The 266,183-nt window shown below is 50.8% G+C and overlaps 12 protein-coding genes and 1 long non-coding RNA gene across 34 annotated transcripts; 7 read left to right on the top strand and 6 right to left on the bottom strand.

Moving 5' to 3' along the window:
* Positions 1–50,644: 50,644 nt before the first annotated feature.
* LOC138119417 (uncharacterized) lies at positions 50,645–56,598 on the bottom strand. Of its 7 annotated transcripts, none has more exons than XR_011155496.1 (6): positions 56,250–56,598; positions 55,767–56,078; positions 53,789–53,817; positions 52,889–53,043; positions 51,638–51,777; positions 50,645–51,251 (listed from the first exon to the last, which is right to left on the bottom strand). It is a non-coding gene; the product is annotated as an uncharacterized lncRNA (long non-coding RNA). The 7 variants fall into 7 exon arrangements; XR_011155494.1 differs by having other exon boundaries at positions 55,767–56,075; positions 56,250–56,597; XR_011155495.1 differs by lacking the exon at positions 56,250–56,598 and adding an exon at positions 55,478–55,546 and having other exon boundaries at positions 55,653–56,225.
* A 9,408-nt stretch (positions 56,599–66,006) lies between these two features.
* On the bottom strand, positions 66,007–87,429 carry SUDS3 (SDS3 homolog, SIN3A corepressor complex component). Of its 3 annotated transcripts, none has more exons than XM_069030516.1 (14): positions 87,119–87,429; positions 86,813–86,937; positions 84,087–86,708; positions 82,508–82,577; positions 81,529–81,584; positions 81,133–81,204; positions 79,003–79,022; positions 78,300–78,456; positions 75,523–75,618; positions 73,778–73,839; positions 72,894–72,915; positions 72,369–72,474; positions 68,400–68,484; positions 66,007–66,768 (listed from the first exon to the last, which is right to left on the bottom strand). In XM_069030516.1, the coding sequence occupies exons 3-14, from the start codon at positions 84,244–84,246 to the stop codon at positions 66,670–66,672; spliced, it is 1,005 nt and encodes a 334-aa protein (XP_068886617.1). In that variant the 5' UTR covers positions 84,247–86,708; positions 86,813–86,937; positions 87,119–87,429; the 3' UTR covers positions 66,007–66,669. The 3 variants fall into 3 exon arrangements, with proteins under 3 accessions (XP_068886617.1, XP_068886616.1, XP_068886618.1); XM_069030515.1 differs by having other exon boundaries at positions 86,852–86,937; XM_069030517.1 differs by having other exon boundaries at positions 86,882–86,937.
* A 543-nt stretch (positions 87,430–87,972) lies between these two features.
* On the top strand, positions 87,973–165,932 carry TAOK3 (TAO kinase 3). Of its 9 annotated transcripts, XM_069030480.1 has the most exons (24): positions 87,973–88,184; positions 88,897–88,959; positions 123,733–123,822; positions 125,024–125,234; positions 127,416–127,487; positions 128,427–128,528; positions 128,804–128,849; positions 129,496–129,592; positions 131,344–131,457; positions 132,496–132,587; positions 134,556–134,649; positions 136,067–136,148; positions 138,593–138,760; positions 141,598–141,804; positions 144,416–144,459; positions 144,893–144,950; positions 150,033–150,167; positions 158,162–158,398; positions 158,923–159,051; positions 159,743–159,946; positions 162,282–162,521; positions 163,594–163,806; positions 164,165–164,347; positions 164,447–165,932. In XM_069030480.1, exons 4-24 carry the CDS (start codon positions 125,115–125,117, stop codon positions 164,606–164,608), a joined length of 2,799 nt encoding a protein of 932 aa, XP_068886581.1. In that variant the 5' UTR covers positions 87,973–88,184; positions 88,897–88,959; positions 123,733–123,822; positions 125,024–125,114; the 3' UTR covers positions 164,609–165,932. The 9 variants fall into 9 exon arrangements, with proteins under 9 accessions (XP_068886581.1, XP_068886582.1, XP_068886587.1 ...); XM_069030481.1 differs by lacking the exon at positions 88,897–88,959; XM_069030485.1 differs by lacking the exons at positions 87,973–88,184; positions 88,897–88,959 and adding an exon at positions 102,556–102,577.
* A 927-nt stretch (positions 165,933–166,859) lies between these two features.
* PEBP1 (phosphatidylethanolamine binding protein 1) lies at positions 166,860–169,303 on the bottom strand. The gene is made up of 4 exons (XM_069030492.1): positions 169,089–169,303; positions 168,649–168,758; positions 167,935–168,035; positions 166,860–167,667 (listed from the first exon to the last, which is right to left on the bottom strand). Exons 1-4 carry the CDS (start codon positions 169,299–169,301, stop codon positions 167,450–167,452), a joined length of 642 nt encoding a protein of 213 aa, XP_068886593.1. The 5' UTR covers positions 169,302–169,303; the 3' UTR covers positions 166,860–167,449.
* Positions 169,304–169,853: 550 nt separating this feature from the next.
* On the top strand, positions 169,854–176,073 carry VSIG10 (V-set and immunoglobulin domain containing 10). Its single transcript, XM_069030491.1, is given in 10 exon segments — positions 169,854–169,903; positions 169,905–170,016; positions 170,018–170,123; positions 170,336–170,620; positions 173,462–173,743; positions 174,512–174,805; positions 174,927–175,037; positions 175,206–175,218; positions 175,327–175,487; positions 175,582–176,073. Coding segments are annotated over 10 exon segments (1,473 nt in total). The 3' UTR covers positions 175,641–176,073.
* A 146-nt stretch (positions 176,074–176,219) lies between these two features.
* On the top strand, positions 176,220–179,259 carry CFAP73 (cilia and flagella associated protein 73). The gene is made up of 7 exons (XM_069030493.1): positions 176,220–176,819; positions 177,305–177,440; positions 177,599–177,703; positions 177,771–177,971; positions 178,073–178,294; positions 178,563–178,721; positions 178,818–179,259. The coding sequence occupies exons 1-7, from the start codon at positions 176,761–176,763 to the stop codon at positions 178,911–178,913; spliced, it is 978 nt and encodes a 325-aa protein (XP_068886594.1). The 5' UTR covers positions 176,220–176,760; the 3' UTR covers positions 178,914–179,259.
* A 26-nt stretch (positions 179,260–179,285) lies between these two features.
* On the bottom strand, positions 179,286–184,784 carry DDX54 (DEAD-box helicase 54). Its single transcript, XM_069030490.1, has 20 exons — positions 184,720–184,784; positions 184,226–184,361; positions 184,069–184,139; positions 183,807–183,992; positions 183,667–183,716; positions 183,518–183,559; positions 183,180–183,275; positions 182,946–183,067; positions 182,720–182,781; positions 182,462–182,593; positions 181,990–182,200; positions 181,555–181,689; positions 181,094–181,315; positions 180,932–181,005; positions 180,654–180,851; positions 180,346–180,491; positions 180,157–180,270; positions 179,966–180,070; positions 179,681–179,784; positions 179,286–179,589 (listed from the first exon to the last, which is right to left on the bottom strand). Exons 1-20 carry the CDS (start codon positions 184,759–184,761, stop codon positions 179,366–179,368), a joined length of 2,472 nt encoding a protein of 823 aa, XP_068886591.1. The 5' UTR covers positions 184,762–184,784; the 3' UTR covers positions 179,286–179,365.
* RITA1 (RBPJ interacting and tubulin associated 1) lies at positions 184,760–188,322 on the top strand. Its single transcript, XM_069031354.1, has 4 exons — positions 184,760–184,765; positions 184,800–185,059; positions 185,268–185,948; positions 186,605–188,322. Exons 1-3 carry the CDS (start codon positions 184,760–184,762, stop codon positions 185,800–185,802), a joined length of 801 nt encoding a protein of 266 aa, XP_068887455.1. The 3' UTR covers positions 185,803–185,948; positions 186,605–188,322.
* Positions 188,323–189,207: 885 nt separating this feature from the next.
* Positions 189,208–230,761, top strand: TPCN1 (two pore segment channel 1). Of its 4 annotated transcripts, none has more exons than XM_069031330.1 (27): positions 189,208–189,249; positions 189,551–190,217; positions 207,140–207,264; positions 209,704–209,880; positions 210,744–210,857; positions 211,119–211,249; positions 211,773–211,861; positions 212,440–212,474; positions 213,039–213,097; positions 213,803–213,902; positions 214,810–214,926; positions 215,796–215,920; positions 217,165–217,213; positions 217,412–217,475; positions 218,297–218,341; positions 219,562–219,618; positions 219,707–219,760; positions 220,100–220,172; positions 220,361–220,468; positions 221,650–221,721; positions 222,534–222,623; positions 223,342–223,457; positions 224,141–224,187; positions 224,713–224,866; positions 226,157–226,293; positions 227,006–227,086; positions 228,134–230,761. In XM_069031330.1, exons 2-27 carry the CDS (start codon positions 190,106–190,108, stop codon positions 228,254–228,256), a joined length of 2,454 nt encoding a protein of 817 aa, XP_068887431.1. In that variant the 5' UTR covers positions 189,208–189,249; positions 189,551–190,105; the 3' UTR covers positions 228,257–230,761. The 4 variants fall into 4 exon arrangements, with proteins under 4 accessions (XP_068887431.1, XP_068887432.1, XP_068887434.1 ...); XM_069031331.1 differs by lacking the exon at positions 189,208–189,249 and adding an exon at positions 189,270–189,349; XM_069031333.1 differs by lacking the exon at positions 189,208–189,249 and adding an exon at positions 203,715–203,779 and having other exon boundaries at positions 190,134–190,217.
* A 955-nt stretch (positions 230,762–231,716) lies between these two features.
* SLC8B1 (solute carrier family 8 member B1) lies at positions 231,717–237,602 on the bottom strand. The gene is made up of 15 exons (XM_069031334.1): positions 237,000–237,602; positions 236,284–236,436; positions 236,135–236,187; positions 235,974–236,031; positions 235,607–235,739; positions 235,347–235,514; positions 235,164–235,271; positions 235,026–235,082; positions 234,717–234,847; positions 234,408–234,549; positions 233,907–234,028; positions 233,571–233,724; positions 233,403–233,483; positions 232,810–232,874; positions 231,717–232,725 (listed from the first exon to the last, which is right to left on the bottom strand). Exons 1-15 carry the CDS (start codon positions 237,126–237,128, stop codon positions 232,528–232,530), a joined length of 1,752 nt encoding a protein of 583 aa, XP_068887435.1. The 5' UTR covers positions 237,129–237,602; the 3' UTR covers positions 231,717–232,527.
* A 1,603-nt stretch (positions 237,603–239,205) lies between these two features.
* Positions 239,206–243,218, top strand: PLBD2 (phospholipase B domain containing 2). The gene is made up of 12 exons (XM_069030652.1): positions 239,206–239,448; positions 239,638–239,731; positions 239,830–239,988; positions 240,395–240,495; positions 240,898–241,112; positions 241,182–241,276; positions 241,347–241,507; positions 241,612–241,707; positions 241,974–242,045; positions 242,145–242,297; positions 242,404–242,566; positions 242,689–243,218. The coding sequence occupies exons 1-12, from the start codon at positions 239,222–239,224 to the stop codon at positions 242,854–242,856; spliced, it is 1,704 nt and encodes a 567-aa protein (XP_068886753.1). The 5' UTR covers positions 239,206–239,221; the 3' UTR covers positions 242,857–243,218.
* A 494-nt stretch (positions 243,219–243,712) lies between these two features.
* Positions 243,713–247,851, top strand: SDSL (serine dehydratase like). Of its 2 annotated transcripts, XM_069030654.1 has the most exons (9): positions 243,713–244,867; positions 245,685–245,731; positions 246,018–246,203; positions 246,307–246,346; positions 246,436–246,575; positions 246,818–246,906; positions 247,016–247,243; positions 247,325–247,449; positions 247,564–247,851. In XM_069030654.1, exons 3-9 carry the CDS (start codon positions 246,036–246,038, stop codon positions 247,755–247,757), a joined length of 984 nt encoding a protein of 327 aa, XP_068886755.1. In that variant the 5' UTR covers positions 243,713–244,867; positions 245,685–245,731; positions 246,018–246,035; the 3' UTR covers positions 247,758–247,851. The 2 variants fall into 2 exon arrangements, with proteins under 2 accessions (XP_068886755.1, XP_068886754.1); XM_069030653.1 differs by lacking the exon at positions 243,713–244,867 and having other exon boundaries at positions 245,606–245,731.
* A 4,199-nt stretch (positions 247,852–252,050) lies between these two features.
* Positions 252,051–258,390, bottom strand: LHX5 (LIM homeobox 5). 2 transcript variants are annotated; one of them, XM_069031065.1, is made up of 5 exons: positions 258,218–258,390; positions 256,215–256,438; positions 254,707–254,984; positions 253,391–253,556; positions 252,051–252,418 (listed from the first exon to the last, which is right to left on the bottom strand). In XM_069031065.1, exons 1-5 carry the CDS (start codon positions 258,388–258,390, stop codon positions 252,051–252,053), a joined length of 1,209 nt encoding a protein of 402 aa, XP_068887166.1. The 2 variants fall into 2 exon arrangements, with proteins under 2 accessions (XP_068887166.1, XP_068887165.1); XM_069031064.1 differs by having other exon boundaries at positions 254,707–254,965; positions 256,190–256,438; positions 258,218–258,387.
* Between the last annotated feature and the right edge of the window lie 7,793 nt (positions 258,391–266,183).

Raw genomic sequence — 266,183 nt, 5'->3', positions numbered from 1 at the left:
AAATTAATGACTTGTGCAAAGTCTGAGCTGGATGCACTCCAGCAGCAGAGGCAGGAGGGTTCATCCCCAGGCTGGCAGCAGGGTGGAACACCGCTGCCAGGACCTGGGCACGGCAAGCGACATCCTTGTCACCCAGCCTCTGCTCCCATTAATGGGATTTCCAGGTCCTGGGTTAAAACACATTGGCTTCGAGGCAATCAAGGACTCCTGTCCTGCAATGTGCCAGGAACCATTTCTTCTGGGCTTGGAAGTAACTATTGATGGAAATAATTATTCTCCAATTCCATCAAAGGCTGGCTTTCATTCAACCAAATGTTCTCCTCTGATGGATGCTGAGAGTCACTAACACTTTAAACTGGCTGGTAATCCCCTAGCGTGGAGCTCCATAGACATTGATTGAATATATATATATATATATAGAGAGAGAGAGAGAGAGAGAGAGAGAGAGAGAGATTTTCTTTTCTTATTGTCTTTTGTGTCTTTCATGACTGATATAAAAGTGATGCAGTTTGGTGTGAACGATCTCTGTGGCCTCAGAGGAGGGATTATCACACCTTCCCTGCTGCTTGTGCCTGCAGCAGGAAAGAAAAAGCCTCTGTGGGTGGTTTTTCTGGAGCTGGCCCAGAGAGAGCAGCAGGGATGCTCAGCAAGATGATGCTGGAAGCACGGGACTCATGCAGCTCAGGGGATGTGCCAGAGGAGGCAGGAAGAAGAGGAGGCAGGAAGGATGCCCTGCTGTGGGGGAACACTGCTCAAGCACTTCTAGTGAGGACCACAGCCTCTCTCCCCAGTGTATTGGTAGCATGTTTGTCCATAAGGATGCACTCCTGGGCACAGGCAGTTGGACCAGGACAAGGCAGCTGCCCACCCATCCCACCTGCCCTCCAAGTTTCTCCATTTCCACTTGGCAATTGGATCGCTTGCACTCATTTTTCTTTTTCCTTTCTTTCTCCCATGCAGAAATCCAGCCTATCCATCAGACCTGTCCAGAAGAAGCACAGCTGCTCCTGATGGGAGACCCCCACAGTAAGGCACCTGTGGGCTGCCTGCCACCAGCTCAGTGCAGAACATGCCCTGTGCAACCGCCCACCAGAGTTGGCTCATCCTGTCCCTTCCCATCCCAGCAGTCTCTGGTCCAGGAGGGGTTTTTTGGGCTCATGGCAATTTTTGCCAGTGCTGCAGTGGCTGGAAGAGAAGCAGCAGGCACACAGGGCCCCCAGCTCTCCACCAGCACAAGCCTCTCACAGCCCAGCTTGCCCACCTCTGCATTGTGGCGTCAGATTTGGGCTCTCACGTGTGTTCCTTCTCTAACAGAACATGTTGGCAGCAGAGGGAAATGATCTATTACCTACCCTAATACAAAGGTCACTGGTGGGAAGGAACCCAAATACTCCTTATTTGAAGAGGGGTTAAACCACCATAAACCACTATGGGCACATGGAGGAGAAGGGATGGGTGGTTCTTTGCTGCTGGCAGTGCCCTGCAGGATCCCTGAGGCCAACCCATTCTGCCTCCCTTCCCTGGGGAAGGGATGTCACCCCCAGTTTGTGGGGGTACCATGGAGACCAGTTAAGGGCTGCCCTTCCTGCCCACAGACAGATCCTGGCACTGTCCACAGAGGACGGGACAAAGGCACAAGGCATTTGCTGCCTCAGTGAGCAAACTCCCAAACCTCAGATGCCCATCCCTCCATCCTGGGCTGCTGTGCTCCATGCCATGGCCAAATGCCATCTCATCAGGCCATGAAATGTGGCACTTGGTGACACACACTGCTCCAGGAGCTGAGCCCAGTGACACCCGTCCCCGTCGGCCCCGCAGTGACAGCAGTCAGCGCGGGTTGGGTGTGCCCTTGACATTCCCTGTGTGCTGCCATCCCGGGGCTGCCGGGGCCGGGCACTGCCCTCCTCTGCCCACAGGCTCCTGTGTCCCAGCCCGGGGCTGCCCCGGCCCCACAGCAGTCTCCTGCCACAAAGCTTTCATCAATCAGCCTCTTCCCCACAGTAACTCATCTCAAGGGGAGACATAAGCAGGAAAATTGTCTTCCTAATGACCTTTCAGCTGCCAGACCCTGGCATCAGACCATCTCCCCACCCAGCTGCATTGTCCCTCACCTCCACAGGATGAGCCCCAGCAGTTCCAGCCTCAGTGGCCTTGTGCAGCCCCTGTGCCCTTCCCAGCTGCCCTGCAAGCAGCAGTGTAAGCACACTGGGGCTGAACCATGCTAACCAAGCCATTTTGGGGGCTTTTTATCCTTTATTTTCCTTTGCACATGCAGCTGCGTTGGGTGCTGGATGCACAAGCATTTCAGAGGCCCTGGGCACTGATTGCGTTTGGCAGACCTGCACTGGCAGCACTTCCAAGGTCAGAGGATTTGGGATAGCTAATACAAAAACTTTACTACGTTCCCTGCTTCAGCCCTGGTTGGCTTCATGTTCCCATCATGTCTACACCCCCCAGTGAAAAGACAGGAGCAGCCTCAGCTGACTGGAGCCCCCAGAACAAAAGGTTAAAACGTCTCTGATGAGCATGAAAGCTGTGAATGTTTCACTGGCATTAAATGATGACGGACGGATATCTTGCCTGGAACTGGGAACGTCAGGACACAGGTGTCCTGAGGGGAGGCTGGAGAAACTCCTGTGCCTGCAGCCACTTGCACCAGGGATGTTCTCGCCCCTTCTCCTGAGTAACATGCAAAAAAGTGCATGGACAGGTGATGGAATACCCCATCCTTCCTCTCCTTTCCTCACCTGGAGGTTTTGGCTGTGCAGGAGAGGGCAGTGGTGGGTCAGGATCCCCACTTTCCCACATCCCTGCACTCTATGCCACAGCCATATTATGTGTGCTTCTGCCCTGGGCTCTAGTGAGGGCTGCTCAAAGTGTTTCTAAAGCCCACCCTTTGGGCTGAGAAGTCTTTGGACACTGGCAAAATGAGCCTGTGATTTTCTCTCTTGCTCCCTGGCTTTGCTCATCTGATTGAAAAAGAAAACGGTCAGACCATTCCCTTGTCCCTCAAGAGGGAGGGAACAGAAAAGAGTGTTGTAAAGACACTTCCCAGCAAAAACTCCAGCAGATGTGTTTATGTAAAGCTCTTTGAAATATGCTCTAAAAATACCTCTTCAAAATTAGGAGATGGGGAATATTGTAAGTGCTTCCCACAAGCACACACACACACACACAAACACCCCATGGCAGGTTCTTTCCCCACCTCATTCAACCCGTTATTATTAGTGCAGCAGGAGCCCTGCAGTTTGTTATTGAAAATTATAATAGCAAATCACCGAGATATTTTCCTTGATTACACAGATTCCAAGCCAGTTCAATTTTAATCTTCTCCCTGCTCTTTTTTTCTGTGCATCAGCAGAGGCACCAGCTGCAGAAAGGCACGTGGGTTTCTCGAAGCAGTTCAAACACAGAAGAGAAATACAATTCTGTACTATACATTTTTCATCAAATTTTTGCCAGTCGTGACTCTCCTCCCCCTCCTGCTCCCGGGAACCCTGTGTCCTGGCACAAGCCTGGATGCGGCTCCTTTTCCTTCTGGGACTCCAGAAAGGTTTAACGACTGCTCTCAGCACACCCTGGGCCAAAAAAGCAGCTTGGCTCTTTCTTTTCCAGCAGTTGATTTACTATGCATGGTTGGATCAGAACAGAGGAGCTTCCCTGCTGGAAGAGGCCCCAGTGGCAGCACAGGATCAGTGCCAGATGCTCTGGGGGATGCTGTGAGGTAGCAGCCCACGGGGAGGGCTCCGTCCCGGGCACCAGCTGGCAGCGGCAGCGGCTCCTGCTGTGCAGCATGGGATGGACAATCCCTGCAGAGGGAAAACTCCACGGGGGAAAGCGGTGCCTCCGTGTGAATCATCCTTCTTAGGCAGGGTCAGGCACGAGGGTGAGCACAGCCTCTCCCTGCTCCCCACGGCTCAGTCTCCTCCTCCCCAGGGGCACCAAGAGCCCCATCCCCTGTCCCCCTTCCTTCCTGAGCGCCTTGCAGGGCTCTGTGTCCCTTTCCCTCACTGCCAGCAACCCAGGATGGCTCTGCTGACTGGCTGCCAGCGACAACAGAGAGAAATCTGAGGCGTATGGCACACAGTCACATTGTTTCTAAAGAAAACCTGGACTGCTGCCCCATCTCGAACAGTTTCTACAGCACCTTGTGCCTCCCAAGCTGCCGGTTCGGAGGTCCCTGAGGAGTGTCCTGCCCATCAGCACCTGCACAACTGCCGGACCAGGCTTGCTCTCAGGCCTTTCCTGCCCTCAAATCCTCCTTAGACAAATACCCTGTGGGTTCCCATGTCTGTACAGGAGCCAGTTGTCTCCTCAATCAGGAAATTTCTCCTTTCAGGAAGAAAGGAGCCTTTGCTGTTTCAGGTGCCCACAAATGCAGATGAAAGTGTTGACATGGCCATGCTGCCCCATGGCACAGCAATCTGGCACATGGTTCCATGATCCATGTTTTGGGGGACTCCAGGCTCCTGAGTGACCCAGAGGACTGGGGCTGAGAGCTTATGCTAAACCCCATCATAGCCCCACAGCCACTCTCGTCCCAGGCTGGCCTCAAACAGCACTCCCAGATCCTTTTCTTGCCATCACCTCCAGCACCCTGGGGCAGCCATGAAGGGGGTGAGCTGACAGCCAGGCACGGGGGCAACCTGAAACAGCCCTTGCAGAGCTTGTGATTAGAAAAAGTCCGGATCTGAGCTCACATTTCCCATTAAACCCTTGCCCAAAAGCAGCGCAGGGCAAAACCAAGCTGGGCAAAGGTCAGGACCAGGGGTTAGGAGGGAGCCCAGTGGCTGTGGTTGGGCACTTCCCAGCACAGCACAGGGAGCTGAGGAGCACCAGTGGATGATGCTTAACACTTTAGGAAGGGTTTAACAAAGAAATGAACCCATGGATGTCCTAGAAAAGAAGCCCTCTGGCACTGCCTGCAAGTGGCCAGCCCGAGGGGCTGCACAGGGTCAGCCCCTGCTCCAGGGACCATCAGATGTGCCCGTTCCCCCCACTGTCCAAACTCCATGCTATTTGGCATGGCAACCAGCAGTGAAATAGTGTATTTGCCAATAACAACTTGTTAAATTTTAATCAGATAGAGAATTGTAAGCACACAGTTACCCGGAGCTCCTGGGAGCACTGAGAGATCGCTTTAAAAATTAATTAGTAATTAGGCACATTGGAAGCAGTAAGGAGAAGGCGGCTGGAGAAGATCCACTTGGAGCAGCAATGCTGCCTTTGCCACTCACATAAAGTTTTTCCTCCTCCCTCTTAATTTTCTCCCTTTGAATTGTCACTGATAAAAGGGGAGAACACACTGGAGGTCCCAATACTCAGATAATTCCAAACACACAACCTGTTCATGCAGCTGCCACCTGTCTGCAGAGCTGCCCTGGGAATGACTCTGGTTGACTGCTGCCCCATCCATCCATCCATCCATCCATCCATCCATCCATCCATCCATCCATCCATGCTGGGGACAGGGGCACTCAGGTCACGTTGTTAATAAACCAGCCCTTGAGCCACCCCATGTGCCAGAACACAGGCATTGGTGCTCAGTAGCCTGTGGCTACGAACAGTGATCTCAAGGGCTCAGCTTGAAATGACTCCAACATTAAAAAATGCTCAGCCCTCCCTGAAACAGAACCACGGGGTGCATCCAAATGGATGTCCCCATCCTGGGTGCCAAATGGGTGTCTCCAGCCAGGGCATCACCTGGGCAAGGTCTGGTGAGGAGGGGTTCCCTGGACATTGTTCTGTTTGAAACTTGTCTCCTGAACATCCATCCCCCTGTGATGCACAGGGCTGCTGCACTGCCAGGGCCACATCGGGCCAGGAGGGCTCTGTGACACCGTGAGGAGCAGATGTCCCCACGCAGGGAAGCATGGGCAGCAGTTAGCTCCCATGGAAAGGAATTAACCAACAGATTGCTGCGGCTGAGCCATGAGCCTGCAACGTTCCCAGCCCAGCAAGGGATGTGGAAAGTGGGCTTTAAACCCCCACCCTCACTTGCTGACAGGGGCTTTTAATGGCCAGAAGGGCCCTTTGCCTCCCTGTATGTGCAGTGTCAGCTGAGCTGGGAAGCTCCCGAATTGCAGCTTTGTGGGTGGGAGCATTTGGTCTGACTCCAATCCTCTTTCCCTATAGCACCCCCTGGTCCTGTGGGAAACACCTCAGTGATAATGCTGCCTGCCCAGGAGCAACTGGTGAGGAGGTTTTGAGTTAAGGAGAGTTTCTGGAAGGGAAGACAGGGCCTTTTCTCGTCCCACTGTGCTCCAAGGAGGAAAAGGTTGGTATAGCTGTGCCATCCCTGCCACACAGAGGGCTGTGGGATGCTCAGTGCCAGAAAGAAACCTCCTGTCTGCTCTCAGCTCTTGTCCCCAACTATCCACACCACCCTGCAACTCTGAACGTTGTTTTAATCATCCCAAAAAAGAAGGGGGGGGGATATTTGTCGGCTTGCTGCTTTCTAGGGGGAAGATTTGGAAGAGGCAGGTGGGTCCCCATGGCAGACCCAGCCAGGAGGAGCTGCAGAGAATCATTTCAGTCTCCATCCCATCCATCTTTAATTGGGTGTAATAATAATTTTATTGCTTTCTGGGATTTGTGAGGCTGAACTAATATTTGTAAAATGCTTTGCTATCCTCAGCTGAAAGGCAATCTAGAGTGGCAAAGCCCTGGTGTTATTCACATTTGGATAATCCAGAATTATTCATAAACAAAATCAAGATTATGCAAATATATTCATTAGTTCTCAGAAGACCTCCAGGAAAATAGAGGAATTAGTTTTGTTAACAATTATGTATTATGTAGGTGTGTGTCTAAGCATGCACAGCCCCGGTGCTGGGCCACATTCGCCCAGGACTCATCCCAGAATCTCAGAGTACTGGAGAACAAAGGTTTGGCCTGTGCAAAGCGACCACCTCCATTTTGGGATATCCTGATGCCCCACAGCGAATGATAGCACACAGCACAGACCCCTGTGCCCTGCCAGGGTCCCGCTGGCTGTTCTCCTGACACCCCCAGTATCCCCCCTGTACCCACACATGAGCACCATCCCCTTATCCTCCCCAAACCAGCCTCTCCTACCCAAACGAGGAGTTTTACAGTACATGCAGGGCCAAGAGGCTGTGGATTTGGGATCTGGATGCAGCCCCCTCACCCAGGGCCTGCTCTTTGTGCCCAGCACAAGCCCTCACACGATGGCAGCTTGTGCCCAGCCTGGCTTTCCGCAGGGTGTGACCGTCTATCTGGGATGTGATGGGAAACTGGAGATAAAGGTGCAGTGAAAATACCACATGGTTTAATTAATGCCACATGCCTTTCACTCTATAGGTTGTGTGGATGGTTAATTATTTTTATAAAGAAAATAATTAGTCCCAATCAAGGCAGAAGCTCTCCAGAATTACAGCTCATTAACCGCTCTCACATTTTTCTGTTCTATAAAAAGTCATGTGGTGCTGATGAAGATTATAGACCCTTGGAATCAGCATTAAATACAAATTCAGACAGTGTTACCATCCTATTACCATCAACTGCATCGACTTGGCTTTGGTAATTGCAGCTGGAGATGAAGGGCAGGGATTTCTGCTCCACACAATCTCTGAAAACAAGCACCCTGCCCATTAGTTTGCCGGAAACAATGTGACACCAAGCCCTGACTTGGCTAAGTACATCCCTGAGGAGATGACAGCCACCAAGGAGAAAGGGGAAAGCTTTGCTGGGGATGTGAAGATGAGGAGTTCTCAGGGTCGGTTCAGTTCCTGTTTGCAGTGGGGCTGCTCCTGCACAGAGCAAGAACCACCCTGAAATCTGTCCTTTGGCAAACCCACCAGTCCAGTGGATGCAAAGAGCTAGGAAATGTAGAGGGGACAAGGAGCAACCTTTAAGCAGTGGGATTATCCTCATGGGACATGGGGAAAATAGGGCATGGAGGGATGCTCTTGTTGGGGATGGGGGAGCATCTGCAAGCATCTCCCTCTGGGCCGTGCTAGTCCAGGCACTGGTTCAATTCTATTAAATGTCGCAGAGGCCTCGCTCAAAGCCTAATTGAAAGAAATCACAGCACATTAAAGGGAGTTCAGGTCAAATCAATACTGGTGGGGAGAGCGAGCGGGGGGAGCAGGGCAGCGGCTCAGTGCCAGCTCTGCAGGCAGGGCACAGGCTGTGTCCACAGGCTCCAGTGCCTGCTTTTCCACCACGGGAAGGCAAAGGACAGAGCTGTCCTCTGCTCTGTGCAGGACAAACCTGGTAGCAACGCAGGCCGAGGGTTGGCAACAGCAGTCAGCAGTGGGGAGGGGGCAGGGGAGCCACAGGTCCTTAGGGTCCTGCTTTTCAGTTTCCATTAATCAGGAATGGATGTGCCCTGGGTGGCATTCACAGCCCAGAGTTGGCAGCCAGAACTTTGGACCACAAGCCTCCACAGCAAAATTAACCACCCGTCCCCATGGCACAGCTCCTGTGCCCAGAGCCCTCGAGCATCTGAGCCCTCTTGGAGGGATGGGGAAATTTGGGCTCTGGGTGGAAAAAAGCATTGTGGTGAAATCCTGAGGCAATGGGGTAGTAACTACTGCCACAAGGCAGCACATAGCAGGAGCTAAACTTTCCACTGGCATATGCTGCCAGTGTTGTGCCTTTAGCTCTGCCCCTGCAGGTGCAGAGGTGCTCCACACTCATGGTGAGGGCAGGGATGGAGACAGGGACCCTGGCAGCCTGGACTCACCAAAACATCCAAAACCCCTCCAAAAGATATAAAGAACATCCTTCCCCTTCACTGGCTCCTGACCCACATGTGGGAAGTGTTTGGGAGAGCACAAGGACTGGTCCAAACCCAACAACTTCTCCAGCCACCGGAGAGGACTGAATCTCTGCACTTGGGGATGTCCTGGGATCCTGGGGGTGATGCAGCCAACATATCCTGTTTATTTTCTATAAGTTGCCAGTCTTGGAATTTTCTGGAGAATAAAAACCCAATCCCTTCAAAGAAGTGCTGAAGCCACGTGTCTTGCTTGTCTCCATCATAACAATCCTGACCAGGCTCTGATCGGGGCAGGGGGATTTGAAGAGGGCAAATGCTTTATAGGCAATAAGTCCTCTGAGTTAAAGCACCAGCCTCAGGGGTAGATCTGCCCAAATTCCAGATCGCTTCCTGCACCCTCTGGACCACAGCCGTGTCCATGCCCACTCTGGCACAGCAGGGTTGTTCTGCTGGCTGCAGCTGATGGAGCTGTGGAGAGTAAGTTCTGTTCTATTTACATGCTATTATAGATTGGTGTTACACTTGCACGGCTTTGGTGGGCAGGGGATTGTACAGCAGCTCCAGTTGACCCACAGATTAATGCAGCAGGAGCTCTTTAACTGTGAAATCTCTCTTAATGCAAAAATATTTCTCTTGCTGGGTAGTAGCTAATTCTTCATCCTGACAGTAATGCAGCTCAAATCCCAGCCTCCTGCCCCACTCTGTTCCAGTCACCCTCCAACACACGTGGGCACAGAGATCAATTCAATACAACCAGCCCATTGCCAAAGTGCCATCAGGTTCCAGCGGGATGATGCGCTGCTGGAATTTGATGTCAGTGGCAGAGAAAACCCATTTTCTCATCATTGCCTGTGGGTCTCAGAGCACTTCAGCCACCCACATGTGAGACGGGCACCTGACCCCAACCCTGGAACCCAGCAGCAGAAAGCCCCCACAGCCCATACCTGAAAGTCACAGCCTTCCCTGCCCCAGGGAGGAGAGAGAAGAGCAGCCCCACAGGCAGCAGGACCCTGCCCACAGTGTCCCCCTGCCCACCCAGGCGCTCACTCGGGGGTGAATGAGGAGATGCCCCTGGCTGGGGCTGGCCAGCACCTGCTTCTTCTTCCATTAATGATGATTAAACATGTAGAGTTCAACGGGTCATCAGTGGAGCCCCAGCCTCACTGCCTCCAGAGTGAGGACTCATTTGGGCCCGCCTCAAACACCAGTACAGTTTTTAATAGAGTTTTTTTCACCAATTGCATTACTTTTTGTAAGCCCTTCCTGCAGTCCCTGCTGCGCTGGCAGGGAAAGTGTTCCTGCCGCATGTGAAAAAAAGGGCTATTTTTAAACTCCCCGTGTTTGTCAGCGCTTTCGGCTCAAGTGGCTGATGGAGAAGCCAGTTTTGCAGCACCCGGTGTCCTGCAGAGGATCCCATGGCCTTTGCCAGGAGATGGTGGCACAGACGTGGGCATTGTGCCTGGCCAGGCTGCTGGGAGTGGTGGTCCAGCCCGCTCATCCCCGGCACATGCCAGATCCACACCAAAGCCCTGCTCCGGATGCTCTGCTGCTGGGACCCACCACTCCCACCAGAGTTCAGGCATCACAACCTCTGTGCCTTTGCACACACCTATGAAATCATCAAGCAAGGCTGCAAACACAAGCTGGTTCCTGGGATTTGGCCTTTCTCCCTGCCCTTTGCTGGGGATGCCAAAGGGCTCCAATCTAGGCATCAAACCCAGCCTTATTTTCCAGCTGACGGTACCACCAGGGATTTGCGGCCAGAGGAGGACCCAAGGGGGTGGCAGCTGTGTGTGGGTCACAGGAAGAACTGTGGGTTGCAGCAGACCCAGTCTCAGAACAGCAAAGAGCCCCTGGGGGTTCATGCCAGAGCAGGGGCTGTGGCAGAAGCCCTGGCACCCTCTGCAGCTGAAACACTGGTGGGATTTTCTGGCCCGGGTCAGGCTTTGCAGTGATGAAGAGGTTTCAATGCCCACAGGGAGAAAATGGGGGAAAAAAAAGGAAAGAAAAGGAAAGGGTGATCATGCATGAAATGATTTCATTTCAGTGACTCAGGGTTTGCATTTGATAAGTCCGTCTTATAGAGAAATGGATGTAGAAAAAGGTGCAGCCACCTGTCATGGAAATGTGGGAAGGGGTAAGAATGGGGCTGAGCTGAGAAGGCCAAGGAAACCTCCCAAGCCCAGAGACCCCAGGGAGAGGGGGACCCCCCCCCAGTGAGAGTGGGATCTGCAGAGGCCCTTTCTGGGGACAAGCTGCAACAGGACAGGCTGATGATGGGGACAGGATGGGGACAGCAAGGAGACTAGAGCAGCCACAGGACGTGGCGCTGGGTAGAAGCTCCTTAGCAATCCCTGTCATCAAGGTCATCACTGCTATTTATTATTTAGGGCCTCGCATCCCTAAATATTAATTAGCTGGACTTTGTGGGAGGGGTGTGAATATGTGCATGGGGTTCAAGTGTCCTGCTCTCCTGCCTCTCCAGGGATGGGATACAAGCAGGGATGGGGGCTTGCTGGAGCTGGTGCTGCTTCCTGAGCCAGGCAAGGATGAACCCCAGCCCCACAAGACCCTAAACTGTCGTATTTCGCCCTGGCCTGCTTCTCCACACTCCATGAAAGAGACTCACACAAGTGCTGGGATGCTGCTGAGCCAGGGAGGGAACCCCATAGTCAGCACAGTCCCCCGAGGTGCCAGACTCCCCCCAGTGCTGCCCTTACAAACCCAGCAGCCCCAGCATCTGCAGACATGGGGCTGCCTGGCAGCCAGGGCAGTGTCTTCAGTGGCTTTGTTCAAGGGTGAAATCAAATATTTCTACAAAACAATCCTGCACTCAGCCAGTGGAATTTTCCTCCCTTTTGCTTCCTTCCACCTGATTTCATCCCTCATCTGAAGAGATCGGATATGGTGCTTCCCCTGGCACAGCGTGGACACCACAGGCTCCCCCTTTGCCAGAGGTGGGGTAGCAAATCCCGGATTCAGGGAGACCCTCATCCTGTGTTTCCTCAGCAGCTGCTGTAGCCCTTCACTCTCAGCAGCGGGGCCAGGTTGTGCCCGTGTTCTTGCTGGCGAGCGTGGGAACCGGACCCATGGTTTGGGCCCCAAGCAGAGCTCAGCAAAGCTCTCAAATGGACTTTTACAGGTCTGAAATTACCTGTCCCCAAAATCACAGCGTTTCCCAGTGGGGAGGCCAGCAGCGTCACGGTGCCCAGCACCAGTCCAGAGGAGAGGCAGATGGACAGGGCCGGGGGGAAGAAGGGCGATGAGGATGATGAAGGCTCTGAGAGCAGCAGGGAGTGGGTCCTGCAGGCATCCCCAGCTCTTCCCCTCGCTCATCTGCCCCCAGCCTCCCGGCAGTTCCCGAGCTGCCTAATTAGCTCTCCCTGCTCCCAGCGCCGTCCAGCTGGAGCTTCAGGGCAGGGGCAGACAAAAGCCTCGCTATTGACAGCCCCTCCGAGGAAGGGGCTTTTCTTCTCCCCCTCGCTTTTCCTTTCAAGCCCCTCTCCCCCCTCTTGGGCAGGGGCCACGGGCTCATTAGCACTGGGGCTCGTTGGGATGGAGGGAGCAGATGGCAGCCAGGCGGCTGGCGCGGCCGGCCCCGCCGCCGCCTCTTCCCGCGAACAGATGCCCAGCCAACAAGGGGGGGATTAACGGGAGTGGGGGGCCATCCGCACGGCAGGGCTGCCAGCGGGGGCTTCCTCCCCGGCAGCGCACCCCACGTCCCTGCCTAAGGGCTGCCAGCCCGCTGCGGACTCGCGGGGCTCGCGGCCATCAAAAGGTGGCTGGGAAGCCAGAGGTTGAGATGGCCAAAAGTCACTGCAAAGGCCACAAGGGAACTGCAGCTGTTTTCTGCCCTCGCTGGGATGCTGAGACCTCTGACACTGCAGTGCCATGGCTGCTCCTGCCCTGTCCCAGTGCAGCGGGGAGGACAAGTCACCCTTGTCCCAGCGCGTTTGCAGCAGCACCCAGACTCGTCTCCAAGATCACCCGCAATGGCAAACCAGGGCTTAATCCCACTTCAGCAGCACATCCCTCCCCCTCCGTGCACGGTGCATCCCGGGCGATTAAAGGTTAAAGCACAAATCCCCTGCGCTGCCCTGATGTGACCCACTTAGACCATCTGGCAGGGAGGGATGCAGGAGCCTCCTTTCCCCCAGCGCTGCCGGCGTTCACTCGGCATCACCGGCTGCCCCAGGAGCTGACACCAGCACCCACAGCCCGCAGTCCCAGAGTGCCCAGAAGTGGATTTCAGCTGAGTTTCTGGGGACAGGGCAGCTCATGCCAACAGTACTGCGGCTGGCAGCATGGCAGCAGAGAACTAAAACACCCCCAGAATCATCCCGCAAGCCCCCAGACTCCCATCAGCTCCAGGTCCCAGGGATACCCTGGAGCATCTCCCACCTGGATGTCCCCAGGAACCAGCACAGGTGCTGATGAAATTCGTAGCAATGCTGGGAGAAGTCAGGCTTCCAAGTAGGACAAGGCTCTCAGCCCCCCTCTGGGGCCGAGGTCACACCCAGGGAAGAGATGGAGACAAAAGCCCAGCCGAGAGGGAGGAAAGGGGATCCTGCTCTGGAGCTGGGGCCAGAGCATGGTGTTCATGCTCTTCCCATCTCCAAAGGCTGGGCAGAGACCGGTGGCACCTTAACAAAGGAGATTTTAAAAGCATTTTCAGTTCACAAGAGCCAAAGCTCCATCCTGTGGTCCAGTGAGAGGGAATGAGGGCACCCTAGCTTGGCAGAGGGGCTCAGGGCAGGGTAGGTGGTCCCTGTTCCTGACCCCATCCCTCCCCAGCACACTGGACACAAAACCCCCTCAAATCCCACACTGGGATTTTACATATGCTGGAGCAATTCCCCTGCAAAGGCAAGCTCTGGGTCAGCCCCAGCCTTTCCCAACCTCCCCACACCACCCAGTCCCCCACCCTCAGCTGCACAGCAAAGCTCCACCAGGCCCCGTGTGGGAAAAGGTTAATTGGAAAAGCCCCTTTCCCCATCACCTCATTTTTTCCTTTCACACTGCAAACTGGTCAATAGTCCATTTACTTTGGCAGAGCTCTGCTCTGGGCACAAAGCTGTCTGGGGGGGCTGGATTTCATGGCCCCCCCCCAGCCCCAGCAGGACCAGGAGGGAAGGTATTAACATACTCTTTTGTTCCAGGATGAACCGTGGGTTTAGCAGAGCTTTAACCCTCCAAACCTCCAAGAGAGCCTGATGGGAATTTAGATGGAAGAGGTTTTATCTGCAGAACCAGCAGGAAGTTGGTGATGAGGGATGGGGCAAGGGGAAAAAAAATCACTTTCTGTCCAGGGAACCCCATCACTGCCCCACAAGGATGCAGGATTGAGCCCTTAGCCACGCTCAGGGCACCCTGCAGGGCCAGCTTTGGGCTATGGACCCTGGGGGGGTCCCTGACAGGACCCCCTATGCTGCAGCTGAACCCCTTGGCACTCCACAAGGGCACGGGATCAGCCAGCAAAACTGATGGGGAGGTGGGCAGCGCTGGCATAGAAACCATGGCAGCATCTCCACTGCTGTGGGAAGCACAGGGCCAGATCCAGGGCAGGGTGTTTGCAGGGGACCTGCTGTCAAATGTGGGAGAAAACAGGAATCCAGATGGTTATCTTAATATTTCATTTGGCTAACTGGTCTTCCCATCTCCTCTCTGGTGTGCTCTGCTTGCTGGCACCACAGTCATTTGCTCTTAAATTAGCCGGGAATATCGTCAGGGAAGAGAGGACGATCCAAGCAGTGGCACAGTGAAATCTTCAGGAAAAACAACCCAGAGTGGAGCCGGGCACTGAGACCACTACAAGAGGAGCTGCTGCAAGCCTTGGGTCTGTTCTCTCCATGGATGGGGAGCAGGAGCCTGGCTCTGGCTATTGCTGGACTATGAGCCTAGTGCCAGCTTGGGGACATCACTGTGCACTCCAATGGGGACCTGCTGCAAAGCCCCTCAGGGTGTGAGATCTGGCATCTCAGAGGTGTGATCCTGCCCAAATGGCAGCCTCGGGCTCCTGACAGAGCCCTGTGGGACGCGAGCCCAGCCGGCAGCACTGATAAGAGGAGCTGGGAACTGCAGCATCTCTGTCACTGCAGCCTTTGGTGGCAGCCCCTCAAGCGGCAGAGCCCCTCCATGCCTTGGACAGGGGGAGTGCAGCACGGGTCCTGCAGACCCCAGGGTGAGCCCCGCCAGGCTGGCCCCATTCAGCAACTGTGTGCAGATGGCCACGCCACAGGGAGTATCCCCATCCAGCAGCACACGCTGCGAGGGGACAAAAGGAACCAGGTTCCACTGACCCCACAGCGGCATGGCCGGAGCACATCCTGGCGTGGGGACCTGGATCTGCTGGTGCTGAGGTGCAAACCACAGCAAAGCCAAGCTGGTGGGGTCGTTTTGCTGTGTGCCAAGAGCTCCTGGACAGTTTCCCTCCCACCAGAGCTGTCACTACCAACAGCACGAAGAGGTACACACATTTGGCAACTTTTTAATGGATCTGCAAACACCCCGAGCCGTGGTGCTCAGCCCCACCAGCATGTCTGCACAATCCAAACTGCTGGTTAGATGGAGCCAGGCATCACTCCTGGCACCCAGGCTTGCTGTACTTCCCCGATACCCTAATTTGTTGCCTTATGACACCTCCAACTGCAAAGCAGCACAGCTCACTCAGGCACCTTCAGGCAGGAGTGTGTGTGTAAGCCAGCTCTCAGTTCTTCAGGTGCCGACCATACCTGGTGCAGGGATGGAGAAAAACACAGCGCTTCCTCTCCCCAACAAAGGCTGAAGCCCTGCAAACACTGCCCGTAGAAACAAGAGTTGCTCTTCTCCATTGGAGGCCAAAGCCATGCCCTTCCCAATTTCCTAGCCAGATTAATGGAAATCAGAGGGATTGGAAAAATCCGTGCTCAGCAGCTGTGCTGCAGGGGCAGAAGGGACCCCCACACTGCACAAGCAGCAGGACCCCCATCCCCATTGTTGCTGTGGCTCACAGCCTCCACTGGCACGGGGAGCATCTGAAACAGCTCATTCCAAAGGGTTTCTCTACTCCTCAGTGCAGGCTGAGCCCCCGACACTCAGCCTGCTGCAGACCGAGACCCTCTCCTCTACAGACCCATCACCTCCACGGAACTTTGGCTGGTTCCCCACACCAGCTGGGCAGAAGCTGGCAGAAGAAAAACAGAGCAAAGAGAGAGGAGAGCCAGCAAAAGTGTCCTTTCTTTATAAAACCAGCACAAACAGTGTATTATTAACTAATATTGAGACAGTCAGCAAAATAAAGCTGGTCTAAATTAGAGTGTGCACGGCTGTGAGGAAGCCACACGGACCCTTGCCTGTGTGACAGCCTGGCAGAGCGGCTCAGGGGGTACCTGCAGCCCCCTCGCCTCATTTCATGCTCTGTTGCTCAGCCTCTGGCAAACGTGGGGGCACCAACTTTCCTGGAGCAGGAGGACAGGACAGGTACTGGATGAACAAAGTCAAGGCTGCTTGGCTGTGGGATGTGGGGGACACCATCCCAAGAGCTGCCCCAGTCCGTGGCAGCAACCAGGCTCTTTGCACTGCGCGTCCCTGGGGGACACCAGCCTCCCCTCTGTGACAAGGCAGAGTCCAGCCCTTGGGGAGCTGCTTCACCTTCCCAAAGGTCCCAGGTGAAGGGCCGACACAGACACAAGGCAACCAGCAGGACACACACCCCAGGGCTCTGCACGGTGGGGAGGGAGCTGGTCACACTTTCCAGCTGATGCCCCCCACCACTGCCCCCCTCTCCATAGCCCAGCTAGAGCTTTCCAGCCCCTCACCCTGCTCTCCCTGGGGCTCAGCCAACTCCCGGGCTCCAAGCACCACCGAGCCAAAGTTTCCCAAACCTGCTCTGCTCTGGAACACAGCACCTGCCCGGGGAGGGGGCTCAGCCAGCCGGCATCCCCCAGCCTCAGGCATGGGGCGGGTCCTCCCGGTTCTCCAGCCACTAACTGCTGGTGGTGGGGGGACACATTCAGGACCCTCTTTATGGTGGGAAGGGGACTAGAGATGGAGAAGGACGAGGGGTCTCCCAGAGCCCCCCCTCCCGTGCCCCGGCAGCCCTTACCTGGGCAGCGGCTTGCGGGCGGTGATACTGGCCACGATGATGCTCTCGGGTCGCGGTGTGGCCACGGCTTTGAAGGTGCCTCTCCAGAACTTCTCGAAGAGCTGCTTCTCGCCCTGCTGCACGCCGGCCATGGCCCCCGGACCCACGGTCAGCCCCCGGCCGGCCCCGCCGCTGTCCGCGGTGCTGAGCGCTACATCCCCCACGCCGCCCGGCCCGGCCCGCAGCCCGACCCGCTGCGGGGAGTGCGGCCGCGGCCGCCCCCCGCCTCCCGTTTTGTGCCGGCGGGGCGGGCAGAGGGGCCGGACCCGCCACCGGCCCCTCCCCGGCACCGCCCTCGCCGCAGCTGCGCCTGGAGCGGCGGAGCCGAGCCCGGGGAGAGGGCGGCTCCAGGGGACCCGCGACCCCGCTGGGGTCGGGTCCGCTCCCCCACACGCCGCTCACCCCCACCAGGTGGCTCCTGGGGGGCTTCCATCCCCTGACAGCCCCCAGAACCGTCCGTGCTCCATCCCCATCATCTCCTTCCCCAGCCGACAGGCCGCTCCCAGCTGGCTGCTGGGTCGGGGGCACCGCTGCACTTTGCGGGGCACAAACCCTCCAGGGCAGAGCGAGTCCCCGTCTCCCCACAGAGGCTGCCAGTAGCCTTCGTGTTTACCCAGTCCCAACCAGACACAAGTAAAGAAAGGGAGAGCCTGGAGCCACAGCTGAAGGAGAAAGCAGCAGGAGGCCGTGGAGAGCACTCTGTAACTCGTCCATACCGAGACCCATATAGGACAGAGATTTTGAAATACAATCCCCTTTCTTCCCCGCCCGCCCGCCTTCCCTTTTAACTGGGAAGGGGCAGGGATGGAGCATGCATTTCCTTGGCTCCAGTGCAGTGGCAGGCTGGGAATCCTACAGTGGGGTCCCAACCAGCACAGAAAACAATTCCTCACCTTCCAGGGCAGGATTTGACCCGCCAGGACTGGACGCATGGGGAGGGAAGAAGAGCTGGGGCAGTGCAAGTGCCGCGCTGCGATTTCCCTCAGCCTCTGCGCTGAGTACAACAAAAACGTCTTTAGGAGAAAATGCTTCTTCTACCAGATGCTTTGAAGCGCAAGTAAAAGCTGGTGACCTTGGATGAATGAGACTCTCTCTATTGTGCCTCAGAAACCCGCATGATACGTTTATGTAAGCGGCGGGGGGATAATGGAGCCAGGAACAATAGGCGGTGGGAGCCGGAGAAGGAGGAAAATCATGGGGAAACTTAATCGCTTCTTTGCTACAAATACATTAGCAGAAGGCTCGTTCTGGCGGCGTGGTTTGCGAACTCCTCCTTCCCTGCCCCGTTTTGCTTCCTGCCCTGTGTGTCCCGCTGGTACCCGGGGTCAGGGGCTGCGTCCCACACCGAGAGCCGCAGCACCGGTGGCACACGCTGGCGGGGCCGCGAGGCCAGGGGCGGCTGGAGATGGATGCCGGGGAGGCGGCAGCAGGGAGAGCGGGCACGGATCCAGCAGGGCTTATAGAAACACTGTCAGCTCTGCCAGACAATGCCTAAAAACCCGACAGAGAAGGACAACGTTCATGCACAGCGTAGAGATGCTCGCTGGGAGGCTGCTCCCCCCGGGAAACCGCCCAAGGGCGATGCCTGGGAAAGGCCGGCTGGGAGCTGCAGCTCTGTTCTAGCCCAGGGCACGCTGCACACGCCGTGGGTAGATGTCAGAGTGGGGATCGTCCAGGGACAGTCACAGTCAGGAAAGGGCAGAAGGAGAAGGAGAAAGGGCTTGAGAGGTCTAGAGCTGCCACGCTGTGAAAGAACGGCTAGGGAGGGCACACACAGCACCCGTGGCAAACACAGCAGCCCCAGAAGAGTCACTACTAGCCCAGCGCTTCTCCTACAGCTGGGCAGGGACAAGGACTCCCCACCCAAGCAAATCCAAGCTTGGTTTTCCTCTGGCCTTTCCAGTAATTTCCATAGAACACCGGCTGTTCATTAGGAACCAGCTTCCCCTTCAGAGCACATTAAACTCAGTAAATAGGGATCAGGTGTAAGTACATACACACCCCAATCTCGCTCTGATTTGTCGGGTGAGGATCAGGCAGGAGCCCCACCGGCACTGTCAGCCCCAAACCTCCGCTGCTGCCTCATTAACCACACACCCTGCAAGACACCACCATCCCCTGGGCTTTGCAGGATGAGCCCAACCACCCCCAGCTGCAACCAGGGTCCCTGTGGCACTCCAGGGCATTTCACTCCCTTCCACCAGCCATCCCAGAATGGCTCTAATCGCCCTAACATTAAGTCCCAAATAAAAGGAATAATAAATGTTTGCACTATTAAATTAGCAGCACGGGTGGTGCGTGGGCAGGAGGAAGGCTGCGATCATCACAAGAGCCCTCTCTCCTGGCATACCTTGTGGACACATCAGTGAGCCAATTAAGCAATTGGCTCGGTTAACGGAGGCTCCCAGGAATAGACTTCCCTGCTATAGAATAACTGCGCAGTAATAAATTGTCTCATAAATAAACAGCCTGAGAAAGCATTACAAGATACCCAGAAAAAGCACTATATCATAAGCAGAAGCGATGCTGTGCGCTTTTAGTGTGTCTATTAACCCATGGCATTGCCAACACTTCTCTGAACTGGGGCTGGTGTCCCTATGGGGGCTGTGGGACTGGTCCCATGGGGTTGGACATGGCCACAGCATCCCTGGAGCCCCTGCAGGTGCTGCCTGCCCTGTGGGACCTCTGTTTGCCAGCAGCACACAGCCCCCAGTTATTCACCCATGGGAGTGCCATAAATGCCACCCCAGGTTACTTACAGCTCCAGCAGTAACGTGAGGCTCTGCCAGGTTCAAATGTTTGCCATAAATTGTAGCAGAGCAAGTGAGTCCTGGGATAGGAACAGGGAAACTGGGACTTAAAGGATAATTTCACTTTTTCCTCCAAAGCAGAATATATTAATAAAAGAAAATATGATAGTATAAAATAAAATACAAATAATACAAAATACAAAAACTGTCTCCCTTAAAGAGTTCTTCTTTCATTATTTGGGTGGGTTTTTTTGAGTGACACAACAGGCTTCCCCCTCATGCATGGGGGGCTGCAGACCAGGCTCTCCCCAAGGCTGCCAGCCCCCAGCCCCACTCCCTGCACCTGGCTCTGCAGCCCTACAACCCACTGCACCCCAGAATTAAACACCCAGTAGCCTCTTGACCCCCAAAGCCTCCCCTCAGCATCCAACCCCCCCAGGGAATTGTGAGAGGGCTCAGGGACAGAGAAACTCTAGCCATGCCTTCTCCTGCTTTTCCCTCTTCCACATTTAAATGGCCCCATCCCCTCATCCCCTCCCATACACAGTCTTTGGTTTTGAGGGTATGGAGAGAAGAGAGGGGTTCCTGCTCTGGTGAACACCCACTGTGGGTGCTGGGCTGCTGTTGAGGAGGACAAGCCCAGGGCCAAGGGAAGCAGGGATCAGCAGGAAGAAGCTGTGTGTGTGCAGGAGGTACCCAGAGGGAGGGAAAGGAGAAAATGTGTTTAGCTAGGATTATGTTTTAATCTGTTCCCCCTAGTAGAGACAAGAAAGCTGGGCTTGTCCTGGAGCTGCACAAATATTTTTCTATAAATGTTGAGGTTTTGGGTTTTTTTTCTTATTTGGCTTGTACCAGGTGAGAAGAGCCAGAGTCTGGTTTTGCTCAATCCACCCCATTCCCACCTCCACTTGCCATTGGAACTCCACCCGTTCCCCAGACAAACAGGTTTGCTGCAAGGGCAGAAAATCAGTAATTATCTCTGGAAGTATTCATTATCATCAAGAGTCAATAAACAAAGGCTGTGAGTGTCCTCGGCTCATGGCACTCCAGAAGTACCTACCAATTATTCCCTTGACTCAGCCAGCCGTGCCTGGCAGGACGGGATCCTGCACTGCCTCCTGCAAGACATTGCCTGCTTTGGCCAGGTAGGAGGAGGAGGAGGAGGAGGAGGAGGAGGAGGAGGAGGAGGAGGAGGAGGAGGAGGAGGAGGAGGAGGAGGAGGAGGAGGAGGAAGAGGAGGAGGAAGAAGAGGAGGAGGAGGGGCGATGCTCTGCTTTGAAAGTTGTGGCAGATGTGGATGGATGCTGACCTGGTTTGGCCATGGGCCTGTCCATGTGGAGGGGACAGAGGATGCTCAGGGGGGCTGGATCCAAGCTGGTTTTCCCAAGAAAGGTGGCATGGAGCAAGTGGGGAGTTACCTGCAGGGTGGAGAAACAGCAACAGCCACAGGACAATGCGTGCTGCGTGCCAAGCTGGGAAAAACCCTCAGATCGTGGTGGGAGGCTGCTGCTGTAGCATCTTTAGCCTGATAAATGCATTTTGCAGAATCAAACTGTTGCAAGAGGGAATTCACCACCTTTCCAGGGGCAAATATCTGTTTTATGGCCCTTTCCCCTGCAAGGCTCCTGGCTGACCCCTCAGCCCTGGGCAGAGCCCAGAACCCAACTTTCCCACTCTGCCTGTACCCATATCCAGGTGCATCCAAGGTCAAGGCACTTGCCAAAGTGCCTTTTTTTTTTTGGCCCTTCCTTTCTCTGCCCACAGAAAAGCCATTTACACCCACAGGAAAACCCAGGAGCACCCACAGCCCTGGAGCAGCTGCAAGGCTGTGCTGGTCCCTTGGGCACAGGATGGTGGCAGTGACCACCCTGTCCCCTCCCTCCATCACCCTGCCCAAGTTTCTCCAGGTAATAAATAAGGGAGAGGCTGGGAAGTGGAGCTGCAGCCTTCCCTGGAAAGAGTGAAGGCTGTGGGCACTGGGGTGCATCCACTGTGGACATGGGCCATCCATCAGTGCCCAGCTCAGAAGCTTCAGGATGCTGGACATGGTGTGAGGGGGCTGCTGAAGCTGATATTGGGGGGCTGACCTGTGCTCCCCTTGTTTGGGTCGATAAAGGATGAGGGATGAGGATGCCCACGTCCCCTCCATCAGTGCTGGCTCCACTGTCCCTGTGCAGGAAAGAGGGAAACCTGTGGGATTTGAGTGTGAAAAACCATGATGGGAATGGGACCGGTGCAGCGTGTCACCTCCAGGAGGTGGGACACCGCCAGACAGCCCCTGAATCTCAGGATGCCTCTCCATCATCTCCAGATGGACAGCAGGGGCCTGACACACCCCCGTGTCCCCCTCCCCAGGACCAGGCGTGTCCCACCCTGGCTTTCTGTGCTGGCCTCCGTGGAAACAGCCGGCTTCTCTGTTGGCAGGAGGGGGCTCTGCAGCTCACCTGCCCACGCGTCTGCTCCGACAAAAGCCTTTTTCCCTCCGTGCTTACCTACCAAAGCCTCCCGGCTTTTAGGCAGTACAAGGAAAAAAAAACGCGCAGGGACGGACACTGTGAGCGTTCCCGGGTAAAGCCCTTCGCAGGCTTCTTCGGGAAGAGCGGAACGAAAGAACAGGAGCCGAGGGAGGTAGGGAAGACAGGTCACGTCCTTTTCTTCCCTTTGGCTCTAAAAAAGCTCCAGACTGGAAAGGAGGATGGAGGGATGGAGCTGAAAATATTATTTTTCCCCTCTGAGTGGAAGTGGCCGTGGCGGCGAGTGGCCCCCGGGGATCATGCGGCAAAGCTGCGCAGCCGCCGCTGCTCTCCGAGTGCCATCGCCGAAAGGTCTGACGCAGCTGGCAGAGGGGGACAGAGGGGGACAGAGGGGGACAGAGCCCGCAGCCACATGTGTCCGGGCAGAAAAGACAGGGCCCGGCTTTCCAGACCGGGAGCAAAGCCCCTCGCTGGGCTGCGGGGGGCACAGGCAACCCCCGACCGGAGGCAGAAGGTCCCAGCGCCCCAAGGATGCACCCCGGAGCGGGGAGAGCAAGGCTGTTTTCTTCTCACTGCCCTCCCCGCTGGCAATTAGCAGCCTCCGATCACACGAACAGCACCGCTGCCTGTTGAAGTAATTACTGCCTAACGAGGCGGAGACAGCTTGGTCGGATCCCAACCTCCAGCTCGGGTCTGGCTGGAGGAGGGAGTTTGGGGATGCTCAGCACAAGTTTGGGCTGCAGAGCGGGAAGGCATCGGGCTTTTGCCTCCAGCTTGGGAAAGGTGGAAGGGGTCAGACTCAGGATGCACGTCCTCCTCCAAGCCAGCGCTGAGATGATTCCATTCCTGGCTCACTCCATTTCCCAGGAACAGCCCAGCTCCTGCTCCCCTTCCTCCAGCAGCTCCCTGTGCCTGGCAGCACCTCTCTGTTCTGAACCCATGAGCCAAGTCAGAGGCAGGAGGAGGTTTGAATCCCCCAAACTGCTCGAGCTCACTCCTCACCCTTCCTTGGCCACCCCTTGTACAAAAGTCCATTTCCCTGAGATCTGGATAAGGTGGGATGGGGACAAGGGACAATCCCCACCCTTTTACTTTGGATTCGAATCTTAAAACTCCTTTCACGACATGACCCCCTGGGAAGATGCTGCCCAAGACCAAAGGCATTTAACCAAATCTGCCTGGAGAATGCTGATGGGGAAAGTGGTTTGACCCCATGCAATCACCTCTTGCTGAGTTTTTTCCCCTGGATTTTTCGCCCTCTAGATTATCATGCTGGGGCAGTGAGAGCTGTGGACAGAGGAGCCTCCTCAGCCCCTGCCATGCAGGGCTCCCCACACCACAGGGGGATGGAGCAGGCAGGAGCAAAGTGCTGCGTTTTGGCTTTTATAGACTATTACTGATAATGGAGAAGAACAAAAATGCTTTAAAATAAAGCACTCGAGGGCGTCAGCCTAAGCGTTAAATAGGCTTCTGCTAAAATGCTGCTTCCACTGAAAAAGCTTCCTGATTTGGATTCGAGGCATTACCCTGCTTGGGAGAAAGCTGGAGCTTTGATAAAGCCAGGGGGACAGGCAGCACCATCCCGGGAATGGGGCTCTTGTGCTTCTCCGGCAGTGTGGGATTGCTCCCACCTGGCAGTCAGGATGCTCCTTGCTCAGCTCACTCCCGCCCAAGCAGAGGTGCCTCAGGAAAGCACACAGTCCCCCTAAATTTCAAGCTTTCCATCCCTGTGAGGAGCAGCGCTGCCCCTGCAAAACACACAGAGGATTTTGCAGTGTTAATGGGCAGCACAACGTCAAATGTGTAAACTTTTACTGCTCTGGAGAGTAAACAGAGAGTTTGGGGAGCAGACACTTCCCATTAAGACACACTAATGAAACGTGAAAATGTTTTAGTGTGCTGTAATTTTATATATTTTTGAGCGCAGCTGCAGTGCTGTTCCATTTGTGGCTAATTTAAGCACAATTAAACCAGGCTAAATTACAGCCAAGTACACCACAGGAACTGATGTGACTAGGGATGTGTCCAGGGGCCCTAAATCTTGCTGACCTTGCTGTCACCGTTCAGGCTGGTTTGCAAGCTGGGTCAAGAACTGACAGCTCCTGGAGCTCGCCCCAAGGTCACAGCAGAGCCCTGAGGCCAATGGGATCTTCCAGCCAGGGTGGGGCAAGTACCCCCCGCCTCCCAAGGGCTCCAGAGCTGTTGGAGGTGTCTGGGTGTGTCTGGCTCTTGGAAAGGTCCTCTTCCCTGCTGGCTGTTGTTGTGAGCTTGGATGAGCCCAAGGCTGTGGCAAACCCTTCCTGCTTGGCCAGAGACCCCCACTCCCCCTTGCAGCAGCCCTGATATCCTTTCTGGGACACCTCCTCAGCCCCAAATTACCTGGCTAATGCTGAGGCTGCATCCCACACATCACCCCACCTGCCTCCTGGGGAGGCTGATTCATCTCAGAAAAAAAAGCCCTAATTTTTCTGGAGAATGAAGGAACTGGTGGGATTTTGTTCTTCCTTTTGGGTAAAGGAGGAATAGAATACCTGGAAGCTGGGTTGTGCCCGCTGGTATCACCTCCTCAGCATCCTGAGCTGGGTTGGTGGCTGCACTGCTGGGTCCTGGCTCCCTTCAGCAGAGAGGGAGTCCTACAGCCTTGGGTCCTGCATGGTTTAGGGTGCAGAGCCTGTTCTCAGCAGTTTGGGGGTGGTTTGTACTGCTCTGGTTAGCTGAGGATTAGCTGGCCTTGCACCAGTGAGGATTGCTCCGAGGGTTTCAAAAGCACCAGCAGTCAGCTCAGTGCTCCTGCAGCCCCCGGCACAGGGAACTGCCGGCTTTCCCAAGGGCTTTTCTTGTTGATTAAGGCAATTGCAGTAAATCCCCTGTGGCCACTGGTTTCCAGCTGAACCAGGTTAGACCCAACTCAGCTCAGGGAGAGCAGGGCTGACATCCTCCCACAGCCTTTAGGGATGCTCCTTGTGCCTAGAGGCACCGTGCCCCTACAGATCTGTCCCCCACCTTTCCTCCAGGCCGATGGGCACCAGGCTTGGCACAGGAACAGCAGGGTAGGGTCCAGCACAGCCAGGATTGTCCTACTCAGCCTTGCTGCAGGACTCACCTTCCACATTCACGTCCCTCCGTGCTTCTCCCCAAATTCTGGGGCGGAGGCAGCCCCACCCACTGCCCTTCCGGCAGCCAGGGGTGATGGGGAAGGTAACTCCGTCCCCCGCCTGCCTTAACACCCACCCGGCTCCTCCTCTGGGTCCCTTCAGCTGACAGCAGAACCCACACACAGCCCCCTCTGCTCCTGCTTCCTCTTACAAGCCCCGTTAACCAGGCCACGCCTCATCAACTCCAATTAGCGGACAGGTCGTTTCCCTGAGCCATCAGCCAGCTCCATCGCCCGCGGCCCGGTGAGTGCTGCCTCGGCATCCCCTGGTGCTGCTGGTCCAGCGCCCGGCAGGCACGGATCGCACGGATCCCAACGCTGGAGGAAGCTGCAGCCGGGGCCAAACCTCCCCAGTGCGGCCGCCAGCTCCGCTCTAATTAATCCAATTACAACACTGCGTTGGCGGCGCAACCGGTGGATTAATTGCGGTTCGTTCCAGGTAGATGGAGGCGGAAACATTCGAACAGGCTTCTTGTTTCCTGTTAACTGTGCAAAGCCCAGGCTCAAAGCTGCTGGGATGGAAGGAATCCTGCCACCAGCATCATCCTCGTTGGGACAGCAAGGAGCCGGGTGCCTGCAGAGCCCTCGCATCGCTCCCAGAAACAAATCCTTGCCTGAGACTAAAAAAAACAAAGATTAGGGGGACAACGCTGGGAGCAGGAGTACAAAGTAAAAGGCTGCTTGCTCTCAGACACACACACACACACACACACACATATATATATATATTTTCAATAGAATAAAAAGGAGATTATTGGAAACAACCAATTGTTCAGACTGTCAGAGAGATGAAAGTGTCAGAAGTAAACAGATGCCCGTCACGATTCAGCGCTCATTAAGGCAGGAGAAGGATTCATTTCATATGCATGATTAACTCCTGGCCACTGATGATTTACACAGCAGATGATCAAAGGAGAATTAATTATTGCACAAATCGGGCTGCTGCCAGCCTGGCCCCGGTCCCCAACGCCACTGCCGATGGCACAGCCCGTGGCCCCCAAAACCAGAATCGCCCTGGCCACTGCTTCCCCAGGCCATGCCTGGACCCAGCCATGAGCTGTTTGCCCTCAGAGCTCTCAACCCATCGAGCCCCCATCACTGCCCAGCATCCCGAGGATCCTGGGCTGCCCCACCAGACACCGTCAGCATCACTGTGAACGTCGGAGGGTTTCCAGCTCACCAACACCCACCCCAATCATCCCCTCCCCGTTAGCAGTAATTAACCCAGGGAAGGTGTCTCTCCACTTGACACATTTTTTTTCCCTTGTGATTGAGTCTCTCTCTGTTACAGAGCCAATCTGTAATTAAAGGACGGAACTCCACTCCCTTCACCTGATTTTTCTTTTAATGCCGTCTCCTTTTGATCTCGTTTCTCTCTTAATTAAATCATGAGCTCTGAATCAACACCACTACCGAAGCTGCTCTGCCTCACTCACTTCCCTCCTCCAAGAGGGAAATAGTATCTCCAAATCCTGAAGACAGGGAATCACCAAGAGTTACAGGAAACAGGAGCTCTGCTCATGCTGGGATTTCATGAGGAGCACAGTGGCTGCATCCTGGTGGGCTCATGGAGAGGAAACATGAACCCCCCTGGACCAGGTGTGGAGCAGGAAGCAATGCTGTGGGATGATTCTGCAGCCACTTTTGTCCCTGGCAGGTGATGGAGGACATGGGGCAGCTGGGAGAAGCATCACTCTCTCCTGCCTGTGCCCAGTCTCAGGGATGGGAAACCCTGCTGGAAATAACACCTGGGCTCTGCTGGGATGGTCCATCTTTGGCAACAATCGGTTGTGGGTCCGCAAAGGCCCTGCAGCACTCACCAGCTCCGGGATCTCAGCCCGTTCTCGAGTATCCCTGGCATGTGTGGTGCCTGTCCCTGCATCCCTCCTGCACCATGGCACCGCCGTGCCCTCCAGGCCTGCTTCTCCTGCCCTTCCCCTCCCAGCTCTGAGGCCACCACGAAGGGACAATCGGATGTCAGCCACTTGAGCCAGCAGAGCCCTCGCCCACCGCGGGCACGCGGCACGGCCGGCGCGCATCCCTGCGGCTGCAGGAGTGGCAGGGATGCCGCGTGTCCCCGGGACCAGGATGGGACAGTAACTATCGCCCTATCGCCGTGCAGTCTGGGTGGTGACAGAGCTTTTAATGACGGACAATGGTGGTTTGCACTTAAATGCACCGCACTGTTGACTCATGACTGCAGCAACACTGGGACAGGAGTAAATGAGGGAGGGCTCCCAGGAGCCTCATCCCACTGGAGGCATCTCCTGCGGACACCCCAGAGTGAGGGCAGGGGAGGCGGCAGAGACACCTCTGCCTCATCCCCTCCCTGAGTGCAAATGAGCCTGATGCCGATTTAATGAACTGCTGATGACTATCGCCTTTATTTTTAAATCTGAATTCCCGCAGGAGTCACCTTCAGCAGGGAGGCAGCCCTTCCCCAGCGACGGGAGCGTGGATTGATTGCCTGTATCTGATTAGCAATTACACTCGGCGCACTTCAGTGGTAAATACCAGCACCCTGGGCTAGGCACGAGGTGATGGCAGATTGTGGGGTCCTGGGGGAGAGGGCTGGGGGGCCGGGAGCCTGCAGGACTGGGACCCTGGGCTCGGTGCCTGCACAGTGCAGAGCCGGGGGCGACAGGCACCTCCCGGCTGGAGGGGACAGTCCCTCACATGATTTGCTACCCAAAGATTGTGAAGGCTCCGTGTGGTGGGCTGAGCTCACCACCCTTCCCTCCCCCAGGATAACTCTCTCCTGCTGCCGCCGAGCTGGTACTTACAGGCGTTTATGAATTGTGCCTTTAATAAGGCGCTGGAATGTTTGCCCCATAAATTCTAAAGATCAGATTTATGGATGAGCTTTTACTGACATTACAGACTACTAATAAATCGGTTAAACCTACAGAGAAGATTGTATTGCCCCATTTTACGATGGCACAGCAAGCATATAAAAAGGCCCATAAGGCAGCAAAGCAGCTGGGGGTGGTGATGCCTGGCCACCGTGGCAGAGGGGCCATGTGTTGTGTCCCCCAGGCCACCTGCCCTGCTCTGCAAGCCACCAGCCATCCTTCTCGGTGGGGCTGTGGGATGCCCGGGGCTGAGTGAGCAGCCCGCCAGCTCTTGCAGCAAAGCCAGGGATCCCAGCACATCCCCACTTCCCTGGAGGCAGAGGTGCCCCAGGGGAAGCAGAGTCAGTGCCGAGGCACTCGCGAGGGTGGAAGGGACACAGAGGACGCTGCTCCGACCGCGCTGCCTCCTCGGCTCAGGAGAGGAGCTATTTGCAGAGCCGTCTGCTCCGAGTGCGCAGCTATTTCTGGGAGAGGCTTCATTGAGAAATGCCATCTGGAGAAAGGCGGCAGCGGAGCCGCAGCTCCAGGATCTGGTGGGTTCCCAGGGAAAACGTAGAGTCTCTCCTCATTCCTAGCCCCATCAACTGGCTGGATATTGGGATGCTTTGCCCCTAATTCAGAGCCAGTGAAACCTGGTGGTTTTATCCTCACTCCCACCCTTGGCAGGGCCTGGGGAGATGCTCAACCTTCCCACATGACGCCTAAGATTTAGGCAGACAAGACCTGGAGACACCCTAAGACCAGATCCTGGTGCCATCATGAGTGATAGGAAATGTGGGATGGAGGGCTTGAGCCCAGCACCAGCTCCTGGAATGCGGGTACCATGTAAGACCCTCTTCCTGAGGAAAAAGGGGCTGAGGAGAGCAGTGGCAGGAGGAAGATCCCTCTGCTGGGATGCCTGGCCAAAGCACGGGGCTGAGAGCCAGTGGGCTGGGAGCTGGTGGGCTGGCAGTGACCCCACATCCAGCCTGTACCTCCCAGTGCCACCAAGCATGAGGAGCCCCCCATGAGAGTCGGGACATCGCCCCAGGAGCACAGGGGGAGATGAACAAACAAAAATGCAGTATTTTCTTCCACCACCAAGTTTCCATCAGTGCTGGCTGGCTGGGTTTGATTAAACCTCTCATTTATTACATTTTGCAATATAGTTTTGCTACCAAATTAAATGCACATAAAACCCACACACAGAGTCCCAGCACATCCAGTCCCCAGAGCCAGCACAAGCCACAGCAGGATGGGCGGGGGAGGACAGTGGTACTTTGGGGTACGTCAGCATCCCCTCCCAGAGGCCCCCAGGCTGCAGGCCTCTCCACCAGCTCTTCTCCAGCCAAGAATGCAGCCTTGTGTGGGTGGATTCCCTGGGGATTGCAGGCATGGGGGATCCATGCAGCTGAGAAAGGGCCAGTGGAGCACTGCAGATGCTCCTCCAGCACTGGGCTCACCAGTACACATCACCTGGTGAAGGGACACCCATGGGACATGGCCACCCAGCCCTGATCTGCCCTTGTCACTGAGCTGGACCATCCCCTGGGACAGCAGGTCTCCATGATGATGCAGTCCCATCCCTGATCCAACCCTGGCAGCTGCTGAGGAAGAAGTCCTGCTGTTCAGAACCATCTCCACGGGCCTATTCCAGCATGCAGGTGCGAGGTGGCTGCCCCAGCAGGCTCTCAGCTCTCTGCCTGCTGCCCTTGGAGGAGCTGGCTGTTCAAACTGCACTCAAGCACTGCAGCTGCCGGGCTGTGCAGGGTCTCCGTGACACCAGCCCTGCTCCCAAGCACTTGAAAAGCCTCTGTGTAAAAGAAATTAATAACAAAGTGAATTGCACTTGAATGCAGCTTCTGTAGAGATAAAGCAGTGGCAGGGGAGCAGTGGAGTGTGAAGGAGGAGTTTAACCTCCCCTCCCTATGCCCCCAGGCAGTGATGGATGATGACATTATCACAAAACCAGGTCAGATTAAGACCAAAACAAGCTGAGATCCACCAGGCTTTCTGCTGGGGTCCTCACCGGCAGGGATGGGTGTCAGAAGGCTGACAGCATATGCCAAATGATCGCTTCCTACACAGGCTGAGCTTCCTTCCCAGCCCAGTGGCTGGAAGCTGGGAGGGCTGGAGATGCCTCCTGACACCGGTGGGGTTCTGGCTGGGTCTCACCCAGCAGGCAGCGATCAGTGTTCCCCCCGAACCAGCTGCCTCCAGCTCTAAGCTGGGCTGGGGGTGTTTATTTGCTTTGTGATGGACAGAGTTTGGGAAAACTGCATCATAAAAGCTGTATGGCCGCATCTGGAGGCTGTGGGGTTTTCATCCCCAGCCTTTGCCAAATCAGTGCAGCAGCAGATCAACCGACCACGGAGCTGCCCTCGATCCTGACAATCATGGAGAAAGGAAAAATATATTTTAAAAATATGCAGGTTTGCAAGGGCACAACTCTGTGTGCCATGGGCAGGAATGAGAGGCTGGCACACAGAAGGAGCATCTCCCACAAGCTACAAGTCCCGAGGGGGACACAGTTTTTTCCCAGTTTTCAGCTGGAGTTTTTAGGGAGCAGCATCTGCAAAATATCCCTGGCTGGGGAAGCAGCAGCCATCGGGACCTCGGCACCGCAGCTCCATCAGCAGCAGTGATTAATGAGACGTCTGAGCTGTCCTTCAGCACCAGGAGATATTAGGGAAAACGTCTGCGGGAGAAGGAAAGGGCTGGGCTGGTAACTCCAAACCTCACAGACCCACCCAGAGGCTCCTGTTGGTGTCTGTTGGCACAGGGAGTGTCCCATCCCCAGGCAGTGTCACCCTGGCTGGCATCCCTCCCCAAGCACCACTGTGCTCCTGATTCACAAAGGGATTTGTCTTGCAGGGCCCCTGCAGGTGCTGGCAGGAGAAGGAGTCAGGAGCCATTCCGACCTGTCAGGGTAGAGCAACTTAATGTCATTCAGAGCTAGGATCTCACCTCCAAATCCCTCCTTCTTTGACAAGAGCAAAAACCATCCCCTCAAATCTTCAAACAGCAGTTCAAAGCCTTTACATCACTCTCAAGATTAATTAGCAGCTAAATAATAATCCAGGATAAGTCTTAGCAAGGCATAAGAACCAACAACGTGGTCAGTTGGTGATGAGTGGGATCCAAGGCAGGAGAAAGTTTCATGTTCCTGGTTAAATCCAACATCCCCCAGGAAAATGCAGCCTCTTCCCATAATAAACAGCTGTGTCAAGAGTCAATCCTCACCAGAGGAACATTTTAAAGCAAACTCACCTGGGGCAGAGGGTCTGTTTGCTTCACGTGTGTTCACCTCAGGCAGGGCAGCAGCAGAGCTCTGGTCATTGTGGGGCAACCCAAATTCCCACCAGTGGGTTGGAGGACAGATAATGGTGGGTCAAAGCTGCAGGGTCAGGCAGGTCCTGGGGCAGGAAGCTCAGTGGAGGCATGGGCATGGCCTGAGGATGGACATTAAATAGTCAGACCTGGGACATCCTCACATGCAAGCAGTAGCACGAGGAGAAAGGACTGCTATTCCCTGATCCTGATCTGGGCACTGAGCCCAGGGACCTCTGCCACGGCCCAGAATGATGCCGTTCCCGCTCTCGATTCCCACGTGATGCTCACATCCCACTCCAGAGGCCTGCAGGGTACAGCCCAAACCACAAGTGGAAGCCCATACCCCCACCAGCCTCAGAGTGCCATTCCTTTTCTACCAAGCTCCCTTTTCCCAGGCACCTCTGAATTCTAGGAAGAATAAATAAATAAATAAATAAATACGTACATACACACATAAATAAATAAATTTTTAAAACTCCCTCTGCAGCAAGCTGGCTGCACCAGAACATTTATTTCATACAATGCATCATTTATTTTCAATTATCGTGGTGCTTTCCCCCCGCCCCCTCCTCCCTGCACGTCTCGCTGGCGGAAAGTTTGCAGAGTTGCAACAGAGCCTTGGCAGGAGCAGCGGCTCCAGAGGAGGGACAGACAGGATGGGGACAGCACTGGCACCTCTCGCAGGGCCAGGAGGAGGCAGGCAGCCCGGCGGGAGCAGGGGAGGAGGGACACCTCAGGGCTGGGGTCAGACAAGGAGAGGTATCCCGGCTGTCAGCTCACCTCCGGATGAACGCCGGAGGAGGTGACAGCAGCGAGCAGAGCAGAGGCGGTGACAGGGACACGGCGGGGGAGGGCACAAAGAGGGATGAGAGCAGCGCCAGGGGCGTCTCCTTCCTCCAGTGTCAACCCTGCCAGCCCCAGCCTTCTCTCCCTTCCCCTCCAGGGACCCGCTCTCAGTGCCTGGGTGAACCAGAGCTTGGGGTTGAAGCCCAGTCACCCTTTGGCTCACAGGAGACATCCAGCCCTGACCTCTGGGACGCAGCTGGAGATGCAGCTTCCAGAGCATCCCAGATGGCTGAAAACCCCCAGACCTCCAGGGGCCAGGCTGCCCCTGAGGCCAGGGTGCTTGTGTGACACCCTGTGCCATATCCTCATCCCACATGAGATGCTGAGCTGTGACCCAGGCAGGGAATTCGGTGTCTTCACCCCACACTTGCACACCACGCAGCTTTTTTATTCCCAGGTCTACCTCAGCCAAAGCCATTTGAAGATCTCTGACACATCATGAAGGATTTTCTAGTGGGGCTCAGCAGACTCTTAAGATTTAGATCAAAAAGGCCCAATTTATTGAATTAATGCTGCAGAGCAAAGCCATGGCTGCTTAACAACTGGAGTATCAGTATTTTACAGCAACATAACTAATAAGGCCATTAATACAAAGTGGGCTCACTCATGACATTTATATCACTGTTAATCTCACTCTTAGCACCGGAATTATTTATGCCATCCCAGGCACTCGAGAAGTGCTGTCATCCTTTATCAGGCTGAAAGATTTGAGCCAAGAAACAACGAATATAAACACAATAATAATAAAAAAAAAAAAAAAAGGAACTCAAGCAGAGCTGGGACAGGTCCCTGGCGCGGAGGTGGGGCTGTCCCTTGCTTCCCAGTAGGGATGGGACCCAGGGAGACCTGGAACTCAGCCAGGTCTCTTGAGACTGAACCTGGCTGCAGCTCCCCACATGCACCAGGTGTGCCCTGAGCAATGAAAACTCAGATGATTTTCACAGAATCACAGAATGGGTTGGAAAGAATCTTAAGGATCATCTAATTCCAATCCACCATGGGACTGCTTTTGCTTAAGGCCCTGGGTGCATTGGGTGGAGAACACAGACACCAATCCCACTGTTACAAATTTGAAGCAAGGATCGTGGATGCAGCCAGGAAGACTGAAAACTGCAGTGAGGAAGATCTAACCACCCCACCCCCCCAAGGAAAAAAGCCCCAACCATCCCCAGCACTAACCAAGCACCTGGGAAACTGAAAAATAGGAAGGAGATGAGGGCAGGGGGGTGGGAGAGCTGAGGAGCCCGACAGACCTCACAGAGTACTAATTATTCCCGACATTATCTGCGCAGACAGATAAGGTTTTCATTAATAAACTTGACGGAGATGTGGCAGGGGCAGAGGGAGTAACAGCCGCCGCTGAGAGCGAGGCAAGAGCTGTGGATGAACCACCAGCACCAGCGAAACGCAATCAGGACAGGGAGCAATTAGGGGCCCGGCCGGCAGCGGAGGGGCGTGGGGACAGTAATTAGCGGCCAAGCTCGGATTGCTGTGCAGGCTGTCTCCTAATTCACAGCACGCCGGAAATGAAATCCTTTGCGATCTTCCATAGGCAGGGCCTTGATAAGCCCGCTATCTGGAGAGATAAACCCTGGCCGGCACAGGGAGGAGGGTGAGGGAGAAGCACCCCCCCCCCCCCACTGCACCAGAACTTCTCTGTCCTTCCCATACCCAAAGCTCTCTCCCTGTGGCACAATTCCAGGGGAATGCCTGGGAAATAGATCACTCTTACCCTGGAAAGGTGAGATAAATCTCACAGGGACTGGGTGTCTAAGAGGATCAGAGCTATGCAAGCAAGCAAGAGGCCAGGATGGGAGGTCAGCTCAGCCCCAGCCCAGGAATACGTTTTAAGTTCATCATGCAAGACTGAAAAAGGGAAAAAAAATCCCATCCCTAACTTTCTAGGATCTCCTTTCTCATACCTTATCTCCCAGCTTCTCCATAAGCCAAATCCAACCTTTCTCCAGCTCTTCCAGACAGCAGCGGCAATTTGCTCTGCTTGGCTGTAATTAGCTGCAAAACCACCACAAAAATTGCCTGTTTGAAGAACATTTAAGGAACTAAAAAAAAAAAAAAAAGAAAAGGAATGGAGCTGCAAGAAAGCAAGCAAAAACCATCATAGCTAATTATTTACTCTTGATTGTCAAAAAAAAGATGGGTTGATGGAAGGAGTTGGTAAGTGGGACGATAGCAGGAGTGTTGTCGAAGGCAAGCACTGCAGTGGGATCCAAAACCAGGAGTTTTCATAATCTATGGCTGTTAATTATCAAAACTGAGGTCTCTTGGAGCTGCCTGAGTGAAGATTAATTAGTTTTTGAAATAATAGCTAAATTGATACTGGGAAGGAGTTTGGGTTCCAAAATAATGGCTGAAAATTAGCCAGCCTGTTTCTCCGTTTCTCTGTGTCATGTTCAGGAGGACATTTGTCTCTGTTGCTTTTTCAGAAAAGGGCCATTAATCAAATCAGCAGATGGTTCTTCCCAAGCCTGGGGTGTTGCAGAAACACAAAAGGGAGGAAGAATCACCAATGCTAGGGAAAAAAATCCTCCAGCCCAGCGATTAGCAACTCCAGAGTCATTTCCCTTGAAAGAGCAGGATCTATTCAACTGGAGTAACTCTTCTGGAGACAAGGAACATCTCCCGTGACAAACAGGCACCTCCAGGAAAGGGATTTGTCTGTCTTGAAAACAAATTACCTGCACTAATCCCAAATACCAGTATTTATGTCTCCTGGCTGACCCAGGTTTGATGTCCAGGTTGTCAGTGCCTGCTCAGGCTTTCACCCATGAGTGGGCCACACACATCAGACTCATCCCTGCATGTCCTGGGGGTTTGTGTGCTGGCTTGCCCCGCTGCAGAGGTGCTCACCACTACCCTCTCCCAGCTGGCTGTATGTTCCACAGGAACATCTCCATGTAGGAACATCTCCTGTCAGCACCGGTGACAGCTCTGCTACCACATGCAGCTGGGACCATCTGAGGGGTTCAGGGGCTGTCAGATGAACACGCACACAAAGAGTGCCATGGCACATATCTTTTTTCCTGGGAAATCAGCCAGCGGGAGCCTCGGTTCCTTGGGGAAGCCCCTCAGTCGTCCCTGCCTTCCTGGGGTGGCATCAGCCACAAAGCACCCTCGCAGAAGGTGCCCTCACAGGTGGGACACTGCTCCTGAAGGGACCCTGCTGTCCCAGCTCATGGGGAAGCAGCTCCATGTCACAGTCAAGCTAAGGCACAGGCAGCTGGAGGCTGCCCCATCAATCACCAGCCCCTGCTCACGGGCTCAGAGGAGCATCTGCTCTGTCACATACACAGAGCTGACACGTGTGAAACCCTTCCCAGCAAGCACTGATGTCCCTTGCCTTGGATTTTATGGCACAATAAATAACAGGGGAGAAGCAGGCACCCATCCCCTCAGCACTGCATCCTGCGTTCATGGTGCTCCAGCCCAGCCCTGCAGATATTCCTAACTGGATGTCATCACTCCACACGTGGCTGAGGGACAGGAGGTTGTGCTCCCAAGGCCTTGTTCCCTTCCCCATCCAGCAGCCTTTAGCGAACAGGCATCACCAGCAAAGCCCATCCTTCCAAGCTGCTGGTTATCTTTTCACAGCCAAACGAGGGGCACGTGGCTCAGTTCGGGGCAGCCTCCTCCAGCACCTACCAGAGCCAAGGTGCAAAGCTCAGACCCTCTCCAGGAAGTTGACAGCTCCACCCTTCGCCATAGGGACGGCCAGAAGCCTCCTGGAGCCCAGTGCCCTGCTCCCAGCTCAAAGCAGGGACCACCCACACTCAGAGCCACCCCCACCTTACACCTGCCAGCAGCAGGATCAGACCTCAGCAGTTTGTTTGCTATGGAAGAGGCAGAAGCAGCGCTCAGAGCAGAGATCCTTCGGATAAGAGGGAGCGGGTGGCAGGCCTGCAGCAGGAGAAACCCCTCGGTTTATCAACACGGGTCTCAGAGTACCACCGCGGTGCAGCAGCCGGCAGCAAACAGCTCGTTAGTCACAGGGAGGCTCCTGCTGCTCTGCCAGCCCAGCTGAGCCGGCCCCCGGCCGGGAACACTGTCCCCCACCGGCAGCAGAGCAAAGGCGAGGCAGGGAGAGGGAGGGGGAGCACTCCTTGAGGCTGCTGGTCCAGCATCATCCTCAGCTCCTGGAGCGTGTGGGCTGGGTAACCTTGTGGTCTCACCCCACTGCAATGCCTTAACTGGATTTATCGCTCTGCCATGGGCAAGAGAAGTCAAGTGGATGCTGGATCCTTGGCCATTACTTTGATTTTTCATCCTTCACCTGCTGCAAATAAAAATAAAAATGACAGTGAGAGCGGCAGCCCCCCAGCCCAACACCTGCCGTCACCCCTAGAGCAGGGTGAGGAGCACCCATTGCTCACTGTGCCCTTCATGGTCCAGAAAGCCACTGATTTATCCCCAGGTGCCAAAAAGAAGGCAGCTAGCCAGCAATCTTTAATCAAAACAGAGGTACCTCTGCCTCGAGGAAGGGCCAAGTTCTGTGCAGAACCCAGGAGTAGTTTCCTGATTCGGGTGTTGTCAGCCTTGCATGGATTCACCTTGTTGCCAGAAATGCACACACTCAGCTGAGAAGATACTTGAGTTGGCAAGTTTTGGGGTGTCTCTACTAAGAGCAGAAGTGGGGGAGTGCCAGGGCCCCAGGGAAGAGCTGTGTTTTGGCTTACGGAGGCTCGGGATGCACAGTCTCCACATCACCTCCTCCAGTCAGGCCCTGGGAGGGCAGGCACGGTGGGCTGGGGAGCAGACCCAGCTCCAAGGCAGGATGCTGGGGCTTGCCTCCTTACAGATATCTCCATGTCTGGTGTTTTCAGCTCTCCAGTGCAGCCCCAGGCTCTCTGCCGGCACACACCCGCTCCTCTGGGCTCTCCAGCCCAGCTAACACGGTGGGCTGAGCACATGGTCCCTTCTCCAGATCCCTTTCCAGTTATTTCCCAACCCTAGGCAGGGGGATGGTTTTTCATCCCCTTTCTGCAAGGTGATTAAACGCTGCACTTGTAAAACACTTCATTCTGGGAAACAAATTATGCAAAACACACTCAGTGGGATCTCATACAAATGGATACAGCTGGCTGACAGTGGGGACTCTGCTCCCAGGATTTACTTTCTGTGGGAAGCTGCCTGGCCAGCCTGCTCCAGCCTGGGAAAGGGTGTTCAGCACAGAGCTCTGCTCCATCACAGCCCCCAGGGACCTCCTCTGGGGAGGGCTGGCTGGTGGCACACATGGCACAGGGACAGGCTGGTGTGGAGGAGGCTTGAGCACCGCACAGAGCAGCTCTGGAGCCCCAGCACATCTGCATCTCCTGGTGTTCCTTATTTTAACCCTCACATGGGTTTTTCAGAGCACTTCTGCTGCTGTTGGCAGGGCTGCAGCACTCACGCACCATGCTGGGATGAGAGCATCTGGATGGATCTTCACTCACTGTGTTTCCAAGCAGCTCCAGAGATGCTCTAACTGCCCACAGCCTCCACCAGCGCTCTCCCAGCACCAGCCCTCACTGACCAGGCACAGCTTTCCACATCTTGGGCCACAAATGATGGGCAAGGAGGCTGCTCAGCTGCAGACAGGCACTGGCCATGGCAGGCATCAGAGGACAGAGCTCACTCTTCTGGAGTGGCTCCGGGATGCTCCAGGGGAAGGGACTGCAGGCAGTAACATGCTGGATTAGCACCAAAATCAATCCAATCCAGAGCCTACCTTGGGTGCATCATTGTTACAAAGAAAAAGACAAAAAAAAAAAAAGGAAGGAAAGAGAAATTAAGATTCCCTGCCCCCGAATTGCTGACTCATAAGTGACTCAAGGGCTAAGTTTAGCTGTCGAGCTCTCGGCACTGCTGGGGTGAGCACTGCTGACTTCTCCTTAACCTTCTTATCAGACCTTTCAAGCAAACCCTTCAGCAGCTCAGGAGAGATTCTGCTCATGCTCCAAGGGGATTATGAAGCACCTCTGAAAGCTGGGACAAAGCATGTGGATGTCCTGAGGTGCACACACAGCTCTCTGGTGGGGATGCAAGACCTGGGAGTGGAGACCTGGGAGGGCATCACACTTGGGGAGTCGCCATAGCAACAGGGAATTCTAACAGGAATTAGGTGTGGGCTCCGCTGCATCGAGCCGAGGGATCTGGGGATAAGGGGCTCCTCTGGTTCACAGGAGGTAGCACTGCCTGACCCCAGTGGACAGACCCCAAATGGCTTTGTAAGTCCTGCAGGCGTTGTTCCAGCCTGGCCTGGGCAGTGGGCATGCCCCCTGGGGAAGTGCAGAGCTTCGACCCAGACCAATTTCCACAGCAGGGTGTCATGTTCAAGACTTTCTGATCAAAGAAAACTCTCAATTTCTGAGCAGTGATCGTATCAGCACCACAGCTTGACCCGGCTGGGAGCTGAGTTGGCTCCCTGCCTCAATCAGACCTGCTCCTGTCAGGTCAGTCTTTACACAACCTCACACTAAACCTTCATCAAGCACTTCCCAGGAGCCCAGCCTGGAGAGCAGCCCAGGGCTCATGGCTCATCCAGAAAGCTGCTCCTCACTCCTCTCCAGCCCCAGGCAGGAGCTGGGGGCCCTGCCCGCCCCGAGCCCCCCACGCTCCCAACTGCTGCTGCTTTGGGCCATGGCAGGAATCTGAACAGATTCCCACAGGGTCACTGTCAAATGAGCTGAAGGCATCATCCCTTCTCCACAGAGAACACCACACACTCAGCTTTTCCAAGTCCAATAGCATTGCTGAGAGCTTTTTTCTTTCCCCCTTTTCTTTTTCATATGCTAAAAATCAATTCCTCCTCCTCACTTCTAGTAATTCCACTGAAGTTTCTCATCCCATTGTTTCCTTCCCTTCACAATTTCTACATTTTCCAGGCTCTGTACTAGATGAAATGCTATCCATTCCCTCTTTCTACAGATTTTTTCACATTTTTGGCTCGTGGTGGCCACTCTGGCCAGGAGACATGCTCTGGCACTCACTTCCCTGGCTAGGGACATTCCCTTTTCATCAGACAGCTTCCAGGAAGCCCTGGGAGCCACAGAAACTTGAGCAGTGCTGTGTTCATGCCTTTTTTCAGCATCCAACCTCCCCTTTTATTTACAGGTAGAGAAGGGGTTGTGGCAGTGATTCGGCTGCTTCCTCCCAGTCTGGAGGGAGAGGGGGACAATGCACATCTGCAGAGGGGAGATAAGGGAATGGGGCACCTCCAGTGCCTGGGATCTTATTAAAGGAGAGCTGGCTAGCGAGATCCTATCGCTGCCCAGAAATATCTATGACTTCGTCCTCGACGAACGTGGACAAATCAAGCGAGCAGGGTGGGCACTGCTGTGGGGCAGGGAGCGAGGGGATGCTGCCCCTCTCCAAAGGACCCCAAGTCACGCTGTCCCCTGGCCAGCGTCACTGGTGATGGATAAGCCTGTAGCAGCTCGGACCTGGCAACTGTTCAAGCACACGGCAGCGCCAGACCTGCTGCCCACAGTGTAGAGCTGGGGTTTAAACCCGCCAGCCCCCCACTCATTCAGGGACACGGGGGACAGGGACAGCTCCTGGACGGCCACGGCACCACCTCCCAGCCCTGCAGCCTGGCTCAGTCAGTCCCATCTCCCACTGCCAGCCCCTGGGTGCAGCTGGTGAACCGTGTCCCAGCATTTTCTCACCCCGTGCTGCTTCCCCAGGAAGAGCATAGTTGATCTGCCAAAGTTTTTTCCCACCTCTCTGTTCCATGGCAGAGTGAATTGGGCACCACAGCAGCTGATAAGCAGCTGCACAGAGCCAGGTTTTGCTCCAGCAAAGCCTAGAATGAGTTGCAGCCAGGTGAAGCTCAGATTTCCAGATCCTTTACTTCTGCCCGGACATCTCGGAGCCCGATTTGTCTCTGATACCGTCATGTGCTGCTTGTTCCTCCTAGGAACAAGCACAGGGCAGACAGCAGTGCAGGGAGGAATCCCTGCCAACAAACACCACTCGTGCTGGACACAGCCAAGAGGAGCCACAGGGAGAGGACCCAGTGCCAGAGGCTCCTTTCTGCCAGGGCAAAGCTCACTTTGTCCCTGCAGCAGTTTGGCAAAGGGGTTTTGAGGGCAGCAGGAGCCTCACTGATGCTTGTGGGGCACAGACAGGAGCAAACAACAGCCAAGCAGTGACAGCAGTCTTCTTGGCAGACTAAACACTACAAAAGCCATGTGAATAACTGCAATAAATTCTCCCTACCCTTCGAAAGGGAAGGCAGGTGTGCAGGAGCCTGCTCCGAGCCCTCCTGGGAAGGCAGAAAGGATGCAGCTCCTCACCATGACCACTCCAAAAAGCCTGTGCACAGCTGCCAGCTCGTGGTAATCGCCTGAGTCACAGGGGCCTTGGTGCCACCTCCCACCTCATCCTCCCCTGCACAGCATGTGCCCTTCCCACTGCTCCAGGAAAGGGGGGCAAACACGGAGCCCCCACAGCCGGGCATGTGGGCAGAGCGTGACAGGGTGGGCTCTGCTCCCAGGGGAAGCTTCCCAGCACTACTTGGGAATGAGCTGTGCTGGCCAGGAGAACTCTGGGAGAGGGTGGCTGAGCTGGAGACACTTGAGGGAGCAGAACAGGCCATGCACGGCAGCAGGGAATGGACACGAGCATCAGTGGAAGGAGTTCAGAGGAAGGAGCACTTCAGGAACAGGGAGACAGAAACAGCTACCAGGAGCTCACAGAAACACAGAATGGATTGGGTGAGAAGGGACCTGAAAGATCATCTACCTCCAACCCCCCTGCCATAAGCAGGGACACCACAAGTTGACCAAGAGGAGCAATATTTGGGGAAATGAGCCAAAGCAAAGGATGGGAAAAAGCTTCTGTCAGCTCCCCCACCCTCTGTAAACACCACCCTGGGAGCTCCTTGCCTGGGATCACAGCCTGCCCAGCTCAGTGGGGCAGGAATATATCCCACATGGCAGAAAACACGTTTCTGGGAAAGCACAACACATCCAACCAACCAGCCAGCAAAGTGTGTCAGCAGCATGTGGTTCTGAGGGTGACAGCCCAAACACCACCAGGACATCTCCTAGACAACAAGGCCAGCCTACCTTGAGAAGCAGCCCTACAGCTGGAGAGAATTCCTTGTGCTCCTCAGCATTACAGAGCAGCCCTGATCCTTTTGGATCCCCAATTCCTCACTCAGGCATCTCTGCATTCCACTGTGGTGGAGGCAAGAAAGCCCCTTTGTGTGACACAGAGACTTGGCCTATTGCTATCAGCTCCCCTCTGCAGGCCCACAGCTGCCCCCATGCTCCAGCACATGCCACCAGAGGGGATCAGGGACATTTAGGGATCCAGGGATGATGGCAGGAGAACAAGGTTCTGGCTTGGTGCTAAGTTTTGCACTGTGCTGCACTAACCCAGACTAAATTACCATTTACACTGCTCTTTTCCAGCTAATAGAATAAAAAACACAGCTGGCAAACGGCAGGAGAGAACTTCTCCCTGTGACAGCTACCGAGGGAACCCAGACCCTTTTCCTTCAGCCCCTCTGCTCTGACACTAGGGCAGGTTCCCAAGATACCCCAGCTGGGCATTTGTCACCAGCACCAGGGTGGCAGGGAACAGCCAGTGCTCCTGATGCAGCTCCAAGCTGGTTATGGAAGGAGAGTCTATTTAAAGGAGTCAGAGCCTTTCTAACCTACCTTTCTTTGAAAGGACAAAAGCCCACCTAAATATATTGTCCCAGAATTAGAGCTTTTAACCTGCCTGCCTCCTGCAACCCATTGTCCGGCGCACTGAGATCCGTTTCCCTGGAAATGGCAGAGAAGGCTAATTGCTGTTTGAAGCCTTTCCTCCTACAGAGCAGAGCAGCAGCCTCGGAATGCCATTCCCATCTCTGATAGCTCTCTGACAGAACAGGCTTCCCAACCTATTTCTTCCCGGTTTTCTCCCTGGACAAGCAAGATTTAATCAGAAGCATTTCCCTGCAGAAGCCACCCGAGGGTGTGTGCAAAGGGGGAGCTGCTGGGAACACACAAGGGGACTGACAGCTGCTGGGGACTCAGGGGACCCTCAGCAAGGGGATGAAGCCTTCCCTGCAGGTGAGTCAAGGCAGCCAAGCAAAGAAAAAATGTTAACAGGAGGAAAAGCACATCTGATGTATGTGTTTTTTCACCTAAGCTCCTGAGAAGCGCAGGTTGTCAGAAGGCAGGACAGGCATTGCCGTGACAGCTTCTTATTTTGTGTAATTGCTACACCGCAGAAAAAAAAAAGAAAAAAAAAAAGAAAAAAAAAGGCGCCTTATCGCGAGCCAAGATGATTTTCCCTCAAGAAATCCTTGAGGCTTGGTGCTTCCATTGAGCTCTGCAGAGAAGAACCCTGCTCCCAGTCAGCAGCTGGGGCTGGGAAGGCACTCCGTGGAAAGGGAGAACACTGGGGAGGATAATGTGGCCCGGCAGTGCCCTCTTTGGGCACAGCCACGTGCAGGGTGTGCAGCCACATCTCTCCTTTATCGGCTGGAACACACCAGGCAGGGACTTTGTTCCTCGCTGCAACAGAGCCGGGCTGGAGATGCTCACACGCAGCAGGTGTTGGCTCTGGCAGCCTCCCCCTTACCAGCCACAGCCCTGCCTGCTGGGACAGACCTGCCAGACCCCGGCACAACGGGAATCACCTGCAAGAGGAGCCATCCAGAGCCCCGCGGCTTCTCCTGCCTGGAGCTCCTCACACGAACCCCACAGAGGGCAGAGATGGGCTGTCTGGAGAAGCTGAGGCGCTTGGATCCATCGAAGAAGCACTTGGAGGGAGTTTTGAGGAGGCTTTGCCAACTCGGAAAGGGACCTGGAGCTGTGCAACAATATCCCTGCAGTTTGAGTCAAACGTCTGGATGGGCAACACCCCCACAGCCTTGCTCTGCTCCAGCCCTTCTTGTCTGCAGGTCTGGCCAGGATTTCCAAGGGGAGAGACCGCAATGATGACAATCCCTAGGCTCTTTGCTGGCACACAACAGCACTGTGAGCAATCACCTCCGAGGTTAATTAGATAAGGTTCTCCAACAAGGTCTCTGGCAGAGCAGGATTTCCTTTCCTCTGCATTAAGCCCTTTTTTAACCCTCTGACAGGTCTCAACATTGCAGTGCCCCCATGGCACCACTGACCATTACAGGGGATCTGCTGCAGGACGTCAGGGGTGAGCTGCAGAGAACCACGAGCAGCAGAGAAAGAAATAAGATCTGAACAAGTTTAGAAATGGGCAGCTCTAGCAGCAGCCCCAGAATCCAGCCAGGATCTGGGGTGAGTGCAGCAGCAGGAGACCCTGCCCTGCACTGGTCATGCACACAGAAACCAAACCAGGCAGAAAAGGAAGGAGGAAAACACCCTGCTCTCTGACCTGATCTCCCCACCAACTCATCTGCATCCACAGCCTCTGCTTCTCAGCTGCCTGCACCGCCCAGGAGCCGGCAGAGAGCCAAGATCCCGGCTCCAAGACATTAACCTGATTCTTTGTGACTGGGTAACCCTTCCAGCCTCCCCCAGGGCTGGCAGGGCTATGATGCTGCACAACTGCACAGTGCCACAGCTCCAGAAAGCTTGGGTTGCCCCTTCCTCTTCTGTGGCTTAATGGAAATGCATAATAAGATCTCAGCACGAGCCGAGGAAATTGCCTTCCTTTATCATGCCAGTGCCTTGCCCAGGCTAGCTGGGGAAGGAGAACACAAGTAACAGCCAGAACACTCTTCTTCTGGGGGCAGCAGAGCCCAGCAGTGAAGGAGTCAGCAGCCCCTTTGCCCCTCAGATTTCCATTTCATTTGCATTTTAAGTTTGGGGACTGCTGAACTCAAGCCCTACAAAGGGCAGGGGATGCTCCAGGGCCAGATTCCTGCTCTGCTTGTCAGTCATGGAGAGGGAAGACATGCTCCCTGCAGCCCCTGCTCACCACATCACGAGGCATCACCAAGTGCACGAGGAAGAGGTCAGGATCAAGAAACAAAACCAGAAACCCTCTGGCAGCATCCTGGCATGCTCAGCCTAGGAAGAAGGAGGTCACGCTTCTCCATGGATACTGGGACAAGGATATTAAAGAGGATCATCACAGCAGGCAGGCAGTGATCCAAACTCACTGGTTCCAGGCATTTCAGAAGCCAAAACTTGCCTGCAGGAGCTCCCAGAAATTATCCCAACAGCACAGAGTTCACTGCAGCACCAGAGGCTCTTCCTGCAAGATCCTCCGTAACAAATGGCCCAGAGTAGCATTCCAGATGGCCAATCCATCCAGGCTGCCATCCCTACCCGCTCCTGAGAGTGTGGAACACTTCCTGTGCCCACAAACAGGAACTATGGATCAGGCTCAACTGGAGACAGTGGCTGGGTACAACTGTGTCCTTGGCAGGCTCAGCAGGGCTGAGGAGGAAGAGGAGCATCTCAGGAGGCTGCCACAAGATAAAACCAGAATATTTTGCAATAATTTGTCAAAGTCTGCAGGAAACATTGGAGTTTTGGCAGCGCCTCTGGAACCAAACCAAAACCAGGACCTCACAGTCCTATATAAACACATTCACCCCCACAGATCCAGGTCCCATGTGAGGGGAAGGGGAGCAGTTCTTTTTCCCTATTTTCCAATGGTCCCTGGGAAGCATAAAAAGGTGAAGGTGTTGCTGGTGTAGATGGCAAGACACAGCCTAGTGGTCCATGAGCTGGAGAAGGGAGAGCTGCTCCACCCCCAAAACATGGGAGGCTGCTCCCTTCTTTCAACCCGACCCCAGCTGGAGACAAAATGGAGATGAAACTGGATGAGGGTGGCAGGTGTTGCAGTCTCCTTGTTCCTGTTTGGACACTTCCCCAGCATGGGGCTGGAGGGCTCTGCCCCACAGCCCAGCTCATCCTGGAGGAGCTGGTGTCCCAGGTAAACAGCTCAGCCACCTCTAGAGGAATTGGCCACAGGGCTACATGTCAGCAGAGCTTCAGTTCAGCATTGCTGCAGCTCTGAGCAGCAGCCTGTGCCAGGGAGAGATGGGAGGAACACAGCCTGAAGCCATGGTGCTGCACAGATGCCATCCCCAGTGCTGGCAGCCTGAAGGACGAGTGTGTAGGGCCTTGTTTGCTTTGGCCTCGTTGATTTTCTGCAGCTCTGCCCTGAGATCCACAGTGAGGTGTCTTTTCCAGACTTGCAGGAGCTCTGGAGCAGGATGAGGACATCCAGATCCTTCCAGGACAAACGAAAGGGAACAACTGAGACAGCAAAGGCACCGCAGGACGTTTGGGTTGACACAGCCACAAAGAGAGGATGGCATTCCTGCCCCTGGCCTGTTTCCATGCCCCAGGACAAGGACTGCCTTGAGCAAAAGCTGGGGTATCTGGGTGCACATCAGCTCCTGGTATCCCTGGGAGGCAGGATCCACCCAGAGTCAGCCCTGGCTGCCACACTCAGGCTTTTCAAGCCTCTCAGTTCCCAGCCTGGAAAGCAAACTGCAGCAATTACCCGCTCTTGCCGCTGTGAATGGGCAACACTGTAAATAAATTACATCTTGGAAATTGTTGCCTAAATGGGGTTTAGCATCTTAAATTCCTGAAAATCCTTGTAAGATGACAGAAAAGGAAGAAGGGAAGGTATTTACTTGGCTGGAGAGCCCTAATCTAGCCCTAGCAGTAGGCAGGACACCCAAGGAGACTCAGCCCTGCCTGTTACGGGGTTGTCATGCTCCAGCACCAGGGTATGTCCGTACATCCCGAGGTCAGACCAATTTTACTCCTGGCAGCAGAGCAGCAGTGCTGCAAATTGCTTTTAAATACCAAGCTAGAGCTTGAGTGCTTCCAATGCAGAGCACCAGGGATGAAGAGAGACCAAACCAGAGAGCAGCTGCCAAGCTGGGCCTTTGTACATGAGGCAGAGAACCTTTGGCATTCAGCATTTGCACTGGAGGAAACTCAGTGTTCCTCTCCTCCTCCTGACAGCTCTTTGGTGGGTCCCACCATCACCATGGTGAGAGCTAGATGAACTTTGGTTACCTGGGAGCACTCAGAGCCTCTGGTGCCATGTGGGGAAATCATTTTGCAGCCAAAATCCTGCACAGATTCCCAGCAGACGATTCCCCTGGCACCGGGCTGGCAGCTTCCTCCAGGCTGCCCCCTCTCCCATGCCAAGTCTGCTCCATCCAGCCTCTGAGCAATCTGTCCCTGTGCAGGGAGCAAGATCTTGTCCAGATCTTTCCCTTGCCTGGAGCACATGTGGACTTGTGCCTGATGAGAAGCAAGTCAGAGCCACACATCTGTGTGATGCTGATTGTTTTTGCTTTCCTTCAAATTTCTCCCAGCTGCCTCCCAGACAGCCCAGGGTTCCCAAGGGGCTCCATCTCCCAGCCTGTTACTGGGAGATCAGGAGACAGATAACTGGGACAAGAGCATTTTCCAGACATCCAGCTCCCTGGGGCTGATCCCTGAGGATGCCTCAGTGCCTGCTGATGGACATGCATCCCCTGGCACACAGAACTGGCATTGCTGTGGAGCCACTGTCCTCCTCCCCACACAGATATCCCTGAAGGTTAAAGCACCAATCCCCTTTTCTCCTGCCCTCATCATTAACACATCCAGGTGAGCAGCAAACACAGCCCCTGACACTGAGCACTAGTTTTCCTCTCCACTACCTCCTGGGGGCCCAGCATGGAGAAACCTTAGTGGATCTGACACAACTCCCAGCACAGAGCAGCTCCACTGCTTGATGCAAAGTTTAATTTGATTTCTCACTTGAATAGCTGAGACACCCTTGATGCACATCCTTCCGCTCCTTCCAGATAAATCTGCTGCATACAATTAGCACCAGGAGTCACCTGCATTTCACCAGCCTTCCCCTCCACTCCAGCCTCCACCAGCACCTCCCAGGGATGCAAAGCAACCCCATTCCCACCTTTGGAAAGGCTTTTCCATGGCATTTGCCCTCCTCTAGCAAGGGGAAAGATGGGGTTAAAAAGTGGCAGCAGTCAAGGAGAGCTGATGGAGGGGGCAAAGGCCAAGGCAGGAGCTGCAGCAGCTTTCCCAGCTCAGTCTCCAGCTGTAATTCCTGCAGGAGCACAGTCCAGGGCAGCAGCATTCCTTGCTGCCCCGAGCCACTCTGTTCCTCCCCAAAAACAGCTGCACTTTAACAAGGCTTGGGTCAGTACAGCCCCTGAAGAGCAGCAAAGCACAATGCTCTGGAAACAGGGAGCAAATGCTGTGATTGCCAAGAAAATATGGGAAGCGCAGGTGGGAACATGGTGTTCCTTTTTTTCTTTTTTATAAAAGTCTGGAGGTTTTTCTGGCATCTGTTTTCAGGATGCTCTGAAACTTCAGCCTACAATCCCCAAAGCCTGGGGAGCACAGACCTGCTGAACCAGGGTCATTGTTGGGGCAGGAGGGAGACACACAGCTTTCCAAAAAGAGAAAGCTGAATAAGGAGAACAATGTCCTGTACAAACCACAGTGATGCACAGGCAAAGGTCTCACCTGAGACTGGAGAGCCCCCACAGGCTCTGGCTCTTTTCTGTCTGGTTCAAAACTCACTGGTGAGCCAGCTCGACTGAATCTATTCCCTTCCCAGAGCTCTGAAGCACAACAGTTGATTTTAAAACCTTACAGCAAACTGTTGGGGAGTGAAAAATGGATTTTTCAGGCATTAAAGCACAGACCGAGGAGCAAACAGACACCTTTGATTGAGAAATCAATGTCGGGGTTTTACAGCACTTCACACTAAGCAGCGGCAGAGCCCTGCATGTGCCTCATCCCTGCAGGGCAAGGGGGAGAAAAACCAGCAGAAAGCCGAGAAATTAAACACTGATGCTTCCCGTGGCCTTACCAAAGCCAAACATAACATGTTTTCAAAAGAGACCCTTCAGATTATAAACTGACAGGGAAAGGGTCCATGCCAGATCTTTCAGAGGGGGCTTCACCTGGCTGCTCTCAAGGCTGAGGGCTGGTCTCTCCCCAGCCCCTGCTAACCAAGACCCTGATCCAGTGGGTGACATTCCTGCCCGTGGCAGGGGGGTGGAACTAAATGGCCTTTAGGGTCCCTTCCAACCCCCAACCATCCTGTGATTCTCTTATCTCTTCCAGCCCACTTCATGAGGTGATCCCCACTCAGGGCAGCACACAGGAGCTCCTGCTGCTCTGTGAACCAGCCCTGGGTGCAAAAAACAGAGGGAAAGAAAGACAGAGGGAAAGAAAGACAGAGGGAAAGACAGACAGAGGGAAAGAAAGACAGAGGGAAAGAAAGACAGAGGGAAAGAAAGACAGAGGGAAAGAAAGACAGAGGGAAAGAAAGACAGAGGGAAAGAAAGACAGAGGGAAAGAAAGACAGAGGGAAAGAAAGACAGAGGGAAAGAAAGACAGAGGGAAAGAAAGACAGAGGGAAAGAAAGACAGAGGGAAAGAAAGACAGAGGGAAAGAAAGACAGAGGGACAGATACTAAAAGCAGAGCCTGGGATTGATGAAGATGCCAAAGGGAAGGAGCAAGTCACAAAGGGAAGAGCAGGAACAATCCCTGCACCCAACAGGGATGTTACAAGCGAGAGAGACAAGCTAACAAATTAAAACAGACCACGAGAATGCCTGATATGTTTTAAAGGCTTCTCTCAGCTTTCTTCTTCTCTTTTGTATGTTGAAAAATAATCTTCAATTGCAATTGCAATGCCCCCAGAGGGAAAAACACCCTGGCATAAGGCAGACTTCCCTCTAGGCAATGTGAATCTGTATTACCAGAGCAAAAAGCCTTTAATCTCAAAATCATTCCTTTCCAGAGCACTTGACCCAAAAGGAAGTCTCCTTTATTTCTGTAAAAGTCACTTTCTCTCCCACATCCTGTGGCCTCAGAAGGGAGCTGGGAGGCAGCTCTCTGCACTCCCCAGTGCCTGCCCTGTGCCCCTCCACCACCCTGCTGCTGCCAGGGCACTGCTGGGGCAGGGACAGCCCCTCTCTTGCAGCACCAGGGTGGCAGCAGATCCCCTGGCCAGCAGCTCAGGGACACCCCTGCTCCCCAGAGAGCTCCTCTGCTCCTGCCAGGCTTGACAAGCCCCTTCTGTTTAGAGAGAGGGACAAAGGGGGACCTTCTCCAACTGTTTCCATCCCTCAGCAAGAGCCAGTGCAGCAGGTGCAGTCATTGGCATCCGACTTGTTTCTCCTCAGATGCTCCAAGCCAAGAGCGCTCCTTTCCCAGACAAGGCTGCATCCACAGCACCCGGGTGGTTTTGGACAGCTCGGGGGTGCCACCAGACGTGGCAGATAGAAACCGGCTTGTGCAGGCAGCAGGGGAGCTGCTTGTGTCCCGGGAGCTGTCGTGACTCCACGAGGAGCCAGCTGTGATCCGCACCCCCAGTGGTTCCCAGACCCAGGGATGTCCCCATGAGGGCTGAAATGGAGGGGAAAAGCGGTACCAGCAGTTCAGCAGGAGGGGTGGGAAGGCTGTTTGCCACAGCCAGCAGGCAGCCAGGAAGCTGGCATGGGTGAGACAAGAGCTCCTGGTTCCCACAGCCATCTGAGATCCAGGGAAATTGCCACGGACAAGGATGTCTGAACCAAGGCTCCCAGCCCAGCTTCATCCTGTGACAGGGGCTCCACATGCCAGGAACATGCACCTCTGCTCTGCCCTGCAGGACATCAAATACCAGACACCTGCCCACACAGGACACAGCTCAGTAGAGCAACCCCGGGCTCAAAAAGCCAAAACCCAGCACAAGTCACTGATTCCATGCTGGGTTTTGCAATGGATTTGCAGTGTCATGTCAGGAAGGACAGAAGGCTCATGGAATTACAGCACATTTCTGCCCCTCCAAGCTGACAACCACCTGGATTGCAATGTGCTGGAAAAACCCAGGGACTGGCTGTGCAGAGCTCTGCAAATTTCATGTTTTTAAAGCAGCCCTTGGGGTTGTTTGAAGCACCTGCTGTTGGGATCTCTGCACACAGCTCCCAAGCACAAGCTTTGCTTTCTCCTGAACACACACATACACACAGGTCTGGGCTACTCATTGGGCTCAGCCATCCTGGAGGGAGCAGGTTTATCAGGCAGGACTGGCAATAAAGGTAACAGTGTTGGTGGTGGTTCCTTGAGCTGAATTGCTCTCAGTGTACTGGGGACGTGAGATCCAGTGCAAATACCCACAGGGTTCTATAGAATAAACACAACCTGCTTCAGTTCACACAAACCAGCCCCACAGAAACATTAAAACTCAACAGTGGGGCCGTCAGCTGCTTCAGGTTGGGCTGATTTCTGCACACCTTTTTAGGGAGGCTTTTCTTGAGGCTTTTTTCTTCAGCTGACAACTCCCTCAGCCCCTCTTTTTCTGAGAGCCCCAAGGAAAGTGAATTCTTGAAGGAAAATAACTTCTAAACCTCTCAGAGATAAATAAAGTCCTATTAGACTAATTTTGAGGATGCAGGGAGGAGAAAGCTTAAGCTAAACAAACTAGTGGAAAAATTGATTTATTAAAGTGGTGGATGCTATCAGGGAAGCAAGCAATTTCCTGCAAGCACCATAGCCCATTCTGCTAGAACAGATCTGTCTCAGCTTCCTAGCAGCATTCCCTCTCCCTGCCCCCAGAGCAGCTCCAGTGGTGTGATCCCCTTCAGTGACCCATTAGCAGCCATGGCACATTTGCCATTGTGTAAGTGGCAGCAGCAGCAAACATAACACTCTAAATAAATTTTCGTGGCTGCAGAGTGGTGTAATTAATCACAGGGTGTTTCACAGTCAGCAGCAGGCAGGGGAATGCACAAGGCTGTGGGAAAAAGGACATCAGGTCCCCCTCCTGCCCTGCCAGAGGAAACACAGGAGCCGAGGGCTGAGACCAGGCAGCAGCTGGAGCTGGAGTCGAGGTCAAACTCTATTTCACAGCTCATCCCAATTTGTGAGCTCCAGCAATTGACTGTGTCCTCAGCCTGCTTCGTTTGGGCACATCCTTGATCAGCAAATAAAGAGCCCTTGCTGTCAGTGCCTGCAGAGGTGTAAAGTTAATCCTGCTCCAAGCCCACTCCCTGCATCTTCCTTTTCCCACATTCCCTGAGGATCGAGACCTGCTGACAGAGCAGGAGCAGATGAGGAAGAAACAGCGTTAAACCCCCTGAATTGGATCCCTCCAACTCCTCTCTTGGCAGACAAGAGCCCTCAGCTCTCCCTCCCTGCAGTCTCTCCTCCTGCACTCCCCATGAAGCCTCCTTTGGGATGCTGGTTCCTGTTGCCCACCCAGCAGCTGAATCACTGGTGATTGCTTGGTAAGCCTCAAATTTTCCTGAGTTTAGGACACAGCACATGCTGTCAGCGTGCCTTGCTGCCCGACAGCTGGATCCCAAGGTCATCAAATGAAGCAAATGAAATAGCTCAACCCTGGGAGAAATCTCACATAAACCTCACACCACCACCACCACCACTTCAGAAAGTCGTCAGAGACTTTTGAACTCACCAGGATGGCACAAATGGCAAGATGGGAGCCTGCAGGACTTCTCCAGGGAGAGCTGACAGATGCCTTGGCCATCCTCCCTCATCCAAAGACACTGGCCCACATGGAGGTGTCCTCCTGCTTCTGAGGGGTGCTGCCCTCACCTGTAGAGACAGAGACAAAAAACCCCAGGTTTTGTTTCCTGATGCTGAACAGAAAACTAAAGTCTTAAAAGGCTGGTGGAGTTGAAGTGTCAGCATTCACGATGAGCCCCGAAATCAAGAACCTGAGACAATCCTCCTCTTCTGCCCTTGCTTCAGCCCCACTCCCTGCTCTCTGGCAGGGCATCCCTCCTGCTCTGACTGGCTGCTGTCTCTCTGAGCAACACCAAAGCAGTGTTGAGCAGAAGGAAAAAAAGATCATATATATACAGCAGCCTTTGAGCCATGCTTTTAATATTTCATCTTTCTTTTTCTGCCAGAAGAAAGGAAATTCCTTATGCTGGCTGGGCTGCAACCTCACCACCACACCCTTGAGCCTCAGACAACCGTGGCTGCCAGCCCCTCCAGATGGCACCCCACCCACCCCAATGCCTGGTGCTAGTCAGGAGGTGGCACTGAGGGGACAGGGAGGGCTGGGCAGCTGCCTCAGAGCTACAGAATTCAAGATATGGCAGAGAATCCCTGCACTAAGCTCCACAGGCCACTCAGATGCCTCCATGGACCAATTGTGATGGAAACTTACCCAGGAAAGGTGACAGGTCAGTAGCCACCAGGTCACCCCAAGTGACACCTGCCAATCGCTGCCATCACACTCCGTGTCAGAGCCAGCTGCCATCCCACCCGCACACATCAAGCATCATCTGCGTCAAGCCAGCTTTTATTTTTAAATTTACTGTCTGTAAGTATTTTGGCTTTAAATTATTCGGCAGCCTCCCTCGGTTCGGCAGCGCTTCCCCGTCTAGACAGAACAATCTTGTTGTCAGTGAAACAGATTCGCCCTGACATCCCCGTGGAGATGCTGCTGCTGTTTTGTGGGAAGGAAAAGGGCTAAAAAGCTCTTTCTTTACAGTTTTGAAATGTGATTCCTGTCCATTCAACTTCAAACAAACACCTCAATAAATAATCCTGCCGTCTCAGATTTGAGCTCTCCATGTTAGGAAGCGGCACGGATGGCTCAGCATCAGTGGCATCCTCCATCTCCCACTGCTACTTCCAGTGTACCTGCCCTCCTGGGAGCAAGGAATTCCCACCTCTCCTGTTCTTCCAAACCCACCTGCTTTGGCTCTTTCCCAGGCTGCAGACCAGGCTGGAGTGCAGAGATCCCTGTGGCAGCAAAGTCCCTGCTCTTAAACACTGACCTGGATCCTCCGTGGCTGCAGGACAAGCCTTGGGTGGCTGGGTGGGAGATGCAGGAGAGGCATCAGCAGCCTGAAAGAGACATTAAGCCAAGTCAAAATATATCTTGCGTACCAGCTTTGTTGCCAAGGCTCTGCCAGCATGAAAGACTACAAATACTTCCTTTATAATTAAAAAAGCACTTTTCCCCCTTGTTCTCCAAAGCAAAGATAAACCAGAGTGAGTGTTCAACAGCACCTCGTGTCAGCCTGTGGTACTTGGAGAGAGAAAACAGCCTGATCCAGCCAAAAATAGCATTGTTCCCCTTTTGCTCTGCCAGCGACACATCCTTGATGTCTGCAGTCAGAAGTGACAAGTTCCAGTTGCGCATCTTTCCACCTCCTCTCCTGGTAAAACAGCCACCCACCTGGCAGCAGGGAGGTGATCTCCACCTTGTGTGGGGCATTCCCTGCCTGGACATCACCCAGGGGGGGAAGGCACAGCCCCAGAACTCAGCCCCTGAGGAGCTGGACACACAATCATGCAGGAACAGAGGGGCCTCCATATGAGGGGCAAGAGCTCAGCTCCAGGGATGCTTCTCAAGGGTGCCTGTGGACAGGGGGGCTGGCAAAGAGCTAAGCACACCAGCAGGCACATCTATAGGGTGGCAAAGGGCCATATTAGCTGATTTTATTCCCCAAATGCCTCTAGACCTCCAGGAGGTGCCCAGTTCAGAGCAGACTGCATCAGCCCTCCTGTGTTAACCTTTAATCCCAGTGCCAGAGCATCACACCATAAATCAGTTGCAAAAGTACCGTGCTCAGGAGGAGACACTCACCTCTAAATAATCAAGCAGAAAAAATGCCTCTGAATATTCAAATAGGAAAAACGAAGTCGTGAAGCAAGAAGGGCTCTCAGTGCTCTTTGCACAGGCACCCACATCCAGCAGAGCAATGGGAAGAGCTACACCAGGAAAAGCTTCTGGGCAGCTCCACACCTGCTTCCCACCCTTCACGTGATGTATAACCTCGTGAATTCATCCCTGTCCTGACCTCCATGGAGATATGGAAGTTCCCTTCCCCCAGCTCTGGGAGCAAGCTGGCTCTGTCCCATAGGGAACAGCAATCCTGGCTGTGCCAGAGCCAAAGCCCCATATTTGGAGCAGCCCCCAGCACACCCACCCCAGCCAGGAGCAGATGGCCCCAAGATCCAGAGAGGCAAAGCAGAGCGGGGGAAGATCCCACCATCCCAGAGATGTGCCGTGCAGAACCAGCCCAAAGGACTGCCTGTACCAGGGAAAATAGCACCAGGAATGCATGGCAAACAGCAGATGGATGTGGCCTTTCCTGGGTGCACAGATCCCACACAAGATCCTCCACAAGCACGGAGCCCATGGATGGCTGAGAGCATTCTGCAGCAGCACTTTCTGCCTCTCCCTTTACTCACAGCAGGATTTTCACCAGCTCATTAATTCAGTGAGGTTTTGCCCCAGATCTGGGGGACCAGATCTGGGAGCAATTGCTTCTTTGAGGTGCCTTGAGCACCTGCTCTCTCTGTTGATGGAGAGTGGAGAAAAGTCCTCTCCTCTGCCCCTCCACCTGCACCAGCCCTGCTGATGCCCAGAGCCATGATAAATGGAGCTACAGCTCCAGTGGAGTGTTTGCTGTCCTCTCGGGATGGAGGTGTTAATGCATGGGTTGAGCTGGGGGAGTGAAGTGCTGGAAAATGATGCAGAAAGCTCATTAGCACATCCCTAATAGCCCTGAAATTGCTGTGAGGGCCTCTGGCAGCTCTCCTCCCCCTGGGTGGGGGGAGCCATTCCCGTCAAGGTACCTCTGTGCTTGGAGCCTGGGCACTGGCTCAGCTCAGCACATCTACTCCAAATCCAATGACTCCAGGAGGAGCCACTGTCATCAAGCATCCAGATTTTACTGCTACATGCTGCCACTGTCCTCTTTGAGGAGACTGTGCCTCAGTTTCCCTGCCTGTATGGAAGAGCTGTGACACCTTCCACCCACCTCAGTGAATATCTCCTGCTCTTAATTCTTTTTCTGCACTCACAGAGCTTCAGTGATACATTTTGGGGGGGGGGGGGGGGGGGGGGGGGGTTCAGGCAGTTCAGAGGTGCTGACTGAATTTCCAATGTCACCCAAACACATCAACGCATCAGCACAGAATCCCAGAATGGTTTGGGTTGGGAGACACTCTAAAGCTCCTCTCATTCCAGGGACACCTTCCACTAGACCAGGTTGCTCCAAGCCCCATCCAGCCTGGCCTTGGATACTTAACACATCCTGGGTGTCCCGGTGCTCTCTCCAGTGGGAGATGAATGTGGACACTGCTGCAGGCAGGTCTCCTCCAACACACACTGATTAAGCTCAAGTGCTGAAGGCGCAGGTTGGATCAAAAGAGCAATTCTGGTTCGCCAGAACTGGGGCAAAACCTTCTCTCTGATTTAATGAGCTGGGAAAATGCTACTCCTGGGGAAAGAAGGGAGCACAGGGCAGGAGCAGGTCCCGTGTCCCACCTTTAAGCGCTGCACCACAGTTCCACTTTTCATGGCACCAGAACCTGCACTGAAGGGATTTGATGACTCCTGAGAAATCCAAGCCAAGAAGCTTTTAAGAACTCCTGCACTGCCTTTTTAAGAGGCAAGGCACATGTGCAACTAATCCAGTCTTAAAACTAATGATTTAATTTACCTTAGGAGAAGCAAACCAGCATAAATTAATATCTCCCAGTAGTATAACATAAGCATGTTTTATCTAGAGATTATGTTGATTAAATCATCAAGTGCCATAATCTTCTCCTCGTACCTCAGTAAGTTGGAGAAAAAAAAAAATCCCTAAAAATGTAGATACAGCCTTCCAAGCCACAGGAGGGAAGTGCACGTTCAACTCCAAGCAGTTTCCTGGCTCAGCAGAGTGTGCACAGGAGACTCCCCACCCTGGAAGAAACTGCTCCAGCTGGTGTGGTACCAAGAGGTAAAATAAAGCGCCGTGTTCCTCGTGGAAGAGGTGCCAGGAGATGAAGGAGCTCAGAAGCAGCACAGGCGTTGCACTTCTGGGGTTTCACTCTGCAAATGGAACTGAAGAGGTCAAATCTGGCTCCTCCAGGCGCTGTATCTGCTTTCAGGATATAAGACACCAGTGCCATTAGTCATGCGAGCTGGAAATTCCAGTGGCTCAGACCCACCACACAGGGAAACAGTGCCTCAGCAGAGGGGGGAGAGCACAGAATCCCCTTTAAAACACCTCCCTCCCACCTCCTTCATCTCATTTCTGCTTGTTCCCACTCACCTTGCGCTGTGGTGAAGGCCCCACCCTGATGAATCAACAAGACCTACCCGGACTTTTTCCACCTGCCGGGGGCGGTTTTTCAGACAAAGCCGGTTCCTGCGGGACTCAGCTGCAAACTGTCTCCGAGTAATCATGCCCAGGCACTTTAATGGCTTTGTGTGCTGGCTGTTTGGATTGCTGGAGAGCCCTTGGGCTGGGCACTTCAGACACACAACACCTTTTATTCAGAGCCAATTCAGAACCTCAGGCGAGCTGGAAAGTTTCCCTGGAGAAGGACGGAGGAGCTCGTTAAGAGGAGGTGTCCAAGGCCAAAACAACATCTCCAACAACAGAAAGCTCCTACCCTGAAACAGCAAACTCTGAACACTGTTTGTACTGACCCCAGACATCAGCAGCAGGTCTCCAGCAAGAAACCTGGATTTACAAGTCAAACCTCAACGTGAGCAACGCAGACTCTCATAGTCCCCGGTGCTTATGAAATAAGTGGATTTTGCAAAGAAAGGGCAATTAACAGATGTTGTTGTATTTGGTTATTGGCAAGTTGGGGCAAACAGTGAGAACCTGCCAGCAGTGCAGGCACCACAACTCCGTGCTTGTTTCCTCACAGTGTCATTTCTCCACTTTTGTAAGAGCTTGAGAGCCTTCAGAAGAGAAATGGCATTATTTCAAAAAATGTTTTAAAACCAACGTGAAGTTGTCAAGAGGAACACTCTGCTCAGTGTCTCAGACAGAAAACACATCTCCATCCAAACACTCTGTCCCTGGTAGGAAAAATACCCATGTAAAGGATACATTTTCAGCTTCTGAAAGGAGGCAGGTTCTGAACACGAGTTTTTCCTCAGAGAGGAGACACTGTGTGCTTTCTTGCAGCATTACAAATATAGAAGCTTCAAGAAGTTTCCCGACTTTTTTTTTTCTTTTTTTTTTTTTCTCATTTCTGTGGTCCCTCAAACCTGCATGATGATTCAGAGAGCAGAGGAGGGTTGTGTTTCTTTCCATGAACACCTTTAAACTAAAACACAGACCCAAGCCCTTCTCTCCCCTAGAAGCAAACCTCCAAGCCTTACTGACTTCCCTAAAATGATCCAGGCAGAGGAGTGTAATTTAGGAACAGTTCTTCACATCCTTCTGATGCCATTTTACCGTAGAAATAACCTATCTGACCCTCTCCCTCTGAGAGTGTCTCTGCCTGCCCAGCTCTGAACAGCATTTCTCTTCTAGGCTTTATAATCTCTTCAGCTCAATTAATGGGGCCCCCAAAAGCCTGGGGACTCCATGACTCCTAAATGAAACATCTTCAAAGACATTAATACCCCTTGTCTTCTGCAGGACCCTCATTCCAGGCAAGGCTGACATTTTGACAGATCTTCACACTCTTTTTCACCAAGGAAATGCACCATTACACAAGGTTAATTTTTTTAGGATTGATAGAAAATCTCTTCCTCTAGGTAAACATAAGACAAACATCTACACACTGTGTGGAATTACATGTCAAGCCACTCAGTAAAATCAACTTATCTGCCAGGAACAAGCCTGACAAATCCTCAGTACAGATGTCTTTCTTTCCCCACTTTAAATTGCACACAGAGGCCTCAAAGTTCAGGGGAAGGGAGGGGGTTCCCCTCATTGATCATCCCCATCCTGCCTGTGCTTCCACCTCCCTGCTGAGACAGCTGCCTTTGGAAAGGAGGATTTGGAGAAGATATCTAGAGGAAAGCCTTACAAAAAAACCAAAAACGCACAACAGGAAGGTTGCCTGAGCTCTCCCCTCCCTCCTGGGGCTGGAGGTGTGCTGGGAGAGCGATGCTGTCTGCAAATGGCACCTGTGCCACATGTGCCCCTAGCAGAGCTCGTGGCAGAGGATGTTCAGCTCCCCAGTGACAGTGACCAGCAGAGCCATGTCACTGCTGCTGCTCATTCCCCAGGAGAAAATTCGACTGAGGGAATTACTCCTTACAGACCCGAACTACAAGCACGTGCCTTCTGGTTTTTAACGCATTCCCCTCTCCCCGCAAGCTGGGGGGAGAAATCTTTACAGCAGATCAAAGCCCACAGATGTCAGACAGTTTTTCTTCCTCTCCTTTTGCAATCCTTTAGCTGCTTGATGCCCTGGGGGAGCCAGAGGTGTCAGGGAGAAAAGCCCATGATCCCTTCAGGATGGATTTCATTGTTTTTAGCTAATGAGTTCCACCTTGGAGAGTGAGATCCTCCTTTCCAAGAGCCACAGTGCTACCCCAACGCCACAGGTCCTCTCTGAGCTCCAGCTAGAATCTGGATGGACATTGCCATTCCACACTCAACATCCTGGACCAACAAACGATTAATTATCCCCAGGGAGCTGCCATCTGTCAGCCGATCACGGACGAATCTGATTAACAGAACATCCCTGTGATCTCCACCTACTGCCAAGGGAAATGTGCTCTCTTCCAATGGTTTATGCAACCAGCTTCTCACACTCAACTACCAAATGTAGCTGGTGGGCTCAGTATCCAGAAACCATCCAGTCACCTGCTCCGGAGTGAGCCTTGGCCTGTCCAGCTGGATGGAGAAGGGACAAGAGGGTGACACTGAAGAGACAATGCGCTCAGAGGTGTAGGTGAAGTTCTGACATAGCCAAAAACCTACAGCGAAGCCTTAAGGAAGGTTAAGCTGCCCTCAAGCCCAGAGTAAAAGCTAAGTTGAGGAAGGAGAAATCTCTAGGTGAACTGCAGAGCCAGCCCTCAGCCTTTGGCTGATCATTGTTCTCCTGTGCCTCAGCCTGCCCGACTGAGCCATCAAGTTTGTTCTCATTTACTTCTCTCTGTAGAAACCGTTGAGATTTGTATTTCAAAACCACATTGGGAGTAAAATCAGTGGCGAGACAGGCAGCAGCAGGCACTGGATGCCCTTCACAGCAGCGCCCATGCAGGAAAGGAGGATGCTCTGCCCTGATGCTGGGCTGGCTCCTCCCGCCCGCTCTGCTCAGCAGCCAGCGATTGCCACAGCAACAGGAAACAGAGGAGAAAAGTATTTCTCCAGAACGGATTTGGTTGCTTTTAAATGGATGAACATAGGAGAGTTTGTTTATAAACGTCAAGAGCAGGTCGGTGTGAAATTGGAAATGCCAGAGGGGTTTGGCTGGGTGAGCAACACGTGGGGTGAGGGGATGGAACACCTGAGCCGGCTGTGGGTCCGGAGAGCTGCAGAGTCTCAGCACTCAGGAAACCTTGTCACTAATGCAGACAGTGCTGCTCACCCCCTCTGTCCCCAAACTCCACCACAGGGCTGAGCTAGAGTGATCTGCCTTCCCAAAAAAAGACCCTAGTGCTGGAGTTCCAATCCCATTGCCAGCCGAGCCGTGCAACCACACAGCAAACAGGGGCAGGGGGGTCGAGCACGAGCCTGTGCTCCGCCCCAGAACGGTTTGAGAGGTTCATTAAACCAGTTAATGGTGCGGGAGCAGCACTGACACCATGCCGCCGATCTCCTTTGTAACAACATCCCAAAGGACTCGAGCATTTGGCTGGACCTCTAAGGGACACAGGAGCTCTCAGGAGTCCGGTCCAGCTGTGCCAGGATTGAGAGCGGGCAGCACATCCCAAAAAACACAGAAGGTAAAAATCCAATTCTTGGATGAACAGCGAGGCTTTCCATGTGCTCTGATGATGATGATGATGGCTGGGTTAAACACCCAGGCAGCAAAACTCACCCTCACCGCCTGCCCTCACAGCTGCCCCTTCCAGCAGGCATTTGGGACACAGCTGCTCCCTAAAGGAGACCTCAGGGGAAGCAGGGTGAGAGCTAAAGAAGCATTTGAACAGTCACATTTTTGTGATTGTGCTGGCAGCCCCTTCACAGCACATTCAGCTCACTGAGGGAACACCTGCAGCCAGACAAGTGACAGGCAGGGTCGAGGACCAGGACAGCTCCCGGGTTAGAGGCACATCCTGCAATCCCCAGTGACAAACCACCCAGAGCCTGCCTGGCTATGCACCACATTCCTCTTCATCTGAGACATTGATTCAACCAGGTACTTGGCAATAAAAGGCTGCAGAAGCAGTGAAAGGGCTCACTATAATACATTAATTAAATAAAGGTAGCAGTGCCTCAGAATTTAAGTGAATATGCAACACCACCACTGAACAGGGCGTGTAACACAGCACGGTTGGGTGGCTGAAGGAGAGGGCTCGTGCCTCTGCTGGGCTGACTGGCTGCATCCATTAATTATATCCCCATTAGGCAGGCAGGAAATGCTCCCACCAGCAGCACCTTCCTGCTCTGTCATTCAGCCCAGGAACATGACAGATAGAGCAGAGCTGAGGCATAATCAAGATGGAGCACCTGCCAGGCAGGATGGATAGGGAGGAACCCCTCTGCTCGGAGGCTGTGCAGGTTATTGATACCTTGGGTTAAGTGACAAGATAAAGAGACCCTGCATGCTTTGGGAAGGCCACAGCCAGTGTTTGAGGCTGTTCACATCCGTTACAAGGTACATGGATGAGATTCCCCCCGAGGCCCTCAGCGCTGGGGTAGCAGAGGCTGGCACAATTCTACCACATCCTTCATGCTCCCTTTGGCCCTCATGGGATTTCAGAACAAATGACGCCTTCAGACTTCTTTGAGAGAGCCAGCTTAGCACTGAGAGGTGTCCAGCCCTGCTCACTGCTCCAGAGACTCCTCACTGAGCCCATGCACAGGGTGCCCAGAGAAGCTGTGGCTGCCCCATCCCTGGAAGTGTCCAAAGCCAGGTTGGATGGGGCTTGGAGCAACCTGGGCTAGTGGAAGGTGTTCCTGCCATGGCAGGGGGCTGGAAGATGACCTTTAAGGTCCCTTCCAACCCAAACCATTCTGTGATTCCATGATTCCCTCCAAGGACAGTCCAGAATCTGCCTTCCATGCCTCACCTCCCTTGCCCAGACACACCACACAGGCAGCCCAGGTATGAGAGCACCCACACTGCAGTTTTGCACCCCAAAATATCTGCTAAATACTCCCCTTCACAACACCTGGAAATGGCAGACAAGCAAGCACCTGTATCTACTCAGATGGACAAAATCCTCTAAGAGCAAAGCCCTGCTGGGGCAGATCCACTCACTGGATTGCCACCAATTGGCCCTTCCTTGGAACAGACAAGGGTTTATCCATCATCAGGGGACAGACACTGCATTTATGTATTTCACCCAGACTTTCAAAGCTCTTTCCAAAATTGTTATTTCAATGAAAGAGGAAACAAATCAATAGTTTTGAATTCTCTCAGGGGAGAATGAGGCCAAGAGGCTGAGGCAGAGCTGGTAACAACCCTACCATGTTTTATTTCCCTTTCCTGAACTGCAAAACTCCAGGCTTGGTCCAAAATGAGACCCAATCAATACTCTAATGCTGAGATCCCATTACACACTGAGCATCCCTGGCTCCCAGGTTAACGGGTCAAACTCTCCTTCATGTCTTAGTTTTCCAGACAGTCTTAAACCAATTGTTTCAGCAATTCCCAATCTCAATGGATGAGATTTTTACTACCCCAGAAATCCTTTCCAACAGAATCTTTGCCTCCTGTTTTTATACCCATTTTGTGCAACTGCATTACATGATTTAGTATCATCAGTATTCAGAGTCTTCCCCATTACGTGATGCCTCGTGATGTGCGAGGTTTGGAATGTTTCTTCTCTAATCACATCAGAAAAAAAATATTCCTGTGGCTATTAGGCAGTGTTACTAAATTTTCATTCATAGGCAAAAGGCTATTTCTTCTCCAAAATGAGTAATTCTTCAGTGTTAACAGGAGCTTGACATGATCAAGCAGCTGCCTTCAACTGTCTGACAGATCAATTAATTGTTTATCAAACACCATTAAAAAAAAAAAAAAAAAAGGAAAAAGCCCAAACCAAAAAACTTGACTTACCTCCTCATTTAATGATGGAAGCAGTCATGGAGCTCCATACATGTGTCCTGAGCCTGTCCTCCAAATCCATGTCAGCCAGTGCCACCAGTCTGTTCACTTTAAAACCCTTCAGTCACCAATTCCAAATAGGATTTAAACCATCAAGCAGAACCCTTGACTGAAGACACCGATTTTCCCCCTGGACTTGCATTTGTATTTATTTTTGTTAAAGCTTGTTAGCTCTCATGACCTGGGCTGGCCATTAAACCTGCAGAGATCTGCAGGCAGCACCCACCCTCCAAAGAATCCTGAACTCAATAAAAATAAGGAGCATTAATAAATTGAAATGAAAAGTGTGCATTTCATCACTATTCTGCCTTTTTTTCCCCCCTCACAAGATTCGGGGCAGAACATGGGGATGCAAATTAGAACTAAATGAAAAATGACAAAGCTACCTGAGGCATCCAGAGAACTGATAGCTTTCAAATGTGAGATTGATGGAATAAATCAGCAGCTGCTTCCCGTGGGTTACAGCTCTCAGTTCCAAAGCCCTCCAAATGCCTGGCTTTGCTCAGAGCATTGCTATTTTAGAACCAAAGGCTTAAGTAACTCTTCCTGTGCTGCTGTTCAGCATTTTAATTATGTGAGGGGAGTTGAGACACCCATCCTGTTTAGATATACACCATGGAGAATATTTTGCATCTCTTTTGTCACCTAAATGTTATTTAAATGTTGGTCCCAAGGATTCTTTGAGCCACTCTCCCCTTCTGCTTATTTATTAGCATCACATTAGAGTAGAAAAAAACCCCCAAATATTTTGTGTGGGTTTTGGTTCTCATAAACCCAAGCTGTTCTTTGTGCCTGTTTAAAAATTAAAATCAGTATTTCACAGAAAAGCATTCTTGCATAAAAAGGAGGAATCTAAATAAACAGAATTACTCCACTGTAAAGTGCTAAGTACTTAAGTATTACAAGATATTTTGGCATCCCCAAAGTTTGAGCTGATGTTAAATATTAAAGGTGTTTTCCACATTCAGCAAAACATTGCAATAGTGGAATTCTTTAACTGTATGAAATTTGGAGTTTCATTGACAACAGGTTTTCAATAAATCATAGAAAAAAAGAAACGTGCATTCTTTTGTGTTCTAAATATTTCACTGTATATTAAATTCTTAGTTTTAGAATTGGGCAAACTAAAAATAGTAGCAGCAAACCTTAGACACCCATTCAGATTTTCTGAATATTTCAGTGTTTGCTTCTATGGAACAAGAACCCAAAAGCTGCTTTTTCTTTTTTTGGAAGGAGGAAGAACCTCAGTTATTCACAAGGGTCACAGCTGTTTCTTGCTCTTTTAGGCTTTATTTTCTTTAAGTTCCCCAGAAATTTACAAAAAACAAGGCAAACAATTAAGGTTTCTGTCATTAAATCCCTTTGTCTCTTTACAAAATTCCAGGCAGAGCACATAAACTAAAAAAGACAATTCTGTGTATTAGCATTTGTCCTTGGAAAAAGCCTCTCTGGAAACCTTTCCATGAGTATGATGTCAAAAAGCCCCTGGAAGTTGGCTCCCTGATCTGGCTTCCTTCCACTGGAACATCTAATGGCTGGGGGGGATGTCTTTTTTATTTTACATGTATCAACATCACAGTCCATTGCTCAAAGCAATAAAAAAAAAGTTTAATATGAGTCAACAGCCAACTGCAATTTAACCCTCAACAGAAGTCTATTTTTGGCAGAAGGTTCACCTTTCTTTAAAATTACTGTAATGACGAGTTAGAGCCATTTCCTAAATTTACTTTGAATGCTGTTCATAATGAGGATTAAACTGTTTCATACCTGCAGCAAAGCTGTTTCTGTTCAGAGGGCTGGGATCCTTCAAGACTGATGATAAGCAGGCGAAGAGCAGACAGAAAAGCCAATTTTCTCCTAGAATTCAAGCAAGACCTTGTCCATCTCCTTGAGTAACTTGTCTCTATTTTTCCAAGCCGTGGCAGGAAATCTTCAATTCTACAGCTGATGTCTCTACTCTTGATCTCCACATGCCTCATCCTCGCCACAGAACTACTTGTGCATCCTTTTAGGATTTAAAAAAAAAAAAGGCATTTGCTTCCCTGAGTGCACAGCAAGGCACTGCACTTTATCACTTCCAGCCCTGCAAATGGCTCAGGCCATTACAGAACAGCCTGCCAGGATAAAAAAAATACAAGATACAATATTCATTTACTCTGTGAGACACATCTACTCTTTACAGCGATCAACAAAGGCAAGGCAGACTTTCATTTCATTAAGAAACTGAGGATGAAGTAGCCTATAAACAAAATTCCTTCCGTGTAGCAGTTAAGTTTGAGCCATTTCCAACAGTACAACCCCTACTCAGGGCTGCCAAAAGCAGAAATTAACAGTTCAAAGGCTGACCCAAGGGCACTGGAGAAACTGGCAAGGAATTCTGACAGAAGGAGGTTGTACAAACCTCACACATCCTTCCTGGAGACAAAAGATTGGTGTGGAAGAGTTTGAGACCAGGATTTGCCAACTTCTGTGAGGAAGCAGTGCCCTGATTCACCAGCAGTTCATGGAGCCCCTCTTCCTGTCCAACACGTGCTGACGTCCCCTCCACATTTCTATTTTCTCACTAACACCCAAAATTACCCCAGAACAGGGAACACCATGGAAGCAGATGGCTGTTGGCAAAGTATCTCCCCAAAACTGAACCTAAGTCCCCAGCTATTCCCACAAATACATGTATTGATAAAGTGATACAGACAGGAAATAAATCCTGCTACTTCCTTAGCACTTTTTATTATTAGAACAATGTTCATTTAAAGACTCAGTGACAAATCCTGTCTGGTACATCATCATCTTATCAAAAACCTGTGACATGTGCAGAGAATGTTAAGTTATATTAAGTAAACTGTTAAACTTGACAAAATCCAGCCTGCTACTTTCTGCCTGCCTAAGCTGCAGTAGAGATGGCACATTGTCAATGGGTGGGAAACACCCTCTTCTTCCTTGCCAGAGCTCCAGATCCACTCAAAACTCCAAATACAGCAAAAATCAAGTCAGGTGTCTCAGTCACATCAGGAACTCAGCCATCACACTCCACTCCAGACCCACATACAGGCGTCAGCTTTTGGGATGTGCCTGTCACCCAACTGCAGGAAGGAAACGGGCACAGTCATTGCAGCTCCCCTCCCTTTACCCAGACACCAAAGAAAGGCTTGACAGATGTTAACAAGAAGGCAGCTCAAAAGCAAAACCAAAAGATGCCTCAAAGTGACAGATGTTGAGAAAGACAGAATTTACAATTTTTTGACTAGTAATCAAAAGGAGCACAAAGTTGTTCTGCACAGAAGGCAGAAATGTGACAGCACTGCCAGGGCACCATGTGGCTCCTGCCAAGGCAGTCACACATGGCATTGGTGGTTCCAGCCATCAGTGAATGACTGGGAATAATGAAGGAATGCCAGAGTCAGGTCTTTAAACACCTAGGGAGTACCTTAACATCATTATTTGGGCATTTTCACTTGTGCTGCAGGAAGGCAAGCGTAGAAAGCCAGTGCTACCTCCTGTAATTAAAAAAACCTCCATGGGGAGCCCTTTGCAAAGCATTTCAGGGAATGACAGTTCCAGCTAACAGCACATCAACACTACTTTCTACTCCATACCAGGCTCCTTGGGAGGATACTACAGATCCTGTATCTCCTGTCAGCAGGATCCCACCTGTTATTCTGAGCATCCATGAAAAAAGGGAAATTGATCTTTTGCCTCTCTACATCTGTGAGTGATTATAGACACAGAGTTCATACAGCCTTGCTATCTGCAAAACCCAGGTAATTGTTCCTTTAATTTAGTCATCCACCTATTCCAGGTAATCTGTATCAGCAAACAGACATACTCTGCTTGTTCATTGAAGGGTTTTTTAATGTGAAGAGAAATGGAAGCTTCTGACTAACCACGCATGGCTCTGAGCTACATTAAAATCACTGTATTTTCAGCAGTTGCTGAGCTGTTCACACCATCCTAAAAAACTCTCAAGCGCTCCAGTCTTTCAACAGTCCACCCAATAAAGCTGATGTTGTGCACCAGGTATTCTGGAGGCATCTCTCAGCTGCAGCTGAAACCTGGCAGGATTCATCTTTTGCCCAAAATCCTGAGCCTTGCAGGAAAACAAGGCCAAAAAGCATGAATAACCTCAAGTCTTGACAAGCAAAGCTTTGTCCACGGGTCTGACTCCCAAAAGAAACATGATGATGTTTTTGACATACGAGTCCCATCTGTGCACCACGAAACAACAATGAAAAGGAGGATGATGCAAAGTCTTCTCAAACAGTCAAAATACAAAGAGAGCGTACGGAAGCTTGATGCAAAATCCAGAAATAGTCCAGGGCAGTGCTTGGGCATCACTAAAGGTTTAAGGACTACTGGGGATTATGTGGCCAGCCACAAAGTGTCTTGTCAGAGGCCAGGACTGTTCCCTGCTGCTGGGAGGAGCGAGCAGCCTGTGAGCCCCTGGCAGAGGTTTGGTGATCCGTTAAAAACCAGGAAGGGCCGGGGAGAACAGAGTCAGGCGGCCGAGCGCCGGCGGATCACGAACACGCCCCGCTGCAGCTGGCCCAGGTAGATCCTCATCTTGGTGCTGTCGCTGGTTTTCCTCACCCAGATCTGCAGGAGAGAAGGAGCAAAAAGAATGGGGCAGGGAGATTAATTAGGCGAGAAAAAGGGAAAACTCACAGAAAGCAATACAGAGACAAATTAACTCTGTCTTAGTGGCAGAGCTGAGCACCTCAGGGGGCACAGATCAATGAGGTTAATCCCTTCTCCCTCCCCACGTGAGGCATTTGCAACCTGAGCAGAAAATGAAACAAGGTATCTAAACTTCACCTCCTTAACTTCCTGCTCAAAACAGTCCTCAAGAAAAATTACTCTTTAAAGCACCACCAGGAAAGCAGGTTCCTCCTGCTACAGTTCACAACAGAACCCTGGCACTGAGCTTTGCCTAATCAAGAGTAAGTCTCTCTAGATCCACAGCTCATAAAATCATCTATCCTGGGATTTGCCCAGACAAGTAACTATTAGTCAAATGAAAAGCTTATTCTGATTTGTTCCATGAAGCTTTTCCCACAATGTAGCACAGAAATCGTGTCTGGAGATAAAAGGGCCTCTCTCTTAAACACCTGCATGGAAGGATTCCTACCACGTGTTCCAGAGGACAAAGTGCTGCCACCGAGGCAGCCACTCCAGAGAGTTTTTGAAATCACCTTCAAGGTGTTTAGATCTAAAAACATGTATTTTAAAAGTCAAGTCTGAGCAATTTCCTCTGCATTATATCCTTCTAGTGCATTTCAACATATTTAAATAAATACATTGAGCAATAATTATCCAGCTCTTAGTACTGGAGTCTTTTAGGAGGGAAGTCCAGTATTTCCTACTGCAAAGGATTATAAAGTTATGCTGGCCTATGATTTACACTAAACTTTTCTTTTTTTATAATTAGCTACAGGTCTGGTGCAGTAGATTGATTTAACTCTTATTATTTTAGTTATAAATTGACTTTATTAACAGGACCCCTCAATGTAAAATAAATTTAGTATTCGCCTGGATTTCTACTTCAATTATTTCTCCAGAGAAATTAAAATCAACATTCACTGATAATCAATCTCCCAACGGCAACATTTCCAAGGATTTGGCATGTTTTGCTTGCTAAAAGAATTCAAAAACCCACAAACTTTGAGCAACTGTAGGAAACAAACAAGTACAATTTTATATTCTACCACAGTACGATGGAATGATACATTAGTTTTGCTACATTACAGTAATAACTTTAAACAAATTTTAATGCATCCATGAGCACACTACCACTGGTTTTATCTGAACACCCAACTGAGTGCCACAACTGTCACTGAAAGGGAACAGCTGTGACACAAACAGATCCCACATGCAACTCATTCTGGGGAAAATAAAGTGTTTTCCCTTAGCTGCCACAACAAATTAAAGTTCCTTTATTGCCTGATTGAGAAGAAGTGCACTCAAGTCTATTATTTCTTTCCCTGAAGTGTCTGGAATCTGCAAGCAAAGAACAAAGTGCTCCCTTTTGCCCAAGTGCTGCAGGAGCTTGCAAAATGTAGGATTATCCTTCAGAAACAGAGCACACGTCTTCCCATCTCAAAAAGAGATTTCTCAAGTCAGTTTTATCTTGGGTTCAGCTTCTTTACACACCAGACAGAATCTATCTTTAGCCCTTACTAGACCCATATCTTTCCCCCCTTTCCTGACAAATAAAAGCAGCCCAGCACCTCGTTGGCACCCACAGAACTGATCACACAGCTGATTTTTGTGTTCTCTTTAGACTCCAGGTAAATAGCTTGGCTCTTGTGGTACCTGCAAAAAGAAAAGAAAAAAAAAAAAAAGAAAAATAAGAAAGGAAATGCATGAAACCATTATTGATAAAGCTGGACAGAGTAAATGTGAAGTCTGCCTTTCTTTCCACACAACTTTCTCCATCTTTGCAAAATAGTAAGTGATCTGATCACACACACACACACACTCTGCATTTAATCATATTTTGAAATGCAGGAGGGTCTTAGTTCACTGAAAACAGATTTCACAACTGCAAGGGGGAGAGGCAGAGCCCCAGCCACAACCCGGGGGAACAGTGACTGACAACACACCCAAGCTTCAAGGTTTAATCCAAGCAGCCTTTCCCATTTCAGACACAGGATGGATTTCAGAAGGCAACTCCTTATTATGCCTGACAAAATATGACAGAGCAAATCACAGATACTCAGCTTATTCCCCAATACAGAATTACTAGAGCACCACCACTAGCAAAAGTGAATTACCCTCAATCAGTGCAGTCTGTGCATTATTTAATGAGACTTCAAATTTCTAATGCTGTCGTGTTTTGTGAAAATACTCCAAATGGTAACTAATGGGTAACTGACTTTGTAACAAGCTGTAAATGTCCACCATAAGGAGGCCATGACTAAGCACATCCACTTCATCCCATTTTAGATCATATTTTAAGCTCTATATTGTTCTTAATGTGTTGTGTATAAAACAAAGCCTTTGAAATTTGTAACTCTGAATTGTTTGATTCTGTGACTTGCCTCTTTCACAGCCCACATTTGTCCAAGTGCTGCAGTGTGACAGCCCCAAAACCCCAGTTTCTGTTCATTCTGCCTCATTCTGTTCCATAGGCAGAACTAATTACACTGGGACAGGTGATTTTTAAGTAAATCATCTTAATCAAGCAAGCACCAAAACACTTTACAGTTATAAAAGCATGACTGTAGTTCCACCTTTCCCCTAATCATGATTTTATCTGGGCAATCCAAGCCGCAGAACCCCTGCACAGATATTCCCTCAGTAGCTACCCAGTGCAACCCCCTGCAGCCTGACTGCCATTTGCAAAATGCACAGATTTACTTAATCTTTACAGTTATTGCTAAAATAACCATACTGTACATGTGGAAGTCTTCCAATGGTTGATTCCACAATCTCTTCCTACTGGCTCCTGCACTCAGAATTTTCATAGTGTTTGCCAGTAACTGGAATGAGTGTCAGCTTTGAGCCTTCCAAACATACTCATTACCCATGGAGGGGGGCGTGGTGAGGGAATAAAAAAATCCCCAAATCCCGCAACCTTTAAAACAATGGTTGGGCACAGGTGTCTTTCTCCTTCATTTTGACAGAAACACTGTCAGTGGGTTCCAGGGCAGTGCAACAGCAACAATTATCTGAGCCAAAAAAAATCTGTTTAGCAAGTCCAGATGTCCTTAAATGATACCAAGGTACTCAATAAACTACTACAAACCCAAGGCCTCACTAAGATGAGACAAATCTCAGTCCAGCAGTGCCCCACCATGCCATGCTGTGAGTACTTAAGCAAGGATCTTGATACAATCAGCAGGAGTGCAGGAGATACCAGGGCAAACAACAGCTCTCAAGTATTCTGTGCCCACACAGACAATGAAATATTTTTTCCCCACTTTCATTTTTTGATTACCAAAGCTGATGACACACGTCAGAGGCTTCATTGGATTTCACATCATGAATTACTCTCCATCAGGAAATTAATGTTAATTGTGCACAGAAAAGGCAAAGAACCAAGTCAGCAGTGTTGCACTGTAGAGTTGTCTCAGCTGTCTCATGCTCCACGCTCACAGAGAGGGCAGCTGAAGGCACAGCACCCTGGTGCATTAGATACCTGGTCAGGTCTCACCCTTTTGCCAAGTTTATGTATCCAGAGAGAGACTGAATTGAGGAAATTACCTCAGATGAAAAATGCAATGGGGTTTAAATCAGCTTTCAAGAAAGCAGAGCCAAACAACTCTCGCTGTTGCAGCAGGTAAAACACACTAAGTGAGGCAAGCAGAACTAATTCCATTTCCTGCTATAAAATATTTTGTTGAAAGGCTGAGATTTCCAACTGCAACTCCATCAGAAGATTGAAAGAAATCCCTCTGCATTATTGTATGCAGCAAAGCTAAAAGCAAAAAGATGGTTGCTTTACAGGAACTGTGGTTTAGGATTTGCTGGGGGAACACAGAGCTCTGAGGATAAAATACTGAGTCTAATTCCACATTCACCTAAAACACTCCACTTTGGAGACGTCTGTGAAATGTCTCTGCAAGACCTCATGGGGTTCATTACTGGCCTTAAACATTCCCTGTTTTCAGGTAATTGTCATGCAAGGCTGCATCAGGAAACAGAGAAAGTCATTCCTGGCCTGTCAGGTTTAGGATTTCTGTGCATACCAGCACTCTTTATGCACTTTAGGAAGAATTACCCTCCCCCTACCAAGAGTTACTTCATTATTTTAAAACACCAGCTACTTTGCACAAGTACTATTACTATCAATCAAAAAAATCTAAGCAGGATTATTACAACCAAAAAAAAGGTAAAATACTGGTCTTAAAACAGCATAAGAACAAGACAGCCAGGAAAGACAACAGCTGGAATTCCTGACAATAAGACCCCCATGACAACTGAATTCAGCAAGATGAAAGTATCTGTTAAGTGGTTTTTCTGTCCCAGCTAGATAACCTTCAGAGAGAGCTGGTGCTTTGGTGAGATTCATCTGGGCTCACTGAAGCTCTCCCAGGTTTACATTTAATGGCAAGTTTTGAGCTTTACTGACAGATTACTTCAGATGCCTTTTTTTTTTCTTTCTTTCTTTTTTTACTATGAACACTTTTCAAGTACTCCATACGCTTCAAAATTCTGAAGAGTTTATTCATCCAAATATATCCTGGGGATAGTCACTTTATGAAAGCAAAAAAAAAGGCACTTGATGAATCTGTGGAGTAAGTAGCCTGTTAAGTTCTTACCTGCTTTATGCTTCATGGATGTTTGAACTGCAGGGAGCAGCTTTTATGAGAGCTGTGTACACTGAACTCTCAATTAAACTGCAGTCAGAAGGAAAAACTGACCAACTGGCCAAGGTGATTGCTGTGTAAAAAACCAGCTTCACAACTACTGCTGTGATAAAATTACAGCCTCATCATGTGTTATGTTGAGGCACCAGAACACTGAAGTGGGCTACAAATAAGCAGATGACTCGCAAATCGCTTTCTGCTCAAGGAGTTCAAGATTACCCCCTTGATTATCCAGGTTTGCAAGTCTCATGGATTAAGTTTAAGATCTGTTAAGACTCCTCTGCAGAATTTAATATTTTCCTTGTGTTTTGTGAGGCTTGTACAGCTGTATGGCCATAAACCTCAACAGAGATAAATCCAATCAGCAATTCTGAAGTTGCCTCTCCCAGGTGGGTTTGATCTTTAAAGGTTATTTGGATTTATTAGAAGCATTTTTCATCCTGAGCAGCTGGTGGACGATTTCTTCTGCCACCTTGTGGAACGCTGGGAAAACTGAACCTCAGGAATGTGAGTGTTGCTGACAGCAAATCATGGAGTGTCTGTATCCAAGCTGGGCAGCTTCAGTTACATACCACTGTGGCTGCTGCTGGCTCTCCTACCTCGTATTAGGTTTGACTTCCTGCGTGCCACAGTGGGCCATAGAAAAGATTCAAGTCTCCTTTTATTGGAGCCACCAGTTATCTCTGAAAGCCTGCACAGTGTAAACACTCCATCATCACCTCTGCTTTACTGGATCAATGCTGAGCCTGTGCAGGGAGCAGCAAATCTCTGCCCGAAAGCATTTTGTCCACCAATTCTTTGATCAAAGCCATTTCTCTCTGCAGCCTCTGCCTCCTCACTACCTAACATTCAGACTGATGAAAACAGAAATTCCCCAGGCCTCACCATCTCTTGTCATAGTAGAGTTTTCCATCTTCTATCCGAGCTTCAAATCGCTGTGCTGGAGACTCTGCTGGTGTAGCTGGGAGGTGCTCGGGAGAGGAGGGGGAAGCTGAAGACAGAAGAGACTCTGGTTAAAGACCAGCACGAGTCCATCAGCAGCACCTCTAACTGCAAAACTACAGTTAATAAGGTCATGTGTGCAGAAATAACAAGCAGAGAAAACAAAAACTCAAATATGCATCAGGAAAATATTATATATTGTGATGAGTAACTCAACCTCTGCCTCGAGTTAAAATATTCACTGAAATACAGCATTTATCTGAAAAAACATTTATGGATAAGTGATGGGCAATATGTCCTTGATTTTGTTTTAGTTATAATCCACAGTTAATTAGGTAAATATGGTTAAAATTACTGAGGCAAGTTAGTCCCACTCTGTCTTGAAATAAAGTGGCCAAACATCTACAATACCAGTCTCTGTTCAGAACAGCACCCCTGTGAACAAGTTCCAATGCATCTGCAACTCACCTGGTCTCTTGGGTGATTTAAGCTACATGGGAAGAGAGTAAAGCAGTGTTAGAGATCTGACAGGAGCCACAGAAGCTGCAGTGCTAATTTCGGATATCTTACTTTCCATGCTCTGAGTATTTCTATTTTAAATGCTCTGTTCAGTGGCATAACACATAACCAGAGCAGTGTGCTATAAACTGCCAAAGGTGCAGATAATCAATATAATGATACAAAAGCCCAAAACCCTGAACTTCAGAGCAAACCCATCTAACACACTATTTTTGAACATGATACAACATTTCTCAGGGTACACAAAATACAGGAGATAAATCACTAGAGAAACCTCAACAGCTGGCACAAAACCAGTGTCCCACTACCATCCTCAAATGCCTTAAGGAGCAGCTTATATTCTAAAAAATTAGATAAGCCTTCAAGTGTTCAGCAAGAAAACAGTATGTTAATCCAAACTAGAAAAACTATAAACATGCACACTGCCCCTTACCCAGCTTGCTGAAATACTCTGACAGCAGGGAGAAAAAAAAAATTAATTAAAAAACCTACCCCACACTAAGGCCTAAACCAAAGGCAGACTATGATCTCCCAGAAAAAACACTGACATCTGTTCAGCCATGAGGAAGAAACTCCTTAACATAGCTCATCCCTTGGTTCAGACAAAAGGTAACATTTTTAGGTGACAGTCATTCTAATTAGGTTAATTAAACCTCAATAAAAAGGAGGAGATACCATCTCACTAAACCTTTTATTGTGCTACTTCAGAAAGCCTACAGGGATGAAATAGTCCCACATCTCAAAAAGGAGCATAAAAGAGATCTCTTCTCTTCAGGGGAAAGCATTTGCCTTCTCTTTAAAACAAAGAAATACCATCAAACAACAATCCCTACCTTATTCAGCGTCCTTAGGTCCTCCATTATTTGCTCATCAGTCAACAAATAATTTAGCTGAGGTATCCAGAATTAAGGTTTCCATAAACTCTTGACAAGCAAGGCTAAAAATTAAAGGTCAATGACATTTCACTCGACTAAATGTAAGCCAAAAGGTTTCCAGGATTTTAATAAATGTCTTACTTGAGCTTTTTTTCTTTGTCAGAGGAATTAATGTAAGTCCATCCCCACTGTCTTAGCAGCAGAGTGCAAAATCATTTTAACTTATTCAGACACAACCATCAATGAAAAACCTTGACTGCACTGACATTGACTTCATGGAGGCATCAAGCACCAGCATTTTCAGTGTTTTTCATCTTGTATTTCTGTGGAGAAGAGTCTGTGAGCTGAAACAACAGACTCACTTCAGGTTTTTACAATGAAGCTAAATCCCACTTAAACCTAGTTAAACAAAACTTTGTGTGGCTGGGGATAAATAAGAGCCTACAATGCACCTGAAAACAAACCCAAAACCTGAGAAAATACAAGTAAGTGTATGATAATCTTATTAGAGGTCTGCTGTATTTAGTTTCTTCACAACAAGTGTTTAGCCAAAAGTATTCAAAGTATTAAACTAAAGTTAACAGTTGCTGGGCTCCATTGCAAGGATTTTGGTTCTGACAGACTTTAATCCTCTCCCAGTGAGCAAAGGCAGAGACTTTCATTCTGTGGCTGCTGTATCATGCTCAATTAGCAGGTCATGTTCACCATGAAACTCATTTACTTTGCATGAGATAGGGGCACTAATAAATGATTTTTTTTTTCCTGAAAGAGTGAACAGAATCTCCAACCAGAAGGAGGTTAATTGAAACTGGAGATGCTCATGACCATCCTGCATGAACTCCAAAAGTTCAAGGTTTGATATTGCCTTCAGAAAATGAGAGTCACTCAGATAAGTTTTTTTTAATCTAAGACATACAAGTTTAGAATCTAATAAGAAGCCTCTGCAAAGCAAATATCCTTGCCTTCCTCTCCAGGTGAATTTAATATACAAATAGAAAAAGTGCCTGTCATCACAGAGGAGCTAAAAACGTATTTCCAGAAGCCAAGGAACATTTTAATTCTGAGACATGCAGCAAGGCAGATGCTAAGGATTACACAGACATGTTTTTCTGTCTCTTGTGATACACGAAAACAAGATGAATCTTCATCTTTTCTCATTCAAAGAACAAAATCTAGCACTCCTTGCTTTTGCTATGCATGTCTGGATTAGAGATCTGAAGCCTTTATCAGAAATTGAAGAACTAGTTTGATATGACAAGTATGATCTTTCTGGTAAATGCTTTGTCATGTCTTGAAATAAGAAAAGCTTTGGCTCATGTAAAAAGCCATTTACTATCTATGGAATCAATTATCTCAGCATATATATATTTATATGTAATGTTTGTTTAAAGTTTTTCTTTTGTGAACTCAATTGCCTGTAGAATTCAAACTATTCTCACTGACAAAAAAAAAGTTCTCTCATGATACTGTAAGGTTTAAGTTAGGATACCAAGGGATCTCCAAACACTGGTTTCAATATATGTATTGTATTATATATCTGCTATATTGCTTTAGCACACATCATACAGGACAACTGTGCTTCAGTATTTCCCAGGTTAAAATCTGAACCTGACATTTCATTTCATTTTCCTTGCTGTACAAAACAACAGAGGGGTGGGTAGCACAGTGGCTGCAAACCCAACAGTGGCTCCATGAAAGGATATCAGGGGCAGGTTTCCTCCTCTTGTCTGGGATAGGAACTGGATCATTTGGTCTCCGTCTCAGTTTCCTTGTCATAATAGGCTTCACTTCCATTGAATCTGTAGAGTAATGAAGTTGGAGAGCTGATAAGACCAGAGAGAAAGGAGTAAGCAGCAGCAGCTTTCTACACAAGGCACAAGGAAAATAATCTTTCCTCTTTCACACAACAAATTGCCTTTTTTTTTTTTTTTTTTTTTTTTTTTTTTGTGATAGCTTCCAGCATGGAAGTGCTGACAGTGAATCCAAGTTCTCTCTCCCATCAGGTCACTGTTCAGTGCTGCAATGCCATGGTTACAGCTGCTCCAGGTACAGATAAGCAGCACAATGATGCTACAAGGATTCAAGGCAAATTCTTCTCATGCTAATGTTATCTGCTTGGGAACAGAGCATTTAAAAGGCCAAGTTCATGGAGTTCTTTCCCAACCCAACTTGGATCATTAATAGCATGTAAAACATCAGCTACAAATCAATTGCTCTCATCTACAAGGCAGAAAAACAGCTTTGTCAAAAGATTAGAGAAAATTTCTGCATTGAAGACTGATACAAGTCTGCTGGAGTGATTTCAAACAAACAGTATTTAAATTCAGATTATCTAAGAATGATTAATGAAATGAGCCTAATTAATAACACACAGAGCAGCAGTTGACAGGAAGTAAACTGCAGCATATGCACTGAGGAAAAACAAGAAAGTCTGTTAAAAACTTAAAACACCAGTCTCATCACCAGGTAATTATCTGCACTTCGTTTGTCCGAATGTCTACAGGTAACCTTTACTGAACAACTTCACTGAAAAATCTCACAACTCATCCTTAGTTCATGAAGTTATGCTGAACTGGCAGCCAACAGACCATATCATAAATGCCAAACACATCATTCCACCTCCCTTTCTATGTGCTGAGATTTATTTGTTCATCTCTAAGCACCCCTGAATCACACCCTGGGTAGCACTTCAACCTGTGAAGCCCCTTTGGCTCCCTCTAGACCCTAAAACCTTGAGCAGCTCTGCACGTGGAAAATACACCGAATTCCTTCTCTCATCTCAAAGGTGAACAAGGATGACCATGAGACCAGACTTCGTAAATAAATAAAAGAAGTTACCAGGGAAACAGCATAACTCAAGCTGATTTCAAGTCCACATCAGCCCTGAGAGTTTGTATGAAGCTAAGAGTACCATTTAATATGCCAGAACATGGTTTAATTCTTACTTCTGAGTATTCATTAAATTTATATAAAAACCTGTAGATACCATGCATGAAAGGTGTAACTCATGGACAGGCCTCGGCAACAAAACCAACATTATCAGTCCATGAAGTGCAAGAGTTGCTCTCAGAGCATCAAATCAGACTTTGGTCCACTATCACAGCAACAGAACTCTGCAGGAATAATTAACCCCTGACATGGCTCCCCTCTGTCCATTACCACAGAACACTGCAAGGCACCAAGGGTACCAACTGTCTCAAAAAATCTGTCCATTTAATAGAAATTTTCTAGAGCCTGGACACATATGTAACCCACAATTCTATTTTTTCTGGCTTTAAGCAGCATATTTCAACCTTTATTGTTTGGCTTTCTTCAACTACTTGACCACCCAGTCCTGCAGGAAGACCAGGACACAGCTTTACAAGCTGGCATCACTGGTTAGGTCAATACTGTGACATATCTCAATAGTTCTACTGCTACATCAGGGAACCAAAGCAGTGTCTTTCCCTGCATATAAGCAAGCCCATCATCCACTCTGCTGCTCCACTGGCACTGCTTGATTCACCTGGTAGCAATCCAGGTCACTGCATTTTGAGCTGCTTTCTCCATTAAAAGACCCTCAATTTGTGTTCTGCCCCCCTGGCATTTCCCACCAGCGGTCCGTGTAAACCAGCACTGCCACCTTCTCCTAAGCACTGCCACCTCCACTCCTAAGCACTGCCACCTCCACCCCTAAGCACTGCCACCTCCACCCCTAAGCACTGCCACCTCCACCCCTAAGCACTGCCACCTCCACCCCTAAGCACTGCCACCTCCACCCCTAAGCACTGCCACCTCCACCCCTAAGCACTGCCACCTCCACCCCTAAGCACTGCCACCTCCACCCCTAAGCACTGCCACCTCCACTCCTAAGCACTGCCACCTCCACTCCTAAGCACTGCCACCTCCACTCCTAAGCACTGCCACCTCCACTCCTAAGCACTGCCACCTTCACTCCTAAGCACGGCCACCTCCTCCTAAGCACGGCCACCTCCTCCTAAGCACGGCCACCTCCTCCTAAGCACTGCCACCTCCACACCTAAGCACTGCCACCTTCACACCTAAGCACTGCCACCTTCACTCCTAAGCACTGCCACCTCCTCCTAAGCACGGCCACCTCCACACCTAAGCACTGCCACCTCCACACCTAAGCACTGCCACCTCCACACCTAAGCACTGCCACCTCCACCCCTAAGCACTGCCACCTTCACCCCTAAGCACTGCCACCTTCACCCCTAAGCACTGCCACCTCCTCCCCTAAGCACTGCCACCTTCACCCCTAAGCACTGCCACCTTCACTCCTAAGCACTGCCACCTCCACCCCTAAGCACTGCCACCTCCACCCCTAAGCACTGCCACCTCCACCCCTAAGCACTGCCACCTCCACTCCTAAGCACTGCCACCTCCTCCTAAGCACTGCCACCTCCTCCTAAGCACTGCCACCTTCACCTAAGCAGAAGCAGAGTGGGTAACACAAATGACAGGTGCTTATCTTCTTTACCTCCTGTTAATTCCATGGTTAGCTTCTCATTCTCAATCATCTTCTTCTTCTCTTCCAACTCCGCTATCAGATTTTCTTTAAGCTCAATTTTCTTATCTTCAAACTCCTTTGCTGCTGCTTTCTTTTCCTTCACATAATTTTTCTCCACCTGATCTGTCTAATGCAAACCCAAAGAGCAAGAAGGTTAATTAAGCACTCAAGTTAATGACATCACAACAGCTTTTCAAACGTTTTATTGGTCAGCTTTTCAGTTCAAAACCGGTGTGAGTTCTAAAGATTATCAATATTCACAATCTACAGAAAAACATCTAAATATGATTATCGTGCTATTATATTGGCAAAAGAATTAGTTGTAAAAAGACATTTTAATGTTGCATAACAAATCAAGTGTCTAGCAGAGAGCTCTGCAGATTTATAAACAGCACTTATCACCTTAAACACCCTTTTTAGACCAGCCCAGGGCACAGCCAGATACAAGAGGCCAATAGCAAACATTTAATTCTACTTTAACAAAAGTGCAGAAGTTACTTGAGGTAATACCAGCAGTAAGCTCTACTATATCTCAAATGTAACAAGCCAGCTTGAGGAAGAAAATTTCTTTTAAGCCTTCTGGGAAAGCAAGCCCAAATACAAGTTGATAAAACAAGGTTTATGCCTCTTCCATCTAATTAATGCATATTTTTGATAAATTAAGAGTACTTACTTCCAGCTGCAGGAACAGTTCTGAAACACAAGAAATACTTAATTTATTACCTTCAAAGCTGCACGAAATTACTTCCTTAACATTTTAAGCCATTGAATATTGCAGCCAAGACAGGAAGTGAACCAAATAATGCATGTACTTATCCAACCTCTGCTCTGACTTCACAGCTTTATGTTGAAAATAAAGTGACTATGAAGAAGTTCCACAAAAATGCACTGTTACTAGAGGTTTTTTACAGATTGCCACCACACTGAAAAGCTTCCAGTATTCTACACTATTCGGTTCAGCTACTATTCCCAGAAGTACTAAACAGGCAGTCCATCTTCCAGTTTAATTAATCAACTAATAATAGAAACTTGAAATATGCAGCTAAATATTCAAAAGTTTTAGCCAACTTCATGAATCTCAGCAGTGACTGGTTCACAAATAACTCTGCAGCTGTCAGAGGCTCAAATGTGTGATTTCAGGCTGGTTAAGCCAGGGGCAACAACAGAATTGTTGTGCAGCACTGAGGGTTAATTGCCAACATATGGCTATGATTAGTTCGAGTCAGGCCTATGGATGAGGTGAGTGGATTTCTGGGTGTGAAATAGTTCTGCTGATGATGCTTGTGCCATCTCTAACAACTTGAGATTAAGCAAGATGGGACCCTTCTTGCATTTCTTGGAGGAGTAATGCCCGAACCAAAATTTTTACTCAAAAGAGTGGCAACAAAAGCAAACTAAGGCCCCTGATCAGCCCTCAACTCACCACATTTCACCAGCATACTAAGCTTTGGCAATACCTGAAATAGTAAAAACTTCTGCAAAGATCACAAGCTTCAAACATGTTTTGGAGAAGGCTGTAGTAGCAACACTGTACTACTCCACTATTTAAAAAAAATTTTAAAAACAGCAATAGATACACACCAAATATGAGAATGGTGCAATAAAAATCAAACTTCCTATTTGCAAAGCATGAAAGCAGCATTATGCAGACAATCAAATACAGGTAAATCTAAACTGTTGTTTTAACAAACCTCAGCATGGCAAGGACAAACATAAAAGACCTTGATTCCCGTAGTACAAGCAGCTGGATTTTTTAACCATAAAATTCCAAGTGATCACCACCTGCCCTCCTGTGGAAGAACTCTGCTGCTGCAGCACTGCTTGTGGCCAGCCAGAAATACCAGTTTGCACTTAGGCTTAATTTTATCAAAACAGCCCAGGCTTGCCAGAATGCAGCTCTAGTGCATATGAAAGGTCTTTCTGAAGGTCCTTTCCAACCTAAATCATTAGTGAAATTCATCTCAGGGGACAGATTCCTGTCATCAAGAAGTTGTTCAAACCAGTTCAGTTCCTCAAGCAAATCCTTTACCTTCCCAAGCACTTCCAGAAACACAGAACTGCCTTCTTTTTCTAAAGGAGGAGCAGCTACATTTCCTATTTCCACATAAAGCCTTCTATAAAGGCCCTGCTTCAATATCCAAGGTAAGAACTACTTGAAAGTGAACAAGCAAGAGTGAGGGCAAGCAGATGGATCGGATTCCCAAGCCATTCCTTTACAGCAACACAATAAAAACACCCAGAAGGATGAGCACTGGGCACTTCAAAAATTAACTTGGGCCTTTGCTCCTTGAAACAGAGTAGGACACAAAGTCCAGGCAGCCCATTCCATGGCACAGTCATGCAGAACAACAGTTCCAGTAGCAAATCCTCTGTATTCATTGCTCCAGGGCATAAAACAGATCTTTGGGAAAGCACGTGCTCCTAACTTCCCACTCCTGCAAACTGAAGGAGACAGGGCACCCAAAAGCTTCAGCAAGGGCCACAAGACAACAAACCAAAGTGGGAGAGGGAGGGTTAGGCAGACAAAAATAAAATAACCTTTTTACTTGTGCTGTTTCACACAAATGAAGACTAAAACTGTTTATCAGTCAGCAAACAGTGCTGATCAAGGGAAAAAAATGATCAAGGTAGAGCCTGTCATGTTTGGTGGACTCTGAAAAAACCCTAATATATACCCAAAGATCCCTCTGCTCCAGCAAGTTCCTTTTCTTTAAAGGGCAGAATTACCTCTTTTTTACTTCAGGTGTTATACAAGACACACATTTAAGTTATTTGCAGTGTTTTAGAGAGAAATTCCATTTACCTGCATTTCGTATCCTTTCTTTGTACTGCTGGTCCAACTTTTTCATCCTTTTCTGATACTCCTGAAGAGTACCTAGTGGAAATAAATTGTATATTCCCATTGAATTTTTTTTCCCCAAGTATTAAATATCCTCAAGGAGCCATACACCACTCAAAGCACATTCCCTGCTTTTGTGAAAAGGGGATTACTCCTTTTAAGAAATGTTTTAGCACAGAAGCTTAACTACAAGTGGAGTTAAGATGGAGAAAAGATGGGAAGCAGCTGGATTTTTAACTCTGCAGCACAGCTGAGAGCCAATGTGCAGTGAAGGACACCGTTCCCATCTTTCAAACCCCCCCTCCTTCTGTGACATTTGGAAAGTGCTGAAAATAAACAAAGCTACTCTTCGAAGCTTACCTTCCTGCAATTGCTGTAACTGCCTCTTCAGAGATGCCAGTTTGTCCTGATACATCCTGCAAACACAGCAGGAAACTTTAAACACCAAGCACACATAGTTTATTCCACCACCTCTTTAAGTTACATGTTTACACAGAATCAAAAACTTTTCAAAACTTCAAGAAACAAATGAACTACAAACTAAAAGAATTTTATTCAAATGAAAGGTTCTCATTGTTTTAAAAATTCTGGCACTTTGGTTCTACAATGGGTTTACAATTTGGGATAAAATGGGATTTTTTTTTTTTTTAATGTCGAAACCTAAAATGACATTTAGATCTACAGACACCAGAAACTTCACAGTAGAATCATTCTTCCACTATGTCAAGTTTTGTTATCTGTGTATTAGCTCCTCACATTATTAAAAAAAACACCAAAGTCTATTCCTGGCGCTGCTGCAAACCTGCCTTTCTTTTACCACACATCTGTGGTTTAACACTGGCCAGGTCTTCCTGACTTGTATAAAAACAGGTCTCTGCCAGTAAGCAAGAACTCAAAGTACTGCCAAATGCTCCTGAACACCATGGGGAAACTATTTCAAGTCTCCAAAAGTCCATTTCTGATTCAGGACTAGAATTCAATTGTTTAAGGCATTTGGACAGGCATCTTACTTCTCCTTAGCTTATCTAAAGCAGAGCCTTTATTTTATTTAAAGGATCTGTCTGCAGCAGGATCTATTTGCAGCTGCTCCCAGAACTCATAATTATTTCTTTGCCTAAAACAGCAGCAGGCCTTAATTCCCTGAATTTATATAGAACAGAGAAAGTAACTGGGGAGAGCAGAAATACAAGTGTATGGACTCATGAGCTATTCCATTGGGGTAAGCACTTTGAACTCCCCATCTTGGCCCAAAATTTTGCCAAGTTTTAGGCAATAAACACCCCCAAACCCACAAATAAACAGAACTTCACCTTACTTGCAATTTGAATGGGTTACTTACTGTTCTTTCATTTCTACAAAGTCCTCCTCCTCATGCTTTGCCAGGTCTGTTTCGCTGGCATCCTCAGTGTCTAAATGTGGCAAAAAACAACTTGTTAAAATTTAAGAAGTATTTTTAAAAAACCCAAACTAAGTAGTAAATTATTTAAAAACAAGGAAACAGGCAAACAAAGTCCCCAAACCTCAGCCAATTTAACAAAGACAACCCGAGAGATTAATTCAGGATTGAAATGAAACATCTCAGCTTCCTACAACTGTGAGTTTTGCAGTGCAGCTTTGTATAAAGTCTGAACAACTTCAGCTTCAGAGAGCCTGGGAATTTCTTCCCATTTAAGACAACGGGCTCTCCATTAACACTCACACAGGTGAGACACAGACAGTCTAAAGACTAAAAGACATTTCACAAACTTGTTACTAGAGTCCCACCGACTCAGTGCTGCTCGGGATGACCACGAAGATCTCACCAAAGAGAGCAGTTACTGGCTGGGATCTGAACTTCTCAGCTACACTTCACTTAGAAGTACTTCAACACTCAAACAAATACCAGCACTGCCATAAAGATAGCTGCATCTTATAAATAGACAGTATAAACTATAAATAAAGTAAATCACTGTGGGATTGCTAGTTTTCTGCTAAGACTTTTCAGGCTTCCCTTTATAATATGTGGGTAGCTAAGAATCCATTACCTTTCCAAAGAGGGGTCAGTGTGCCCAGACTTTATAGGGTACAGATGAGAAACCTAAACCACAACTAATTCCCTACACATAGAAGGGGGGCCCAGCCCCTTAGACAAAACCTTTCTCAGATTTTTCTTAATCTACAAACAGTTTAAGCTTAAGATAAAATTTAACACACCAAAGCTAAACCAACAAGTTTTTTAACTGTAAGAAATGTACTTAAGTGTGTGTGTCACCACAAAGGACTTCCATACTGTTGCGCGAACCCTCATTGACCCTGTCACCCTCTGCATCTGTAACATCATCCCATCCATAACCAGGCCAGAAGGGATGGAGAGCTCTGCTGCCAGCAACAGCCACTGTCCAAGAGCTCTTCTACATCCCCCTTATCTGCTATTTTATGCCCTCTACACTCCTGGATACTCTGGGTTTTACTTAATTTCTTCTTCTCCCCTGCTCTCTGGTTCTCCTACTGTCACATCCTCCTGCACTGCTATACTTCTGTCCACGCTTTCTCCTCCCTTAGCCGCCTCCTTCCCCCTCCAAACTACGGAAATAAAACCAATATAGTAGATTTCTCCACTGTTTCCACCCTGCTGTCCCACTCAATGCCCCCGCTCAGCGCTCTCCCCTATCCCACTGCCTCCTCCTCACCTGCGAAGCCACAACTCCACCTCTCCGGTGGCTTCGCTGTTCTCTCTTCCGCGGGGAACCGCCGCAACCCGACAGGTAGGTCCTTGCTTCCTTCGGGTGTTCTCGCCGCTCCGAACCCTTTAAGCACCCTGCCCTTCCCCAAGCGCCCTGCGGAGAGGTCCCCTCCATCCCACACCCCCACGAGAGCCCCCATTCCAACCCCCTGTCCCACCCCGTCCCCGGGAACCAACCCGCCCCCTCCCCACACACCCTCGTCGGAGTCGCGGGCCCGGGCGCTCCGCTCGCCGTCCTCCTCCTCGGCGCTCTCCAGCTCCTCCTCCTCGTAGTAGTCGGGCGCGGGGGCCATGGCAGGAGCGGGCGGCCCCGGCGGGGCTGCGGGCGGCGCGGACACGAGTCCGGCCGCGCTCATGGCCGCGGGCGGGACGGAGCGGCTGCCGCTCGGCAACCGCGGCGGGAACCGCGGCCGCGCTTCCGCTTCCGGGCGGCGCCGGGGCCGCGGCGCCCCCGCCCGGCCAACGCGGAGCCTGCGGGCCAACGGATCACGGGTTCGAGTCCCGGCCCCGCCCGGTGCGTGCGGCGAGGTTAAACTCTGCTGGCGGTGGGATTTAACTCCTCAGCGGATTGTGGCCACCTGGGCTCGTGTTCGTGGACCTGGCTCTGCTCAGAGGTGCCAAGAGACAGAACAAGAGCAGCGGGCAGAAACGTGCACAGGAAGTTCCACCTAGACACGAGGAAGAGCTTCTTCGCTGTGCAGTTAGCAAACAGTGGAACAGAGACCAGAGAGGCTGCGGAGTGTCCCTCACTGGGAATATTCCAGAACCGTCTGGACACAATCCGGTGCCACGTGCTCTGGGATGACCCTGCTGGAGCAGACGATCCCTCTGTGATCCCTTCCAACCTGACCCATTCTGTGATGTTATGATACAGACACACAGCAGAGCTGTTCCCCTGGCACGGAGCAGGACCTTGCCTTGTTGGGGATGGACTCATTAGGACACTTGTACTCTTTCGAATTTCATTATATTTTAATAGACAATATTTCCCTGTTCCTCCATACTCTCAGCAGAGCCCCGCCACGGCACTGTGATCTCACCCAGGTGAATCAGTTGCTTCCTGCCAGTGAGCAGCAGCTTTTGTAGAACATGTGCCCAGCATCTGCCAGGTACTGGTTATCCTCCTGACCAGACACTGCTACAAAAATAACGATCAAGATACATATCCTGTGGTGAGAGTCATATGCAGGATCCCACTCCATCTGAAAATGCCTCACATTGGTATTTCAGAGTAAATAGCTCATGTATCTTATTTCTACAGCTCTAATTCACCTGGGAAGGACTAATTAATCTCATCACCTCCAGCACAGCCACACTAATCGCTCACCTTCAGCTGTGAGGTGCATTCCTCACATGCACATCTTACTGACTCACTGAGGCATTACAAACACCTCACCGAGGGGAAGGAAATGGGTTTGATCTGAAGCACTGAGCTCCAAAACCTGCAGCGCTGCTCCAAACCCGCCGAGCCGGTGCTCAGCGCCCGGAGCAGCACCAGGTCACACCGTGTTCTGAAAGGACCTGTAATAACGCAGCGCAGCCGCTTGGCTTTCCTGCCGTTCACCCCAAAGGTCTGTTTGCCCAGACTGACAATTTTTAACTCGGAACACCCACGCCAAGTATGCTCCGTACCTCTTTCCATAAGTCAATATTGCCTCTAACAAGAGACGAGGCTGAGGGACGGCCAAAAGTCGGCACCCGTCCAAGCAGCTCCCAGAACTTCTGGGAGCGTTTTTGTCTCAGAGGAGAGACACCACCAGAGCTGCTCACCACCTGTCCTTTTCCAAGGAATGCTGTGGGTTATCAGCATTTTGGAAACCCCTCCTTTTCCCTTCTCCCCGCTCAGGCAGCGTGGCTGGCAGGGCTGCCTGCGGCCACCGGGTGAACAGGAAAGGGCGTGGTGGCGGCTGCCGCATCGCATCGACTGCCTGGTGCCCACGGGTTTGCCCTCTCCCCAGACTCACATCTGGCTTGAGCTCCTCAAATCACTTCCCAAAGCCATCCAGTCACTGAGCTAAAAATAAAATGGGGCTGCAGGATTCAAGAACTAATCAGAGCCCACTCAGAGCTTTACAAACACTAGTATTTCTCTTTTCTCCTCTATTTCCTGTCTGTATCTGTTCCATCTGTCCACGTACTCGGCTCACCAGCTCCCCTGCCAGCCGGGTTTGTGCTGCTGGGGATACCAAACCAGTTTTAAGTGTCTCTGAATCGCAGCTGCCCTCCCAAGGATCATCTGCCCTGCCTCACTGCTGCCTCAGCACACTTCCTGTTCGGAGCTGATCTGGCCTCCCAGCACAGCCCTTCACACACCGGGCAGGTGCAGGCACCTAAACGAGGGCACAGGAACACCCTGACCAGGAGCTGTGTGCACCCAGTGGGTAAAAAACCTGCAAACTGCTGCTGATGCAAAGCTTTCTAGCTCATTCTGTGGTCAAAGCTGGGATCTCGCAGTTGCTCCCTCCATGCTAATTCCTCCTGTCTAATAGGAGCCTGCTGGAGACACCCTCTGCTGTCATCTCTCAGGCATTCAGTGGGAACCCGAGGGAGGAGGCTCAGCTTTAAGGAATGCCATGTTTCCCTTACAAATGCAGAAACTTAACTGTCTCCGCCCCAAGGAGTTGTCAGGGAAAGTGTAAAGTTCTCTGCCGAGCTGTTGTTCTTGGCTCGTGCTTCCGTCAGAGCTGTTGTTCTCATCACAACTCAGTGCTTTATACACACTCAGTTTGGGGAGAGATCTCTGCCTCCTGCTTGGTCAGCGTCAGCTTTTCACAGAGCTGCTGACAGATGAGTCGTGCTCACTGTGCTCTTCTTTCCACTTGTAAGAAAGAGGGGGGAAATAAAGTTATGGAGCTCAGCTCATAAACAGGAAACTCATTGTGTGAAATTACTCGACTACAATGAGAAAAGCTGGTATTGTACCTTGGCCTCTGAGGCACAGGACACACCAACACCCCTCACCTGGGACTCAGGGCTCTCAGGTTTCTGTACCTGTGGTTTCACACAGCTCTCTGAGGATGGTTTTAGAAGCCCAAGAAGGGGAACAGCTGTCAGGAGCAAGTTGGCAGAATGAGGCTGCACGAGGTACTGGCAGATAAAGCTCTGCTCCTTCAGTTTTATTTAGAAAAATAGTTAACACCCCCCCCCATAAGCCTCTACAATTACGAAGTGTTTAGGTTCAGAAGCCTTGGAGAACCCCCAAGTGTGGGAGAAACAGCATGAACTCACCTTACCCTCTCTCTGCTCTAAGCAATTCCTAACCCAGAGCTCTCACCCCCTGCTACGACTCCTTTTCCTTTGGGGCTTTGCTACCAAATCACAGCTACTCCTACTTGGGTACCAGAGGCCTCTTCCTACTGGGACCTGCCACAGGACACACAGCCCTTATCAAAGCTCCCCCAACACCTGCAACAGAAGCTGCAGAGCTGCCTTTTTATGGAGCCCAAACACTGTCCCCTCATACAGGAGCTGGCTGTGGGCCCCAGCACACCCCCCCACCACACACACACTCACTTAAGACCACTATAGACCCTGACAATGTACACACACACACACACACACACGCACACTCACCCACCCCTGAACTAATTATGGGCCCTAACACCCCACCCACCCACACACACCCACACACACACACACCCACCCCCGAGCCTGATATGGGCCCTAACACCGTTCCCCATACTTGAAACCACTGCAGACTCCAACAGCCATCCCCCTCCCCAACACACACCTGAGGTTACTACGGCCGCTCGGCCCCTCACCCTCCACTATAGGTCCATAAGTCCCTCACACACACCTGAACCCGCTGAGGGTCCAACCACCCCCCCATACACACCTGAGATCAGTAAGGGCCCTAACACCTCTCACGCCCACCTGAGTCCGGACACAAACACCCCCACCCTGGGCCCCCGTAGACCCTATTACCCCCACCCTCACAGCCTGATCTCGCTGGGAGCCCGCACCCGGGCTCGGCCCCGCACCCGGGCTCGCCCCGCACCCGGGCTCAGCCCCCCCGGCTCCCTCCGTGCCCCGCCAGACCGTGCAGGCGGCTCAATCGAGCGCCAATGGCGCGGGCGGTGCGCTCCATGAGGCTGCGCCGCTCAGCGGCCGGGCTGAGCTGCCAGGCGGAGCAGCCGAGCGCCGAGCGGGGCCGGGCAGGAAGCGGCGGTGACGGGCACGGCCCGGCGGACACGCTCTGTCTCCGTCCCCCTCCTCCTCCTCGTCCCTCTCCTCCTCCTCGTCCGTCCCTGCCCGGGCCCCGCGGACGTGGCCCGCTGCCGCCGGCCGGCATCAGGTGAGGCACCGGCAGAGGGAGCGGCGCCGCTGACAGGCGGGTCTCGCTGGGGCGCGGAGGGCAGGAGGCAGCACTGGGACTGGCAGCGCGTTTGGGGCTAAAAAAGGCACTTTGTGGGTGCTGCGGCGGCGCGGGGCGCTCGCTGCCGGGACGGGGGGTGCCGGCTGTCCCGGGGTGTTTCCTGGCGGGGCCCGCCCGGGGCTGCTTGGGGTCGGGGCAGTTCCCGCGGGGCTGCGAGTGTGGCGTCTGGGGGCTCTGAGAGCCCGGCCGGGGGCAGGACAGGGCAGGGTGGGGGGCAGCTCCTCCGCACCTCGTGCCGGGTCCGGGAGACCGGGACAGCCGCTCCTTCCTTCGCTCCCTCCTTCCCTGCTTTTCTCCCGTGTGCCGGGAGCTGTCCCTGGGAGCTCTGTGGAAGTTGGAGCTCCAGGACAGCAGCCCCGAGCGCACGGAAACGCCCCGGTGGGAGCGTGAGGAGAGGAGGGAGAGCGGCCGCCTGCCTTCACCTGGAGCCGGGCACGGCTCGGATGAACGACGCTGCTCCATTGGGATTACCCTGGGATCCGTCTGTGAGCAGGAATGTGACCTGGTGAATTCAGGGGAAGAGGGAGCTGCGTTGCTGTCAGTTTTGAACGGAGTTGGAAGCAATGACGTAGGTCTGGTGCGAGCAGATGTCTCTGTCCTTTTAATGACATGGAGGAATTATTTGCTGTAGGTGCTGGATGCCATCGAGCAGCACTCGTACTTACGTGGGAAGGAGAAGGAAGGAGGACACGAGGCAAGTACTAAGCCTTCAGAATTTTGTTTTATAAATACATCTCCTCGTGTCTCCTCACCCCGCTTCCCCGGGAACGTGAGTGGAACGAATTCCCTAATCCTACAACTGTGGTAGTTCTAAACTTTAGTTCTGGTAGCATCCAGGTTTTCCCTGGTCGTTTCCTCAGCCTGGGCAGAACTGAGCAGCTCGGTGCTGGTTTTGCTATCCTTAGCTGGGCTGTTCTCCCCAGAGTGGGGGAGAAGCCAGTGGGACACCGCTCTGGGAGGTGTGTGGAATGCTGGGCTCACACACAGTCCAACAGCAGCTCCGTGTTTGTTTAAAAACAGCAAAGCAGGCGATGCTGACTCCAGCCCTGGTTATGCCAGAAGGATTTGGAATCCCCCTGCCCACCTTTGTTGATAGTGATCCCCATGAGGTGGAATCAGTCAGGGTTGTGGATCTGTGTGGATGCTGTTCCACAGAACACAGGGTGATTTAAAGTTACTGGGTACAGCAGCACTGGCTGTGGTTTGTGGTGCTCGTATTGTTTGAGAATAAGTGGGTTTAAGTCTGTTCTTCAAGGTCTGCTGACATATTTTAGCAAGTCTTTAAAATGCTGCAGTGCTGGGAGTGATGCAGCTTGTTTTGCTGGTCATTATTTTGATGTATCCTGTACCAGATTTATGAGAGGACACGTGTGGGTGCTTCTATGTTGATAGTGGATCGTTTGTGGAGAGAGATAATACACCATGCTTGTTCTCTCTGTTTATGTGCTTAAAATTGGGGTATTTCTGGTAGGTAGCTATTTCTGAGTTCTCAGGGGCTAATTTAACAATATAGGATATGTTTTAAATGTAAACTCCCGTTTGTAAACTCTTTTAACACTAAGCTTCATACAAATATCTGACAATTCTTTCATGCATCCACAGTGAGGCTGCAAACTGTTCCTATCTACATAAATGTCTCATTTATCAAATCCAGATTTCTTATTTGCTCTCCAACTCATCATATAACTTCCTCTGGCATCTGATTTGAGGAAGCCTTGAGCTGGGTTGTTTTCATCCACCCTTCTCTATACGAGGGCTTTCAGGTTGCAAACTAATTCTTGTTTGTGTGTGTGTATTACTTACGGTGATCCTCTGTAAGTACTTCCCTTTTACATTGTTTCATCATTGTCAGTTAAAAAAGGATCTTAGCAAGCCAAAGCTTTTAAAGATGAGGTATTTCTACTTTTGTGCATTCTAAATGTGGATCCTGCATCAGCAGGGTTTTACTGTTAGATTTCTTTTCCATAAGGTGTTGCTGGATTTCAGCAGAAATGAGTTTTGTTCCTTCTGAATAACCTGCTGTCTTATCTTAAAGGAAAAAACCTGTTTGTATGGAGCTGGGCTGGAGTTTGCTGGAGTGCTGGGGAGCAGGGGGGGGAGCAGGGACAAGGCAGTGGTCAGTGAGTTTGGACCAGGAACACAGACTCGTTGTTTTCTCCACTTACAGGTTTTTGTTCCAGGTTGTTCTGCAGCTTCGTGAGATGCTCCAACATCCAGGTTATGAGAAATGCCAGGGGAGGAGGTGTTTGTAGAACACTTTAATATTTATTTGTTGCTTTTACACACACAAAAAAAAAGGTGTCTGAGGTTAATGTTTTTAAATAGGAAACAGATCTTTTGTTTTAAGACAGAGCTCAGTGTCTTTTAACAGGACCCCTCTACAGTTCAGCATTTACAGCAAACTGAGTTTGAATAAAAGTGCAGCTTTGACACCAAAGGTATTCAAGAAGTAGATTTCTATAAAATTCTGTTGCAGCACATGCTCAGCTTTATTAATAGAAACATCAGGGAAAAATTAAAAAAGTGAACCCAAAAGAGTATTTTGTTTTGTGCTTATTATTTTCAAACTACTTCCTCATTTGAAGGCCATTGATTAAACCAGAAGGATCTGATTGCCCTTGGCTGTGTAATAAACATGATGCAATTGCTTGGTGCCTGCTTGGTCATCAGTTCTTCCAGGGGCAGCTCAGTGAGTTTCCCTGACAGTCTTTTTATCACTCCCTGAAATCACTCTGGCAGCTTTGTTTTAATTTTCTGAATGAAGTGTGTTTTAGAAGATATTGGGTAAATTTAAGGTTCCCTTTGGGTAAAAAGAAGGAAATCTCCTCTGATTTTTATGTGGGCAGCACAGGTCGTGACTTTGCATTGTGATCGTATAGTGGGCGTCACTTAAAAGCCTTCACTGGCATTGCATGCCAGGAACTTTCATCTGTGAGAGCCTCAGCTCCTCCTGAATGCAGAGGAAAGTTGAAATAGAAATCAAAGTAAATTAATTGGGCGTGGTCATCTCTTTCTTGAGTTACTGAAGGATGTTGAATATCCGAGTTATTAATGGTAATGTGGCAGCTTCTCAATTTTTATAAAGCCCCACTTCCAGCATTAAAGAGCAGTGTTCCTAACATGACATGTTGTCTTTATTCTGTAGAAGTAAAGCATGGGAATCCACTTTTAACTTCCTGTTGGAAATACGAAAAGTATTTATTTTTAAAGATCAGTAGGTTTTGCTCTAAGATTCAAGAAACCTGGAGTACTGCTAGTGTTCATTTTAAAATTATTTTTAAATTTATTTAAATTAATTAAATACTGAAATTAGATTGACTAATTAAAGTTTGTTCTTGTTCAGGATGGCAAAGAACACGTATTTGAGCAGGTTGGAAGATTTCTTGTTTAAATGGTCATGTTTGTTTTACTGGACTTTGTGTCAGAAATCGTTAGCTTAATTTGTAAGGGCAGGGAAATCTCAAATTTAATATAGGGAGCTTACAAAACAAGTTTGTCTGAGTTGCTAATGAACTAGGCACTTATGCCCTTGGACAGGTAATAGCTTGATGTTGATGTAATTACTTTTTTTTTTCCCCACCCGGAATATTAGGTCAAACTGGACTCTGGTTTGCTTAGAATTTAATGAAACCAATCATTCCATGGGAGTCTGTCCTTGGCTACTAAAGGCATTCAAATAGGGACATTCTCACAGTTTGGCCTCCATTTGCTCCTCCTCCTTCTGTCACTGTTAACTGTGATGCTGGGTTACCTGAGAGCCCAAGAAATTCCTCAAAAGGAGGGCAAATGGCGACCTTGGTGTTCCATGACTTTGATTTGGGATAAGCAGGTTTTGTGCTGCAGGTGATGCTGTCTTTGGGAAGAGAGAGAAAAAGCCGTTTGTACTTCCCTAAGAAATTGTCACTGTAAGAGTGGAGATGTTAACCCAAAATCCTGGATAAACCATATACTTCCAGCTGCATTCCACTGGAGTCTAAAACACACACATGGGTTTGGTTTGGGTTTGTTACTTTTCTACAAACTACTCCCCAGGATCACTGTGGTGTAGAACCTGGCACTGGGAGGAATGAATCTTGTATGCAGTATATGTATTTCCACATGTATTAAGCAGTTTAGGATGAAAGGTGTTGGGACTACCAGATACCATCAACATTTTGTGAGCAGGATGTCATGATTAGATTGGAACTGATGAATGTGTGCCAAACGTTGTGGTGAGTCTGTTTTTGGAGAGATGCAAACTCTGCTCACTTCCTGCATTAAACCTCATTTTCCCCATATTTTTATATGTGAGCTGTGATTCTGTTGCACAGAACCTGGCATAATATTGAGCAGATTTATTTAGGGTTGCCCTTGAACGTTGTGAGCATTTAAGCCAGATTTACAGGAACACAGTCAGTGATGATTCACGTTGAGATGATGTTTTTCTCCCTTGTAATGGAACATATGGGACTCCGTAGCATATGGTACCACTGAAAATTGTTAAACGTGGAGCACTGATTTATTACACAGCAAAAAGGGTTGGGGTTTTCAGCCTAACACTGAGCAGAAAGCTTGTAAACAGCCCTGGCTGTTGACTTGTATTGGGTGCACTACTGTGTTGTGTGGTAATTTCAAAGGATTCCTTTAAATGGAGACTGAAGGGTTCCAAAAGTTGCGTGTGTGCCCTTTTACTATGGTTCAGTCTTGCTCTGTGGGATGACAGCTTAAAAAACCTGAAAAAAAGAGAAATCCTTTCTCTCTCAGATGGGAAGCAGAGGTATTAAAATGTGTAAATAGTTTTCTTCCAGTCTTATTACCCAAAACACCTTCTTTCTGTGTTTTGTTTGGGGTTTTTTTTGTCTTTGTGACTTCTGGAGGGTTGGTTTTTTTTAAACTGAGGCAGGGAGAGGAAACAAACACACACCTTAGTCCTTCCAGTACACAAGGGAAAGTGGACTAAAGTGCAGCTACAGAGAACATAAATTCCAGTCACCTATTTCCTCGTGCTCTCCTGCGTTTCTTAACTATTCAAATTTTGGATTACTGTAATTTCTCCAGAGCAGGCATCGCTTCTGGTCTGGCTCTGCAGGGTCTTGCTGCAGGGTAACTGAAGCTCCCAGGTGCTGTGGTCATACAGGTAATTAATAGTTGGTCATAAAAATACATTGATTAAGCTTTTTCAGAAGTTATTTAGGCAAGAAACTTCATTTAAACCTCAGAATGATGTTTGTGTTTGTTTCGTCTTTTTCTAATGACTCAATTTATTTGTACATCTTAAAGCACTGATTAAAACAGACTTTATGACAAATTTGCTTTTGTTAGGCCTAAAATACATGATTAAGAAATAATATATATTGTAAATTTTCGGGATAAAAATCAGGTAAGTCTTTTTTCCTCCCTACTTGGTTAGGGGCAATCTACCTCTCAGTTCAGGGTTTCTTGTGTGTTTCTGCTTATTCTGCCTGGTTCAGGTAAAGTTTGAGTATGCTGTGTCCTTTAGAATGGTAACAGATATTTGACATCATTAAAAACTGCTGTTATTTAATAAAAGGAAGTAGTATCTACCCTTGAGGGAATTAACTAATGACCTCTTGTTACCATCGCCTTCAGGATCTTAGATCCTCCCTTTGCTTGCCTCATTCTTAGTCATAGATTGGAAGAGGAAAACAGGCTTTTTTCCCTCCCTCCCAACTCTTGACCAGTTTCTCAACTGGAGATGAACTGATGGTTGACCTAAACCCTGTGAGGAAACTGAAGTGGGGAACACACTGCCTTTCCCCTCGTGGAACATACTTCTGGTGTTAAAGCTTACACACAACATCTCAATTAAATCTAATTCTCAGCCTTAGCCTGCACATAAAATGTTTTTTTAAAAGCATTAGCCCAAATGAATTTTAATTTATAGCATTTCTAATCTCAACACTGGCAGTGGTGTCAGTTTTAGCTCTTTAAAAGAGGGGAAAAACATTTCTTATCTGGAAAGTATGCGAGTGGCAGAGCAGATAAGATAATTGAGCCCTAAATGTGAGCTGGGATGGAAACGGGCTCTGTTGAGAGTCAGGTCTCATCTGCTGTGCCACAGTCCAGCGGTGCTTTAATGCATAATAATCCAGGGAGTTTGGTCTTTCTGGGCAGGACACAGGGAGTTTTCTCTCTGCTGCTTTTTCATTAAGAGACACGAGCCTTGAGTTCCAGTGTGAGACACTCACGTTCTCAGAGTCAGGAGTTTTTCTGTCATTTGGGAAGCGAACAGCCAAAAATAGGATTTTATGGCTCTCCTGCCAGTAAAACAGTTAGCTGCTAAAGTGAGGAATAGAAATAAAAAAACCTTCCAACTCGTTCCACTCAGGCAGCTTTCTCTCAGCATTTCTTGTGTGCTTTTTATCTGTGGTGTCTTTTCTCTGTGGAGAATCCCCACAGAAAATAACAAGTTTTCTGTTTTCAGCTCTTCCCTTGGACTGAAAGGTCTTGTTGTGGTTTAGAGGTTGTGTGTTCAGGACTTGGGCATGGCCCACATGGGTGGGAGAGAGCAGCACAGGTATCTAAAACCAGAATAAATGAGTAACTACTGGAATTAGTTTTTTGCTGCACAAAGTCTTATTTTTCCTTTGTTTGCTTTAACACTGGTTTTGCAGTTTTCCACTTGGTTCCATAGGGTTGCCTTACTAGAAAGTACCTAACTTCAAATGAAGTTAGACTCTTACAGAGTAAGACATGAAGGGTTTTGTTGCAAAATCAGTATTGGGCTTAGTATGTTGCTGCAGGAAACGTAGACCAGGAGTTAGGCCTGCTGCAGGTATTGAAGCTGTAGTGCAGAAAAAGATCTGCTTCTTTGTAGTGCCATGTGGAAATGCCATAAATCAAAATTTATCTCACTTAGGCATTTGAGACCTGCAGAAATTACAGGAAATGTGTGATAATACAGTCTGAGCAGTTTGAATGATTGACTTGGAAAAGTGCTCCAGATTTTGGGTGTGTTGGGCACCTTTTCTACATTGCAGGTTCCAGTTCTTATGTTACAGGGAGACTTCTGCCAGTCTGACTTAAAGTAGCAGAAAGTTGCTGACTCAGGCTTATTGTTAATTTGCCTTTTCCTACCTACCTGAGTATTTTAGAGCAACACTCTATATTTTTAGAGCAGTCTTTCATTTTTTTGATAGGCTGAGTCCAAACTGGAGGTGGTCAGATGAGATCGTGGTCTGATCTGTTGGACAGTTTGTGCTGGATCCAGGCTCTGGAGGCATCCAGGGAGGCAGAGGGACAGAATCCCTGTTCCAGTGCTGTGCAAACTGGTGCTTGGAGCCCCAGGCTACCAGTGCAGCTCTGCTGGTGTTTAAGGTCAACTCCTTGGCAAATATTTAAGCAAGGCTTATATTCAAATGCTATTTATAAGACCAGACTAATTTCTTTCCTCATAATGATGGCCTTTTGGCTGATGACAGGGACTGGAATCTGGAAGATCTGGATTCTGTATGCCACTAGTCAGCTGTGTATCCACAGGGAAGTTGTTTGCCAGCTTTCTGCCTCACTTTTTATCTGTACTTAAATGAGAAAAAAAAAAAAAAGGCTGACTAATACCTGCCTCACAAGGCTGTGAGAGCACAGTTAGTAGCCTCATGCTGTAAGATCTTTGGAAAACACTGTAGGAATGTTCAAGGGGCTTATTATGGTTAAAGTCCTGCAATGGGAGAACTGGTTAAGCCTGGGTCCATCATTAAGGAGCCTTAATAGCGGAAGCTCTGATAGTGGTTGTTCCCTGGCTTCACCTGCAATCACCCCGGGTAGATGCAGGCTGCTGCAGTTCCGGAGTGGTCTGGAGCAGAGCTGGAGCATATGCAGGGATGTTTGAGCCTGCCTTGAGCGCTTCATTGCGATTTCACGGCTGGCTTTGCATGCAGGTCATGCCGTAGCCTCAGTGAATTTTGGCAGTTCAGCATCGTGATGATGACTTATTCTGCCACTAGTGAGCCCTTAGCACCTTCATGCCAAAAGAAATGCTATATAATCAGCTGGATTTTTCTTGTGTGTCTGCCTAACTCAGAATTTGCCCTGCTTTTGCTTTGTAAAATGAACAACAACAAAAAAATCTTTAAAAAAATGTATTAGGCAACAGAAATTTTAGTATTAAAAGGTATAAACCATTGACAACCTCTTTGATTTGGTGATCTTCAAGCTCAGGTCTTTTGACAATCTGTGAAACTTCTGTTTGTGAATGCTCATGTTGTGGTTTCTAAAATTAGTTTGATAGTACGTTTAGAAAGTATCTATTGGAATTTTATCCCTTTTGGCCACCATTATAATAATGTAGTTATGCAAGAAAAGGAGAAATCTCCATTTTTGGGAGGGCTGGATACCAGCCAAGTAACCTTGTTAGTCACTAGCAATAGTACCTTATTAAACTTTAATAACTTTCTTAAAATTCACAGTCACTTGAAAGTCAAGATGCAGCCTTGACAGCTGGAGGTCCAAATCCAGACAGTTTTATTTATCTTCGCAGTTTCATCTCTTCATTATTATATACATAAGTTGTTTTCTGTGTCTTGGCAGATTTGAAATGTATTGACTGAAAGAAAAATAGAAACTTGGATTCCTATTGAAACAAAGGGCTGAAGGAGGTAGGGATCAGGGGTTGGGTGCAGGAAACGGATTGGTTGAGAATTTAAAATCATGAGTCTGTAAATTAATATTAATTTTGAACTGATTTTAGTGCTGAATCAAAACCAGCTGTTACTCCACCTCTACTTGCTCCCACTGAGCTGCATTGGCACAAACCTTTGTGCTACCAGAGGGTGGTTCAGATTAGGAAACTGGTCCAGCTGTGAAATAACTGGGGTAGCAAAGCCAGAAGTTTGGAGATAGGAACAGACAGAGGGAGGGTGAGGATGGTGCTGGATGGTACAAACTTCTCCTGCTAAATTACACTGTGAGTATCTTTCTAAAAATACATATAAACCAAACAAAAACCCTCCTATGCCACTGTTAGATTTCAGTTAATGAGTAAATTAACGAGTTTCACTTTCTGTTTCTTGGGCCCGGGTTGGGTCCAGCAGCATTTGGGTTGTCCTGGGGAAGACTTGAATCATTGGTAACACTCCTTCCTTTCGCTGGGGTTTTTGTTGTTTGAGGGGTTTTTTTGAAGTGCTTTTTTTAGGAATCACAATTTTGATGCTTTATATTACTTGCACGTGCTTTTTATCTTTTTTCTGAAGGTTTTGTGTTCAGATTTAACCGAGGAAAGGCTTTTCTGAGAGGCTGACACATTTTGCTATATGTTCATTGTTCAGTGTTTTATAACCTATGTGCAGAAATATCCCTGCCTTAAAAAGTGGGGGAAGAGCCCAAGCAGAATGTTTGTCTCAAGGCACTGACAATATTGACTAAATGATGATACTATATTCATCAAACATAAAGTTGTATTTCACATTTCAGGTATGCAGTGGCTTTTTAAAATGTTAGGCCATGGCCCCATATGACAGGAATCACATGAAGGTGAAAAGTTACTTCATAAAAGTTACTTCATAATATTAAATCCTATTTGTTGTTTAAGTGTGAGAATTACTTGCAGTATGTAACCGAGATTCTAAAGTTAGAAAAGGAAGCACCACTTTATATTAGTTGTCTACAAATAGACCGTTTCATTAATACAAATGAGGAAAGTTTGTTTGTTTTTTTCTTCAGGAAGATCATTGTTTTGGGTAAACAGTGCAGTACAAGCCTTTCTGAGCACTGCTAAGCCTACCTGGCTTGCAAAACCATCCAGGGAATTTGTGATGGGTGTTTAAAGAATAAAACATCTCAGTTTAAAGAGCATTTGGCTCCTGATGGCAGGGCCTCCCCATCCAGAGAGCGTTTGCAGCTGCTTTCAGTGAAGTTGTGGGTAAGAGCCTCGAGGGTGTGGAGAGAGGAAGTCAGAAAACTTTCGTATTTATGATCTCTGTCTGAACAAAAGGGATGCTTAATTGGTGTCCTCATTCATCAATGAGGAACTCTTGCAAAGCAGAGCTGAAAGGCTGAGGGTCAGGATGAAACCCCATCTGTATCCTGTGCCTCTGTATTCCAGCAGCTTGGAAGCTGTGTTGGAGATGGTGGGGTTGTGGAGGTGAACAGTTACCACTCACCCTGGCAGGAGGAACTTCCAAGTGCTGATGTCGCAGAACCACAAGGGTTTGCTACAACTATTTGTAGAAGGGGATGTGGGGCAGAATCTGCCTCCCCCAGCGGAGCACAGGGTGAAGAAACCTCGCAAAGCTCGTTGTCGTAAAGAATGAAAGGATGGCTGTGCTGGGGTCTGTGCTGCTTGGGGAGCTGGGGGAGTTGTGGTGCTTGAGTTGGCCTTTAAAAAAGGGGTGTTTAACCACCAAAGAGCAAAAGCTGGTGGTAAGAGGTGGCTAGGGAGCTCCGTATCTGTGCAATGGGAAGGGTTTTGGTTCCTGTTTGGGGATGTCCACACCCTGCTCAGGCTGCTGTGCCCAGCAGGTAGTGTTACCTCTGGAGCAGGATGATACCAGCTCCATGACCTGGAGCCTTCTCCTGGGCTATGTGGGTTTTTTTTGGTCTTCTTGGTGTCAGGGCACCAGTAGACCAAAAACTATTATCTTGAAAATTTTGATTCCATAAACTACCACATGGTGTATTCTGTCTTCTCAGGGGAAAATCTGTATGCAGTGTACCGGGGTTTTCTTGTTCAGGAATTTGTGTGCTGCCTTTTTTTTTAGGTCAGGTTAGGAGAGAGCACTTTGGCTTTTTATTGGGAGCTTGCAGAGATTTTGGAGGATCTTTGCTGCTTTTGTAGGTTACTCTGATGTCTTGGACCACCTTTGAGTGGGACATTCTGCTCAACTGAGTTTTAGTTTTACATTTTCCTACATTTCCTTTTTTTTCTCTCCTCCCCCCACTATTGCTATCATCCTTTATGTTTTATGTACAAAAAGTAAAGATCAAATACACCTTAAAATGTCCTCCTGAAGAGGTTGCATGTTCAGGGGTTTGATCCCTGTGTTGACATAGTATTGAGATAAATGAATGTGTTGATGTTCTACAGTGAGATTGGAAAAAAAAAGTTAATGAGACATCTGGGTGGAGGGAGCAAACCTCAGAAATGAAAATTGCTTTTCTGTTTTATGACAAGTCAAAATATTTTGGAATTAAAAGCAAAAATGAAGCTGAATAAATTGTTGTTTTTTTTTTTTTTTTTTTTTAACCACTTGTACTTGGAGCTTATTTTATGTAATTACTGGGGCGTGACTTTAAGTTCTGGGCAGGACTTTGTGGCTTGTTAGCATCGGGTCGAGTCTCTGATGTTGCAATGAAGAAGGAAGTGAGCATGTGTTTCCTTGGGGAGGGGGACTGCAAAGCACTTCTGCCTGCCTGCATAAGGTGGGAATTGCAGCTGGCTGGGTATTTTTAGCTTCAGAATACCTCATTGTGAACATGAATTTTGGTTTTTTCTTGTTAATCAGAGTGTTTGGTAAGTTAAGCTCTCAGTTACTGTTTTAAAGAGGTTTTTTTCATTCCAAAATGCACTAAACAGATGAATTCTTCATCCCAATTTTATTCATTAAAGATTTTAATTTTTTTTTTTTTTAAACCTCCAAAGCTGCAGGACTGGGTGTGTTGCATTTCACAAGTGTCTCTATCTGCTGTTGGTTTTTGCAGTTGTCCATCCATAGGTAGGGATAGTGGCATACTAGGGATTGCAGGGAGAGGTGAGGCTTTATAGATCAGCCTCTGTTTCTCCAGATAATTTAAAAAAAAAGGGAAAAATAGTGGATCTGATTTTGTTCCCTCCTTGTAAAAACATGCAGCAATAAGGACTTTTTCATGGGTTGGAGGGAGAGGCAGAATACAGCCTCGGTTTCCATCAGTGTTTTCCAGTCATTTGCTGTAACAGCGATTCAGTTTTGTTCAGGTGTTCATCCTGGCCTGAGGTGAGACATACAGAATGTTTCTATTTTAAGCTCTTCAGCATAATGGATGAATAAACTCACCCTTCCTATGCTGGTTTTTGCCACAGTGGGTGAGCTTCCCTTCCTGGGTTCTTTGTTTTGCTGCACTGGCCTAAAATACTCGCCCTCTGAAAGCTCTTGGTGTGCTATCTGTCATACATGAAATCCCTATTTGTGCTTGGTCTTTGCATATTAAGTGCTTTAATTAATTTGAGCTTAATATTTTTAAATTGAATGTTAAAGCAATCCATCAGTCCAGGTACACTAATCAAGTTTTTATGGTCTTCCTGTGTTTACTGTATACTTTTACAAGTGTTTTAAGATGTGTTGGATGTATTTTTTTGTTTTACTTGTATCTTGGTTTCAAGGCAGATTTTAAAAAAAAACCCCAGTTGCAACAAACAGCCCAGCCCCCCCATAAGCACATGACCCTTATCTCAACTAATATCACCCCTCTGACCAGGAGGAGCCATTGGTGGATGGAGATGGTCTGTCAAAGGGAGAGCACCAATCACCTTGAACCAAAGGGGTGGGCTGTGGGCGGACTGTGGGCGGAGCAAAAGCTATAACAGGGAGAAAAAAAAAAGACACGCCCACTCTCTCTCTCCCTTCCTCTCCAGCTTGCTAAGGCAGTGCTGGAGAAACCTACCCCTTTCTAGGGGCTTTTAGAAATAGATTTCTTTTTGACCAGCCAAAACTGCAAGTTTATTTTTTTCTCTACCTGAGGTTCAGAGCTGTCTTAAGCCTAAAGTTCCTGAATCCCTGCGCTCCTGGGTCATACCTTTTGAGCCACTTGGATCCAAAATTTTTATATTTTGTTAGTCTTTGCAATTTTTCAATTTTTCTGTTTTAATAAATTGTTTTAATTTCTACAAAGAGTTGTCTCATTCCTCACACTATCCACACCAGTGGAAGAAAATGTTCTGACCATTTTGCTTCAGGGTTGCTGATCTTAAACTGCACTGTTAAAAATACCAAGTTTTCTGAAGGCACACAGTGATGTTTTCCTGGCTCCCTGCCTCTTTCCCCCAAATTGAAGTGATCAAATGCCACCAAAACTCAGTAATCCCTGGGTCAAGTGCATAGCCATGTGCATTTGCTGCAGCATTAATAGTGGTTATTCCAGCTTTCTTAAAGAAAATAAGGATGTTTAATAAATGGAAGTCTTCTGCTTGTCACAGTAAGTACCACACAAGCAGGTTATGTTCCAGGGCATAGAGTTTTGAAATTATTCTCATACTGCTTTAAACTGTCTCATGCTGACTCAGTTTGGCTGTAAAAGGCTGAAGTCTTGTGATCTAGAGCAAGGGTTTTTTTCTGCTGGGAGAACAGGTGTATCCTGGAGATCAGTTTTTCTCTATGACCAAAACATTTTTTATGTTGATCTTGAAGGATCTGCTTATCCCAAATACCATTTCACTTGCTGAGCTTTGGGATCAATCTGTCTTTGCCAGTGTCGGTGGTGGCCATTTCACATTTTTTGTTTAAGAAGCTGAACTGAAGTCTAGAGTGTCTGATCTGAAATCAGACAGACCTGAGGGGGAATGCTTTCAGTTATGGGTTCAATAAACCCACTCTGGAAGGAAGGACAGGGCAAAGGGGCATTTCCAGGCTGCTTGTGGCAGAAGTACCTGTAACTGTCTGAATTCTGTGTAGCTTTTCCAGGATCTTTCTACAGTAATCTGGGTATATGCCACTGTTTTCAGAATCAGCTTTAAAATTTTATCCTCCCTCCTTAATTAGATGCCGAATGATGCATTTACTGAATTGAATCAAGAAACCTCTGATGGTTCAAATGGAAATTTTGAGCCCATGTGTAAGGCTGCCAAATTTATTTGCTGAGGTTTGGAACTCAGAGCAGTGAGTTGGGACTGACTTAAACCCAGATCCCAAACCCTACCAGAAAACAAATTTTGCTGTGGAATTTGTTTGAAAAGTTTTGAGCATTAGAACATTTGCTGGCCTGTATTTAATTTTAATGATGATATATTTTAATTGGCTGTCAAAGATGTGCTTCAAATAAATGCAATGCACTTCTCTTTATGTGCTGGTCACCTTGTTCCTTGTCCTTAAAGTGCTTGGGCTCTGTGTGTTCCTGTTTGGGAAGATAGTGCAGCCTTTTGAAGGATGCGTTTTCTGTGCAGCCTTTAAAATCTCTCAGGTTTGTTGGGTGTTACCCTTTGAGATTTACAGGGCAGTTTGTGTTTGTTTTGACTGTTACTTTATCTCACTTTGTCAATAAGTCCAGTCTCTTCTGGCCATGAGTGATAGGAGGGGAGGATTAGGAAGTTCTGGGAGGCTGTGTTTGGAATGCTGCGCTTCAGGGTGCACACTTGGATTCTTTTCCTTAGCCTTTGTGGTGATTATATGATTGAAAGAGCTGTAAAGGTACTGTGATGATAGAAATGAGTTAAATATCTTAATCATTCATATGCAAAATGACCTTTCTGCTTGTACTTCCCGTGGTGTTCTTGTGTATTGGCACATCTTTGGTGACAAAACACTCCTTGTCCTGCCCTTACACAGCAAAGGGGCTTCCTCAGCTCATTTATTAATTTTTAACCTTGATACTGACATTTCACTTCCAGGTTTGGAAGCTGTTTCACCTTGCAGACACAGAAGTCAGTGGTCATATTTACAGTGTAGTGGTTGGTTAATAAATGTCCCCATGGCAGGCTGGGGGATGTTTGCCTGTGTGTTATTCTGCACACGCTGTGGGAATTGTTATGTCTTCCTGAGTAACACTCACGCAGCAGTAATGGACGTGAAATGGGTTTTAAAACACTGTATAAAAATGGCAGTGTTCACATTCAGCTCTTTACCAGAGCTATGAATGATGCAGTGCTGAGAGCTGGTGGTCTGTACATTGAAGGGTTCATGCAGATGTATTTCTGGGTGCGTTGCTGCTTTTTTAAGAGGCATTTTTAAGCTATACGTGTTCTGTGTGTGTATAGTGGGGTAGCTGAATCATTCTGTGTGGAAAAGAACATTTTAAATCTACTTATGTATCCAGTGCCAGCACAGGTAAAATCTTTGGGTCCTCCTTTTATCCAGGCTAGGTGAGTGTCGAGGTGCAGTGTAAGATTCCTGAGTGTAATTCAGGCTGTGCAATGCTGTGCTGAGAACTGAGCTCCTTCTGCATCCCATCAGGGCCCCTCAGGGGTGCTGTGCTTCCTGGGCACTGGCAGCTGAAACTCAAATTGGGGCAGCCAGCTCACTGCACGGATTCTGCAGATGTTCCTGAGGTGGAGCTTCTAGCTACAACTGACCTCGTGTGCCCAGCAGCCCTTATTGCTTGGAGACACTGCTGGATCTTACACCTTGGTTTGGAAAATCAGTTCCTGCAGTTCTTGGGAGCAGCAGTGCTGTGCTTGTCTCCATCAAACAGTTAAGCTACTTAGAAGCCACAGTTTTAATCTTTATGGAGAAGGAAAGGGGAGTGTTGCAAGCACACCTTATATAATGCACGTAATTACTGACATTACCCACACTTCTTGTACTAATACCAACTCCTGGGCATGCAGCTGGCACGTCCCCAGAAAGGTGTCATGTGACAAATGTGTTATGGCCATTTTGCTGAGCAGGTTTCCTGTAACAGCTGCCCATGAGCTGCTCTTCAGATTCCCAGAGATCTCTGCTAAATCTGTTTTGGTTTGTGTTTCAGTAGTGCTTCCCCTAGTGTAACTTAAAATGCTTAAGGGGAGATGGAGACCATTGTATGCACAGGCCTGTCTGCACTTCCCTGTTGCTCAGGGAATTTGGATTTGTGGTTTTGGGACAGCAGGAGGGACCTGGGGATTGAGTAGAGTTGTGAACATAGAAGTTTTGGTTTAATATTCAGATTTTGTGTCTTCATCTCTTCTTTGTAGCACTGATTGCAGCTAGAAACAAGACTCTATATTAATATGATTGTGTTGACATCTGTGGACTCTGCTTTGGTATTTAATGAATGCTGCTGTGCAATTGACGGCCATATGATGTCTGAAAAGATAAGAAATTCTGATGAAATTGATCCTCTCCTTCAGAACTAAAACCAGCTATGGATTCCTGCAGCCTGGTCTGTGCCTTACTTTGTTGCTGCCAACTGTAGCGATCTGATACTTCAGAACAAACCTTTAACTTAGTGTAAATATTTGTAAAGAATCCCAGCTTTACTTTACGTCAGGTATTTTCTGAAAAGCCCCTGTCCAGAAATCTTCTGAAGAAAATTCAGTGTCTGGGGAAAAAAAAAAAATTCATTTTAGGTGGTGTCTGATGCTGGCAAGGGGGTTCTGTGAGTGCTGGGGAAAACTCTGTGTATTAGTAGTTCTCTTTGTCCTTGTTGACATGCTACTGCTAATTTATTATAATAACATGGCAGACTATTCAAATGGGGTGCCACATTTAGCTAAACTAGGTGGAAATATATATTTAAGTTCATCCTTGAAGAACTTCATTGTCAGTGTAAATATTGCAGATAAATTGGTGGCATCACACTTTACAGAAAGTTTTGTCTTAAGAGAGCTAAAGAGTGGTCTGGGGTTACACAGGGAGCCTGTATGAGTCTGGGGACTCATTCTCAGTAAAACCAAACTCTCTTCTGGATTTATTCCTTTATTGGGATAGCAAATAGTTTTTTGTCCTCAAACCCAGGGCTTGTAACCCTCTTTTCAGTCACTTCCTTGGTGAAAATTCGTGAATCTTGTTCTGTGTCCATGGTCTTGCATAAGCAGCTGTCCTTCCAGTTGCTGGCTTGTGGTGGATTTGTTTTAGGCTCTCTCCACTGATGAATGAGGATGTGACTTTCAGGTATTCAAAAGTGAGGTGGAATTTCTCTTTTGTCCTAGTGGATTTTTATCAAGAGTCCTGGTAATTCAAGAAGGCCGTGGTGTACTCTCTGAAGGTGAGACTGCTGCTGTTCGGTAATTCTAGGAGCTCCAGGCCTTATCTGGAAGGGTTATTAGTTGGCTACTTGCGCACAAATGTCTGAGCTCTCGTCAGATTAGAAGTCGAATCCAAAAATGTATCTTTAGCTTGCAACATAACCCGTGATCCAAAACTGCGTGAATCTTCGTTGCAGTCCTTCATCCACTCACCTTCTTTGCAGCTGTTTTGATCACGGTCTAAAAATACTGAAACTGGTCAACACTATATAAAATAACTTCTAAATTTGGTTTGAACCTTGAATTTGTGCCTAGCAAAAGACTCAGTAGCTGCTAAAGTAAGAACTAGCTCTCTGCTGTCAGTGAGGCTGTGTTCCTTCCTTAGAGGCCATCTGGTAACATGACCTGACTCTTAAAATCCAAATTATTCTGACTGACCAGCCTCAGACCTCAGGTAAGTTTAAATTTTGTGCATCACAATCCCTCTGTTACAGTGGTAACTTGTGTGGAAGTGAGAGGTGGGCATGACCAGGATGCTTTTGAGCTCAGGGTTTACTCCAGAGGCCAGTCTAGAGGCAGCAGCTGCTGTGGATGTCCTTAGAGGGGCTTTCGTGGGGCTGTCACATGTCTGAGTGAGGGGATAGCAACAGATCCAGCTGTTGGCAGAGTGAACATGAAGTATCTCCGTGATTGGGAACATCTGGGGATGCAGGAAACAGTGTGGCTGTTGAAAATAAGGCATTTCTAGTCTGGTGTTTTGGAATGGAGAGAAATCATAAGGTGAGAAAGAGTTTGATCCTCTGTAGTTTTGTCTAAAACAGAAGGTGCAGGGGGAGAGCTGAGATTATTTAAAGTTTGGGGAGGGACAGATGTGGTAAGAGATTACAGAGTTAGTGATGCAGTACTTGAAAATGGAGGCAAGTGCTGTGGGGTGTTGCTTTGTTGCATATTTACTTCCCTTCTTCAAAATGTCCTCAAATTCTTGCAATTTATTTAAATTAGTTTCTCTTCTTCCAGTCTCTTCTGACCTTTAATATTTCTTGGCAAAATTTACATTGCATTCAAATTAAACTGGGGAATATTTTCCCAAAATAATCTTTCTAATTGTAATCTCTTACTTGAAATCAGCAGTATGTTAAATATAATGTACATTTATTGATAGAAGTTATTTCTTCTCATTTGTGTGGGTGTTACATATAGTCACATCACTGTTTCAATCGCTGGCTGCCTGACTGGTTCCTAGAAAATACAGGGGAATTTCCTACCATGACTCACGTTGGAAGTAGCAGATGCTACATGCTCTCAAGCTGTGTATGGTAGCTCTGGAGTCTCAATAAATTTAATTGAGTGTTGGGGACACAAAAATATATTGGATTACTGTAATGATTACACACTGCTAGTATTTATCCCTTTTTAATGAGGATAGTTAAGCAAAATCCTTATAGAGGTGATGTTGCTTTCTTCCTTTTCTGTCCTCTGGCACTGCTGTGAAAATGTGTTTCTGCTTTGAAATACCAGTTTTACCCTACTGTCACTGGGGGGTAACTCCAGTTTTAGTACTTTATAATTCTGAGACACCTTCCCCATATTTTTTCTTTTCCTTTTTTTTTTTTTTTGCACCCTTGAAAGTGACCCCTGAGCCACATGTCACTCACAAGCAGTTCCAGTCCCTTATCAGCAGCAGATTGTGTCGCTGGCAGTGGGCTGTGCTCCTGGGGAGCTCCTGGGTACCTGCTGATCCCAGATACAGAAATGAGTCTGGGAGTGTTGTACCGTGGCCAGCAGGCTCACTGGGGCCTCTGAATGATCTGTTATGGGGCAGGTTTGCATTCAGTGGGATCACCTTGGATGTGCAATAGCACAGGGAGGATGGGATTAAGCATGTCCTAGAGCTGTGCCCTGCTGGGATGTCCAGCATGCTGGGAGTTGAAGAGACAAGGAGCTGCTGGGCTGGGGGTGCCTGGCGTGGAACACAGCTCCCTCCTGTGTGGAGGAGGAGAGGACAGAGGCAGTTTGAAGGGATATGGAAGGGAGCGGCTCTCCTGCAAGCTGAACGTGCGAGATGAGACACCCAGCTCTGGCTTGTAGAGTCTAGGGATCAGTTCTCATTTCAGCATTATCCAAATAAATCCAACCTGCTGCTTCAGCAGCTGATGGGCCTGTTTCTTCCAGTGTGTAAGTCTGGATTCTCACATAGGGACGGATCTTGCCTGGAGGCACATGGTGCTCCAGAGGAGTGCAGTCGTGTTCAGACCCACTTCAAATCCAAGAGATCATTATGGCTTGCCCTTTTCCATAGCTGAGTGAGGGGTGGCTTGCTGAGAGTGAAATTTAAAGCTTTGGGAAGCAGTAGAATGCCAGGCTGTTGGCGTGCAAGGCTCTGTGAGATGCCCTTACCCACCTCCTTTGTGTAGAAGCTGTATGTAAGACTTGGAGACACAGGACCGTCTCACACTTGGGGAACGTTCCCTGAATTTACTCCTTTGGGTGTCCAGGATGTGTGGTATTTGTCTCCCTGATGTGTCTTATGACTATATTTTAACGTGGGGCTTGTCAGTTTGGGAAGGTCACCCATCCTGGTGTTGGGGGCTAATCTGGAAATGAACAGAAAAACGCTGGCTGGGCTTCTCAGCCCCAGATTTTGGGTGGCAGTTCCTTTGTTCAGAAACACTGAATGAGCCATGCGTGCCTTCTCTTCTGGGACACTCAGTGAATTAAGTGAGGAAAGATGTAATTACATTGTTACTTGAAGTTTTCCTGGGAAAATGGCGAGTCCTTAAGTGCTTTTCCCACTCTGGTGCCTCCTCTGGATTGTAGAAATGGGCTTGTCCTGTAGTGGCACTGGGGCGAGCAGCAGCTCTCAGCGGGAAGCTGCAGTGTTGCATTTGGCCAAGGAGCCAGTTCTGCAAAGCCAGGCCCAGTTGGTGGTTCCCAGCCCCAGACTGGGGTAAGTGGGACAGGGAGGGGGCCCCGTCCCTGCCGTGCCTGGAAAAGAGGAAGCCTGGAGCTGAACCTCGCCGTGCTGCACTTCCCTTGAGAGCAAGATGAGGAGAGGCAGTTCCTCTGCTGGGCTTCATGTATCATTAATGGAGAGTTTAAGCACAGTATATGCTTGCTCTGTAACCTTGCTTTGCTCCTCATATTCTCTGGGAAAGTTTGCTTCTCACCAAAGAAACATGTAGCTGAGTTTTTCCAACAGTGGCTGCATGCAGCATCATCTCAAGTGGTTGGAAGCTTCTGTGTTTGAGTTTGCAAGATAAAGTCTGTGGTTATTTCTGATAATTTTTTTCCAAAGTCACATAATACTTAAATTTGGCCAGGCTGGAAATACTCTGTTCTTGTGTGTGTTGTTTGAATACAAATACTCAGTGTTTTTCTCCTGTAGTTATACTTTTGAAAGTGTTGATTCTTTTCAGTATTATAAAGAAAAATCACCAAAATGTATGGTTATTTAGTACAAAACCCTTTAGTAGAATAGTTCAGTGCAGCTTCCTGTTGCAGTGGGGATACTGCAACACGCCTATATCAAACCAGGAGTCCCGTGGAAAAGAAACAAATCTATACGGACGGATTCTTGCTAGATGTTTCAGAGATGTTTATTTCCCCAGCCGCATGGCCGGGCTCTGCTGAGAGACTCTGCTACAGTCACAGGACCCGAGCTGCTTTTCCCGCGCAGGGGAACACAAACCAAGCAATGGGGAACGCGGCTGAGCAGGGGCAGGGAAACCCCGTGTGTCTGTGCCCTCAGGGCTCCCAGGGCTACAGGGCGGGGGGAGGAGACCCCAACAGCTCACCCGTTTTATTTTAATAAAAGGAGAATGAAGACAACTGGATAACCATAACAAGAACTGTTTCAAAACAAAACAAGCCACCCTCCTGAGTCTTTAAATGTCCAAACAGATTCTGTGGAACATCTTAGGGCTGACAGAAGGGAGACAGAACTCTCTGGACATGCCTGTGGGGAAACTGAGGCAGGAGAGGGTTCAATCTCTTCCCTCCCCCTTTTCATCCCCCCATCGGCATCGGAGAGGAATTGTAGGGGAAACAATTGGCAAAGGCAGGGTTTTGTGAGGGGAACCATGGATGAAAAAACGGATTGGGAATACACTGGGGGTAATAGGACATAGGGTAAAAGGGAAAGGTGGGATTAGGAAAGGGAGACTGTAGGGGGGGTTTACAATGGAGATATTGTCTAACATGACTACGATTTTTTGCATATATACTGCCTTTTACAGGAACACCATCAGGCCCAGTGACCTGCGATGCTTGTAACCCTTTTCTACCTTGTATGATTTTGAATTCCACCACCTCTCCATCTCCCAAGCTTGGGATGCATTTTTCAGGGTTATTCCTTTTAATAGCAGTTCTATGCACGAATATGTCTTGCTGGTTATCACATCTTGTTATAAAACCATAGTTTTGTTTAACATTATACCATTTCACTGTCCCTAAGATCTTAGCTACTATGGTCTTTTCCTTTTTCCGAGTGGCTGCTGTTTTCTGTCTCGCTGTGTCTTTGCTCTCTCTTTCGGTCACTCCCGTGTTGGAACTATCGGCGCGCTTTTCCCAGGGTCGTGTTTGGGGCCGCGCGGGCCGGGCCGGGCCGCGTCGCTCCGTTCTCTGTGCGTCGCCTCCTCTGCTCTCAGCCGCATTGCCGCTGCCAGGTGCTGCATCTCGGCCAGGCCCCCAAGCGATGACCCCCCCGTGCCCCGCTCCAGCGCGCGTTTCGGCTGGGCACGGCTCCACTCTGCCGCCAGCCGCCGCCCGCGCGCCGCCCCTCTCGTTCGGGCGCTCACGGGGCTCGCTCCACCACGCGCTGCGCGGGGCCGGGCGGGCACTGCCGGGCCGTGCCGCTCCCGCCGCGCCTCGCTCCGCCACCGACACTGCGGCCCGCGTGGCTCCGCCCGCGCACGGGAACAGTCTCGCTGCTGCTCGCAGAGCGCTCGGTGCACGTGGCCGAGGCCGCACGGTCCCTGAGCCAGGCTTCCCTTTGCCAGGACACAGCTGACATTGCTCAACAGTCTCAGTTATTAAATAATATTCACGAAAATATTCTTCCATCGGCATATATTTTGACTCAAATATTAACTGGGTCCAAACGGTCTTCCAAAAGCTCTTGGTAAGAATTAAATCCCAAGAAACATAGAAAAAGTTCTTAAACAACCATGCCAGGAAGTGTTTCAGTTCTTTCTGAGCTTGAATCAAGCTAAAATTTACATATCGTTGTTCAAGAATCATTTTAAGTTTAAGATAAATGTCCATATGCGGCTCTGAAAGCCAAGAGTCTTCCCACGGTTCCTCCATAGTTTAGATATGGAATAGCAAAACAAAACCAAGAAGGAGAATCCAAAGTTTCCAGGGTTTACTCACACAAAGTCGCTTAGGGATCGGGGATCGTTCTGCCCTCAAATCTCCACCATTATGTTGCAGTGGGGATACTGCAACACGCCTATATCAAACCAGGAGTCCCGTGGAAAAGAAACAAATCTATACGGACGGATTCTTGCTAGATGTTTCAGAGATGTTTATTTCCCCAGCCACATGGCCGGGCTCTGCCGAGAGACTCTGCCACAGTCACAGGACCCGAGCTGCTTTTCCCGCGCAGGGGAACACAAACCAAGCAATGGGGAACGCGGCTGAGCAGGGGCAGGGAAACCCCGTGTGTCTGTGCCCTCAGGGCCCCTCTCCCAGGGCTACAGGCGGGGGGAGGAGACCCCAACAGCTTCCCCTGAAGGCTTTCCCTCCTTGGAGGCAACAACTTTAAAATTACGTGTATAAACTCAGGGTTGCTCTTCTAAGACCATTCTTGTTGTCATATTAGATGTAGTTATACATTTGTACTAGGTACTGATTAGTTAGGAAGACCCATAAAGGTGTTTTCTCCCCATTCCTCTGGTCTAGAGTATCCTTTTCTGGGAGCCTAGAAGTTCCTATACAGTAATGACTGATACAGGTGACTTTCTAAAGTCCTCTGAGCTCCGTTGGCATTTTGGGCTGATGTGATTGTAAAATAAAAGACTGAACTATCACGAATTTATTAGTTAATGCTAGAATTTTTCATTCCTTTAATTAGTGGCAGGAAAACATATTTCAGTCATAGAGTGTCTCGGCTGTGCTTAAAATTAACCAGAACAAAGTTATGAGCCCTGCAATTGAGAAGCTGTCCACAACTAAATATATTCCTGCCTTAGACCATGGGATTGGATTCTTTCATAGTTTTACTACAAATATCCTCTTAGGTTCATTATGCCTTGGATGCTGAATCCATAAAATAGGGCTGTTAATATGTACATGAGGCATCAAGTAGTGCTGGAGACTTTCAGAAACTGGTAGTTCCTTGATTTATTCATAAAGCAGGGAGCATAACTCTTGAAAATTTGATCAGATGCCAGTTCCTTCAGTAGCCACTCAATCCAGAAACCTTTTTATAGCTGTGCTAACATCTCTGAGGACTGTTAGGCTTAATTAATGTTTAAGACTCTTATACAGAACATGTCATGAAAAGAGAAGCTCTTCTAAGGAGCATGGGGAGGCAGGCAGGAATTTGGCTTCAGGGAATGGGACTGCAAAGGATGTACCAGCGTTTGACTTGAGTAAGTTTGTGTCTATTCTCTCATTTAAAAATACCCTTTCTGTGTTTTTTAGAGAATTACTGTTATTTGGGGTGTTGAATTGACAAGTGTGTGTGCAGAATCCTTCACATGGACTTTCTTTTAGATATTTAGAAGTATTTTTAGGTTATAAAAGACACAGAATGGCCTTATTTAAAGTGTATATCTGTCACAAAAAGAAGGCTCTTTGCTGTGGTATGAGGATGGTGAAGCCTGATGAAGCGATCCTGAAAATGTTCACTGTCAGGCAAAACACTTTAATTTCTCCCATCTGCAAAACAAAATAATATTTATATTCTCTCAAGGGTCAAGTGAGAGGACCATTTCTCCAGGAAACTCAGCATCTTTTCTTCTACATAAACTTGTTATGGATCCAAAAATGAGTGTTTTCTCATAAGCACTGACATCCCTGCACAAATACCTTCTGGGCTATGCAGAATATCATCAAACAACAGCAAACCTTTATCCTGTGGGCATGTCTGGTGCTTCTGGGGCTAGACTGGAGGTGGGTGATATTCTTTATCAGGAGAAAATTGACTTCATCTGGACATCTTGCTTAGCAAAAGTATCAAAACCCTCAAACCCCATTTCCCTGCTCTCTTTCCTCAACTTCCCCAAAATCTAAGTTACAAAAGGTAAATGGAAAAGAAACTGTAATCACAAGGTAGGAGTGGTTGTATAGGTGTTTGTATATTTTTACCTGGGAGAAAAAAAAAGTTGGATTATTTCAGAAGAATTTGCCTTAATGCTGTGAAGGGTCTGTCTTTGTGGTTTAGAACCCTGTATCTCACATAAATATATTTCTTAGAGGAGCTTAAGCTGAGTATCCATCCCCTAAGCAGGTGACGTTCACATCATGAACTGAGAAGAGAATGAAATGTGGAAAAACAGGAGGTTTATCCAGCCCTAGTGGTGGGGAAGGACTCAAGTCTGTCTTAATAGAAAGCAGAACTGGAATAGACTGACGTAAATGACTGATTTTTTTTTTTTTCTGATTTAAGTCCAACAACATCGCCTGCAGGGGAAAACACTGTTGGCAGAGAGTTTCTGGTGATGAAAGCTTTACTGTAGCAGTTAAGCTTAGTTGTCTTTAGACAAAAAACTCATGTTTTATTTAATCTCCATTCAGGCTTTTTTTTCCCCCTAGTTAAAAAGGTAACAAGTAGGACACTGAGATAATATCAGTGAACGAACTATAGATATTTTATTCAGCAAAAAGACCATTTTGGTTTCCTCTTAGAAAAGTTTAGGGTGAGATTTAAGATTGTGATACTGAAATTCTACTACAGTCTTCAAAGCCTGCTTTGTTTAGCATTGCTTTCAAGGCAAGGTTTGCAGGAAAAAAATGTAGTGGAGCAATTTTTAATAGAAAATGGGGAGTTTCTGTCAAAAATCAAGACTTAAAATCAAAGATGCCCAGCCTTATCTGGTGGTCTTGAGCTTTGAGTTTTTCCCCCTGCAAAGACAGCTTTGCTACAGCAGAGGATGTAAATGAGCACTTGTGTAACCGGGGCCTTGCTCACACAGTCATGTTGGCTAGGAGCTATTTTATCTCAATATCTGTCCAAATAAACAAAGCTTTAAGTGGTCAAATGATGCCTGAACATCTCTCTCTGGAAAGCACTGGGCTGTAGTTTCTCAAGTGGCTCTGAGAAAGTTGTTTAGATCGAATTAGGCAATTGTGGAACACTGGGATATTTCATGGCTCTGGCCATGGTCAGATGTAGCTGTTTGTCAGTGGAGACTAGTCCTGAGCCAGCCTTGGTGGTGACAGGATCCACGGAGTGCTGCTTGATGTTTTGATCAGTGTTTTATCTACAGTAACCATATTTCAAATGGCTCTGATTGCCAGAACATCCTTGGAATAAGTCTGATGGTTCCAAAGAGCCTAGAAAGTATAACTGGAATTTGTCTGTTAGATGAAAACAAATCTACAGAGAGGAAAAAGCGGTTTTTCCTCTCCTTGCTTCAGAAATTTGCCACAGAAATAGGAAACAGATCAAGAGTTTTTATTCATTATCTTCAGCTGTCACTCTCGACATTGTTGGAATACACTGAAGTATTGTATCAAATAGAACTATAATGTTTGGCAAGGATAATTTCTTACTAGGAACAATAAATGTGGCTTAAAGCAGTTTTTTTGTTACTTGTCAGGTTAACAACAGGTTTGGAGTGAGATGGTTTGGGCAAGTGTACGTGAAGGAAAAAAAAGAGTGAAGTGAGGAAGGAACATGCTGGATTGCTGTGGGAGTCTGCCAGGGATTTACTGTCAAATTCTGCATGGAGAGAGAACTGAAGTAAATCCAGAGGGAAATGGTGTGTGGTGCACTTGTGTGTGGTTGAGGGGGATGCTGAACTGGGTCTCCTGAGGGATGGGGACAAAACCCTGGGAGGTGCTGCTGGGATTTTGCCTTGGTCCTGGGCTTGGGCAGCCCATGTGGTCTCCTCACAGAAGTGAAATTTTTCTGTTTTCCACTGCAGTTATCAGTTACCTGAGCTCCTCATTCCGAGCCTTGCACTCAGTATTGCAAATCGGTGAATTCATTGATTGAGAAGGTTTTGTTGCTATGATCAGAATAGAAACATGTAATATTTTTATGTCCATCCATATTTTTGGCCACGGCTTCTTGTCATTGCATTTATCCCAACACTCCATTTGCCTGTTTGACTGCCTCTGCATGCTGAGCAGATGTTTTCAGAGAGCTGTCTACAGCAACCCCCAGGTCTTTTTCCTGTGTGGTTACAATTAATTTAAAATTCAGCAATGTGTAGAGTAGCTGAAAATATTACTACTGCTGTCTGTTACCCTATTCTTGTACCAAATGCATTTCATCAGCCCCTGTTCTGCTTGCTGCTGAGATCTCTCAGGTCTGAGTCACTCGAGGTGGACCTGGCTGTGTGTGCTTTTAACAAAATCATTTATCACCTCTGCTATGAATTAATGTTATCAGTGAGATAAGTGACCAAAACTTTTTTGGTAGTGCTAATTCAATACACACAAATCTGTGTCATTACTCCAGCAGCCCTCTCAAAGATAGAAAACAGCTAAATGGCTTTTTTGGTATTCAAAATAGTAAATTATCATTAGAGCAAAAATAAAGCTCAGTCATATCTTAGAGCAATCTCCACATGGTTCTTCCTGCACAGTGTTTGCCAATAAGCCTGGATTTTTGTTAGCCATTGAACACACATTCTGACATCAGCTGCCAGTTCCTTGGCTTCTCATGCAGAAATAGAGATGCTTCTAAATTGTGGTGGCCTTTGCTTTTGCTTTGCTATCCTTTTCATTATATTTTCTTGTTTTAATGATGTCTCTGGCCTGAATTTCTATTGCCTGTGCCCCCTGCCCTTAAATGCCGTGTCTGTCACTGCCACCCACAGAAGCTCCCCTTTGTCCCTGCTGCCCCCCCTCCCAAACGCTGTCACTTGGTGTTTTTATGCAGTGATCTGATGTGATCTGGGGACTTGACGTAGAAGTTGGGCCAGCAATTAGGAAGTTTGACCCTCCCCTCCTGATGGCTTCCTTTCCTGGGCTCCGTGAGTCTTCAGATGTCTCCATCAGGGAGCCCAGTGACCAGAAAATGGAGTTGAAGCTTTGATAATGATTTCTCCAACTGATATCTGTGGTGCCTTTTGCAGCATCCGCTTTTCATTTTTGGGAATTCCAACAGACAGAAATGCATTCACTGTTTGTGCTAAAAGCTTTTCTAGTTGGTTGGAAGGGAACTGCTGCTCGCCTGATTATGTTCACATCATAGCAAATTGCACTGCTAAAGTACTTCATAAAATACTCTGTTTCCATGGTGATCTACCTTCCACTTTTCCTAAAAGGACCCACTAGGTCCTGGGAGACAGACTCTACTTTCTTTGCCTGTGAGAAGATTAGTCACATCCTTTATTTTCCCCTTAGTTCTGCCTTGTTTTCTTTACACCAAGTGGTTTGAGTTTACTGATCATTTTTTTTCCTCTCCGCCTTTAACATCCTGAAATATTAAATCTCAGCACATTAAAGCTCATCTGAGGATGTCCCTGTGCACAAGGATGCGGTCCTGAAACTTGCATTTGGAATTTCAAGAGGAAAAATGAAATTTAAGCATAGATTATTTAAAATGAGAATTAAAGTAATTTAAAACTGTGTGGTGATTCTTCAATGCTGCAGTGCTAATTAATAAAATAGAAAAGAGAGAATGCTGAGGGGACAGGTACCTGCCAGGTGGCACATCCTAATCCAGGTGACTTTCTCCTCTTCCCTGCCTCTGCCAATCTCCCTTCAGTGGAACCAAAACTCTATTTGCCTGAAGAAGGCTCTGACTTGACCTGCAATGTTAAGTTCATTTTAAACATCCGATTCCAGTGCTCGCTGAAGCAAATTTTTGTTTCCCCTCCAGTTCTAATTTAAAATCTTAGTTTTTCTGCATTAAAGCAACATTAAGGGCCTTTTCTGACCTGATAAATCCCAAGATGACAAAACTTAAGGCTGAAATCACAGACCTGGACTTCTCAGTTATCCAGTTATTTAAAGAGTCTCTGGGTGCTGCATATTCTCATGTAATGGGAATAATGACATGATGTGGTAGCTGTAATTTCAGTCTTAACTCAGAAATTTTTTTTCTGCTAAAGCAAAATAGTTGTTTCAGTTCAGAATTCAGCAGGATTTTGATTTGGGTTTTTTTGTTTATTTGTAGTCTTCCTTACCTTTACTCTGGAACTCGTAATGGATATATTTGATAATATATTGAGGTTTTTCTTCCTTTTTTTTTTTTCATTTTCAATTTTCTTTTTTTGCCCCCATTGTGTGTGATCCCCATTATACTCTCCTACCTAGAAGGAGCCATTCATCATTCCCAGTTATACCCCTGCCTGAAAACTGGCATCATTCACTGTGGATTTTCTTGCCATCTCAGCAGTCTGTATCATGCTGTTTGGGGGTAGTTTGCTGTATTGTGGCAGGTAAGAATATATTTATTACTTTCTTAAACATGATACTTTGGTACTTCCATGATAATCGTGATAACTTGTGCATGCAATTAATTGTCATAAGGGTGTTAAAATGATCCTGAAGAAGAGGGATCCATGAGGGGGCTGTCTTATAAATACATATGATGACTGATAGAGCAAACTTTGAGTTCTTTGTGGGCGTTGAATAAAAGCAGCACGTGATCTTTCTTCTTTCCAGACTTTAAGCCACCAGTGCTCTTTTCATAGAGGATAAACACTGTCTTCTTGGACACGGTTATTAGATGATAATAAGGAGATTTTGGATGTTAGCCACTCACATTTCACTTCTGTCTGTGTCCCATAAAAATTGCAAGTTATAAAAGAATAAACTTAGAAAGCCAGTGGGTAAGTCAGGTTATATTAATGACTGATATTTCCTTAGCTGGTACCTGCTAGACTATGTCTATCATCCTTTAATAATAGTATTCCCATGTGAAATTGAGTTTTTTGGGTTTTCCCTAATAAGCTTTTTCTTCTTTAGCTCCACTCCTGAAGCAGGCTTTGGCACCTGAATGAAACAGGTGTAGCCATTTCTAATGGTACGAGAGTGGAATAAATTCCTGTTATTTATGGTAATGGTTGCAGTTGTACCTATATATTGGTCAGGAGGAGAGCTGAATGTGCTGGAGTCAGAGACACTGAGGGCAGGCCAAGCAGAAATGATAAACTGAAGTAGTCAAAAAGGCCGTTTCCTAAAGTGTTATCTCTGGCTGGCACAGAGGAGGCAGGAAGGAAGGAGGGCTGTGAAAGGAGAAGTTGTAGCAGGGAGAGATTCAGGGGCAAAGAAAGGGGGAAGTATAACACAGCGAAAAGGAGGTGTCTTGGGGGACGTGTATCATAGAATTGTGGAAAGCCAGGATGGGAATGTGGTGGAAATGTGTTGGCATGCTATGGCTTTCTCTGCTTCTTAAACCAGCAGCAGTGCGAGCTCAGGATGCCCAAGCCTTTCCCTGTTATCCTTGTAGAGGAGGAAGAACATATGCAGCACTGTGCAACTCGCTTGGTGTAAAATTGATATTTGGGGTTGTTTCATTAGGGTTGTTTATTAATAGACAGTCATGATGAAGATCCATGGATTTTCTTAGAGTCATGAAGAACATCACACATACCTTCCCCCGTCCCTTCAAAGAGGGAAAAAAACGTTAAAACCCTACAATTTGTTTTCTTGTGAGAGGTGTTCTCACCCTGCATGACCAGGGAATGTCTTTTTTTTTTCCTCTTCCGTGCACACAGACCATATCCGTTTCCTTACTTTTTGTAAGGACCTCCTGCATGATTCCTTCTGGCCACTTTTACTGTGATGCAGCTTCCAGAAAATCAGTACCTGAGTTTACGTTTTCTCGCAAAAAGAGAATAAACAGGATTTTTAAATAGAAAACTCCTTTTTCAAAGTCAGATAATGTTATGACAAAATCCATGTAGCTATACCAGGACACTTACTCATTACCCTGCACTTACATAATGAAATCCCATTTTGCCCCAAATGGTATCACAGGCTTTTCTTATGTAAATATGTTTATGTTCATGTGCCTCTCCTAAAACACAGCTGTTCCCTGACTAGCACACAGTAGCATAATTATATGTTGACCTCAGGTAATTAAATCTAACAGTCCCGCAGTTTCTGGCTTTAAGGGACAAATTGGAAGTCAGGCCATCTAAGTCGTGATAAGGAAACTACTTTTAGAACGCAAGGAATTTTATTGTGCTCAGAGTTATTGTAGCAGTTACTTCTTACACTTGAGGAAAACTTGAGATGGAGATGAGGTTTCAGCCTCGTTTGATGTTTAAATGACCTGGTAGCCATTGTGGTGGCTTCAGTGTCCCCCATGGGGATCCTACAGCTCTGAGTTGTAATGCAGGTGAGTAGGAGCAGCTCAGATCTCACTGCAGCATCACCCGGGACACTCTGGAAAGCTCTGGGAATAGATTTGTCAGTTGCTGGATGAGTTTTTTGTTTTTGTTTTTTTTTCTTGATTATGTGGTGGTCAAAATATAAACTCTTTTTAAAAAGTGCCTAAAAATAGCTTTAAGCCACAAAATGGATCCAGCTCTTCGGAAGCCATTACATGAATAGGTAGGAAACTCTGAGTGTGCTGGTGTCTCTTGAGGCTTCCACAAACAAATCCGATGACTTATTTGTGCCTCTGAATAGCACACACTGCATAATACTCATCAATTTATAGTGGTCTGGAGTTTTAAGCAACATGATGAAGAGCCTGATAAAAACGCTAAGGAGAAGAAAAAGATGATGAAAATAGGGAAGCAATTTTCTCCATTTCATGACCCATCTGTGATGCTTTTTAGAGACGTTTTGGTGAGAAGATCTGATGAAATTCGTATTTCTGTGTATGATTTGGGCTTATGTACATTAGGGTTTAAAATGATTCATGGATCTTTCCTCCCTTCCAGATGTACTGCTGAATTATTTCAAGTGTGCCATGATGAAATATTATGAAATGTTGTTGCTGGGAGCAGGAAGCCTTTTTTCTTCCCTTTATTTTTAATTAGGCAAGGTTTATTTCATGACTGAAAGTATTTAATCTTGTTAAATAAACCTGAGAAACTCTAATAATGCTCTCTAGATTTTATGATAAAATAGAGCTTCTAATCCAAGACATGTTAATTACCCTTAAACTTAACAAGGCATACATATTTCATTGAATTGTTTTAAATTCAACAGGAAAACTATTGGGAAGCAGCCTCCAGTGCCTCTTGCTTTTTCATTACAGATCTATTGTGAGAATGATGCTGTTTGACTTTTAAACTAAAGCCCAGGCTGTACCCCATGATTTTGGGTAGCTGTGATTATACGTATTTAGCAAAGCAGTGGAATTCCAGAGAACGATTGGGACAATTCCTTTGGGGAGGGCTGGCCTGTGGCTTGACTTCATACTTGTTGAAACATTCCCGATGACTAAAACTGATTGTTTCTTGACTTTAAGCCCATTGATTTTACATTTTTATGTTTTTTCAAAATAAGATTGTCTTATATTTTAAGTTTTAAATAAGTTTATTGTCTTTTGCTGCATAAATAGTGGTCATAGGGGAGGTATAAATTGAATGTTTCCTTTAAAACTACTGCTCCTCATCAGGAAAAAAGCTGTTTTTGTTAAGGTATTTATCTCCAACAAGCCCTGCAAGTTACTAGCTGGATTTCATGCCCCAGGGGCACCGTGCAGTGATGGCCTGGGTCAGAACAGTTGTGATTCAGGGTTTTATTAGCATGAGTAATCTGTGAACTCCACATGACCTGAATGCACACATGAGCTCTGGACAGCCCTGAACCCAGTGCAAAGTGCCAGGATGGAATTCCAGGTGCATTGCAGAGCCCAACACACCAAAGGGAAATTCCTGCTCTTCTTTCTAGAAACTGGAGGTGGTGAAGAGCTGTGGTTGTACCCAGCTATTAATAAGAATGGTGTGTGGCATTGACTTGGGTGTTCTGGGAAGTTACCCCTTGGAAAAGCCAAGCAATAGAGGTGGTGTTTGAGGAACTGGTGCTGCTGGTGCCGCTCGTGTGGTTCTCGTGACATTGTCCAGCTCTCCTGGCAGACTGTGTCCTGATTCCTGAGTCTGCTCCTCCTGCTGTGTGCCCTCAGGGAACACTACCCTGATATCTGCAGAGCCTCAAATGCTCAGGAATATTTGTCTTTGCTGCTGAAGGTCACTGGGTACCTTCTGTTCCGGGTCTGTACCGAGTGAATCATTTTGCTTCAGAGAAATCTGAGGGAAGGATGTGAGAGGACTTGCTGCTTCTAGACCAGAGTGAAATCTTTCCTGAGTGTCTTGGAATTGGTGATTAATTTAAGCAGACAGGCTGTAGTAGAGGTGCTTTTTGTATGCCCCGTCAGTAGCTTGAGTTTCTGTGCCAGGTATGTGAATATGACTGGTTTAAGCATTAAAATAAGTGAAGTGCCTGGAAAAAATCACATATGTTGTGTTCGCTTACATCAAGTTAGCTGGGAAAGTAATTCTTAATAATCAGAGAAATGACACTGAACAGCTTAAAAATGTGGAGGTTCAAGAGTGTTCTCCAGAAAGGTTCTCTAAAATAAAGGGCTGCTCATCCAAGGTCATGGTCTTCATGTGAGGGACTCAGCCCAGGATGAAGTGTTTGTGTTTGGCCTGGCCAGCCAGCCATATGTACCAATTAAAGGGAAGGGGAAAAGCTCCAGCTTCTTGAAAACAACATAAAACCCACCCAAATCAAACCAACAAAACCATGTTAGTTTGTAGGTGAGGACTGCAGGGGAACTTGGGCACCTTCCTTACTTCAGGTTTGAAAGGTTCCTTACACAGGACAGTTATCAGCTGAATTTATCTCAGAATTTCCTTCCTTATGTTGTTTTCCAGATTTTGGAGAGACTGAAGTGATGAAAGGGGGCTCTGTGCTTTCCATTCTTGGGAAAATAATTCTGGTGTGAATTTATTCCCCTCAAAATAGTCATCTAAAAATGGGTGCATGAACCATGTCATGTTGCTCCTCCTCCGAGTGGAATCTGATGCTGGTCCACCCTGTTTCCTGTAGTTTGTTTTTCTGCATGAAGTGGAAAACTTTGTCCTTGTTTTGGGAAGTACCCTAGTGTAGTTAGGAACTAAAATTAATTTTGTGCGTTTCGTTTCTGGGCATATTTGAAACAGCTCTATGATGCTGTGAGATGCAATTCAAACTGTGTTTTTACAAGCCACATACTTTGAGTTCTCAAGTTTGTCTTATTGACAGACATAATTTTAGATCTATGGATTATTTGGGAATGTGGGTATTTTAGTTCCTCTTAAAGGTGTTTCCAGTTATGTTTTGTTCTTTCTTTTATATTCAGGTCAAGGTGTTTTCTGTTGTTATTAATACAGCACCTGGAAGTTGTAACTGGTAGGGGGGAATCTTTGTGCAGACACCTGTAGCAAAAGCAGTTAATTCATGGTTTTTTAAATGGGAGGGTTGCTTAGCATTGAGGAAACTCTGCTGTCTGAACAAAATACTCATCTCCCAAGCCCTCAGAATCTTGAGTCACTTGTCACTCCCAGTGTGATTAATGATGTTTCCTTTTGAGGTCTTCAGGACATGCAGAGTCTCAAATGCTGCTTTACAAGGATGAAAAGCAGAAATCAGGCTTCTAATAGAAATTGTTTCTTGCTGTGTCAGTTCAGCACTTTGGTAATGAAAAGAACCTGCTCAAATGGACCATACCTTGAACTTGAGGTTTTTTTAGTAACGGCACTTGACTCTTACAGTGCTCTGCCTTGATTTAAACAATTTTTGGTTCAGTCTACACATACAGAGAAGGGAGTTGTGATGTTAAGGATTTGTGACCTTGCCAGCCTAAATGGAAGTGGTGTGATGTGCATCTGTGGTGTTTTACACTGTCCAATACCCAAATTGTGTATCTGGTGCTGTGGTGGTGTCAGTGCACAGGGTTCTCAGTGTTTGTGGCACTGTGGGATGGTATGGATCCCTCTCTGATCGTGTTCAATCAACAGGACTCGGGTTGCTGCTGATGCACTTTCCATCCTAAGTTTTTTGATGTTATTACTGGAAAATGATAGTCCTGCTGAGCAGATTTACTGAGAATATTTACTTGCATCACTACTCATGTCTGCCCTAATTGGAAAATGACATTATTATTTAGGGCTTAACTCTAAGTATTAACATTTAGCTTCCCATTTTAAATACCTTAAATACTGGAGCTGCACAGGCTTTATTAATGGCAGAGAGGTTCATTTGACTGGAGATGGATAAATTGTTTTCTCTGTCAGTTTGTTTTTATTGTTTTAAAGCCAGATGGATTTTTCTGTTGGCTGAAGAATGCCAGACCTGAAATACTGCATTCTTTGCCCTGTCTGCAGGGCTGTAGTAAATATAGCACCTGTGGGTGAGGCCAATCAGCTGAAAATGAATAATCATTTCATTCATCTGGCTTTTGTTTATACTTGAGTTTTTTTATTTTTAAGCAAAACATTGCAGAACCTTTTTTTGGTGCTCTTCAAATAGCCTTTTAGCAGCTCAGTAGTATTGGCCTGTGGTGAGATAAAGTAACAAAAATAACATTTTTGGTAATGCTAGCTATTAGCAGGAAGATTTCTGCTCATTTACTTTTTCCCTAATAAAGGAGAGGATGAATTAATGTGTCATTAAATCAGGTGCCTATTAATTCAGATTTTGGCAGTGTAACTATTGCAGTATGCTTAACTTGGAGGCATTTGTACTGTGCATGTAGCTACATTTTCCATGAGTTCAGGCTGATTCCCAGCTCTCCCTGTGTCCCACTCCCCTGGGGGACGGCAGTGGCTCTTTGGGGGTGTTCCTACAGCCATGGGAGTGGGTGGCTGCAGTGGGTGACATCCCTCACTGTGACCTGATTTCAGCTGATGGGTCTCACTGGTTGGCACTCCTATCCCATCTTTTCATTGCTCATACTCTCCCTGGTGGAATTCAGCGGTGTTTGGCTTACTAATGCCCAGGACTTTCCCTGGAATCTCGTGCGTCATCAGGTAGAACACAGAGAATCAAGTCATGGATTGTCGCGGGTTGGGTTTGTAACCTATGACATGGACACAACTTGGTCAGCTTCTCACAGAATCATGGAATGATTTGGGTTGGAAGGGACCTTAAAGCCCATCCCGTTCCACTCCCCTGCCATGGGCAGGGATACCTTCTGCTATCCCACATCGCTCCAAGCCCCATCCAGCCTGGCCTTGGACACTTCCAGGGATGGGGATTTTTTCTGAGCTTTGTCCTTTTTATAAATGATCTAAAAAGCCTGGACTGAGAGGGAACTTCCTGTGCCCTAGCAAGCTTAAGAGTCTTTATAAAAGACAAAGAACTTGGCATTTAACCTCTTTTCCTGGTTTTCTGTCCTGCAGTGATATATAGTCCAAGGTCTGTGGAGCACAGGAAGTGCTTATCCTCACCTAAAGTCACACCATTAGCATTCTCAGCCAGTTCTCCTTGTGCTTTCCAGTGGGGCCCTGGAGTCACTGGCCTTTACTGGATGTGGTGGTTTTGTGTGTTAGAATTAAGGTGTAAAACTTAAAAATCATTTTTCTAAATACTGTTACTTGTTTTTCTTTGCAGAATAGGAAAGTCTGGGGGACCGGGAGCACAGGACAATGCTGCTGGAAGGAATGTGAGCCACAGAGCATGGTTGGTGCCACAGTTATCCAGGTGGGCTCCTCTCACTGCACCTCTCCTGGCTGCTCCATCACTGACCCTGAGCCAGGGAGGCTGTCTCAGCATCAGGCCAAAGTTCTGCTTTCATCCAGATGGCACTTGAAGTCCAAAACCTTCAAAAACCTTTGATGTGTGTTTTAGTTTTAAATTTATCTGATTGTTACATTTCAGTTGATCTCTCATTAAATGTTGCCCTGTTTTATATTGTGGCATAGGCTGAAGGTCCTAGAGTGTGTTTGCAGGAGTCTGTTGTGCACAGACAAGATGTGGCCTCAGTAAAAGAGGTGCTGAACCATGGGTGTGAAAGTAGCTCTGAGACTTGCTCTGGACTGATGGAAACTGCTCCAGGTGACTCAGCTGCAGCTCATCTGCCAGGTTTCACACGCCAAAAGCAGATGGGTAAAGGCCCCCATCATTGCTTTGCACACCAGTATTTAATGAGTCAATGTAGATTTTTCAAGATGTTTTGTTAAGAAATTGAAAACTTTCTGGTATTTGGATGTTTCCTCTTTTTTTTTTTTTTTTTTTTTTTTGTCTTCCCACATAAATAAAATTTTGGGGATGAGTAATGAAAATCTTCATTTAGATGCAGTTCAGTTCTGTGCTAAGGGAAGATGTTAAGGAGGCAAAGAGCTGCCTTATATGATGGAGTTTAGGATTCTTCGAAAGCAATTCCATGTCCTGGGAGCGATCACAATCCAGCAGCACTGGTCGTCTTGAAGCTCTGAGTAAATAGAGAAATAACAATTACATGGCTGCAAAGTGTTGCTGTGGAATAGCAGCTGACTTTTCTATGAGCACCAGCTGGCAATTGGGAGTAGAGAAACAAAGCAAACAGCCCAGAAAAGTAGGAGGAACAACAGAGAGAGTCTAAAAACTGACACATCAGGAGCCTGGCATGAAGAATAACAAACTCCTGTCACAGGATGTTTTGCATAGCAACAGGACTCTTGAATTCAAGTGGACTTCAGTGTCACTGCAGCACTTGCTTCCTGTGTGAGATAAAGAGCTGTTGTAGTCTGAATGCATTTTAATCTCTCTATCTTAATAGAACTAATAATTAAAAAGAATTAGCTGGAGGAAGTGATAGTGAAGCCTATTGCTGCTGGAAGTGTTTCCTCTCATTTTGCTGTCAGGGAAGTGTGAACAAAAACACATGGAAGGGAAGCAGCCTAAAGAGGAGCTTTTCCAACAGGTGCTGAGAGCTGTCTGCAAACGGCTTTGTCGATGAAGGAAGAAATTGGTTGGGACTTGAGAGCACAAACCAGTTCCTAACACACTTCACCATGCGCAAAGGGGTGCCAAAGGACCCAGAAATAGCTGACCTCTTCTACAAAGATGATCCTGAGGAAATATTTGTGGGTTTGCATGAAATTGGACATGGAAGTTTTGGAGCAGTTTACTTTGTAAGTATAGTTCTTTTTTTTTTTTTTTTTTTTTGAAAACAGAATCATTTCAAGTGATGTCTTGGAGGTTTTTCAGCATTTGTAGAAGGAGGTGTTCTTTGAGATTTCAGCAGTTTGTGTGCATTGGTTTTGTGATAACACATCTCAAAAATCAGTGTTTCCAAACCACTCCTGATCTCTTTAATGTTACAGCTGTATTTATAGTAGCAGTTTACTATATTCTTAATAGTGCACCTAACCATCTAGGTCAATTATATGGTGTTTTGTGCTGTTTGATGCTGAAAGCTGAATTTAAACAGCTTAAAATTAATTTGCCAAACTGGAATTTCAAGATACTTGGAGTTCATATGCTTGGAAATCACTGCAAATTCCTTTATGGCAAAAGCAAAGAGCGAGTCCTCAGAGGAATGGGAATTCAAGCAGGAAGGATGTATGGCATTCATCGATACAGGCAAGAGAATTTAATCTGGAACTGAGAAAAATGGTGCTTTTGCAGTTGGTATCAAACAAGGCCAAATCCAAAATACTGGGTTTGGAAATAGTTATAATCCAGTTGGTATTAGTGAGACTGAAATAGAATCAATATTGAAAAAATGAGTTAAAGACAAATTAAAGCTGCTTGGTAACGTGGTCGGCCACTCAGGAGGATCAGGTTCACTGGAATTTGGTTTCTGAATATCAGACAGTAAAGTATTTAGATAATATCCCTTACACCTCTAGCTGACAATAGGTAGCATGAGTTATTTTAAGCATTCCAGTTCACTGTTTGGAGTTATGTGAAGTGATGGAGGTGTTGGTGGAGCTGTTGTTACAAGAGGAACCTTAAATTTTATGTCATGTAAGTATTTCATGTGTATTTTGAGGAATAACAATGTAATTTCTCAAGGTATCATCTCAAGTATGGCCAAAACTGCTTCAGCAAGTGGCTGTTCCCCAGGTGAGCTCATACAGTGAGTTGTCTCAGCCAGGAGCATCCCAAGCACTTGGTGCAGCCACAACTTCCCCCACAGCTCTGGGAACGTGGCAGCATGTCCTTCAGTGACAAATCACAGCTGGAAGGAGAGATACCATGGTCAGGTGGAGCTGTTGGGAATTAATGTGACAGAAATAAAGCATTAATGCATCTGAGTAAAATGCTCTTGATCTTCTCTGTGCTGAATCAGGGTGGCAAGTGGTGGGGAAGGGCTTTGCCTTATCCCAGAGTACCTTGTTTTCAGCTTTTTCTATCTCATTTGAGGAGTGTGTGCTGTGAGGGGCCTGTGTCACCTCCTTTCAGTAATTCCTGTGCTCCCTTGGTTCACCCAACACAGTTTTTCTTTGAAGTCACCACATGCCTCAAAAAAATGTCATTAGTTAATACGTTACTTGAAAGGAGGATTTACCACATTTAGCTCCTATTATAGTTTAAGCTTTTAGCTGTCACTAATTTTTTTGTCCCAAAAATGGTTGGATGTACAGAGATTTCAGCAACTGTTTTAAGACCAGAAGCTTGATGTTTTTTGCCCTTAACACTCAGAAGTGAGGGTAGTGCCAGTCCAGGCAAGCAGAGAGCTTTCCAAAAACTGAGTTTTTAGTCTCCAGTTACCATCCCTGCATCATCCAGGCTGCAGAAAAGTAGAGTTTTGATGGCTATATAATAGTCATTGCGAGACTAAGATCTGGTGCAGTGAAAGGAAAGCTTTTTAATGGAGGTGAATTCCAGGTTGAATCATCTTCTTGAAGCTGGAACTTGAGATAGCTATTTAAAAATACCAGTGTTGTATGGAGTTTTTGGATGAAATCATGGAGATTTTGATACACCTCTTTATTTGTTTCTTTGGAAGACATTTTGCCAATGGTTGATCTAAAACTGTTTCTATGAAATTCCAATAAAACAGTATTTTGCATGTTCTCAGTAGGTATGGTATTGGGCCTTTTACATATCAATAGAGAAGTAGCACAAAGTCTGAGGGAGGAACAGTGGATATGGACAAATAAAACAATGGAAAAGTGTCCTAATAATTGTATAGTAAATCTTATCCTGAGGAAGATGTCTCTGAGGTATAGGAGCTTGCAAGGATATAGGAGAAAAAAGCCTACATTTGCCACAGGCGCAGCTCTCTCTGTGGGGAGGGGGGAAAAATGATGCTTTTTTCAGTCTATTTCTTGCTTTTTTTCAATGTTTCCCTTTCACTACTCCAGGCTACAAATTCCCACACTAATGAGGTGGTGGCAGTCAAGAAGATGTCCTATAGTGGAAAGCAAACGAATGAGGTAAGAGGAGTAAAGGCAGTTGTGCATTCAGGAGCTGTGGCAGCTCCAGTGTAAATCTGAGCAGTGAAATGAGCTGCAGCTTTGGTTCAACTCCAACAGAACAGCCTTTAATGCAGGAGCTGCTGCTCCCTTCCATGGGGATTGTGGAGGTTTGGGGAGGGAAAATGAGTTTATGCAAATTTTGACAAATAGTTCAGTTTAAGGAAGTGGATGGGGATTCAGAATGCCTGGATGGAGCTTGTTTTAGAAATAATTTCATTTAGAAGTGTGTTAAGAGCACACTGGCCACTGGAGCACATCTCTCTGAAATGTGAGAAACACTCTTGAGGATCTGTAAAAATGCATAGACCTGCTAACCTCAGTCTCATTTCAATTGTTGGTAATTGTTCGTCTTCTTTTTGTGCTGAACTTAGACCTTGTTCCTTTGGACTAGTGTGTGGATGTGCAGGGTGTGTTTGTTTGTTAATAGCAAACAGGGATGGTTTAAATTCATTTTTCCTTGCTTGCTTGTTGGTCTCCCAAATGTCAGTGGTTTTGTGCTGTGTTACAGAAGATGAGCAGCTCACTGCTACTCTCTGTAGCACTTAAGGTGTCTCTCGGGACAGTGGGTTTCTTGCAAAGTTTGAGGCCACTGAACAGTTCAATTTGCAAAGCAGCAGCATTTAAGTAAAATGTACTGCATTTAAAATGAGAAAAAGAAAATTGGTTTTGCAATCCTCAAGTTGTTAAATATGTCTTGGGGGTAACTCAGTGCAATAGGGACCCAGACAACTCATTTACAGCTGTGCTTTTGCAATTCCAACTTTCCATCTTTATATTGTAAAATAGTTTTATGGTCGTTTTTCAGACTGTCCTACACTGTGTGGAGAATGAAAGGATGTAGAGGATTAAGAAGAGAAACGTATTTATACTTTTTGCTTTGTTTTGTTTTTTCATTAGAAATGGCAGGACATCATCAAAGAAGTCAAGTTTCTCCAACAGCTGAAGCACCCCAACACCATAGAGTACAAGGGCTGTTACCTGAAGGAGCACACGGCGTGGGTGAGTGAGGGGATCTTTAGAGCAAATGGACACTGCAACACTCAAATCCTCAGCACAGGCAGGGAAATAGCTTTGGGTTTGTGGTGAACAGTACTAAAATAGAGTCTAATTTTGCATCTGCTGATGGAAAACTAACAAAACCTACTACTTACATTCTTTTCCTTTATCAGGGTGTTAAAGCCACCACATGATTTAAGTCTTGAATGTAAAGACATTTTTTACTTTCAAAATGCTTCAAGAGATACTTGAAGGCATGATGTTCTCTTTTTTTGCAGTTGGTTATGGAGTACTGTTTAGGATCAGCTTCTGATTTGCTAGAAGGTAAGTTTCATATATCTTGGCCTTTCTTTTTGCTAGTACCCCCCACCTGAGTATGATGGGAGACTGTTTCCTCATGGACTGGGGTTTTGCAGATGGTAGAGATGGTCTGTCTGTCCCACTTTGTTCTCTGGGTAGAATTTGAGGCTTTCCCAGTGCTGCAGATAGTTGGCCTGCACATTTTAATTTTGTCAAGTGAAGGTAGAAAAGTGTACAGGTATGGTCCTGTAATCTGTGCCTTTTTAGGCTGCCTGTTTTCTGAATATCCATGATAAAATCCTGCAGAAATCACCTTTGTCCTTGCCTTGCAGCGTGTAGGAATAATTACAGATGGTTTTTAGAACAAGAGGTTGATGTGACCTCAAAACCAGAACAGCTCCTGCAAAGAAATAGAGGAATCTAAGTCAAAATAGGGAATCAAAGCCAAAGTTTACAAAAACTATTGTTCCTTGGGGGCCAAGATCACAGGATCACAGAATGGGTTGGGTTGGGAGGGACCTTAAAACCCTCACAGGGAAGAATTCTTCCCTAATTTCTCTTCGTAGCAGACTGATGGGATTCCTTTTCTTTAAAAAAACACTTTCTCAAGAAAATATCCCATTTATTTTCTTCTGTTTTGTTTTATTTTCTTGATTTTTGTTTCCCGTAGTCCACAAGAAACCACTGCAGGAAGTGGAGATCGCTGCCATCACCCACGGTGCCTTGCAGGGGCTGGCCTACCTGCACTCCCACTGTAGGATCCACAGGTAAGGCTGGAGCATGGTGCTGCTGCTGCCCTTCCATCTGCTGCTCCCTGGAGTCCCAAAGCTGCTTCACTGGCTTTAAACAGCTTTGGTAAAAGCTATTCTACCAAAATTTTCTCTTGCCTTGTTGGCAGTGGTTCTGTGCATGGTAACAAAGGCTACGCAGGAATGCTGTACTAAACACTAATAGAATAATATCACCCTAAATTGGCCAAATAAATTGGAGTTCATTGAGCAAGACTATTTCTAAGACTAGATACTTTTTCTTATTTACATGTAAATAAGTAAAACTCTATGCTTTCAAAAATCAGGTGATGGAAGTGTCAAGGATAAAACTACCCGAGGAGAAATCAGAGCACTTCTTTCCATGGAAGATGGCAGAACTCTGGAGCAGCTGCCTAGGGAAGAGGGTGTGGATTCTCCCTCTGTGGGCACATTCCAAACCCACCTGGACATGTTCCTGTGTCACCTGCTCCAGGGGGGTTGGACTGGGTGATCTCCAAAGGTCCCTTTCAGCCCCAGCTATCCTGTGCTTCTGTGACCTGGGTTTCATCCAAGGGGTATTCCACCTTTAACCTCTGAGGTGGGAAGGCAAATCTCCTCACCCAGAAATGAGGACCAGCTACACATTTGTGGTTTTGTGGCTGCTGAGGCAGAAAAGGAGAGGGGAGAGAGGGAGCCCTGGCTGGGCGGGGAGCAGTTTTTGTGCCAGTGAGAACGGCGAGGCTGAAGGAGAAGAGACAGGATTTAAGGAGCGGGGACCGAATTTTGGGATTGGGGACCAAATTTTGGGAGCGGGTCCCGCGGGTCCGGCCCCATGCGGGACCTGGCGCGGGGGGGCCACCTGGTGGCGAGGGAGCGGCACTGCAGGCCCCACGCCCGCTGGCCCCGCGGCGTGCTGTGGACGGCAAAGGAGGGAATTATTGTTGTTATTATTGTTTAATTGCAGGCACAAGGCTGGCAGGTATGTTGTTGATACCTGATGGGGCTGTTGAGCCGTTGTATAGGATCACAGAATGGTTTGGGTTGGAAGGGACTTTAAAGCTCATCCTGTTCCACCCCTTTTCCACTATCCCAGGTTGCTGCAAGCCCTGTTCAGCCTGGCCTTGGACACTTCCAGGGATCCAGGGGCAGCCACAGTTTCTCTGGGCAACCTGTGCCTCACAGGGAAGGATTCCTTCCTAATTTCCCGTCTAACCCTGCACTCCATCCCTTGTAAATAGTCCCTCTCCATCTTTCTTGTAGGCTCCCTTCAGGTACTGGAAGGCCACAATTAGGCTTCATCCTGAAGCCTTCTTTTTTCCAGGCTAAACAATTCCAGTTCTCTCAGCCTTTCCTTGTAGGAGAGATGCTCCATCCCTTTGGCTGTTGTACAGGGAAGGTGGCAGTGGAGATGACAGTAAGGGGGACAGGCTGTGCTGTCTCTCCTGTACATTTGAGGTGTTCATACTTGCACCCACAAGACTTGAGCACTTGTCCTGCAGCAGAAATGTCAGGATGTATGAGTAGCACATGTGTATTAAATATTCCACAGTATTCCTTTTGAAGTGATGCTGTCCTAGGAATGGGGGAATAGAGGTTACTCTGGGCTTGCTGCTGAAACACTGTCAGTGAATTCTTCTCTCTGTCCCAGCATCCCGTGCCCTGTGGGTGACAGAATATCCTGTGCTTGCCCTTTGCAGACAAAGGCATCTCACCAGAGTTTGTATCATGCTAAATCACTGGTTTTTCTCATTTTTTTTCTTCTATTAAAGGGATATTAAAGCTGGAAATATTCTTCTAACAGAACCAGGTCAAGTGAAACTCGCTGATTTTGGATCTGCATCTATAGTGTCCCCTGCCAACTCTTTTGTGGGAACGCCTTACTGGTGAGTGAAGCCTGCAGTGCTTTAGTCCTTTATAAAACTGCTCTCTTCCCTTTCCAGTGCTTCACAATACAAAAATAATACCTGGATAAAATCTTTATTGGCCAAGAAGTTTTCCTGACACCCCTGTGTCCAGATCTTCAGGAAGTGTGTCCTTCCTCAGGGTCCATAAGGAGAGGTTTAGGCTGTGCAGTGCTTGGAAATGGCTCCACTCTTGCAATGCCATTGGCTTAAAAATAACTCACACTTGCCATAGGTGATGGGAATAAGACATTCATGGAAAAAGGGGATCCTGTTAGTCTGGCTGGAAGTCACACGGCTACTTAAATCCTGTTTTGAAGGAGTTGCTGAGGGGTCACCCAAGTTCCTTGGCATTCCCAGCACCGAGGGCCAGCACAGCTCCATGCTCCACTGATTTTGTGGCAGAGGCCCCAGGCAGTGCTGGGAGGTCACCGTGGCCCAGCCTTGGAATGAGGCTATTTGGCATGAAGCCTTTTTTTGGAAGAACACAATTGAAGAGGCTGAATTTTTGCAGGCTGGGCCTGCAGCTTCTCTGTGCCCCCTTCATCCCTTTATCCTGGACCACTGTATTTCCCTGTTCCACTCATAGCTGCACACACAGGCTGCATATGTCTGCTGGAAATGCTCCTGGTGTGCCATGGGGAAGCCTGGAGGAGGGTGCAAGGGGTGCCTTTAGGGCTCTCCCAGCCCTTGCTGTCAGCCTGCAGCTACAATGCCTTTGGAAATAGGGGGGGTCTCCCATGTGCCAGCATGTTCTGCTAACAGGAAGATGATTGGGTTGACCCTTGTCCCCCGCCTTTCCTCTTTCCCCCCGCCCCTTTCCTCTTTTTTTCTCTCTGCCTTTCCTCTGACAAGTTGCTGGTGTGGTCAGTCTTTGTTCCATTCCAGCACACTTCTCCTCAGCTCCCTGCTCTCTGTCCTGCCCTGTGGCTTTGCTAAAGGGGGTGAAACCACCTCAGTTTGTGTGCTTGGAGTGACCCTGTGTGTCCCCTAATGCAGCCTTTGCTCTGTGGTTGGCAGGATGGCACCAGAGGTGATCCTTGCTATGGATGAGGGACAGTACGATGGGAAGGTGGATGTCTGGTCTCTCGGGATCACGTGCATCGAGTTAGGTGAGTGAGCCCACAGCAGCTGAGGTGGATAATTAATTCTGCAGTGTACTAGGAACTCCTGCAAAAAGGGAAGATCCTTATTCCTCATAAGATTTTCCTTGTAAAATGCCTGACTTAAAAAAACTCTGGAAAACTCTGACAGTTGAGTTAAATCTTTTACTCGCTGGCAAATCAAGAGCAAGCTGCTCATGCACTGTGCTTTCGTGTTAGTCTGGTGTGCTCAGTTATTCCCTGGAGAACCTGAGCATTTTGCTCTTGAGTGAGGGGAAACCCTGGTTTGTCATCTGTGTTTTCCAAGCTGGACTCTGAGAAAGTTGTCCCAGCTGTTGTGTAAAGGGATTGGGTGTCCTAAGGATTGCGTGTCAGAAAGGACCTACATTTAATTTTCAATTCTTCTTACTTCCCTGCCTTCTGAAACAAAAATCTTCAGTCTCAGCTGAAAAGTTTGTGCCATGAATCATTGTGGACAGGTTCTTTACATGAGGAGAAGAAAAGGGTTTGCACTGCAAAGGGCAAATGATACACATCCACAGAGCTTGGAGCAGAAGTGGATGTGATGGCAGGTACACAGAGCAGACTCTAAGTGTGTGTTTCAAGTTTGAATATTGACACTGCATGTGCTGAGTAGATTATTTTCAAAAATTAGTCTTGATATGGATTCTATTTAACAGCAGTACATCAATAACTTCTTGTGAGGGTGAGTTCACTGAAAGTGTCACTGGTGAATGTTTAATCAGCAGAAATATGTATGAGATAACAGAGGGGGATGTGCAGGAGAAGAAATGTCTCCAGAATTGAGATGGTGTAGATAACTAGTAACTAACATGGCTGTATTTTATGTGCCAGCATGCTGACATGGTCTGTATTTTGATACAAAAAATGCCCAAATTGGAAGTTTTAGACTTCTGTTGTTGCATATGGCCAATGACTTTTGTTTGTATGGAGTTCAGGTGTGTCACAACCTCTAAGGAGTAAATCACAGCAGTAGGGGAGAGACTGTGCAACCCTATGTAGACACAGTCTTGGTACCAGAATTTCTATGGAGCTTTTTACTCAGGAACCTCAAAGCCATTTTACAGAGATGATGGATTTTCTTTCTTTAAAAATACCCTTTTGAGAAGCATTAAACTTTTTTACACTGCGAACTTTGCCTTCGCCTGGTTCCCTGTCTGAACACGAGGTCAGGCAGCAGTGGGAGGAAAGCTCTTGTTGCAGCACTTGGCTTTCTTTGAATGCTGATGTCTTAATTCCCTTGGTAGCTGGAGTAAGTAGTGGTTAAAGAAAAGCAGATTTGGTGCTTTGTCTGCATGCTGCATGACAAGGACAAGGGACTGCCCTGGCCTGAAAGAACTGAAAAATCCTGGCACCACTGACCTTGGTGAGAACCAGCCTCCCCCAATTTCTCTGTGAGTTCTGCCCTCCTGAGAGGTCAGGGGCTGCTGGGCAGGTGCCCTCTTGGTGCAAGGACTGGGAAGGATTTCAGTGAGAGGGAGTTCATGGCACATCTGGCAAGTGAATTTGGTAACCTGTCCCACTTGCAGTGACAAATGAGGCAGGGCAGCCACTCTTTCCTGTAATCTAGATGTTCCAGCAGTGCATCAGAGATCTGTAGGGACTCATACAGAGTGTCCTGGCCCTGAGCTGTGCCTAAGCTCAGTTTTACTCAGTTTCAGCTAATTCTGCCACAGCAGATCAGGTGTGAGATGTTGCATTTAAAGCAAAATTTACTGCAAACTCTTCCTTATAATTTGTATCCTGCTCTCTTTGGATTTTGTCATCCCTCTCCAAGTGAACAGCAGCTTTCCTTGAGTGAGTGTCCTGGTCTAACTTGGGATATTAAAATAATTGGCCTAAGTGTGATGACAACAGCACTGAGTATTGATTTAGCAGTGATACTCTGCTCATACTTCCATACATTTCTCCTTTCTTTCCAGACAGCCTTATCACACCTTTCTCTTCTCTTTCCAGCTGAAAGGAAGCCTCCACTTTTCAACATGAATGCAATGAGTGCCTTATATCACATAGCCCAGAACGATTCCCCTAGATTACAATCAAATGAATGGTAAGAGAGCCATTAACAGCTGATTTGTTGTTTATTTCCCTGAAAATGCCCTGTGACATTGCACAGTTCAAACCTGACAAGGAAAGTATTGGTTGCAGTGCAGTGATTTGTGTGTGTTCTCAAATCCTGTGTAGGCTGGCTCAATTTTGACCTTCTGTCAGTCTGGCTGTTCTACAGTCTAAGTGTGTGGAAGTGTTAATTCTGGGGCTGTAGCTGCTGTAGGAATTAAAATATTCTTAGATGCATTAAACCAGCCATGGCTCAGCATCAGCAAAGTTTCCAGCTGCCAAAGATCCCCGTTAGCAGAAGAGCTGTTAGCATTGCTGTGCAGCTGAAACGTGGAGAAAGGGAGGAGAATGTGGAGGTAACTGGATATTTTTTTCAGTGGGTGACTCCAAAAGCCGTCAGAGCTCAGTGGCCAGTGAATACTCCCCATGCTCCAGGCGTTCCAGAATCTGAGCTTGGATACAAGAACAGTTTGTTACTCTGTGGGAGCAGAGGGCTTGCCCTGTTTGCTGTTCCCTGTACCCAGGACTGGGATGTTGCTGTGGGGTGATGCTTGGCAGAGCTCGCAGAAGGCTTGAAACAAAAGCTCCTGGAGAGGTGTGAAGTTCCCCCATTTTTCTGCTGGGCATTTAAGCAGCACAACTGTTTAATTGCTGATCACTTTATCAAATGATCATTTTATCAAGACCACTCCAGTTCCCTTATTTCATCCTCTGTTTTGTCCGTTTTTCAGGATTCCAGGAGCTTGCTCTGCTGCCTGCAGCGTGGTCCCCACGTTCTGTGCAGAGTTTGCAATGCAGAGCAGAGACAGCTGTGAATAAACAGCACCAGATCAGAGTTCTTGATTGCAAGCACTTGTTTACAGTGCCCTGTTTGCTGTCAGAGGGCACAGGGAGTCACCAAGGTGCCTTTTGTGCTGCTTCTGAGTCCAGTGGCACCTAAAAGATCAGTTTCCTTCTTTGCAGCTGTGATAAAACCTCACAGAAAGCCTCAAGTGTTGCTGAACTGAGCATTGAGGGGCTGTACCCCGAGGCAGGGTTACCTCCATAACCTCCCAGAGATCAGTGAGTGCATTTCTGGAGTTGCCAATAATTCCACTGTCATTTTTTTAAAGCAGTTGAAGTAAAATCATAAATAGTGACTGGTACATGTAGTTCTAACCTCGTTTTCAGTTTGTGCTTGGGGATGATTGTGTGTCCATGTTGTTTCAACAGCCTTTAACTGGGAAAGAGCTGATGGGATCAGCCTGGAATTTGGAAAAACCCAGTAACTTTCTCTGCCTTAGAACTTAAGAGCAAATTAGTCAAAATTTTTCTTTTGCTTTGCACAAATAAGTTTGAATATATTCTACATCCTAAGCTTCTTTTTTGCATTTAGAATTTTTTTTTTATTTTTTTTTTTTTATTTGCAGGTCAGACTCCTTTAGGGGATTTGTTGATTACTGCTTACAGAAAATACCTCAGGAAAGGCCATCATCAACGGATTTGTTACGGGTAATTTATCAAATCTTTTCCAGAAATTTGGGGGGAAATCTGTTTGTCTACCGAAATAATTATAAAGATGGTGAACAAACATTTGTCCTTACAAAAATCCACTCTTTGGTTGGATTTTTTTGTTGTTTTCTTTTTTCCTCCATTCATGCATCACGCTTAGCAGTTAAAAGTAGCATTAAAAGGATAGGCCAAGGCTGACTTCCTCCCCTAATCAAACCACCAGACCCAAAAGTTGTTTAAATCCCTTTAATGGTTTCTATACTGAACCCAATTAATTAAACTTGTTTTGGAAATAACTGAATCATTTTGGAAAGGGTTTTTACAGGTCCATAATTGCCAAGAGCCTGTAGGAGGGGGACCTGGGAGTGATGTGTGTAGAGTTTGGCAAGGTTTTGTCAGTGAATCACAGAATCATAAATCAGTTCCAGTTTAAGTCATTTGGTTTCAGTTTAGCTGGGAAATAGAGGAACTGTTTACAGCTCCAAGGGCTTTGCTTTTGGGAAATTCAGGAGCAGCCTTCCATTAGAAGGTAGCGGGGTATGAAATCCTGTCCAGCCCCTTCTCCATCAGGATTTGGCTTTTCTTCTAACTACTGCCTTTCCTTAAAATTGATTATTAGCCCTGCTCTCCCTCTGGCTGCTGGTGCTAGTGACCCCTCCAGGTAAATGATGAAGGAGCTATTTGCGCTCCCTTTGGCACCTGGTATATTTTTTTTTTCCTATGGTACATTTGTGCTGTGGCAAATAATCAGTGTTTTGTTCCCTGGTTCTCCTTGTAGCACCCTGACCAGCTAATAGGTTTATGTTGTGGGTTTTGGAATGATTGATTCCTGGGGATTGGCAGCCGTGTTGCTCTCTAGGAACAGGCTGAGTTCATTGAAGGATGTGTTTTCAGGAGTACCTTAGGTTGGAGTCTGTACAAACAATTAGAGCTGAGATCTGAGTCTGAAATCCTGTATATTCTGTATTTTATATTTCTATTTTATTTATGTCTGCCCTACACTTTTCATGTGGTCACATTTTAATATTTGAGTGCACACATAGAATGGATTTTGGTTCAGGATCATTGTTCCAAATACTTTGCTGCTTTCTAAAAATGATCTACAATGAGATAAAAATGGGTTCCTTTTTTTCCTAATCATAAATAAGCTGCAGATTGCTACTGTTCATGGAGAAATAAATGGTGGTTATCTGCGTTGAGGAGCAGAAATGATTCATTTTGTTCCTGTGTGAAATGATGTTTAGAACTTTCAGCTCTGATTCAAAAATAAATACTATCACTGCAAGCAAAAAATGGGTACTGAAATAACTGGCTGTCCCCACTAGCAAAACTCAAATGCACAACAGTTTGAATTCAATTAAAAACAAGAAACAAACTTGTGGCATGATGCTTTCCTTATTTATTTACAAATCATTAAAAGATGATTAGCTCATCCTTTCAGCTCTTCTGTTGAAGGCTCCTGTTTTAGGGTGGGCTGGGGCTCCATGTGCTGGTTACTGCAACTCCAGAGGATGAATTCATTCTTGAGCTGAGCCCACAGGAGAGCTGTGAGGCCGAGCAGGTAAAGGTGACCCTCCTGAGAATTTCCTTGCAGGTGGGTCCAGCTGTTGAGGCTCTAACAAAAGCCCCTTGTGGCATTTGCAATGTGCAACAGAGAACAACATTTTCCCCCCAGTTTCTTTTTTATTTTTCACTGCAAATTTTTCTGTTTTCACTGTAAATTTTTCTACAAGCATTCAGAGGATGTTTGTGCCCTTAAGCCATCCCCCTTGGGAACTACTAAGCAACACACCCAGCTGTAGTGATGCCATACAGAATATTGGCAAGTGGACACTCAGGTTGTCAGCTTTAGCCAAGGTTAAATGGGAAAGCTGAAGACTTTAATTTCCACTGCCAGCTGTACAGTTCAGGAGAATGTATCTGATAAATCAGAGAAGAGGCTTTAATCATGTTCTTAAATACCATTAGAGAATTTATTAAGTGTGCACTTAAAACCTGTGCAGGAGTTGGCAAGAGCCTGATTTTATTTTAAGTCTGGCTACAAAAGCTTTGGGTATAAACAGACTTTGTGGTCTCCTTGCTGGTTTTACGTGTGAATTGGAATAGATGGATGCAGGATAAATCTTTGCAGGTTGACTCTTCTTTGTCCTGGCTGCATTCTGTTAATTCTTGTGCCTCCAAGGTTTGAAGTGTCACCTCGTGTGTTTTGAGTGAGCCAGCTCAGGAAGGGACAAATTGTCTGTGTAACCTGGAGAGCTCAGGAGACCTGACCCCAGTGCAAGCTCAGAGTGTTTGGAGTTTTTGAGAAAGGGTATTGCCAGTTATTGAATATGAACAGATACATTCCAGAATGGGAACTGTCACTTCAGGGGTCTCAAAAGTCCCCATTGTCCCTGGTGTTACCCCAGTGTCTGAAATGAGGTGCTTTATTTCCTTTAACTCAGCACGATTTTGTGCGCCGGGAGCGACCACCCAGGGTGCTCATAGACCTCATCCAAAGGACCAAGGATGCAGTGAGGGAGCTGGACAACCTGCAGTACCGGAAAATGAAGAAAATCCTGTTCCAGGAGACACGGAATGGCCCCCTGAATGAGTCCCAGGAGGAGGAGGAGGTACTTGTGATTTGTTACCCCATTTAACACTCTTATGAGTAATTTTAGGGCCAGGGAGATGTTCCTGTTCTTAGGGTGGCAGAACAAGCACAGCCTAGGTGAGGAATGTTGTTGGAGTATCATCTGGATCAGCAGAGAGACAGGACAGGACAGGATAATGATGAGTAGCCCTTACTCAGTGTTCAAACTGCCAGTTACTTACTGTACATGTAAAACTTTGGATTTTTTTCCAGTGCTGCCCTTTCTTCTGGAAGCTTTATGGAAGAAACTCATTCTGAGGGAGGTTCTCTGTGAGAAGTGACTCCCTGCCTGTGTGGAGGAGGGTCTTTGACAGCCCAAGCTTTTCTTTCTCATCTGCACAGTCAAAACAACTCCATTAATGTTAATATTTTTTCAATTACCATAACTTTAATGTAAAGTAATTGGCCTCTCATGAGCTGAAAGGCAAATCACCAAATTAGTAAGACTTATTTTTTAAAATTCTTTAATGTTAAAGAAGAAAAAGGTTAAAGACCTAAAACGCAGCTTCAGTTTAAATCTTGTAATAAACAACCCACTTAATCAGTGTATGATAATTGACCCTAACTGTGGCTGAGAGAAGGAAACCAGTCATTTTTCAATTGATGAGCTTAGATGGAAATTAATGTCACTTGGTGTAGGCACAATGCATAAATAAATCTGTGCCTGCTTCTCAATGAAAAACACTGACAGACAAATTGATGTCTGTATTCCTTTTGCTCCAGTGGAGTGAGGCAATAACACACACAGTGAGACCCCCAAGCTGAGAGTGTTTGCAGGGGGCTGGGTTTGAGGTTTGGGTGTGTCAAGTGCTCCTTTAAAGCTAAACTGGAGCTCTGTTTTAAGAAATGGGCACCTGGGTCTCAGGTGGAGCTGCAGGAGGAGGGGACTGGCACTTTGTGCTCCCCCTCCCTGTGAAGAAGCCCCAAAGGAGCAAGAACAGCAACTGCTGGGATTAAAGGTGCCCTCCAACTTCCATACCCAGAGCTTAGCTGGGGAGTGGGGGATTGTCAAACTTGTGCACTGAAACCTTCTAGTTTCTGTCCCCACATGTGACAAGCTGTCAGCAGAATGACAGGGCAGTAGAGTGCCAGGGAATGGGTTTCTCACTTGGCTGTTAAGCACTTCCAAGCTCAACAGGAAACACCATGGTAGCGTTTGACTCCAAGGTGCATCTTCTGTTCCTCCTGTCTCCACTCCTCAAAAACGCAGGGAGAGGAGCTGTTGTCTCTGCAGGGACTGGCAGGGATGCAGCTGATGACACTCTGCATGTGCACAGCATGCTCTGCACTGACCCTTGAGCCCCTGTCCCACCACAGGAGGTTTCATTGCTCGTGTGTGTCACTAACTGGGCAGGAGAAGGAGACCCAGCATGTGCTGCAGTTCCTGCTTCACTGGGGACAGAACCTGCTCCACTGGAAATGCCACCAGGCACTTCCTTCTTCTACCTTGGGCTTTCTAAGGTGGAAGATGAGCCTTACAAATCTTTAATATGCAAAATATTACTAATGCTTTCCTCAGAGCCCTTCCAAGAAGGTTAAAGTTGAAGTCAGGAAGCCAGTGTTAAGGTTGCAAATGCAATCTCATCTCTGTCCTTCATGCATAAACATTCATTAATTACACAGCCTCAGATCCTTCATTATGTGATTTCTTCTGCAACTCTATATAAGCATCCTGAAAATACTTTCATTCCCCTGCACCTATGTTCTCTGTAAAATAGTAGTATTCTGGATTTTAAGTGCTCTCACACAGGCTCTGAATAATGATCTGCTGATTGCTTAAAAAATAATCACACAATCAAAAACAAATCTATCAAGTCTCAATTTTATCTTTCTGTCAGTCTCCAACAAAATGAGTTCCCTGTTAATTGATTTGTAATGGAATTCTCCCCAAGCTCCCTTCAGAGGCCAGGGCAAACTGGATGCAGCAGCAGGCTGCTCATTTTAGTGAGTCAAGGCTGCTTCACACCAGGAGCTGAAGGATGTTCAGAGTTCTGTCCTCACTGTGAGCTCCTTGCAAGCCTCTTCGGTGCCACTAGCTAATTACAAAGAACTCCATAAATTCTCTAAATCAGTCCAGACTAAGTGCATACTCTGGGATTGCTGTACTCCTATGGGTATGGAAGAAGAAAAAAGGCTGCTAACTTCTGATACTTGTCTGTAGCATCAAAAATACCTCTTGTACGAGGAATATTTATTTATGTATATCCAAGTTTTAACCCCTATAATAATGCAGGCTCATCTGAGTCAGCTGCTAAGATTCTTCACTCACCTTTATCTTGGCTGAAAACACAACGTTCTGGGGGTTTTTAGCTTGATAAAATAGAATTGTTGACTGCTTGGGACATGGAAGTTATCACCTCTACACCACGTAGAATGTATCAAATAACAAACAAATGGGTTCATTGTCTTACATATTTTCTGATACAGGAAATGTGTTATAGCAGATCCTGACTCAAAGCATTGTTTTAATTCAAACTTGGATAATTTCTCTTAAATTACGAGGCTCCTTCTACCAGCCATCCAGTATTCCTGGATGTATCCTATCAAGCCAAGAGCCATGCCCAGACTTAAGGATATAAGGAAAAAAACTGACTTGAAACCTGATGTAATCAGATTGCAGGGGAAAAGGCAGAAGCTGCCTGCCCAGTATGGAGAATTCCAGAACCCAAATGGCCCTTTGAGATGTACAGTTGGCAAAATAATGCCCAAAGACCCTTGAAGTCTGCAGAGTCACCTTTAAAACAAATTCTGGGCATTGCAGGCACGTGCTGGGCAGGTGATCTGCGGGATCTGTAACTGCTGCCCCTTGTTTTATAGGACAGTGAGCATGGATCAAACCTGAGTAGGAAGATGGACAGTCTGGGCAGCAACCATTCCATCCCCAGCATGTCTGTGAGCACAGGCAGCCAGAGCAGCAGTGTGAGCAGCATGCAGGAGGTCCTGGATGAGAGCAGCCCTGAGCTGGTCATGATGCATAGTGACGAGAGCACCATTAATTCCACCTCCTCCGTTGTTCACAAGAAGGTACGTGTGCCCTGGTGCTCTGTGCTGAGAGCAGGAGCTGCTGCTGGGCTTGCCAGAGTCAAATTCTACGGGGTCTTTGTCTTTAAAAGCATCTAAATAACCTCTGTCCATGTTAAGAGGTTGCTACTGAAAGAGTTGTCAGTGCCTAGGCAGGGTCACCCAGAGTCCCTGCATGCCCTGCCCTGCATGTGCACCTCTTCCTCTCTGCTTGGGACATCCTTGTTTCCATGGGAATGCCTGTCCTGTGTTCTCTGCTGTGCTGACAAGTGGTCCTAGCAGCCAAGCTAACCCTCTGCCAGGCACAGTGTGTGATTCAAACCTGCCTGCACTTGGATTTTCCTCGTGAGGAGTGGAAGCGTGCAGAACTTTGGACCCTTCCCACGAGGTATGTTTGGAGTCAAGTTCCACTCAGTACTTTCCTGCTCCTTTGCTGCATGCTGTGATCTGATGCCTTTCATTTTCTTAGGGCTGAATATCAAGCTAAGGTTGTCTAGCTGTAAGCCAGCATCTCATCTCCACTGTTTGTCTGACTAATACAGTTTTGGCTTGGCCTTAGCAGTGTCATTTGCTAGTGGGCAGCAAAAATGTAGGTTGGTTGTGTTGGTTTCATTTGCAAGGAACTTCAAAGTGTACGTTTGCTTTTTGCCAGAGGAGCTAAAACATTGCAGCAGCATGAAAAGTATGAATTTCTTGTTTGCAAGGTTACAGTAAAGCTTGGTTGTCGCTAACTAAATATTTGTAAGCAGTTTTTCCTCCTGAAGTGCAGGGTTTGTGTCACTGAATATTAAGAGGTATTGAAAAATTTTTTCTTCAACAAAACATGGTCCTACATATTTAAAGATACTGGTAGAGAAGTTGCAAAGGTTTCAGGGGTTTGCCTGTTTCCTAAAGACACTTGACAGCGTCTTCAGAGAAGATTGTTTATTCAGAAAGGTGAAAACAAGGTGTTAGGTACCAAATGCCAGCCCATGGAACTGTCCTGAATGAATAGCAGCACCACTGATGGATGTTCTGGGTGGTTATGATTGGAGGTCTTTCTTACTTTGTTTTCAAAATGTATGCTAACTTTAATTTCACACTGTTAAATGGCCATATTTACTTGTGCATTAAAATGGAAGTTTGAGGGACTGATTTACACAGAAGTCATAGGTTGTAATGAATGCTCAGAGTCATTACAGTTGATGAAACATGAGGTGCTTCCGCGAGACTTAAATGGCATTTGTGGAAGGATGTTCCACAAGGAACAAGAGTTCCTGCTTGTTTCAAGACTAATTTTATGTTCTATAATGGTATTATGCACTTTTAAAGTACAAATACAGGATTTCTGATGCTGTGAATTCAGTCCTCTTAGACTTGTGTGTCGCCCTTCAGTTGAGTAGGATGCACAAACAGGATACCACATGGAAGTTTTATCTGATTTGAAAAAAAACAGGGTGCCTGGCACACTTGCAGCTGAAGTGTTGTAAAAGAAATCACCTCTAGATCACTTAACACAGGTGTTTAAGGGTAATTTTGAGTGCAGAAAGCCCAGGTCTGCACTGATGGTGTTCATGTTACCAGTTAATGATTGGCTGGGACTGCTGATCCTTGGAGTGGAGTAGATTCCTTCTCCATTGGAAAATGTTCCATTCTGCTGTATGTAATTCATAAAGCAGATTTGGACTCTGTGTAGCAGGACATATTCCAGTCTGCAAATATATTGTTTTAATTTAGTACACTATTTTTTTTATTCTTTGTTACTTTCGGGAATGCAATTTTAAATGGAAAACTGCTTCGTGTGTGTACTGTGTGTATTAATATTGTGTGCAGTGAAGAGACTAAAATTGCACTTCAGGGAGTTCATATCCACACGCATCCCACTTGATTTTCAAGGTGAAGTTCCTTGTTCTGGCAAGATTTCAGTTTGTCTTTGTGCTTTAACTGTGTTTCTGGAAACTGTGATGAAGCTGAGTTTTGGATATCACTCTGGAGCCCCTCACAAACACAATGGAAAGAACCTGGGGTGTAAGCTTAATTGAAGCTCTTGTTTTGAATTTAATCAGCCTTTAAAGGCTAAAAAGAAAATAATGATGAACATAATCAGCACTTTGTGGGTATAGGGTCACGTATGAGATGCTTTTGACATGGGTGAAGTCAAAAATGTTGTGTAAAATTGCAGTATTCCACAAACGTGGAACCCAAATGAACAACCTCCAGATGGTGTAAAGGGTGTCCAAGATGGAAAAATGGCCTGGAGTGTTGGTGTTTTCTATGGCTCAAAGCTCTGAAGTGTCAGAGACCTTTTGGTGTTTGGGCCACAGCCCCAGAACGTCATGTGCAAGTAAAACGTAGGATGGAGGAGTCTGTGGTTGTGTGAGATGCAATTCTCAGCCTTCAGTGCTTCCAGCTGCTGCCTGGTGTGGAGAGCCAGGCTGGGGTGGCCTTGGCCTGCAGGAAATCTGGAGCAGCCCATTCCCTGTGTGGTGCTTGGCTGGGAGAAGCCTCAGGCATCTCCGTGGAGCACTCCTGACATCTGTCCTATGACCAGTTACCCTGAGGCACAGGCTTAGGGAAGAGGCTGATGGAGTAAAAGCACTTATAAACAACTCATTTTCTTTCTTTTTCTTAACAGCTGCTAGTTGGCTGTAACTTCCAAAAATGTTTTGTGGTCACAGGGTAAGTGAAATGACCTGTTCTGATCTGGTTAATTTTCACTGGCTATGCTAGTTCATGGCAGCCAAGGTTCTTGGGGTTTGCCTGCATATGGGATAAATCCTCTCTGGAAAACAGGCACAGCCTTATCCTTTCCACAGCACAATAGAGCTCCATGGTTTTAAACTTGTGCTTAGAACAAAGGTGACTCCCACCTGTCAGAATACACCTGTTAGGTTGGAAGAAAAATCACTGAACAGGAATAAAATATTAAGAATAATTACAAGCCATAATCGAATGTGGAGCTTTTTATGTTTTTTTAGTTTGTAGCTGTGAGCTAAACTCCTGGGAGGAAAAAAATGGCAATAATGTGAGCTACTCAGGCAGGAAGCCCATCCTTGGGATCAGACCCTGCTCTCTCAGGAGGACACCTTAATCAGCAGCATATTCTTTTCAGGAAATTCAGATGCCTGGCTTGGATGAGGAAGTTTTCCTTGCCCTGTTGCAGGTTCCAGGTTGGTGACCTCCTCCATGTACATCTCAGTATGGTCAGTGTAAGAACTCTGGGTCTCTTCCGAATATAGTTAAATAACTTTGCTACTCCATCCAAGGATCATCTTGCCTATGGATACACATTCTCACATCCATCTCCTTTTAGGAGTTGTTCAGCTGCACAGGTTGAGAGCTGAAAAGACAGTTCTGATACAAACCCAGTTGTATCTGAGAGCCCTCAAAAACTACAAAATGGGGCAGGGAGTTAAACTCCAAATACATTATGCTTCAAAGACACATAACCCAGATTTTAAAATCAGATAAATATCAGTTTTAATTTGTCTTTAAAATGAAGATAAATGTTTTTGGCTCCCAGAGTAAGACAATAAAATGAGTATAGGCATCAGCTGATGCATCAGAGATGTTTTGTCACCTGCTTTGTTCAGTTGCTGGTAAATGGCAGTATGAGCACGGGTGGCTTCCCAGAAATATTATTTTGTTGTCTCCGATGAATTTATTATTATTTTATTCCCACAAAACTATAATAGTAAGATGTAATCTTTTAATCTAAACAAAAATCAGTACTATATTGTTTTTTTTTCTACTGCAATACTAACTTGTTGCTGTTTCTTGCTTCAGTCTTAAAATCATCAGTGCTTTCTGAAACTTGGGCAGTAAAATGTCAGGGAAATCTTGTGATTAAGATCTAATTTATAACAAAAAAATGAAAAGAGGATGTTTGTAGTTGATTGTCACAAATTCTCGCCCATTGTCTGTAATAATGAAGTACCTTTGCAATAACTGCTACAATCTGAGTGACTGCCCAGATCCAGTAAATTAACCTGTGCACATCTCCTGTTGGTGCTACAATTAATTTCAGCATTTGTGGGGAATTTTGTGAATGGAGAGAGCTCTGGGGTGGCTGCTGCACATGAGTTACAGCCAAGGGAAAGCTGAGGGTGTTGTCCTGGGTGTCAGGATTTATGACTCACACATGGAAAAGATGATTCTTATGAGGTGTAGAGGATATTGAGGTAATGGCTTGGTTTTGTCTTGCATGCACTGGCAGTGATGACCCCTCACGTGCCTTCTGGAATCGTGTCAAGCAAGTTGGGGACAGGAAGCTTTGTCTTTAAAGACTTTTGATGCTTAAACCTCTCTGTCGATCATTGAGGCACTTAATGCAGTGTATGAAGACAAACGATGCCACACTGTTGTTTTCCTTGCTCTTTAAATTCCTAGAAAGCAGGGATTTGCTGCAATTCCATAGAAGTCCTTACTATGGCTTGGAAATTGCCTTTCCTATTTGTGTAGGAGACTGGCAGCCCTTCCAGTTAGTGAGTCCTCCTGCATCTGTAAAGGTTTTATTTGGTTTTATAGCAAAAAAGCCCAGTGTGAAAGGGAGTGTTCCTCCTGAGGAGAAGGTGTCCCAGCTTGGGGCTGGGCAGAGTTTGGATGGTCAAGGCCTTTTTTCAGTGAGGAGAAGGATGAAAAGACAGTGTGTGGTAGAACTAGGATGGGATTAGGAGCAAAAGCCACTCTGTAGCAGATTTTGAACTTATGGTTTGAGCACAAACTCACTGTGAAGTGCTCAGGGAATACACCAGGAGAAGCCATTTAGATCCAGCTGGAAGCCTCTGGAAGCTCCACCAGCTCTGGTCAGATAATGCTGTGGAAATATTTGAGAGGGGTTTTGTTCTGGCAATGTCCCAGCCAAATCCCTGGCCCCCCCCCTTGTTGTGATCAACCTGAAAACTGTTTATGTGGATGATAGAGTCAGAAGAACAAATTATTCCTTTGGTGGGAAGCTGAAGATTCTGGGTTGTTGGCCCTGAAGAGAAGGATTTTAATGAGTGAGTTGTGAGCTGTGCATGCCCAAACTGGCATCCTTAATGCAAATATTGCAAAAAATCACAGAAAACAGGTGGAAAATAAAACATATACAGAAGATACATTACTTTAAAAACAAACCAGGGTTTGAAGTGCAGATTTGGGGCTGAGAGGTACCCTGACCCAAACTTGACAAGTTTCTGAGGTGCTTTCAGTCAGATTTTACTTACTGAGTACCTTGAGCTGAGGTGCCAGTTTTGGGTCTTTGTTTCCCACACATCTGAAGCTAAAAGTTGGAAATAAAATTTCCGTATCTGTGCCAACAGTTATGACTGCAGTGTCTCTTAGCAAGTTTTTGGGAGAAGAAGAATTTTATTTTAAAATAAAAGTAGCAACATTCTGTTTTCTGGGTTTGTAGGGAGATGTTTGTCTTTGCCATCAGTCACCTGATCTGTGGAAGGCTGGTGGAGATGTGGCTACTCTTAGGTTTATTTCTCTTACCAGCTGTCCCTGGGGCAGTGTAACCTGTTAGATTCGGTAACTCTTCGTGCCAAGTTTTGGGTTTTTTTGGTAGTAGGACAGCTTTTCCAAAAAAATGTTTTGCCTGTTAAGGTTCTCTGGGCTTAGCTGAGAGTTGGTGGGTGCCTGTCTGCTGCAGAGTACTTTGATCCCAGATTAGGGGGTGCCAAGGACAACCACTGAGCTTTGTGCCCACTTGAAATTGGTCCTTTGGCATGCTCAGTTGCAAAGGAATTTTCCCATTTCTTGCCCAGCTGAGTTTGAAATGTAGAATGTGGTTAATTCACATTCCTGAAGGGCAATTTAATTCTTCTCTGAACTTCTCATGTGCACTGAGGTAACCAGAAATCCCATAAAACAAGGCCGGGGTGACGCTCTGTCCTCTGAAAATTCACCTCAGAAAGTAAATCACTGATTAATTTTCCAGCATAAAAAGCAATTGCAACTTAAACTTGTTATTTTAGGTGGTGTTTTGGAGCATTCTGAAAAGTCTAAATGCCCATTTTAAAAGTTGGGGTTCTTTTTCAGTGATTCACAGCTTCTCTAGATTTAATACTTCCCATTCCTCCTGCCATACTGGTGTAATGGAGAGAGGGAAGATGATCCAGGGATTTGGGGTATTGCTTAGCAGACCTTGGGAGCCCTGTGCACTCACAGGTGCTGCTGCAGGCTCTCTGTGTGACATGGGGTGACATTTGTCCTGTCCCCACCTTCATTTCATGGTTGCGTACAGGACTGGTGGCTCCTGTGTGCTGTTGTTTCCTCTGTGGTTCAGGTGGGTGAGTCTGGTGTAGATCTTTCCTACAGGGTTTGAGATCCCTCCAGTGAGGCCATGAGTCAGATTAAACTGAGTGGTGCTGTTGAACTTGAAATGTTTAATCAGGATTTTCTGGGGGTGGTTGTTCTAGAGCCTTAGATGTGCCTTTCTCAGGAAAATGGGCAAATCCAAGAGCCCTGTGTGTCACACCAACGTGCACAAGTTGGAAATCCGAGATCAGCCCAATTTTCAGTGATGTCTCTTGTGGTCTCACTGCCTTCCCTGTCAGACAGCGCCACAAATGCCCACGATAAGGATGACCAATATAAAATGAAACTGCAGCTTTTCACGACACTCCATATTTCTGTTTTGGCTCATTCTGTGTCCCTTGTGTGGGTGTAGAGGAGCTGGTGCAGACTTGGCTCTTTGGTGGCCTTGGGCACTGTGCAAAGGCAAGGGAAAGGTGAGCATGGAGTGGGAGCAGTCAAAAGGAAGGATAAGGAAAGGTTTTGGGGTTAAAGCACTTCTAATCCATGTGGTGTTCAGCTCTTAATATCAGCATTTCTGCACCTAATTGGCTTTTGCTTGAGCTCATTCCCAGAATCCTGTTGAGAGGGACTGAATGTGTGTGGGTCCAGGTGAGAAGCAGCTGAAAATTGAGGCCAGCAGAGAAGAAAACAAGGTGTCTGTGGGGTGGGAAAGGAGCATGGGGATGACAGCAGTGTCCTGATGGAGACAGTGTCCTGGTTTCTCACTGTGGGGCTCTCTGACCTTCCTGGTGTCTGCTGGGGCATGGCAGGGTGGCAGAGCTGCTCCTGCTCATGGGGGCAGCTCTTCCCTGCAAGGGCTTTCTAGGCACTGACAGCCTTTATTTTGCACCCCTGAGAACTGGAAAGTTGATTTAATTCAGGAAGAATCTCAGTCTTCGTTAGAAGTTTTAGGAGCTGGAGGTTGAGGATGGGAGTCATGACACTGTGGTGGGTGAAATGTGGCCCTGCAGAGCCAGTGCTGCCAGGCAGGAGCAGGGTGTGCCTGGTGTCCAAAGGCTGCTCCATCCCCAAGGTGTAGCCTGCAGGTGCGCTGACTTTTGGCAGTCACCATTCCAAGTGGGAAAATCATGGTGGTGTGGTTTTTTGCTGGCCTTTCTGAGGAGGGTTTCTCCTGGACCTTTGTTCCACTGCAAAATCTGCCCACGCTGTTTGGGAAAGGCACAGCTGGTCCCGGTGAAGCCTTGCCAGGGAGCAGGAGGGAAGCTGCACCGGGAACCATTTCTGCTAAAACCTGGGAGCTGTTGCTTTAAAAAGGAAAAAAAAAAAAAAAAAATCCTTTGTGGGCTGTGGAGAGAAAGTGCTAGAACTGTGCAGGATCATGACTGGAAAGCAGGATCCCTGAGTGGTCACGGAGGTTTTCCTGGTCCTCTCCAGCCTGCCGTGGATTTAGCCAGGATGCTCGTTCCCCACAGCAGATAGCAAACAAGGGACAAAGAAACCCTATCGAGGACACACCGCTCGGCCAAGGGAATGAGGCAGGATGTTGCTCTGGTGTTAAAAGGGAACAGGATCTCTGTGGCTAGACATGGGAATCACGTTTTCACCAGGATCGCTGGGTTGCAGTGCTTGAACCCGACCTTCCCGAGGACTCCGATCACCCTGCTCCGCTTTCTGCTCCCGGCTCGCTTTTTTCTGGCACATATGTAATACTGGAGGTTTAAAAAAAAAAAAAAGGGAGATTTAAAAAAAAAAAAAAAAAAAAAAAAAAAAAAAAAGGCAACCCGATCCAGGGATTCGGAGGCATCCCGCTAGCGATCAGCTGACGCGCCGAGCCGAGCTGCAATGTGTTGCTTATTCATTTTGTACGGTGGGAGCTGCCGGGGCTAAGCAGAGAGCTGAACTATGCCTCTCCTACAGCCGCGCTTGTGCAGACAGAGGGGTGAGAGAGAGGCAGCCGCCGCGGGAAGAGCACAGCCGGACTTTCTCCTTGTTTTTATCCATTTCTGCAGGATCATGTATTTATAAGGGATGAGGTGGGCCACAGGGATCGCAGGCCTGAGGTGCGGCCTACCCAGTCAGTGCAGAATCAGGCCCTCCACTACCGGAACCGAGAGCGCTTTGCCACAATCAAATCAGCATCTTTGGTAAGAGCCCCCATCCCACCCCACCCCATCCCACCCCACTCCACAGCCCCTCGCTGCCATTGCCACCCATGCTGTTGGTGCTGTTGGCATAGCAACTGGATATTGCACTGAAAGAGATTTTACCTCTGTATGTGTGTGTGTGTGTGTGAGAGAGAGAAAGAGAGATATGTTAATGTGAAATATGTTTAATTTCTCTGTGCTTTTCCACTGTGAGATAACCTACCTTCCTGTGTGAAGTTAATACCATCTCATTTCCCCCCGCTCTGTTCCCCACCTGCCCCTTTTGTTAATATATTTATCTGCATGTGCATAAAGTATGTGTGGGATGTGTGAAAGCTGCTGAAACGCTGTGGAGATGCAGATGCAGATGGGTTTGGGAACAATAAGATCGCTGCTGCCTGCCCTGAGCTGCTGCCTGGTTTTTTTTTCTTTTCATTCATTCATTTATTTCAAGCAACTGTACCGTGACTGCATTTTCCAGCCTGATCCTCTGGAAGGATTGCTGGGCTGCGATAAGGGAGAGAGAGGGAAAGGGCTTACAGCGGGCTGTGGGCTTACAAAGGGGAGGGGGATGGGATGAATCCATCAAGATTTGTACTATTGCAAATGTGATTGCTGTGGATGCCTTTGTAGTAGGGAAAGGGGTGTGTGCCAGAAGAGTTAGTTGTGTGCCGCCTCCCCCACCCCGCATCCACTCGGGCTGGGAGCCGCCTTTTCCAGGGAAAGCAGTGAAAAATGGCCCTTCAGAGGTAAAATGAATGTCCTATTAAATATTTCAGCCCGCTGGTATTAGAGGTCAGATGGACGGGGAGCATTAGAAAGTCCCCATGGTTTGGCCATGGCACTTGCTCAGTGCTATGACATCATCCTGGACCAACCCCGAAATTACACCAGCGAGCCCTCCCCTTCTCGCTTTCTCCTGCCTCCACCATCGGGGTTCTTCTTCCAGACCACCATTTCTGGATCCCCAGAATTGCTTCCCATTCCTGCATGCACAAGACACTGGGGGGGGGGGTGTGTGTGTGTGTGTGACCACAGCTAGAGGTTGTGAGTGGAGGGAAGCAGCAGCAGCCATGCCAGCCCAAATTTTTCTGTGTGATTGTTGCTGCTGCTGCTGTTAAAATCTAAAATGATGCTGTGGCATCTGCCCAGATGCTTCCTGGGAGAATCTGAATCTCATCTTCTGCAGGTGTATTTCTGGGTGCCCATACCCTGAGTGCTCCCTAGGCTGGTGTCCCCTGTTCCCCCCCAGTTTCAAGAGTGACCTAGAAATGTGTGTGTTAGAGGACTTCATGCAGCACACCTGACAGGGGCAGGATCCCTGCTCTCCTGGAGACCCTCTGCCCTGGGAATTTCTCCTTTTGGAGTGTGTGTGTTTGTACCCAGTGTAGTGCCAGCTCTTCTACTGCCTGCACTGAGCAGATAAAAGTAGGACCCAGTTAGGTTGGCTGGAGGGAAGAAATGATGAATGACTCATGTATCATACTCCAGACATACAATTTCATTGATAAATTGATATGTGTGATGAATATATTCATGTTCTTTTAGTCCCTGAGCAAAGCTGCTGCACCTTGTGTCCTGCCTTCAGCAGCAGAGCCCATAACTCCTGCATTCCTTTGAAATGTCACCCCTGGGCTACTTGGGTGGCTTGAAGGGATTGCACAGCCTCTTTGGGAGCTAATGGAAGTATGGGCTGTGAGGTATTCCCAGATCCCTGAGCTCTGGGGAAGACAGCTGATATCCCAAGGTCACTCCTGAATCCCACGGCAGCCTTTGTGGGGCTGGGATTGTGTCTGCCTTAATTCCTTGCTCACTTGGATTTGCGGAATCCCTTTGCTGCAGTGACCAAGTGATGATAAAGATAAAATTAATTTTGGGTGGGGAAGATGGAAAGCTTTTTGGAGAACTTCTTTTTTTTGGGGGGGGGGGGGGGGTTCTGTGGAACATGCTCTGTTGTCCCCATCTTACACACATATCCTCTTCCCAGTGTAGAGGGAAGTTCCCAACACACCACCTGAGCACTCTAGGAGGTGTTGGTGTGTCCTTACTTCTGAGGTTATGTGGTGAGGCAGAAGTGTCCCTGTGTTTGCCACAGAAATATTTCATTGTGATGAGCTTTCCCGTTAATAATCTTCCATTCCTGCCTCTTCATGTTCCAAAATGGAAATCTAGGGGGAAAAAATAAAAGTTTAAACTCCATTGCACAGAATCTGGCTGTCAGTGCTTGTGTTGGAGCACTTTTTATCACTGTCACCATTCAGTGCCTGGATGATGTCACTGGGGAGAAGCGCTGAATGCTGCTGCTCCTCTGGCCAAGGGAGAACTTCCTCCTGCTTCCTTGTCCAGTGTTTGTGAGGAAGGCAAGGTCAGTCATGGAGCTGATACAGGGAGAAACACCTAAACATGCCTGGAATTTTTAGTGTGAACCCAGAAATTCAGGCTTTATTCATTTCTCCGTGTTAGTTTACTCTTTCAACAGCAGCTGGAAAAGATTCTTCCTATGTGAATGGGTGCTCAAGATCCCACAGTGGTTAGAAACAAGCAAACCAGCAAGCTTTGATGGTTCCCTACATCCTGGCTGCTGCCCATTTCTCAGCAGCTGGAAGCATCTTCCTGGGCACAGAAAGGTTGTGCAGTTGGGAGCATCAGGTGGCCTGTATTACAGAGAATCAAAAATGGGAGTTCTGGCCCCAAAATCAATAATATGGGATGATATTTGGATGCAAAACCTTCTTTTTATGGGATTTGCTGAAAACCACCCCCCAATATGAGATTGGGGCAGTGCTTTTAGAAGAAAAGCATCAAGTCTGGGGCTGGTCACTCCACAGCTGTTCCTGCTGGTGCAGTCCAGGATATGGGGGCCTCAAGTCCTTGCTAATCTCCCATAGATCAGGATATTGCAGATAGAGGTAAGACTGGCATTCCTACAAGGAATCCAACGTACAAGTTGGATCTCTTTCCAAAAACAAGGTGAAGCAGTTTCAGGGAGTGCAGAGGTCACAGAGGAACTTGTATTAGACAGCTGAACACTCCAGGTGACCCTGTGATTTTAAGAGATTCCTCTGCCCTGTTACTCTGCAAAAGCATCATGTGAATATGAAGGAAACTGGTCAGACCTCCAGAGAAAATAGTCAAATGAACTATCCACAAAGAAACAGGCTGTGGATATCCCTTTCCAGTCTTACGGTAGTGCTTTAATACTGCTGAGATTAAAGAAAATAATGAAAATGAGCAAATGTATCTAAGAAAGATGAAAGAGCTTAACTTTGGTCATAATTCAATCAGCAGTTTTAGTAGTCATTTTTTTCCTGGACCACCTTTCTCTTTAATCAGTTTTGTGTGGTGACAGTAACCATCACTCACCTGGAACAGTGGTGGAAAACACCCTGCATATTTCTGCCGTTGCAGTAAAAGTTGCCATCTGAAATGGAGACCGGGCACACCTACATCTCCATGTTTCACAGATTATCAGTGATCCATAAATTAAATGTTGCAACCAGAAATCTCTTGAAGCTCAGCAAGCTGTTGTTTGAAAAGAAGGGCAGAGGGCATGTTGATGAGACTACACCTCTCCACATTTTCAAGGGAAAGCTGTGTTTTGAATCTCTTCAGAGATGCATTGATCTGCACTTCTGGGTGTCTTTTAAGCTTGACCCCTTAGGTCCCCTCTGCCTCATGCATCTCCTCAACAGCTGCTTTTACAGTTTTCAAAGGCAATGATCGAGTAGTTAAAACTTCATAGAATGCCAGAATGGGTTGGGTTGGAAAGGATCTTAAAGCTCATCTCATTCCACCCCCTGCCATGGACGAGGACACCTTCCACTGTCCCAGGCTGCTCCAAGCCCTGTCCACCCTGAGCTTGGACACTTCCAGGGATCCAGGGGCAGCCACAGCTTCTCTGGGCACCCTGTGCCAGGGCCTCCCCACCCTCAGGGGAAAGGATTCATTCCTCACATCTGTGACATCTCATTTCATAGTAAGATCAGACAGTGAGGACTCTATCAAAGGCCTTGGTGTTCTCTTTGAAATCCAAATGCCAGTGAAAGAACTGTGTGATCTCACCTGCAGAGCCAAGCGTGTGCATACATGTGAGCAGGATTCCCTGGATGTGACCAAAAAAATGGCACCAGGGCAGCCTGGCTCCAGAACCAGGTACCTTCACATGGAGCTGTTCCCTTGCACCCTCTTCTGCTGAAGCATTGATGCTTTATTCCAGAGGGTTGAGTTTCTCTCAATGGACTCCACTGGCTGCTGCCTTTGTAGACCTTTCTTCTAAAATTTTGGACTTGTTCTTTCTCATCTCCTCTTGCTCTGAGAAGCAGCTGGCAGGGTCTTGCTCAGAGCTCTGCTTCCTCCAGCATAGAGGAGCTCAGTATTTTGGTTATTGAGAAGTGAGAATTCCTGTCCTTTAGGAGAGGGTTCAGTGTCTTGGATAAACAGTGTAAAAGGGAACTCTAAACAGCTGCTGGTTTGGAGGAGAAGTTGTGAGCTTAACTTCCTTATGTAAAGCTAAAATCTTGGAGGGGTGAAAGAAAGTTTGGATTTTATGGCAAGTGAACTGCCTGTGGGAGTAGGTTGGAAAAGACATCTCTGTTCTCAGTTCTGTGTGTGCCAAAGATAGAGAGAGATAAGAAACTGAGAAAATGTCATACCTTAATAAAAGCTGTTCTGGTTTATACAGGTTTTTGGTTCTCCTGATGACCTGATTGTTCTGTGCTGCAGGGAGAGCTCCAGGAAACTGCAGCTTTCTGGTGTGAAGGATCCTGACACTTCCTGGTTATGTGGAGAACAGATTTTGGAGTTATCACCTTTTCTCCCATGATAATCTCTATGGGGTTATGTTTGTGGACTTCCTCCTGAAGGGCAGGTCCAATCTCTATTCTCTGTGACCAGGGACAGGACCCAGGGAATGGCTGGAGCTGTGTCAGGGAAGGGGTGGGATGGAGAGCAGGGAAAGGTTCTCACCCCAGAGGGTGCTGGGCACTGCCCAGGCTCCCCAGGGAATGGGCACGGCCCCGAGGCTGCCAGAGCTCCAGGAGCGTTTGGCCAGCGCTGCCAGGGATGCCCAGGGTGGGGTTGTTGGGGTGTCTGTGCAGGGCCAGGGGCTGGACTCAGTGATCCCTGTGGGGCCCTTCCCACTCAGGGTATTTTAAATAGTGCATGGAGTTCCATGTGTCTTTGTCTGAGAACACCAGAAAGGTGATTACTGGAACATCCCCAAATTTTTTTGTTAAAATGGTTGCTGGAGCTGCTCATTCATTAGGGGCTTAATCTTTAAGACTGTAATCCTTTATTCATTCATAGTCTGAAGGACTTCTCTGGTACTGAACTGGGCATGTTCAGTAACTAATGTTCATTTTTTCCACATTTTCTCATCCCTGAGATCACCATGTGCAGACTTTGTCTTCGAAGACAATCCTGAAGAGTGTTGGACTTGACTGGAGATTATGGTGATAAATGAAGTCTTTATCATGAGCTTGCTGGACACAGACTAAATCCACGAGATGTCCACCAAGACTGCTGCTCTCCTCTCTCATCTTTAGGATGAGACGCTGCTTTTGTTTTCTTCTGACTTTTTAGTGTCTCATCTTCTGCTGTGACTGGAAGGCTTTATCAGCTAGACTTGTAATTAGCAATTGCATCCTATTGTTAGGGATAAATATCCCAGATTTCATGGGAAATCTTTCCAAGATGGAGTTCTTATAATGATAAAGCTGAGCAAAATTGGAAATGGGGTACAGAGGAGCAGGGGAAAAAAACAAGGATAAAAGTTAATGAGTTTTGCTGTAAATAAAACAAGTGCACATTCTACATCTCATTAGAGATCAGACCAAAGGAGACTGGCAAAGTTGCTGGAGGATCCTTAGATCCATTTTTTCTTAGGCTCTTGCTGTTTGCTTTGTTCTGCCAACGTCTGGGAACGGAGTGTGCTGTGCAGAACATCCCATTGCTCACAAAAGGGCCAGGCCCCAAAAATAGCACATCCAGGAAGATCTTGTACTGCTGGTGGCTCCCAGGTCTCCATCTCTCTTCAAGTGCCTCACCAAGGCTGTTCTCTCCCAGCTGGATGTCACTTAGCATTGTCAGTGGCATGTGTGAAGTGTTGGGGGTCTGCCTGTCTTACCTGGCATCTGTCTCTTATCATTAACTTGGATTCTCAGAGGAATTTTCCTTACCTGGAAGCTTCTGGCAGAGATCTTATTCTTGCTGAACTTGACTGAAATGTGCAAGTTCCTACAAACATTCCCAACTTCTTCCAAGTGTGGCTGTCCTTGCTACGCTTGGAAAAACCAGAAGCTTTTTGAACTGTAGCAGAACGCAGGGCTAACCCAGCGTTTGTGTTTCTGTGGTCATTCCTACAATCCCACATACTCCTGCTGGCTGCCTTAGATCTGTTTGGGTCTCAAGCATTTACAGGCTGCTCTGTTACACCAGTTGCTGAGGTGTGAGTACGTATTTAATCCAGCCAACTCCAAAATAACAACCTGAAAATTCTTGAAGGAAGGACGTGGTTTGTACATCATCACCTTGTAGTGGATACTCAGCCTCACTAAAGTGACCAGCCCGAGTATGACAGTGCTGTGGTCAGGCTGGTTTTTCGGTTCCTTTGCAATCAGGTGCTTCCTTGGCTTTGGGAGGCTCTTCCTAAGTTCCTCTCCACACTCCTCCCAAGTGTTGGGAGTTATTTGAGCCAAGACAGGTGGCACCTGCTGCCTGCCTTGGGTGACCTCAGTCAGGGTGTTAATCTGTTGATTTTGGAGCTCTGACTTGGTCGTGGCTTCCTGTCACCTCCCAGCCCTGGAACCAGCAAATGCACTGGGATGGCTGCTCCCTAAAGCAGCTGCTCTTCTGTTGAACCTGAACCTTTCCAGCTCTGAAGGTGCATCCCATCCTACATCTGAACTTTGAACATCTCCACAAAACTGCCTTCAAATGACAGCAGCTCTGTAGTAGGGGTCAGATTTTTGGGCTACTGTGGAGGAATCCATCAGGAAGGCTCTTTCAGGCTGCAGGAGGGACTCATAAAAGGGTTCATAAAGCTTCAGTGATCACCTTCAGAGGACTTGAGTGTGAAAGCAAAGGTCCCCTTGCCCAGAATCAGGGGCTGCTGTTCCACACATGTACCAAGTTTTTGGTTCTCAGGTCATATAAATGATCAGCAGATCATCATAAGTGAAGTTCCTAAGACTGTCTTTAAAAAAATTGAAATCAGTCTTGGGCACTTTTCTTCTTTTGAAATGGAAGCATCACCATTTGCATTTTCTTCTGAACATTTTTGGCACAGCTTGTTGGTTTTTTTTTTTCCTTCCTTTCACATGGATACACTTGGGCATGGCAATGAATGTAGAACTTGTGAGTTTGTTTCAGTTGAGCAGGTTTTAAAATCTGCTTAGACCATCTGATCACTCTTGTTAAGAGCACACAGTTCCAGAACAGCATTCACTTGTTAGAAAACTTTCAATTCTGAGAGGGAATGAGCTCAGTCTGCCATCATCTTGAATTTTAAGGGGGAATTTTGAAGGAGGGTCCTCGTAGCAGAAATATGTTGAGGGATTGAATTGGCATGGGGATGACTTGAGGAGGAAGGAAAGAACGGGTGGGTTGGGGGCGTTCTAGATGCATCTTGGGAGTCCATGTCACCTTCGGGATCTGAGTCCTGTGCTGAAGAAGGGTGTCCATCAGCCACCTTTGTTTCCAGATCTCCTCCAGTGTGTCCTGGAGTGATAGGTACCCAGTCGCTTCCTTTATTTGTAACACATTTTCTGCTCTGTTACTGAAAACACATAAAAGTCTCAGGAAGAGGTGGGGGCTAAAAGTTAGGAGAGAGAGAAACCTTGTGCCTTTGTGAACTGAAACAGCAGCACCTCCAAAACCTGCTGCAGCTGATTCCTGAGAGCAGAGCAGGGCCTGGGTATGGGTGAGTAGCCAGCACGGAGACAGCTTGTGTGGGAAGGAAGGCCATGGAGCACTTGTTGCCCTGTTCCTGACCGCAGGTTACAAGACAGATCCATGAGCATGAGCAGGAGAACGAGCTGCGGGAACAGATGTCAGGATATAAGCGGATGCGGCGCCAGCACCAGAAGCAGCTGATCGCCCTGGAGAACAAGTTGAAGGCCGAGATGGACGAGCACCGCCTCAAGCTGCAGAAGGAGGTGGAGACACATGCCAACAACTCGTCCATTGAGCTGGAGAAGCTGGCCAAGAAGCAAGTGGCTGTGATGGAGAAGGAGGTGAGTGCAGGGAGCTGTCCCTGAGGATCCAAGGGACAAGACAGTCCAGGTCTCCAAGGGGGGCTGTGGGAGCTGCTGCTCAAACCCAGTCTGAGGTGCACCTTGTGCTCCCTGTCCTTGGCCAGAGCTGCCTCAAGTCACCCTTCTGGATGTGGGCAATCCATTGGCATCCACCAGTGCACAGCTGGGTAAAAGAGGCCGTGGGAGCTTTACCTCACAGCTAAGGAGGTGACAAAGCCATCAGTCTAAAAATCAGCACATTGATCCCTATAGTGAACTAGTGGGATTGTGCCCTCTGGGGTGGTTTTGGTGGGGAAATAAGCACAAGGAAGCCCTCAGGTTTATGTGAGCATTTTCTGTGCAAGTAGCTTTCCTGTGGCTGAGTGCTCATGGCCTTGTCTAGCACAGTCACCAAAATGACCAACCAAAAATCACAACACTGATTTGTGCGGGATTTTGCACCTGCTCACTCACCCTTTTTTTGGTTTATTGGTTTGTTTTTTTTTCCTCTCTCTACATTGCAGGCAAAGGCAGCTGCAGCAGATGAAAAGAAATTCCAGCAACAGATTTTGGCTCAGCAAAAGAAAGACCTGGCGACCTTTTTAGAAAGTCAGAAGAAACAATACAAGCTTTGCAAGGAAAAGATTAAAGAGGCAAGAAATCCTCATTTTCGGGGCTGAAGGGATGTGGAATGAACGTGAACCAGTCTTTTGTTTTGATAAACTTGGACCAGCCCAGGGGTTTAAGGGATCCCTGTCAGTCTTGAAAGCAAATTTGGATTCTCAGCAAGTAAATTTCCAGAACAATTTGTGAGGGTGGCTACAGGTGCTTTCACAATTTGCTGTAGAGCAGAATCTTTGAAACCAAGGGTGATGAGGGAAAATGGGACTTCACAGAGAGTTCTTCTTCCCCTTTCTCCTCATCTGTTTTCTTTTTCTAAGTAATCAGAGCAGCCATTCAATGTCCCTTGACTAAAAGCCCTGTGATCACTTACATAAATTAGGAAGAGAAGTAACTTCATATGTAGCTTATCTGTGCCAAAATGCATTACTTCAGTAGTGTCTCCACGACATTGCAAAAATAATTGGCTGTTAAGAAGGTAAAGGTGAGAAAATGATTATCAAGGAACTCAGTGGCCACTTTTCCTCCTACTCTTGGTGTGGGTCCTGGTACAGCTGTAGGGGCAGCAGGGCTGGGCATGGCCAGGTGATAGGTCTGGTTCTGTTGGTTTTGTAGTAGGGTTTTGGTGTCCTTTCATGAACTGAATGGTAGAGGAGGAGCCAGGAAGGTCCCCAAGTCCTGTGTCACTGTGGTGCTAAGGGAAGCCTTGTTCTGACCCTGCAGGAAATGAATGAGGACCACAGCACGCCCAAGAAAGAGAAGCAAGAAAGGATATCCAAACACAAAGAGAACCTGCAGCACACACAGGCTGAAGAGGAGGCCCAACTTCTCACCCAGCAGAGACTCTACTACGACAAAAACTGCCGTTTCTTCAAGAGAAAAACGATGATCAAGAGGCACGAGATGGAGCAACAGAACATTCGGGAAGTATGGCACTCCTCACTTCCTCTCCCAGTGGTTCTTTAGCTGCTTTAGCTTTGTGTCTTGGCTGAAGTTAGGTCTTCGTGTTTCTAGTTGCTAAATAGAACTGAGAAAAACGTAACAAAAGAGTTTTGGGAAGTGGTCTTCCATGCAGCTGTGGCTGCTTTGATCAATTGGGGGATGGCATTGTTGACTGCAGACACAAACACCCCGTGGACCACCCCCTCTGGGCTTGATGCTTCATCCCAGCTTCTGAGTGTTGGGTTTGGGGGATCCTGCCCCGGTTTGGGCTGTGGTGAGGGGCCAGGAAGAGCTGTGGGATGTGGATGTGGGTTGTCAAGGAGCAGCTTTTCACATCCTGCTTCCCCTCATTGGTTTTTGCCCCTTGCCTCAGGGCTGCCTGTGGTCAAACACCACTTTGGAGAAAGAGTTTCCATTTGGAGATGTTTCTGTGGCCATCACTGTAGTATCTGAATTCTTGCTTGATGTTATTTTTGGATAAAGATTGGCAGATGAGAAGGTGTTTTAGGGAAAGCTGAATGAGGAGTGGTCAAAAATTTCCAATTGTACTTGGCCTGCTACCCTCAGGTTTTCCAGCATATTTTGTACTTGTTCAGAGCTTTGCTGCCCTTGAGTCCAGATGTGGCTGAGGCTGCTCAGCTGCTTTGCTGAGATCCAGATATCTCAACCTAGGCACCCTGAAAACGATTGACTCCAAAAAATCAGATTTGAGCACCCTTATCACAGCATGTCAGCTCTGTGGCAGAGTTCGGTTACCTAGCATGGCATGTAACAGGAACACACCTGACCTCCTGCATTTAAGCTCTTACGAGGGACCTAATTTTCAGAATGATCTGAGTTTTTATTTCCTGAAAATTACATCCCTACTAACTCAAATGTTCCAGTACTAACTACTTGGATCACTGAAGTAAATAACACTTTCAAAATGTGTTTTCCATGATATTTTAACTAACCACAGAGGTTGTTTTTGTGCAAGCGGAAAGTCTTTGAGGGAAGTGCAGTGACTTTGTGTTCATGCTGTGTGTGAACTGAAATCAGGTGTGGAATGGGCTTAGGAGAAGCTGGCTGAGCTATCCTGGATGAAAGCACATGGGCCACAACTCCTGCCGGGTCAGTGTCCCACCTGCCTTTGTGCCAGTGGGAAGTGATTTTGGCACACCAGTACATCTAATTTTTAATCTTGGCTGTCAGGGGTCAAGTCTTGCTTAAATCTAAACACATGCTACACCCCTATGGCCAAGAGGGCAGAGAGAAACTCTGGCCCCGTTTCCTTCCCCATCCTCTCAGCTCAAACCTGACCCAAGTGTAGCAGCCACAAGGGCTGAAGTTTGCAGGTGCTCCTGTTGAGAGTTACAACAGCATTACCACGTGTGAGCAGCAGCTCAGAATAATTAACATTTTTTTGCTTCTCCTGCAGAAACTCGTTAGGCTGAGGCAGCACTGGGCTCTCCCTGTGCTGAGGGCAGCATGGGGTGGGGCAGCCCTGCTGTGCCTGGCCGATCCAGCACAGAGCACAGCGGCGAGGCTGTAACCTGAGCCTGCATCTGGGATGCACCAGCACCATCTGTGCCGGGGTACAGCTGGAGTCAGCTCTGTGCTCGACAGGGTGTGGCTGACACCTGGAGACACTAATATTTGCAATAATTAGGGAGAGAACTGGTGTCTTCCCCTTCCTGGGCTTGTAGCTTAGAGGTTATCCCGGACTGTGCAGCACCTCTTGGTGAACGCTGAAAAACTCTGTGAGCCTCGGGCTCCAGCCTCATTTTAAAAACGTGCTGCACCTTGGGCCAGATCCCACCTGGACAATTCATTTTCTCACCTGAGGTGGTGTTAGAGCCATTGACCTCTGCTATGGCCACTCTAGTGCGGGTGACTGGGGAGGAGCTCATTCCCAGTGCCTATCAGGGGCACAGGGGAATTTAAACCAGACAGGAGCCCCCGATTCTGTCGGTCACTCCAGCCCTGAGCACCCTGGGATGTATTCACTGAAAGCCGCTGCGAGTTTCAGCGGCCACAGAGGGCTTGTGTGGGGTCCTGGTGCCACCTGCTGGGGACTCCTGAGGCCATCCCAGAGCTGCCAGAGGAGCAGGGGATGGATAGATGGATGGATTGGAGGGATGGGTGGAGACATGGATAGATGGATGGTCGGTCGGTCACTAGGGTGGTCACTCTTAGCATCCCCATGGTGCTGCTGGGTTCATGTTTTCCTGTGACTGGTGAAGTCCCTGGTGTTGTGTAGAGGAATGAGCAGGACCCTCAGCCTGAGCTCGACTCCTCCAGGCAGGGATTCCCCCTCCTCAGCCGTGTGTGTCTGGCGCAGGAGCTGAACAAGAAGCGGACGCAGAAGGAGATGGAGCACGCAATGCTGATCCGGCACGACGAGTCCACACGGGAGCTGGAGTACCGGCAGCTGCACACGCTGCAGAAGCTGCGCATGGACCTCATCCGGCTGCAGCACCAGACTGAGCTCGAGAACCAGCTGGAATACAACAAGCGGCGGGAGCGGGAGCTGCACAGGAAGCATTTCATGGAGCTCCGGCAGCAACCAAAGAACCTGAAGGTGCTGCAAGCTTTCCTTCCTCCTCCTCTAGCCTGCGTCCTCCTGTCCATGTCTCTTCCATGCAGCACCCGTGCTGTGGGACCACTGCTCTCCCCACCCTATGCTCTCCCTTGAATCCCCTCCCTTTGCACAGAGCAGCTCTGGATAAGGGAAGTTGTGGGCTGGGGTAGCCCAGAGCTCACAGAGAGTTTTTAAAGTGCTGTGCTAATTGAGGTTGTTGGGTAAAATAGTCCAGTCCTAAGCAAAGTGGTACAGAACGTGTTTCTGACGAGCCGTGTGTTGTTCAGGCCCTTGCTGGTGTCAGCTTGGAATGATGAAGAGAGGAGTTGGGTGCTGCTTTCAGCACCAGAGAGAAGACAGAGCACAGGGGTGTGCTGAGCTCTGTGCACTGCCCCAGTGTTGTTACAGACCCCTGAGCTGCTCTCTGCAGGAGAAGCCTGTTCCTCCTCCCAGTGTCAGCGAATCACGGAATATCCTGAGTGGGAAGGGCCCCACAAGGATCATCGAGTCTGAATCCTGGCCCTGCACAGACACCCCAGCAATCCCACCCTGTGCCTGAGAGCATTGTTCAAATGCTCCTGGAGCTCTGGCAGCCTCGGGCCGTGCCCATTCTTCCCCCTCTGGGGGAAGAACCTTTCCCTGATCTCCTGCCTCAACCTCCCTGACACAGCTCCAGCCATTCTCTGGGGTTCTGTCCCTGGTCATCAGAGAGAAGGCACATTGCTGTCACTCTGTCACACTGTCACTAGTTCTCAGATCTATAGCCTCCACATAGTGCAATGCTGAGGTGGGAAGGAAATGGAAGGGGAATGATGCTGTGAAAAAGCAAGTACGTTTTGGGAGGCAGGCGATGGGCTGGGTGATCTGCAGGAAGCAGGGGCAGAGGGTGGGTCCTGTTCCTGGCCAGGCTGCAGCAGGGCCTGAGCTGATGCTGCTGGTTCATCCCTGTGGGAAGCACATGCAGGGGAGCACAGGGGAGCTGTGGTTCCCAGCACCCCACCCATGTGGACATACCACAGCCTCTCCATTCCCAAAGCCCTTCGCGCTCTTCACGTCGTTCCTTCCTTGGCAGGCTATGGAAATGCAGATCAAAAAGCAGTTCCAGGACACATGCAAAGTGCAAACTAAGCAGTACAAAGCACTGAAGAATCACCAGCTGGAAGTAACTCCAAAGAGTGAGCACAAGACAATTCTGAAGAGCCTGAAGGACGAGCAGACGCGGAAGCTCGCCATCCTGGCCGAGCAGTACGAGCAGAGCATCAATGAGATGATGGCCTCGCAGGCGGTATGTGCAGGGGGTTCAGGGGGCTCTGGGGCCTGGCAGAGTTCTGGTGCTTCTCCAGCCATTGAATTATAAAAACTGTTCAAATAACACATCAGGTGGCACTTTGCCTCTTGTAGTAAGTGTCCTGTGGAACATGCATCCTTCCCCTGCTCCCCTCACGTGCTGGGGTTTAGAATTGGATCTTCTGAGGCTCTGCCTCAGTGTGAACAGAGAAGCTGCTGTTCATGAAGCCCTTCCTGCCTTCTCCCTCTGCCACCAACACCAGCGGCTTTGGGAAGAAAGAGTGGTGTGTCACTTGTGTCAGAGCAGAGGAATTGCCAGCGGGGGTTTGAGTGTTGTTTTCCCGATGCTCTCACAGCTCCGGCTGGATGAGGCCCAGGAAGCAGAATGCCAAGCCCTGAGACTGCAACTCCAGCAGGAGATGGAGCTGCTCAATGCGTACCAGAGCAAAATTAAGATGCAGACAGAAGCACAGCATGAAAGGGAACTCCAAAAGCTGGAACAACGGGTGTCGCTGCGCAGGGCACACCTGGAACAGAAGGTACGTTCCAGGGGGGATTTTGGGGATACCTAGAGCTGGGCTGGGACACGGAGCAGGGGTGGAGCTTTGCTGGGAGGCTGCTGACTGTGCTCGTTTCAGATCGAAGAGGAGCTCGCCGCTCTCCAGAAGGAACGCAGCGAGAGGATCAAGTTTCTGTTGGAAAGACAGGAGCGAGAGATTGAGACGTTTGACATGGAGAGCTTGCGGATGGGCTTTGGGAATTTGGTCACATTAGAATATCCCAAGGAGGACTATAGATGAGGTTAAATTTCTTTGCCATTTAAAAAAAAACCAACACAAAAAGCAAACAAAGTAAGGATAAAACTTGCAAACCCAACATTCCCCATGTTGACGGGCGTGCTCTCTCTCTTTCTGTCTCTCTTACTGACATCGTGTCGGACCAGTGCCTGTATATTCTTACTCCATCAGGGGCCCCTTTCCCCCGTCACGTCCCGGTGCAGGACAGCTCCTGGCAGTCTTTTCCATAGTATGTCACAGTATTGATGTCTCTGTGCAATGATTAAAAATGTTTCAGTGAAAACTTTGGAGACAATTTTAATGGAGAAAAAAAAAAAAAAACATAAAAAAAAAACCCAAGTGGATGTATGTTGCTTTTGAGCAATCACTCATTTTACCACCAATCAATGAAAGTACAAGCAAAAAAATATTAATAATTAAAAGATATCTACGATCCCAGGGGGAGAGAGACTGAATCCGCAGCCTTACCTTAACTAGCTGCTGCATAATTTTATTTTATTTTTATTTTTTTGGTATTTATTCATCAGGAATAATTAAATAATAAAAAAAATTTTATTAAAGATTGAAAAAAAATTTGATACATTTTACAGAAAAAAAAACTTAATCGTGCTGTACATATCAGTGGTGACATATTATTACTTTTTTGGGGGTGGGGAGGGGCGGGGCAATGACGTGGTGATTTTTAGGAGAACCATGCCAGGGGCAGCAGGGACAAGCCCTGGCCTCTAGGCATATTCTTGATTGTATCATAAATCATTTTCTGCTGTCGCAGAGAATGTGAATACACTTAAATGAGCCCACAGGATCCCAGTAGCACAAATTGGGCTTTGTCAAATCGTGTATTTTGTGTATAGAAGGAATTTAAGGAGAGCTTTTACTTATTTTCATATTGTATTTTAACTGTTTCTCTGATCAAAAATTTTTTTACTTCTTTCCCCCGCTCCTGTCCCGCTCCAGCCACCCCCCACTCTCCAGTTCCGTTCCGGAGCTCAACACTGTCTGTTAGATCATCCCAGCCCTTTTCAGTTTTTCTTTTATTTGTTTTTTGGGGGTTTTTTTTTGTTCCTCCCCCAAGTCCACCCCCAACCCCATGATCTTGGTCATAAATATTGCATTATTCACACTTTCAAACTGTGTATTTTCTTACAATAAAAAGAGGAAAAAAAAAGGCTTTACTTCTTTTGCATGCACTTTAAAAAAAAAAACAACAAAAAAAAAGGACAAAAAAACCAACAAAACAACAAAAACATTTTTCAGGTTCCAGGGAAGAGCATGAATAACTGTCAGAGCTTTTAATTATATTTGTAAATAAAAGTGTTCATCACAATGCCTGGCTGTGTCATTGTGGGAGGGGTGGCTGTGGCCCAGCACCAGGTGCAAGGTGGGGACGGGACACATTCCCAAGTGTCCCTCAGCCTCAGGGCCTGGTTCCAGAGCTGGTTTCCTGACAGTGGAGGTTTTTAGGGTAATGAATTTTTTATTTTGTTCATGTCAGCCTCGTGAGCACTGCTCCAGCCTTAACTCTGGTGGGCCTTGGTCTGGAGTAGCTGGGGATGTTTTCCTGGAAAACCATCGATCCTGTTGAAATGTTTTAATGGCTGGGCTGAAGAACTGCCCCAGGGCAGCATGATCCACCTTTCTGAGTTATAGAATCCCCAGTTTTTACAGGGCTGCTGCTGATTCCTGTTTGTCAGACCATTGTCATGGCAGAGCTTACCATTGTCATGGCAGAGCTCTGATACAGTAGCTTGAAAAAAAGGGGGAAGGCTCTTGATTCCATGAAGTTGAATTGCATTGGCTTCACCTTTTTTACATTTTTATAGCCATCAGGCTCGATCAAAGGCTCATTTCTGCTCTAAGCACATAGGAGACACCTCCAGGCCTGACTGCAAAGCTGCTGCAGGAGCAGGAAGCACCTGGGACCTGCAGCGAGGCTGGGAAGTGGCTTCAGGTCAGTACTGCTGGGGTGTCAGATCTGCTGTGGCAATGTGGGGGCTCCTGTGGAAGGAAGGAGCCTCCACAGGTCTGGCAGTGTGGGGAGATCTTTTGGAAAGGAACTAAAGGCTGGTAATGTTTTTAAGATAGAAAGACATGACAGTTTTGAGCTGTGTCCCTCCAGCCTCAGTGTGTCCCATGAATGGGGAGCCCCGGGCACAGGGTCCAGCCTTGTCCCCAGAGGACAGGAACCCTACAGCACCACACTGCTCCCTGAGCATTGCCCTCATCCCCCAAGAAGACAACCAAGCACACCAAGTTCCTTGGGAAGCTTTTAATTGCACTGTGAGCAAACAGCAGGTCACCACAGGACTGAACAAAAAAGTAGTCTCAGCTTTGAGTGGCAGCAGAGAACAGAAGGAAGTTCTCCAGGCCAGCCCCTGCCTCCCCCTCGAGCTGCACCTGCACTACTGTAGTGAGGCACTGGTCAAATGTAGTACAGTGAAAATTAAAAAAAAAAGGGGAGGAAGTTTCCCTTAGACTGCACTCTCCTCTCCTGGAAAAGGGAGTCTCCACAGCCAGCATCCACCCCAAAGTGGTTCTGTACCCACAGCCCTGCCACCTCAAGCCACCCCAAGACAGCAGAGACTCCCTGAATTGACACTAATTCACAAAGGCTTTTGCTTCCCTTAAGCAGGTCAGTTTTCTAGGGCCACCCATCAGCAGCTCTCTAGCTAGGATACCACAGGCATGAGCACAGGCCTGGACACAGGGACACAGAGCAGGGACAGCGACGGGGTGACATTGCCAGCGGCCAGAGTGGGACAGTTGGGTTCAACTCATTAACGAAATGGAACTACAGTGCTGTGCCCCACCCGTGGGTGCTGCAGTGCCCCACAGGCCCCGGCCCTATTTCCCCGAGAGCTGCTCGTAGAGCTTGGGCACGTAGTCATCCCACTCGGCCTGGTAGCAGGTGCCCGCCACGGGCGCCCCCAGCCCGTACTTGCTGCGGAAGGCGGCCACCTTGAACTTGCCACGCTTGTCCCCAGAGCGGTTGGACAGGACGGGCTCGTTGCAGGACAGCTGCTGGGGCTGCTCGTACACCAGCCACACGTAGCGGTGCAGACCTGCACAGAGGGACAGAGTCAGGTGCTGAGGTGATCCCTGGAGGTGGCTAAGGATGATGGAGATTAAGGCAGCTTAGCAAAGATGCACTAGATAGGCTTGATCCTTGCTCGTGCTGGCTGTGGCTACATGCAGCCCCCAGCAATCCTGCACAGATCATTTCCACAGGCAGTTTCCTGCAGGTTTCCTGCAGGTTTTCCCCCCACACACCCTTCTGCACTGGGTGGTGATCCATGTAGCACCAGGGGGGAACTGCTGCAGGCACCAACCTGTTCCCTTGGGAGGCCCGGAGCCAACATAATCCGACATCACGGTCCCACTGCCCACATTGTTGCCTTTCATGTTGGTCACCAGGAAGTGATGCCACTCCCTGAAAGGAGAGGGCAAAGAACAATCAGACTGGCAGAACCCCAGACAAAATCCTTTGTCACTCCAAGCTGCTGCTTTTCCATGAGGCTGTCTGCATAGGGTAAACAAACAGCTGCCACTCCTGGTTTGCCAAACCCAAAAAACATCAGTCCCAGAGCAGGTACTGCTTCGCTGGGATGCACAGCCTGCCAAAACCAGCTCCATGTGGCTGCAGAAAACCCACAGCCTCACCTCTGAGAATGGGTATTCCACACACTGCTGAGGCTGACTTGGGGAAGGTGAGCTGGTCCCAGATTTATGATTCTGCCACCAGCAAAGACCTAATTCCAATTCACGTGATTCCAACATCCATGTGATAAATTAGAGCAAGTAATAAATGCTGTGCTGCTCCAACTACAACAGACCTTTGAACACCCCTGGGAAAGGCAGCTGCTCCTCTTCAAGCTGTCCCTGGCTCAAGGAGTGATGCAAGGACACAGTTTCTATGCCAAGCCACAGCCCCACAGCTGCACCTCAGGCAGAGCACAGTCCCACCTCCTCCTAAGCCTCTGCTCAGCCCAAGAGGGATGCTCCGTTTTCCCCAGGCAAGACACGGAGCTGCCCAGCCCCATTACCTGAACTTTGGGTCCTTCCGACTGGGCGCATCAGGGTCTGTGAGAACCAGGGTGTAAAGCTTCTGGGGATCGCAGCCGTCCCATTCGATGCTGGTGGGGCGATGCTGGACCTGCAGGGATGACCACGTTAGCACCGGCCCCGCTGCCAGCGCCAGCCACCTGCCCTGCACACAGGGCCAGCATGACCTGCGCTGGCAGCGACACCCGAGGGGCTCCAGACCATTCGTGCCAGCTCCCCCTGCCTGTGAGAGCCACGGGCCTTCTCTCCCGCGGCACGGCCGCCCCCGTACCAAGGCCGGCCCCAAAGCTCAGCCCCTCTCTCTCCCCCCGCAGCCGGCGAAGCTCCGGCGGCGGCTGCCGGAGCGACCGCACAAGGGGCCCGACCGCACCCCGCCATTTTGCCGCGCCAACCCCCGCGCGCGGGGCCGGGCGCTGCTCACCTGAGTGGGCGTGAGCACCTTGCCCAGCTCGTCGATCTCCACGGAGCCATACTTGACCCGCAGTGGGTGCGCCGGCTTCTGCTCCACCTCGGCGAGGCTCAGCGGCCCGTCCCACTGCGCCAGGTCCACGGGCATAGCGACGTTTGCGGCAGCTGCGGCAGCTACGACAGCTACGGCGGCGGCGGCTCCGCGCTGCCCGCCCCCCGCGCCCATTGGCGGAGGCGCCGCCTCGCTCCTCTCCCATTGGTGGAGACGCACCGCTGGCCGCCCCTGAGCCAGCTTTAGGGCGCCCCCAGGCGGGGCCGAGGGGGGCCGGCCGAGCTGCGGTTACCTGGGGCAATACTGTCGCCTCTGCCGCTAATTAGGTTAATTAATAATTAATGTTCCAGGGCCCAGTTGGGAAGCCCTGTGTGTCTCAGCGCTCTGCTTCACGCATGCCTTGATGCTTCCAAGCTGCCATCTGTAAGGTATCCTGGAGAAACCCCTGGAGAAACCCACGGCCCATGCTGTGGGGTTACACAGAGGAATAACCTTTTATCTCTGCTCTCCGCGCTCCGCTGCTTGTGGGGTGTCTCCAAGTAGGTGGATTGCAGTAGCTCTCTGGACGTGGAGGTCGCAGACCGCTCAAGGAACACCGCTCTCTCTGGTTTACACGCGGCCCGTCCATGGGCGGTACCGGGCCCCGCTGGGGCCGCCCCGCGTGGCGGGGGGGAGTGAGGTGACCCCAAGATGGCGGGCGGGGCTGGGGGGGGGGGGGGTCTCAAGATGGCCACTGCCCAAAATGGCGGCCCTGAGGCGGCGGGGCCCGCTCGGCGACCCCATCACGGGCCCCTCACGGGCTCCAGCGGGCGGGTCCCCCCAGCCGGGCACGCCCGCCCTTCCCTGGCCTCTCGCCGGGGCGGCGGCCGGGCAGTACCACCTCCGCGGCGCTCTGGCAGCGGTACGCAGCCATGCAGCTCCCCGGCGGGATGCCGCCGGCCCGGTTCTTCCTCGCCCTTTGTGTCTGGAGGCTGATGCCGCGCCGGGAGGCCGCAGGTAGCGCGGGCTGAGGGGAGGGGAGTAGGGAGCTGTGTCCCTTTTTCCTGATCCTGGTCTTCGCTGGTTGTTTTTAGTCACCTCCAGAGGTCCCTCAGCAGTCCCCTAACAAGCACCCTTATTTGACACAACTAAAATATCCAGGTCTTTGCTGGCAGAAGGCAGCTTTGCCCATTTCCTACATCCTTAACGCCATCCCTTCTCTTTTCCAGGAACAGATGAAGTGGTCTTTGGGCAGGTGGGAGGAAGCATCCTCCTTTTATGCCGCAACGTGTCCAAGGAAGCTACCGAGGTGGTCTGGTTCCAAGGGGATCCGCACTCCTTTCCACCTCTCTTCTCCTCGAGGGTCTCCTTCCCCCCGGACGTCCGCTTCTCCCTGGTGGACAACAGCTCCCTGAGCATCACCGAGCTGCGTGTGCAGGACGAGGGCAACTATACCTGCAGGGAAGTGCTGAACAAGACGGACCATGAGCACAGGGTGCAGCTCCTGGTGGCCAGTAAGTCATTCCCACAGCTGAGCTTCCTCCCCTTGGCCTTCCACATCCCCAAATTCATCTGGCACTGGTGGAAAAATAATATTAAAAAAGTGCAAGGTGGCTTTATCATGCAGAATCTCTCTCACATCTGCTCACAAGCACCAAAATGTGTGTCCAAATGGCTTGTCACAGATCTGGCATGTGCAGGGGAAATGCCAGCTCTTAAGTCCTCACTGTGTTTCTTCTTCATTGCTGGTGATAAACGAGTTTTTGGGCACATCTTCCATTCCCAGTAGCTATTCCAGGGGGCCCCTTTGCCTCAGAATCTGGCTGACTTGAGCCTTCATAAACCTTGGGGTGGGGCTGCTGCTCACTGTCTGCTTTCCGTTGTTTGGGATAGATGTGCTGTGCCATGCCTTGGTGCCATCCTTTCAGTGGGAGAACGGAGAGGGGTCCCCAGCTGAGGAGTCGTACAGTGCAGCCTTCTGATAATGACGGAAGCACAAAATTCCTCAGGTTTATGTGGGAGCAGTGTCCTGAGAGCGTGCCTGTTATCAGCACAGGCCAGTTCTTCCAGCACTATTGTATCTTCTGGTGCCCTCTCCTCTTTCTATCTCTGTTTCATTCGTTCATTCCCTTAGAAATGTTCAGAACACAGGTGGAAGTTCGGGCTGGAAAGCACTTAAGCTGGTTAGTTCCCTCCTGCTTCTGCCAGGGCACCATTATTTTGCCCTGATGCCTCATGTATTCCATGGGAACAGCCCCCTCCAGATTAGCAAGGAGCACAGGTCCTATGCCTGGTGCCACTCTTGGGCCCTTCAGGATTGAGAAGAGGGAAAATCCACTGCTTTTCCCATTTTGACCCTCTGTACTCCCTTGGCCCCTTCCTCTTTTGCTGCTCTTCCCATGTGTGCGAGCTGTTTGCCTTCAGGGTGTTCCTTCCTTTTACCTGTGTGTAAACATTGCACCTGTTTTGTACAGATTAACCTCTTGAAAGTTTACAGGAATAAAAATTCCCTTCCTGCAGCAAGGAACAGCCCACAGATGGGCTGTGCAAGGATTGAACCCCAGGCAGCTGCAGGGAATAAATATGTAGGCACTGGGCTTAGGAGTGGGGAGCCCCAAATCTGGAGCACTAGGGCAGAACACTCGGGAGAAAAACATATTTATGGGGTGCCAAGTGTTGGTGCTGCACTCTGAACTTCATTTATTAGCCTGGAATTAATTGTGTGAACTAATTTCCAAATATGGCAAAGGTGATGTGGGCATGCCCTTTGATAGGTAAGAGAGATTTCTGGAGGTGCTTTAGGTCAGCAGGAGAAGCATCAGCAGAAGTTAGAAGTTTAACCTCTAACCTGTAGCAGGGCCCTGTTTTTTCACAATCCATGTTGGTGGAACATCTTATCCTGGGCTGGAGCAAATTTTGGACACAGACTTGGCACTGCTGTGAAAGAGCCTCCCAGAATCTGTAGAGGCTTTGTGTGGGAATTACCAGCTGACAGTCTTCAACCTGTCCCATGGGTGGTACCAAAAAGTTCTCGTTTTGTTTAAAACTGCACTTTGAAAACACCACAAGCAGTACAGTAAACATTCTAGTGACAGGACAAAGGTGCAGCCCTGCCTTCTTGGGCTGTGATTCTGTGTTTGTTTTGGATGGGAAACACCTGTGAAGGAGACGTGCAGTTCCACACCTCCCAGGGATTCCATGGCACATCTGTGTGTGGGTTGATACAAGCACTGTTGGCTCTTCTGTGGGTCAAACCACAACAGGTCCTTTTTGCTGGTGTTTTGTGAGGTTTTAAGGTTTGGGAGAGTGGAGATTTTTAGGCTTTTGGTTTGGTAACTGTGGGAGCAGATCTCTTGTTTAGACAGAGTTGTGCTGGGAGAGCCTGGGAGTTCAGGGTGCAAAGCTGATGGCTTCAGGAGGCTGTTCCTGAGGTCAGCACAGAAAGTGCAGCTCTGGCTGGACATCCTGGAAGGGCTGTGTCCACCTGGACGTCCTGGAAGGGCTGTGCCCCACTGATGTGGGGCAGTTTCTGCTGGTTCAGGCTGACAGGGTGCCATATTAACCACAGCCAGGGTTTGGGATCAGTTTGATCCTCCCCAGAGCTGGGACACAGGGAGTGTTGCAGGGAACTTTCTTGCCAGAGCTGGGCGGTTTCAAAGATCACCCGAGGCGTGTGTACAGTTCCTGGAGAGCCAAGCCCCAGGAAGGTGCGTTCTTGCAGCTCACACGAGGGTTTGCCTTGATGTTTGTTTTATTAATTCAAGTCATTTCAAAGTCCCCTGAATAAATGCTCCCCAAAATAAGCCTCAGACATCCCTCTGACTCCTCTGGTGTGGGGCTTGCTTTGGTTTGATCTCTTGGTGGGGTCTTGTTCAGCACTGGATTAGGCACACATAGGGGCACGGTGTGTTAATTCTGGATCAGAGTCCAGAATTCCTCTGGCTGTTAAACCAGCACATGCGTGGATCTGTGTGTGGAAGTAGCAGCTGGGAGAGAGGCAGGACTGTGCCTTGTTCTCAGGTGGTGACTCCGTGTCCCTCTGTGGTACCTGTGGCATGAGGACCAAGGCAGTGGGATTTCATTCTCCCGCTGCATTTTTAGGTGTTTATCTCATTTCCATTGGATAAAGCCGTGGCAGTAATTTTTTCCCTCCCTCAAGGCTTGGCTGCGGGGGCAGTGACAGCCCCTCAGGGTCCCTGCTGGCTGTCACTTAGAGCTGCACATGCCTGGGGCTGCGGGATGCAGCTCGGGGAGCAAGACTTGCAGGGAAACAGGAAAGATTTTTCAAGGGGAATGATGACAAATGAATTCCAGCCCTGGCAGTGTTTCTGACCACATGCTGTCCTTGCTGCTAGATCCACCACAGGCAACCCCGAAGTGCTGGGCTGAGACCTCCTCATCAGGGCTGATGCTGCAGCTGTTCTGCAGCTGGCCCGGGGGGTACCCCCACCCCACCCTGCACTGGAGAGAAGAGGGACAGGATCTGGAGAACTCCAGTTGGGTCATCAGCTCCACCAGCTCCTCGGACACCCACGTGGAGATGCTGAACAGCTCCCACCTCTCCCACCGAAAAGTCTTCAAGTGTGTGGGTAGCCACGTGGTGAAGCAGGAGCAGCCTGCCTGCACTGTGGAGATAAGTGAGTGGATTTGCTGCCTCATTAACTGTTAATGAAGCTGCTGAAAGTGGGGCAGGTGGGTACCCCAGTCATTCCTTGCTCTCCAGAGCACTGAGGTGGTCAGGGAAGCCAAGAGGCAGCATGGCAGGGCGCATGTGCAGCCCAAGGCACAGATGTCCTGCAGCTGAGATGCATCACGACAGGGTTGCAGGTGAGCTGTGTTTTGGGCCCATCTTCAGGGGCCGGCAACTTTCACCACAGCAGTGTTTTCTCCTGTGGAAAGCTTCCACACACCTGCATGAAAGCAAGAGGTGGTTTGGGGACTATGGGCAGCTTGAGATGGAAGTTTGGTAGTGTTGGGTGTAAGGGTTGTGTGTGCCCTTCAGGCATCTCAGGGATCTGAGCGGTTTGTGAAAACCTCGGCTGTATTTATCCTCCAAGGATTGTCAGGGCTTCTTCACAAGAGCTCTGCTGACCCCAAGGATAATAATACCTGGGCTGCTCTTCTCCTGTCTGCCATCTACCTGCTGGCTACCTCAGACCACTTTTCCCTGGGGATATGAAGACAGGTGTCAGAAGGGGCTGAGCACCATGAAAGCTGCTCAGGTCACTCCTTGGGAGGCTCTTGAGTGAGCCAAATGCCAAACCCACAGTGCTCAACTCACAGATACCTGCCTGCCTCCCTTCTGTTAATGATTATTAATCAGCCAGAAACTTGATTGCTCGTTATGTTAATTGCCTCCATTCCCTCCTTGACTTCTGTTTTTGTTTTTGCCTGGGGCTGTTCAGAACTCCCTTCCCTGGAATCTGAGCCCCCCCAGACCTGCTTTGTGGGTGACAACGTGACGCTGACATGCCGGGTGACCGAGAGCACTCCGGCGGCTCGGCTCAGCTGGCTCCGGGACATCACCCAACCCGAGGTGGAGATCCAGCCTGGGGGGAGGTTCCTCATCGCCCACGAGGGCAACGTGTCCCGGCTCACCATCCAGAACTGCTCCCAGGGCACCGATGGCGGCTGCTACATCTGCAAGGCCCAGAACCCCGTGGGGCTCAGGGAGCTCTTCATCTGCCTCACGGTGAAGCGTAAGTGGGGCTGTGGCAGGAGGGCTTGGGGGCACAGCACACCCGCTCTTTGGCTTGGACTGGGAATTCCTCATCCATCTGTGTCCCGGTGACAAGCTCCTCCTGTGTCCCCTCTCCGCAGAGCCAGTGAACATCGTTGGTGTTGTGGGTGCTGTGGTGGTCCTGTCCCTCCTGGCTGTTCTCACCGTCACCGGGGTTGTGTTGTACTACAATCCCCTCCTGTGCCTAAGAGGTAGGGATTGATTCCTCCTTCCTGGGGGTTTATCCCTAACCTGCTTGTCCCTCCCAGTGCTGGAGTCAGTCAGGGTTGCCTGTGACCATGTGGGGGAGGCAGGGATTGTCCAGTGGCACTGCCAGGGGGGCAGTTTCTAACACTGTCTCTCTCTTCTTTCCCATTCAGGTGCTGCATTCAGGTGAGTGTTGACATTCCTCAGCCCAGTCCCTCATGGCATCACTACTCTGCATTCCTGTAGGGCAGAGAACCCCTCAGCCTTTCATCCAGTTTGCTCTGCTGTTCCCAGGAATGCAGCCTCAGGGGATGTCTTAGTGCTGGTGGACTCTGAAGACGATGAGGAGGGGAAGGGGTCCGAGGAGGCCCTGAGCAGCTACACTGAGCACGAGGCCATGGCGCTGGTCAGTGGGAGCAGGGCCCAGGCTGCTGACCTGAGCCACCTCACGGAAGGTGAGGAGCCAACTGCTCCCTGCTGATGGGTCTTCCCAGAGGAATTCCTGATGGCTGGTGTAGCTGAGATGCTGCTGCTCTGTGCCCTGTGTAGGTGACGATGACAAGATCCATGGCAGGCTCTCCCCACAGGAAGGGAGAGAAGAAATGTGAGGCTCATAGCTTCTGTCCCTCCTTGGGGAAGCACACAGAGCTCCTGCTGGAATCCAGCGTCAAGCAGGCCCTCCTTGTATGTGGCTGAACACAGGCTGTCAGTGTCCTGTGCCAGGACACTTCAGGCAGAGCCATCCCAGCTCTCTCTCCACCTACCCCTTCCACAGTTTCACTCCATCCTTCCCCAGCCATGTTTCTCCATTCCTTCTCTCCTCTTCCATTTCCCATCTTGTTTTGGGTGTCCTTAAAGCAAGGTGACTCCCAGCGCAGGCAGAGCATGGGAACACCCACTCACTTCAATGCCTGTGACAGACTCAAATTCACATGTGGGATTCTGGCTCAGTCTCCATGAGCAGCTCTGGGATGGAGAAAGTCACCATGGGGCTGCAGTGGTCCTGGGGTGAGGGAAGAAACAAGGCGTGTGCAGGCAGAACATGGGTGACGCTGACTCTGGGGAGGCTGAATTGTTTTTATTATAAATATTTCCTCTATTCCTTCTGTGGTGTTGCTCTGTGTCCAAGCCAGGAGTTAATCTGTTCCTTGTGGAGTGTGTGTGGAGGGTAACGGGGGCATGAGTGCACATATGTGGGGACAGTGGGGACCTGACAGCACACAGGGGATCAAAGGGAATCTGATGGCCTGTGGAGTGGAAGGGAAGCACTCCTGGGACATGCAGAGAGAGGCAGGGTGTGCACTGTGGGTGAAGTCGGGGGGTCTGAGCCATCCCTGGGATGTCAGAACAGTGTGAGCTGGAGCAGAGCTGAGAGGGACAGGGGGTGTGGTCCAGCTGTGCACGGTGGTCTCTGAAGGGCCATGGAGCCTGAACGGAGGGTTCTGAGGGGCTGGAGCAGGGTCTGAGGGCTGGAGGGAACGGCGTGTGGGTGGAAGGATGGAATGGTTTGAGGGCTGAGAGTGGGAGCCCCCCTGCAAGCAGCCCTGGTGCATTCCCTGTGCTCAGCACCGCGCCCTCTCAGCGGCGCTCCGAGCCAAGCCAGGAAAATCCCAGGGAGCTGCGGGAGCCTCTGGCTGCCCCTGGCAACACTGTTGTGCTGCCACTATCCCGGCCGCCCCGGTCCCAGCTCCTCCGCAGGCCCCTGGGCGAGGAGCAGGCACCGGCGCGATGGACTCGGAGCTGGAGGAGCAGCTGCGAGCAGCCTTCCGGGACAAGCTGTGGCTGCTGTGAGTGAGACCCCTCCGTCCTCCCCGTGGCAAGGGACCAAAGAGTTGGCGACAAGGCCAGCCTGTCCTGTGTGCACGGTGATCTCGGTTTGTGTTCCCATCTCCGGGTGCCACTGCCAGGGTGGGTGTCACTGGGTGGGCACCAGTGTCCCCAGCAGAGGCTCCCAGCGAGGCTCCCGTGGGCTGGGGGGAGGCAGGCGGACTCCCCGGGGTCTAACCAGAAAGCTGAGATTGTGACGTGATTTGTCCTTCCCTGGGGAACAGCGCCGGTGCTGGGGGTCTCCAAGTGGGAGAGGCTGAAGTGGGAGGGGTGGGCAAGAAGATGAATGCAGGCAAGGGTAGCGCAGTGTGGTTCCTGACAATCCCTGCACACACCGGGGAGCGGGCCAGGCTCCCCAGGCCGAGCCCCGGGAGCAGCGGTGGCCCAGGAAGTCCTGCCCGTGCCACGGTGGCCAGATGCCCCTGCCCCGACTTTCCCTCCCCAGCCAAGCCGAGCTCCACGCAGCCCGTGGCAGGACGGTGACAGCGCGGGACCCGGCTACGCTTCTGCCATCCACTCGTGTGCTCCTGAAGAGGCGGGAGGTGGCGGAGGTGGAGCAGGAGCTGCAGAACCGGCGCGAGGTGAGAGCGGCCCCAGCCCCCCGAGTGTCCCCTCCCCGGGCCCTTCAGGTGTGCCATGGGGACAGGCAGCGGGCAGGCATGTCCCCAGCTATCCACGGGCTGGCACCCTGGGGTGCACAAGCGTGGGGCAACGCTCTCAGCACCCCGCAATCCCACAGGAGTTTCAGCAGCGGATGCAGCGCCTGGCGCAGCGCCGGCAGCAGCTGGCCCGGAGGGAACGGCAGCACCGCGACGCCGTCCTCAGATTTGACTCCTTCCTCGAGGTGCGGGGGCCGGGGCCGGGGCCGGGCTGGCCGGAGGGTCGCCGCTGACCCCGTACCCACGGCGCAGGCGGTGGCGGCCAGGCGGGAGCGGGCGCTGCGCCGGGCGGGCGAGGAGCGGGCGCGGGCGGCGGCGGAGCGAGCTGAGGCCGCCCGCCTGCAGCGGGAGCTGGCGGGGCTGCTGCGGCACAGGGATCGCCTGGCCCGGCGCCTGCGGAGCCTCCGGCCCTTCGGGGACTACCTGCGGGACGTGCTGGCCAGGATGGGACAGGTGAGCGTGGAGTCCTGCGGCACCACCCTGCGTGTCCCCCAGCCCCTTGGAGGGGACATCCCTCCACCGCTGCGGCCTCTCGGCCGCCTCCCACTGCCCAGTTCCAGGACGTGCCGGCCATGCTGGTGCATTTCGGGCTGTTGGCGGGGGTGCGGGCAGCCCTGGCACGGGAGGCAGAGGCCGGGCAGGAGCGGCTGGCCCAGGGCAGGGCACGGCTCCAGCGGTACCGGCAGGAGACCAGCACCGAGCTCCTGGGCACCAAGGACGAGCTGGCCCGGCTCCACACACGCCTGGAGGCCACCCGCCAAGATGTGCTCCAGTGGGTAAGGGGGATGTCGGGTGCCCAAGGACCCCCGCGGGGAGAAGGGCAGCAGTGCAGGTGTGCTGCACAAGGGAGATGCCCAATGTGGTGGAGGTGCAAAGTTGGGCGCACTCTGGGCTGAGCTGAGGATCCCCGCAGCTCTGCATGGGTAGGATACACAGCCAGGACTGCTGGGTCCCCCTGGGGGACCTCCCTCCCTCTGTCCTCCCTCCCCCCGGGGGGCACAGGAGGACAGAGGGCAGTGGCCCGGGGCTCACTCTGTCCCCCAGGAGTCCTGCTGGACCCACATCCAGAGTACAGCCATGCAGAAGACCCTGCTGCTGGCACAGATCAAGCTGGCTGTGCTGAACCTCTTCCAGCTCACCACTGCACAGCTCAGGATCCCCACAGACAGAGCCCAGGAGGACACCAAGGCCCAGTTGGACATGGTCAGCACAAATCTCTTCCCCAGGCAGTGGGGCTGGGGACATACAGGGACATTAACATCCCTGGCTGGCTGTGGCATCAGGCTCCAATCTTCGCAGGTGCTGCTCTGCATGCGGGGCCTGGCTGACATCTGTGCCACTGGCACACACCCACAGCACATCAGGGGTGCCGGGCTGCTTCAGGGCCAGGAATAGCCCCTGGGGACACCTCCTGCTCCTGGGGCTGGGGAGAGGCTGCCAGGGCCAGCCTGGAGCCACAGGACCTCTGGGGATGGAGGTTGTTCCTTGCAAGTCTGGAAACCCCGCGACGAGAGGCAACATGGGTGGCAGGGGCACAGGCACACAGGGGTGGCACCGCACCCAGGCAGGGCCAGAGTATTCCCAGGTTCCCTCCTGCCCAGAGCACCCCAGGCAGTGGGAGGAGGAGGGAGCTGCTGTTGGCATCTCCAAAGGTGTCTCACATCAAAATACATCCAGCTGTGGAGCCGCAGCACTTGCTTGTTTTTGTGTCTCTGGGTAGCCCGAGGAAAAGAAGTACCCCAGGCACGATGCTTGGAGCAAGGACAGAGAGGAGTCAGGATGCAAAACCAGCCAATATTTACTGTCCCCTTCCCCAACTCCCAGCCCAGGCATGGGGAGCATGTCCCCTACATCCTCTTCCTCAGCTTGCCCTTCTTGGCAGCGCCCGCCCGGCGCCCGAAGGCCATTTGCCGCAGCTCCTGCACGCGCTGCCGGTTCCGGGCCTTGAGGCGCTTCAGGCCCCCGCTCTGCAGGAAGCGCTGCTTGGCCGCCTTCTTGCGCTGCTTCAGGATCTGCTGCTTGTTCTTCAGCTCCGAGCGCACCCTGCCCTGCGCCGGGGGCTGCGTGGGCCCTGCGGGGGGACATGGCTGTGCTCAGGGCAGGGGACAGAGCCAGGCTGAGGGGGACAATGCAGGGCTCTGTTGCTTGCTGCAGGTACTCACCGTGCCCACGCCTGTGCTTCCCTCTGAACTGCTCCCTGCTGCGTGGCCCTTCCTCATCCTCGTCTCGCTCGTCAACCTTGTACTTCTGCTTCCACTTCTCATAGCTGGGACGGGTGGGTTAAGGGAACATGTGGTGACTCCTCACCTGACCCTGTGCTGTGGTGTCTGACTGTGCTCCCTTCCCCAGCTCCTGCCCTGGCAGGGGATGGATCCCTGACACGGGAGTCCAGCCCCGCTCCCGCAGCCCCCAGCCCTGGCAGGCAGCAATGCCCAATGGCAGGATACAGGTTGTTCTTGTAGGAGCTGCTGATGTAGCGCCCGCTCTCCGTCCGCACCTTCTTCTTGTCCTCCTGGCCCGTCTGCCCCACAAACCGCTTCTTCTTGCGGTCCCTGCGAGAGACAGGAGGGCGGTGGCACTGAGCCGCGGCACCCCCAGCCCTGATTCTCCCTCCAGCCCACGGGTAAATCCCACTCACCACTTGAGCAGCTGTTTGCTCTTGTTGAGGTTGTGGTTCTCATCACCCATGAGATCCAGCACGGCCCCGGCCGCCTGCTGCTCAAAGGCGCTGCCCTCGCCGCCCACGCTCAGCCTGCAAAGGGGGGTGATGAGAGCAGCCCCCACACAGGCTGGGATGGGACAGCAGCAGGAGCCCCCCCAGACTTACCCCCGCTCACTCTCAAAGTCCTTGGGCCGGTATGGGATGTAGAAGTCCTCATCCTGCTGTACCGGCTGCTGCGGCTTTTTGCTGGGACCGTCTTCTCCCCCTCGGCCCCGTTTTCGCTTCTGGCCCCCCACGTTGGAGAACACGTTCTGGAGGGGGACAGTGGAGGGGTTCGGGAGCCACGTCCCCCCCAACATCCCTGCAAGTCTCTGCACCAGCCCCCAAGCACTGGCACAATCTGGAGGCCCTGGTACTGCTAGCACCAGGCCAAGGCTGCTCTGCAGCAGTTCCTGCATCCATGACCCCGTTACCTGGAGATCTTCCTGCTCTCCTTCCCCATCCTGGGTCTTGCAGGGGGCCAGGCACAGCCCCTGCCCTTTAAGTGCTGCTGCCCGCTTCTCCTGCTGCCCGCGCTGGAACTTCTCGATCAGGGCATGGTCGTGGCGCCGCTTCAATCGCATCACGGTGCTGGCCGGTGTCCGGGATGTGGCGTTGATCTCAAAGATGGTCTGTCCCCAGGGTGGGCACATGATTCCCAGTGAGCCACCTGGGCCTCCCCTCCCATCCCACTCCAGGAGTCTCAACTCACCGCCTTGGACTTGTAGGTTTTAATGCTATCCACAAACTTCAGCCTCTCCAGCTCGGTGTCCTCGAAGCGAGCACCTGGGGAGGGCAGGCAGGGAGAGGGGCACAGATCAGTTTCCTGGGAGGGGAACGGGGTCCCCTCCCTCAGCATCCCCTCAGCACTCACTGAAGAGTGGGTGCATGCCCAGCTGGGACACATCCAGGTCCTTGGCCCTCTTGATGGACTCTGGCGAGGGGCCGGGCCGGGAGCGCAGGTACTGCTTGTGGGCGTTGTCAGCAACGCGGCGGAGGCTGCGCAGCTCCAGAGAGCCCTCGTGGTCCGTCAGCAGCAGGCACTCCTCGTCATCCACCAGGCTCTGGGGGACACGGCCCAGGACCCCACCAGCGTCTGCAGCCCAGGGGACACCGTGTCACCTCCCCAGCACCCACCATGGATTTATCAGAGCAGAGCTGACAGCCCCAGGGAGCTCAGTACTGTTTGGTCAGCATCCTCCACACATAGGGTGTATCACAGCCCCCAACACCCCATTTTCCCCATCACCCCTCTATGTGAGGGCCCACCACAAGACCACAAACCCCAGCACTGGCCAAGGGTAACACCCCAGTGGCCACACAGTCACCCCTCACCAGCAGGCATCTCCTGGGCTCCAGCGAGGACAAGCGGGTGCCCCAGGAAGAGGTGGAGGTCGAACACGTAGGGCATCTCGTCGGGAGCCACCAGCGAGTAGGCAGTGCCACTCCGGCCAGCTCGGGCCACGCGGCCTGGCGAGGGCAAGAGGAGAGTGGGAAAGCATACCTAGCGAGCCCAGCCTGTCCCCACCCCAGCAAGGGACTCACTGGTGTCCCTGGGAGTCTACACACGTGACATTTACCATAAGGGCATGGCTAGCAAGAGGCTATGGGTGGCTGGGGAAGGGGCAAGGGGGAGCCCTAAAAGGAAGGTACCAGTCCCTGCCTCCAAGACCCCTCACAGTCCAGCTGGGACACCAGGAACACTCTGACGCTGCTTTGTCCCCAGTCTGTCCCCCAGTGTCACAACACAGTGAGGGCACTAGCACCCACCAACACGATGCAGGAACAGCTTGGCCCTGGCGGGGAAGCTGAAGTTGATGACATTGTCCAGCATGGGGATGTCCAGCCCCCGGGCGGCCACGTCAGTGACCAGCAGCACTGGGCACTTGCCCTGGGAGAACTTGGCGATGTTGATCTTGCGGGCGGTCTGGTCCAGAGAACTGTAAATGTGAGTGCAGCGGATGCCCTGCGCCGTCAGCAGCTGGGAAGGGGGGAAGAGAGATGGGATCCCACCTGGGCATGTGCCCTCAGCAAAGAGACGGGGCCAGAGACTCCAGGGTGGCCACCTGGACCTCCAAATCCCACTGTGCTCCCTCATCTCTCTGAGCAGTGAGTGGAGCAGCACCTCCACGATCACATATTCTGGGATTTCTCCTTCAATGCAGTGAAACGGAGGGAGAGATTCCAGCAGGGACCTGCCACAGCTGCAGACCCCACATGGGCACCCCCAAATGCCACTTACCTCCTTCAGATACTCTGTGTGGTGCTTGGTGGCCACAAAGACCACAGTCTGGTCCTGGGGCTTCACCACACTGCGGAGCAGGTGGAGCAGCACGGCTGGTTTGTCGTCCCCGCGCACATGGAAGAACGCCAGCTGCAGCGTGAGGGCAGTGCTCAGCCCTGTGCCACCACTGCCACCCTTGTCCCCTCCTCAGGAGCAGGTGGCTTGCAGGGGGTGGGGGGCACAAAGCCCATCTTGAACTCCCCCAGCCCATCTCACCTTGAGCTGCTCACTCAGCTTGGACTCCACATCCAGGCGGATCAGCATTGGCTCAGTGAGGCCTGTGGTGACACACAGGACACGGGTCACACATGGCATGTGCTGCTAGGGACATCCACTTGGCCCAGCGTTAATCCAGCTCTGTTTTCCCAGTGCTGGGGCTTGGCCTGGCTGTGGGACTGTGCTGTGTCCCTGTCCCCAGTGCCACCTGCCCCCCATTCCTCACCAGCCCGGGCAAACTCGACGAGCAGCTTGGGCAGCGTGGCGGAGAACAGCACGGTCTGGTGGCAGTCTGGGAGCCGGGCGATGATCTCCTGGAGCTGCTCAGCAAAGCCCATCTCGAAGAGCCTGCACGGGAGGGAATATGGGACATGCCAGGTCCCTCCTTGCCACACCCTGGGCATCTTAGCCACGTGGGGACACTGCCAGCCCTGGGGACACCCCGTGCCCCCGTGCTGACCTGTCAGCCTCGTCGAACACCACATACTCCACGGTGTGCAGCTTCAGCTTCATCTCCACTGCCACGTGCACCAGGCGCCCAGGGGTGGCTATGATTCTGTGGGGACAGAGGTGGTGACAGGACCAGGCTGAGGGGGAGACAGTGTCCCCACACCATCCTGGGAGCAAGTCCCAAATCCAACCCAAAGAAGACACAGCAGAAATCCTGTTGTCCCATAGGAGGTTGCTCCAAGGGAACACCAGGAATGCCCATCAGGCACACTGGCTCTAAACACCAGTGATGTCCCCGGATGGCTGGTGGCCATTCCCCACCAGGTCCCCTCCCTTCACCCCACTCACATGTCAGGGTTCTCGTGCAGGGCAGCAAACTGGTCCTCCATCCTGTGAGAGAGGGGAGAGACTGGGGTGGCACTGGGCAGGTCAGCCCCTCACCAGGTTTTGGGGATGCTCAGGAAGCAGGGATTGGAGGGGACATGGGGACAGCTTACTTGTCTCCTCCCAGGATCAGGGCTGTCTTCAAGCCGGTGAACTTGCCCAACTGCAGGGTGAGGAAGAAACATGCTGGTGGGATGTAGAACCAAACCCATTGCCCTCGTTGTTGCCACTCTTCCCCCGTTGTCCCCTGTACCTCCTTGGTGAACTTGAGGGTCTGCAGGGCCAGCTCCCGGGTGGGTGAGAGGATGAGGGCACGTGCCCCGGCCTGGCTGGGCGCCTTCAGCCGCTCGAACATGGGGATGAGGAAACAGGCCGTCTTCCCGCTGCCTGTCCGCGCCATCGCCACCACATCCCGGCCACGCAGGATGGCGGGGATGGTCTGTGGGATACCATCGTCACTATCACTGTCCCACTGCCACCCCCTGGGGCAGGGACCCAGTGCTCCCCATGCTCACCTTCCTCTGGATGGGCGTGGGCACCTTGTAGCCCTTCTTCATGATGCCCTTGAAGACGGGGTAGCTGAGGCCTAGGCGAACAGAGACAAGTGAGGGGGCATGGGCAGGAGGGGACAGTCCCTGTCCGAGGGACAGCTGTCCCCTGCCCCACACGCACCCATGGACTGGAAGCCCCCGGATTTCTTCTTCTTCTGGTTCTGGGCCCGCACCATGGCCTGAGTGTCGAGCTCAGCATCGGCGCCATCGTCCTCCTCGGCCGTGGTAGGGAAGGCGGGCAGTGGGGTCACAGGGACCTGGGGACAGCGCGGGACAGGGCTGTGGTGACGGCGGTCAGGGCACTGCAGCTCTGCACTGCTGGCATGGCAGGCACCAGTGCTGGGGACTGTGGGTACTGGGGACATTGGCACTGGGGACACCGGCACCGAGACAGTGGTACTCAGGACATCGGCACTGGGATAGGGGTACTGGGGACACCGGCAGCGGAGACACCCGTACCGGGAATACGGGCACTGGGGACACTGGCACTAAGGATACCGGCACGGGGGGCAGCGGCACATGGAGACCGGGGACCCTCGTGCCGGGCGTAGCGGCGCGGGGTGCAGGGACCCGCCTCGCTCGGAGCCCTCCCCGCCGCCCCCCGTCCCTCCGTACCGGCGCTCCGCGGGGCTGGCGGCGGGCGCGCGGCGGCGCCATGGCGGTGCCGGCGGCGGAACCACGTGAGGGGGCGGAAGGGGCCGGGCCCGTCCTGTGCCCGCCCCGGGGCCGCGGCCATGCGGGCGGCGGGTCCGGCCCTGGGCCGCGGCTCCGCGGCGACCGCCGCCCGCCCTCCGCGTGGCCCTCGGGGCCGCCGCCGGGTGCGGCCGTCCTTCGTGGATGAGTCGCTGTTCGGCCGCCCCGCGGGGGCCCGCCCGCCGCCCCCCGCCTTCCCGCCGCCCTGGGCGGCTCCGGCGGCTCCCGCTGCCGGCGCGTCCCGGCCCGGGAGTCAGTGCAGGTGAGCGGCGGCTCGGGACGCTCCCTCGGCCCGGATCCCCGGTGCCCCGGGTTTCGGGGCTCACTACGCGTCGGTGTTCCCCGGGTGCCCTACGGAGCCCCTCGACTCCCGCAGCCAGGGCTCGGCTTCCCCGCCGGCTCTCGGTCACTCCCCTGCTGATTTCCCCCACTCTAACGAACACGTGTTTCTCCGCTTGTCGCCCTCCAAGGTCCCGAAGCCACGCTCCGTCCTTCTGTGACGAGTCTCTGTTTGATGCCAAGCCCCAGGGTCCCTCCTGGGCAGCTCCACGGATGAGGAAAGAAGATGTAGCCAAGCTGCATACGCTGCTCTGGAGCCCCCCGCCTGCCCCCCGAAACCAGCCTGGCCTTTCCCCACACTGCAGGGGGCCTCCCCTGCGAGCCGTCCACCCACCGGCCTCTGCGCCTCCGGCCACATCTGAGCCCGTCCACAAGGAGAAGTTGTGTGGCTGGAGGCATCCCAGCAGCGATGCTTGCTCCAAAGGCTGGGGTGCTCCTGGCAGAGGACGTTCCCAGTCTGTCATCCGGCTCAGTGCCCCCCTGGACAGGATTTGCCTGTCTTCCAACCCCGGCACAGAAAGGTGGAAAAACCAGAGCACTCCGACAACCCCTGCTGCCCCCCAGGGCCCTCTGATGAGGGGTCGGTCCAGCAGCGTGTCTGGATTGCCTGTGCTCAGGAATGCCAAGGCCGCGAGTGGCTGCAAACCCAGACCCCCCTGGAAGTGATGCCAAATGACCCTCTGGATGTACATACAGCCTTAAGTCTACCTGAGACCTCCCTGTGACCAAGCCCACAAAGACTCTGGGCTTTTCCGTGGCTGAAAACCAAGGATGGGGCTGTTCCATGCTGGAAGGCAAGCCCGGAGCCAAAGGTGACCACAGTGCTGGGAGCAGTGACCTTCTTGTTCAGGGCACAACCGCACGGCACCAGAGTGGGATAGCCTTGGTGGGAACAGCTGTTTCCCTTGATGCCCAGTGATTGTCAGAGGAGGTGTGGTAACACAGCAGGTTCCTGCTGTCTGGGAAATCCAAGTGGGAGGTTGGAGCAGCAGGAGACTGCCCACAGTGCAGTCCAGGGCCCGTCCAGGCACGGGTACATGGACAATGTAGCTCTGTGGGGACAGGCAGGGCTGAGCTGCATGGAGCTCCCAGAACAGGGGGTGTTGCTGGGGTGGGGTCCCAGGTGAGTGGCTAGGGCAGTTGAGGTGTGAGGGCCCTGACAAGGACCTTTGCTGACCACGTGTGGAGAGAGCAGTCCTGCTCCATCCTGCCTGTGCTTGTGCCTGTGGGAGTGCAGGAGATCCCTGGTCTGACCTGCTCAAGGCAGGTCCAGTCAGGTGGTGCAAACCCCTAGGAACAGAGGCTGCACAGCCTTGCTGATCCCCTTCCCACTGCTCCACTGTCCTCAGGGTGAACATTCTCCCTGTATCCAGTCAGAGCCTTTTAGTTTGATTTTTGTGTCTGTTCTCTCATTCTGCACCTGAGCACAAAACTTGGCCCAACCCTCATGGTCACCTCCTCTTTGCAGGTATTGAGAGGCTGCTCTGAGGCCCCCCAAAAGGTTCCCTTCTCCAGGAAATGAGCACCATTCCCTCTGCCTCTAGGCACAGGATGTGCCTTGGTGTCTCCCTGCTGTCCTTGCTTCATGTCACCAACACCTTATGGACTCCTCTGGCAAAGCAGGACAAGGGAGGACAAGCACAGAGGTGAGGAAAGCGTTGCCCTGCGTCCTGCTGGCAGTGGGATGGTCCCAGCCTGGATGGGGTTTGTGACAGAGAAGGATCTGCACTGGGATTTTGGCAGCTCGTGGTCATGAGGAGGTGCTGAGCAGATACATAATTGTGTGGCTGGTGCTGAGGGTTGTGAGGTGCTCACAGCAGTGCCATGGTGTCACCAAATAAATGCTCCAAGGCAAATCTGGGATCTGTGGGATGCTGCTGAGTGATCTGGGCACCTCCAAAGCTCCTCCACTTCCTTTCCTGAGGTGGGAAAGAGCAGCTCTGTCTGTATGGAGACAGATAAAAGACATGGGGTGGGTGACTTGGGGTTTGCAGTCACTGCTCCCTGGGGAGAGAGGCTGCGATGAGGAGCTGCTGAGGTTACTGGGAGTTTAGGAACTCCTGTAACACTCAATCACACCGAGGGAAACACTCAAATTCACCCAAGGACACACTAAGCCAGGTTAAGAGCATCATTCTGCCCTCAGAAATTATTTTATTGCACCTTCAGCAGGAGCAGTATCAGGCCTTGACCCACTCCAGCACGTGGAGCTGGAGCCAGCCAGGAGCCTGCGCTGAGTGGAATTTCTGCTTATTTCTTTGACTGATAGGAAGCAAGAATAACCTGATGTTATTAAAACCCGAGAAGGTGGGTGAGGATCGTTGTGATTAGTTCCAAGCTCTCAGATCTCTCCCTATGCTTCCCATTGAGGCAGTCCAGCAGCTCTTCTCCACCTGGGGTAAAACTGGAGGGACGTGAAACAGTGGTGGCCTTCTCAGAGGAGGGGTTGGGAATGCTGATGTCAGTCCGAGCCTGATGAGCTGTGTTTGGGATGTGGGCACAGTGACGTGCAAGCTGCGAAGAGTGCTGGTCTCACTGGGCTGGGAGAGAGTCCGGATGTGATTTGGACACTAGATGGAGACAAGAGGGTTGAGGATTGGCACAGAAGCAGGAACGCTGTTCCCCAGCAGCAGGTGGATGAGCACGATCCAGTGGAGTGAGTCGTCAGCAAACTGGGGGAACTGCCCCGGAATCTAAGCAGCAGAAACTGAAATAGCGCAGTCTTGGGAGAGCTGGAGTCCTTGAAAGATGAAGCCTCTTAAAATGAAGAGAGATTTTATCTGAAAATCAAGCTGACAATGGCCTGTGTGGCCAGGATTGGCCACTTTACCCCCACTGCTGTGCTCAGATTCCAAGGAATCAGTGGAGGAAACTAGAGCCCGTCACATGAGCCACGCTTTTCTGTCGCACACTGGCCCAGGTTGTCACCAAGGGCTTCCAGGAGGCCAGAACTGACATTTCCTTGCTATTTACACATGAGGACAACGTTGGTTAAGTATAAATGGGTTGTTTGCATTTTGTTCTGTGATTCTCACTCACATTGATGCTTCACTGCTGCCCTGTCCTCTTGTTCTGCCAGAGCTGTGCAGCCCAGCATGAGAGCAAAAGCTGCTCTGTTAATGCTGGAACTGGTGCTCACGTGGAAAAAAACACAGATTAAATCTGAATAAAATGAGGTGGAGGAAATGTTGTTTCCTACGTCCAGATCCAGCCTGTCCAGTGTCACTGGTGCTCCGCTCAGGCCAGAGTTGTTGATACAGAGGCCTGAATCAAGCTGGGGCTCCTCCCTGCTGCTGCTCTCATTTTTCTGCCTGCTCAGCACTGACATAAATCTCATTCTCCACCTTTGACTCCACCCTGACTCCTTGACTTGTTGCTTACTCGGGGTTGAAGTTGTGTTGCTGCAGGGCTGCTTTCCGCTGAAATCAGCAGAGCATTGGGACAGAGCAGCTACACTCCAAAAACCAGCATAGCTGCCAGGAGCCAGGTGATAACTTGAGGGAGGCAGCAGCCTGACCTTAACAGTCTTAATCTCCTGCAGGACCCTTATGAGAGCCAGTGCTCCTGGATACCCCTCACGGCACCTACTGCGCTCGGGGCTGGGCTGGGCTGCACTCAGGGCCCGACTCATTCCCACAACCAGCGGGGCCTGGGAACAGGGACGTCTCGATCCGGAGCGGGGAAAAGGGGGTGTCCCAGCCCAGGAGCAGGTTGGGGGCCCGGGCCTGGTCCCCTCAGGGGTCCGCGAGCCGCTCCCGCCCGCGTCCCGCCGTTGCCCGGTGACCGCTCCTCCCCGGCCCGGGGGCGGGGCCTCGGCGCAGCCAATGGCAGCCCGCGCTCCGCCCCCCTAGGGCCCGCCCCCGCCGCCTCGGGCCAATCAGCACCCCCGCCTGTCTTGAGGGACAGCCCTTCTATCTAATGGCGAGGCGAAGTGCGTGAGGGGAGGACGGGAGGCGGGAATAACGCGGAGCCTCTGGCAGGGGGCGGGGGCGGGCACGACTCGTGGATTGGCGGGCGCGGGGAGACCCCGCCTCTTGGAGCGGGGCCCGCGCTGTGACAGCCAATGGGAGGCGAGGGGCGGGGCGAGGCGGAGCCGCGTCGCTGCGGGCGCCGGTTCGGCGGGGCCGGGGGGTGCGGAGGGTCCCGGGACGGGCCAAGCTGGGCTGTCCCGGGAGGGTTTGGAGAGCCCGGGGGTCGCGGGCGCGGGGGGCTGGTGAGGAGCAGGTTCACCCAGGGGTGGGAGGAGGGGGCGGGGGGGCGCGGGGGGGGGGGGGCGCCGAGCCGGGCCGGGCCTCCCCAGCGCGGTGACAGCACTATGCCGGTGTCCCTCTCTCTGGACAGGGACACTGGCTGTGGATTGTCCCCGTGGCGTTGTCCTGGGCCTGCTTCATTTTTCTTTTCCATCACCTTTTAGAGAAATCCGTGACCTTGTGGCATCGCGCAGTTAAGAAAACCCCTCCGGGAGCTTCATGTGTGCGGACTCCAGGCGGCCTCCGGTGCTCCCGCGTTGGCCTCCGCAGCTGCGGTCCGGGCGCTTGGGCACGGCGGGGGACAGGGCCATGTGTGACGGGGACACTTAGCGCCATGCTGGCCCGGGATGCGTCACGGCCGCTGCTCCTGGTGCCGAGGGGTCAGGAGCTTGCCAAGGATCAGTTTCTCCTGCGTCCCTGCTGTCCTGCGAGCCGTGCGCCGGCTGGGATAGGCAGCCCCGGCCTCGCTTTGTGAATTGAGCTTTGGCATAAATCCATCGAGTCCGGTATCCTGCGCTGCTTTTGGGAAGCAAATAACTCGGTCCTTTCTGGAGCTGTGGTGTCTGGAGATGGGTGCGCGCACTGTTGTGTCCGTGTGTCCAGCAGACAGCCCCGGGGGACAACTTTCCAGGAAGAGGTTCTGACACAAGCGTTTCCCAAGTGGAACTGCAAAAAGCGTTGTTTAAAGCTCCGTCAGCAGGAGCCTCAGAAGGGACGGCATGGCTGTGAGCATGGACGATGACGTTCCCCTCATCCTCACCCTGGACGACAGCGGGAGCAGCACCTCAGCCCCTCTGGATGACCTGGATCGGGAGGAGCTGCCTAACGAAAGTAAGGGCACTTTGTCATTCCCCGCCCGGTGTTTGTCTCTTTGGGGTGGCTGCTCTTCCCGGTGAAGCTCCCAGAGCCGTCGCTCAGTGTCCCGGGGCTGCCTGATAAAACCAGGTCAGGAAGTTGCTTGTTGTGCTGCTTGTTGCTCACAGCTTCCTGTGACACCGCGGGCGCTGGACGGCTCTTACCCGTGTTGTTTCTAACACACAATTTTGAGGTTTCCCTGCAGTAACCTGCGATATTAAGCCCTTTCCTGCACGTTGTCCCAGAGTGTCTCCTTCCCTTGGCACTGTCCCACTGCAGTTATCTCATGTGGCATTCTCCTAGCACCATAAACGTCTGCCCTTTGTGACTTCTGTCCGTTTCTAGTTTACATTCTGATTTTTGCGAGAAGGGAAGTGTTGATAAATCCCTTCCACATTTTTATTGTGTTCGTGTCAAAGAACCTGGAGTACTTTTAGACAACATATTCATGTTGGCCCCAGCTGTTTAGTGGGGCATAGCCAGCCTGTGAGCACTGGGAGGGGGAAAACAACAGCCACCATAGCTCTGAAGCTTGGATGTCTCCTCAGTGTGTGTCTTCATTAAAGCCCTCACCCTGCAGCAGGCTGGATGTGGCCAGCAGATGTGTCTGAGCGTGTCCAGTTAGTTTCTGCTTGGTGTTACTCCTCTCTGAGCAGTTTTGTCCAGCACATCCCTGTGACTTCCAGTTGACATTGCAGGTGCAGACACACTCAGGTCTTGTGATCCTGTTCCAGCCCTTGCTGCCACAGGTTGCACATTTGGAACAAATGCATCATTTCCTGGCCAGGCATCCCTTTTTTTCACATTACGCCTCTGTGCCATACTGCCTCTGAGATTAGATTCCTCTTGCAATAAGATGGGTTCCCTTAATTTTCTCCTTCTTGACTTCCCAAGTCAGGAATTAGTTTCAGATAATCAAGATTCTTCCTCCCTCCTCCTCCTCTGCCACCCCACAATGCAGGTCCCTGACTAAATTGTCCAGTTGACTTTCTCTAAGCTGTCTTTTATCCTTGCTTCATCCCATCGGTTTGTCTTTTAAAGTTTAGCTCTCTGTTTTTAAGTTAAATAGAAGAGAGATTTCTTCCTCGGTCCATGGGTGTATTTATAGGATTCCTTGTGACTAATTTTAATCACTCTTCCCTCTTTCATTCCCCCGCCTCCCATCTCTTCAAAGAAGAAGCTGGATGAGGCTTAACAATTGCTTGAAGCCAGCACGACTGTGTTAAAGCACAAGCATGAGAATGAATGTATTAATAAATAAAATTTTCACATTGAAATACAGGGAAGTTGTTTAGGGACCAATTTTGTGCTTCTTAAAAGATTGCTGTGTGGTTTTTGAGAACTCATTTCCTGGGATCCTTCAAATGAAATGTCTCTTATTTTGCCGTATGTTTTAATCACTGTTGAAGTTGGATTTGCTGCAGAAATATAAAGCTTATGCTATGGAAGAGATAGGGAATGATACAGAGCCTTCTGAAGTCAGGGTGGGATGAAGGATTAGGAGGGGTAGGCTGGCATCAACAACTTGAAAGGCACGTTTATCTCTGGGAAGCGGGAAGCTTAAATCAGGCAGAGAGCATGCGGACACCAGCACTGGCAAAAGTCAGCTTGTTTAAAAACCAGGACGTGTGGTCTTTGCCTGCACAGAAAATCTGCTGTGAAATTTGTTGTATCTCGTGGAGGCTGTGAGGAATCAAGTGTGTCCCCTCTGCTCTGCCTCCGCTTGGCTGCTGAGGACTGAAATGGCATTAGCAGAACTGTGTGATGTCACGTTTTCAGTCAGAAGCTTTTCTTTTCCAGGCAAAAAGAGTGTGTGAGAAGTCCTTGTCAGGGGAGAAAGAGCCTGCCAGGGTGATGATGAGGACACGGGGACAGGGAATGTCAGGAGGCTGTTTCCTTCTGGCTTTGTCTTCCCTTTGCCTAAACTCTCATAATTGAATATTCAGCCAGAATTTGGAGGAACAGCTCCCTTGTTACTGCGCCTGACCATCATCAACTCCAAGGGATTCAATGGCAGGTTAAACACAAAACTTTTGCTGAAGTGTGTCCCCAGAACAGGCTGGGACTGTTTGCAGTGAAGGACCCACCATCCTCTTCCAGGTGACACTGAGGGAAAGACAAAGTGGCTGTAGCTGCCCCTTGTTCAGTCACATGTTCGAGGCTGGTAATAATGAAGTCTCGCTTTGTGTTTCTGTGTGCACAAACTCCTCTAAATTTTAATCCGTTCTCCAGCCTGTCACAACCATGTCACTAAGTGCTGTGTGGCTCAGCGTATCAGCTCTCATGTTTTTTAAGGAACTTCTTGTGCTTTTAAATTTAAAAAAAAAACTATCCATGGTGTGGCTTTGTTCCAATCAGGTCTTTGGATAAATGAATTTTTAGTTTTGGATTCTTAGTGTTGATTGCCTGGAACTGGAGACAAGTTTCTGGGTTGAAATAAGTAGAAACAGGGTTTTCTGAAAGCAAGCCTGTAGCAGATGTAAAAAGAAAGGACTGAAGTGCAGGAGTGAATTCCTTTCCAAACCTTGCAGGAGAGTCCTCTCCTGGGTAAGTGGGTGTCTTGGGGTTAGAATAAAAGAAAGCTAAAGGAGAAAATTGTGTGGAAAATTACATTCTTAAAGAAAATGTCCAGCTGCAAAAATTAATCTCCCAAATCCTCCAGCTCTTAAGCATTTAATGAGAGAAAATACTTGCATGGGGAGGAATATTAAACTCTGCCTTGCTTGGCTTGTGCTGGGATACAGGGAGCTCCCATGTGAGCCACCACAAAGGGTCAGAATCCTGCAAAGTTGACAGGAATTCAGACCACATCCAGAAAAATGTGGTTCCTGTGGTGCTGATGGTTTTCTGACTGCGCTGTGTAGGGGCTGGATAATTTTTCATTCTAGCTGCAGCAGCTGAAGGAGCCAGGGAGAAGCTCTTGCATCACCTGAATCCACAGTAATGAATGTGACGCTGCCCTTCCCTAGCACATCTTATCTGAGCATCTCCATGCAAACTCCAATTAAGCTCCCCAGCAGCTGCCTGAGGGGAGTGACTAACAGGAAACTGAATTTCTGTAGGAGGCAAGAAGGGAGATGTGAACCTGGCGTGGCCTTTCCCAAAATCCTGCACTGACAGTGATGAGAACCTGCCAGGGTTTAGTGATTTCCCATCCCTCCTGAACTCCTGGGAAATGTTTGAATGGAGTTCTCAAAATATCTCCCGAGTGCAGTGTCTGTTTTCCATCTACAAAGGCAGCGTGGATAGCCTTGAAACTCTAGGACAGTGCCTCTCCTTGAGCTGATGGGAGCTATAAACAGTAAATGAGTGCACATTGATTTATCCTGTATTAGATCAGATACAAGACTCTCCTTTGCCTCCTGCATGGAAATTGCTGCAGCCTCAAGTAGAGTTTCAGTGTGTTCAGAGCAGAAAGTACAGCTCGGAGTGTTGTACAGGGAACAATGGGATATTGTCTGTTTTCCTATACAATGGGTGATGGCAGGGGAAAAGAAGTCATCTTTCAACTCTGGGCTTTTACAAGAAAGCAGCTGCATCTGCTATTGAGGTAAAAACTAATTATTAGGGAGGTGGGGGAGCAACTGCAACATCCAAGAGTGATGTTTTCTAGAAGGATTGCTGGAAAATGGGAAGTTATGACTTTGAGTGAGGTGCCTTTGCAATCTCACTTTCTGAGAGGTGAATTGTCAAGAAAACCAGAGCCAGCCTGGCCTTTTGGAAAGGTGAATTATTTACACACATGCCCCTGTGCCTGGCACTGCTGGGAAGGAGCAGGTGGCCCAAAGAGTGTGAAGAAAATGAGATTTCTCTATTGGTGAGGTTGGAGGGGCTGCTGCAGGCATGCTTGGTGAGGAATGTGGGTAGGGGAAGCCCAGAGACTGCTGGTTGTGCCTGTAGAACAGTGTGTGGGGTGTGCTGGGCTTCCCAGAGGGCTGGAAGGGGCCCTCTGCCCTTGATTGGGACAGTTCCCTGACAGAATGTGGGATGGGGCTTTCAGCAAAGCTGTTCCTTTTGTAACTGGCTGGTGGAGACTCATGGTGATTCTGAACACAGAATCTAATTACAGCATTAATGGATGTTGTAGACACCTAACTTGTCTTTTTATAAAAAAAAAATCCTTTACTAAGCCCCCGGTAGGTACCTGCATATGGAAGTGGCTTGGGATTTGGGGCAGTTAATGTTCTTTTGAGGCATGTGAATCACCTGGATTTTGATGTATTTGTTAACCAGTGTGCAACCTGAAGTGACAGAAATCTCTTCTGTGTTGGATTTGGTTCCGGAACACGTTTGTATTGGCAGTGAGAGAATTAAGTCTGTCCATGTACTCCACAGCTTCAGCCCATCTGGTCATGGAATCATCTCAGAGAATCCCTGAATGGTTTGTGTTGGAGGGGCCTTAAAACTCATCCTGTTCCATCCTCCTGCCATGGGGGAGATTTCCAGGTGTAAAACAATTCCCAAAGGGCTGGGGAAGCAGAGAATAAACACCTGATCTTTGGGAAAATGCTGCAACCACACAAACTCTTAGGACCTGTGCTTCTTGTGGAACCACTTGAACTGCTGTGGAAGCATTCTGGCTTTGCTACCTTTGGAGGAAAAGAGGCATTTCAAATGTCAGCCACCTGGTAGATTTATTAAATCCTTCAGGATCTGTATGTTTTGATCCTTGTGTGGAAGTAAGGATTTCCGAGGTGGCAGTTTGGACTGAGGCACTGGCTATGAAATGCTGTAGCTAATTAAGGTGAAGAAATGAAGGGGATGAGGGAACAAGCAACTGCTTGCAATGGACCTGGCAGATTCCAAGATTTCTGACAGCCAGGCTCTTAAACAGCCTTTTGGATTATCCGGTGGCTTTCTTGGTTGCTATGCAGGATATTTTCTCACGTCATGGCCCCTAGTTCTACCAATTTGCCTTTAATTAGTTCCAGCAGCAGCGCTTCTGCTGCTGCCTTTAGAGGTGAAGCATGGCCAGAGCACAGGACTGGGATCTCATTTTGGGAAGCAGTCTGGTTCTGCTGCTAGAGCAGCTCCTCCTTGCACCTGGGGTAAGTCAGTTAATGCCCTTGTGGCATTAATGCCAATCTCACCTGGAAGTGCTGATTACACTGGTGTGGGAGTGGACAGGTAGGCTTCATTCTTTTGTTATGAAGAGATGCTGTTTTGCATTCCTGTACATGATTCATTTTTCTTAGTATGCACCTGCTTAAAATTTAGAGAGAGGAATATTTTCCGAAGCACGAGTGGTGGTTTTGTGGTGGATTGCTGTTTATGCCTCTGAAAGTCTCATTTCTCTGACCTAACAGCCTTGCATTCTGCAACTTCTGCCAGGGCTCCTCTAATCCTTTCCTGGCCTAGATGACTTATAATGAATGTTTTAAGCAAGCAAAGCGAAGCAAAACTGCCTCCAAGAGGAGTGAGGGGTGAAAATCTTGGAAAGGGAAACGAACACCCAAAACATAAGGAGATTATTGTTTTCTCCTTCAGTACAATTTGTTTCCCTGGGTGATGGGTTCTGTAAGCTCGGAGGAAGGAGGGAAATGCTGCTTTTTCGAAGATGTTGGGGATCTTTTACTATGATGTTAGAAATAGTGAAAACTGTGTTTCTGCTCTGAACTATCCTCTGGAATCTCACTTGTCCTGAGAATTCAGGTTTTAAGGCAGGGCTGTGCTTAAATACTTGGGTAGAGTTGGTACCTTTCTTTCAGGAGAAGCAGCACTGTATTGTCCAAAACTCAAAAGCATTTGTGTGGAGACATTCTCACCATGGCTCTGTGAACATGGTGCCTGTAGAGGAAGAACCACAAGCACAGTAAAGTACCAGGAGGTATCAAGGGCTGCAGTTATTGTGGGTATTTTTTCCAAGCCTTCCTTGTTTTCAGAGCTCTGCAGGAGAGCGGTTTGCACAATGCACACATTGTGTGTCTCACAGTAGGATGCTCTGTCAAACAGAATCTCTGCACTGTTGACTCTTTCACGCAGTGAAAAAAAAAATTCCCAGTGATTTTTGTCTTGAATGCCCCATGCTGTTCAAATCTGAGTTGGTAACTGCGTCTACAAGGTGGAGAAGACTTGGGTTAGTGTTCCATTATCCTGGAGTCAAATGGTTCTTTCTCCTTTGTCATCTCCTGGAGCACTGGAGATGGAGATCATCTTGCACTGTAAATCAGGAGGAATGCTGCAGAGCGGGACAAGGAGTCTGGAAGCTCCTCACTCCCTTCCTGAAGATGGGAGTTGATGCTTTGAGGGAGGGAGCCCGTGCCCTTTGTGTGTCTCTTCTCCAGCACAACTCCCGTCTTTTTGGGGTGAGAGCAGAAGAACAGGGTAGTCTTAAGTGTTTCCTCCCAAAGCTGATTGCTTTCATTGGAAAATGTGGGCTGAGGGCACGTGTCATGTCATCAGAGGGCCCTGGTTTTTTGAACAGGTGGTCCTGGAACTATAAAAGATGTTAAGGAGTTTGAAAGTGTTGGAGCTGCAATTTTAAATCGACAACTTTCCAGCTCTAACCGGTCACTCCTCAGCCACCACAGCTGACTTGGAAACATTTGGCTCAGGAAGCGGAACAACAGTTGGAAACAAATAGTGATTAGTTTTTTCATGGCTTCCCAGGGAACGCATCAGTTTGTTCGTTTCCCCCCTCATTTGTGGTTCCTGTGGATTTTTAAGGCACTGTAGATGCAGGATGTTCAGTTTAGCCAAGCCTGCATACTGGCAGATTAAAATGAGCAAAGGCTGAGCACGCTGAGTTCACTCATCATAACCAATATGATGCTTCTCAGAACTTCCTTTGCCCTTGGTATCTTCACCGAGGAATCCTGCCTGCTGCCGTCAGCCCCCCTGCGTTGAAATCCCATTTTACCCATTTGAATGCTGTAAGAAGTGCTGTATAAACTAAACAGGAGCATCTGTGAAGTGGTTAGAGCTGTTGTTGATTGCCTTTTCCTTATTGCCTTCAGGGGATTTAGGCTTGAATTTGCTGGAAGTAGAATTTATGAGCCAGAACGCTCCATTTCTGATCCTTAAGCTGGGAAAAGTGCAGTGAATTTGATCGGTCTTTTCTCTTGCCTCCCATGTCTCTGGCTTTTGATCTGGACCTCGCAGGGCTCTCCATGTGTTTTCAACGTAATTGCTTTTTGCATGTGGAGAAGCAGCCTGGTTTTCACATGGCTGCTTGCTTTATGGGGAGCTGTAGGAGCAGCATTAGGGTTTTGTCCATCTGCTTGCGGTGAGCAGTTCTGCAGGAAGCTCCTGCACCTGTGCTCCAGCCGGGAGACAGGGAGGTGGGAAAGGCTGATCCATGGCAGCACCGTGGGCTTGCTGAAACATCCTGAGGATGACAAGAGGGGATTGCTGTGGTTTGAATCATACTGTGGGGGTTTGGAGCATCCAGCGCTGCTTTTACAATCACGATCTGGTGAGGTCTGCTTGGAACAAAAGGCTTTTCTTTTCCTGCTTAGGTGTGGGGGAAGAAAATTTGGGATGTATCTCTCTGCACAGCCGTGTTAAACCCCCTGATTCTGTGGGGCTGGACATCTCAGCTACACTTTTGTTTCCTCCATAACAGGTGTGTGTCTGTATTGCCACCTGGGAATGCCTGTGTTTTATTCCAACTATAACTGTTCTGCAGAGAACACTTTCACTATCCCCCATGGATTTGGGAAAGTTTATGGCACAGAAGCAAAGTGAATTTCCCTAGAATGCACAAATATGTTCCTGCTCTTCATTAACCGAATGAAGAAATGCCTGTGGAATTAGGGCTGAGTGATCAATCCTGCAAGTGGAAGCACTGAGGGAAATTTTGACATTTGGGTCAGTGGGGTGAAATGACCAAGTCAAAGCCCCTTCTTTTCAAATACAAGGCTGGTGGCCGGACCTTATCTCTAGTGGTTGCAAAGGAGAAGACTTAAACGTTGTAAATTTTCTACACTTTGAGGCAGCACAAATGCATAGAAAACAAAAATGTTAATGGAAGCTTTAGAGCTGTTGGAGTGGCAGCAAAAAGTCACAGGACCGGCATGCCTGGGCTGGCCAACACAAAAGATTTACAGATCTGTAGATAAATATATATCAAATGAAGCAATAGCAACTGGGAGTGGAAAATCATGACTAGGAATGTGGTCAGCAGAGTTTAAGGTGCTCTAAAGGACTTGAGAAATAAAAAACCTATTAAATGATTCCAGCCTGTCAGAAGTTCCAGGTTTAACACTCCAAAAGTGCTAAAGGGAAGCTCAAGAAATACTGAATGTGTTCTATATTTGCTGAAAAGCCAGATGACACAGTCATTGTATGACCTATTCTTCTATTCCCACAGTAAATAGAGATTAAACAGCTGATTCTAAAGGTTGGCATTTAAAAATTAACAGATGACTTTTGATTTCTAAGGCTGCAGCTGAGGCAGTCTGTACATTGCCATGAAGAGTGACTTTCTTCCAGCTCCAGAAGGTGTTTTGCACCAGGCAGGAGATTGCAGGCCAGCCAGCCAAGATTTCCAGGCAAAATAATGGGAAACCAGCAGTAGCTCTTCTAAAATCTGGATTTAAAGGACATTTTTGTGTGTGTGTAAGACTTTTGAAGTTAAAGTTGTCCATTTTCTGAAGATGTGGTTCTGTGTGAGGGCTGTAGGACTTGAAGTAAGGACCAGTTGAGGGAAAATCAGCTGTTTTGCAGTTGTCACGTTAATGGTTTAACTCCTTCCTTCCTCTCCAGCCAGTAACTGCAACCTCCAGTTCCTGCCAGCAGTGGTTTCCACCAAATGTGCACAAGCCTTTTTTCCTAATGGAGAACAGTTCCACAGCACTTGAGGCTGGGGTTTTCCCTGCTCCTTTACATGTGTCTTCCCCTGAAGTTGGCAGCTTCTCTTTCCTGGCTGAAGGACGAGGCAGAGGAGATGCAGCAGTGTTGTATTTCAAAGAAATCAGTGTGGTGGAGTCGTGTTCTAACACGACAGAACACAATTACCTCCTTATTATTGCTGCACCACAACAAATAACTTTAATTGGTCTCAGCCTGTCATGGTAAGATGTTGAGAGTTTGTTATTTAACTTTTAAATTTATGTCATTTTCCTGCTATCCCTCACTCTTCAGGGAAAAGGGGTCAGTAAGGCACATAGCTTATTACTGCCTTCTTCATTCTAGTCCTGCTTTGGCAATGCTGGAGGTTTGTTACCCAGATTCATCCAGATTTCTCCCATAAGGGAAGCGCTTCCTCTCTGCTTCCCACTGCTAACTTTGTGACTTCCCTGGAGAGCTGCTGGCGGCTGGAGCTGGCAGTCAGTCCTGGCAGCACACTGCTCCCGTTAAAAAAGCCAGATTGCAGCTTAATCAAACATCTTTCCAAAGTGCATCAGGGAAATCCAAAGGCTCTGCTTTGGAGAATTGAAATGAGGAACGTGCTCTTGAACTGCTGACATTGTGCTGTTACCAAAGCCAAAGCAGATCTTTAATGTGTTAAAAGCAGGAGGCACTGGTTTCCCTTTTTGGAACAAAAAGAGGAAATTCCTTCATGTAACAGGATATGTTAAAGAAATGCTATAGCTGAGGGTGTCTTACACTGTCTCTTTCCGTTACTTCCTCAAAAATTATGAATTAGAAATGTGTGTGTGTGTGTATTTCACATCTGGCCTCTCTCTCTGCCTTAGGCAGAGCTGTCTCTTTTATTTTTCCTTTTTGGTTTGGTTCAGCAAATACTTAACTGTTTCCAATTGTTTTTTCCATTCATTAGTTGTTCCATAGAGCCCCTCAATGACTCAGATATTTAATTCCAGTTATGGTATAATTTTATCTGTGTGTGTAAAGCCTTTGTTGCTGTGATACGATCGGACTGATGAGATTATGGAGCATATTGGCTGCTGAAAGGATGGATAATATGAGTTGTAGGTGATCCTTCTGTTGTGGCTTTGGCTTCTCCTTTTTGTGGTGTTGTGGTTCATTTGTTAAGATAAGAAATAAAGAGTATGAAACTGGCAGCAATTTGGCTTGACACAAGTGAGATTCTTCATTCTAGCTTCCTGATGCAGCCTTTCCTTTTATGGGACTTTTACTGAATAAAAATGCTTTGGATTTAACTTTGCAGCTCTGTTAAGAAGCAGGAACTCCTATGTTACACAGTTTTATTTTGAAGGAGTGCCTGGTTCCAGCTCTCCCTGCAATATTTCATGAACTCAGATGCAGGGGGATTTAATCCCACATCTGTCAGGAAGCAGCTTTGTGGAGCAGGGCTTAGACAGGGAGTGGTTTGCATCTTTCAGTTCATCTTCAGCCACTGAAGTCTTGCTAACCTAATTATGGATCCCAAACATCCCAAAAAGGAGGGATCTGTTCCTCTGGCTCTTGCTGCTATGTATTCAGGAGTGAAAGTTGTCCCAGGATCAAATAGTTCCTGGCCAAAACTTCCCACATAATATTTCAAGAGGAAAAAAGCCCATAGTGACTCAGGGATGAGATCAGAGGAGAGCAGGTGTCCTGGGGAGAGGAGGCAGTGAACTGCACAGATGAGGATCTCCAACCAGCCGAGCTTGGCTGCTGTAGATGGGTAAAATTATCCTCATCCTTATTTTCCTGGAAGTCTTTAATTTATTTATTTTTTTTTATTCTTCCTTACGAATGTCTCTGTCCCCAGCAGGGTGGTGCAGGAAGTGAATATCCAAGTGAATCATCATGGCTCTTCTCCCGAGCTGCAGAGCAAAGGGTTAATTGGCTCTGCCTCACTCAGAGCAAGTGCTGGATGGGGCCAGGGCTTCTGCTGGGACTAAACCATTTCCTACCATGCTTTAGCTCTTCTGGCATCATGTTCAGCTTGTGCACCAGGGATTTTACATGTGTGCAGTGCAGATGTTAGCGATGATACAGTGGTCCCCTAATTAAAGAATGCTGGGCTTAAGCTGTCTTCCATATAAGAAACTCGGCAGCACGACTGAGAAGAGGCAATGATATATAAAATGTGACTTTCCATGCTGAGGGACATCTGCTCCTCCTTCACGAGGATTCAGCTCCCTGTGGTGATGAAGGCATGATGTGAGCTCGTGTTGATGCTGTAGGAACTCGCTGGATCCTCGAGTCAAGGCGAGGACGGTCGGCTCGAGTTGCCTTTTGCCACTAACAGGAAGTGGCAACGTTCATTTTTTTTTTTTAAAACTTTCCTGTGTTAATAGGAAGCTGAAGTGACTTTATTTGTTGAGCTTCATGGCAGGTGAGTGCTGTGAGAATACAGTAAGACAAAGAGCCCCAGGCCTTTGCATATGTTTCTGCTGTGCCGCTGTCTCTAAGGAAGAGCATGACTCAGTTACGCTGGCTTGAAATATTCCGAAGTAGATTATTTCTCTTGCAGCAGAAGGGCTTGGCACTGCTCTCTGTTGGAGATGCCCTTTTTTCCTAGGCAACAAACTGACAGCAAATTGTTTAGACTTCCCCATGGCTGTTCTATTCCTTCCCACAACGTCCTCTGAAACAGGACAGGCACTAAGACATTTTGGGCTGCAAAGATTAGTCCTGTGATGCTCCCGTTGGCACAGCGCTGAACTGGCAATCAGGCAGCAAAGGCAGTGATTTCCCTGACTGTCTCTCTCACCTCTGAGATGTGTGGCCAAGTGCCAGACCAGCTGTGCTTTCCAGGCAGCTTCCAGCTTTTTTTCTCTCGGGTAGGTGAGCCTGGCCTTGAAGAGACAAGCGCATGTGTGTTCATGCCTCAGTGCTTGGAAGGAGCAGTTTCTTATCAACCTTCTTGGAGCAGGGAGAGAAGACTAATCCTCTGGAGGTGAAGCTACATGGCCTTGGAGGGGAAAATGCCATCACTGGTGCTGGGACAACTCCAATACTTGACTGAAATCTTGGCTTTGGGACTGAAGATGACTGCACAGCTTGTGTTGGGGAAGGGTAGGCATCTACTTTGTTTCCATGTTTTTTCATGGATTTACACCTTCTGTAGTGAGTGTTCCATGTGGTTCAGCTGATGAGGGCTTTCCAGGAGAGAGGAGTGCCTCTGGAGTGCTGTCCTTCTCCTTCTCCTTGTCCATCCTCACCACAGCCTCGGGGAGCAGCACTGTTGAGAGAGCCGGAAACCTCAGCCAGCATGGGGATCCTGCGCTGGGACAGCTCTTGGATGTGAGCTCAGGAGATCCAGGAACACCAAGAGAACCTCTGACCTGCTGGGATCTGCTTTCTTCCATGGGCTCATGCTCAGTGCTGTGGCATGCCTGGTTGTGTTTGCATTAAACTGGAAGCTTGGGCTCTGTGGCTGAGTTTGGGAATGACAGATACAGTGAAGATGGAGGGTGTAAGAAACGGAGGGGTTGTGGCTGTGAGGAGTGCAAAGCCTGAGAAAAAATGGCTCCAATTGAACGGTAGAATGGTAAAATCATGGAATGCTTTGGATTGGAAGGAACGGACGCATTCCACTAGAACAGGTTGCTCCAAGCCCCGTCCAGCCTTGAGCACTTGAACACACTGGTGACTCGAGCTGCCCAGACCGTGTGCCCTGGACAGTTTGACCTTTCCCAAATGCAGGAGGTGATGCCTTCCTTCCTCTTCCCTCTTGCTGCTCTGTTTGGTGAATCGGGGACCTTGCAAGGCCACGTGAATGAAGGTGTGTCCTGTCTCCGAAGCTGTGTGTCCTTGGCATTTCTTTTTTTTGCCTGTCAAGAGAAATATTGCTCGTACATGGAGCTCAGTGGAGCAACTTGCATATTGCATCTTACATTGACTCCACACGTGCTGTGTGAACAATTTGAATGACACAATAAGGATATTTTTGCTGATTTAAGTCACTTCTGCCTTCACATGTTCTGCAGTGTTCTGTCATCACAGGTGTACTTGCTAAAACAGCAATATCTGGGCAGGATGGCAACTAGCACCCAAACCATCCTTAACCATTTAGGAGAAAGCCCTGGTAAGTCCAGTAAAGGCTTTGGAGTCAAGTCAGTGAGCCAGTTAGGGAATCTCAGTCTGTTTCAGTGCAAGGCCATAAAAAGTGTGTGCTATCTGGAAAGCAGAACATCTGGCAAACAGGCTAATGAGAGCCAGACTGGGAGAGCTCCGAGGCAAATGGAAGAGCTACCCTATAGAGCTGGTTTATAACTCTTTGAATTTGTAGGAGGTTACTAGTTTGTTGGAATTTTTTTAAAAATAGTATTTATTTAAAGAAGTGCAGGCACCAAAAGCCACGGAATTCCAGAGTGACTTCGGTTTGATACATAATAGCTGGCTGGGAAGGATGATTTATCCCAGGCTCCCGTGGATGTTTTCTGTCCCTTTTTCCCCTCTCAGCTCTGCCCTGGAGATCCCCTATGGCTGCATGAGCTCCTCCGAATGAGAGAATTTGTTTGCTCTCAGCCCATGGAGAGTTTTCCCTTCCCCTAAGCAGGGAATTTGTTTTGCAGAGGGAGAGGTTTGGGCTCTGGAAAGTTTATGCTCCTTCTCTTTCTTCTTTGTTTTTTTGTTTTTTATTGTAATGATGACATATGGAAACTATTTACACAGGAGCATGCTCCGCTGCACTGAATGGAAATGCTGGAGTCCCGGCAGTCTCGTTCCGGATGCCTTGTGTAAGCAGCCAGCTGGTTTTGCTTTTCCTTTCCCCCCCCCCCGCCTCTTTTCTTTTTTTCCCTCCCTCCCTCCCTCCCTCCCTCCCTCTCTCTCTTTTCAGGGAATGACTGGGATAAGTTACACAAGTGTAAGGAAGGAAGCTTTGCCATCTGTGACCAGCTCAGTTCGCTTCCTTTGTCATGCCCCTTGCGCTGTGAACTTCATGAAATACCTCTTTCCTTTTCGTGCTGGAGATTCCTTGCTGTGCCTACTCAGCACTTTGACTCCTTTCCCGTTAGCTGATCGTGCTCGCTGGTGAGCAAGTTGTGCTAAATGCCAAAATACGAGAGCGCAGCACACGAATCCCCGCTTCGCCACCACGCTTGTGCCTGGCAGCTCTTCGTCCCGCAGCCAAACCTTCCAAAATCTCACCCTCGGAAACACCAGGGAAAGGATCTCACTGAGGTCTGAGCCACCTTCCTCTAAGGGGAGGGGAGAAACTGTTCAGTTCTGCAGCCAGCAGAGCAGAGTCTTTTGTGCAGAGCTTTCCCTTGAGGAAGCTGCGAAATCGAGGATCAGCTTTCGGAAGGGAGGGAGGAACTTCAGCTGTGCCCGGCTGCGAGCCCCAGCGGCTGCCATGCAGTGGAGAGAGCTGCCTGCCATCTACTTCGAGGATTCCGGGAGCCCTGTGGAGAGATCCTCCTATCTCATTGAGCTCCATACTGATGGTAAACGCCGTCGGGGATGTTGTGCAGCACGAGCGGAGCCGAGCTTGCATTAGTCTGTGTCATTGTTATCATGGGAGCAGCTGAGGAAATTAGCTCGCTGGAGGGCTGCCAAGCACACAGTCAGAGGGCTGCTCTTCAAATTTATTATTATTTTTATTATTATTTATGACCCAGATGATGCTGTTGCCTCAGGGATGCTAGATCAACCTTCTGGTACCTGATGGGGAAGAAGCTGATCCACAAAATGCAGCTCCCCACCGGAACACGTCAGTGCTTTTTCTGTTGTCTGTGCCTGGTTTAGACAGCAGGGAAGCATCTTGATTTCTAGAGCTGTTTTTTGGTTCTGATTTGCATCTCTGAGTGCTGTTTTGTATTTGCAGACGTGGTCTCAGAGCTGGGACAACTCTTCTGTTTCCAGCTTCTGTGGGAAGCACAGAGCAGGGTCCTGGTCCTGGGTTTTTGCTGGGGTGTGTCTTTTCCCAGTGTCGATCCTTTCCCAAGAGGTTAATTTTCGTAAAAGAGCTGCTTCAGGGTTAAAGGTGATTTTGGCATCTTGTGGCAGGGTCCAATGTGTTGGTGTTTAGGTTCATGCTACAAACCTCTGCTGTTTTGGCCACAGTGTGTTTTGATGCTCTTAAATTTTGTATATTCTGTAACGTAAAGTCCAGGTTCTGATGAAGGTGTGCTCTTCCTGTAACTGTTAAGCATTAAATGTGAAAAGGTTTTGCTCTCAGGCTGCAGTTTGAGGGAGTCTGTCATTTTGAGACACATCCCCAGCAAAAGCTTCGTCAATAATAGCGTTTAAGAACTTTTTAGAGCTCGCAATGTAACGCTTCTGATTTTTGCATATGGCTGTCATCTCTTAGTTTAAAAGCAGACAAACCAGAAGGCTGCCATTCCAGCTCTGTGGATAAATAAAAACTCCATCATTGAGTTTTTTTCAAGAACTGTGCTAAATCGAGGGGTGTGGGGGAGGAACCGGCCTCATTCAAACATTTGTCCAGATTTTGAGTGGTATTTTAAGGGGTGTGGGGGAAGCAAGGAAGAGGAAAAGGCTTAGTGCTGCAGAATGCTCAGCAACCTGAGCGTGCAATCTGGAAGATCTTCACAAACCCCAGAGAAATGTTATCTTAATTTGATTTGGGGGTGGAAGAGGCAGCTGTGGCTGTGCACTGGTGAAGAGGTTCTGATTTCTTCCCACTCCCTGCCTCTGCCAGGAGCACATGGTGCCATTTCTCCTGGCGGGTGCAGAGATTTTGGCATGGACTCTCTCTCCACTCCAGAGGGTGTTCTGGAGAGACTGAATCAGTAATTCATCGAGGATTATTTTGTCACAGCAAATCTTCAGCAGGCTGTCATGAGAGGGGAAAAGAACCTCACGGTGATTTTTGCCCACTCTCAAATAACAACTTCTAACACAGAGAGAACAAGCTGCCACACCACAGCTCCTGTGCTTATAAAAAGGGGGCAAATCAGCACTTCTGTGCTGGCAAGCTCGATTTTACATGTACCCACTTTGGGAACATGAGGCACTGGAGGAGGGAAGTCTCCTCTGAGAGCAGGAACAACCATGTGGTGTGGGAAATGTTTGAAACTCTGGAGAACTGAGCGTGTGGCTAGGTCCACCGCAGGCCCTAAGCAGGTGTCACTGCTTTGGGGTCTCTGCTTAGTATTCTTTGTCAAAGGTAAAATAAAACCCCCAGTCCCAGAAGAAGAAACCAAGTGACATTCCCTTTTTGTACAGTAATTGTCTTCTTGCCTAGTTTTCATCTGTCTTAATAGCAGTGAGGCTGCAGAATGCAAAAATGGCAATTATTTTGGAGTGTATATACCTGCCCTGTATAACTGTCCCATGGGAAGGGCACTGTGTGCATGTAGCTCTGCTTGGAAGTTGCTTTTTGCAATTGAATTGTTGTGGGGTTTTTTCAAACAAAATCTTTATTTACCAAATCTGGCTCAAATGTTCAGTATGGCATTGTTCTATAGTTCTTTGCTGGTGAGAAGGACTGGCGCTCAGTAATTTCAGAATTAATCTGTGGAGTGTGAACAGCAAATTCATCTCGTGGTTTGTTTGCATCAGAGGGGTGCTGGTACTTCTCAGCACCTCAGAGTGGTGTGAGGATGTATTGTTTAATGGCTCTGAAGTGCTGTGAGAAATGGGGCTTTCTACTAAAAGTACTGACAGCTTCTCTCCTCACACTGGTGCCCCTTGGCAGGGGCAGTGCCTACCCATCCTTCCATAGCCTCTGCTCCACAGACATGTGCAAAAGCTTCTTGCTCTTTCTGCAAACCCTCTTTTCTTCGGTGGGCTGGACATCCTCGGAGGCTGGTGGCTGTTACCTGCCTGGTTGTAGTTTGTGATGCTGATAGCAAGCTTCGGGCATGACAGCACACACCTCCTGAGCCAGGAGACCTGCGTGCTGGATTGACTAGGAAGCTGTCTCTTTTGATGATCTTCCAGGAACATTCCCGTGTGGAAGTGCTGGGTTTGAGTGTCTCTTTAAAGCTCCTACCTGCGAAGAGTCAATTTGTCAGTGTACAAGCTGCCACTTTCCTGGCTACTCTGTCACCTCCTGATGCCTGTCTGTGATCCCAGAGCCTGCTGGTCCGTCCCAGCTTCCCTAATTGTCAGTCCCTGTTTCTCTGATGCAGATGGAGGCAGCTACGACGTTGTCAACGATGCTTCCAGCCCCGTGGCTGGGGAGTGCTGCAGCCAGCAGAGCTCTGCGCGGCACAACTGGGAAATGAACTACCAAGAGGCAGCCATCTACCTCCAGGTGAGCCCTGCTGGATCGTGGGCAGAATGGTCTGCAGGAACTACGGTGCTTCTTGGTTGTGGGAAACAGCTTCCATTTTGAGGCTGAAAATTCGGTGCTTTGCCAGGGATTCTGCTTCAGGAGTGGGGTGATGCTGGAGGCACCTCCAGATGGGCTCTGGAAGTCATTTGGAGCAGCCGACTAACAAAATACCCACCCTCTCCCCTTTCTGCCAGTGTCAAGGACTGTAGTGGTTGGGGGATTCAGCACATGTTCAGTTCTGCCACCTTGGCATGGAGATCTTTGTAGCTGATCATAGATGGTCATTTCATCTCTCCAGTCGCTGCAGGGGGAATGGTCAATGCGCTCCTGGGGACATGTCCTGTTCTGGAAGTGCTGGTCCCAATCCTGCCTTGGCCATGGGGTGGGTGGGTGGCCCAGTTAGTGTCAGTCAAGTCCTGCAGGTCATGTGAGGTATGAGAGAAGGCAGAGGTCTTGATTTCTACAGGAAGAAAGGGTGCTGGGATTAGGATCAGCCCAGGAGCGAAATTCATAATATTTAAAACAACAAAAAATCAAACCCCACCTATGCTTCAGTTACCAGAAACACCATCCTTACTGCAGCAAAGGGTTTGTTTTTTTAAGGTTGCTGTACATCTGGTGTGAGGAATTAGCCACCAAAACTGAGCTTCTCCCAGAGCTGTCCAGCCTGAAAGGGTTGCTGGTTCCATTACTGTCTGTCCTTCCTTCTCTTTGTTCCCTTTCAAAGCTCTGAGGTGCTTTGGACCCGGTTTGGGGTTTTTTTTTTGTTTAAGCCACTGCAAGGTGACAGAAACCATTTGTTCCTCCCTGCTCTGACCCCACAGGACTGAGAAATCTCACTTTTCAGATATTTTAAAACAGTGTGGGCTGGACCTTGTTAGCACTTGAGCTCTGTGCTGTGCTGGAGCGGACCTGACTGGCAGGGTGGCTCCAGCCTCCCTCCCAGGCTTTTGTTTAAACTCCTGATTATTGGAGCAGCTCTGCAAAGGGTCATTGAGCTGCTGCAGCTCTGATGGTAATGGGCACAGCAGGCCTGGCCCTTCAGATGGGGATGATTCCTGCTGCTGCCTTGACCAGTGGCCACGATGACACTGTCCTTGAAATGAGGTAGAATCACTTAAAGAGTGTCCTGTGAGCAGTAGCTGCAGGCAAGTGTTGGGTCTGGATAAGAGGGCTTTGCTGTCCAGCCACGTTTGGAATTGCTGGGCTCCCCAGAGGCAGGATTTAGCCTGTTTGTCATTCTGGAAGTGTGTCCTGCCAGGCGTGGATGGGAATGACCCTGTGATCTCAGCCTGGGCTCTCTGCAGGGCTGGCTCTGCCTGGCTCCAGCCTGGCTCTGTGACCCAGCAGTGTTTGTTCTGAAACTCAGTGTGAGCTGGAGCAAATGAGAAATATTGGAAACCCTCTCCTGAGCAAGTCTAGAGAATGCTTCACTTCCTAAAGGAGAGTTGCCTGACCTCGTTATCCATTTGCAATCACAGTTACTCTGCTTTGATAGTAATAGCTTGGCTGTTCTTACAGTAATTGCCTGCATGGAAAGATGTAATTTAAATAAAACCTCACCACTTCTTATGCATCCATGTGGCCCTGCTGGGGAAAAGTGATCTCTTATGACAGTTCCCAAGAGGCAGCAAGTTTCCTGTGAGTGACAAAAGCTCCCTTGCCAAAACTGTTGACTGAAGAAAGAGAAGAAGCTATTGGGTGGTTGTGCATGAAAACCCTCTAAAATCTCCCCAAACTAAGTTTCATCCGAGGGGTAAAAATAGTCACGATATAGCTGTTTGAAAATCAGTTGTAGGCAACGTGTTAAGATGGAGTATCTGACCTTTTAATGTTCATTAAGCTTTCTAGTTAAGAGGGAATGACAAATCAGCATAGAGACTTGTTAATTTTTCATGGAGTCTGTCTTACATTCCTGAAGCAGAAAACACTGTGTGTGCTCCAGTGTTTTCTCCCAGACATTTTGCAAGGCCAAGATAAGGAGGAACAACTGTCAGCCAGGTGCCCTGGAGCTTATCTGGGTGTTTTCGTGTTCTGTCCTGGAGAAGTTTAATCAAATAAGTCTGTAAACATGTGGAAGTAGTTGCAAGTAAATGAAGTGCTGTGTTTATGTTGGGATGTTGGCTGAAGTTTTTTGCCTGCCTTTATAAACTCTCCCAGCTCTCTGCCTCATTGTGAAGAGGCTCAGGGCTTTCTGAAGCAGGAGTTTGTAGATATTAAAAAGTTTCATTACTGAAATGTGCTTATGAACAGGAGGGGATGTCCCGTGTGTGTAGAGTCCATTCCTCAATAAACAACAGGCTGTAAATGGGAATAGTCTGTTGGGAATTGTATCTAATCCCTATAAAAGTCTGCATTCTTCACTTAGAGTATTAAGAGTCACTAATGCTGTTCTCTCCTTTATTCCTGTTGCCCTAGGAAGGAGAGAATAATGACAAGTTCTTCACTCACCCCAAAAATGCCAAAGCACTCGCTGCCTACCTCTTTGCACACAACCACCTTTTCTACCTGATGGAGCTGAGCACGGCCCTGCTGCTCCTGCTGCTGTCCCTCTGCGAGGCTCCAGCAGTCCCCATGCTCCGTCTGGGCATCTTTGTAAGTACCTGGGGGCCAAATGAGGAAGTCTGCTTGCTCTGCAGTGTGGGTAAGAGGAAAATGATGGCCAAACACAGAGGAAGAAGGAGGCAGTAAGAGGAAAAAACCCACCTGGCGTGTTCTGTAAATGGTTGACAGCAGACAGGCCAGACAGCAAGACTTCCTTTTTCCATCTGATCTAGGCAGACCACAATGAAAGTGACACTCATTTCGTGTTATCAATTTGTGCAGTTCTTAATTTTGTAACAGAAATGGGTGGATTTTTCCTTTTTTGTGAGATAAATCAGCAATCTCTGTGCTTTGATGGGGTGGTTTCAAAGTTGTTGTCAGGGCTGGTGCCATTACCCCAGCACCACCACTGGTTCCTAGAACACAGAGAGATGTACTGATGTACTCTCCCTGTGGTTGTCCAGAATGTCTAAATCAAGAGAAAACCCTTCTCTGTGTAAAATCTCTCTGCCCAGCAGCTCTCCTTCTTGTGTTTCACTAAAAAAATTAGAGTCTCCATCTTTTTTCAAGGAGTTTCTGCTCAAGTTGTTGGTGTCTTGACCTTTTGTTTCAAATGTATCAATAAGGTTTTTTTATGTATTGCTCAAGCCCAGAAGGGACATGGATTTCCAGAAATTCTGGCCTGGTACTGCTTAGAGGGAAATTGCACAGGTTTTAATAAAAGCACAAAGCAGTAAATATTGAAATTTTGAAAAACAGTGCTATGTTAGCTTTAAAGGAGTGGCTTAGGGTTTTTCTGCATGCTACAGGGCAGTGCTCAGACTGTTGCCAAACCCACCTGCTCCTTGAAAAAGGAGGGGCAGCAGAGTGGCCTCTGCTGTGCTGCTGTTCTCACCAAAGCTGTGTTGTGGCAGGTCCACGCAACCCTGGAGCTGTTTGCGTTAATTGTGGTCGTCTTTGAACTCTCGATGAAGATGAGGTGGCTGGGCTTTCAAACCTTTATCAGGCACAAAAGGACTATGGTCAAGGTGAGTTGTCTGCTTCGTTGTCAGGATTTCTCCTTCAGCACCTCCAAGACCAAAGAGCCAGATTAAACACTGGCCTGCACTGTGGCAGGGATGATGCAGCCATCACGTCCCAGCTGCCAGAGGGTTCATGTGAGATCCCTCTCAGGGACAGCTCCCATCCTTCAAATGTCCACATAAACAGGTGGTCAGCCAGAGCTCTGCCTTTCCCCAGAGCAGACTGCAGCTCTGCAGCTGTGCCTCTGATGCCCCCCTTTCTTGCAGACCTGTGTGCTGTTTGTGCAGTTCATCGAGGCCATCGTGGTGCTGGTGCGCCAGACCTCGCACGTGCGCATCACTCGCGCCCTGCGCTGCATCTTCCTCGTGGACTGTCGCTACTGTGGGGCTGTCAGAAGGTGATGCTGGGCTGCCTGGGGATTCTGCTGTCGTTCCTGGGGCTGGGCTGGAGGGAAAGCACTCCTTTTCCTGCAGGCATCCCAGGAAAATCGGTGTCTTTCACTGGTGTTTATGTTGGAGATGGTTCCGTAGTGACCTAAGTGTGGATGTGCTGATGGTGCACAGGGCTTGGGTGTATAAACCACCTCAGAGAGACCAGCACAGGGGTGTGGCTGCGTTGGCTCTGCTCCTTGGCTTGCCTGGAAACTGCACAAGGAATCAGGGCTGGTCTTCAGTCTGGAGAAGGAGACCTGGCAGTGTGACATTAGTGTTGTTTGCGGTACCTGGGAGCTGACTGCAAAGGACAGATGGGTAGCTTGGAAAGGATCTTAATTTAGCAAGCTTTCTACTTTTAATCCTTGGAGGGAGTGGGAAGAAAGCCCTCAAGTGTGGGGTGGTGGTGGTGTTTTTTTTTCTTTCCCCTGACAACCTGGAGGTGTAAACGTGCAAATTTTAGTTTATTAATGTTTTCTTATTTTTCAGAAATTTGCGACAGATCTTCCAGTCCCTCCCACCATTTATTGACATCCTTCTCCTCCTGCTTTTCTTCATGGTGATTTTTGCTATTCTGGGTGAGTTGTATTTAGGGAAGAAGAAGTGATGCTCTTAACCAGTGATTGTCCAAAGCAATGTGAACAGCCTGGATGAATATAAACTGATCACATCCAAAGTGTTGCCAGGATCTTGCATTTATCCCATTTCATCTGCAGTTATCTGGAAGGCAGAGTTAGATCATCCAAAAAATCTGAAAGCTGGGTATTTGATTTTGAGACAAAAGTCCTTTTGACCTCTTCCAGAGCACAGTCAGTGGCCTGTGTTTTCAAGCTCTGCTTCCACCCACTGTTCCTCGATCTTGACAGTTTAATCTACATCCCCACAAATGCACGTGTCTGGAGTGTACCTGCTACAGTCCAAACCATCTCCAGAAAGTGTATTTTCCAAAAGGATCAGTGAAATGCCAATGGCATGTATTGGCAAATCTCTGTAGAGAAAGTCCTCCAGATACTCCCATCTTCAGGGTGTCAGAGAGGATTTACTGCTGGTGGGACCTTCCCTTTGGGAACTGCTTCACTCTCGGCGTTGAACTGACTTTATTTTTGTTGTTCTTTCTCCTTTCTCTCCTCCTCTGTTTTCTCTGCTGCCTGTTCAGGTTTTTACTTGTTTTCTCCTAACCACTCGGATCCAGTGAGTACCTTGATTCTTTCATTAAGAACCCAACATTACAGTGCAGATATAGTTTATTCCATGTGAGACCAAATGCTGGCTGGTCCAAGGCTGCCTGGCAGTGTCACCCTGCTTTACCCTTTGCTGAGAAGGAAGACTGTGGAAGGAACTTCCTCCAAGACAGGATGTCCCAAAGGGAACATTCTCAGAACTGTTCCTTGTTCTTGATGCCTTCATTCAGCCGGAAGAGCTACCTGCCACTGTCCCCAGGGGAGGAGGTGTCTGGAGGAAAGCTTGGCCACTTCCACTGCTATGGTCAGAGTCCAGCAGCTGCTGGTTCCTGCTGCTGCCCAGGCTGTGGCTGGCTGGGAGAAACTACTTATAAAAATGCGCTTTTTGGTTTAAGCCTTCACACACCATTTCTCAGGGGACTTTAAAAAGGACCAGTGCTGAAGTACTTTTCCCTAGGGAAAGCATCAGGGAATTGTGGGAGTGCCTGTATCCAAAGGGGTGGGGGTGTTTTTTGGAACAAAATGTTCCTATGAAATCCTGCTTGCATTTTGTCATTGGAATTTTTTCTTTCAGTACTTCAATACCTTAGAGAACAGCCTGGTGAATCTCTTTGTGCTTTTGACCACTTCAAAGTAAGTTCATGTTCTTCTATCTCAGTCTTTCCCTTTGTCCCAAAGGAGTCTGGCAGAGCCAAGAGTTTATCTGCAGAAATGCTCTGTCTCCAAATGTGTGACCCCTTTCCTCTGCCTGAGAGAGAGATGTGCAGAGTCAGCCTGCATGGGAAGAACTGGTGTTTCATTTTGCTTTAGGACACTGTGGCCTCAGCTGCAGAGTTATCTCTAAGGGCTCAGACCCTTCATCGCTGTGAGGGCAGTAAGGGGGGAAACAGCTTTGTTAGGCCTTGGTCCAAGAAGGGAAAGTTTGTGTTTGTACTCCTTCGTCAGCCAGCAGCTCGCTGCTGAGAAGTAACTTCCCATTCCTGTGCTGCAGTTCACCTATCAGCTAGGAAATTGGGATAACAGCAGTGGGTAAATATTGATCTGCTGTCAGGGAGAGCCCTGAGGATTAGGAAATTAGCAAAGGATGGAATAAATCTGAGGCTGTGCTGCTGTTGTTAAGTATCAAAGCACAGCCCTTACCCACATCACAAAGCCCGTTTGGTGTTTGGGATAGGCAGGGAAAGTGCTTGCCATGTTTATTTTTTTTCACGAGTTTTGTACAGATGTGCAGATCTTTAGATGTGAGTTTATACAGACACACACACGCTGTGCCCTGTGCTCCTGCCTGGGTGTAACCTGAGTTATTTGGTGCTTACTCTGGTGTCCTTTGGGATGCAGTTTCCCTGATGTGATGATGCCGTCCTATGCCCGGAATCCCTGGTCCTGTGTCTTCTTCATCGTGTATCTCTCCATTGAGCTCTACTTCATCATGAACTTGGTGAGTCCCCAGGGGAGAACTTGACTTCCCTCTGCCTGGCTTTGGAGCTCATTGCTCAGCAGAGTCTTCCCCATTCCCAGAACTGCTCTGTAATCATCTCAGACCCTTTGGCAGAATCCTTCTAGAAATGGCAGCTTGGCTACAGATAGAACTTCTTTAATGTCTAACCATGAGGAATTGAACTAAATCACAGAAAACCAAATTATACGAGCATCTTTCAACTTCTCTCACATTAATATCGTGCTTGGAGTGACATACTCGGTTGCATGAAATTTATTGTCCTTCTCTGTCTTAATTATTTATCATAAATGGCATTTTATGATCTGGACTTGCCCGAAATACTTTGTAAATCAGTTTGAAGGGGATGGAATTAGTGTGGCAGGACTGCAGTGCTGATCACTGCAGAGTGAGAGCACAGCTGCTCAGGGGAGGCTGTGAGTGGTGGAAAAGGGTTTGCCAAAGGAGTTGAGGAATTCTGCAGCCCAAGGTGAGGGATTTGATGTTTGTGGTTGGATTTCACTGCTTGTGTCCCAGATGGAGGGTTAGTTTTGATATGTGTTAGCCAAAGCTCCCAGGAAGGGTGAATCCAGAGAGCAGCCCTCTAACCCTGCTTTCCAGGAACAGATCAGGGTGTTTTAATAAATCTGATACGGTTTTCTGTGTGCTTTAGCCTTAGCTCTTAAAACCCACTAGCAAATGTTGAGAGGCCAGAAACATCTGGACCTCCTTCAAGAAGTGGATCAGTGCTGTGAGCTTGGGGATCCCTTTGTGGGATCCCTCATGCCAGCGGGACCTCGCCGACTCCATCGTCCATCAGCGTTCCTGCTGCAGGCAGTGCCTCTCCTTGCTTCCCTGAAGCCTTGCAGAGCATGAAGTTAAAACACCACTTTTTCCCCTGTCTTCTCAGCTTCTGGCTGTTGTGTTTGACACTTTCAATGACATTGAGAAGAGGAAGTTCAAGTCCCTGCTGCTGCACAAGCGCACGGCCATCCAGCATGCGTACCGGCTGCTGGTCACCAAACAGGTACAGCTGTGTTAGCAGCACTCCTGGGCTGGGCTGCTGAAACAGCACCTCCAAAAAAAGGTGATTTATCTCTGTTGATTGTGATCAGACTCACCATGGGCTGGTGGTTTTTTCATTCATGTAACTCGTTCACCTCTGTTTCTGGAGAAAAAGCAGAGAACTCTGAATTTCAGCCCTGCGTGAGGTTATGGCTTGATAAAATGAGGGGAATATGTTCTGGAGTGCATGGGATCATTGATTTCTCTCTGATTCAGTCTGGGTCACTTGAGGACTTGTTTGGCTTAGAAGCACCACTACGGAGAGGAGGGATGGGTCATACAATTGAAGATATAATCCATTTTCTAGATCCTGCACCAGTGAACAGTGCAGAAACAGAAGGAATTCACCTACAAACAACTTTTTACAGGGACAAGCACTTGGGGGAGAAGGTTGATTTCTTGCTTAACTTGTTGGAGCAGCAAGAGAAATAAGACCCAAAAATAACTAACCCACTTCTAGTAGATTAGTTCATGCTTAGTGCACATAGCTGATGGTCTTAGAAAAGTGCTGTGGTGGGATCTGTTAGGCTGCCTGCTAATTTCTCAAGAAGAGGGGTTGAACTCTGCTTGGGGTGCCTGGTTGGACAATTTTCAGGTGGTGGGGCAACAGGGAACAGTTCTGCATTTGCTGGAGGGACTGATTGCAGGAGGGCTTTCTGATCTCTGTGCCCTGGGATTAGCTCGGTATGTTAAAGTAATATCTCAGGGTACTTAGGGGGCTCGGTTATAATGTATGAAATCCTGCTTAAAACAAATCCAGAGTGAGAATTAAAAGCCTCTGTGTGTTCCTGCCTGATGCTGCTGCTTCTGACAGCATTCCTTTGTTGCCAGAGGCCGTCTGGAATTTCCTTCAAGCACTTCGAAGGGCTGCTGCGGTTCTACAAGCCTCGGATGTGTGCCAGGGAGAGATATCTCACCTTCAAAGCACTGAACCAGAGCAATACCCCTTTAGTCAGGTAGAATGGTCCTACTGCTGCACCCAGAGCAGGGAGGTTGCTCCACTCCCTGCAGCTGGGCTGTGCTTTGGAGGGGATGGCTGGGTTTATGGAATGAGCGTTGTCTGGGATGTGGGAATAGTGTTCTGCGATGGGAAGGATTTTCCTGGGAAGCAGGGAGCTGGGAGGGGTGAGTACCCTGAGAGCTGAGGTTTTCCTTGGGAGGTGATGGGAGTTCCTGCGTGCCCTCTTGTGGATACAGCGCTGTGCTGGCACTCACAGGCAGGATCTGCTTCCCACTCCCCTGCCAGAGCAGAGCCAGGAGCTGGGGAGCAGCACTGGAGCCTGCAAGGAGCATTTCCTCACACAGCGCAGCCTCGCAGCTTAACAAGTTTTTGCTTTTCTCCAGCAGCTGGCTGTCCCCCCCCAGGGTTTTGTTAATTAAAATCTGGTTCTGCTGGTGCTTTCAGGGCTGCCATCCTCTGTGTTATGAGGCAGAGAATTGCCATTCTGGTGGGTGGGTGCAGCTATCTCCAGCCAGCAAGGAAGCAGAGGGAATTAGAGCAGGAGACCTTCTCTTCCTTTCCCTTTGTTCTGGCCACAGACAGGTTCCAAGTGACTCTCCTGTGAAACTGGTGCTGATGCTTCTCCAAGTCGAGTGCCACAGAGAAGGATTGAAAATGGCATAGGGAGAGAAAGACTGAGTTGAGAAATGTAGGCACCAATGTCACCAGTAAGAGTCCAAGAAGTTCAGCATCCTCACTTTCAGACATGTAAAAGCTGTTACAGGCCTGACCCCGAGCACCTAGACAGGCACTCATGTTCTAGGAGTTTCTTTGCTTTCATGTCCTTTTTCAAACTTCATTTTTACCTTGAAAAGAAAATGTGCAAAGATGTTCGAAAAGGACTGTACAAGTAATTAAGAAAGTCCAAGACTTGTTGAAGAGCAGTGCAATCTCCATCCCTTGGAGTTGGCATTGAAGCCTCAGGTCTTTCCTCTCAGTGGTAGAATTCTGGAGTTCAGTAGAGTCAGAGTTTCCCTTAAGGGCTGAAGCATTACAGAAAGGAGATTCTGGCTATTGTCAGTGGGGAACCTTTGGCCAGGCTGGGAAGAGGTCACTGCTGAGTTCTGTCAGCTGTGGCTGCAGTTCTGATAAGGAGCTAATAACTTCCAGGGACTGTGCACTGGTGATGTCTGACAAGGACAATTAAGGATCTAGTTAGTCACCCTCAAGGCTCTGATCAGATGTTTCTTTGTTTTGCAGTCTAAAGGATTTTTACAATTTCTATGAAGTTGTTGGCTTAAAATGGAAGGTGAGAGTTTGTTGGGGGGAGAAGAGGGGAACTGTGTGTGGGAGGGAGAGAAAATGAGTGCTCAGAGAGGAGCTGGGTAAGAAACAAAGGCAATCTAAGAGAAGCAGATGATGGGGGTAAGGTGGGTCTCCATCCCTGCCCTTTCTTTTGCATGGATGTAGCTCTGGCTGCTGCTGACCGAGGCTGTTCTGCTTCCAGGCAAAACGAAACCGCGAGCACTGGTTCGATGACCTTCCACGGACTGCATTCCTTATTTTTAAAGGTAACATACTGCTTTCATGGCAGCACGTGTTCAGCTGACAGGAAGAGTATTTCCTTACAAAGACAGGACACTCTGAAGGGACTTTCTCTTAACACCCCTGGAAAACACCTAAGGGAAGGCTTTCTAACCAACTCCCTGGGTATCCGGAGCCTCTGAGGCCAGAGCCTTACATTCAGAGTCTCCAGGGAAGATTTCTGTCCTGTAAACATTCCTGCAGTGACCATGGAGTGGGATTTGGGTTGTCACAAAAGTTCTTGGGCTGCCTGGTCCTGAGCTGTGGTTGCAGCTCCTGTTCAGGTCAAGGACAGCAGTTTGGGAAGGGAAAAGAGGCCTCAAACACCCATCAGAGTAAAGCAGTCTTGCCACTGGGATTTACCTCCTGTGTCCCAAGTTTCCTGACTGAATGGAGCTATTCAGAATTAAGAACCTGCAGCTCTTCTGAGGTGGTGTGTGGTCCTGGGGAACAGATGACACCCTCTGATCCAAATACAGCTGCTGCAGGAGCCCTCAGAGCTCTGCTGATGCTCCCAACCCTCCTTGTTGTTCCAAACATGGACAGCTGCATTTACCTCTGTCCACACCCCAGAATTAGGACATAGAGACCAGACATCTTGGGGGCATGAGGATAATGACTTCATTGCTGCTGGAATTCTGAAGGGTATTTAAACTTGTTCCCAACAAGTGAAAGTGAATAATCTGCTGATCTGTTTAGCTTCTGTGCTGAGGATTGGTATCAAAAATGTCTCTAAGGAGAAGATAGAGGGATCTGTGCTATGGAGGATGGTGTAAACATTTGTTCTGTCATCCTTCCCTTCACACAGGCATCAACATCCTTGTGAAGTCCCGTGTGTTCCAGTACACCATGTGTGAGTAGAAGTCATGAGCTGTCTCTGTTTGGCTCCCTTGCTCATGTGGGTCTGGTGTGCTGTGTCTGCTGATGCCTTTTCCTGGTCTTAAAATCAATAATCAAACAGAGTTAGAAGGGGAAAAGGGATTTTACCTTGGTATTTATTGTAAGGAACCTTAGGTGCACATGGCCAGGTGGAATGCACCAAAATGCACCCTGCAAAATGCACACCCCAAAAGATTGGGTATAACATTATAGGTGTTACTAATTAGCAGATCTATCAAAGATTCCCCAATGAGAGGCTCAAGTGAGCTCCCCTCCCCAAGGAACCTTCCCCTGGATGGTTCTATCTTGGTTTACAGAATGTGTTCTGGAGAGCACCTTGGGCTCTGGGGCACACTGATCCCTAGCTACGAGGCTTCTAAGATGTTTAGTCTCCTAGCTTGACAAATAAGTCTAAGAATGTGGGCAAAAAGCACTAAGAATACAAAAGCTATGAAAAGGTATATAAAAGGGGTATAAAAGAAAAGGCAAAAAATCATCATGGCATCACTGCCAGCCCTCCAAGGAGTTGGTGTGGTCTGAGCCATGGTTTATGGACAAATCTTGGAGTTTTGGTGGAGAGGGAGGGAACTGCTCAGTTGTACCACCAGCCTGGGCTCTCGGCCCTGGTTCTGGAGAGGCTCCCTGGCTCACTGCACCCCTGTGGGGCTGTGCTGTGGGGAGTCAGCTTCTTGCATTTAGGTGGGTTGGTGGTCAGCTTTCCCAAACCTTGGGGGGTTTTATCTTGTAGCTGGAGGATGCTGGATGAGGAACTGCCTTGCCAGTCAAGCACATTCTGTTTGCTCTCGAGGAGGTGCGCTCATCCTCACTGCTGCAGGGAGTGCTTGGCAACTGAGCTGCCTGTGAGAAGGAGTCTGTGCTTCTCTTCTCTAGAGGAGAAAAGTTCTTTCTCCTGGTGCTGCCTGCTGGCTTCTAAATGATCTATTCCTACTCAGTAATTTGGGGGTTGGGTTGGGTTTTTTTTTTTCATTTTGTTTCCTTTTGAACATAAAGGTGTTACATCTGTTAAGGGCCTGGAAAAAGATGTGGTGGAAGACTCCCAATTTCTGAGTTCAGTTTGTTGACTGAGTTGGAACCAATGACCCTGCCACTTGTCCTATATTGTACTCTTTTTTTTAGCCTAAGAAATGGATATCCAGGAGTGGTTTCGCTATGGGTTTTTCCTTTGTTTTCCAGACACTGTGGTGGCTGTTAATGGAATTTGGATTCTTGTTGAAACCTTCATGTTGCAAGGTAAGAAACATCACAGCTTGTTCCTTGACTGTGGTGCTGGGGGATAAAAAAGGGCAAGGCTTGAGAAATCTGTTCTTGTGTCTTGCAGGAGGGAATTTCTTCTCCAGGAATGTCCCGTGGAGCTACATCGTCTTCCTCACAAGTAAGCTGATGCCTCCCAACAGAGCTGTGTCATTTCCTGAGGAGCTGGGAAGGGAACTGAAGTTACAACTTAACCATGGGTGTAGAGCCTCCATCAAGAACAATGCTGTGCCTGGCAGGGGGTGTTTTGTAGACTTCTCTGGAGAGGAATCTCCATGAACACAGGAAAATGTGTTGATTTGGAGGGGAAAAGTCTCACTGAGAATAAGGAGGATGGGTGGGGTCTGTTAAACCCCTGTTCAGAAATCCTCTACTAAAATCAGCACGCATCCATGCAGGCAAACCTTCACACAAGCCTTTCCTGTGATGCTGCTCATTCCTGATTCCTCCTGTTTTGCAGTCTATGGCGTGGAGCTTCTCCTGAAGACCACTGGGCTGGGGCCTGTGGAGTACCTGTCCTCAGGCTGGAATCTGTAAGTGCACATTCACCTTTTTGGGTTGGAAACGCCAACTTCTGGCAGGAGTTTCAAGCCATCAGCCAGCTCTTCAAATTCTTCTGCCCCTGGCCTCATGGATCTTGTTAAGCTGGAGCAGCACCAATCCCTCTTCTCTGCTGAAGCACTACTGATAAATCTTATTTTTATTTTATTTTTCTCTCCAGCTTTGACTTCTCAGTCACCCTGTTTGCATTTTTGGGACTCATGGCACTGGCATTTAACATGGAGCCCTTTTACTTCATCGTGGTCCTGCGACCCCTCCAGCTGCTGAGGTGAGGTGGGAAAGGCTGGGAAGGGAGAATTCCAGAGAGCCCATGGGAGAAAATAGGCTTGTTTTCCATCAGTCCCATTGGGCACCGAGCTCCTGAGCAGGAGAGGGCAAGGATTGCTCTGTGGGAATGTGACCATGGCAAACAGGAATTGCGTGGGTAATGAGATTAGCCCGAGTTATCAAAATGAACGATAACAAAAACTTGGGATGGGATATGAAAACCCGTGCTTTGGAGCTTAAGCTGATCTCTAATAGAGATCAAGGGATTTACTGGGGGCAGATTATCCTGTGTCTGCCTTCGTGGGGTTCTTACACCTCCTCTAAATTGTCTGATGCTGTTCAGAGAAAAGCTCTTCTGTCAGGGTGAGATGGTCTGAGCCAGTTTAATAATTTCCACTGAATTACCAGAAATTACAGTTTTCAAAGGATGCTGCTTGCTAGGGTGAAGTACTGCCCTGCTCTAACTGCATCTCACACTTGGAGCAAGACCATGGCCTGTAACCTCTCTGCAGTTCAGGGAGCTGGGGCTGATTAACCCTCTCATGTTGAGGTTACTCACCTTCACAAACGCCTCCAGAGCCACAGGGGGAAGGGATTTGAGGCAAAATGTTTTGTTAAAAACAAGCTAATGTAATTTAGCTCTTCAGTGAGGATTTTAAGAACACTTCATGACACTCAAGAGGGGAAAAAAAATAATGTTTTCTCTGTTCCTCCCCTGCCAAAGCCTGTTTGGCAGCTGTGTTTCTCTGCAAAGGCTGATGGGGTTGCCAAATCTTAAATTAGCAGGAACAGTGTAGTATTCTTTCATCAATTTTTATTGGGTCATGGGGGAAACACAGAAAAGCTTGTGTCTGAAGGAAGCAGGAATGAATCCTGACCCTGTACACAGGACTAGTGTAAGTTCTTAAAATTTTTAGGGGTTTTAAATAGCTATTTATAAAAAGACAGCCTTTTTTTCCCTGAGATCCTCAGTCCTGTAGTTGCATGTGTCATAAACATTGAGATGGGACAGCAGGACACTGGAAGGTGAGCACAGATGACTTGAGCAAGAGCAGTTAGGTGTCAGGAAACCTCCCTGTCATTGATCTGCGAGGTAGAGAGAGCTGGGATTCTCCTTTTAACTATTTCCCCCAACACCAGGAAAGCTGTGGGGTGTGGGTAACTCCTGGCCTCTCCTTTCAGGCTGTTTAAACTGAAGAAACGCTACAGGAACGTCCTGGACACCATGTTTGAGTTGTTCCCTCGGATGGCCAGGTACCAACTTCTGCTCTTTGGGTGATGGCAGGGAGAGGGGAGTGAAGGTTTGGGGTCAGGATAGGGAGCTGTCAAACCTGCTGAAGGGATTTATGTTCTGATCTGTCAATGGGTCATTACTGACTCTTCACTGTGCTGCAGGGGAGTGTTAATCTTCCAATTTCTTGGAGCAGCAACACTCCAGCACCTCAGGCCTCCTCCTGCTTTTGTGTTTGGAGGAGAACCAAGAGTCCCTGCTTGTTTTAACTTTTCTCCCCCATCCCAGCTCTTGCTGAGGAGGAAGCCCATGTGGGAAGAACACTGGCACACGAACACCCTCGGCCCCAGATGTTCCCCTCTGCAGAGCCACCTGAGAGCATTACTGTGCAATGGTGGGGCAGGGGGAGCCTGGTGCTTGAGTGGGGCAGCCTCAGCCCTGGTTCCCTCACAGGAGGCCTGAGCAGAGCGGGTTGGCTGGAGAGCCCTGCTCTTGGCACAGTCCCTGCATCCAAGGATGTGGAGAGGGCAGAAACTCTGTGTGGTGTTCCTTATTCAAGGAACTGTGGAGAGACGTTTATTTAACAGAAAAGAACAGACTGGGAGGGAGTCCAGGCTGCTCTTTGGTTTCTCTCTTCAGCGAGTGGCAAACGCCTTGTCCAAGGCTCCCTGAATGAGAGCAGGCCAAGAACTGCAGAGCCACAGCAGCAGGGAGAGTGGTCTGGCGTTTCCAAATCCCATGGAAATTCCTCCCAGAGCAACCAGCCTGGGATTTTGTGTTTCCCTGCCCTAGCAACTCTTCAGCAGCACAGTACTCTTTCTGTTTCTGCCTCCAGCCTGGGTTTAACCCTGCTGATCTTCTACTACTGCTTTGCCATCATTGGCATGGAGTTCTTCGCTGGCGTGGTCTACCCAAACTGCTGCAAGTGAGTACCTCAAATCCAGCCCCCTCAACAGTGCTTTTGGTGCTCAGCCAGCAGCAAGGAGCTCTGGCAGCTTCATTTCCCTGTGGAAAAGTGGCCAGAGGATGGAGCTGAATGGGGTTTTATAGCTAAGGCAACACATGGCAAAAATCCAAGAGATACTTCATTTCTCTTGCCCCATACCTGGAAGTGCCCCAGGCCAGGTTGGAGGGGCTTGGAGCAACCTGGGATAGTGGAAGGTGTCCCTGCCCATGGCAGGGGGTGGCGCTGGATGAGCTTTAAGGTCCTTTGCTACCCAAACCATTGTTTCTATGATGCCAGAGTTGCTTGTCCAGGAGCATTAGATAATTAGACCTCCCTTTATACCAACATAAATTCACCTGATCCTGGAATCTAAGCTGTCCTGTGCCTTTTCACCTTAAATGACAGCAGACTACTTGGAAATGCCAAGCTTTAAGGGTGCAAGCCATGGAACTCAAACTCTCAGTTTCTCTGGTGTAATATTTCCTGAATGATTAAGAAAGACTCCATGTGCTCCCTGGGCTTGTGCTGAGCTGTGAAGGAGAGAGGGTTCCTTCCATTGGAAAAGACAAGTGTTGGCCAACAGGTAGAAATTCCCACTCTGCTTGCCACCTTCTAGAGGGGCTGATATTTATAACTTTTTAGATTTTCTTTGCTTTTCCAGTCTCTGCTGATTCTTTGTCCTGGTTTCTCCAACCAGCACAAGCACAGTCGCAGATTCCTACCGCTGGGTGAACCACACAGTTGGCAACAGAACAGTTGTGGAAGAAGGTTATTACTATCTCAACAACTTTGACAACATTCTGAACAGCTTTGGTAAGGGCACTTTTGTCCCTAGCAAAGATTATCCCGTGTTCCTGCAGAGCTGGATGGCTCTGTAATGCTGTAATGTTCCTGTGAGCCTGGGACTCTCCCAGGGAGTCCTGCTAATGCACCTCACTCAGCATCCTGCTCTTTCTGTCTGGAGAGCTCCAGCTGACTGATTGTGCCAGGACTGCTTTGCAGCATAAGCAGAGGTCTCTCAAAGCCAGCTGGAAGCCAGCAGATCTGTTCTGGCTGGTGATCAGACCAGAGATGTTTAAGGAGGGCATTAAGTCACTGCCCTTCTAAAGAACCAGCAGCGATGCCTCTCTTTAAACCCTCTGATGAAGAATAATTTGAATGTGTTGATTACTCTCCATGATTTTTCCTAATGTGTGAGCAGAACGCTTATCTCCTGGAGATTTCAGAGATCTCCATGCTCTCTGGTGAAGAGTCAGGTCTGATTTCTTTCAAAAACAGAGATGAAGCCATGCTGCAGCTTCTGTGGGTCTGACCCCCTTTGTCTGAAGTAATTTCAGTGGGGAGGGTCTGCATTCTCTCTGGACTTGCTGTCTTTATTCAAACTTTGCTGTCTTGTGTCAGTCTTCCCTGTCAAATAATTTACCTAAAAATCACTGTAAAACAGGTCAGGATGGATAAAACAATTACCTGTGTGTGTTTTCTCCCTTTCTGTGCAGTGACACTGTTTGAGCTGACGGTTGTCAATGACTGGTACATCATCATGGTGAGTGAACCCCTGCAGGCAGCACAGACTCTGTCAGCTCAGGCACCGCTGATCTCTTCCCATGGGGATTGGAATGGGCTCAGTGTTGTCACTTGTTGACAAATATCTTTTGCTCCTGACTGTTTGGAGGCATTTGACCCCTGCCATGCTGCTGGGCATGCTTTCAGGCTTCACAGTCTGGACAAACGAAGTCACCCTGCACTCCAGTTTGTCACCCTGCTGTCCAAGCTGTGTTCTCGTGGCACAGCAGCTCTTACAGCCACAAGCTTTGGATGTTCTGTGTGTTTGCCTGTAGGAACCTCTCTTTTGAGCTGCAAGGACTTGTTGGGGCATTGAGCACTGCACAAGCAGTCCCTGGGGCCAGCTGTGGAGCCAGGAATGAGAGACAGAGAGTTGTTTATTATTATTATTATTATTATTATTATTATTATTATTATTATTATTATTATTATTATTATTAACAAGCAGTTAACAGTGCCTCTCCCTTCTTTTGTGCACTACTGACTTCTTTCCTTTCCTCTTCAGGAAGGGGTGACATCCCAAACCACTCACTGGAGCCGTCTGTACTTCATGATCTTCTACATTGTGACCATGGTGGTGATGACAATCATCGTGGCGTTCATCCTGGATGCTTTTGTCTTCCGCATGAACTACACTCGGAAGAACCAGGATTCAGAAGGTCAGAGCTGAGGCCTGGCTGACCCTACAGCGTTGTCTTTCCCTGGTGCTTTATGTCTCCAGCAGAGAATGGGACTGGCCAGGAAAACCAGTTGATTTTTTTTTCCAGCCTGACATGCTGAGCTAATTCTTTGGCTTTTGTGTGATATTTCTGTCTGGTCTTTCTGCTCTGCCCCTCATCTCTCCCCCAGAATTCCCCAAAAAGTGGGTGTGGGTGTATTTATGTGGGTTTTAGGTATGTCTGTATGTTTGTGTGCACACACACAAACTTCAACTACTTGAGCCATGTCAACCAAATTCTTTGAAAATAGGAAGTCCGTGTGCATTTCATGAAAGACTTCTAGGAAATATTGCAGCAAGGATGTAGCAAAACTCAACAAGAGACCTTACAAGAAGGGAAGATGAATAATTTTTTTAAACCAAGTTCCCTTCTTCCCTAATCCACTCACTGGTGGCAGGATGTGTCTGCCAGGTGATTTGCCAGCACTTCTTGCCACAACCCGGAGAACAACAGACACTGCCTGCCCAGTTCTTTCCCTGTTCTCTGGTTGTACTTGGGCTGCTGACTCTGTGCTGGTTTTGGACATGCCTTTCCCTCTAGGAGCTGGCAGTGGCTGGGCTCTCCATCCCCTCATCCCTCTGAGTCATCACTCACTCACTGTCCATTTTCTCCTGAGCTGGGGGTCTGGAACTGCAGGTACCTTCTTGACCCGCTAATTCAGGTGCCAAAGCCACACTAATCTCTTACAGCCCTTCTCCTGCTGTTCCTGCAGGTGAAGGCCCTAGCTCCCTGGTTTTTGGTTTTTTAGGTGCCAGAAGATCAAATTGTGGTCCAGGAGTTGTTAATTAGGGAAACACTTGTGGTCCTTGCTACACCCAGTTTGAAGGGAGCAGTGAAGACATTGGTTAGTCCTGGACTCCCAAGCTCTCTTAGGCAGGTGAAGGTCAAAAGGCAGCAACTCTTGTGTGATTATTTGATTTCTTGATTTACAGGCAAGCAAAAAAGCTACAAGATTTTTTTAATTTTTTTTAAGATACCAAGGAGCCTGATGAGAATCGTTTGGGTCAGAAAGTTTGCTGGCCCTGCTCTACTAGTTAACCTTTTCCCTGCCTTTTTGGGGGCCAAGCATATCCCTTTCTCATCACAAAAGCAGGTACAGACTGTACCTGATCTCTGGCTTGGTCCTGTGTGCTTTAGGCTTTGCCTTCAGGGTTACTGTGGTGGCTGTTGAAGCAATGCTCATCTTGGAGAGGTTTTTTTTTTCCCTCTTTCTGTTTCTTGCCTCTCCAGAAGATAATGGCATTGTGCTGGAGAAGGAGATCTCCAAGGAGGAGGTGATTGGCATAATTGAGCTGTACAAGAGGACTTCAGGTGCCACTGAAACAGCCCAGCTGCAGAAGATAGTGTTGCAGATGGACAAATACGGGGTAAGAGGAAACACTGCAGGTTCTCACCTTCAGGAGAGGGAGGTGTGCCAGTGCCCCTTTGTGTGTCTGAAGAGAGAAGATCCACTTGCCTCTGTAGTGTTGAGGGCTGAGCTGCTGGAGCGACTCTGCAGCATCACAAAATTTGGCTGCTCTAGAAAAGTAGCAGCTGCTCCTTGCACAGCCTTGACAAAGGCTCATCCCTGTCGCCTGCAAAATTCCCTTGTCCTGGCCCCATGCTGACTGGAAAAAAGGCACATGTATTTTTCTTTAAGGAAGCCACTGTCTCATAATTCTCCTGCCTCTCTCTCTGTGCCATCACACACTGAGGCTTGGACAGTCCTGGAGCATTATGCAGCAGCATGATGGCGTTGATTCCAGGTCCTTCCTTTCTCTGTGGCACTGCTTATGCTTCCATTCTAAAACATTTTAAATTTTAAAATGAGCTCTTGTGTCAGAACTGTTGTCTCATCTATCTGGGAAGAGCTGAAGTGGTTGCTTTAATAATGGCCATTACACCCCTGTGTCACCATGACACAGGGCAGGTGCTGCAGTCCCTCAGGGGACAACAGAAGGAGCCTGGGACAGCCTGAGCTCATCAGTGGAGGATGGGTGTCCACAGGAAGGATGCCTGAAGTTCCAGGACAGATCCAGCTGCTCAGTGACTGATGAATGTCTTCTTTGGTGTTTCCTCCTCCTTCCCCCAACTCCTTAGCAAATGTCAACGGTGTTTCTGGGACGCAGATCGAGGACCAAGAGTGATCTGAGCATGAAGATGTATGAGGAGGAGATACAGGTATGTGGGCCTGAGCTGGGGCTGCCACCACGTCGGTGGTGAGAGCACTTTCTGGAATAACAACCCATCCTTTCAAACCCTGGGGACTGCTTTCCTCTGAGCCCTGGGATTTGTTACTCCACAGAGCACAGCAGAGCTCCTCAGTGGGTGCAGGTGTGTCGGGCCAGGCACAGTGACCACGCTGGGGGTGTGCACAGGCACTTCTGCTCGGCTGGGCTGCCCTGGGCTCCCCGGGTGTCTCTGGGGCTGTGAGCACAGCCTGGTGCTGCCTGGGGCTTGGCTGCTGAGCACAGAGCTCTTAAACCTCTGGAATGTGGTTGTGCTTGAGCTTAGGTGTGTCTGTCTGACACAGAAACCAGGGGCTGTCCCAGGCAGGGCTGCCTGGTGTGCGGGCTGAGTAAGGTGGGAAACTCATAAATCAGCAGATTCCCTGCATTTTTAGCACCTTCTGCCACTGCCCTCTGTGCTCAGGAGCTTTCTGCCATGGGTTTGGTCACTGTCCTGCCAAAGGCAGCTGAAGGTCGTGGGCCATTGTAATGATTAGTGCTGAAAGAATTAATCTTGTAACCATTTGAATCTGTCCTTTGTCCCCGGAGCAGACAGACTGGGGATGAGTCTTGAGTCCCCCTAAGGAAAATGCACATTATTTACCGTGGGGCTGGGCCATCTGCAGAGAAGCTCCCTGCCTGTTCTGCTTGGTCTGTGACTCAGGGATGTGACATTGTGGAACACCCTGGGTGCTGCCCAGCATCAGGAGCAGCTCTGCAAATCCCAGACATCATGGGAACAGCCCTGGGTGTTCAGGAGGGACATCCAGAGGGAGGGATATTTCCTTGCCTAAGTTTGCTTGGTCTCAATGCATCCACCACAACCCTGCTGCAGCGAGCTGGGTTGTTCCAGGAGTTGGGGCTGTATCCAGGGCTTTGGAAAGAGCCCTCTGTGCCTGGAAAAAAATGTGCCCTCACATGGTAGAGTGACAGAAGGCTCTGCCCTTTTGGGGTGTGTGGGGCACAGCCTGATCCCTGCTGTGTTTGCTCCCCACTGCAGGAATGGTATGAAGAGCACTCCAGGAAAGAGGAATCCCAGACACCACTGCAAGAGCCAGCATCTGCTTCCAGCAGCTCTCTGAAGCCCCTGAGCCTCCGACAACGCTCCCAGACTGTCATTTAGGCCTAGCTAACGCGAGCCACCTTCTATGCAATAACCTAGAGTGTTCCTCCCCAGCCTGTATTTTGGGAGGGTGTATATAGATCTGTCAGTGTACCAGTGTAGGGTTCCAGTCTCTCCCCCAGCAGTGGTTGCTGGAAAGCCAGAGGCCCAGGGGACTCTGGGGAAGGCTGCTGCACAGATAGAGCGTGGTGACCACAGCACATCTGGGCAGAACAGGGCCCTTGTCCCTCTGAGCCCCTTCCCAGGCTCCAGCTCCTGCTGCTTGTCTTACCACTAATAGACCTTGGGGAAAGGGATGTGTAATCCATTAACAGCAGGGAATTTGCTGAAGTCACCTGCTTAATAGTAAAACTTCGGCCCTGTTTGAAGATCCCTTTTGCTCAAAGGGTGCCATTAACCTAGGGATAAAAAATCAGGGAGTAAGTTTTTGTTTCTTCTCCACCTTCCTTGTGCAAAGAAAGGGGAGGTGATGTGAAATCTCAGCACTTTTGGAAGGGCAGACTGCCCTCCCCCTCCTTTTCGGCACACCTAGATGCACTCCCTGTAGTAGCTCCAGCTCTGATTATTGAATTTTGCTGTCCCCGAGCAGTTCTGAGGCAGAACTGAGGGCCAGCACCTCATCACATTATGACCACAGGTGGGATAGGGCTTTGGAGACTCTGTCTCTGCTGTATCTGCATCACTTTTGGTCAGTCCTGCCCGTGGCACTGCCTGGGCTTGGGGTCACGTGTGCAAACCCCAAAGCTCCTGTCTCCGCTCAGGGAGGGGGATTCTGCAGGGTGACGTGGCTGTTGGGCTCTGCTACTTGGCCACCTGCTCTGTAAAACCTTCTGGCTGGTCCTTAGCTTGGATAAATGACTGGGAAGAAGAGTGGAAGGTTTTGCAGTTCCAAGTCCAGGTTTTTTTCTGCCTGGCTCTGGGTTAAGGAGAGCTCCTGGGCATCACACAGTCCTCCTGGCTCAGTCCTCAGTCCTGGCTCTGGACAGCTGAGCACGTCCCAGAACACGGGGGGCTCCTCCCTTGCAGGGGTGTTTCTCTGGCTGGAAAATGTCAGCTCAGTCAGATCGTGGGAAGATGCACTGAAGAGCTCCACTGTTCCCCTGCAGTTTGGATGCAGGAGGAACGTGGAAGACGATGATTCTTCTCACCCGTCTGCTTTTCTGCAGCTGCCACACCTGGGAGCTGAGGGATGAGGAGGAAGGAGGAAAAGGGATCCCTTCCCAACTCTGCCACGTTGGTGGGATTGTGGCAGTTGTGTCATCATTTGAACCTGTCTCTCCAAGTCCCTCTTTTTCCTGTCAGCACAGGAAGTCCCTGGCAGCTGGGAGCTTCCCTCACCTCTTGCTTTTTGATCTCTCCTCAGGTTCAGACTGAGTGGAGCTTCTTGGGGAGGCTTCCGCCTTCCTCCGGGGGCATCAGGCAGGCAGTGGGAGATGTGTGTCCCCCATTCCCTTTGTCCCCCATCTCTGTCTGTTCCTTGGTGGCCTCACCACATGGCACAAGGACAGCGGGAGAGGGCTGATCCTACCCGGGCAGCTCAGGAGCATTTCTTGGATGGGCAGGACTTTCAGAAGGAGGCAAGACAGAGCTGCTTCTGGAAACCTCTCCCTCCATGGCACGGTGGGAGCACTTGGAAGGAGTGGGAGAGCAGCTTTCCAGGCAGCACACACACACCAGTGGCTGCTCCCAACCCTTGCCAAATTCCCTGGGTGCCTCACGGCAACTCTTTGTTTCCTTTCTGGATACTTGCAGGTATGAAACTACTTCTGAGCTGACCCGTGAAGGACCTTAAAGGGCTGTTTTCCAAACCATAAATTCACAAATTAACGAGCGGTGCAGTTGTTGCTCCTGCAGTTGCTCTGTGTGGAGTCGCAGCCCGGGAGGTTTATCCAGATTAGTCCTGGGGCTGCAGGAGATGGTGTTTATTGTGCTTTAAATTGTGGGCAGGATGAATGAGTATTATGGTTAGTGGGGAAAAAAAATGTGGCTGTGTTTAATCTCCACATTCCCCTACAGCCTATTTCTCCTGGCAGGGCTGTCAGTGACCTTTTTTGGGGGGTGCTTTCTGGGTGTGAAAGGAGCTGTGGCTTTAAGCTGTGCTGAGGGGGGCACTGGCTGCCGACTGTGCAGTAACGGGGCTCCCTGGAGGGCTGGGGTCAGGGTGCTGCCTCCAAGGCGTTGATCTCCCCCACACCCCCACTGTGTTCATTATTTTTGTAAAACCGAGGAGGGTGGCAGGAGTTTGCTTCTTCCATGTGACTTTGGAAGGAAACAAAGTTTGAGTACGGGGCATCCCCTTCTATTTATCCTCCTCTCCCCCGACACACAGACTGACGACGGAGACAATCATTTTATAGGGAGCACGGGAGGAAGCACTGCAGGATTTTGTATGCTGGCGTTTTGTTTATAAAAAAAAAAAAAAGATTTTATGGACATGTCTGTTAGATGTTCTCTGCATTTTTTTCAGGCGCACTAATAAAGAGCATCCTCGGCTTTGTAAAGGCAGCGGCTTCCTTTCCTCCTTCCCGTGTTATTCCAGAGGTGGGGTTTGGCCAAGCTGGAGTATTTCCAGTGTTTGAAGAGGAGCTTGCCCGCCCTCTCCAGTGGGAAGTGCTTGTGTTGGGAATGTTTTGCGTGCATGCCCTGCCGAGCTGCTCCACATTCCTGGTCCAGGACACTGCAAAGCCCCTGCGAGGTTTTTCCCTAAACATCAAGATAATGCTTTCAAAGTTAGGTTTTTTAAAGCTGCCCCAGAGCAGCGTTGAGGCCAGACGGGCTGTTGGACCCTGTACCTCTGTCCTGGGGCGTTGGCCGTGGTTTCGATTGCTTTATCCCTGCTTGCGGCAGGAAGTGGGGGCTGTGTCCCGGATCGTTCCGGCAGCGGCCGGAGCAGGTCTGGGGCAGAGCCAGTGGCTGCGGGCACAGGGAGCGTTATTTTCTGTGAAAGCTGCTGGTATCTGTTAGAAAAAGGAGAAATGCTCCGGGCCCAGGAGGAAAGGAGGAGGAACCGGGTCTGACAGTTGTGGTGCTTGCACAACGCCGCCCTCGCCCGTGGGGCAGGGATGCGGGTGTCCCTCTGGAATGACAGTTCGCTTTCCAGCCTGTGTCCTGTGAACCCTCCAGCTGCGAGCAGAACCGCCAGCCCACCCATTCCCTTCTCCTGGGACCATGAGCCCCCCTGGCCCTCTGGGCAGCCCCGCAGGTGTCCCTGTCCGCAGGGACTGAGCCGCGCTGAGCCCGTGCCGTGGCCGTTCCCACGGTGACAGCACATGTGACTGCTCTTGGGACATCGGCTGCTGGAAGCCACTTCCCCACTCCCTCGGGAAAACCATTCTGGGCATCCCAGGGTCCTCGGCTCTGGCTGTTCCCTCTCCCCTGCAAAGGCTCCGTGCTGAGTCAGGGCTGTGTCACACCAGCACAGAGCAGGAGAAATGGCCCTTGCAGCAGGCAAAAGTCAAGGTTGGGTTTGTGTTTGGTTTTTGTTTTGTTTTTTTTTTATTGCAACTTTTTACACTGCCTAAATCTAGCCCTGCCAGGAGTCAACCCTGTGTGCAGAAACCTCCAAGTCCTTTCCTACAGCTCTGCCCACCCCAGGAGGAGAAGAAAAGTAGGATCTGAAACTCAGGTTGAAAAACATTACTAAAAAAAGCAGGGGAAACCAGCCTCCCTCGGTTTGTTGTTTGTTTTCCCTCAGGCTTTGCTTGCACTAAACCCAGTGTGTCCCTGGAGCATTGTGTCCCCTTAACCCTGTCTGGGCTCTGCCCTGTCTGCTGTTCCAGCCCACGGTGCCAGCAGGGAGAGTCCTTCTCAAGGACAAACGTGTGCCTGGGCCTGGCAGGGTCACCCTGTGCAGCACAACTGCCCCAGCTCTGTCCTCTGCGGAGGACAGCCGGAGGGAGCTGAGGAGGGGAAGGTGGAGCGGCTGAGGAGGCAAAACCTCTCATGCTGTGCTCCTGACCTGGAGCTTCCCCATCCTCTGGTCCTGCCACTGTGACCAGACACAGCCACGGTCTGGATGTTGCCCCTGCCCAGAGTTCCTTAAATTACATGGATTAAAGAGCGAGGAGAGAATGTGGGCACTGACAGCTCCTTCCCCAAAGGACAGCCACCCCCTTTCCAAACAGCAGGGGCTGAGGCTGGGCTGGCACCTCCAGCAGCACGGTGAGGTTGAGGTGCCCTTGTCCCCCTGCCAGGGAGAGGGGAGGGGACGGCGAGACCCCAGTGTGGTGGGGAGGCAGAGCGAGATCCAGGGCTGGATCTCCTGGGGCTGTTCATGGGGTGGAGAAATGGATCACCCTGAACTCGGTGAGCAGGGCCACACACAGGAACGCCAGGTAGTAGGCGATGAGGCAGATGCCGTAGGCCTTCCCCAGCTGGAAGCACTGCGCTGGCACCGTCACGAAGGAGAACACCAGGCTGAGCCCCAGTGCCCCGGCCAGCACCCACACCAGGGGGCTGTCAGGCTCCAGCTGTGGGGAGATGGGAGTGATGTGGGGTGAAACTGGCGTCCTGCTGCCAGCCTGACCCGTGTCACCACGTCACCACAGCCTTACCTTCACCAGCGGCTGGCTGCTGGTCATCTGCAGCAGGCAGCCGAGCCCCACGCCCACCAGGATGTCTGGAGCACGTTCAGGATGGCCACACAGCACGGGAGGGCTCGGGGGAGCAGCAGCACCGACCACATCCCTCTGCCCCACATCCTCCTCCTTCCTGTATCTCATGGCTAAAGCGCTCTCTGTCTGTGGGGAATGCAACCTCAAGCACTTGAGGAGAGCCTTCAGCCTGGTCTGAGGACCACCCAAAACCCACCAGAGGGAGGCACAGCCCCCTCCCCTCCTTCCCTTTGGCAGATCCCAAATATGCCACACTGCAGCCCAAACTCCTGGCCATCTGGGGCTGGGACAGCTGTAGGGACAGGGGGGTGCTGCTGGCTCTGTCCTTGCCCCTCCCAAATCCCTCACTGACCCCTTGCACTGTGGGAACGCTGTGGGGTTCGCTGGCGTTGGAGGGACTCTGGGATGGATCCTGCCCTGCTCCTCTCCAGGGGTCCCACAGCACCAGGGGCTCTCCCTGGGCTGTAGGCAGGGAAACGGAGGCAGCTCCTGCCCCACATGCCACCACCCTGCCCCTGGCACCCAAAGGATACTGAAGATGATGCCCCCGAAGCAGGCGGAGAAGGCCATGCGGGGATAGCCCTGCCGGGCCATGGTGAGGTCGGAGAAGGTGTCTGTGGAGGGACAAAGGGAGACCTTGGGGATGACAGGGGGACCCCAGGGTGTGCCAGGGGGGCACTGGGGACCAGCAGAGCCCTCACCACCGATGCTGTTGCCCCAGGCCAGCAGTGTCAAGCCCAGCACGGTGTTGCTGAGCTGGAAGATGACACCCAGGGTCCGCAGGATGTTCACCAGCTCCGTGGCTGCGGCGTTGATCCACATGGCACTGGCCAAAAACCCAAGGAAGGCAAACACCTGACAGGAAGAGGAGCAAGCTGGTCCCTGTGTGCATCCCACAGGACCCTGCACACCTCTTGGGGACACTGGGAACTGGGAAAGAGGTCCAACTTCCTGCTCTGCCCTCAGGGACCCTCAGCCCCATCTGGAGCAGGCTGGGCTGGTCCCTGGTGGGTGTTCAGGGCTGGGGGACACCTTACACAGTGATACTTGGGTGGGTCCTCATTGCTGGTGGTGATGAAGATGATGAGGGCCAAGGCAGAGGCAACCAGTGTGACCAGTCCCCAGACTGGGAAGACGCCCTGGATCTGGTACAGCCCATCTGCACATGGTGGGGAGAGGGGGTGTCAGAGTGGCTGGGGCAGGATCTAGCCAGGCCTGAGGCAGGAGGTAAAGCCTTGTCAGCTAAGCCACCTCTACCCTACACCCTCACAGAGCTGCCCCCCTCTGTGCCTCAGTTTCCCCAGGCAGGCCAGGCCTGCTCCATTTTCCCCCAAGGACCTGGATGCTGGGGGCCCAAGGCCCCCACCCCTGTAGGGGGTGCAAATCATGCAAATCAGCTGCAAATCAAGCCCCCAGCTTGGCTCTTCCCCACCCATAATGGGAAGCCAGTTCTGAAAGGCTCCTGCAGTCCCCAGGGCTTCGGGGGCCATCTCAGTCCTGTCCCCTTCTGGAAGCTTGGGACTGCCCCAGGCTCTTACAGGCGCCCGATTTGAGGGTGAGGACGCAGAGCAGGGGGCTGGTGAGGATGTGCAGGCAGTTGAGGGGTCTCTTCCAGTTCAGGTCATCCTTGTCGGGGTCCACAACGGGAACAGTGAGCAGCAGCACCAGCTCCACGGGCACCTGGGACGGGGAACACCCATCTGGGACACCCTGCGAGGTGCCCCATGGCCTGCTCCCAACCCGACTGCCCCTGTCCCAGCATCCCCAGGGAGACAGAGCCCCAAGGGCCAGCAGGGACGGGGATGCCCCTTGGGGGGCTCCTCCTGGCTCGTGTCCCCCCTACTCACCTTGAAGGCCTTGAAGAGCCGCCAGTACCAGGGCTTCCTCCTCCACTTGCGGTAGTCCAAGGGGCTGAGGGCCGTGGTGAGGATGCGCAGGGAGGTCTCCCGGGAGGGCAGCAGGGGCCGGTACTCCTCCCCTGTGAGGGGCCACGGGGGCTGAGGTGTGGGGGCTCCCTGCCCTCCCAACCCTTCCAGCATGGGGCAACGGTTCCCTGTGTGTCCCCAGGGAGCTCCCCCTGCCCCACGGGCTCAGTCACACCTGCAGCAGCCTGGGGGTCTCTGGGACCCCTGAGGACGGAGCAGGGAACAACATACCATAGTCCCCACTGTTTGTGCCCGAGGGCTCCGGCTCTTCCACATCTGTCGGCATCTCTGGGGGGAAGAGGAGCGGACAGGGGCAGTGCAAGGGACCCCAACACGCCGGGGGTCCCATCCCAGCTGGGCAACCCTTACCTGGCTCCCAGGGCCCGGGAGGGGCCAGCCCGTCCCCCCGCTGCCGACGGTGAATGCAGGTGCAGAGCACCACGGTGAGCACGTAGAACACGTAGAGCCCCAGGTAACCTGGGAGGGAGGAGTTATGGGGGGGTCACAGCACCCCAGGCTGCTCCCACCATCCCCAGCTCCCACAGCGCTCACCCAGAGCCTCTCCAAGCCTGATCCTGCCCAGGTAGAGCATCACGAAGGTGAGGAACACGGCCGCCATGTAGAAGATGACATCCCTGAGGAAGGGTCTGGAGGCAGCCATGAAGGGCTTGAACAGGGCGATGCCCCCGGCCACCACTGTGGTCACAAACACACCGGCACCTGCCAACACAACGGGACTCTCTTGGGACATGGGAACATCCCACAGCTCCAAAGTATCACCCCGTGAGGAACTGGCAGTGGGGTCCCCTTACCAAAGATGGCCCCGATGGCCAGCCCCGCTGTCCGGGGGTCGGAGAAGGCTACCACAGCACTGAAGACATCAGGTGCCCCGTTTCCAAAGGCCAGGAAGGTGACACCATGGAGAGGGGACGTCAAGGAAAAGACCTGGTGTCTTGTCCTCCTTCTGTGGGGACATGGGTGCTGTGTACTCCTGTCCAGTGCCAGCATATGGCCACTTCTCCTGCTGTCACCTCCAGCTCACACTCCGAATTGGTTTCCTCTGGCATGGTGCCGAGGGGATGCAAAGTGACCCTGTCACAGCCACCTCCCCTGCCCTGTCCCCACGGCCACCTCCCCTGTCCATCCTGGCTGAGGTCCCCTGTGATTTGCCAAGGATACTGCCACATTGTGGGACAGCTTCAGGTTGGTGGAGATGGCTGATAAATTGGGGCAGAAGCTGGAAGGGCAGAGAAAGAGACAGAGAGGTGATGGGGCTACTTGGGGACCACAGGGCTCCTGGTCACTCTGGGGACAGTCCCCTTCTCTGCAGGGCCACTCACAACTTCTCCGCTGTCACACCGAGGATGATGAACAGGTACAGGAGCCAGAGAGCCTGTGGGGTCAGGGGTGCACAGAGAGGGGTCAGTGGGGTCCCCACCCCAGGCCCCCACAGCAGAGCATCCCCAGCACTGCCCGTTCCCATCCTTACATAGAGGGTGACAGCCAGGGGCAGCAGCTGGGGCGGGAAGACACAGAAGACCCCATTGAGGTAGTCGAGGAAGCCCCCGTCCAGCCGGCAGTCAGGGTTGCTCCAGATGAAGTGGCACCACTCGGAGCTGTTGTGCTTCCGAACCTCCCAGCACTGCGGGGCAGAGGGGAGGGTGCTTGGCCGAGCACCCACCGCCCTCGTGAGGGCTGCCACGGGCATCCTGAGGGGACACTGCCCACCCCGAGCACCCACTGCCCGCCCCGAGCACCCACTGCCCGCCCTGAGGGGACACTGCCCGCCCCGAGCACCCACTGCCCGCCCTGAGGGGACACTGCCCGCCCCGAGCACCCACTGCCCTCCCGAGGGCTGCCACGGGCACCCTGCCGCTCTGCGGGGCTGCTTTTGGCAGGTCACTCTCATCCCTGCCTCGGTTTCCCCATCCGTGCTCCGTGTGCCAGGCCCGGCACATGTGGAAACCCGTGCCCCATCCCTGTCCCCACACAGCCCACACCCACCGCGGGCCATGGGAAGGCGCCGGCCCGGCAAGCAGCGAGGGTTTCGGAGGAGAAAACCAGCAGCAGAAGAAATCCCGGTGAGAGCCCTGCTGCGATGGCGGGGACAGGGGAAGCAGGGCCGGGACGGGACCCCACCACCCCGGCAGCACCCAAATCCCTCCCGGCGGCCCCCCCAAACCCCACCGCAGCCCCCAGACTTACATCCAGGCCCCGTCCGTGGCTCAGAGCATCCCCCCTGGGAGGGACCGTGTCCAGCAGCAGCGGGGGCCCGGCCGGCTGTGCCCCGGTCGGGCCGAGCGCCCCGGCCAGCCCCGTGGGCCCCGGCCCCATGGTCCCCGGCCCTGGTGGGGACAGCCCCGGCGGGCACCTACCGCCGGCAGCGGCCCCCGGAGGGAGACAGCGGGGGCTGCCCCCGAAGCCCCATCCCGCGCTCCCCGGGCGGGGCGAGGAGGGGTTAAAAATTAATAATAAAAGTGGAAATTAAAATTAATGCTAAAAATAATAAAATGGGTAAAAAGCAGAGCCCCCCGCGGGCACGTTGAGCCCCTGCCGCCGCAGCACCCGCACCCCACGGACGGGGACCAGGGGACCTGGGGGCACCCCCGAGGGCACAGAGGGGACAGAGGGGCCGCGGTGCGGGTGGGGACGGGGACGCCGGGGGGGTGGGGAGTGCCGGGCGGGATGCGGGGATGGATGCGGGGATGGATGCGGGGATGGATGCGGGGATGGATGCGGGGATGGAGGGGGGTACCGGGGACCCCTCCCGCGGCGCGGCCCCGCCGTGTGGCGCGGCCCCGCTGCCGTGCGCGGGCAGCTGATCCCCCCCGCCCCCCCGCCTTAAAGGGGCCGCCACCCTCCGCCCTTAAAGCGACAGCGACACTTTCCCACGCGGCTGGCGGGGCGGCTGCGGAGATGGGACACACGCGGCTCTCTGCTCCGTCCCGTCCTTCTCAGGCCGGGACACCCACCCTGGTGCTGCGCCCACCTACAGCCGCCCTTTGGGGTGACCCTCTGAGAACGGGCGAGCTCATCGCAGGCATGGCCGGGGATTGTGTCCCGTGGTGGGGCAGCCTCGGCACCGTGCCGGTGGTCCGAGACCCCCCAGAGGGGCCGAGGCTGCTGCTGGTGCCCCTGTCTGCACCAGGACACCCCAGCCTCAACCGTGCCCCCTGCAAGCCCCATGCCCTGTTTGTGGGGTGCAGGTTGGCCCCCATGGCCGGAGCCCCAAGATCTTAATGGCATTCAGAGATCTATTTCCCACCCTGGCCAGTTTCTCCACAAAGTTGCACTCTGCCCTTCTCCCTGGGGAGAGGTGAAAGGAAGGAAAGTAAAAAATAAAGGCAGCGCCCAGCTGGGTGGGTCTCCCCCAGGATACCAGGTCCCCCCTAAGACCCGAAGGCCGGTGGCACCCGCTGGGTGCAGGCTCCGGCCCTGCCGGGAGCTGGCACGGGGCATGGCCCCCAGACCCGCTGGGATATGGCTGCTTTCTTAACCGGTTTTTCTGGTTTTAGGCCAAATTTGGGTGTTTGCCCCATGGCGTGGGTCCCTGTGCACCTCCCTTGGCTTCTGCACCCACGAGTGGCCGGGTGCAGGTGCCCGAGCGCGGGGGAGGGCTGGGCACTGGACAGTGCTGGCAAATTCCCCAGCAGCAGCTGGGAGCTGCTGGGACGTGCTGGGCTCCAGCACACGAGCGGTGCCTTTGGGACTGCCCTGCCCAGAACTGGACAGGACATGGGGCACCTCCTCCAGCTGCACCGGGGGGCTCTCCAGGGTGACTGCGTGCACCCCACCGTGACTCTGCCACGCGGGTGGGGGGTCCAAGCCCTCAGTGCCCGCCCCCTCCCCGGGACACCCGCGCCGGACGGGGACTTTGCCCGCCAGATGAGGAGGAGGAGGAGCAGGAGGCAGTGAACGGGCGCCGGCCGGGATTGCGCAAGGCCGGGGGTGCCGCGGGGGTGGGGCCCAAGGGAAGCATCAGCACCTTTCCCCGAACACGGGGACACGCCGGGGGCCGGGATGCCCACCCGAGAGGGTCCACGCGTGTTCCGCAAGGGCGGGGAGGGGGGGAACCTGCGCACATGTCCCGTGGGCGTGGCGCTGGGAGAGGCGAGATAGGAACGGGGATATGAGCGTGGGGTCTTGGGGCAGCATAGGGGCGACAGGGGGTGTTGTGAGGGGGGCCGGGGGTCCCCACGGCCGCAGAGGGGGCGTGGCCACCGCGGGAGCCCCGCCCCGAGCCCCGCCCCGTGCGTGGCGCGTGCGCGAGCAGCGCCGCTGTGGGCGCGGCCCCGGCCCCGCCCCGCCCCGTCTGGCCCCGCCCCGTTGGTCCGCGCCGCATTCGAGCCCCACCCCCGGGCCCGCCCATTCACCCGCGGCCTTCCCCGGGCCCGCCCCCGCCCTCCCCGCCCCTCGCTCTCCCTGCCATGGCGGCCCCGCGGGCGGTGCTGGTGGCCGCGCTCCTGTCCCCCCTCCTGTCCCCCCTCCTGTCCCCGCTCCTCTCCGCCGTCCCGGCCGGCGCAGCCCCGTCCCCGGTGCCCCGCAATGTCTCCGTGCTGCTGGAGCCCGGCTCCGAGAGGCTGCGCGTCCTCCCCGGCCGCCACCCCGCCGCCGTCGCCTGGGCCAGCCTGGATGACCGCATCTCGCACGTCGGGTACGGACGGGCCGGGCCGGGCCGGGCTGACCCGCGTGGGACGGGACGGGACGGGACGGGACGGGACGGGACGGGACGGGACGGGGGTCGCATGGAGCCGAGCGGGCATGGGTTGGTGGGGGTTGCCGCGGCCGGGGTGGCGCCTCGTCCCACCCGTGTCCGTGACCCCCCGTGACCGTGTCCCCACAGCTGGGCCTTCCTGGAGGTGACCACCAATGCCTCGTACAATGACAGCCTGCAGGCCTACGCTGCCGGGCTCGCCGAGGCTGCCGTCACCGAGCAGGTAAGGGGGGACCCCTCCGGAAATGGGGTCCCGGGGGGCGTGACATGGTCCCTCCCCGGGCTGTCCCCTGCCGGTGACACCGCGGCCGTGTCCCCCAGCTGATGTACATGCACTGGATGAACACCATGGTGGGCTACTGCGGCCCCTTCAAGTATGAGAGCGAGTACTGCCAGAAGCTGCGGAACTACCTGGAGGCCAACCTGGCCTGGATGGAGGAGCAGATGGCAAAGGGGCAGGACCCCGAGTACTGGCACCAGGTGAGGATGGGGTACCCTCACCCCGGGGAACCCCCCTGTATCCTCCTGAGGCTTTAATCCAGAGGAGAGGACAGGGCAGCAAGATGTCCTGGCCGAGCTCCAGGTGGGATGACAGGGATGTGGTCATCCTCTTTCCTGGGGTGACTAGACGTGACTCGTGACTTTCTCCTGGCCACAGCCTCACATGCTGCAGTTGGGGTGCACAGGGGGTGGCTTTGTCACCCTCGGCCCTGGGTGCTGAGTCATGACCTTGCTGACAGTGACACTTCCCCCCTGTGCCTCTGCAGCAGCACTGAGACCCAGCTGGTCTGCTCTGTCCCCTGGGGGAATGAGGGAGCCTGTCCCCAAAGCCCCTCAGCCTGCATCCTCGCAGGAGCCGGGTGCCAGCTCTGTCCCCTGTCCCCAGGTGCGCCTGGCCTTGCTGCAGCTGAAAGGGCTGGAGGACAGCTACAATGGGCGCCTGGACTTCCCCAGGGACAGGATCACCCTGGCACCCTTTGGCTTCCTGTAAGCTCCTTCTTGGAGGTGGTGGAGAGTGGGGGATGGTTGTCCCAGGGTTTGGAGTGCTGTGGGGACAATTCCTGCATGTCTGGGAGCAGCCAGTTCTGCTCGCAGTCCACCTTGTCCACCTTTTCTGGGCACTTGTCTTCTGCTGCTGGAGCAGGACGGAGCCAAGGCAGGTTGTTCCCCACACCATGGGCTGGGTGGTGGGTTCCCCCCACAGCCCCTGCCTCAGTTTCCCCATTGCTGTGCTCCCCCTTTCCTCCCTCCTCATGCTACCAGGGTGCTCCCAGCACCAGTGCCTGCACTGGGGTGGGGTGGAGATGGACAGACAGAGAGCTCTGAGCCGGCTCAGCTCCAGGGCTGGGACATCCCTCACCTGACATCTTACGCCTTGCTTCCCCGCAGGCTGCTGCAGTTGGGGGGTGACCTGGAGGACCTGGAGTCTGCCCTGAATCGCTCCTCCCCACAGCGTGTCCTGGGCTCGGGCTCCTGCTCGGCCCTCGTGAAGCTGCTGCCAGGCCACCGGGATCTGCTGGTGGCCCACGACACCTGGACCTCCTACCAGGCCATGCTGCGCATCATCAAGAAGTACACGCTGCCCTTCCGCGCCTCGGCCGGCGGTGCGTGGGCTGGGCTGGGGGAGCTGTGCCTCACAAGCCCCTCCTGATGCCTCTGCATCCTCCCTCCAGGCAAGTCTCAGGTCCCTGGAAGCGTCCAGGTGTTCTCCTCCTACCCTGGCACCATCTTCTCCGTGGATGACTTCTACATCCTCAGCAGTGGGTTGGTGAGTGGGTCTGGTCCTCAAGGACCTCTCCTTGGCCCTGCTGCCGTCCCCGTCACTCCCTCCCCTGCAGGTAGCACTGGAGACCACCATTGGGAACAACAACCCGGCCCTCTGGAAGTACCTGGACCCCCGGGGCAGCGTCCTGGAGTGGCTGAGGAACATTGTGGCCAACAGGCTGGCCCGCAGCGGGCCCGAGTGGGCCGCGGTCTTCCGACGCTTCAACAGCGGCACGTGAGTGGGGTGGGATGGGTCCTGGGAACTGATCCTGGAGGGGTGGGATCGGATGGAGGGTGCCCAGGCTGCCAGAGGGATGCGTTCCTTGTTCTCCGTGCCAGGTACAACAACCAGTGGATGGTGGTGGACTACAATGCCTTCACGCCAGGCAGAGCGAGCCCAGCGCCGGGCGTGCTGACAGTGCTGGAGCAGATCCCGTGAGTGGCTCCATTCCTCCCTGAGCCCCTGCTGTCTCCTCTCTCATCGCTGTGGGTTTGGGGCAGCCCTGAGGGTGGTGCCTGCCCCAGCCCAGTGGGTGGTCACAGGGCGATGGGGTGTGTCTGTGACTAAAGGCTCTGGGGATGCTGGTACTGAAGTGATGGGTGACCCGCGGGATGTGTTCCCCCCAGCCCAGCATGTCCCCCACTATCCCCAGTGGCTTTTTTGGCCTCTTCTCTGACCAGTGCTCTTCCTCCCAGCGCAGGGGCCTGGTGGTGGTGGCCGATCAGACACAGCTGCTGTACCAGCAGGGCTACTGGGCCAGCTACAACGTGCCGTGAGTGCCATCACTCCCCACAGCCTGCCCTGTAACGAGGGGCAGCAGTGCTGGCCTTGCACCTGCTTGGTGCCAACTTGCTGGGTGCCCCCACCCCAGGTACTTTGAGGAGATCTTCAACGCCAGCGGGAACCTGGAGCTGGTGAGGAAATACGGGGACTGGTTCACCTACGACAAGAACCCGCGTGCCCAGATCTTCCGCCGGAACCAGACGCTGGTCCACGACCTTGACTCCATGATCCGCCTGATGCGGTGCGTGCTGGGCACCCCCAAACCCGCCTGTTCCGCCAAGGAATTTTCTGTGATCCATAGATTTTTCCCATGTCTTCACCATGGCTGTCTCCCGGCCCTTCTGCAGGTCCAACAACTACCTGCAGGACCCGCTGTCGCGGTGCAGGGGCTGTGACCCCCCCCAGAATGCTGAGAACGCCATCTCCGCCCGCTCCGACCTCAACCCTTCCAACGGCACCTACCCCTTCCCTGCCCTGCGCCAGCGCTGCCACGGCGGCATCGACATGAAGGTGTGGGAGCCAGGCAGCCCTGGGGTCTCCTCCTTGAGGGTGCACCCCCCAGCAGCTCTCCCGGGCTGTGCAGCCCCTTCCTGCTGCTGACTCGCTGCCCTGTTTTGTGTCCCCATCTCCAGGTCACCTCCTCGGTCATGGTCCCTACCTTCGGGCTGGTGGCGGTCAGCGGCCCCGCCTGGGACGACGTGCCCCCCTTCCGCTGGAGCGCGTCCCCCTGCAGCTCCCTGCTCCACATGGGCCACCCCGACCTCTGGACCTTCCCCCCAGTCAAGGTCCACTGGGACTGAGCAGGCACCGCCGGGCTGGTCCTGTCCGTCTGTCCATCTGTCCGTGGGCGTCTGTCCTGTGGGGGATCCCTCTGTGGGGGCAGCTGGGTGTGGGGGGGTCTCAGCTCTGTCATACCCTCAGCCCCTCGCTTTTTCTGCCTCTCAGGGTCCCGGCTGTGCTGCACGAGGGGCCAAGCCCAGCGTATCCCCTCCCTGCCATGGGGCTCTCCAATCCCAGGCCCTTTCCCTGGGTGCTGATGCCTGGTTTGGGGGGGGCTCTTCCCAGAAAAGGGGGGTCCTGGGAGGCCGGGGCTCGCCCTCAGCGTAGAGAGGAGGGGCGTGAACTGGTTTGGCTGTGGCAAATAAAGTGCTCTGTGCTGGTGGCTGTGCTTTGCTCTCTGCTGAGAGTCTCTGGTGGCTTGGATTAGGGTTGGGCTCTCGCAGGGGTCTTGCCCCCTCCCCATTAACAGGGTGATCTGCTTCTCTGCTGGTGGGAGGGTGTATGGCCAGTGAGGCCGGGTCTTTTGGGGTGCAGGCTGTGAAGGGTTCTCTGCTGCTGGGATGGGGGAGCCCCACCACTCACCCCCCAGGAGTGGGAGGCCATCCTCATGCCTTTTGTCCTCCTTTCCTCTGGCACCTGTGTGTCCCCATCCCCAAAACCCGCGGTGCAAAATCCTCTTAGGCAGCTCCCTTGATCCGCTCTGCCTCGTTAGGAATAACGAGGTCATTACTGGGGGATTAATGAGCGGTGGCTCGGCAGCGCTTTGAAGGTGCCAGGTTCCCACCGGGGCTGGGGCTCCCTGGGGGCTGCGGGGTGGTGGGAGGGAGCAGGTCTGGGCTGTTGGGGTGCTGGCACCACAGAAGCTGGGCTGGGTGCCCTGGGGGAGGTGGGATGTCCATACCCCACTGCTGGGACGGGTTGCAGGTAAGGTGGGAGTGGCAGAGCCCGTGTCCCCTGGTGTCTCCATGGTATGTGGGTTACTGTGGAAGAGAGGGCTGCTTTTAGGGTCCACATGCCTCAGCTTCCCCAGACAGATCACCACCACTGGGTGAGGGAGCAGCAAGGAGGAACAGGGCATGCTGGAAATGCCGCAGTGTTGCTGATTCCCTTTTTTTATTTCCTTAAAAGAGGAAAAACAAGCAGAATGTTGTTAAATATCATCCCAGCTGCTGCCACAGTGTCACCCAGGGACCCTGGCCGAGGGAAGTGACCAGGTGACAGCCTGGCATGCCTTCCTCAGGGCAGGGATCGAGCCAAAGGGGAGCAGGAGAGGGACAGGGAGGTGGGTGCAGGGTGGAAAGGGGCCCTGGAGCACTCCAGGGCTGAGCTGAAATGTGGTGTCCTCCCCAAGGGCGTCTCCAGCCTCATCCCTGTGAGCTGGGGGAGGTTCTTGCATCTCTTTCTTAGCTCCTGCCACCGTCCCATCCTCTCTCTGCCTACTGTGGGATGGGTGGGGGGTTGCTCCAAAGGCCCCCAGGGGGACTGGAGCTGTGCCCCCCCGGTACCCCCATTCAAGAGCTCCTCCTCATTCCCACCTTTCCAGTCCCCTGTGTCCCAAAAGCAGTGTGACTGTGCAGAGGTGCTGTGCTCTCTGCTGTTCACCCAGGAGCCCAGTGATGATGTGGGAAGCAGGGATGTTTTGTTGCCACCAAACACCAGCTTCGTCTGCTCCAGAGCTCTGCCCCTGCTCGGTGCCTGCCAGCAGTGGTGCTCTGGGGAATTTTGCAACACAGTTTGGGTCAGGGGACCGAAATCCCGTATTCTGGTTTCACTGCTGTCTGCCTGGCCCTGGGCCAGAACTGGGCACAGTGTGGGGCTCTCAGTGCACCCAGTTTGGAGTGTTTGGTTCCAGTGCAGTGTCCCTCCCTCGGGACTCCTTGTGCCCTCTGCTTCCAGGCTGCTCCCACTTGGCCAGAGGAACAGAGGAACCTTCTGCAGCTGCGGGGCTGTGAGCCAGGGCTGGGCCTTCCTCCAAATCCCACCTTCTTCCTCCTTGCCTGCTGTGGACGGAACCAGCCCCTCAGAGCAGAGGTAGGTAGGACTTTTACCCTGGGGGTGTCACCAGGGCTGGGTGACAAGGACGGGTCCCAGAGGAAAGGAGGGGGCTCTGCTTTGCCGGGGGGCTGCTGTACCTTGGGTCTGGGCCAAGCTCTGGCTGGGTCACTTGGGACAGCCCCTCTCCACGGGGTGACCTGTGTCCACAGGGTGCCCAGCATGGCACGGCCAGCTGGAGCTGGGGGGGCCTCATCTCAGGGGTCTCCCCCAGCTGGAGGGGCTGAGCCCCCCTGAGATGTGAAGCTCGGAGAAGATACAAGGGCTGCCGTGGGTGGGGGCTTAGCAGGGTGGGCAGAGGGGTGTGATGGCTCGTTTGGAGGCAGTGAGGGGTGTCTTGGCTGGGGATTTGGGGGGTGCAGGCTGCCCTGGCTACACCAGGGGTTCAAAGGCGAAATCCTAAAATCTGCTGGTACAAGTTTTTGGCCAGACCTGATAATATCCAGTGCAAACCCTTGCGGGTCCCCAAAGTAATTTGGGAGCTGCCTCTCCTCTTCCCCCATCACCTGGGAGCCCACATCCCGTCTCCCAGGCATGTGAAAGCTGCCGGGATTTGGCTGGCGGGGCCACACGTGTTTGTCCCCTCCGCGTCACCCGGCAGCGTGCCCGGCCATGGCTGGGCGCCTTCGGCACCAGTCCAGCCCCGCGGCTGTAAAACCCACCCAGGGCTGAGCAAACAGCGGGGCCGGGGCAATGTCTGATCCCTGCCCCTTGGCCAGCTGCGTGGCTGAGCACGGGGACCTGGGGACACCGGCACGGCCCCTCCGACGTCACCTGTCCCTTTTGTGTCCCGCAGACTCGGCGGTGGGTGAGGACACTCAGTGGGGTCCCGCGGGACACCAGGTAATCCCCGCCTGGGCTGCAGGACAGGGTGCGCACGGGGCGCCTGGGGACACCGGGGGTGCGGGGACCGGCGGGATGGAGGAGGGGGCGGCACAGCCTGTCCCGGGGATCTCCCAGGGAGAGCCCGTCGGTGCTGCTGCATCCTAGAGACGGGAAGGAACGCTGGGGACTGCCCTGTCCCTCCCGAGGGGCTCCTGTGCTCTGCCCCGAGCCCGCAATGGGCATCGGGGCTGAGGGGGGGGACCCGTGGGGAGCAGCTGGTGACTCCAGCACCTCTCTCCGGCAGAGCATCCGTTGTCAGGCCATGGCAGCCCAGCCAGTCGGGGGCCAGAAGCCCTTTCACGTCGTCTCGCCCGTTCTGGAGAGCCTGCCCCTCTCCAAGGCCGTGGGCACCAAGGTCTTCATGAAGCTGGAAAACGTCCAGCCCTCGGGCTCCTTCAAGATCCGGGGCATCGGGCACCTCTGCCAGGATGTGAGTGCGGGCATGGTGTGTGCAGGGGGCTGCTCCTGCCCTCATAGGGGGCACAGTGGGGGGACGCAGCCGTCCCCTTCCCTCTTTCTCTCCTGCCTTTCAGGCTGCCAGGAAGGGCTGCCGCCACTTCGTCTGCTCCTCAGGTAACTCCATCCCGAGCCAGGGGGGTGCTCCTGAGGAATCTGGGGATGTCCAGGGGGTCGAGCCCTGCCTGGCCCCTCACTCTCCACAGGGGGAAACGCGGGGCTGGCAGCAGCGTACGCAGCCAGGAAGCTGGGGCTGCCCATCACCGTGGTGGTCCCCAGCAGCAGCGGCCCCACCCCCGTGCGCAAACTGGAGGAACTGGGGGCGACAGTCGAGGTCTACGGCAAGGTACCCCCAAAACTGGCATCTGGGAGGTCCAGAGGGGGCTGAGCTCAGCCTGCTCATCGGTGCTTGGCAACCCCCATGCCAAAATGTCCCCCTCCTGCATCCCCTGCACCCCAGCATCACAGCAGGGTCAGCCTGGGAACCCTCACCCGTTCTGGTGTCCCCCAGCCCCGCAGTGACAAGGGACCATCCCTGGGTTGTGAGGGCTGTATAGAGCCCCTCTGAACCCCCACTGCTCCCCCCAGGTGTGGGATGATGCCAACAGGAGAGCCCAGGAGCTGGTTGAGACAGAGGGCTGGGTCAGCATCCACCCCTTCGACCACCCCTTGGTGTGGTGAGTGTTGCCAGGACTCAGCTCCTGCGCCCTCTCCCCATCCCTGGGATGGGATCCAGGCTGGCCCGGGGTGACCCCAGGCTGCATCCTCCTGCCCCTCACCCTGCAGGGAGGGTCACGCCAGCCTGGTCCGGGAGCTGAAGGACTCTCTGGAGGGCAAACCAGGTGCCATCGTGGTGGCGGTGGGCGGCGGGGGGCTGCTGGCCGGTGTCGTGGCCGGCCTGCACCAGGTGGGCTGGCAGGATGTTCCCATCATCGCCGCCGAGACCCAGGGAGCTCACAGCTTCCACGAGGCGCTCAAAGCCGGCCGCCTCGTCACCCTGCCCGACATCACCAGGTGAGCAGCCACGCGTGCAGCGAGCTGGCAGGGCTCACTGCGGTGTCCTCGCCTTGACCGCCTTGTCCCCTCCCGTCCCAGCGTGGCCAAGTGCCTGGGAGCCAAGACGGTGTCGGCGCGGGCGCTGGAGTGTGCCCAGGAGTGCCGGGTGATCTCGCAGGTGGTGCAGGACACGGAGGCCGTGCGGGCTGTGGAGCAGTTCCTGGGTGAGCGGGGGTGACGGGGACACCGCCGGACCTTGGGGGTCGCTGGAGTCGGGGTGCTGGGGGAGCTCTGACTCCGCGGGCGGTGCCAATGTCCCCCTGCTCCGCTCCCCGCAGACGACGAGCGGATGCTGGTCCAGCCGGCGTGCGGGGCCGCCCTGGCCGTGCTCTACTCGGGGCGGCTGCAGCGGCTGCAGAGCGAGGGGCGGCTGCGGGCCCCGCTGGCTTCCGTGGTGGTCGTGGTGTGCGGCGGCAGCAACATCCACTCGGCCCAGCTGCGGGCCCTGAAGAGCCAGCTGGGGATGGAGTGATGCCCGCCCCGGGTAGGGCAGGTGACAGAGCCTGGCTGGCACACTCTGCTTGCTTTCCTTCCAAAATAACCAAAATAAAGCCCGGGGCACGCGGGGCCGGACTCCTCACGCAGCCTTTTCCAGCAAGGATGGGGAAACTGAGGCACGGGGCTCGCACTGCAGGCAGGGATGGAGCCGGGGCGCTGCCTGTGCTGAGGGCGGGACTGGGGTCCACACATCTCGCTTTTCCCCTGGGACTCGCCAGGCATCCTCCTCTGCCCCCCTCTCCTCCCTCCCCCTGCTCCTCCCCAGGCTGTTTGGGCTGCAGCTCCCCACCTCAATTAGCAAGCGCTCCCTCTCTGACTAATTACTTTGCTACTGTCTTTATGCATTATTATTCTAATGATTATTAATTATTACAATCCTCTCCCGTTCCTGCCGCTCTGGCTGCGGCCGGACGAGAACCACGCGCTTGTTACGGTGATTTATCCGCGGGGATCCCCGGCTGAGTTTAACACCTGCGGGCTCCGAGGCGCTCCAACATGTGGAGGGGATATACCCCATCCTAGACCTCCTAAGATCCCTCTTTTCCCCCCATCCCACTCTTTTTCCCATCCTCCCTTAGGCTTTCCTGCTCTCCCCCGTTCCCACTCCGGAGTGCTGTGCTTGCTTTTAGCCCTTTGCTGTGGCGCCTCCTGGGGGTTTTTTTTGCGTCCTCCCAACAGTTCTCCCCTCTCCTCCCTCCCATTCCTGGGTGATGTGGGATCTTGCTCCTGCTGGTGCTCCCCAGCCCCACCTGGTTCCCCTGCTGAGCCCGTGCCCTGCGTGCCACCCCGTGAGGTTGGGCAGGGAGAGAAGCCTTCTGCTGCCCCAAAACCCCTCTCGTCCTCCTTCCTTTTGGAGCAGAGGGGTGTCAGCCCCAGGATCAGCTCACCCACATCCCCCCACAAAGCCCTTTCCCCTGACCTGGCTGCCAACCCCCGAGAAACCCCCTCCCTGCCCTCAGCCCCTTGCCCCTATACCTCCCACCTGCCAGGCCACTTCCCCAGGTGCTTCCTGGAGGCCAAACCCCCATAAATCAAAACTCTGCTGCTCCATCGTGAGCAATATCTTATGTAAAAAGGTGTTTCCAGGGAGCACCGAAGGCTGGAGAATCCTATTACGAGGCACACTATTAATTATACAGAGTCAGCCCAACCTACTCCAGCTATTTTTTATCCCAGGTCCAAAACCTGATTACTTTCCACCTTCTGCAGACCTTCCCCTTCCAAAAAAAAAGGCAAAAAGGTCAGAAAAAAAAAAAAGAAAAGAATACCATTGATGTTTGCCCAACAGCTTGTAAAAAGGAATTTATTCCTGGAATTCTGCTCAGGGGGAGCAGAGGAATCAGGAGCTCATTACGGTGTTTCTTCAGGTCCCATGGAAGAGCCCTTGCTGGTGGTGACATGGGCATGACTCGGGTTTGTGGTGACTCCCCTGGGCTCCCCAACAGGGAGATTTTCCCCATCCTGAGGGGACACTTGGCCTTTGGGTGCCAGCTGGGGGGATTGGCCTTTGGAGGTCCCTGGCAGGGATGTGGGAAGTGCAGGTGGTCTGGGGGCATCCCTATGGGGTGGCATGGCCCCAGCTGGTGGGGGGTCACCTGTGGTCACTCTGCAGCTGGAGGCAGGCAGGAATCCTGAGAGCTGTTGCCTTCCTGGGACCTCTGGGATGATGGGGACCCTGGCCTTGGCTCCTGCACCCGGCTTGGAGCTGCAGAGCTCCTCTGTGCCGGGGGATCACCCCTGCTCTTGGTGGCTGCTCCTGCTGAGCCCCATCCTCCTGCCAGCCTCTGGCCTGGGAGGTGGCAGCTTGGGGCATCATCCCCAACCCCTCCTGCAGCCTCTTCTCTCTAGGGCTCAGAGATGAGGTGTCCCAGCAGCCTAAAAACCACCCTCAGGTCCATGCCTTGAATTCTGAAATAATAGTAATAATGATAACAATAATAATGATGATAATAATAGTAGCAGCCAGTGTTCATCTCGTGGTTGACCTTGTGTTCCATTTTATATCCTCAAAATGATGCCAGGAGGGGGTTATTTACCAACACATTCCCTGTCCTTATAAAAAGTCCCCATCACCAGCTAGCATCGACAACCTGGAAGTGCTGGCGCCGAGGGGAGCAGCCAGCTGTGCTCCTGCCTCAGTTTCCCCACTTGAGAAAAGGGGAGAAGGCGTTTTTCTTGGGGGAGTGAGGGGACAGCAGTGTCTGTGCTGACCCCAGCTCCTGGCTGAGGGCTCCCTCGGGGCTTGGCCTGGCTCGTTGGCCACCCCGTTATTAATGCCAGTAATGGTATAGGAAGGATAAATTCCACCACTTGGCTGAACAGAGAAAATATGCAGAGAAGTGGCTGGCTTTCCATAAATCATCGGTGCTCCATGCTACAACCGAGCCAGGACTTAAAATTCAGGTCAGGAGAGAGGGACTCTCGTAAGCCAGCAAGGGAAGGTAATTTATTCTGTTTATACCGTTTTACTGCAAGACAAGGAGCGAGGGGGGGGGGGGGGCGGGGGGGTGAAAACTCTGCCATGATTTTGCATTTTAAATATTAGTTCAGAGCAGCAGGCTGCCTGGGACTTTTTATTTCTGTATCTCAAGGGGTAGAAAGCAGGAGAGAGAAGGGGAGTGAGCTGGGGTGCTGGGCAGGAGACCCCCCTGCTGCCACCAGTACCCCCAGGGACAATGGGGCAAAAGCTGCTGATGGCGTCCATGAACCCCCACGTGGGGTGTCCACTTCCAGCTGACCCCCGAGGCTGGAGGCACCCCCGAGCAGGGCTGCAGGTGCCCCTGGGCTGCTCTGGGAGGGTCTTGGGTGCCCCCCCAGGGGAAAGAAATCGTGCATTGGGCTGTCTGCTGTGGGGGAAGGCGCTGAGCTGGGTAATGTGCCCCTTCCCAGTGCCAGAGAGCTGTGGGAGTGCGGGAAACGGGGAGCACTGGGGTACCGGGGGGTGGTGCAGCAGCATCACCTCGTACAGGTGCACATCACTCACCCCAGGGCGTGCTGGGGCTGCTCCCCCAGACCCCACGCAGGGCTGGGTGACAGTGGGGGAGCCCGGCCAGCACCTCTCACGGTCTTGTGTTAAAATAAATCAAAATAAAATAAAATGAAAGGGACCAGGTGACCGAACAGTAGGTAACTAAAAGGTTTTTTATTCACATTGAACAACAAGAGCCATTCACACTAACAGCCTCCGCAAGAGGCAGCGGGGACAGGAAACCCACGACGCTTTCAGAAAACAACTTTTTTCTTTCCTTTTCCATTCTCCTTCCTTTTATTCCCTCCCCCCCCACCCCCCCGCCCCATCCTCTCACCTCCCTCCCTGGTGCCATCCCCTCCCTGCCTTCAAAATAGAAAAATTCGGAGCCTCCGATGACTAAAGTACAATAAATAATCAGTAAACACAAAAACATACTTTATTTGTTTCTCCTTTATACAAAATAAAGAAACTAGAAGCAAAAACTATAATACATCCTTAAATTGGCGGAGCCTCTGGGAATCGTTGGGGTGGGACTCGGCGTCGAGGCTCGGGTGAAATTTCTGCTGTTGTGGTTGGGTTGGTTTAGTTCTGGGGTTTATGGTTTGTTTGGGGTTTTATTTTGCTGTTGTTGTTGTTGTTGTGTTTTTCCTGTTTCTGCCTCTTTCTGGTGTCTTTTCCACCACGTGGGAGCCCAATCTCAGCCAGTCACTGGGGCAGCCCCGGGCCTTGCCCCCGCACAGCCCCTCCTCCTCCTCCCCACCGCCAAAAACCGGGTCCGAACCGACCTTCTCCTCGGGAGTAAAACGGGAACAATAAAAATAAGGGCAGGGAGGGGCCGGGGGAGGGGGTTTATTCCTGCTATTCCCCATCCCCCCCCTCCTGTGGTAAGGGATAATTTAAAAGGATGCTAATTAGCAGGGGGGAGCCCTGCCCCAGCCCCCTCCCCCGGTGCCGCCGGGGCGGTGGGACCTGTGTCCAGGCGAGTTCAGCTTTGGTCCGAGAGGCGCTGGTCCCGACGCCGGCGGGGTCTGCAGGGCTGGGCACCTTTCTCTGCCCCCCCGAGTGTCCGGGAAGGCGCCGGGAGGGGGGAGGTAGCGGGGCGGCCCCAAGGTCCCGGTGGGGCGGGGACGGGGAGGATGGGCGATGCCGGGATGCGTTTTGGCATCGGGCGGGGTGGCTTTATCCGGCCACGGGGGCGTGACCGGCCCTGGTGCGGCGCGAGGGGGGGGACACGCGTGGGCTGGGGGGACCGGGGGGTTTCCCCCGCGCACTCGCACACGCGTGCCCACGCCGGGCCTACCACACCGCCGCCTCGCTGAGCTCCGGGTTGGGGTGCGACAGAGCCCCGCTGTAGCCGCTATTGCTGGACATGGAGAAGGGCGGGCTGGGCCCCCCGCTGAAGACCTCCCCCGGGATGGGGTGCAGCGAGCCGGTCATCCCCGGCTCGGGGCTGGGGGTGTCGGGGTGCGAGATCATATCCGTGTACCTTTGGTTTTCTGAGGAGTGGTGTCCGCTTAGGGGGGGCTCCAAGGGTCCCAGGGGTGTGGAGCCGGGTCCTGAGTTCTGAAGGTAGCTGGAGTCGGCCGGGGACTGGGCTTGGGAGGGCGGCCCGTGGGGGAAAAAGTCATAGTTGCCTCCCGGCCCGTAGTAGTCACCTTGGTAATCTGTGGGAGGGGGGGGAAGAAGGATGGAGCGGGTCTCCTGAGGCTAAAAACCTCCCGAAATCCCGCCGCACCCCAAACCAGCCCTGTGCTGTCCCCTCCAACACGCTCTGCCGGCTCCCAAAGCGGGAGTGTTGGGACCCAAAGGGCGTGGGGGATTTGAGTCGAACCTGGACTGCACTGCCCATCACCCTCTCCTTGCCCAGCCTGGAGTGAGGGAGGGTGAAGAATCCGGGCTGGGAGAGCTGAGGGGGCCGGAAAAATGGGCTCGGTTTAGTGCTTAATTAATGGTGGGGAAAAAACCAACGTGTATATATTAATATATACGCATGTAAAAATGGAATGGGGAAAAGATAGATATAAAAAGAATGGGCAAAAATAAATATATACCGGGGGAAAATGTATATAATGGGAATATATATATATACACATTGGGAAAATTATATATAATAGGAAAAAATATAATATATATATATATAATGTGGAAATTATATGTGTGTTTAAGCAGCTTGGAAGGGATCTATAAACTAACCGCAGGGCAACAAGGGGTGCCTAGAAAGCCCCTGGTCAGATGGGAGACTTTGAAAATGCAGCTTTTGGGGGGGCTCTGAGGGGAGCGGGGGGAGAGGGGAGGCGCGGGGCCGCCCCGCTGCGCCCATCCCGTCCCGTCGGGGCAGCGGGGGGGCGGCCGGGCCGCACTGACCTTCCATATGCTGCGGGCCCGGGAGGTAATTGGAACAAATGCGGCCTGAAAGGGGGACAAAAGCCCCGCAGCTGGGGCTTTGTTCGCGGGAGAAGGGCCCCGCAATGCCGAGGGGGGCGGGGGTGGCGTGGGGGTGCGTGGATCTGCGTGTGCGCGGCTGCGGGCACGCGTGTGGGCACGGCGGGGAAAGGGGAAACCCGCGGAGAAGCGGGACGTGAGGAACAAAGGAGGAGAGCGGGGACAGGGCAGGGAGCCCGCGGGCCGCCCCTCACCTCCGTAGTACGTGTAGGGCGTGGAGCCGAGCATCTCGGACTCGTCGAGGCGGCCGCCGAGGGGCCGCATCCTGCGGGGGCTGCGGAAGAACGCGTGCCGGCGGGCGCCCAGCGCGCTCAGCTGCTTCATCCGCCGCTCCTTCGACCGACGGTTCTGGAACCACACCTGTGACCGGGCTGGGGTCAGTGCCCACCGCGGATGGGCGAGCAGGGACCCCTCTTGGTCAGCGACACCCCACCCCCCAAAGTCTGGGCGGGGAAAGCGTTGGAAATCTTGCATCCGCACGGGTTTTACAATATCTGGGTATTTTTTTTACCAGCGCCGACCCCTCCTTCCTGCTGCTGATACCTCAGAAAGTGCATGGGGACACCGCACCCCACAAATAACCAGCTTAATTAAAATCCTGCCCCTCCTTCCCCCAGCTGCATCCCCACATGCATCTCTCTCAGTCCCTGCAGCTGGAAAAATACAGGAGGGGGAAATTTCCCCTATGGATAGGGGGAAGAAGGGAGGAAACGTGGGAAGGAAAAAGGGGATAGGACTCTGGATCATGGCAGAAACAGGGAGAAAGCGGGGAGCAGGGGGACGAGCACCTGGGGCAGCAGGCAGGGAGTCAGAACAGCCGGCGGTGAGGATGGGAATAAAAGGGAAAGGGGAGACGCGGCCGCCTCTCCGCGGGCATTGCCTCATGCGAACCGCACGCCTCAGCAGCCTGGTGGGGCGTCTGGATTATTGTCTCAGTCCCCCAGGGATGGGGCAGCTCAGGGCTACGAGCACAGCACTCTCCTGAGGGACTCGTGCTCCCCTCTGCCAGGAGCCGGGAATCGCAGCTCCGCTACCGGCAGAGCCGGAGAGTCCTCCCCTATTAATGCCGCTATTAAAGCCCATTAATCCCTACATTTCCGCAGGGATTTTCTTCACGGGGGCAGCGCGGTGAGAAAGAGCCGGCTGCCTGCGGAACGCGATGGATGCTCCTCGCTTCCGCACGGCTGGAGCATCCATCTCCCGGCGCGCCGGGGATCCTGCTCGGCCCCGCGCAAAGCCAGGCTGCCTCGTGTTCTGGGAATGGGTTTCATCCCTTCCCACGGGGTGGGGGAACCCCGCTCACCCCCGAGAGCGTGGGGTGGGTGCAGGCCTGGGCCTGAAGTGACGCTGGCAGGGGACAAATGGGGTTCGCCTGTTCCCATTCCTTGAGGGACCAACCTCCGTGTCCCAGCCCCTTCCCGGCACCCGGGGGACGCTGTCACAGCCTTGAACTGTCTGGGCTCCTACAGGACCCCTTCCCCTGGCTCCCGGTGGGCTCGGGCTGTCCTACCTGGATGACTCTCATGTTGAGGCCAGTCTCTTGGGCCAGCTGCTCCCGGATGTGGCGGGTGGGTTTGGGGGTGGCGGCGAAGGCAGCTTTGAGGGTCTCCAGCTGCTTGGCTTTAATGGTGGTGCGGGGCCCCCTCCGCTTGGTGCCCGAGTTCTGCTCCTCGTTCTCGTTGTTGGTGGTCTCCTTGTCCGAGGAGGTTGAGTTGTCCGTTTCCTTGGTGTCGTCCTGCATGGGGTCCTGGAGATCCGGGGACAAACTCCTGTCTGTACACGAGGACACTGTAAAGGAGACCCAGAGAGGAAAGGGGGGGGGGGGGGTGGATGACTTAGGGGAGAGATTGACCCCCCTCTCCTCCGCCCTCCCCGGCCCACCCGGCCCGGCTGCTTTCCAGGAGAGGGGTTGGGGGGTGCTGGAGAGCAGCAAGGGGTGCAGATGGCCTCTGCCCCGCTGGTTCCCCTAAAGCATCACCCCCCCCAACACCACGCGGAGCTCCGGGCAAGCGCCACCCGCTCCAGCTCTGTGCACCGTGTCGTGCCGGCGGGGGGCAGCTGGGGAGGGGGCGATCCCCCAGGCCCGCCGCTGCCCCCGGCGCTGCCCCTCTACTCCCGTGCCGGGAAGCAGGATGCGCCACTGGGAAAAATGCAACCGGTCCCTGCCGGGGTTTGAGGGGTCCCCGGTCACTGCCTTGAGCCTGGCTCACCCCCCGCCCCCAGCCACCGAGTTCCCCCCGGGGACCCTGCAGCCGGCACCCCCCCAAGGCCAAGCTCTACTCGCCTCGCTCACAGCAGCGGCCCCACTGACTGGCGTGGCAGGATCCGGCCCCGGGTGCTGGACGGAGAGAGAGCCCACGGAAGGGGGTGAGCAGGGGCGCCCGGCATGGCTGGGACAGCAGGAGGGGGCCTGGCCCTGCTCTCCTGACGCAGAGACAGCTTCCAAGGAAGTCAAATGGGAGCTTTGCCTCTGGGTGAAAGGAGGCGAAGGATCAGGCCCACGGCGCGGGGGGACCGGGCACACTCGCAGGGGGGGCTCTGGGGAGTGAGGGGCTCCCGAGCCGGCCCTTGGGGGGATCCTGGTTCCCCCCGCCCCGCATCCCCGTTGCCGTAGGGGCCGTGCGCGGGGCAGGAGCCAGGGCTGGAGGGGGGAGCTCATCCCACGCGTGTCCGCGTCCCACGTGGGGGTGTCACAGAGGCTTCCACCCGGTTCGAAGCCTTTCACCCCAAATTCCTCCCTCCCCCGGCGGATCAACTGGCTGCGGGTTGCAGCCCCTCATCCCAAAAATCCAAACCTCCTTCCCGGCCGGGAGGTACCGGCAGCTCGGGGCTTGTGCCTGCGCTCTCGGCGCTGCCCTCTCCTGCCGGTGCCGGTGGCAGGGATTACCGGGGGGGTCGGGCTGGCCGCGGGGTGCAGCCCCTCAGCCCACAGATCCAAGCCTCCTGCCCGGCCGGGAGATGCCGCCGGAAGGAACCGACGGCGGGGACGGAGCGGTGGGCGGGCTGAGCCGCTCGTACCTGAGTTGAGGCTGCCTTCCTTCAAACTGGGAGAGTTCAAATAATCCTCTTTGCAAACAAATTTGTTTTCGTCGATGATATAGAGTTCCTCGCCCGTGGAAAGCTGCTTGTTGCAGACCATGCAGGTGAAACAGTTCAGGTGAAAGACTTTATTCCGGGCTTTTCGGACGAGGTCACTGGGAGAGATCCCTTGGGAGCAGCCGGCGCATTTGGTACCAAACCTCCTGGGAAGGGGGAGAAAAGCAAGAGCTGGAGCCCCGGCAGCGATGTGCTGGGCGGGGGCTGTGTGTGTGCGCTGTACCGAGCCCCCTCCTCAAATCCCACCGCGGGAGCCCGATTCTCCAGCATCTCCCGATGGAAGATTTGGGGGAACAAGCGATTCGCACCTTTGGGGCGAGGATGAGGAGAGCCTTAATCCCCGAGCAGCCCTGGCGCTGGGCTGCGGGCAAAGGGCAATTTTGGGGTGTCCCTACCCGCGGGGAACACACACGAGCATCCTCGCCCGGATTTGGCCCCAGAAGGGACGGGCGGGAGGGGAGGGCGGCGGGGAGGCCCCTCCGCGCTCCGTGGGACACGATTTCGTTTCAGCCGGTGTCTCCCGGGAGGGGAACGGGGGCACCGGCCTGAAAATCCCGGGGAGAAAACGGGGCTGATCACGGCCAGAGAGACGGAAAAAGGGAGCGGCGGGTGCGGGGATCAGAACAACGGGCGGCGGAGGAGGGGGCTGCGCTGCCCGAAGCGTCCCACGGTCCCAAACCTGGTCCCCAGCCCGTCCCGCTCTCCCGAGGGGGAATTTTTCCAGATCGGGGGGAGTGCTTTGTAAATCTCCGGTTTTCCCTTCCTTCCCAGAGCAGGTCTGGGCTTAGGTGTGTTTTTGTTTTTGTTTTTTTTTTCCCAAGGAGATGTTTTTTTTTAAAAAAAAAAAGAAAACAGAAAAAAGAAAAAAATTTCTAGGGAATCCGAATCGGCTGGGATCTCCCAAGAAAAAAAGAAAAGGAAACAGAAACAAAAACAAACAGCCAAAACCTCCCACAAATCCCACAAAACAAAACTCAAACCCTCACAGAAAAAGCAACAACAAAAGATAAAAAACACAGCAAAATAAAACAACAACAAAAAATTCCAACAAAAAAACCCAAACCAACCGAACAAACAAAAAAGAAAATTATACAAGAAAGAAAAAAAAAAAAAAAACAAACCAAAAAACAACAAACCAAACCCCTCAACCCCCAAAATAAACAAAAAAACTCCCACAGAAACAAAAATTCTGCCCCCAGAACAGTGAGCAGGGGCTGTCGCTGCCGGGTCCCCGAGGTCCCCGGGGGCTGCCAGGCCCCGGTGCGCCCACGCAGGGTCCCCCCTTTTTCCCCTCGGGCCGCGGCGCAACTTCTGCCTCCCTCACTGCTCGCCGTGACGTTGATGTAGTGCGAGCATTAGGAGTCATAAGTCATCGCCCCCCTTTGCCATGCCGGCCCCTAATTTCCTCTCGGCACCTTATCGCGGTCATTAGGGGCGTTTAAGGTGCGGGGTCCCCGGGAGGGGCGGGGGGAGGATTTGGCCACCGTCTTCACCGGGGCCTGCGGTCCCGGGAAGGGGGCTCGGGGCGCCAGGCCGGGCCCGGAGCGGGGCACACAGCGGGTCCCCCGGTGCCCGCCGAGGCCTGGCGCGACGGGGCGGGCGGTGGCACCGGCGGAGCGGGGCCCGGGGCTGGCGGAGGAAGGTCGTGGGGAGGTGGGGAGGGGGCACAGCCTCGCCGCCACCTCAGGCTGCAGCAGCAGCCGTAGCGCAGCCGCCGGGTCCCCCCGGGGCTTCCCGGGGCCGGGGGTGCTCCCGAGGGAGCGGATGGGCAGCGGCGGTGCGGAGCCCCGGCAGCGAGGGACGGGAGGGGACCCCCCCTGAGCTCCCCAAAGCTCCGGGGAACACCCCAGGGAGGCAGCGGAGGCCGGGCGCGATGAGGAGCTCCGCACCCTCCGCTACCCGCTGGGGTGGGGGTGAGGACTCACCTGAAAAAGTCATTTTTGCAGTAGAGTTTCCCTTCCCTGGAGAAGCATTTCTCGGTCAGGTTGCACTTGCACTCGCAGCACTGGACGCATTTGATGTGCCATGCCCTGTCCAAGACGTTCAGTAGGAACCGGTCCAAAATCGGCCTCTCGCAGCCCGCACAATGCACCATCATAACCTCCGCCGGGGGATGGAGACGCTCAAAAGGAGAAGCCAGCCCCGCGCCGGCAAACGGCGGCGGCAAAAAAAAAAAAAAAAAAAAAAAAAAAAAAAAGGCAAAAAAGAGGGGGGGAAAAAAAAAGCAGGGGAAAATAATACAAAAATAAAATATAATAAAATAATATAAAATTGAATAAAATAAAATATAAAATAAAATAGCAAAAGAAAAAAAAAGAAAAAAAAACCAGGAAAAAACCCAAATCAAATGAAACGAAATAAAATAAATTAAAATGGAATAAAATAAAGAAAATAAAAATAAAATAAAAATTTTAAAAACCCAAAAGGAAATAAAATGGAACGAAATAAAAGAAAAAAATTAACAAAATATAGAAGAAGGAATAACAAAAAATTCAGGAGAGGACAGCGGGGCGGCTGTCAAGTTCTTCCCCCTCTTCTCTCCGGAGCCTCGACGACGGGAGGGGAAAAACGATGTCCCCCCCCAAAATAATCCAAACCACCCCCGAGAAATAATAATAACAATAATACTAAAGACCCCCCCAAATCGCCCTCCGGCGCCTGCGGAGCGGCCCGGGAGCCGCCGGAGCGGCGGCCGCGCTGCTGGCGGGCTCTGCGGCAGCGGGCGCGGCGGGAGGGGTGCATGAACCCCCCCCTGCAGCCGGCAGCCCCGGTGCCTCGCTGTGCTCCGCCGCCGCCGCGTCGCCACTCTCATGCTGTCCCCATCGCCAGCTTTGTCCCCCGCCTTAGTAATTCGCGCATCCTTATTCAGATTTGGTGACGTCGCGGGCCGCGTCACCCGGGATGCGGCCAATGGGAGGGCGGTAACCATGGCAACCTCTTAATTTATAGCATATCTAAATTGGCTCCAGCCTTGTGCTTGGCACAGAGGGAAAAAAACAACGCGCCTCTATTGTTGAGGGTGGCTTGTACCTGGGCCGCGAAGTGAGTACGCACCTGGCTGGGGGGCCGGGGGGGCACGGCCAAAACACCGCTGTCCCACCGTTTTTCCTTTAACTTTTATTTGAATTTCCGTTTATTTCTTTTCAAGGGATGCTCGGGGAGGAGTTGGGGGGTCCCGAGTTGCTCCGGGCGAGAGCATCACCTGGTTTTTGGGGCTTTCTGTTTGTCTTGCACAAGGGGAAGAGATGCTTTTGTCTGGAAGAGCAACAAGTGGGAAAGAGAAGGGGGGTGGATTTGGGAGGGGGGAGGGGTTGGTGGGGATGGGGAGGAGGCCGGGGGCTCCTTCCCGCAGCGGAGCGGGATGAAAAGTTCCCCCGGAGGTATGCGGCCCCCCCGCCACCCCCGGCCTTTGTCCCAGGGCCCGCCGCCCCCTCGCCCCTTCCCCGCTCCGCGCACCCCGCGGGGGGAGAGGGCTCGGGGCACCCCGGGGCGGCGGCGGGCGCTACCCCCTCCCACGCTGTGTTTTCTCTCTGGTTCCAGGTGCGGCGGAGCTGCGACCCGCGGGAGGGACGGGGTAGCACCGGCCCCGGCCCGGGGTCAGGGCGGGTTTTGGGGAAGAGGATCCAGCCTGGGGCCGGGAGCTGCTGCCCCAGGGGGGTCGGGGCGGGGGGCGGCCCCGCTGCCTCTCCCTCCGTTTCTCGGGGATTTCGGGAGGGGAGGAGGTAGCGCTGGGGTCCGGCCGTGCGGGGAGGAGGAGGAAAGCGGCGGGGCAGGTGAAGGCCGAACCTTCCTTCCCCGTTCCCCGACGTTTTCTCTAGCCAAAATCCCTGAATTTTTATATTAAAAAAATATAAATTTTTCCCCCCTTTTCCCTCTCTCCGGCCCGAAGTAACTGGTGGCTGTGGAGCACCCTGGTGCTGGGAAATGCTCTCGGTAGCGGCAAAAATAAAAAGAGAAATCTACCTCAAAATCCCAATGAATCTGCCATGGCACGAGGGCATCGGCGGGAAGTGGAGTAGGTTTTGTGTGCAGGGATGTTTGTGGAAAGAGGGAGAATCGAAATAAGAAAATACAGAGAGAGAAGAGATTCAGAAGGAAAAAAAAAAGAGAGAAGGAAAAGGGAAATAAAAAAAGCACAGGAGGAAAAGGAGAAAATGTACGCAGAAGAAAAGAGACAGAGAAAGGAAAAGGAAGAGAGAGAGAGAGAAGAAAAATAACGGAAACGAAAAAGGAAGGAAATAAGAAGAGACAGAGGAAAAACACAGAAAAACGAAGAAAAAATAAAAGAAAGGCAAAGAAGCAAAGCAAGAAGAAATAACTGAACGAAAGAAAAAATACATAGAAATAAAGAAGGCAAGGAAGAAGATGGGGAAAATTGAAGGAAAAAATAAGGGAAAAGGAAAAATAAACGGAGGAAAGAAATAAAAAGACAAAAAGAATGGCAAGAATGGGAAAGAATGGAAACCAAAAGGGAAGGGCGAAGGAAAAGCGCCAGAGCCGGGGATCAAGGAAGAGGAGGGGGAAGAAAAGAAAACAAAGACAGAAGGAAAAAAGCCAGGAGAAAGAGAAGAAAGGAAATTAAAACTGCAGCGAGCTAAAAAGGGGAGAAACGAGCAAGAAAGGCGAAGGCACGGGAGGGAGAAGGAGGGACCGGACCCTCGGCCGATTGCGGCCGCGCTCCCGCCGGGCTCTGCCGAAGTTTGCGGGATTCCCTGGGCTCTTCTAGGGAATTTGGGAGCCGCGGAGAGGTGCGGGGATGTGCGGGGATGTGCGGGGCCCGCTCCCGCCGCAACCCCCACGGATTTCGGGGCAGGATCCAGCACGGGAGCGGGGACAGGGCGTCGGGAGCATCGGGCAGGCCCCACTCCCCGCGCCCGCGGGACCCTCCCACGGCCCCGCACGGTGGAGAAAACCCGCGGTGTTGAGGGGCTGGAGATCCGCGGCCACACGCGTGTCCCTGGGCGAGGATGCGCGCTCACACAGCGCCAGCTCCGCACGCACACGCGTGGCCGCAGCCACCGCAGGCTGCTGATCCCACGCGGGCGCGGGGGGCGGCCGGGGCCGTCCCAGTAAGTGCGGGAGTGTGGGTACGCCACGTCCCGCGCCGTGACGGGCCCCTCTGGATAAACCTATGGATAATCTGCGTCCTGTGGCTAGCCCGCACGGGTGCTGTTTGTGCCCACGCACTCGCGCTGCTCTCCCGCGGCCTCACGCACCCCGTGTCCCCCCTGGGCTCCGTCCCGGCCACCCTCTGCTCCCCCAGCCCTCTCCCCACCCAGCCGGGACCCCCAGCTGGGAACCCCCGCCCCGTCCCCTGCGGGCCCGGCCGCGGCTCGGGGGCGATGCCGGGGGGTCCCGCTCCCCGCGGCCGCCCTCGGCTCCCTTTTTCGTTTGAAAGTCAAGGAATAAATAAATCCAAGGGGAAGGGGAGGAGGGAAAAACCACCCCGAGCCCCAAGAAACTCCCCCCCAGCCACATTCCCCCATGGTAACAGATGGTAATTCAGGGCCCATAAGACCGCCTATACGTAACTAATAAACCTTTTGTGTTTTAACAGGGTAATGCGTGGAGAAGCAGTGTCGCTTATACAAGATGTTGGAGGAATTTACTATATTATTAAGGGCAAAAAAAAAAATCCCCTTTCAAGAATAAAGTGTATCAACTTACAACACAACAGACGGCAGAGGGATAAGTGAAACAGACAAAAGACAAACAAGATAATAATCTGTTTCCAATCAGTTAAGCCCTGTAGAATTTGTAATACGCGGTTTGCATATTCCCCCCGTGTTTTGTAATTAATTATCTATCTGTTCGGATGCATCGCAGCCGACTTTGTGGATATTTCCAAGTATTTTTGGGGTTGTAGGCGGTGATCACGCCGGGAAAGGAGCGCGGAGCGGGGCCGGGCTCGGCGGCTCCGGCCGGCCCGAGGATGCCGAGCCCGGGCGCGGTGGGAGGCGGCGGCTCCGCGCCGCTCCGCGCTCCTCTGGCGGGCGAGGCTGCTCCCCCCGCGCTCCCCTCCTTTTCCCTGGTAAGAGGGGGGACGGGGCAGGTTTTAACATTAAACAAACCCAGCAAGCATCTCCTCGCCGGGCCATAGGCGTTTCTGAGTGACTGCGTTACAAATTGTAAATTTAAATAGCTCACAGGATTCATTACCTCCCGCGTCTGATTTCACCCAGCCGTGAAAAATTGTCCTGGTGTACCACTGAGAAAGGGTTTGCTGCAAAGAGCCACAGTCTAATCACCAGCTTTCTCTCGCCAACAAAAGTGTAATTATTTTGTTTTGGGTGTAAATATAACCCACGGTACAAAAAAAAAAAAAAAAAAAAAGAAAAAAAAGAAAAAAAAAAAGAAAGAAAAATATAAACCTCCAGCAGCGTCTGAATGCATTACAGGGCTGTTTAGAAAGATCCGTCCTAAATTAATACCAAGGTTAAAAGGGGAAGGCAGCTGGGACATGGAAATTTCCGTATTATTGGGGCGGGGGGACACGAGGTGAGTGCGAGTGTGCACAGCGCCGGCGAACAATGCGGCCCCCCCCGCCCCGCGCACAAAGCCCCACGCAGCCCCCACGCCGCCAGCCGGGCCCCCCCGACCCACGGCTCCTTCTCCCCCTCCTCCCCATCCCCAAAGGGGGCCCGAGGAAGGTGCCGCGGAGAGGGGATGCCCCAACTCTTTGCTCCCCACTGGTGCTGCTGGAACCGCCGGCGGGTGTGAAAAAGAAAACAAACAAACCAAGCGCTCCAACCGCACCGAGGCCCAAATACAAACCAACAGCCGGGGGGATTTTTAATTCGGGTTTTTGTCCCGTTTACTTAATTTTAACGAATTTTTTGTTTCCTTCCCTCCGAGCTCCGGCATGGGGTTTCGGTGGAAGAAAAGGCACAAAACGAACGGCGATGCCGGCGGCATGGAGAGGTGGAGCGGCCGCGGGACCGGGCTCTGTTGAGGCGGTTTAACGGGAAAAAACAAAACCACACCACAAAAAAAAAAAAAAAAAAAGGGAAAATAAATTCCAAACCGAAGTGAAGACACAAAAATCTCGAGCGGGGGCGGAAAAGCGGGTACCGCCGGCGGCCGCGGAGCTCGGAGAGCCGTCGGTGCGAGCTCGGTGCGGAGCGCGGTCCCCGGAGCGCCCCGGGACCCCGCGGGACCCCGGCCCGGGCTGCCGCTCCCGGGTCTGGGGGCAGCCAGCGCCGACCGAGGTGCCGCTTCTCCCTGCTCCCCTCGACCTTCCCACAGTCACCCCCCACCTTCTCCACAGCCATTTTAATCAGTCCCTTTTATTTCCTGCGGGTTGCGGTGATTAGCGGAGCTTTAATTGCACCCCCCAGCCCTTCCTGGCTCCAGCCCCATCCCGGCACCCCCCGATCCTCCCCGCCCCGACGGGTCCCCGGCGCTAACCCGGCCCTGGCTCGGGGTCCCGCTCTGCGCGGAGCCGGCCCGGAGCGCCCGCGGCTGCCGCTGCCCGCGATGCCGACCCGCGGGTGGGCAAAGCCTGGCTGTGAGCAGCGTGTGTTGATAGGAACGAGCCGGAGAGAGGCAAACCCAGACCTTCGGAAACTTAGTGACTTGAGGGGGATGCGGCAAAGAACTCGCTCCAAATTTCCTCGGGTGATCCCCGGCCCGCTACAACCTCCCGTCGATGCGACCGCCCCCCCGGAGGGGCTGCTCGAGCCGTTCCCACCCGCTCCCCCCGCCGCCTCCCCGCTAATGAGCGTGTGTGTTGACACGGCGAGGCGATGCCCCCGTTTGCTTTTGTTTGGGAGGTGTGAAAGAGGGAATCTGCATGAGAAAAGCCGGCGGCAACCGCGGAGCTCCGCATAGCAGCGGCGGGACGGAGCGAGCCGGTGCGTGGGGAGCCCGCCCTGGCGGGGCAGAAGCCCCCGGAGCGGGGGGGGTCGGGGGGCACACGGGGGGGCAAGGCTGGAGCTGGGGCTGTGGAGCTGTTGGCGAGGCAGGGAGGGGAAGGGAGCTCGCCCCGGTGCTCCTTTCGGGGGTCTCACCCCGGGTACGCCCCGCACAAGGGGCCCCCGAAACTGTCGGGGCGTGGGGTGACCCCCACAGGCTGCGCCCCTCTGGGTCCTCCTCCCTCCCTTGGATTTGTTCGGGAAACAGGGAGGGGGCAGCTCTCGGCCCGCACCTGCGGGCGGGATGAGGGGAGCGCAGCGCTCCCACCTCGCTGCTAAACGGGCACCGTGGGGGGACCCGGGGGGACACAGGGGGAGCTGAGCACGCTCCAAAGACCCCGGAGCCAAGGGGGTAGGCAAGAGAGGGGGGGAAGCTCCACAGGAGCGGCGAGGGGGCGGTTTTCAGGGGGAAAGTGGAGCAGGAACGCCGCTCCTTCCCGCCCACGTCCCGAGTGGAAGAGGAGTCCCGCGCCAGGACGGATCCGACACCGATGCCTTCGGCAGGGCTGAGTCCCGGGATGGAGGAGCCCGGCTGGGAGCGCGGCCCCGCGCAGCGCCGGGTCCCGCCGAGCCCCCGAGCCCTGCCTGGCCCGGCCCCGCCGTGGCCCCCTCGGTGTCCCCCGTGTCCCGCCGGAGCCGCGGAGCTCTCCAGGGTGCTGAACAGCGCGGCCCCGCCGGGCCCGGCCCCGTTCCCCGCCTCGCCCTGCGGGCACCGGGCACGGCTGCCCCCGCCACCCTCCCCTATTCTCCGTCGCCTTCGTCCTCTCCACCTCGATCTTCCCCTCTCTGCTTTTTTTTTTTTTTTGTCGGTTTTCCCTTTTCTCCTTTTTGTTTACTCCTTTTTTCTTTATATTTCCCCTGGTTTTCTGTATGTCTCTATTTTTCTATGGTTTTTTTCCTGATTTTCTCTTTTATTTCTTTTTTTGTTGTTGTTTTTCTCCTTCCTCCCCCTATTTTTCTCATATTTTTCCTACGTTTCCCTCATTTTATTATTTTTCTGTTTCTCTCCTTTTGTTTTTTCCCCCCGTTTTCCTTCATTTTGTTTTTGTCTCCTTTCCTTTTTCCTCCCTCAATTTTCTCTTTTCCTCTCTCTATTCGTTCTCCATTTCTCTCTCCCTGCACTCTCCGCTGCTCTATTTTTCGTTTCTCCCTCGCATTTCACACACATTCCCTTCCGATTTCTCCATCCCTCTCTGTTTTTCTCACACTTCCCGTTTCCCTTCTCCCACAGAAAACCGCCTCGGCCAGAAAGACTGGAAATTTGGCCAATACCACGATAGAATTATCAGACACCCCCTGCCCCCCCAGTCCTTCATCCCGAGGGGAGCGGGGCTGCGCTGCCCAGGACCCCGCTGGCCCCGGGCACCGGCCCTGCGGGACCGGCGGGATCTCAGCGCGGCTTTTTTTTTTTTTACTTTACAGCGGCTGCGATTAAAAACGACCCCCAAAAAGCCGCCCCGAGCGGTGCCAGCGCGGGGGGGGGGGGAGCCCCATGGGGGCCCCGGCGGCCGGGAAAACGAAGGGGCGAAACGCGAGTGTCACGGAGAGGCGACGCTCGGGCACCGGTGCAAATGCTCCTGTCCTTCCTCACTCACACGCTCACCGCACCCCCGGGACAGCGAGCAGGGGCCTCCTGCGGGGTGTCCCCACCGGGGCTGGCCGGGACACCCCCGGGGAAGGGCTTGGGGTGTCTCCCTGCCCGCCCGCAGAGCTCTTTGTCTGCCTCATCCTCTCCCGCATCTCCCTTCCCCGCGCTCGCCGCCCACCCCGCGCATTCCCTGCATTCCTCCGTGCGTGTGCACGGCCCCTGCTCACACGCACGCTCCCTGCACGCCCCAAATCCTCGTTCCCCCCACAACTCCGCGGCTCGGAAGCGCAGCCCTGTGCCACGTTACACACAAAACCAGCCCTTGCACACGCACATTCCCCCTGCAACACCCATCGCCGTGGCCCTGCCTTCTCTGACGTACCCAGGCTC

Source organism: Aphelocoma coerulescens, chromosome 15 (assembly GCF_041296385.1).
Source record: "Aphelocoma coerulescens isolate FSJ_1873_10779 chromosome 15, UR_Acoe_1.0, whole genome shotgun sequence".
Taxonomy (NCBI): domain Eukaryota; kingdom Metazoa; phylum Chordata; class Aves; order Passeriformes; family Corvidae; genus Aphelocoma; species Aphelocoma coerulescens.
The sequence above is the reverse complement of the archived record's forward strand: the minus strand, read 5'-3'. Positions and strand labels throughout refer to the sequence as shown.

Coding starts and splice junctions, on each gene's coding strand:
- PEBP1 (XM_069030492.1), bottom strand. CDS start 169,301: ATGGGCGCGGGGGGCGGGCAGCGCGGAGCCGCCGCCGCCGTAGCTGTC. Junction 168,759..169,088: donor AGGTGCTCACGCCCACTCAG/GTGAGCAGCGCC, acceptor TCATCCCTGCAG/GTCCAGCATCGCCCCACCAG. Junction 168,036..168,648: donor CGGAAGGACCCAAAGTTCAG/GTAATGGGGCTG, acceptor CTCTCCTTTCAG/GGAGTGGCATCACTTCCTGG.
- SUDS3 (XM_069030516.1), bottom strand. CDS start 84,246: ATGAGCGCGGCCGGACTCGTGTCCGCGCCGCCCGCAGCCCCGCCGGGG. Junction 75,619..78,299: donor AACCATGGAATTAACAGGAG/GTAAAGAAGATA, acceptor ATTACTCTACAG/ATTCAATGGAAGTGAAGCCT. Junction 73,840..75,522: donor GAGGAGGAAACCTGCCCCTG/ATATCCTTTCAT, acceptor AATTCTGGATAC/CTCAGCTAAATTATTTGTTG.
- PLBD2 (XM_069030652.1), top strand. CDS start 239,222: ATGGCGGCCCCGCGGGCGGTGCTGGTGGCCGCGCTCCTGTCCCCCCTC. Junction 241,708..241,973: donor ACAGTGCTGGAGCAGATCCC/GTGAGTGGCTCC, acceptor CTCCCAGCGCAG/GGGCCTGGTGGTGGTGGCCG. Junction 242,298..242,403: donor TCCATGATCCGCCTGATGCG/GTGCGTGCTGGG, acceptor GCCCTTCTGCAG/GTCCAACAACTACCTGCAGG.
- LHX5 (XM_069031064.1), bottom strand. CDS start 258,387: ATGGTGCATTGTGCGGGCTGCGAGAGGCCGATTTTGGACCGGTTCCTA. Junction 254,966..256,189: donor AGCGGCTCAGCCCGCCCACC/GCTCCGTCCCCG, acceptor GTGTACAGACAG/GAGTTTGTCCCCGGATCTCC. Junction 252,419..253,390: donor GCCCTACACGTACTACGGAG/GTGAGGGGCGGC, acceptor CCCCTCCCACAG/ATTACCAAGGTGACTACTAC.
- TPCN1 (XM_069031330.1), top strand. CDS start 190,106: ATGGCTGTGAGCATGGACGATGACGTTCCCCTCATCCTCACCCTGGAC. Junction 190,218..207,139: donor GGAGGAGCTGCCTAACGAAA/GTAAGGGCACTT, acceptor TCTCTGATGCAG/ATGGAGGCAGCTACGACGTT. Junction 226,294..227,005: donor TGCAGATGGACAAATACGGG/GTAAGAGGAAAC, acceptor CCAACTCCTTAG/CAAATGTCAACGGTGTTTCT.
- TAOK3 (XM_069030481.1), top strand. CDS start 125,115: ATGCGCAAAGGGGTGCCAAAGGACCCAGAAATAGCTGACCTCTTCTAC. Junction 138,761..141,597: donor AGTCCCAGGAGGAGGAGGAG/GTACTTGTGATT, acceptor CTTGTTTTATAG/GACAGTGAGCATGGATCAAA. Junction 159,947..162,281: donor AGCAACAGAACATTCGGGAA/GTATGGCACTCC, acceptor TGTCTGGCGCAG/GAGCTGAACAAGAAGCGGAC.
- SDSL (XM_069030654.1), top strand. CDS start 246,036: ATGGCAGCCCAGCCAGTCGGGGGCCAGAAGCCCTTTCACGTCGTCTCG. Junction 246,204..246,306: donor TCGGGCACCTCTGCCAGGAT/GTGAGTGCGGGC, acceptor CCTGCCTTTCAG/GCTGCCAGGAAGGGCTGCCG. Junction 246,907..247,015: donor TTCGACCACCCCTTGGTGTG/GTGAGTGTTGCC, acceptor CTCACCCTGCAG/GGAGGGTCACGCCAGCCTGG.
- RITA1 (XM_069031354.1), top strand. Junction 185,060..185,267: donor CGGCCCGGGAGTCAGTGCAG/GTGAGCGGCGGC, acceptor TCGCCCTCCAAG/GTCCCGAAGCCACGCTCCGT.
- SLC8B1 (XM_069031334.1), bottom strand. CDS start 237,128: ATGGGGCCGGGGCCCACGGGGCTGGCCGGGGCGCTCGGCCCGACCGGG. Junction 236,188..236,283: donor CCCTGGCTGTCACCCTCTAT/GTAAGGATGGGA, acceptor CTGACCCCACAG/GCTCTCTGGCTCCTGTACCT. Junction 232,726..232,809: donor GCAGCCAGCCGCTGGTGAAG/GTAAGGCTGTGG, acceptor ATCTCCCCACAG/CTGGAGCCTGACAGCCCCCT.
- DDX54 (XM_069030490.1), bottom strand. CDS start 184,761: ATGGCGCCGCCGCGCGCCCGCCGCCAGCCCCGCGGAGCGCCG. Junction 183,993..184,068: donor CCACGCCCATCCAGAGGAAG/GTGAGCATGGGG, acceptor GGTATCCCACAG/ACCATCCCCGCCATCCTGCG. Junction 181,690..181,989: donor GCTGTTCCTGCATCGTGTTG/GTGGGTGCTAGT, acceptor TGCCCTCGCCAG/GCCGCGTGGCCCGAGCTGGC.
- CFAP73 (XM_069030493.1), top strand. CDS start 176,761: ATGGACTCGGAGCTGGAGGAGCAGCTGCGAGCAGCCTTCCGGGACAAG. Junction 177,972..178,072: donor TGCTGGCCAGGATGGGACAG/GTGAGCGTGGAG, acceptor CCCACTGCCCAG/TTCCAGGACGTGCCGGCCAT. Junction 178,722..178,817: donor CCAAGGCCCAGTTGGACATG/GTCAGCACAAAT, acceptor CAATCTTCGCAG/GTGCTGCTCTGCATGCGGGG.